Source organism: Salmo salar, chromosome 14 (assembly GCF_965601325.2).
Source record: "Salmo salar chromosome 14, fSalSal1, whole genome shotgun sequence".
Classification (NCBI taxonomy): domain Eukaryota; kingdom Metazoa; phylum Chordata; class Actinopteri; order Salmoniformes; family Salmonidae; genus Salmo; species Salmo salar.
The window spans coordinates 2,621,469-2,865,261 of record NC_138304.1 but is presented as its reverse complement, the minus strand read 5'-3'; the positions used below and the strand labels follow the sequence as shown (position 1 = coordinate 2,865,261).

Sequence of the window (243,793 nt, the reverse complement as noted above, 5' to 3'; positions counted from 1 at the left end):
ATTTAGATTCTGACTGTTAGCACTTGGTGGCCTATAGCAACACCCCAAAAGAAAAGGCTTTAGATGTGCCAAGTGAACCTGCAACCACAACACTTCAATAACACTTGACATAAGATCTTCTCTAAGCATTACAGGGATATGGTTATTTTCTGTTTAGTCGTTAGTGTCCTGACAGAACTGCTGGCTGTCGTTTTCTTGTTTTGTTTATATTGTGTCAGTATAATAAATACGAATATGAGCACTCAACACGCTGCGCCTTGGTCTACTCCCTTCGACGGCTGTTACAGCAGCCCATTAATCAATTGGGGTGTGTGTGTGTGTGTGTGTGTGTGTGTGTGTGTGTGTGTGTGTGTGTGTGTGTGTGTGTGTGTGTGTGTGTGTGTGTGTGTGTGTGTGTGTGTGTGTGTGTGTGTGGCGCTGCGGGGTTGAAGCTACGAACCCATAGGCTTGGCTCTCTCATCCCTTCCAGGCTTCTGGGAGGGAGGGTGGACAATGAGCCTGTCATAGCGGATGTAAGCAATGTCCTGACGTGCTCTGGCAGCTTTCATGGCTGGGATCAGTTCTTTCCTCTTTGGCGCACAGCTTCAGGATAGTCCTCGTTGAGGAAGATATACGTTCCTCTCAAGTTCTTGGCTCTTTCCAGAACAGCTACCTTGTTCTTGAACCTCAGGAACTTGACTACTATCGTCCTGGGCCTATCACCTGGGCCGGTGGTGGGTTTCCCAGTCCTGTGGGCGCGCTCCACCTCAATCTTCCTGTGGTCCATCTTCAATTTCTCAGATAATTTCCCTCACTTTGTCCTCAGACTCCATCCAGGTATCATGTGGAGATTCTGCAATTCATTCTACAACCAATCTGTCATTGTTATCATGGATTCACGCACAGAACTGATGTCCTCTCTCAATGACTTACAGATTGCTGTCATCTTGCCATTCTCCTGTTTCAACTCATCGAGCTGACCCTGGGAGAACTGCAAACTGTTCTTCAGGTCCTGGACCTCTCTGGTCAGGTCGTCCATTCTTTTATTAGTAGAATCCATAAGTATTTGGACAAAACATTTGAAGCTATTTTCTTGTTGTTGTAACAATTGCTTGTAGGACTCTTTTTGTTTGTTTAAAAGATCCTTCAGGTGTGATAGAGAGACACCACTGCCCTCAACGGTACTCCTGCCGGCTTTGGTCTTTGTCACATTAGCTAGCAATGTAGGTGAGCTGTTACTCCTCACAGTTCCAGACAGGGCAGGTCACAGGGAAGATTGAAAACAACCAACAGCAGGGATCTAGACAGCCACAAACCCGGGATAATCCGCGGTCCCAGCCACAATGGCTAACCGCGTCGCGGGCTGCGTTCAAGAAAACCCCACTAGCTTGATATGGGAGGGCCAAGCACAGGAAGTAGCTCTTTCAGTAGTTTAGTTGGAATAGGGTCCAGTATGCAGCTTGACGGTTCAGAGGCCATGACTCTTTTCATGAATGTGTCAAGAGACACTCAAGTTTTTAAATCCTGTGTCTCTGTTGATCCTGAAGTGAAAGCTATTCCTTCCTTGTTGAATGCTGCTTTTTAGTTAGCTTTGCGACAGTATAAAAAAAGTGGATTGTTCTTATTCTCCTCAATTAGGTTGGAAAAATAGGATGATCGAGCAGCAGTGAGGGCTCTTTGATATTGCACAGTACTGTCTTTCCAAGCTAGTCGGAAGACTTCCAGTTTGGTGGAAGCTTACAATACTTTTTGTTTTTAGGGATGCGACTGCATCTAGGGCATTACGCAAGGTAAAATGTAGATCCTCAGTTAGGTGGTTAACTGATTTTTGTACTCTGACGTCCTTGGGTTGGTAGAGGGAGTCTGGAAGGGCATCTAGGAATCTTTGGGTTGTCAGAGAATTTATATCGCAGCTTTTGATGATCCTTGGTAGGGGTCTGAGCAGATTATTTATTGTGATTGCAAACGTAATAAAATGGTGGTCCGATAGTCCAGGATTATGAGGAAAACCATTTAGATCCAAAACATTTATTCCACGAGACAAAACTAGATCCAGGGTATGACTGTGGCAATGAGTAGGACCGGAGACATGTTGGACAAAACCCACTGAGTCAATGATGGCTCCGAAAGAAAGCCTTCTGTGGACTTTTCCATCACCATCTGCCATGACTACAAGGTCCGATAGGAATTCAGTGAACTCCGTGAAGAAGGCTGTAGAGCTCATCACTCAAATCAAATCAAATGTATTTGTCACATACACATGGTTAGCAGGTGTTAATGCAAGTGTAGCGAAATGCTTGTGCTTCTAGTTCCGACCATGCAGTAATATCTAACAGGTTATATTACTTAACAATTTCACAACAACTACCTTATACACACAAGTGTAAAGGAATGAATACGAATATGTACATACAAATATATAAATGAGTGATGACCGAACGGCATAGGCAAGATGCAGTAGATAGTATAGAGTACAGTATATACATATGAGATGAGCAATGCAGGGTATGAAAACATTATATGAAGTGACATTATTTTAAGTGACTAGTGATACATTACATCAAGATGGCAAGATGCAGTAGATGGTGTAGCGTACAGTAAATACGTATGAGATGAGCAATGTAGGGTATGAGAACATTATATAAAGTGGCATTGTTTAAAGTGGCTAGTGATACATTTAATTACATCAGATGGCAAGATGCAGTAGATGGTATAGCGTACAGTATATACATAAGAGATGAGTAATGTAGGGTAAGTAAACATTATATAATATAAAGTGGCTAGTGATAAATTGATTACATACATTTTTCCATTATTAAAGTAGGTGGAGTTGAGTCAGTATGTTGGCAGCAGCCACTCAATGTTAGTGATGGCAATCCCCCTAACTAAGAGGGCTCCAGAGAATATTACTCGATGCCGACAAATCTTTCTAGCTGATTTACACGCTGAAGCTATGTTGCGCTTGGTGACCTCTGACTGTTCATCCTAACATCGTTGGTACCAATGTGGATAACAATATCCCTATACTCTCTACACTCGCCAGTTTTAGCCTTAGCCAGCACCATCTTCAGATTAGCCTTTACGTTGGTAGCCCCGTGGTAAAACAGTGCTGGTTGATTATTTTTAAGTCTAATATTGCGTGTAATGGAGTCACCAATGACTAGGGTTCTCAATTTGTCAGAGCTAATGGTGGGAGGCTTCGGCGGCTCAGACCTAGGCAACAGCTCTGGTGGACATTCCTGCAGTCAGCATGCCAATTGCACGTTCCCTCAAAACTTGAGAATTCCATGGCATTGTGTTGTGTGACAAAACTCCACATTTTAGAGTGGTCTTTTATTGTCCCCAGCACAATGTGCACTTGTGTAATGATCATGCTATTTAATCAGCTTCTTGATATGCCACACCTGTCAGCTGGATGGCAAAGGAGAAATCCTCACTAACAGGGATGTAAACAAATTTGTGCATTTTTTGAGAGTTAACCGTTTTGTGCCTATGTCAAATTTCAGAGATTTCTTTTTTCAGCTCATGAAACATTTTACATGTTGCGTTTATGTTTTTTCATTGTATGAAATTGTACCAAAACGTCCTTTTTCCATCACAGCTGTCATGATTTTTTTTATGGGGTCTGACTTTACTCGCACAAAAACGGTATAAGGAAACATGGTAAGTGATATAGTTTAAATTGTGATGGTGTGTAAAAAATGTTTTTGGATTCAACCTAATTTTAATATTCTGTCATAAAGAGCACATGTTGAAGTTCATACAAAACCCATTTTCCCTTTTCCCATCTCAATATATATTTTTTACTGTAGTAATTACCTCTCTTCAGAAATCGGGCACTACGCTGTTCGTTATTATATTTTATTTTTTATCGATTAAAACAAAAATATTGTTCAAAGCTCCACAATATGTCAAAGTGTAAGTCCATGTCTCGTGCTTCCATTGAGTGTTATTATACGGCAGATGGTTAGCGGTGTTATGGTGCGTTCGTAAGCAAGTGGTAATTTTCCACATATGGGAAAAATTCACTTGAATGGGCCTCCAACTGATCATTACTTGTCATCTATGAATCCCATTGTGAAAGGGTGAATGGAAGCTTGTTGTGTGCGACAGGGAGGGGCAAATGAATGCAAGATTCACAAAAAATGTAAAGTCTTAAAATATTTCTAGCCCGCTCAGTTTTTCACCACAAAACATCAGAAAATGTCCAAAAAGAGTAGAAACAGCTCACCCACGTTTACACTATGGTTTGACTATTAGATGTTCAATGTTTCTTTTGAAATTAATATGTAAAGGAATAGTTTCACCACATTAAAACGAGAGTTCAGTTCACGTAACAGGGATGACCTTAAAATGAGTGACAGATGTAAATGAATCATTAATCACAAAACATTTTGGGGTATTTTTGGGGGTTAGGGAATTAAAATCAGATGTATTGAATTCTCCATATTAAAAGGCACAGGCTTTAAAAATTCTGTATTGAAGAATAATTGCAAATTTTCTACATATCATTTTGTGGAATGACCCAGTACACATAAGTTCTGCCCGTTGGATGTTGGTTGCAATGCTCTTGTCAAGTTTGTTTATATATTTCTCATATGCACATGAAAGACATGGAGTCACTCACTACATGACCGATAATGCATTATGTTTGTAGTTAAAAAATAATGCATGTTAGTGCTTTTGGTATGTGTCAAGTACAATACAACGTTATTTTGATAAAATATATTGTAGTGGCGGCTGCCTATTAGAAGACTTGGAGGCGTGGCTTGTTGGGGCGTGGCTTTGTTTTAGTGCTTTTTCTTGAACTGGCTTGTCATGCCAGTTCATTTGTTCTGATGTGTTCTGTAATGAATTTTCTGTAATTAAACCGAAGAGTTAATTTTAACAAATGATAAAATAAAAGTTTGTATTTAAAAATATATTTGACTCGAATTCTATTCCTGTATTGGTTCTGCGATACAGTTTGAATCGAGACCTTAGAGTCAATTAAATGGCAAAATGAAGTGGGTTGGGATGAAAACCTACTGTTTTGAGTTGACTTCGGGAGCCTTTGCTTAAAAACAATAGTCACTGAATCTTTTCCCAAAGTTGACACTTAGGGTTAAATTAGTTCCTAAATATCACTAATCAAGACGTGGGTGCCTCAGATAGCAAATGAAGCGGAGTGGGCATATTTCAAATGTAATTAGATTGTAAAATAATTCAGGAAAAAAACTACGTACAGGCAATACCAGCAATCTTCATAGACCTGCCATATCAAAGAGTGTTCCCATTACTTAGGAATAAATAATATGGCTCCATTAAGCTCCATTTTGCAAAGGGCATGTTTTTTTCTTCACGAACAGCAGTTCAGAATTAAATTGGGGAAGTCTGGTGTTTTCTACAAACATTACACACATTTTTCTGTTAAAACCTGTTAGGGCTAGGGGGCAGTATTGACACGGCTGGATAAAAAACATACCCGATTTAATCTGGTTACCACTCCTACCCAGTAACTAGAATATGCATATACTTATTACATATGGATAGAAAACACCCTAAATTTTCTAAAACTGTTTGAATGGTGTCTGTGAGTATAACAGAACTCAAATGGCAGGTCAAAACCTGAGAGATTCCTTTACAGGAAGTGGCCTGTCTGACCATTTCTTGAACTTCTTTTCCATCTCTATCATTTACTAAGGATCTCTGCTCTAACGTGACACTTCCCACGTCGTCCATAGGCGCTCAGAGCCCGGGAAAAAACAGAATGTCGTCATTCCAGCCCCAGGCTGAAACACATTATCGCCTTTCTCAAGTGGCCGATCAAGGGACACTGGGCTTAGGCGCGTGACCCGACCGCCCCCGCCTTTGGGATTTTTTCCTCTGTTTGCCGAAAAGGAGATTCCCTGTCGGAATATTATCGCTTTTCTACGAGAAAAATGTCGTAAAAATTGATTTTAAACAGCGGTTGACATGCTTCGAAGTACGGTAATGGAATATTTAGAATTTTATTGTCACGAATTGCGCCATGCGCGCGACACTTCTTTACTATTTCGGATAGTGTCTGGAACGCACGAACAAAACGCCGCTATTCGGATATAACGATGGATTATTTTGGACCAAACCAACATTTGTTATTGAAGTAGCAGTCCTGGGTGTGCATTCTGACGAAGACAACAAAAGGTAATCAAACTTTTATAATAGTAAATATGATTATGGTGAGTGCTAAACTTGCCGGGTGTCTAAATAGCGAGCCCGTGATGCCTGGGCTATGTACTTAGAATATTGCAAAATGTGCTTTCACCAAAAAGCTATTTTAAAATCGGACATATCGAGTGCATAGAGGAGGTCTGTATCTATAATTCTTTAAATAATTGTTATGCTTTTTGTGAACGTTTATCGTGAGTAATTTAGTAAAATGTTAGCGAATTCCCCGGAAGTTTGCGGGGGGTATGCTAGTTCTGAACGTCACATGCTAATGTAAAAAGCTGGTTTTTGATATAAATATGAACTTGATTGAACAAAACATGCATGTATTGTATAACATAATGTCCTAGGGTTGTCATCTGATGAAGATCATCAAAGGTGAGTGCTGCATTTAGCTGTCTTCTGGGTTTTGGTGACATTATATGCTGGCTTGAAAAATGGGTGTCTGATTATTTCTGGCTTGGTACTCTGCTGACATAATCTAATGTTTTGCTTTCGTTGTAAAGCCTTTTTGAAATCGGACAGTGTGGTTAGATTAACGAGAGTCTTGTCTTTAAATTGCTGTAAAATAGTCATATGTTTGAGAAATTGAAGTAATAGGATTTTTAAAGTTTTGAAAATCGCGCCACAGGCTGCCAGTGGCTGTTACGTAGGTGGGACGCAAGCGTCCCACCTAGCCCATAGAGGTTAAAGTTACTGTCACGGGTATCGTCGGTGAAGGAGGACCAAAATGCAGCAGGACTGTGTTTGTTCATTTTGAACATTTATTTAAATCAAAACGAACACAAAAACAACAAACAAGAGAACGAACGATCCACTGTCAGTCTGGCAAGGCACAAGGCTAACAGAACAATCTCCCACAAATGACAAACACACCCTAATATATGGGACTCTCAATCAAAGGCAAATAGACAACACCTGCCTTCAACTGAGAGTCCCAACCCCAAATAACCAAACATAGAAACAGACACACTAGACTAAACATAGAATACCTGAAAATCAAACAGTGCCCAAAAAACCCCGGAATACTTAAATCAAATGCCCCTTCAACAAACACACCATCCCGAACCACATAAAACGAATATCCTCTGCCACGTCCTGACCAAACTACAATACCAATTAACCCTTATACTGGCCAGGACGTGACAGTTACAATCTGGGATTCAAAGAATAACAAAACCGTCAACCCCGCCACTTGTTTTGGTAAACAGTTGTGGGTTGGGGATGGAGAAATATAACCACTCTCAAATTTAAAGACGGTGCTATAGATGCAAGGACTGACCATGAAATCAAAATTATAGTTTTAACCATATTTCTAAGCTAGACAGTGTTTGTTAACAATTACATTGTTTTATAGAATGGAGTAAAATAAGCTTCTAATAGGGGTTCTGATAGAGTAGTTGAACTAAGCTCATGAGGCATTTAAAAGTTGTATTCTTCAAGAATCAGTGGCAAAAATTCTAAAACCAGTTGCTGAAATTCTAAAATGTTCACCCAATTTCAGTTTGACATTTAAAACCTTCTAAACCACTGAAATATATTTTCGATAACCAAAAAGATTGTATTTTCAGCGGTTTGAAGCGGGTATACATAACTGAAAGTGCAAAAGCTAAACTTAATGTTTAGTCAAGAAGCAAGTTCAGGGAGTGAACAATTTAATAAATAAACAAAACATAATACAAAACAAGAAACACGAACAACGCACAGACATGAAACTGAAACACCTGGGGAAGGAACCAAAGGAAGTGACATATATAGGGAAGGTAATCAGGCAGGTGGAGTGCAGGTGAGTCTGAGGCGCTGGTGCGCGTAACGATGGTGACAGGTGTGCGTAATAATGAGCAGCCTGAGGCACAGGAACCTGAGCCGGCTGAAGCGCCGGAACTTGTCGAGCCGACTGTGGCATGGGAGCCTGCCGAGTCACAAGAAATTGGCGAGCTAGCTAAGGCACGAAAGCCTGACGAGCTAGTTGAGGCACCTCGGTAGACTTGGCAACAAACGCTTGACCAACCAACCGAGTCTTGAGAACCTGATGTGCCGGCTGAGGCATCCTCGGTTGCTCCAGCAGCGGCACCCGGACCAGGCGTCACCTTCCAACACAAAAACTAAAAAACACTCCCTGATACTCCCCTTTGGTGAGGCATTATTCTGTAATGTGTGTCCTGGGAAGCACGTTCAGGGAGTGAAGAATTTAATAAATAAATGAAACATAATACACTGCTCAAAAAAATAAAGGGAACACTTAAACAACACAATGTAACTCCAAGTCAATCACACTTCTGTGAAATCAAACTGTTCACTTAGGAAGCAACACTGATTGACAATACATTTCACATGCTGTTGTGCAAATGGAATAGACAACAGGTGGAAATTATAGGCAATTAGCAAGACACCCCCAATAAAGGAGTGGTTCTGCAGGTGGTGACCACAGACCACTTCTCAGTTCCTATGCTTCCTGGCTGATGTTTTGGTCACTTTTGAATGCTGGCGGTGCTTTCACTCTAGTGGTAGCATGAGACGGAGTCTACAACCCACACAAGTGGCTCAGGTAGTGCAGCTCATCCAGGATGGCACATCAATGCGAGCTGTGGCAAGAAGGTTTGCTGTGTCTGTCAGCGTAGTGTCCAGAGCATGGAGGCGCTACCAGGAGACAGGCCAGTACATCAGGAGACGTGGAGGAGGCCGTAGGAGGGCAACAACCCAGCAGCAGGACCGCTACCTCCGCCTTTGTGCAAGGAGGAGCAGGAGGAGCACTGCCAGAGCCCTGCAAAATGACCTCCAGCAGGCCACAAATGTGCATGTGTCTGCTCAAACGGTCAGAAACAGACTCCATGAGGGTGGTATGAGGGCCTGACGTCCACAGGTGGGGGTTGTGCTTACAGCCCAACACCGTGCAGGACGTTTGGCATTTGCCAGAGAACACCAAGATTGGCAAATTCGCCACTGGCGCCCTGTGCTCTTCACAGATGAAAGCAGGTTCACACTGAGCATATGTGACAGACGTGACAGAGTCTGGAGACGCCGTGGTGAACGTTCTGCTGCCTGCAACATCCTCCAGCATGACCGGTTTGGCAGTGGGTCAGTCATGGCATTTCTTTGGGGGGCCGCACAGCCCTCCATGTGCTCGCCAGAGGTAGCCTGACTGCCATTAGGTACCGAGATGAGATCCTCAGACCCCTTGTGAGACCATATGCTGGTGCGGTTGGCCCTGGGTTCCTCCTAATGTAAGACAATGCTAGACCTCATGTGGCTGGAGTGTGTCAGCAGTTCCTGCAAGAGAAAGGCATTGATGATATGGACTGGCTCGCCCGTTCCCCAGACCTGAGTCCAATTGAGCACATCTGGGACATCATGTCTCGCTCCATCCACCAACGCCACGTTGCACCACAGACTGTCCAGGAGTTGGCGGATGCTTTAGTCCAGGTCTGGGAGGAGATCCCTCAGGAGACCATCCGCCACCTCATCAGGAGCATGCCCAGGCGTTGTAGGGAGGTCATACAGGCACGTGGAGGCCACACACACTACTGAGCCTCATTTTTACTTGTTTTAAGGACATTACATCAAAGTTGGATCAGCCTGTAGTGTGGTTTTCCACTTTCATTTTGAGTGTGACTCCAAATCCAGACCTCCATGGGTTGATAAATTGGATTTCCATTGATTATTTTTGTGTGATTTTGTTGTCAGCACATTCAACTATGTAAAGAAAAAAGTATTTAATAAGATTATTTCATTCATTCAGATCTAGGATGTGTTATTTTAGTGTTCCCTTTATTTTTTTGAGCAGTGTATAAAATAAACAACGCACAGACATGAAACTGAAACACCTGGGGAAGGACCTCAAGGAAGTGACATATATAGGGAAGGTAATCAGGCAGGTGACGGAGTCCAGGTTAGTCAGATGAGGCGCTGGTGTGCGTAACGATGGTGACAGGTGTGCGTAATAATGAGCAGCCTGGTGACCTAGAGCGCCGGAGAGGTGGTGTACGTGACACTTAAGGATAGGAAGAATAGAGCTACCATGTATCAAACGTGCATTTAATGAGAATGGCCAATCTATAACTCATATTTTTTTCTATATTGTTTCAGACTCGCTTTTGATAAGAATGACAGATTTATAACTCATATTTCTATCTGAATTACGTCAGGTCGCGCAAAACATAATTCAGCTTTAATTCAAATGTACAAAAATGGATGTACCAATTGAAGTAAAGGAAAAGGGGGACTTTATTGGGGTTACAGGAACAAAATAAATCCCACGGAAGTCTTAATTTAGTTTGGACAGCATTCACTGTGAAGAAAAATGTGCTTTGGTAGGCAACTGAGGGAGGATTCACATGAAACAATACTATAGTACAGTGCATTCGGAAAGTATTCCGACCCCTTGACTTTTTCCACATTTTGTTAAGTTACAGCCTTATTCTAAAATTGATTAAATAGTTTTTTCCCTCATCAATCTACACACAATACCCCATTATGACAAAGCAAAAACAGGTTTGTATACATTTTCTCAGTACTTTGTTGAAGCACCTTTGGCAGTGAGTACAGCTGCCAAAGGTGTGACACTACAAGCTTGGCACACCTGTATTTGGGGAGTTTCTCCCATTCTTCTCTGCAGATCCTCTCAAGCTCTGTCAGGTTGGATGAGGAGGGTTGCTGCACAGCTATTTCCAGGTCTCTCCAGAGATGTTTGATCAGGTTGAAATCTGGGCTCTGGCTGGGCCACTCAAGGATATTCAGAGACTTGTCCCGAAGCTACTCCTGCGTTGTCTTGGCTGTGTGCTTAGTGTTGTTGTACTGCTGGAAGGTGAACATTCGCCCCAGTCCGAGGTCCTGAATGCTATGGTGCAGGTTTTCATTAAGGATCTCTCTGTACTTTGCTCCATTCATCTTTCCCTCAATCCTGACTAGTCTCCCACTCCCTGCCGCTGAAAAACATCCCCACAGCATGATGCTGCCACCACCATGCTTCCCGGTAGGGATGGTGCCAGGTTTCCTCCAGACGTGACGCTTGGAGTTCAATCTTGATTTCATCAGACCAGAGAAGCTTGTTTCTCATGGTCTGAGAGTCCTTTAAGTTCCTTTTGGCTAACTCTAAGCGGGCTGTCATGTGCATTTTAGTGGCTTCCGTCTAACTACTCTACCAGAAAGGCCTGATTGGTGGAGTGCTGCAGAGATGGTTGTCCTTCTGGAAGGTTCTCCCATCTCCACAGAGAAATTCTGAAACTCTGTCAGAGTGACCATCGGGTTCTTGGTCACCTCCCTGACCAAGGCCCTTATCCCTCGATTGCTCAGTTTGGCCAGGCGGCCAGCTCTAGGAAGAGTCTTGGTGGTTCCAATCTTCTTCCATTAAAGAATAATGGAGGTCACTGTGTTCTTGGGGACCTTCAATGCTGCAGAATTGTTTTGGTACCCTTCTCCAGATCTGTGCCTCGACACAATCCTGTCTTGGAGCTCTACGGACAATTCCTTTGACCTCATGGCTTGGTTTTTGCTCTGACATGAACTGTCAATGGTGGGACCTTTATATAGACAGGTGTGTGCCTTTCCAAATAGAGTCCAATCAATTAAATTTACCACAGGTGGACTCAAATCAAGTTGTAGAAACAAGGATGATCAATGGATACAGGATGCACCTGATCTCAATTTCAAGTCTCATAGCAAAGGGCTTGAATACTTATGTAAATAAGGTATTTCTGTTTTTATTTTTTAGAAATGTGCAAACATTTCTAATAACCCTGTTTGCTTTGTCATTATAGGGGTATTGTGTGCAGATTGATGAGTTAATTTTTTTAATCCATTTTAGAATAAGACTTAAAAATGTAAAAAAATGAAGCGGTCTGAATACTTTTCCAAATGCACTGTATACTATGGTATAAATAATATAGTATTTACTGTAGTGTTTTTGCTGACTTTACTGTAGTATACTATAGTATATTCAGTTAACTATAGTATAAATACTGTAGTAAAAGGAAACTATAGTATATAGTAATTCATGACTCTCTATGTCCCCTATCATCCCGGCCGGCTCGGTTCTCCCCTCCTGCTCCGTGGCTTGACGACTCATTGCGAGCTCACAGAACAGGGCTAGCCTCCCTGCGGACCTGGCATCTTTTCACTCCCTCCTCTCCACATTTTCTTCCTCTGTTTCTGCTGCTAAAGCCACTTTCTAACACTCTAAATTCCAAGCATCTGCCTCTAACCCTAGGAAGCTCTTTGCCACCTTCTCCTCCCTCCTGAATCCCCCCCCCCCCCTCCCTCTCTGCGGACGACTTTGTCAACCATTTTGAAAAGAAGGTTGACGACATCCGATCCTCGTTTTTTAAGTCAAACGACACCGCTGGTCCTGCTCACATTGCCCTACCCTATGCTTTGACCACTTTCTCCCCTCTCTCTCCAGATGAAATCTTGCGACTTGTGACGGTCGGCCGCCCAACAACCTGCCCGCTTGACCCTATCCCCTTCTCCAGACCATTTCCGGAGACCTTCTCCCTTACCTCACCTCGCTCATCAACTCATCCTTGACCGCTGGCTACGTCCCTTCCGTCTTCAAGAGAGCGAGAGTTGCACCCCCCCAAAAAGATATAGATGTACTATTGTAAAGTGGTTGTTCCACTGGATATCATAAGGTGAATGCACCAATTTGTAATTTGCTAAATGACGTAAATGTAAATGTAATGTCATGTTTTTGCAGATTGTAGTATACTGTAGTATTTACTGTAGTGTTTTTAAGGACTGTACTATTTACTGAAGTGTTTTTGTTTCATCTTTAACATACTGTAGAAGTAGAGGCTTTCTCCTTTAGAAAACCTACTAGAGAAATAATAAAAACACATTTTCTATAACCTGTAACCTGGACTCTGAACAGCACTTCTACTATTTTCTACAACCTGTCTGGAACACAATACTTGGTATGTAGGTTTCTTACTCATGGGTGGTACAAATTGTGATATGGAGGACGGGAATGGGCAGGGTATATACAAATTAAATAATGTAGTATTTACTATAGTGTTTTTTGTATGCAGATAATACTGTAGTATTTAATAAAGTATTCTACAGTATACTACACTATTCTATAGTAAGTACTACAAATAAATTGAGAGATACTACAGTGTGTACTAAACTATATTATTTTTTTATGTGGGGAACATCACCAATGTAAACAGGAAAGGATATAAGTCAGTTCAAATAAAAATGGACCACAGAGCAACTAAACACACGTACAGGAAGGTTTGTGGTACTACCATCATAACTTAATACACAATGATATACTGTACTGACATCTATGAGCATCTCTGACTTGCACAACATTCAAACAGATCTGTTGGATAGACATATCTTGCATTTACTGTATTAAATATATTTTTACATTGATGTCAGATGATATGAAGATTTATGTGTTCACAAATTTGTCAGACCAATTTTTGATTTTCACTCTCACATCAAAGGGGGAACGTCTGGGTTGTCCACAAAGTTATCATAGAAGGAGGTCTGCTCTCCAGCCCTGTTCTCTCGTGTGACAATGTTGGCCAAGTCGACCCCCGAGTGTTTACTGGGATCCACCTCCAACCTCTTCCTATAATGGGAACAAATACCAAGTTAACCAACCCATATGGAAAGGATTTATACGATTATGGCTGGCTTCCTTAAAATAAATCTTTCCTTCCTTCCAAATGTGTACATCAAATACTTTCATTATACTGCTGCTCTTGACTGGTACCAGGGAACCAAATGTAATAGTCAGGGAAGTGCTAAATAATGCATGTGTGTTATTTATAAAGTATGCACAGTTTATAATACTACACATAATGCATATTACAAACACAAAGAGTACATTACACACACATAAATACTCCACGGCAGGACACACATCACTTTATGGACGGCAGATAGCCTCAAGTTATTTGTATTTATTAAGGATGTCCATGGGGTCCACCAACATTAAGGCAGTTATATACAATTAAAAATATTACATGACATTACATTTCATAACATGTTTCACAACACATTAAGTGTGTTTTCCCTGAGGCCACTACCCTACTACCACATATCTACAATACAAAATCCATGTGTACATGTGTGTAGAGTGTGTGTGTTAGCATGTGTATTTGTATGCGCGTGTCTGTGCCTCTTCACAGTCCCTGCTGTTCCATAAGATGTGTTTTTTTAGCTGTTTTTTTTTACATCAGTTACCTGATGTGGAATAGAGTTCCATGTAGTCATGGGTCTATGTAGTACTATGCGCCTCCCATAGTCTGTTCTGGACTTGGGGACTGTGAAGAGACCTCTGGTGGCATGTCTAATGGGGTATATGCATGGGTGCTAGTAGTTTAAACAGACACCTCGGTGCATTCAGCATGTCACTACTTCTTACAAAAACAAGTGGTGATGAAGTCAATCTCTCCTCTACTTTGAGCCATGAGAGATTGACATGCATATATTTAAGTGCCACCCCTACTGCCCTGCCATGTTCTGAGCAAATTGTTATTTTCCTTAATCCTTCTTTGTGGCACCTGACCAAATGACTGGACAGTAGTCCAAGTGCGACAAAACTAGGGCCTGTAAGACCTGCCTTGTTGATAATGTTGTTAAGAAGGCAGAGGATGGCTTTATTATGGAAAGACTTCTCCCCATCTTAGCTACTGTTGCATCAACATGTTTTGACCATGACAGTTTAAAATCCAGGGTTACTCCAAGCAGTTTAGTCACATCATCTTGCTCAATTTCCACATTATTCATTACAAGATTTAGTTGAGGTTTAGGGTTAAGTGAATGATTTGTCCCAAATACAATGCTTTAAGTTTTTGAAATATTTAGGACAAACAATTCTTGCCACCCATTCTGAAACTAACTGCAGCTCTTTGTTAAGTGTTGCAGTGATTTCACTCGCTGTAGTAGCTGACGTGTATAGTGTTGAGTCATTCGCATACATTGACACACTGGCTTTACTCAAAGCTAGTGCCATGACATAAGTAAAGGGCCAAGACAGCTGCTCTGGGGAATTCCTGATTCTACCTGGAATTTGTTGGAGAGGCTTCCATTAAAGTACACCCTCTGTGTTCTGTTAGACAGGTAACTCTTGTCATGATGTGCCCTGGGGGAGGAGCATAGCCCCCACCCTCTCTCTCTCTCCACAGTTTTAGGGCTTTACGACAGGTCATAAATACCTGGTAGAAACTTCCATGCAGTTTTGAGGGAGAGAGTCCACCAGAACAAAAAGCTTCTCTTAGTTCAAAACTCCTAATCCCCAAGATGGGAGAACTAAACAATATTTCTACTTTTGAGAATGTGGGAATGGTCCGTGGACACTTAAGTGACAGTCATGTTGAGTGTGTTTCATTTGGTGATCTTATGAAAGACAGGAAACACACATAACTGTATCTCTTCAAGTGTACATTTCCCAGCTGTCAGGTTTACATGTAAATATTGTGAAATGTACGTGATTTAAATATGAACCTGTTGTTGAAAAGATGTAATGTGATGTTAACCTTCTAAATGAGAGTATGGATTTTCATATAAAGATTACCTAGTCATTGGCCATGCCCATGGGAGCATAGACAATACGTTAGGGTCATGTAAACCCCTTTTCTACTCCAGAGTATAAAACCACCCATTACAAAATGTACATTTCATGCCAAAGAGACCCACAGTAAGCCAGACATCTCGAATGGTTAAGAAGTCAGAGAATGCCGGGACAGGAGTCCGCACGTTGGAATGGCTACAATTCTATAGGCCACGGAGACCATACAGCTGTAGTTTTGGCTACATGGCTGGAAATGGTTCAACTCTGAGACTAATCGATCACTACAGAATAAGAGCAAATTCAAGATGACACGAATTACTAGTCTGCAGCTAGAAATTACGTAAACCTAGAACAAGAATTACCGACAACTGCTGAAGCATCTATTCTATGAGAACATTTCCGAATGGTACTCTGAAGTACAACCACGAAAGACATTGTGACTTCTGGGAAAGTTAACCAGAGACTCTGATGAAATCTACAGGAAGATTGAGGATTCCAACAGAGAAGACAACAACGACAAACGGGCGTAAATATATAAATTGCAATTGTTCTCGAATGAGCGGCCATTCATGTGCAAAGGATTAGCAATTCAATGAATATAATTATGGACTGTGTGTAGTGAATCCATTTTGTCCTTCCCTGTGGCTCAGTTGATAGAGCATGGTGTTTGTAATGCCAGGGTTGTGGGTTCGATTCCCACGGGGGCCAGTACGGGAAAAAAAAATAAGATAAGAGCGTCTGGATAAGAGCGTCTGCTAAATGACTAAAATGTAAAACGTCTTTCTCAGTCCCCACCCCTTTTCTTTGTCTACCAAGCCGTCATATCGGCTTAGCCCACTAGGGGCTTTTCTATCATTGTTAGTAACCAACATCTACTGTTTGTTTTATGTATTTCTGTGATTATTTAGTTAGTTAGTAAATAAATAATGAAGCCAATTTGTATACTGTTGATTCATTATAGAAACTAGGGTTCTTGCAGATAACCAATAATTTTACCACGTTTGGAATGAGACTAATGAGGTAACAAATTAATAATTCATTAATAGAAGACTAATTGATCAGATATTAAAATATCTGAAGAGTTATATTTGGAAAATTCTAACTTTGTAATCTCAACATTTTCTGTGGAGCCCCGACTTCCTAGTTAATTAATGTTTACATGATTAGTTTAATCACGTAATAATTAAACCTAGAGAAATTATTTTATATAAATAAGTCTTCACATTTAATGATAGTCCAGACACAACACTCGTTATCCACATTATAGCAGGCGTGTAAAGCCATAACACATACGTTTTTCCAGCAGCAGACTATGATCAATGATGTCAAAAGCCACACTGAAGTTTAACAAAACAGCTACAACTATCTTTTTATCACCAATTTCTCTCAGCCAATCATCAGTCATTTATCTAAGTGGCGTGCATGTTGAATGTCCTTCCCTATAAGTGTGCTAAAAGTCTGTTGTCAATTTGTTTACTGTAAAATAGCATTGTATCTGGTCAACAACAAAAAAATCCCCCAAATTTACTAAGGATTGCTAACAGGCTGATTGGTCACCTATTTGAGCCAGTAAAGGGGGCTTTACTATTTTTGGGTAGCAGAATTACTTTTCCTTCCCTCCAGGTCTGAGGGAACACACTTTCTTGTAGGCTTTGATTGAAGATATGGCAAATAGGAGTGGCGATATAGTCCGCTAATATCCTCAGTAATTTTCCATCCAAGTTGTCTGACCCAGGTGGCTTGTCATGGTTGATAGACAACAATAATAATAATGACCTCTTATTCACTATATTAGGCCCAGCCTTTTGAACTTTGGTTTTCCTAGATATGGCTACTATATTATGATCACCACATCCGATGGATTTGGATACTGCTTTCAAGCACATTTCTGCAGCATTAGTAAAGATGTAATCAATACATTTTGATGATTTCCTTCCTGTGCTGTTTGTAACTACCCTGGTAGGTTGACTGATAACCTGAACCAGGTTGCAGGCAATGGTTACAGTTTGAAGCTTTTTCTTGATTGGGCAGCTTGATGAAAGCCAGTCAACAATTAGGTCCCCCAGAAAATATACCTCTCTGTTGATATCACATATATTATCAAGCATTTCACACATATTATGCAGATACTGATTGTTAGGACTTGGTGGTTTATAGCAGTTTCCCACAATAATGTGCTTTAGGTGAGGCAGGTGAACCTGTAGCCATATTACTTCAACAGTATTTAACATGAGATCCCCTCTAAGCTTTACAGGAATGTGGCTCTAAATATAGACCGCAACACTGCCCCATTGGCATTTCTGTATTTTCTGTAGATGTTATAACCATGTTTTGCTACCACTGTATCATTAAATATATTATCTAAGTGAGTTTCAGAGTCAGAATATGAATGTAATTTGTTGCTAGCAAGTTATTGCTTTCATGAACCTTGTTTCTTAAGCTTGTCAGTTGTAGACATGACAATGTTATTTATGTTTGAGCTGATAGTGCAGTGTGAGCTGGACACATCCGACTTCCTACTAGGGCATACCGCCTCAGTGCTAATAGTATAACTGCCAACGTTGGAGGCGGCTTATGGTAGAGAAATTATCATTCAATTCTCTGGCAACAGTTCTGGTGGACAATCCTGCAGTCAGCATGCCAATTGCACGCTCTCCCTCAAAACTTGAGAATTCCATGGCATTGTGTTGTGTGACAAAACTGCACATTTTAGAGTGGTATTTTATTGTTCCCAGCACAAGGTGCACCTGTGTAATGATCCTGCTGTTTAATCAGCTTCTTGATATGGCACACCTGTCAGGTGGATGAATTATCCTGGCAAAGGAGAAATGCTCATAGTATAACTGTATCATTATAGGTATGATCTATGTGAGTTTCAGAGTCAGAATATAAATGTAATTTGTTACTAGTAAGTTACTGATTTCATGAACCTTGTTTCTTAAGCTTATCAGTTGTAGACATGACAATGTTATTTATGTTTGAGCTGATAGTGCAGGGTGAGCTGCACACATCCGACTTCCTACTAGGGCACACCGCCTCAGTGCTAATAGTATAACTCTGGTTCATAGGCACATGATTACTGTATACAATAGCTGTAGGATTGACAGAGGCATTCAGGGAGTCAGGTTACTTACATTGTGACTGCCAACGCCCTTGGGATAATGTACATTTGCTGCAGCATTCCAACAACTCAGCGACACAATGGTAGGGATTATCTGAGCTGGGCTTGGGTCATTGAAAATTAATTGTCTCAATGCAGCCTTGAAATGCATGAACATTTACATTAACAATGTCTACACTGTATTTCTGATCAATTTGATGTAATTTTATTGGAAAAATAAATTGCTTTTCTTTCAAAAACAAGGACATTTCTAAGTGACCCCAAACTTTTGAATGGTGGTGTATTATTTTCCCCTAACCCTACCCTCCCTCCCCTAATTGGAGTAAACTAATGGACAACAACACTTAGGCTTCTACTTCCAGCTTATACATACGAAATACATTTTACAGACACAGTATATTTTACAATAGTTATCTTTTGTTTGTTTTTAGTTTTCACTCAACCCCTCCTTCTATTTGCCATTAATCTTTCACCTGTGCTGTTTCACAAAAGTTCTGAACTTTTCTATTCTCATAGATTCTGCATATTGTAAATGAAAGATAAACACGTTTGTTAAGAGTGTAAGAGTATTATTATACTATTGATCGATAGATTTTTTTAAATCACCCAGCAGTGCTATTTGCAGAGTTAGCTCCATGTAAATGTGTCAATTCTTCAGCCATTCCTGAACCTTTGACCAAAAACAAGCTACATATGGACAGTACCAAAACAAATTCTGTCATTATTCTGTCTCTTCGCAGCAAAATTTGCAGAGCTGGGATAGTTTATCCCCCATATATATATATATATATATATATATATATATATATATATATATATATATATATATAACATTATATTGGTTGCAAGAATTTTAAATCAAGCATCGTTTTGTGAATCAGTTCATAAACCATGTGCCACTATTTTGCAATCTATATGGCACAGCTGTACATTTTTTGGTCAATAAATAAAAAACTGATATACTTTTTATTTACAACAATTTTCTTTAGCCAATTTTGGTCTTTAATGCATTTACAAAGATTATACTGTTCTGAATTATTTTGACCCCCAATTTTTTTTTTTTTTTATCAATTAGTATATTTGACTTTAACCATAATATTTGTTGCAATATTTATTTTGTTTAATCTGGTGGAATAAACTGAAATTGCAACCAACTTTGTTTTAAAAATAGCGATATTATGGAGATTTTCTAAATAAATGACCAAAAGTGAGAGATTGTAATCTGAATAAAGGGAAAAAGGCCATTCTTGAACATGGGGTGAGACATTCATACTAATCTGTTTGAGAACCAGTTCGCATTTAGAATGGCGCCGGAGGGGATGGCTGCTGTTTTACGGGCTCCTGACCAACTGTGCTATTTTGTGTGTTTTTTCACATTGTTTATAACTTATTTGGTAAATAATGTTTCTGCCACCATCTCTTATGACCGAAAAGAGCTTCTGGAAATCAGAACAGCGATTATTTACATCCAACTGGATGAAGATGTTTTGTTGAACGTGTCGGATGCGAAAAATTTTGTGCTGCCCCCGGACCAGTCCCAAATCCCTGTCATTCGCATGAAGAGGAGACATCGATACAGGGGAAGCAGAGCCAGGTGCCTTGTGAGAATTCGATAGCGAGTGGGTAACCCGCCTCTACCATTCATCCTATTGGCCAACAAACAAGATGAGCTGCGTTCGAGACTATCGTACCAATGGGACATTAAAAACTGTATTATATTATGTTTCACCGAGTCGGGGCTGAACAACGACATGGATAATATACAGTTGGCTGGGTTTTCCGTACATCAGCAAGACAGAACAGCTACCTCCGGTATGACAAGGGGTGGTGGTCTGTGTCCATATTTCAATAACAGCTGGTGTGCGAAAAGCTAATATTTTCGCTCAATACAGAAGTGGTCAGATGATGCAGATGCTAAGCTACAGGGCTGTTTTGCTAGCGCAGAGTGGAATATGTTCCGGAATTCATCCGATGGCATTGAGGAGTATACTACATCAGTCACCGGCTTCATCAATAAGTGCATCGATGACATCGTGCCCACAGTGACCGTATGTACATACCCCAACCAGAAGCCAGGGACTCTAACCCTGACGCTTATAAGAAATCCTGCTATGCCCTCCGATGACCATCAAACAGGCAAAGCGTCAATACAGGAATAAGATTGAATGCTACTACAGCAGCGCTGATGCTCGTCGGATGTGGCAGGGCTAGACCCACTCCAATTTGCAACTGCCCCAACAGATGACGCAATCTCTATTGCACTCCACAATGCCCTTTCCCACCTGGACAAAAGGAACACCTACATGAGAATGCTGTTCATTGACCACAGCTCAGTGTTCAACACCATAGTGCCCTCAAAGCTCATCACTAAGCTAAGCACCTTGGGACTAAACACCTACCTTTGCAACTGAATCATGGATTTCCTGACGGGACGCCCCCAGGTGGTAAGGGCAGGCAACAACACATCTAACACGCTGATCCTCAACACGGGCCCCTCAGGGGTGTGTGCCTAGTCCCCTCCTGTAGTACTCCCTGTCCACCCATGACGACTTCGTGGCAAAGCACGACTCCAACACCATCATTAAGTTTGCCAACGACACAACGATGGTAGACCTGATCACCAACAATGAGACAGCCTGTAAGGAAGAGGTCAGAGACCTGGTAGTGTGGTGCAAGGACAACAACCTCTCCCACAACGTGATCAAGATAAATTTGATGATCATGGACTACAGGAAAAGGAGGGCCGAGCACACCCCCATTCACATCGACAGGGCTGTAGTGCAGCAGGTCGAGAGCTTCCTTGGTGTTCAAATCACCAACAAACTATCATGGTCCAAACACATCAAGACAGTCGTGGAAGAGGGCACAGATCCTTAAAAAGTTAGACAGCTGCACCATCAAGAGCTGACTGGTTGCATCACCGCCTGGTATGGCAACTGCTCGGCATCCAACTGCAAGATGCTACAGAGGGTAGTGCGTAAAGCCCAGTACATCACTGGGGCCAAGCTTCCTGCCATCCAGGACCTCTATACCAGGTGGTGTCAGAAGTAATCCCAAAAAATTGTCAAAGACTCCAGCCACCCTAGTGATAGACTGTTCTCTTTGCTACCGCACGGCAAGCAACACCGGAGCGCCAAGTCAGGGATCAAAACGCTCAAGCTTCTAACAGCTTCTACCCCCCAAACCATAAGACTGCTAAACAGTTAATCAAATGGCTATTTCCACTGACCCCCCTTTTTTTTACACTGCTGATACTCACTGTTTATTATATATGCATATTCACTTTACCCCTACTTACATGTGCATATTACCTCAAATAACTCCACTAACCTGTACCCCCACACACTGACTAAGTACCGGTACCCCTTGTATATAGCCTCAATATTATTTTATTGTGTAAACTTTTTACTTAAGTTTATTTAGTAAATATTTTCTTAACTGTATTGTTGGCTAAGGGCTTGTAAGTAGCATTTCACCCGTTTTATTCGGTGCATGTGACAAATAAAATTTGATTTAAGCATATGTTGGAAGCCTTTAGTGAGAGTTCTAATGCTTTAATATTTTTACATTTCTGCGATCCGAATTCATATTCATTATATAAATAGGGGCTCCCGAGTGGCACAGCATCTCAATGCTAGAGGCGTCACTAGATACCCTGGTTTGATCCCAGGCTGTATCACTACCGCCCTCGGGAGTCCGATAGGGCGGCTCACAATTGGCCCAGCGTCGTCTAGGTGAGGGGAGGGTTTGGCCGGGGTAGGCCGTCATTGTAAAATGTGTACTTTGTTCTAAACTGACTTGCCTAGTTAAATAAAGGTTAAATAAATAAAGACATTTATAAAGTGCAATATATATACAATGCTCAAAAAATAAAGGGAACACTTAAACAACACAATGTTACTCCAAGTCAATCACACTTCTGTGAAATCAAACTGTCCACTTAGGAAGCAACACCGATTGACAATAAATTTCACATGCTGTTGTGCAAATGGAATAGACAACAGGTGGAAATTATAGGCAATTAGCAAGACACCGCCAATAAAGGAGTGGTTCTGCAGGTGGACCACAGACCACTTCTCAGTTCCTATGCTTCCTGGCTGATGTTTTGGTCACTTTTGAATGCTGGCGGTGCTTTCACTCTAGTGGTAGCATGAGACGGAGTCTACAACCCACACAAGTGGCTCAGGTAGTGCAGCTCATCCAGGATGGCACATCAATGCGAGCTGTGGCAAGAAGGTTTGCTGTGTCTGTCAGCGTAGTGTCCAGAGCATGGAGGTGCTACCAGGAGACAGGCCAGTACATCAGGAGATGTGGAGGAGGCCGTAGGAGGGCAACAACCCAGCAGCAGGACCGCTACCTCCGCCTTTGTGCAAGGAGGAGCAGGAGGAGCACTGCCAGAGCCCTGCAAAATGACCTCCAGCAGGCCACAAATGTGCATGTGTCTGCTCAAATGTTCAGAAACAGACTCCATGAGGGTGGTATGAGGGCCCGACGTCCACAGGTGGGGGTTGTGCTTACAGCCCAACACCGTGCAGGACGTTTGGCATTTGCCAGAGAACACCAAGATTGGCAAATTCGCCACTGGCACCCTGTGCTCTTCACAGATGAAAGCAGGTTCACACTGAGCACGTGACAGACGTGACAGAGTCTGGAGACGCCGTGGAGAACATTCTGCTGCCTGCAACATCCTCCAGCATGACCGGTTTGGCGGTGGGTCAGTCATGGTGTGGGGTGGCATTTCTTTGGGGGGCCGCACAGCCCTCCATGTGCTCGCCAGAGGTAGCCTGACTGCCATTAGGTACCGAGATGAGATCCTCAGACCCCTTGTGAGACCATATGCTGGTGCGGTTGGCCCTGGGTTCCTCCTAATGTAAGACAATGCTAGACCTCATGTGGCTGGAGTGTGTCAGCAGTTCCTGCAAGAGGAAGGTATTGATGCTATGGACTGGCCCGCCCGTTCCCCAGACCTGAGTCCAATTGAGCACATCTGGGACATCATGTCTCGCTCCATCCACCAACGCCACATTGCACCACAGACTGTCCAGGAGTTGGCGGATGCTTTAGTCCAGGTCTGGGAGGAGATCCCTCAGGAGACCATCCGCCACCTCATCAGGAGCATGCCCAGGCGTTGTAGGGAGGTCATACAGGCACGTGGAGGCCACACACACTACTGAGCCTCATTTTGACTTGTTTTAACCTGTTGGGGCTCGGGGGCAGTATTGAGACATTTTGAAAACAATATGTGCCCATTTTTAACTGCCTCCTACACCAACTCAGAAGCTAGGATATGCATATTATTAACACATTCGGATAGAAAACACTCTGAATTTTCTAAAACAGTTTGAATGGTGTCTGTAAGTATAACAAAACTCATATTGCAGGCAAAAACCTGTGAAAAATAGATCAAAAAAAAATGTGAATTTTGTGACTGTACTATTTAGTGTCATTGTTTTATAGATACCATAGTGAGAAAGGATTCATTTCGCAACACCTACGGCTTCCACTAGATGTCAACGATCTTTATAAAGTTGTTTGAAGCGTCTATGATAAACAGAGAGCAAATTAGAATCCAAGGAAGTTGACATGTCATCACTTCATTTTTTTGCGCCTGCGCATAAATCTGAGAAACGTGAGTTTTGTCTTCATTGTTTATCTAGACATAGGATAGGTTGTGTGAAAATATTACTGATGTTTAACGTTAAAAATGGACCAAAAGATTAATGCTAAACAACATTTGACAGGCAAACATAAATAGATTATTTACTAGGTTTTTTTTAGCTTTTCGGCGTGAATTACACTCCCCCCACCACGTTTTGTGGGAGCATAATGAACGCTAAGTACTTGGTGTTATTTGGACATAAATTATGAACTTTGTCAAAAGAAACCACATTTGTTCCGGACCTGGGATGCCTTCCGGACCTGGGATGCCTGCCTTCTGATGGAGATAATCAAAGGTAAGGGGATATTTACAATGTTATTATCGATTTTAGATGATGCTAACTGTATAGCATAGCCTGTTGTTCTTAGCATAGCACCCCGTTTATTGCAAAATGTGATTTCCCAGTAAAGTTATTTTGAGATCTGGCCATTCGGTAGCAATTACGAGATGATAATATATTATTCTTTGAATGACAATATTATAATTTACCAATGTTTTCGAATAGTAATTTTGTTATGTTCACCGGAAGCATTTCAGAGAAGAAAAAAATCTGAATTTCACGCTACTGTAAAATGCTGTTTTTGGATATAAATATGAACTTGATGGAACAAAAAATGCATGTATTGTATAACATAATGTCCTAGGAGTGTCATCTGATGGAGATTGACAAAAGTTAGTGCATAATTCTAGCTGGTTTCTGCTTTTGGTGACGCCTGACCTTGAATTGAAAATGGATGTTTGTACTTTTGTGGCTATGTACTGTCCTAACATAATCTAACTTTATGCTTTTGCCGTAAAGCCTCTTTGAAAATCGAACAATGTGGTTAGATTAAGGAGATGTTTATCATTTAAATTGTGTAAAATAGTTGATTGTTTGAGAAATTGAAATTATTAGATTTTTGATGTTTTGAATTTCCAGCCTTGTTAGCAATCCCGGCTCGGGGTTCATTGCTAACCTGTAGCCCCAATTAAGGACATTACATCAAAGTTGGATCAGCCTGTAGTGTGGTTTTCCACTTTAATTTTGAGTGTGACTCCAAATCCAGACCTCCATGGGTTGATAAATTGGATTTCCATTGATTATTTTTGGGTGATTTTGTTGTCAGCACATTCAACTATGTAAAGAAAAAAGTATTTAATAAGATTATTTCATTCATTCAGATCTAGGATGTGTTATTTTAGTGTTCCCTTTATTTTTTTGAGCAGTATATATATTTGCTTATTTAATTTTAAAAACTAGTCGCTCATTTTAGGCAAGCCCATAAGCAAATAGGTAAACTGGGATATAACTAAAGTTTATCCGGATGTTTTCCCACAAATAGACAGGTATTTTCCTTTCCACGGTAGCAAGATCTTATCTATTTTTGCTAACTTTCTATCAAAATGTATTGTGGTGAGATCATTTCTTTCTTTTGGGATATGAATACCGAGTATATCCACTTCACCGTCAGACAATTTGTGACTCATTTCAGGAAACTAGGCATATGTCGCGCGTCACTACTTCACAGGAGCGCCATTTGAATGTAAACTTTTTTTAAATCAAAATGTGTTTTGGAACATGTGAACTTTCATGTGCCTTCATAACAAACTTGTATAGCATCTTTAAATACAAATAACAATGTCAAATTACGAGCCTAGTTGGTTTAGCCACGGAAAAAGACATGCAACCATCCCGCTAGCCATGATCGGCTGAGATAATGAGTGGGCTGGACATGCCGAGAGATGAGTTCGGATTGGTCTGCCATGTAGCATGCGTCTGTCTATAACATGTGATGGTCAGCATGTGTAGGTAATCCTTTCTAACGTGGATTTATTGAAAAGATATCCAGTAGCAGAACTGCATAAGTGTTGCTCTCCACTTTCTGGAGGACCAAGTTTTGAAATCAGTGAAATGATAGCTAAGGAGATGCAGAAAATTCTGGCATTTGATTGCAAATATGCAGACAGTCGAAAAGAGAACACACAGAAGGCTGTTGTATAAAACACCTGTCTCCGGATTACATCTTCAAACTAAGGGCAACCATGGCATTTGTGACAGAGAGGGAGAAGCGTCTTACCATGTATACGGGTAAGATAGTCTAGCTAGCTACATTTTCAGATATTGCACGTTTCCAATTTTGTCAGAAAGTTGTTTTCATTTCAAGTTAAAGTGTACTGTTAGCTGTCTAGCTAACGTTAGCTGGCTGTCTAGCTAGCTAACGTTACGTGTATGATCTCTGTAGTAATATTATTTGTATCTCAGAGCCATTTGCATTGCTAGTCATAGCCTAATGTTAGCTAGCTAACATTAAACCTGGAGATTCATGCAGGGTAGTAATGTTGAGTTAGGATTATGAGGGCGGGGCTTACATTTACTTCCTGGAATGTCAAGGGTTTAAACAAACCAATTAAGAGAGGCAAGGTCCTAGCCCACTTGAAAGCACTCTCATCTGATATTATATTTTTGCAAGAAACCCATCTGAAAAACAATTCTCATAGCAGACTTAAACGTAGGTGGGTGGGTCAAGTGCATCATTCTAACTTCTCCGCCAAAACGATAGGCACAGCGATTCTGGTACGGAAAGGAATTTCCTTTCTACATTAAAACACTATTGTGGATAAAGAGGGTCGTTCTGTGATTGTAATAGGAGAGATCCATTCTACTTATGTAACTCTACTGAATATCTATGGGCCAAACATTGATAACCTGACATTTTTCAAAAGAGTCCTTGCCTTGATTCCAGATTTCTCCCATACTATCTCTGACCACAGTACACTCACCTTCTCCCTGAGATTGGGTGACATCGTATCAAACGAGAGGGTCTGGAGGTTGAATCCTCAGCTCCTCACAGAACCAACATTCTGTGAACATCTTTAAGACCAAATTACATTTTTCTTTGATAACAATGACAACACAGACATCCCCAGCATTAACGTGGGAAACACTGAAGGCTTATTTGAGAGGCTGTATCATCTCCTTTCAGGCTGCCAGAAGTAGGCAAAACAGAGAAAAAATTGTAGAATAGAAAGGACAAATTCATTTACTGGATAGGGAGAATGCTAGTCATCCATCTATGGAGAAACATAAAAAAATGACCACTTTCAAATTTGAATATAATCAGATTCTCTCAGCTAAAATTGCTAAATCTTTTCTCCCTGCCAAGCAAGAATATTTTGAATTTAGTGACAAACCACACAAATTACTTGCCAGACAACTTAAAATCCGAGTGACAGAATGATTCACAAAGTTAAATCTGCAACTGGGGTACTCTCTTCCCCCAAGGACATCAATGACAGATTCCGTCAGTTTTACGAGACTCAATATACATCTAAAGCAGATCCTAACCCCTTAATTATGCAAAACTTTTTGGAGGACTGTAATCTCCCTGCCCTGAACCAGGAAGATTCCAACTTCCTGAATAAGGAAAAATCTCTTGGAGAAATTCGAGAAAGAATTACATCTTTAAAGAGTGGCAAGACCCCAGGCCCAGATAGATTCCCTGGTGAATTATATAAAACATTCAGCAACATGCTCTCTCCCTACCTGCACAAAATGTTGGTTCAGGGCAATGAGGATGGAGCTCTCCCACCTACTTTGGATGAGGTGTTTATTACAGTTATTCATAAAAAGGGTAAAGATCCAGAAGAGGTAGGGTCATACAGACCAATATCTCTCCTAAATATAGACAAAAAGGTTTTAGCAAAAACTCTGGCTAATAGGCTTAACACTTTAGTGGGCAAATTGGTCCATTCGGACCAGACCGGCTTTATCCCTAACAGAAACTCATTCTTCAATCTCAGGCGCCTCTTCAACATTATGTATTCTCAGAGGTTACCCAACGTGGACATTGCCGTTATATCTCTGGACGCCGAAAAGGCCTTTGACCAAGCTGAGTGGTCCTATCTATTCAAGGTCCTTCAGAAATGCAATATTGGAGATGGGTTCACAAAATGGATCCAGCTTTTATATAGGAACCCATGTGCAAGAATACTCACTAACCAATCATTGTCGCCACGATTTAACCATTATAGAGGGACAAGGCAAGGTTGTGCGTTGTCGCCTCTGCTTTTTGCTCTTAATCATTGAACCTCTCGCTCAGGCAATCAGATCTCATGCAGCAATACACGGCTATAATACTAAAGATACTCTAAATAAGATTTCACTATACGCAGATGACATTCTCCTCTATGTAACATAACCCCAATCTAGTATTCCAGCTATTCTTGATTGGATTAATTTGTTTGGTACCTTCTCGGTGTTCAGAATAAAGTGGAACAAGAGCGAATTATGCCTATACGGTTGCAAAACACCTCTTGGTTAGAACTTCTTCCATTTAAGTTATCTTAAGAAAAATGTACCTATCTAGGAAATGTAGTTACCAAACAACACCCCTCACTATTTAAAGAGAATTTCCCCCTTCTGATGAAAAAACTCAAGGCAAACTCAAGAACTCTCCCAATTTCATTGCTCAGAAGAATTAATGCCATTAAAATGGTCTTCCTCCCACAACTGCTTTACCTATTCCAGAACATCCTAGTATTCATACCTAAGTCATTTCATAAACAACTGGACTCCATTATCAATCCATTCCTCTGGGATTATAAAACACACAGGATAGGTAAAAAAACACCTCTGTAAATCCAAGATGGAAGGAGGATTGTCTCTCCCAAATGTTATACTTTACTATTGGGCCGCTAACCTCCGGGCTGTTACGCTTTGACTGGATGATGCACTTCCGTCATCCAGTTGGCTTAGTATGGAGCGTGAGGATTGCCACCCATTCCCTATTGGCGCTGTGATTTTGTCGCCTGTCAATTTGGAGATGTCACTTTATAGTAACAATCCTATTATACGTAGCACAGTCCGAATCTGGAAGCAATTTAAAGTCTACTTTGAACTTACACAATATCATTCCTGCTTCCTATTGCCAGGAATCCCTCCTTTGCCCCCTCTAACCTTGATAACACCTTTGAGCGATGGGGAGAATGAGGGATCAATACCATAGGGGATCTATACATAGAAGGGACCTTTGCCTCCTTTGATTTGTTGAGGGAAACCTATAATCTTCCCAGAAGTAACTTTTTCAGATACCTACAGATTAGAGACTATGTTAGAAAACATCTTCCGACATTTGGGAAGGCTAAACCTTCCATATTTTTTAAAAATGTATTTCACCTTTATTTAACCAGGTAGGCAAGTTGAGAACAAGTTCTCATTTACAATTGTGACCTGGCCAAGATAAAGCAAAGCAGTTCGACACATACAACAACACAGAGTTACACGTGGAGTAAAACAAACATACAGTCAATAATAGAGTAGAAAAATAAGTCTATATACAATGTGAGCAAATGAGGTGAGATAAGGGAGGTAAAGGCAAAAAAGGCCATGGTGGCAAAGTAAATACAATATAGCAAGTAAAACACTGGAATGGTAGATTTGTAGTGGAAGAAAGTGCAAAGTAGAAATAGAAATAATGGGGTGCAAAGGAGCTAAATAAATAAATACAGTAGGGGGAGAGGTAGTTGTTTGGGCTAAATTATAGATGGTCTATGTACAGGTGCATTGATCTGTGAGCTGCTCTGACAGCTGGTGCTTAAAGCTAGTGAGGGAGATAAGTGTTTCCAGTTTCAGAGATTTTTGTAATTCGTTCCAGTCATTGGCAGCAGAGAACTAGAAGGAGAGACGGCCAAAGGAGGAATTGGCTTTGGGGGTGACTCGAGAGATATACCTGCTGGAGCGCGTGCTACGGGTGGGTGCTGCTATGGTGACCAGTGAGCTGCGATAAGGGGGGACTTTACCTAGCAGGGTCTTGTAGATGACCTGGAGCCAGTGGGTTTGGCAACGAGTATGAAACGAGGGCCAGTCAATGAGAGCGTACAGGTCGCAGTGGTGGGTAGTATATGGGGCTTTGGTGACAAAACGGATGGCACTGTGATAGACTACATCCAGTTTATTGAGTAGGGTATTGGAGGCTATTTTGTAAATGACATCGCCAAAGTCGAGGATCGGAAGGATGGTCAGTTTTACGAGGGTATGTTTGGCAGCATGAGTGAAGGATGCTTTGTTGCGAAATAGGAAGCCAATTCTAGATATAACTTTGGATTGGAGATGTTTGATGTGAGTCTGGAAGGAGAGCTTACAGTCTAACCAGACACCTAGGTATTTGTAGTTGTCCACATATTCTAAGTCAGAACCGTCCAGAGTAGTGATGCTGGACGGGCGGGCAGGTGGATGCATAATTTGACGGATGCATAAAAAAAATGCCCCACCGCAGGCAAACTGATATCTCGTCTATATGACGCTTTTCAATCTAGCGCTATGCATTCTGCTAGAATTTTTGCATCACAACACTGAAGTGTAAGGGTCCTCCAATATTTTAAATGGGATGGATCTTTATATTCACCGCTTGGGGCCTGTTTCAGTAATAATAAAATCAGGCGTTCTTGCGGAGGATCTGATAATCTACATTTTTTATAGCAGTGGTTAAAACATGCTAAAAAGAGTCCTGAGTACATCAAAAAAGCTTTGTTATGTCTCAACTGTTATCCAGCCCTGGAGTTTTCCCCAGACTTAAAGGCTTTAAATGCATCAAGATGTTCGGTTAGTGGAGATGGAGGAGACTGAAATGAAAACATATGCTTAAAGAACTTTGCTTCCTCCTTCAAAATCATGGGTGACTCCATTTGTAACAAGTTTCAGTAAATTATTTTTGGTAGCATGTTGAAGATAAAACAATTATTTGGTGCACTTTTCCCCATATTCTTTCCAGTTTGCTTATTTTTGTAATAATATTTTACACTTGATCTTTCTTGAATAAGATTCTCCATTTCTTTTAGTCTTTCCTGACATTCTGTGCCTCTATGGTACAGTTTTTATTGCTATCGATCTGTAGTGTTTGTCCCTCTATTTTCTTTCTTAATATGTGACTCACCACCTGGATTCGGTCTTATGTAGCAAAATTTGAAATTGTGTTTTTTCCATTGGATAAAAGTAGAGACTCAGAGCTACAAACTGGTATATCAAACACTGCATTTGACGAACAATGGGAAAGTAATTCTGGTTTGAATGTTGATCAACTTGTAAACTCACTTTTGAGAAAATGGCCTTTGAATGTTTTGGTATCTAGTGAAGAGCTCTTTGTCTACACCCATTCAGCATCATTCACACCCTCTTAAGCTTTAGCCCCACCCATCTCATTTCGATCTCGGAGCACACACTTGACGCTCTGGCCAATGATTTGTTTACCTACAGATAACATGAAAACAGCCTAACCAGATCTGCTGGCAACAATTTCATTACGCTTTTTTGCAGACGTTCACTGACACCGGCCATACTCAACGGGTGTTGTACACACAAATAATAACGTCAGCTAGGGAGCCAGCCAGCTAACGTTAGCTAGCTAGCTAACAGTACACTTTAGCTTAAGACATGTAGCTAGCTAGGTAAACAATGAACCTAGATAGGTAAACAAAGCGTAAGATGACACGTCACGTAACGTTAACTAGTTAAACAACAATGAACACAGCGCCAACAATGCCACAGTGCTGGGAGTTAACCAACCAGGTGCATTGTTATCTAGCTAACATTAGGCTCTAACTAGAAAATCAAACGGCTCTGGGATACAAATAATAATGTCAGCTAGGGAGCCAGCCAGCTAAAGTTAGCTAGCAGTACACCAAGTAGATAGCTAGCTAGGTAAACAATGAACCTAGCTAGGTAAACAAAGTGTAAGATCACACGTCACGTCACGTAATGAAACCCCTTTCTGTCAAAATTAGAAACGTGTAATATCTGAAAATGTAGCTAGCTAACGCTAGACTATCTATCTTACCTTTATACATCATCATGCATGCTGGACGCGTCTCCCTTTCAGGAATGCCATACCACCATTGCCCTTAGTTTGAAGATGTAATCTGGAGACAGGGGTTTTCTCCATCTCTTTAGCTATCATACTATAATTCCACTGATTTCAAAACCTGATCCTCCAGAAAGTAGAGAGCAACACTTATGCAGCTCCATTACACAATTAATTACAAAAAGCTGGGTTTTACAGGACTACCAACACAGACTGACGAGCTCAAATAGACAGAAGCCTTCTACATGGCAGACAAATCCGAACTCATCTCTCGGCTTGTCCAGCCCACTCATTATCTGAGCCAATCATGGCTAGTGGGAAGGTTGCTGCTATTTTCTGTGGCTTAACCAACAAGCTTTGTAATTTAACAATTTTATTCGCATTTACAGATGGCATACAAGTTTGTTGAGAAGGCATTTCTGCCCCCAAAAAAACACGTTTTGATAAAAAAATATGTTTTACGTTCAAACGGCTCTCCTGAGAAGTTGTGACTTGCGACATATGCCTACTTTCCTGAATCGGGTCACATATGAATTATTTGGACTTAAATTGCTTGTGTTTTAAAAGATCTGTAATGAATTGCATGGCCTCTAATTTAAAATTTAAAAGTGTCCAATACAATAAGAGGATCTGCTTTACACATATTATGTCGGAAAAAGCTAGTTATAAATTATTCTGTTCTGGTTAAAAACATGTAGTCTCCAATAGGCTTTGATAAAATGTCAAATATCCTCGCCCACGTGGAAATTTTGTAAGAGCAATGTAAATGGCAACTTTTTGATGGTCTGACCGCATTCTGTCCCCTATCAACACTTTTTGAAAAAAACTTTCGGTGCCAGCGAGAATGACATAAGAAAGTAGTCAAGATGACTAGCTTGATTGAGCCTCCGCCATGTACAGTTGTGGCCAAAAGTTTTGAGAATGACACAAATATTAATTTTCACAGTCTGCTGCCTCAGTTTGTATGATGGCAATTTGCATATACTCCAGAATGTTATGAAGAATGATCAGAATTGCAATTAATTGCAAAGTCCCTCTTTGCCATGCAAATGAACTGAATCCCCCAAAAACATTTCCACTGCATTTCAGCCCTGCCACAAAAGGACCAGCTGACATCATGTCAGTGATTCTCTCGTTAACACAGGTGTGAGTGTTGACGAGGACAATGCTGGAGATCACTCTGTCATGCTGATTGAGTTCGAATAACAGACTGGAAGCTTCAAAAGGAGGGTGGTGCTTGGAATCATTGTTCTTCCTCTGTCAAACATGGTTACCTGCAAGGAAACTCGTGCCATCATAATTTCTTTGCACAAAAAGGGTTTCACAGGCAAGGATATTGCTGCCAGTAAGATTGCACCTAAATCAACCATTTATCGGATCATCAAGAACTTCAAGGAGAGAGGTTCAAATGTTGTGAAGAAGGCTTCAGGGCGCCCAAGAATGTCCAGCAAGCGCCAGGACCATCTCCTAAAGTTGATTCAGCTGCGGGATCGGGGCACCACCAGTACAGAGCTTGCTCAGGAATGGCAGCAGGCAGGTGTGAGTGCATCTGCACTCACACCTGGAGGATGACCTGGTGTCAAGAAGGGCAGCAAAGAAGCCACTTCTCTCCAGTAAAAACATCAGGGACAGACTGATATTCTGCAAAAGGTACAGGGATTGGACTGCTGAGGACTGGGGTAAAGTCATTTTCTCTGATGAATCCCCTTTCCGATTGTTTGGGGCATCCGGAAAAAAGCTTGTCTGGAGAAGACAAGGTGAGCGCTACCATCAGTCCTGTGTCATGCCAACAGTAAAGCATCCTTAGACCATTCATGTGTGGGGTTGCTTCTCAGCCAAGGGAGTGGGCTCACTCACAATTTTGCCTAAGAACACAGCCATGAATAAAGAATGGTACCAACACATCCTCCGAGAGCAACTTCTCCGAACCATCCAGGAACAGTTTGGTGATGAACAATGCCTTTTCCAGCATGATAGAGCACCTTGCCATAAGGCAAAAGTGATAACTAAGTGGCTCGGGGAACAAAACATCGATATTTTGGGTCCATGGCCAGGAAACTCCCCAGACCTTAATCCCATTGAGAGCTTGTGTTCAATCCTCAAGAGGCGGGTGGACAAACAAAAACCCACAAATTCTGACAAACTCCAAGCATTGATTATGCAAGAATGGGCTGCCATCAGTCAGGATGTGGCCCAGAAGTTAATAGACAGCATGCCAGGGCGGATTGCAGAGGTCTTGAAAAAGAAGGGTCAACACTGCAAATATTGACTCTTTGCATCAACTTCATGTAATTGTCAATAAAAGCCTTTGACACTTATGAAATGCTTGTAATTATACTTCAGTATTCCATAGTAACATCTGACAAGAATATATAAAGACACTGAAGCAGTAAACTTTGTGGAAATTAATATTTGTGTCATTCTCAAAACTTTTGGCCACGACTGTATATCATACTATGTCAGGATAGTTAAGCCTCCATATATGCACTAGTTCCAATATATCCATAATATGTGATTTTCTTGAGTGCACAAGGGTGATAGTTTGTTGTGTGATTTTCTTTATGGTCCATTGAGGTATTTAAAACTGTATTATAATCTCCCACCATAATATTCTTGTATTGTATTGCTTATATCTTGTATTGCTTGTAGGCTTGACAAATTATTTTATATATTTTTTCAAAGAAGCATGGCTCATCATTATTTGGAGATTATTGAGCCAAATCTGTTTATGGTCCAATAACATATTTAAAATAATCCATCTACCTTGAGGATCTGTTTGAACAATTTGCACATTAGGATCAACATTATTGTTAATTAATATCACCACCCCTTTTGAGTTTCTTTGCCCATGGGAGAAGTATATTTTGCCCCCTCCAGTGCTTTCTCCACAGAACATGTTGAATGATTTTCCTGTAAACAATTTAGATTATATTCCTTCTCTTTTAGCCAGGTAAATACTGATCGTGTTTTCTTATTATCTGATAAACCATTACAATTATAAACTGCCTATACTTATATCACCATTTATAATGAGATAGAATTTAAACTATTTATCATAATATTTATCATAATATATGTTTGTAAACTTATCATAAAAAAGTACCATAATGATTGAGTATCAATATACTGTAGCTGTACCATGCAATTCCACCCGCTAAAACCTCCCCCCATTATAAGTTGGGTTGTCGTCCTAGTGACTGGCAGACCACCCCTGTCCACCTGGATCTTAGGGTCTTTGAGAGATTGGGATCCATCCTAAAAAGAGCACACAGTGCCACCCATAGAACAGAAACAGATTAACTGTCAAAGCATTTCCAACGCACTCACCTCGATGTTTCTTTGTCATGCCTAGTAGCCAGCTCTGTTTGTGCTTTAGTCAACGTCTCTATCATGTATAGCCATGCTAAACATTCCAGAATAATAAAAAAGATAACCAACAGCATTTATATACTGAACAAAAATATAAACGCAACATGTTTACAACAACATATTTACATCCCTGTTAGTGAGCATTTCTCATTTGCCAAGATAATCCATCCACCTGACAAGTGTGGCATATCAAGAAGCTGATTAATCAGCATGCTCATTAAACAGGTGCACCTTGTGCTGGGGCCAATAAAAGGTCACTGTAAAATGTGCAGTTTTGTCACACAACAAAATGCCACAGATGTCTCAATTAATTAATTAATAGATTAACAGAATGGAATTAGAAGGGTGACGTCCTTTAAAAGGAAAGGAAGTGTTGGCTGTGCACTTGACCAGGCATTCCACATTTAACCCCACCCACATTTGAACAACAAAATATAAAGTTGTTTTTTGGTTTTATATTCAAAAACAAATAAACAGACCATTTTCACGTTCCTGATTGTTTTCCCCGAGTTAAAACTGAGCATACGATCAAAACGTACATGGACCGCAATCTTACCTCAGGAATCTGGATTAAATATCGTCCTTCGAAGTAGGCTAATCATCTTGACCACCGTAACAACATAGACACCAACATTTTCTGTCAATCCTCGAGATTAAATTAATTCCTGCACTTTGGCTGTTGTTAAATCGTGTGCAATATCACAAAACTTCTATCACTTGACTGTCATTCAGAAAACCCTTTCCTGAATCAGATGATGTTGTGTGATAATGTCCCCATGTAAATAAGCAGCTAGACATCAAACGCACATCAAACTATAATGCATAATTATTGAAGAACCCTGTTAATGATCGTATCAACCTTTGTTTTATGAATCATATTAAAGTTACTCTTTCTGTTTGTAGCATTGGATTTTGCAATCAAATAAGTGGAGGTTCCTCAGAGGAGGAAAAGGAGGACCATCCTCGTCAGTGAATTTCATAAAAAAATCAATTAACTTAATATATTCACGTCACCAAATAATTGATTAAAACACACTTTTCCAATGAAGGTCTACAGTAGCCTCAAAGCACTTTGTAGGGTAGCACCACGGTGTAGCCGGAGGACAGCTAGCTTCCGTCCTCCTCTGGGTATGTTGACTTCAATACAAAACCTAGGAGACTTATGGTTCTCACTCACTTCCATAGACTTACACAGTAATTTTGATAACTTCCAGAGGACGTCCCCCAACCTATCAGAGCTCTTGCAGCATGAACTGACATGTTGTCCACCCAATCAAAAGATCAGAGAATGAATCTAGTACTGAAAGCATAAGCTACAGCTAAAATGTGGTGAGTAGTTAGTTCAAAGAGCGAAAGGAAAGAAAGACAAAAGTTGAACATTTGCTACTTACAGTGCATTCGGAAAGTATTCAGAGCCCTTGACTTTTTCCACGTTGTTACGTTATAGCCTTATGCTAAAATAAAATAAACACAATACCCCATAATGACAAAGCAAGAACAGGTTTTTAGACATTTTTTGCAAATGTATCAGACCCTTTACTCAGTACTTTGTTGAAGCACCTTTGGCAGCAATTACAGCCTCAAGTTCTCCTGGGTATTACGCTATCTTCTTGGCACACCTGTATTTGGGGAATTTCTTCCATTCTTCTCTGCAGATCCTCTCAAGCTCTGTCAGGTTGGATGGGGAGTGTCGCTGCACAGTTACGTTCAGGTCTCTCCAGAGATGTTCAATCGGGTTCAAGTCCGGGCTCTGGCTGGGCCACTCAAGGATATTCTGAGACTTGTCCCGAAGCCACTCCTGTGGTGTCTTGGCTGTGTGCTTAGGGTCGTTGTCCTGTTGGAAGGTTAACCTTCGCCCCAGTCTGATGTCCTGAGCGCTCTGGAGCAGGTTTTCATCAAGGATCTCTCGGTACTTTCCTCCGTTCCTCTTTCCTTCAATTCTGACTAGTCTCCCAGTCCTCCACACAGCATGATGCTGCCACCACCCTGCTTCACCGTAGGGATACATTCAGGTTTCCTCCAGATGTGACGCTTGGCATTCAGGCCAAAGAGTTCAATCTTGGTTTTATCAGACCAGAGAATCTTGTTTCTCATTGTCTGAGAGTCCTTTAGGTGCCTTTTGGCAAACTTCAAGTGGGCTGTCATGTGCCTTTTTACTGAGGAGTGGCTTCCATCTGGCCACTCTACCATAAAGGCCTGATTGGTGGAGTGCTGCAGAGATGGTTGTCCTACTGGAAGGTTCTCCCATCTCCACAAAGCAAATCTGGAGCTCTGTCAGAGTGACCATCGGGTTCTTGGTCACCTCTCTGACCAAGGCCCTTCACCCCCGATTGCTCAGTTTGGCCGGGAAGCCAGCTCTAGTAAGAGTCTTGGTGCTTCTAAACTTCTTCCATTTAAGAATGATGGAGGCCACCGTGTTCTTGGGGAATTCAATGCTGAAGACATGTTTTGGTAACCTTCCCCAGATCTGTGCCTTGACACAATCCTGTCTCGGAGCTCTACGGACAATCCTTTCGATCTCATTGCTTGGTTTTTGCTCTGACATGCACTGTCAACCTTATATAGACAGGTGTGTGCCTTTCCAAATCATGTCCAATCAATTTAAATTTACCACAGGTGAACTCCAATCAAGTGTTAGAAACATCTCAAAGATGATGAATGGAAACAGGATGCACCTGAGCTCAATATTGAGTCTCATAGCAAAGGGTCTGAATACTTAAGCAAATAAGTTTTTTTTATTTGTAATACATTTGCAAACATTTCTAAAAACCTGTTTGCCTTCGTCATTATGCGGTATTGTGTGTAGATTGATGAGGAAAAACAAATGATTTAATCCATTTTAGAATAAGCTTGTAAAGTAACAAAATGTGGAAAAAGCCAAGGGGTCTGAATACTTTCCAAATGCACTGTACTTACTGTAGCTAGCAAATGCAGCTAGCTAGTTTAGCTTACTTAAACACCCTGCTCAAACAGAGGGATGCTATGTTAGCTAGCTGGCTATGATTATCCAACACAACAATGGAACTCTTCCAAGTCAAGGTAAGCTGCTAAACTGCTTACTGATTATACACTGCAACATTACTTCATAATTGTAGCGGGTTTACTAATGCGTTAGTTCTATTAGCTATGCTGACTATGACTTTACTTTAGTGAATGTGACCGACCGGCTCGATTCGGTCTTGTGTAGAAACATTTGAAAGGGTGTTTTTACATTGGAATTAAAGTAGAGACTCAGAGCAAGAAAAGGTTATATCATACACTACTAATTGTGTTTTTACATTGGATTAAAGTAGTCTCCGAGCTACAAAATGGTATATCATACACTGCATTTTTGAGGAACAATGGGAAAGTAATTCTGCTTTGAAAGTTGATAAACTTGTAACCTCACTTTTGAGAAAATGGTTGTTGAATGTTTTGGCACACCTACTGGAGAGCTCTTCTTTGTCTACACCCATTCAGCATCGTTCACACCCCCTAAATTCTTAGCCCCACCCATCCCTTTAAGGATTCACATGCGAGGCCACCAAAAATGTCTGGTTTATACTACGGGGTGTGTTCGTCAATTTAATCTGGAGTGCCAGAGTGTGCTCAGAGTGTGCTCTGGGCGTTCATAAACTCAGAGCGTTGTCAGATTGTCTGTTTGTAAATTCAGAGCGTTTCGGTCTCGGAGTGTTCAGAGCGCACACTAGACACACTGGCCGACGAGTAGAGTTCATCCGAGCGTTCTGACCTAACAGCAGTCAAGCAACCAATCTAAATGGCTAACGTTGGCTATTTTGCTAGCTACTACCAGACACATTTTACATTTAAACTACGGGGTCACAAATGAGAGAACAGTTCACTCTGACCATTTTACTCACCCTAGCAGAGCTGGTTAGGCTGTTTTTATATTATTCAAATCAAATCAAAGTTTATTTGTCATGTGCGTCGAATACAACATACAAATCCTTAAAATCCAGACGGAAAATATGTACACAAGAAGCAACCTAATATCACACAGCCTTACAGTGAAATGCTTACTTACAGGCTCTAACCAATAGTGCGAAGAAAAAAAAAGGTATGTGTGTGTGTGTGTGTGTGTGTGTGTGTGTAGGCAAGTAAAGAAATAAACAACAGAGCGTTGGTGACTGCAACTGTGCTGCGGGGCAAAAATGTATTTACACTTCTTCGCCAACGTTTACGGACACCGGCCATATTCAACAGGTGTTGAGCGTTCGTAAATTTGTCAGTTATTCTTTTAGTTATTCGAATTTACCAGCTACGTCTATCGACAGTTGTAGCAGTGACATCATGAACATTCTATTGAAATGGTTACTTGCATAGTGGTCTTTTGTTTAGACATGTAGGTAGCTAGCTAAACAATGAACCATAATCCAAACTCATGATGTTATTACCCTTCATGAATCTGCAGGTAGCTAAACAACCAGGGTCAATGTTAGCTAGCTAACATTAGGCTAGAACTAGCAATACAAATGGCTCAGAGATACGAATAATATAATCATACAAGTAACATTAGCTAAGTGAGCCAGCCTAGCCTGAAACGAGTGATATATGGTGACAACGATGTCTGTAGCAGATATGATATGGTTTGGAAAGGTTTTATCGCCTGGTCACATACAGCTGATGTGTTGTGCATTGAAGTCCACAAAAGAAGGGAAAAGGTGAGAGGAGGAGAGCACATACATGTGAGAAGGAATACAATGTGGTTGCTATGAAAGTGAACTACTGTATGCTTACGCATGATCATGGGTGTATTCATTCCACCGCTTCTGTAAAGAAATGTTTTTAAACGGAAGCAAACGGGGAAAAACATACCTGAATTTGTCCAATTCATACTCTCATTTGCAACTGTTGGACTAATGATTGCACCCTAGATCAGCAAGGCAGTATAGAGGGCTTGCAGTTGACGTAGAACACCTCCTGGCAGTCATGTTGGAAGACCACCGCTTTAATTCTTCTGACAACAGCTGAGTGGCTACCCTAAACTGCATGACAACAGTGGCTAAAACAAGTTGATTCATCACCACAGTTATTTTCTGTGGAGTATTTGGCTGCTCTAACAAGGAAGGAAAGAAAACAGAATTTGTTTTTGATTCCCTGCAATCACGAAACACCATTGGTGACACACATGAGATAAGACTCAAGAACTGTCAGAAAAGCGAAGAAACGTTTTTGCCTGTCAAGACCTGAACCCAGACAGCTGTCAATACAGGGTTTGCTACAATCATTTATAACTGGTGTGTCATGTCTGATCAATTTCAAGTTTAGTTTCGCTGTAATGCTAACCATGTGTTAACAACAACACTAAGTTAGCCAAAATGACTCAGCTCGATAGATTGTAGTCTAGTTATTAGAATGTGTTGCTTGAGTTTTAAGTTTTGGGAAACAATTTATCCACCATAAAAATGCCCACCAAAACCCAATGATAATTTGATAACTTTATTCATAAGTGTCACACCATGATCTGTTTCACCTGTCTTTGTGCTTGTCTCCACCCCCCTCCAGGTGTCGCCCATCTTCCCAATTATCCCGAGTCTACTGACAGTTGAAGTCAGAGGTTTACATACACCTTAGCCAAATACATTTAAAAACTCTGTTTTTCACAATTCCTGACATTTAATCATAGTAAAAATTCCCTGTCTTAAGTCAGTTAGGTTCACCACTTTATTTTAAGAATGGGAAATGTCAGAATAATAGTAGAGAGAGTGATTTATTTCAGCTTTTATTTATTTCATCACATTCCCAATGGGTCATAAGTTTACATACACTCAATTCATATTTGGTAGCAATGCCTTTAAATTGTTTAACTTGGGTCATATGTTTCGGGTAGCCTTCCACAAGCTCCCCACAATAAGTTGGGTGAATTTTTGACCATTCCTCCTGACAGAGCTGGTGTAACGGAGTCATGTTTTGTAGGCCTCCTTGCTCGCACACGCTTTTTCAGTTCTGCCCACAAATGTTCTCTGGGATTGAGGTCAGGGCTTTGTGATGGCCACTCCAATACCTTGACTTTGTTGTCCTTAAGCCATTTTGCCACAACTTTAGAAGTATGCTTGGGGTTATTGTCCAGTTGGAAGACCCATTTGCGACCAAGCTTTAACTTCCTGACTGATGTTTTGAGATGTTGCTTCAATATATCCACATAATTGTCCTCCTCATGATGCCATCTATTTTGTGAAGTGCACCAGTCCCTACTGCAGCAAAGCACCCCCACAACATGATGCTGCCACTCCGTGCTTCATGGTTGGGATGGTGTTCTTCGGCTTGCAAGCTTCCCCCTTTTTCCTCCAAACATAACGATGGTCATTATGACCAAACAGTTCTATATTTGTTTCATCAGACCAGAGGACATTTCTCCAAAAAGTACGATCTTTGTCCCCATGTGCAGTTGCAAACCGTAGTCTGGCTTTTTTTATGTCGGTTTTGGAGCAGTGGCTTCTTCCTTGCTGAGCGGCCATTCAGGTTATGTCGATATAGGACTCGTTTTATTGTGGATATAGATACTTTTGTACCTGTTTCCTCCAGCATCTTCACAGGGGCATTTGCAGTTGTTCTGGGATTGATTTGCACATTTCGCACCAAAGTACGTTCATCTCTAGGAGACAGAATGCGTCTCCTTCCTGAGCGGTATGACGGCTGCATGGTCCCATGGTGTTTATACTTGCGTACTATTGGTTGTACAGATGAACGTGGTACCTTCAGGCATTTGGAAAATGCTCCCAAGGATGAACCAGACTTGTGGAGGTGTACAATTTATTTTCTGAGGTCTTGGCTGATTTCTTTTGATTTTCCCATGATGTCAAGCAAAGAGGCACTGCGTTTGAAGGTAGGCCTTGAAATACATCCACAGGTACACCTCCAATTGACTCAAATTATGTCAATTAACCTATCAGAAGAGGTGGATCAGAGAATCACCAGCAGCAAGAGCGACATCATTGATATATACAGAGAAGAGTCGGCCCAAGAATTGAACCCTGTGGCACCCCCATAGAGACTGCCAGAGGTCCGGACAACAGGCCCTCCGATTTGACACACTGAACTCTATTTGAGAAGTAGTTGGTGAACCAGGCGAGGCAGTCATTTGAGAAACCAAGGCTGTTGATTCTGCCGATAAGAATACGTTGATTGACAGAGTTGAAAGCTATGGCCAGGTCGATGAAGACGGCTGCACAGTACTGTCTTTTATCGATGGCGGTTATGATATCATTAAGGACCTTGAGCGTGGCTGAGGTGCACCCATGACAAGCTCGGAAACCAGATTGACTAGCGGAGAAGGTACGGTGGGATTCAAATTGGTCGGTGATCTGTTTGTTAACTTAGCTTTCGAAGACTTTATAAAGGCAGGGCAGGATAGATATAGGTCTATAACAGTTTGGGTCTAGAGTGTCTCCCCCTTTGAAGAGGGGGATGAGCGCAGCAGCTTTCCAATCTATGGGAATCTCAGACGATACGAAAGAAAGGTTGAACAGGCTAGTAATTGGGGTTGCAACAATTTCGGCAGATAATTTTAGAAAGAAAGGGTCCAGATTGTCTAGCCCCGCTGATTTATAGGGGTCCAGATTTTGCAGCTCTTTCAGAACATCAGCTATCTGGATTTGGGTGAAGGAGAAGCGGGGGGGCTTGGGCAAGTTGCTGCAGGGGGTTTAGAACTGTTAGCCAGGGTAGGGGTAGCCAGGTGGAAAGCATGGCCAGCCGTAGAAAAATGCTTATTGAAATTCTCAATTATCGTAGATTTATCGGTGGTGACAGTGTTTCCTAGCCTCAGTGCAGTGGGCAGCTGGGAGGAGGTGCTCTTGACAGTGTCCCAAAACATTTTGGAATTTGTGCTACAGGATGCAAATTTCTGTTTGAAAAAGCTAGCCTTTGCTTTCCTAACTGACTGTGTATATTGTTTCCTAACTTCCCTGAAAAGTTGCATATCGTCTCATTTTAAACAGCACTGACGTCTACTGAATCACATACATTATTTTGGATATGTGTGCCCATGAAAACTGTTTTCACACCGTAACATAGGAAGATACTGTCACGGTTGCTGTAAGAAACGGACCAAGGCACAGCGTGTGTTGAGTTCCACATATTTAATTAAAGTGAAACTTCAACAAAACAAATAACAAGCAACAAAACGTGACTACGTGGTGCAACAAGCACAAAACCAAACAATAACCCACAAAACACAGGTGGGAAAAAGGCTACCTAAATATGATCCCCAATTAGAGGCAACGATTACCAGCTGCCTCTAATTGGGAACCATACAAAACACCAACATAGAAATAATGAACTAGAACACCCCGCAGTCACGCTCCGACCTACTACACCAGAGAACCAAGGGCTCTCTATGGTCAGGGCGTGACAGATACGAAATGTTACGCAGTTACAGTATACTTTTGAGATCTCCATACAAAAAAAAGAGACCAACAGTAATATCCAGGAATTTCACAGGATCAAGGTCAATGTGTAAATAAATGGTTAAATGCTTAGTATATGATATAACAACAGTATCATAAATGTAAGGAAAGAAAGGTAGTGTTTTAAGTCAGACGATTTTTGCCAAATCTGTGTAGACTCCAAGCATGAGAAAGAGTTTAAATTCAATTCATGAATTATATTGAATGCATCTACGCAACATGATCATAAGTTGAACATCTCATTCCAAAATCATGGCCATTAATATGGAGTCGGTCCCTCCTTTCCTGCTAATAACAACCTCCACTCTTCTGGGAAGACTTCCCACTAGATGTTGGAACATTGCTGCGAGGATTTGCTTCCATTCAGCCACAAAAGCATTAGTGAGGTCAGACACTTACGTTGGGCGATTAGACGTGGTTCCCAGTCGGCGAACCCTTTCATCCCAAAGGTGTTCGATGGGGTTGAGGTCAGGGCTCTGCGCAGACCAGTCAAGATTTTCCACACCTATCTTGACAAACATATCTGTATAGACATCACTTTGTGCACGGGGGCATTGTGATGCTGAAACAGGAAAGGGTCTTCCCCAAACTGATACCACTCATTTGTGGCCCAAAAACAAGACTCTAGCTTTGAAGTGGGACCGTTTTTTTCCTGTATGCAGTGCTTATTCCAGCCCAGAAGGTTTCAATGGATTAGTATAACAAGTGGAAGGCAGGATTCGGAATGAGACTCTGACTGAAACCAAGTGCTGTGTCGAGCGTGAATGTCAAGCCTGCAACCTTTATTTCCTACCAACCTGCTGGTAGATCACAAGTGTCAGCAGTGATGGAGATAAACCAGGTAAATTCAATGTGGATTTACCTCACTATATCGGTATTGGATTATCTGACTCTCCCTCGGCCGGTGAATTGACCTCTCCCTCTAAAGGCTCTTCTTTCACTTTGGTAGCCAACTCAGCCGTCAATCGGTGAGCCGCCGCTCTCTCTACTTTATACACTACATGCTTCGCTTTTTAGCACGGGGCATTATCATTTTGAAACAGGAAAGGTCCTTCCCCAAACTATTGCCACGAAGTTGGAAGCACAGAATCGTCTAGAATGTCATTGAATGCTGTAGCATTAAGATTTCCCTCCACTGGAACTAAGGGGCCTAGCCCAAACCATGAAAAACAGCCCCAGACATTTATTCCTCCTTTATTCCTTTACAACTGGCACTATGCATTGGGGAAGGTAGCGTTCTCCTGGCATTGGCCAAACCCAGATTAATTAGTCGGACTGCCAGTGGGGGGGGGGGGGTGATTCATCACTCCAGAGAACGCGTTTTCACTGCTCCAGAGACCAATGGCGGCGAGCTTTACACCACTCCAGCCGATGCTTGGCATTGCGCTGCTCGGCTATGGAAATCCATTTCATGAAGCTCCCGATGAACAATTCTTGTGCTGACGTTGCTTCCAGAGGCAGTTTGGAACTCGGTAGTGAGTGTTGCAACCGAGGACAGACCGTTTTTACATGCTACACCCTTCAGCACTCGGCGGTCCCGTTCTGTGAGCCGCTCTAGCATGGCAAAAATTTAACAAACTGACTTGTTGGAAAGGTAGCATCATATGATGGTGCCACGTTGAAAGTCACTTAACTCTTCAGTAAGGCCATTCTACTGACAATGTTTGTCTATGGAGATTGCATGGCTGTGTGTTTGATTGTATACACCTGTCAGGCAAAGGGTGTGGCTGAAATAGCTGAATCCACTCATTTGAAGGGGTGTCCACATTCACTATATATACAAAAGTATGTTCCCAATATATATCTTAATGTATTCACATCAGGAAAAAAAAGGTAATTATTATGAATGCTTTTGTAACAGCTCCCAACAGTTGTCCATTACAATAAATGCTAACTGGTACCCTAGTTTATAGATAGACTGTACAAAACATTAGGAACACCTGGTCTTTCCATGACATAGACTGACCAGGTGAATCCAGGTGAAAGCTATGATCCCTTATTGATGTCACCTGGTAAATCCACTTCAATCAGTGTTGATGAAGGGGAAGAAACAGGTTAAAGAAGGATTTTAAGCCTCGAGACAATTGAGACATGGATTGCGTATGTGTGCCATTCAGAGTTGAATGGGCATGACAAAATATTTAAGTACCATTGAACGGGGTACGGTAGTAGGTGCCAGGCGCACCAGTTTTAGTGTGTCAAGAACTGTATCGCAGCTGGGTTTTTCCACGCTCAACAGTTTCCTGTGTGTATCAAGAATGGTCCACCACCCAAAGGACATCCAGTCAACTTGACACAACTGTGGGAAGCATTGGAGTCAACATTAACCAGCATCCCTGTGGAATGGTTTGGACGCCTTGTAGTCCATCGCTGGACGAATTGCTGTTCTGAGGGCAAAATGGGGTGCCACGCAATAATAGGAAGGTGTTCCTAATGTTTTGTACACTCAGTGCCTTCAGAAAATATTCATACCCCTTGACACACAATACCCCATAATGACGAAGTGAAAACATGTTTTTAGAAATGTTTGTACATTTATTGAAAATTAAATACAGAAACCTCTCATTTACATAAGCATTCACACCCTGAGTCAATACATGTTAGAGTCATATTTGGCAGCGATTACAGCTGTGAGTCTTTCTGGGTACGTTTCTAAAAGGATTGTACAATATTTGCCCATTATTCTTCTCAAAACTCTTCAAGATTCGTCAAGTTGGTTGTTGATCATTCCGAGAAAACATTTTCAAGTCTTGCCATAGATTTTCAAGTGGATTTAAGTCAAACCTGTAGCGCAGCAACTCGGGAACTTTCACTATCTTCTTGGTAAGCAACTCCAGTGTAGATTTGGACTTGTGTTTTAGGTTATTGTCCTGCTGAAAGATGAATTCATCTCCCAGAGTCTGGTGGAAAGCAGACAATCAGCTTTTCCTCTAGGATTTTGCCTGTGCTTATTCTGTTTCTTTTTTTATCCTGAAAAACTCCCCAGTCCTTAACGATTACAAGCATACCCATAACATGGTCCTTAACGATTACAAGCATACCCATAACATGATGCAGCTTCACTATGCTTGAAAATATGGAGAGTGGTACTCAGTAATGTGTTTTATTGGATTTGCCCCAAACATAACACTTTGTATTCAGGACCAAAAGTGAATTGCTTTGCCACACTCTTTGCAGTATTATTTTAGTGCCTTGTTGCAAACAGGATGCATGTTTTGGGATATTTTTATTCTGTACAGGCGTCCTTTTTTTCACTCTGTCAATTAGGTTAGTATTGTGGAGTAACTATAATGTGGTTGATTTAAGTTTTCTCCTATCACAGCCATTAAACCTGTTTTAAAGTCACCATTGGCCTCATGGTGAAATCCCTGAGTGGTTTCCTTCCTCTCCGGCAAATGAGTTAGGAAGGATGCCTGTATCTTTGTATGATATATTTGGGCTTGATCACACTAAGTGGGTTTCCTGATAAAATGTTGATCTAACTATACGTGTAGCGACGGCTAGCTTTAGTTAATCTGGAACCACCTACAAAACATGTACCTGTGCGGGCTCATTACTTCCAGTTTACAACCTGGTGCAACGGTTCACTGCTGTCTAATTATCTGGAGTTATTGTAGGAGCTGACGGTGAAACGATGAGTAAGGAAAAAGCTAATATTATTCGGATGAGCTACCGACATTCACTTGGCTATAGTAAGCAGCCTGACAAGGCACACGTTAGCCGAACGACTTATCAGGGGCTAGCTTCATGGATAATGTTAGCTGGATAGCTAGTTAGTGACTGCAAAAATCATTAAGACGTGGATAGGTTAAAAGTCAACAGCTGGAATACATAGCCGTTTCTAGAGACATGTTAAAAACAGCAGCGCTACCTACAGTAATGTTTGTAATGTTAGTGACGCATGAGTAGGCCCATGTGTCACGAACAAGTTTGGCTGGCTAGCTAGCTAGTATAGGTCTGTGCAGTGAAGTAAATCCATCTGAAGTAGCTAAGTTCCTATATAGCTCAGTGAGTAAATCACTGCTTTACTAACGCTACTGCACTGCCTTTATGTTACCAAACGCAAAGCCATCTCCAAAACTGCAAGGTTTCTCAACAGTAATAAACCTAGCTACCTGTCAAAGGGAATTTGTGCTTGCTGGCCAATGTGATACAAAGTAATATCAAACCGTGCAAACTACAGTTTAATAAAGTTGGAAAGACAAAACATAATGATGTTTAACTAGCTAGATAGCTTACTTTCAAATATGAGACATTGGGCATACAGTGCATTCAGAATGTATTAACACCCCTTGACTTTTTCCATTACAGCCTTATTCTAAAATGGATTGAATAGTCCCCCCCCCCCCTAATCAATTTACACACAATACCCCATAATGACAAAGCAAAAACAAGTTTTAGAAATGTTTGCAAATTTATTAAAAAAAATAAATAAAATGAAATAACACATTCCCATAAGTTTTCATACCCTTTACACTGTACTTTGTTGAAGCACCTTTGGCAGTGATTACAGCCTCGAGTCTTCTTGGGTATGACGCTACAGGCTTGGCATACATGTATTTGGTGAGTTCCTCCCATTCTTCTCTGCAGATCCTTTCAAGCGCTGTCAGGTTGGATGCGGAGCGTTGCTGCACAGCTATTTGTAGGTCTCTCCAGAGATGCTCGATCAGGTTCAAGTCCGGGCTCTGGCTGGGCCACTCAAGAACATTCAGAGACTTGTCCCGAAGCTACTCCTGTATTGTCTTGGCTGTGTGCTTAGAGGTCCTGAGCGCTCTGGAGCAGGTCTTCATCAAGGATCTTTCTGTACTTTGCTCCGTGTATCCTTCCCTTGATACTGACTTGTCTCCCAGTCCCTGCCACTGAAAAACATCCCCACAGCATGATGGTGCCACCATCATGCTTCACCATAGGGATAGTGCCAGGTTTCCTCCAGATGTGACACTTGGCATTCAGGCCAAAGAGTTCAATCTTGGTTTCATCAGACCAGAAAATCTTGTTTATCATGGTCTGAGAGTCCTTTAGGTGCCTTTTGGCAAACTCCAAGCGGGCTGTCATGTGCCTTTACCGAGGAGTGGCTTCCTTCTGGCCACTCTACCATAAAGGCCTGATTGGTGGAACTCTGAAGGAACTCTGGAGCTCTGTCAGAGTGACCATCAGGTTCTTTGTCACCTCCCTGACCAAGGCCCTTCTCCCTTGATTGCTTAGTTTGGCCGGGTGGCGGTTCCAAACTTCTTTAATTAAAATATTATGGAGGCCACTGTGTTCTTGGGGACCTTCAATGCTGCAGACATTTTTTGGTACCCTTCCCCAGATCTGTGCCTCGACACAATTCCTTCAATCTGGCTTGGTTTTTGCTCTGACATGCACTGTCAACTGTGGGACCTTAGGTGTGTGCCTTTCCAAATCATGTCCAATCAATTGAATTTACCACAGGTGGACTCCAATCAAGTTGTAGAAACATCTGAAGGATGATCAATGGAAACAGGATGCACCTGAGCTCAATTTCGAGTCTCATAGTAAAGCGTCTCAATACTTATGTAAATAAGGTACTTCTGTGTCGATTTTGGGATGCTTAAAAGGTAACATAGGCCCTACAAAGTCTGCACAAAGAGTTAACCTGTTAGGGCTAGGGGGCAGTATTTACACCGCCGGATAAAAAACGTACCCGATTTAATCTGGTTACCACTCCTACCCAGTAACTAGAATATGCATATACTTATTACATATGGATAGAAAACACCCTAAAGTTTCTAAAACTGTTTGAATGGTGTCTGTGAGTATAACAGAACTCATTTGGCAGGCAAAAACCTGAGAAGGTTTCATGCAGGAAGTGGCCTGTCTGACAAGGTGTTGTTGTTCTTGCTTCTGTTTATTGAAGAGTCAGGATCTTAGCTGTAACGTGACATTTCCTACGGCTCCAATAGGCTCTCAGAGCCCTGGAAAAACCTGAACGATGACGAGGCAGCCTCAGGCTGAAACACATAATCGCCTTTGCCAAGTGGCCCATCAGAGGACAATGGAATTAGGCGCGTGCCCGATTCGACCCAGTGATATATTTTCCTTCGGCTGTTTATCTAATTGCAGATTCCCGGTCGGAATATTATCGCTTTTTTACGAGAAAAATTGCATAAAAATTGATTTTAAACAGCGGTTGACATGCTTCGAAGTACGGTAATGAAATATTTAGAAATCTTTTGTCACGAAATGCGCCGTGCGCACGACCGTTATTTACCATTGGGATAGTGTCCAGAACGCACGAACAAAACGTCGCTGTTGGAACATAACTATGGATTATTTTGGACCAAACCTACATTTGTTATTGAAGTAGAAGTCCTGGGAGTGCATTCTGACGAAGAACAGGAAAGGTAAGACCATTTTTCTTATAGTAAATCTGATTTTGGTGAAGGCTAAACTTGCCGGGTGTCTAAATAGCTAGCCCGTGATGGCTGGGCTATGTACTTAGAATATTGCAAGTGCTTTCACCGAAAAGCTATTTTAAAATCGGACATATCGAGTGCATAGAGGAGTAATGTATCTATAATTCTTAAAATAATTGTTATGCTTTTTGTGAACGTTTATCGTGAGTAATTTAGTAAATTGTTAGTAAATTCGCCGGAAGTTTGCGGGGGGTATGCTAGTTCTGAACGTCACATGCTAATGTAAAAAGCTGTTTTTTTATATAAATATGAACTTGATTGAACAAAACATGCATGTATTGTATAACATAATGTCCTAGGTGTGTCATCTGATGAAGATCATCAAAGGTTAGTGCTGCATTTAGCTGTCTTCTGGGTTTTTGTGACATTATATGCTAGCTTGAAAAATGGGTGTCTGATTATTTCTGGCTTGGTACTCTGCTGACATAATCTAATGTTTTGCTTTCGTTGTAAAGCCTTTTTGAAATCGGACAGTGTGGTTAGATTAACGAGAGTCTTGTCTTTAAATTGCTGTAAAATAGTCATATGTTTGAGAAATTGAAGTAATAGGATTTTTAAGGTATTTGAAAATCGCGCCACAGGATTCAACTGGCTGTTACGTAGGTGGGACGAATTCGTCCCGCCTGCCCTAGAGAGGTTAACAAATGCATTTAAATAAAAAAGTAGCCTAGATATCATTGTTTTCCATCATAAAATAGATAACTTTACTTTTTCAAATTCAAATGAGCGCCTGCTTACATGAGACCGTATGATTGGTTTAAGAAATACAGGTACTGGCATTATTTGCAACTCCCCTTAAAAATAGGGGTTCTTATCAGAGATAGGAGAGCTTACACCACATAATTTTTATAATATTTTAACACACAAGGCTACCCATCGATAAACAACACACAAAACAGCTGAGTAACTAAAACAGGAAACGCCCGTGCTCAGGTCTGTTCAACGCTGGTCCGACCAATCTGATTGCACGCTTCAAGATTGCTTCGATCACGTAGACTACGATATGTTCCATATAGCCTCAGACAACAACATTGATGTATACGCTGATTCGGTGAGAGAGTTTATTAGCAAGTGCATCGGTGATGTTGTACCCACGGTGACTATTAAAACCTTCCCCAACCAGAAACCGTGGATTGATGGCAACATTCGCGCAAAACTGAACCACTACTTTTAATCATTGCAAGGAGACCGTAAACATGACCGAATACAAACTGTGTAGCTATTCCCTCCGCAAGGCAATCAAACAAGCTAAGCGTTAGTATAGAGACAAAGTAGAGTCACAATTCAACGGCTCAGACACGAGACGTATGTGGCAGGGTCTACAGTCAATCACGGATTACAAAAAGAAAACCAGCCCCATCGCAGACACCGACGTCTTGCTCCCACACAAACTAAACAACTTCTTTGCTCGCTTTGAGGACAATACAGTGCCACTGACATGGCCCGCTACCAAAACCTGCGGGCACTCCTTCACCGAAGCCAACGTGAGTAAAACATTTAAACGTGTTAACCCTCGCAAGGCTGCTGGCCCAGACGGCATCCCTAGCCGCGTCCTCAGAGCATGCGCAGACCAGCTGGCTGGTGTGTTTATGGACATATTCAATCAATCCCTATTGCAGTCTGCAATTCCCACATGCTTCAAGAGGGCCACCATTGTTCCTGTTCCGAAGTAAGCTAAGGTAACTGAGCTAAATGACTATCGCCCCGTAGCACTCACTTCCGTCATCATGAAGTGCTTTAGAGACTAGTCAAGGATCATATCACCTCCACCCTACCTGATACCCTAGACCCACTCCAATTTGCTTACCGCCCCAATAGGTCCACAGACGACGTAATCGCAATCACACTGCACACTGCCCTAACCCATCTGGACAAGAGGAATACCTATGTAAGAATGCTGTTCAACGATTACAGCTCAGCATTTAACACCATAGCACCCTCCAAACTTGTCATTAAGCTCGAGACCCTGGGTCTCAACCCCGCCCTGTGCAACTGGGTCCTGGACTTTGACGGGCCTCCCCCAGGTGGTGAGGGTAGGAAACAACATCTCCACCCCACTGATCCTCAACACTGGGGCCCCACAAGGGTGCGTTCTCAGCCCTCTCCTGTACTCCCTGTTCACCCATGACTGCGTGGCTATGCACGCCTCCAACGTTTGCAGACGACACTACAGTGGTAGGCTTGATTACCAACAACAACGAGACGGACTACAGGGAGCAGGTGAGGGCCCTCAGAGTGTGGTGTCAGGAAAATAACCTCACACTCAATGTAAACAAAACAAAGAAGATGATCGTGGAGTTCAGGAAACAGCAGAGGGAGCACCCCCCTATCCACATCGATGGGACAGTGGTGGAGAAGGTGGAAAGTTTTAAGTTCCTCGGCGTACACATCACGGACAAACTGAAATGGTCCACCCACACAGACATCGTGGAGGCTCAACCTCAGGAGGCTTAAGAAATTTGGCTTGTCACCAAAAACACTCAAACTTTTACAGATGCACAATCGAGAGCATCCTGTCGGGCTGTATCACTGCTTGGTACGGCAACTGCACCGCCCACAACCGTAAGGCTCTCCAGAGGGTAGTGAGGTCTGCACAACGCATCACCGGGGGCAAACTACCTGCACACCAGGACACCTACACCACCCGATGTCACAGGAAGGCCAAAAAGATCATCAAGGACAACAACCACCCGAGCCACTGCCTGTTCACCCCGCTATCATCCAGAAGGCGAGGTCAGTACAGGTGCATCAAAGCTGGGACCGAGAGACTGAAAAACAGCTTCTATCTCAAGGCCATCAGACTGTTAAACAGCCATCACTAACATTAAGTGGCTGCTGCCAACATACTGACTCAAATCTCTAGCAACTTGAATAATTAAAAAATGGATATAATAAATGTATCGCTAGTCACTTTAAACAATACCACTTTATATAATGTTTACATGCCCTACATTACTCATCTCATATGTATATACTGTACTCGATACCATCTACTGCATCTTGCCTATGCCACACAGCCATCGCTCATCCATATATTTATATGTACATATTCATTCCTCTACACTTGTGTGTATAAGGTAGTTGTTGTGAAATTGTTAGATTACTTGTTAGATATTACTGCATGGTCGGAACTAGAAGCACAAGCATTTCGCTACACTCGCATTAACATCTGCTAACCATGTGTATGTGACCAATAAAATTTGATTTGATTCACTGTGGTGTATGTACTTGCTTCCAAAACCAGCAGTAGAAATCTTCTAGCCTGGAATCCAACATCTGCCCTCACCCTCTCACCATTTACACTTAATATCCCCCCCCCCCCCCATAAATCTAATTAAATGCCAAGGCGGGCAGCATTTTGATTGGCCAGCTCATTACCACGATAACAATGCAGACAGGACTTGACCTTTTCCCCCTCTGACAGAATTAAGCTGCTTTAAAGAAAGCCCCACCACATTCACTTACAACACATAATTTACCAATGTAGCAAGGGGGTGGCAGTTAGGGTGGCCAATGCCAGTGGGACGCAGAGAAATGAAAGGGGACTGATTTACCAGGAAGAGCGAGGCAATTATAATTTAATCTCGCTGTGCAGCCGATGACATAAACGCCCCAGTGCTACGGTGGAGGGGGGACCCGTCACCACTTCATTACACCTCGCATTTCACAACTCAATTAATTGGCGGGCAAATGAAGCCAGTGGATAACAAAACCGAAACGTGAGTTTCTAATTGCCTCGGCGCTCTCTGATATGAATGGCTGGTTTGCGGGTGCAGGAAAAGCACCAGGGTCACAATGTCGCTTAGGGAGAAGAAGAAATATGTGGCTTGAATGAGGACTTCGGAAGGTATCAATCTCTGCTTCGGTGACTGGCCGGCAAAATTGCATTGTCATCAAAATGGGGCTTGGTAATAGCATCACAAAGTTCTGGTTAGCCTCAGTACCTGCCAGGAATCTATACCAAATTGGATTTGAAGTAGATGTGGTTGCATGTGGGCCTGTTTGCGTGCTCTCAATCTCTTAAAATAATCAAATCAAATTACATCTAGATAAAAGAAGCCGAGAACAGAGAGGTTCAAATGGAGTTACACCTGCATCAAAAAGGTGATTGCGGTGCTCTTCCTCACTTTTAGTTTTCCTTAATTGACAGCTTACTTATTGGAAGGGTGTGAGCTAATCCATAGTAAATTAATTATGAGGGATCAAGGCAAGATTAATGACACCTGTGAGCCTGGTCTAAATTCAGCCAACACTTACAAAGTGGCTCAGTGACTCGTGTTTGCATCTCAATGTGAAAAAAACAGTTTGCATGTTCTTCACAAAGAGGGCAACAGATGCTACTGAGCCTGATGTCTATGTGTCAGGGGAGAAGCTCCAGGTGGTATCTGATTTTAAGTACCTTGGAATCATACTTGATTCCAACCTCTCTTTTAAAAAGCATGTGAAAAAGGTAATTCAAATAACCAAATTCAACCTAGCTAATTTCCGATTTATACGAAATTGTTTGACCACAGAGGTAGCAAAACTGTATTTCAAATCGATGATACTCCCCCACTTAACATACTGCTTGACTAGTTGGACCCAAGCTTGCTATACAACATTAAAACCTATTCAGTCTGTCTACAAACAGGCTCTCAAAGTGCTCGATAGAAAGCCCAATAGCCATCATCACTGTTACATCCTCAGAAAGCATGAGCTCCTGAGTTGGGAAAATCTTGTGCAATACACCGACGCATGTCTTGTATTCAAGATCCTAAATGGCCTAGCTCCCCCTCCACTCAGTATTTCTGTAAAACAGAAAACCCAAACATATGGCAGCAGATCTACAAGGTCTGCCATGAGAGGTGACTGTATAGTTCCCTTAAGGAAAAGCACCTTTAGTAAATCTGCTTTCTCTGTGAGAGCTTCCCATGTCTGGAATACACTGCCATCAGACACACATAACTGCACCACATATCACACTTTCACAAAATGCATGAAGACATGGCTAAAGGTCAATCAGACTTGTGAACATAATCCCTAGCTGTGTATTGCTGCTTTCCATGTTGTCTGTTGTCTGTAGCTTGTGAGGAGTGGAAACACTTTGTTGTTTTTATGGATTTTGTCTTGTTGCTTTTTGTTCTATGTTGCTCTGTCTGTATGCTACATCTTGCTTGTCCTATGTTGCTCTGTCTGTATGCTATGTCTTGCTTGTCCTATGTTACTCTGCGTGTGCTCACTGTTCAATGATTGTCTATATTGTAATTGTTTTTAATAACCTGCCCAGGGACTGCGGTTGAAAATTAGCCGGCTGGCTAAAACCGGCACTTTTACTGAAACGTTGATTAATGTGCACTGTCCCTGTAAAAATAAAATAAACTCAAACTCAAACTTGTCTTCGTAACGCACAGGTAAACCCAGATGTCAGTCCTTTCCTGTGGGAGACGGATGGCGCCATTAGTTTGAGAGTGGTCTAATAATGCACTCCTAGTTAGGGAGAGTTCAAAATGGCTTCCTGTAATGGGCTGTGTAATAGGTAAATGCCGACACTCATATAATGAGCAAGTCTGAAGAATAGTCAACAGTGGAATACGGCCACTGCTGTTTACCCTTATAATCAGAATGAGGAAGTATTGTAATGTTATGATGTCCGCTGACTAAGACTAATGGTTTGAGAAAACGCACGTTATTGGCAAAGCAATTAGATTCAACTTTTAACTGCTTGGGTCGTGATGTATGGGGTTAGGAGTTAGAGGAAAAGTAAACACTGCGAAAGAAACCAATCAAATGCACAGCACTTCAAGGTAGTCGCTCTGGATAAGAGACTAAAATGTAAAATGTAAGCTCAGGGGTCACGTTTCAATAAATTACCTCTATAGTTCTTTAACTCTGTAATTCTAAATGGCCAAGTAATCAAAATCTTCTTATAAGTACCTAGGCATCTGGTTAGATGAAATGCTCAATTTTAAACAGTACTGTGAAAATTTGACTTCTATTTTAGGAACAAATCTTATATTTTTATGTCAGTTAGGATCTTGTGCAAGGGGCATTTTTATCCGTATTGGATTGTGATGACATTTTAATTACATGCGATCCTCCGCCAGTAACCTTAAGGTGCTGGATGCTGTGTATCACGGAGCACTTAGGTTCATAACTAATGCAAGACCACTCACCCATCACTGTGCACTATGGTGAAGTGGCCCTCCTTTCATACCAGAAGACTTAAAGGGTAGGTAGCATAAACGTAACCGCATGTAACATATGGATTTGCATAAGAATACACATCAAAAGTCACAATGCAAAGTTACACCTCACTTTTCAATTTTTCTAGTTATTAAATAAAACTGATCAGAATTTCGGAAGAATGCCAAAGTAATGCCGGAAAAACATTTGTGGGGTGTGACGTAATATGGAGGACCTAGCAAGCCAGCCTATTCCCTATAATGTAAACTCCAACAGAAATAACTTAAAATGTATAACTTCAAATTAAACCAAATCGTTTGAACTCATGACTACTGGTTTCAATACAATATTCAGCCAACTTACAAGCAAATACTTCATGAACTTATTGTTACAAATCAGCTTGCAAGGTTGCTGGCCAACTAGCCTGCTAACGTTGCTTGCAACACTCACTGCCGAGGAAAACGCTACCTGCCTGAATGCATAGTGCCAACTGTAAAGTTTGGTGGAGGATGAATAATGGTCTGGGGCTGTTTTTCATGGTTCGGGCTAGGCCCCTTAGTTCCAGTGAAGAGAAATCTTAACGCTACAGCATACAATGACATTCTAGAAGATTCTGTGCATCCAACTTCGTGGCAATAGTTTGGGGAAGGACTTTTCCTGTTTCAAAATGATAATGCCCCGTGCTAAAAAGCGAAGCATGTAGTGTATAAAGTAGAGAGAGCAGAGACTAACTGATTGACGGCTGAGTTAGCTACCAAAGTCAAAGAAGAGCCTTTAGAGGGAGAGATCAATTCACCGGCCGAGGGAGAGTCAGATAATCCAATACCGATATAGTGAGGTAAATCCACATTGAATTTACCCGGTTTATCTCCAACACTGCTGACACTTGTGATCTACCAGCAGGTTGGTAGGAAATAAAGGTTGCAGGCTTGACATTCACGCTCGACACAGCACCTGGTTTCAGTCAGAGTCTCATTCCGAATTATGCCTTCCACTTGTTATACTAATCCATTGAAATCTTCTGGGCTGGAATAAGCACTGCATACAGGAAAAAAAACGGTCCCACTTCAAAGCTAGAGTCTTGTTTTTGGGCCACAAATGAGTCATAACCCTGTCCTTGTGGGTATTACTGCACTGTGTGGGTATTACTGCACTAGCGACGAACGACTGAAAACTACGATAACATTCACTCACTCGCTCGACTACCACTAACAAACACACAAAGCTTTTTGCATGAATTTACAGTGGGGGAAAAAAGTATTTGATCCCCTGCTGATTTTGTACGTTTGCCCACTTATAAAGAAATTATCCGTCTATAATTTTAATAGTAGGTTTATTTGAACAGTGAGAGACAGAATAACAACAAAAAAATCCAGAAAAACGCATGTCAAAAATGTTATAAAATGATTTGCATTTTAATGAGGGAAATAAGTATTTGACCCCTCTGCAAAACATGACTTAGTACTTGGTGGCAAAACCCTGGTTGGCAATCACAGAGGTCAGACGTTTCTTGTAGTTGGCCACCAGATTTGCACACATCTCAGGAGGGATTTTGTCCCACTCCTCTTTGCAGATCTTCTCCAAGTCATTAAGGTTTCGAGGCTGACGTTTGGCAACTCGAACCTTCAGCTCCCTCCACAGATTTTCTATGGGATTAAGGTCTGGAGACTGGCTAGGCCACTCCAGGACCTTAATGTGCTTCTTCTTGAGCCACTCCTTTGTTGCCTTGGCCGTGTGTTTTGGGTCATTGTCATGCTGGAATACCCATCTACGACCCATTTTCAATGCCCTGGCTGAGGGAGGGAGGTTCTCACCCAAGATTTCACGGTACATGGCCCCGTCCATCGTCCCTTTGATGCAGTGAAGTTGACATGTCCCCTTAGCAGAAAAACACCCCCAAAGCATAATGTTTCCACCTCCATGTTTGACGGTGGAGATGGTGTTCTTGGGGTCATAGGCAGCATTCCAACCTCCTCCAAACACGGCGAGTTGAGTTGATGTCAAAGAGCTCCATTTTGGTTTCATCTGACCACAACACTTTCACCAGTTGTCCTCTGAGTCATTCAGATGTTCATTGGCAAACTTCAGACGGGCATGTATATGTATTCTTGAGCAGGGGGACCTTGCGGGCGCTGCAGGTGTCACAGGATCCAACGAAAGTGGCGCCCCTCCTCGGTCGGGCGGCGTTCGGCGGTCGTCGTCGCCGGCCTATTAGCTGCCACCGATCGTTGTTTCTGTGTCTTTTAGTTTTGTCTGTCTGTTCCGCACCTGTTTTGTGTATGTCATTAGTGGGGGCTCATTTAATGTGTGTTTTCAGTTGGGATTTTGTGCAGGATTGTTTATTGTCCACGTTGTGTTTACCGACAGTTTTGTCGAAGGATTTACCGGGCTGCGCTCCTTGCCTTTTGTGCCGTGGAATATATATTTTGTGTTTTATGGGAAAGTGTTTCTCCCAGGCGAACTTTGTATAGCGCCCTGTGCTTTTCGGCGTTTGTGTGTGTCCGTTTTATTAAAAGACACTCACCTCCAGCACCTCTGTCTCCTGCATCTGATTCTGCCTCTACGCCAGTCCAAATCAGACGTGACAGCAGGATTTCAGTCCTTCACGGTGTAGTGTGTTACCAATTGTTTTCTTGGTGACTATGGTCCCAGCTGCCTTGAGATCATTGACAAGATCCTCCCGTGTAGTTCTGGGCTGATTCCTCACCGTTCTCATGATCATTGCAACTCCACGAGGTGAGATCTTGCATGGAGCCCCAGGCCGAGGGATATTGACAGTTCTTTTGTGTTTCTTCCATTTGCGAATAATCGCACCAACTGTTGTCACCTTCTCACCAAGCTGCTTGGCGATGGTCTTGTAGCCCATTCCAGCCTTGTGTAGGTCTACAATCTTGTCCCTGACACCCTTGGAGAGCTCTTTGGTCTTGTCCATGGTGGAGAGTTTGGAATCTGATTGATTGATTGCTTCTGTGGACAGGTGTCTTTTTTACAGGTAACAAGCTGTGGTTAGGAGCACTCCCAATCTCAGCTCGTTACCTGTATAAAAGACACCTGGGAGCCAGAAATCTTTTTGATTGAGAGGGGGTCAAATACTTATTTCCCTCATTATAATGCAATTCAATTTATAACATTTCTGACACATTTTTCTGGATATTTTTGTTGTTATTCTGTCTCTCACTGTTCAAATAAACCTACCATTAAAATTATAGACTGATCCTTTCTTTGTCAGTGGGCAAACGTACAAAATCAGCAGGGGATCAAATACTTTTTTCCCCCACTGTATATGGTTTCTCATTCGTGGATGTACATATTAGCTCACCAGTGCCCACACTTGGTTTGGAATGTAATGACATGCTAGCATGGCTACTAGCGAATGTTAGTCGGTTGGAACGAGCTAGGTAGCATATGTCGTTGAGAAATAGTGCATTGTGGATAGGGCTCTGGTGGTCATAAAATTGGGTCAGCTGGTTATGGGTTATTGTCATGCAAAAGACTGCCGGTCTCACAGGAACTGAACGTTAATTAACAAACACATTTAGCATCTCCAGGCCTCCATGCATACAAGCAACATATAAAGAAAATGTATTTCAGAAGAACAGAATATGAGTTGGCCTACTGTATGTTATCTGGCGATGCTCCGTGCCATTAGGCTGTAGGTTTGTTCATTTAACAGACACAATATGTTTATAAGACCTGTGCCATTATTTTATATTATATGATTTTATAGTAAGAAGAATATAATTGAACTTGGCTAAATCAAATAGAAAGGATATTTTTTCCATTCTGGAGCAAGGGCGCATATGAGGTGGCTATGCTGAGCGTAAAAGTGATAATTTTAAACAGGTACTATAGAGTTATTTGGCAACTTTAGTTGTGATACAAACCTTAGAAATCAAAACATACAGTATGGGCTGCATGATGCGACTATAGGCTATTGATTTGAAAAGATTTCAAAAAAAGCTTGCGATCTGTTCCTTGCCTCATGGTGCACACTCTGTTCACCCATCAAGTGATCATATTTTCACCCATCAGACTATTCTCAATTTAATCTTGTCTGTACTAATATGTACAATTTGTTTCGATTTAGAATGGCACATTATCAAATGGGCAGGAACAGGGGCAGGGGAAAAAATAATATGCAATCTGTATGCACTCGAATAGCAAGCGAATGGAGGACACTTACCCGCTTGTTTGTTTTTCACTAAGTAGGCTACTCCAGTTATTTCACCCCACACATCAACGCTGTTTAAAGAGCATGCAGCTACTTGCTGCGCGACAGGTGATATTCCACACAAACTCTGTATGCCATGGGCTCTCCAATCCTATTCCTGAAGCTACCCAGTGCTTAATTTGAGAAACCAAGTCAAATCTGTTCAGGAACATTGACAGTAACATGTTTCCACAACGAAAACATATTTAATGAAACTGTTGACAGCCCCGCACTCTGTGAGCTCGAGAAAGGAATGAAGGAGAGAGGGTAGGAGATGGAAACGCACAGTGGTGAGATACTGTAGCTAAAGGCAATGTGTCAGCTTATTAATTATGAAAATATAAAAATTCCCTATTACTAGGCTATTCAAAATCCAAAACAAATTCACAGTAATTGTAGACTACCTCTGTAAGCCGCCCTGCACAATCATTGAACCAACAACATCGCCTAGGCCTATATCTTCTCTCCATACTCATGTATAGAATGTTTGGAAAGTAGCATAAGGTAACCCATCCATCTAGTATGCATAATAATACAGTCCACACTCAAAGGCGGTAGAGCATGGTGTTTGCAACGCCAGGGTTGTGGGTTCGATTCCCACGGGGGGCCAGCACAGAAAAAAATGTATGAAATGAAATGTATGCATTCACTACTGTAAGTCGCTCTGGATAAGAGCGTCTGCTAAATGACTAAAATGTAATGTAAATGATTACTATAAATTGTTTCATTTTGGAGTATACTGTAGGCTATACCAATTATCTTAAATCATATATTTAATTGTTTTATATTATTCTGCCATGCATAAAATGCAGTAGGCTATGTATTGTATAATGACACAATCATTATTTTAAATAAATTATTTTTTTCTTGTCTTGGGCTCATATATACAGTAGGACTATGCATATTCATAAGCTCTAATATGCATGCATGTTTTAAATTAATCATCACCTTAGAAAGCACTGTCCATTTCATTGCGTCAGGCTTTGAAAATACATGTTTTCCAGTCAGTTTCAACCTGTTGTTTAACTTCTTTCTTCAAACTGATCAATCACAGCGAGGTGAGTTTTAAAAGCACATACTGTTTTGATTATAATTTTTGATTGCATTTGCATTGATGTCAGAGTGGTTAGAAGGACAATAGAGCCCTGAAAACCAGGCCATTAGCGACCTGACGATCATTAGCGAGTTGGGTGATACCAACGCATGTCCAGTGCATAAGAGAATATTACTTGTGAGTCAACGGTCTTGCGGAATTTTACTGCGGTTAGGGCTGTTGTGGTGACCATATTACCGACACACCTGTGGTCACGAGTCATGATGGCAGTCAATTAGGATTTTCCAAGCTCTGATGCTGCTGACGGTCATTAGCAGCCTACCAAACTAACTGCCTGGTACTCAGCATTCTATTGTCCCTCTAATCACTCTGACATCAATGTAAATGTGATGGAATATCTAATCAAACACTTCATATGAGCTCATGTTGTGCAACATTTCTATCGGCTATGTAATTGCGTGAGAAAACAGAGTGATGGCCTCTATTAAAAAGAAGAGGTTCCCATCAGCTTTCTATAGGCTAGGCCTACATTATTTATTTCTCAACTTTCCTAATATTAAGCACATTGCTTTTCTTTACAACAAGAGTATAGCCTACCTGGCTGGCATGAAAATGAACCAAGGGAAAAGCCTCCTCCATTTGATATTTAGGTGCATACACGACATGTATTTTATTCCCCTGCCCCTGTTGAGACAGGTGCATGATAATGGTGCATTCTAAATCAAAACACATTTCACACATTTATTATTTAGTATATGTAAAGGAAAGATTAAATCAAGAATAATCTGATTATCAAACAGGAATAATGTCAAAACAGAAAAAGTGGAGTCACATTTCAACGGCTCAGACAAGAGACATAACATTACCGGTCAAAAGTTTTAGAACACCTACTCATTCAAGGGTTTTTCTTTATTTTTTACTATGTTCTACTTTGTAGAATAATAGTGAATACATAAAAACTATGACATAACACATAGAATCACGTAGTAACCAAAAAGTGTTAAACAAATCAAAGTATATTTTCCATTTGAGACTCTTCAAACAGCCACCCTTTGCCTTGATGACAGCTTTGCACACTCTTGGCATTCTCTCAACCAGCTTCACCTGGAATGCTTTTCCAACAGTCTTGAAGGAGTTCCCACATATGCTGAGCACTTGTTGGCTGCTTTTCCTTCACTCTGCGGTCCGACTCATCCCAAACCATCTCAATTGGGTTGAGGTCGGGTTATTGTGGAGGCCAGGTCATCTGATGCAGAACTGCATCACACTCCTTCTTGGTCAAATACCCCTTACACAGCCTGGAGCTGTGTTGGGTCATTGTCCTGTTGAAAAATAAATGGTAGTCCCACTAAGCGCAAACCAGATGGGATGGTGTATCGCTGCAGAATGCTGTGGTAGCCGTGCTGGTTAAGTGTGCCTTGGAATTCTAAATAAATCACAGACAGTGTCACCAGCAAAGCACCCCAACACTTCTTCCTCCATTCTTTACGGTGGGAAATACACATGCGGAGATCATCCGTTCACCCACACCGCATCTCACAAAGACACGGCGGTTGGAACCAAAAATGTTAAATTTGGACTCCAGACCAAAGGACAAATTTACACCGATGTCCATTGCTTGTGTTTCTTGGCCCAAGCAAGTCTCTTCTTCTTATTGGTGTCCTTTAGTAGTGGTTTCTTTGCAGAAATTCGACCATGAAGACCTGACTAAACAGTCTCCTCTGAACAGTTGATGTTGAGATGTGTCTGTTACTTGAACTATGTGAAGCATTTATTTGGGCTGCAATTTCTGAAGCTGGTAACTCTAATGAACTTATCCCCCATAGCAGAGGTAACTCTGGGTCTTCCATGCCTGTGGCGGTCCTCATGGGAGCCAGTTTCATCATAGCGCTTGATGGTTTCTGCGACTGCACTTGAAGAAACGTTCAAAGTTCTTGAAATGTTCCATATTGACTGACCTTCAGGTCTTAAAGTAATGATGGACTGTTGTTTCTCTTGCCATAATATGGACTTGGTCTTTTACCAAATAGGCTATCTTCTGTATACCCCCCCCCCCCCCCAACCTTGTCACAACATAACCGATTGGCTCAAACACTTAAGGCACACCTGTTACTTGAAATGCATTCCAGGTGACTACCTCATGAAGCTGGTTGAGAGAATGCCAAGAGTGTGCAAAGCTCTCATCAAGGCAAAGTGTGGCTATTTGAAGAATCTCAAATATAAAATACTTTTTGATTTGTTTAACACTTTTTTGGTTACTACATGATTCCATATGTGTTATTTCAAAGTTTTGATGTCTTCACTGTTATTCTACAATGTAGAAAATAGTACAAATTAAGAAAAACCCTTGAATGAGTAGGTGTTTTAAAACTTTTGACCGGTACTATATGTGGCAGGGTCTACAGACAATCACGGATTACAAAAGGAAAGCCAGCCACGTCGGAAACCGACGTGTTGCTTCCGGACAAGCTAAACACCTTCTTCGCCCGTTTTGAGGATAGCACAGTGCCACCGACGCGGCCCGCGACCAAGGACTGTGGGCTCTCCTTCCCTGTGGCCGACGTGAGTAAGACATTTAAGTGTGTTAGCACTCGCATGGCTGCCGATCCAGACGTCATCCCTTGCCGCGTCCTGAGAGCATGCGCAGACCAGCTGGCTGGAGTGTTTACGAACATATTCAATCTCTCCCTATCCCAGTCTGCTGTCCCCACTTGCTTCAAGATGTCTACCATTGTTCCTGTACCCAAGAAAGCAAAGGTAACTAAACTAAATGACTATCGCCCCGTAGCACTTCTGTCATCATGAAGTGCTTTGAGAGGCTAGATAAGGATCTAGCACCTCCACCTTACCTGACACCCACATCAATTTGCTTACCGCCCCAATAGATCCACAGACGATGCAATCGCCATCGCACTGCACACTGCCCTATCCCACCTGGACAAGAGGAATACCTATGTAAGAATGCTGTTCATTGACTATAGCTCAGCATTCAACACCATAGTACCCTCCAAGCTCATCATTAAGCTCGGGCCCTGGGTCTTAACCCCGCCCAGTGCAACTGGGTCCTGGACTTCCTGATGGTCCGCCCCCAGGTGGTGAAGGTAGGAAACAACACCTCCACTTCGCTGATCCTCAAAAAAGGGGCCCCACAAGGGTGCGTGCTCAGCCCCCTCCTGTACTCCCTGTTCAACCATGACTGCCTAGCCACGCACGCCTCCAACTCAATCATCAATTTTGCAGACGACACAACAGTAGTAGGCCTGATTACCAACAATGATGAGACAGCCTACAAGGAGGAGGTGAGGGCCATGGTAAAGTGGTGCCAGGAAAATAATCTCTCACTCAACGTCAACAAAAGAAAGGAGCTGATTGTGGACTTCAGGAAACATCAGAGGGAGCACGCCCCTATCCACATCGACGGGACCGCAGTGGAGAAGGTGAAAAGCTTGAAGTTCCTCGGCGTACACATCACTGACGATCTGAAACGGTCCACCCACACAGCGCCTCTTCAATCTCAGGAGGCTGAAGAAATTTGCCTTGGCCCCTAAAACCCTCACAAACTTTTACAGATGCACAATTGAGAGCATCCTGTAGGGCTGTATCACCGCCTGGTATGGCAACTGCACCGGCCATCAGACTGGTCTGCCCAACGCATCACCGGAGGCAAACTACCTGCCCTCCAGGACACCTACAGCACCCGATGTCACAGGAAGGCCAAAAAGATCATCAAGGACATCAACCACCCGAGCCACGGCCTGTTCACCTCACTATCTTCCAGAAGGCAATGTCAGTAAAGGTGCATCAAAGCTGGGACCGAGAGACTGAAAAACAGCTTCTACTGTATCTCAAGGCCATCAGACTGTTAAATTGCCATCACTAGGCGGCTTCCACCCGGTTACGCAACCCTGCACCTTAGAGGCTGCTGCCCTATAAACATAGACTTGGAATCACGGGCAACTTTAATAATGGAACACTAGTCACTTTAATAATGTTTACATACTGCTTTACTCATCTCATATGTATATACTGTATTCTATTCTACTGTATTTTAGTCAATGCCACTCCGACATTGCTCAATCTAATATTTATATATTTCTTAATTCCATTCTTTTACTTTTAGATTTGTGTGTATTGTTGTGAATTGTTATATACTACTGCACTGTTGGAGCTAGGAACACAAGCATTTCGCTACACCCGCAATAACATCTGGGAAATATGTGTATGTGACCAATAACATTTTATTTGATGTTTGTAGTAATAGGTAACCAGACCGTGACTACAAATACAACATTTTTTACCACACTGTGTTGTTACTTTGGTGAGTAAAAACTCATGCTTCCTACCCTTTAAGCACGGGTACATATTTGACTACAAGGCCGTGCTTGGATTACTCCCAACATATCTTTGCTCCCAACTAATGCAACAACATCACAATCCTACACCCTCCGCTCTCAGTCAGTGCTCTCATTCACAGTTCCTAGGGCAAGGACTAAAATGGGGAAATAATCCTTCTCCTACAATGCTCCTGGGTCTTGGAACGAACTTCAAAAAATACTTCAAACTGGAGGATAGGGTGTCGCTGTCTTAGTTTAAAGCTGTAATAGAAGAAAATGTCATTGTGTTCTTGTGTTACGTGTACACGCTGAGTACTTTTTGCTGACATCTTTCCAGGTCCCCCTTGAAAAAGAGGTTTCTAACATCAAGGGTATTTTCTTGGTTAAATAAAACAATCATAATTAATGTAATTGACTGCAGTGACATGGTTAAACAACTACAGTGAGTGCTAAATTGAAAGTATGTATTTTTGGGTAGACATTTTTCTCTAAATTCTTACACAATCAAACTTGTTTTGATGGAAACTGCTGTAACATCCCCACATACCTACCTTTTCCATTGCTGACAATTACCTTTAATGTGAATTAAAATCTTGCCTTGCCCTGCTTAGTGATACCAAAGCTATTGCAACACAATCATGGCCCTCAGTTCTTCTCGCGCTGACTGCCTCCTTTGCTGCCACAACCTCAGTGTGGGTCAAATGTCAGATCTAATCAGGTCCAAATGGGGCAATAACTCAGTGCCAAACAGCGCTCATTCACCTATCACCCTGTAATGTTAGTGCCTAAGTCACTTACACATTCAACAAAATGCAAATTTAAACGCATAGAATTAGCCCGCACTCCCGTGGCTTCTGATGGGACCAGCTGAAGGACAAGGACTGGGGAACCAGTTGTAAAATGGAAATGTGGCAGTTAGCCAGTTAAAGAGGCAGCATACCTCAAGGCAAGGTGAGGAAGCCAAACTAGTCATCGACTGGAGATCAGCCAAGGACACTTGACGTTTTTGGTTTCAACCAATTATGTATATAAACCCTGAATTGTTGATGCTATGTATTGGCCATTGTGAGGCTTTAAAGCCATTGGTCGGCAATATATTACATGTATTTAAGTATTTTTTGTTGTTGTAGTGGGGACAGTAACATTAGTAGGAGGTTAAAAAGGTTTGGTATGGGCCCTGAAATCCTCAAAAAGTTATACAGCTGTACCATTGAGAGCATCTTAACTGGCTGCATCACTCCTTGGTATGGCAGTAGAACCGCCCTCAATCATATGGCGCTACAGAGGCTGGTACGGACAGCCCAGTACATCACTGGGGCCGAGGTCCCTGCCATCCAGGACCTCTATACTAGGCGGTGTGAAAGGAAGGCCAGGAAAATCGTTAAAGACTCCAGCCACCCAAGCCATAGACTGTTCTCTCTACTTCCGCACGACAAGCGGAACTGGTGCATCAAGTCTGACACCAACAGGGTCCTGAACAGCTTCTATCCCCAAGCCATAAGACTGATAAATAGCTAACAAAATGGCTACACAAACTATCTGAGTTGACCTTTGTATTTTATTTTTGCACTGTCACAGGGGCCTACACACTCACACACACACAGACACTCCAACACACACACAAACACTCACTTCATAATTTGCTGATACGCACATAATATGCACATACATTTATATACTGACTTTACACACACCCACTTACATACAATCATCATATACGCTGCTGCTACTCTGTTTATCATATATCCTGATGACTAGTCACCTTACCCCTATACATATCTACTTCTATCCCTCCAGCATCCCTGCACATTGTAAATATGCTACTGGAACTGACTGACCCTGTATATAGTATGCTTATTTACTCTCTCGTGTTCTTCTCATTTCTTATTTTAATTTCTCGTTTTTTTGTTCTACCTTAAAAAAAAATTGTATTCAATTATTGATTACTGCATTGTTGGGATAAGAGCTTGCAAGAAAGGCATTTCACTGTAAAAAAAAAAACTTGAATTTCACACTACAGGTCCCTGCAAAGCCAAGCTGTACGGCACTGGCCTGGATAAGCATTCATCATAGTCGCTGGAACCGTGCTGGGTTCAAATACTATCTTAAATCATTTCAAAGACTTTTGCTACTCTGATGTAGCTTATCTGTTACAATGGAACCATTAGAAAAGTCCAAGAAGTGCAAACACCACCCAAACATTTCAAATAGTATTTGTACCCAGGTCTGGACAGCTCCTGTGTCAGTTTTCCGAACCCGTATCCAAACTTCAACCCTTTTGGAGTTGAGAAATAAAACTGGCCTTGGACCAGAGCTTAGGGGCAATTTCGAACCACTCTGTATAAAGTGTATAAAGCATAACGCCTACCCTTATGTCAAGGTAACCTGTGCCTGTAGGAAATGCACTCATTAATATGGAGCCCAGGGCTCTGTTAAAAAGTACTGCACTACATAGGGAATATGGTGCCATTTGGAACGTAACCCAACTTTCATCTTAACAGTGGCTCAGGCGAAGCATTGTGGGTGTTTAATATACAGCTAGCTGGCATCAACAAGGGGGATTATGGCACCTTATTCCTTATATATCTACTTTGGACCAGAATCCAATGGGCTCTGGTCAAAAGTAGTGCACCATAAAGGGAATAGGGTGCCATTTAGGACAGTCAATGTGGAAGATTGAGAGCCATAACACTAGCAGATGTGTGCATTCTAAATGCGGGGTGAAGACAGTAGTCATGAAAAGTATGCTTACTTTTAGCATAGCGTTGCTGGATGCATTGTTTGGTGCTTATTCTATACCAGAGTAGTGGGCATTTGAGTCAATGCTTTGGCAAGGTCAGCGACTTCACATCCAATGGATTAACTCTGTAAATTCATCCCTTTATGGGAGTTTTTGCTCTCACTTTGCATACAGTATTTACACAAAAAGCCACCTACACTTACTAATCAGAAAATTGTTTTAATACATATGCCATTCAACAGACACTTTTATACAAAGCAACCTACCAGTAGCAGGTGGCAAGCCCTATGCTCTACCAACTGAGCTACACAGGACCATAGTGTACACTGTTACAAGTTTGTACAATGGTACTTATTAATTAACCTGGTATAATGTCACCTTTAAAGGGTAACATCTGACATTAAAACAAAGGAGGATCATCTAAATAAATGGGAGTGATTACCTTGTCTTCTCTTCAGGTGTGTGGCTGCTTTGAGAAACTTTGGGAGGACGAGGTGTTGCCATTTTGATTTCACCCTGAGCCTACAAAAATATGTATTTCCGTCAGAACATATCATAGATGCAGAATTCATGGTTGACTTCTGCAAATAAGGGCAGAGTTTCCCAAAAACATTAAGACCCTCTTCAGCATTAAGGCCATTGCTTACCAATGGACTTAAAATTATTTTAGTGCTAAAGATGATCTTTGGGATACACTTATTTGCAGAAGATCCTTTGCTAATTCCATTGATACTGGTGAAAGACTACATTGTGATCTTTCCTCTAGCTTTGTATAAGTTAACTATATGGCATTTATAGAAACAGGGAGAGATGCTCAACAGCAACACCTGCCCTTCTTTATTTGGATGTAACTCCCTTTAATCAAGATCCTAACCTCAACACTGCAGTACAAGTTGTTTTTACTGAAAAAGGTCAGTGCTTTTCAAAGACCTTAAGTCTATTTACAATGCATGTTCTCTTAAGGTGATATATTAACTTATATTAGGCTCTATCTGGCCTCCCGAGTGGCACAGCGGTCTAAGGCACTGCCGAGTCCGTCCGGGAGTTGCAGTGATGGGACAAGACTGTAACTACCAATTGGATATCACGAAATTGGGGAGAAAAAGGGGTAAAAAAACATAAGATCAATCATAGAATCATTTTTAATTTTTTTTTATCTTCCTTAAAAAGGTCCTCATATAGCTGTCTGAACTGCTTCAGATGCACCAATTCATTCAATTTCACTGAATTCTGTGGACAATTCCACAAGCAAAGTGCAAAACAGCTAAAGGCAGATTTACCCAACTCTGTCGAGATCAAAAGGATCTCTAGATTTAACTGAGATTGTGTCTGATTGCTACCAGAGAAGTGAGGTACGTTGGTAGTTTACACAAGAGGGCTTTAGACAAAAAGAATGCAATGCATCGATCTGCGAGACTTCAAAGAGGGACAGTCTACTTAATCATACAGAGTACAGTGATGTGTGCTGAACCCATCACCCGTAATGAAGCATAATGCAATATGATATACAGCATCCTGTGGCTTCAATACAATGGCAGCTGCAATCATAAATTATATCGCCACAGTCTAAAATCTGAAAAAATGGCGACAATGATTTGTGTCAGGATTTCTTATAAACTTCCGGATTAGTGTCCACTCCTTGAAAGTGGCAGTTCTAGCCTTAAGCTCAGCGCGGATGTTGCCTGTAATACATGGCTTCTGGTTGGAATATGGACAGCACCAGTTAAAAGTTTGGACACACCTACTCATTCAAGGGTTTTTCTTTATTTTTTATTATTTTCTACATTGTAGAATAATAGTGAAGACATCAACACTATGAATGTCACGTTTTGACCAGTAAAGGGGATATTTGTTATTGTAGTTTGGTCAGGACGTGGCAGGGGGTGTTTGTTTTATGTGGTTCGGGGTTTGTTGGGTTATGTTATTATGTAAGAGGGTGTTTGTTTAGAGTGTTCTGGGGTTTTTGGGCTATGTTCTTGTTAGTTTATTTCTATGTCAGTTCTAGTCTTTCTATGTCTATGTTTAGTTAATGGGGTTGACCTTCAATTGGAAGCAGCTGCTCCTCGTTGCTTCTAATTGAAGGTCTTATTTAAGAGGGGTGTTTTTTCTATGAGATTTGTGGGTAGTTGTCTCCTGTTTTGTGTCTGTGCACCTGACAGGACTGTTTAGTGTCGTTTGTTGTTTTGTATACGTGTTTATTTTGCTTTTTCCTTCTTTCAATATTAATAAAGAAGATGAGTATACACGTTCCCGCTGCACCTTGGTCTAATCCTTACGACGCCCGTTACAATGAAATAACACACATGGAATCATATAGTAACCAAAAAAGTGTAAAACAAATCAAAATATATTTGAGATTTTTCAAATTAGCCACCCTTTGCCTTGACAGCTTTGCACACTCTTGGCATTTCAATTAACAGGTGTGCCTTGTTAAATGTTAATTTGAAGAATTTCTTTCCTTGATGATGCATTTGAGCCAATCAGTTGTGTTGTGACAAGCTGTTGTCAAGAAAGACACACACTACCCCTTCTGTTCTGCCGATGCAAAGAAACACCAGCTAGATGTACAGTGCATTCGGAAAGTATTCAAACCCTTTGACCTTTTCCACATTTTGTTACGTTACAGCCTTATTCTAAAATGGATTAAATAGTTTTTTACCCCTCATCAATCTACACACAATACCCAATAATGACAAAGCAAAAACAGTTGTTTTCTTGCAAATAACAAAAAAATTCACTGAAATATCACATTTACATAAGTATTCAGACCCTTTACTTAGTACTTTATTGAATCACCTTTGGCAGCGATTACAGCCTCGAGTCTTCTTGGGAATGATGCTACAAGCCTCGCACACCTGTATTGGGGGAGTTTCTCCCATTCTTCTCTGCATATCCTCTCAAGGTCTGTCAGGTTGGACGTGGAGCGTTGCTGCGCAGATATTTTGAGGTCTCTCCAGATATGTTCGATCGGGTTCAAGTCCGAGCTCTGGTTGGGCCACTCAAGGACATTCAGTGACTTGTCCCGAAGCCACTCCTGTGTTGCCTTGGCTGTGTGCTTATGGTCGTTGTCCTGTTGGAAGATGGACCTTCGACCCAGTCTGAGCTCCTGAGAGATCTGGAGCAGTTTTTCATCAAGGATCTCTCAGTACTTTGCTCTGTTCATCTTTCGATCCTGACGAGTCTCCCAGTCCCTGCCGCTGAAAAACATCCCTAAAGCATGATGCTGCCACCACCATGCTTCACCGTAGGGATGGTGCTAGGTTTTCTCCAGACATGACGCTTAGCATTCAAGGCCAAAGAGTTCAATCTTGGTTTTATCAGACAAGAGAATCTTGTTTCTCATGGTTTGATAGTCCTTTAGGTGCGTTTTGGCAAACTCTAAGAGCGGCTGTCATGTGCATTTTACTGGGGAGTGGCTTCCGTCTCTCCACCCTACCATAAAGGCCTGATTGGTGGAGTGCTGCAGAGATGGTTGTCCTTTATGAAGGTTCTCCCATCTCCACAGAGAAACTCTGGAGCTCTGTCAGAGTGCCCATCGGGTTCTTGGTCACCTCCCTGACCAAGGCCATTCTCCCCGAATTGCTCAACTAGTAAGAGTCTTGTTGGTTCCAAACTTCTTCTATTTAAGAATGTGTTCTTGGGGACCTTCAATGCTGCAGAAATGTTTTGGTACCCTTCCCTAGATCTTTGCCTCCACACAATCCTGTCTCGGAACTCTACAGACAATTCCTTAGACCTCATGGCTTGGTTTTTGTTCTGACATGCACTGTTAACTTTGGGACCTTATTTAGAGACAGGTATGTTCCTCTCCAAATCATGTCCAATCAATTGAATTTACCACAGGTGGACTCAAATCAAGTTGTAGAAACATCTCAAGGATGATCAATGGAAACAGGGATGCACCTGAGCTCAATTTCGAGTATCATAGCAAAGGGTCTGAATACGTATGTAAATAAGGTATCTGTTTTTTTTATTTGTAATACATTTGCAAAAAAATCTAAAAAACAGTTTTTTGCTTTGTCATTATAAGGGGAAAACAATTATGTAATCCACTTTAGAATAAGGCTGTGGAAAAAGTCAAGGGGTCTGAATACTTTCCAAATGCACTGTACATGATAGTTGGAAAACGGTCTCATTCACTAAAATGTATCCGGACGCTGGTGTATGTTTCAAACTAACCACAACACGTCTATCAGTGAAGGGTATCTATCTTTGTATCAATATGCACTCTCATTTAACTCCTGCACATATTCATGCATCAAACATGAATTTAAGTAACTGTATAAGGGATTTAAAAGTCTCCACGAATTGAAGTAAATGTACCTAAGGAATTTAAAAGTCTCCATGTGGATGCATTGGGTTCAAATTGAGGTCAATGCCACTTCACATTTTAGGTGTAAGTGATTAAAATGCTGGGTTAATAATACACAATGACATGCTGTTTCCAAAGAGATTACGTCATCGGTATACTGTATCTCTTATATATATTATAGTATCATGCACTGATACGAGGAATACAGAACATACTTTAGGCATTGTGAGGACCAGAATAAGTTTGACTACATACTTTAGGCATTGTGAGGACCAGGATAAGTTTGACTACATACTTTAGGCATTGTGAGGATCAGGATAGGTGACTACATACCTTTGGCATTGAGAGGACCAGGATAGGTGACTACATACTTTAGGCATTGTGAGGACCAGGATAGGTGACTACATACTTTAGGCATTGAGAGGACCAGGATAGGTGACTACATACCTTTGGCATTGTGAGGACCAGGATAGGTGACTACATACTTTAGGCATTGTGAGGACCAGGATAGGTGACTACATACTTTAGGCATTGTGAGGACCAGGATAGGTGACTACATACTTTAGGCATTGTGAGGACCAGGATAGGTGACTACATACTTTAGGCATTGTGAGGACCAGGATAGGTTTGACTACATACCTTTGGCTTTGTGAGTAACAGGATAGGTTTGACTACATACCTTTGGCATTGAGAGGACCAGGATAAGTGTGACTACATTTATTTATTTATTTTTGACCCTTATTTTACCAGGTAAATTGACTGAGAACACATTCTCATTTACAGCAACGATCTGGGGAATAGTTACAGGGGAGAGGAGGGGGAAGGAATGAGCCAATTGTAAACTGGGGATGATTAGGTGGCCATGATGGTATGAAGACCAGATTGGGATTTAGGCAGGACACTGGGGTTAACACCCCTACTCTTACAATGAGTGACATGGGATCTTTAGTGACCACAGAGTCAGGACACCCATTTAATGTCCCATCCAAAAGACAGCACCCTACTGTACATACCTTTAGCTTTGTGAGGACCAGGATAGGTTTTACTACATACCCATGGCATTGTGAGGACCAGGATAGGTTTTACTACATACCCATGGCATTGTGAGGACCAGGATAGGTTTGACTACATACCCTTGGCATTGTGAGGACCAAGTGGCCGGTGATTTGGGACCTCTTCGCTGTCGAGCTGTCAGGCCTCACTTCTGCGGGCAGCACCAGCTGAAAAATCTGTGGTGTAAATTATTCACAAGTTTAATTACTAAGATTAATGCCCTGTTCCTACACCGACAAAGTTACAGTATGTCAAATGACTTTAATCATTAGTGGGGCTTTTTATAGATAGAGTTACGGGAAGAGTTGGAAAAGTTTGCTGAATATCTCACTGTGCAACACTTGAATTCATCAATCACTCCTAATTCCACCAAAACTAGACCAAATAGAAAAAAAACTTAAAACTAGAGTCCCTGTAACTGTCAGAGTGTAACAGGTCGTCAAACTGTAAAGTGGACTTGATATAACCACCCCGAATGACTCGTCAGATACATTTCCTCCAATCCTTAAATTAGTTAATTTTAATAACGGATTTTAAAGGCCTCCGTCATTCCGTGATGTGATGTATCGTCGGATAAATCACCTGGGGTCCAATCAGACCAACAACACTTGGCATAAAACATTGATTCATAAATAAGCTAACAGCTTGAAATGCACCTGAGCTGGAGAGCAAGAACCCCAAACTCAGGAAAACTGCCAACATTTCATCATCCTCATTTGTATCCTCCAAGATTAAAAGAAATCTAACAAAAACAAAATTACAGTCCCGGAATTTATTGATCCCCAAACAGCTGTTTAATCAGGCTTAAAGTTCACTCTGGCCTGGTTGCGTGAGATTGCCTGACTACACCTCTCCGAATGTGCTGTAAGGAATTATGACCATGACCAGACACAAAGATAAACATTCACTCCTTGTGATGGCACACTACTCCCCCTTATGGAAATTAGATGTCAGTCCGATGGATGGCAAAAATGGCAGTTTGCTAACTAACGTTGGATGGATGATGTTTCTAAAAACGTAGAGTTCATAGGCAGAAAATCACCTCACGCTGAGGTGCCATAACTTACTTTCCTCTTAAAGGTGCACAACTTAATCTCTATTTCCGCCCACAGTGAGGCACGTAAAATTTAAAAAGGAGGGTAGTTTGTGGCAAATGTAACTGCCACTGAGTTACACTGTGGCTGTTTTGGTGGCGGTTACCACAATATTCAAATAACTCAGTGGCATTTACATTTGCCAAAACCGACCCATTTGTTTACAATCAGAATCTTTAAGACCTCACTGCACCAGAGTTTGCAGTGCTCTAACAGAGACTATCAGATACTGGGTCATACGAAATGAGTGCCTTTTGCGTCCCTTTGATATTTTAAGTAGAAATTGTACACCAATATTGAATATTAAAAGCCTGTTATATTAAATAAAGTGCCCTTTAATATAGAGACTTCATGGACAATTCAATAAATCCGATTTTTTATATGAATAAAGGCTTGATAAAGTGCCAAATTCAGCATTTTGACACGTCCGTCCGTGCACCCTCTATGACTTCTAGGAAGATTTCAACCCACTTAATCCCAACATATTTCCAAGTTTCACCATCATTGTAAAGCCCTAGTTATTTTGTTGAATTGATCAATTTATTTCTGAAGATTAGTATTTATTTAATGTGATTCATTTACATCTGTCCCTCATTTTAGGGTCAATCCTGTTACATGAACTGAACTCTCGTTATTAATATGGTGAAACTATTAAATTGTAAAAATAAAAAAATTTACATTTGAAAGAAAGATTTAACATCTAATAGTCAAATCATAGAGTAAAAGCAGGTGAGCTGGTTCTACTCTTTTTGGACATTTTATGGTGTTTTGTGGTGAAAAACTGTCAAGCATAACATGTCAACCCTGTTACCCATAAATAAATAGACAGGCTAGAAATGTTTAAGAATTTCACATTTTTTGTGATGCTTGCATTCAATTACCAATTGTTGCACAAAACATTTATTATGAAGTAAAACATCTGCTCTTTCTGATAGAATATTAATTAGATGAAATCAAAGGTTTTTGGGTGGAATGACCCTACCGACTGTAGTTTAACAAATGTTTGGAGATCCAATATCTTCTGAACGCATTGATTGCAGTTCCTTTCATCATCATTTTAGTGGCATGTTTAACATTTTGATGAATTACATTTTGCTGAATTAACTAATCACGCATTTGTGATTTAGTGTGATTGTGTTGTACAAGCATGAGGTAACGAGAGACCAGAATGACACTGGAGGGATTTCAGACTTGTTTTGACACTTCTAAAACTAAGAGAGTGAGGGAAAAAAGCCTGTTGCATCTCACAAATGCACCGCCTGCGAAAAATACTGCCAGGCTGCCATAACTCAGAGTGTAATTGCAGCACTGGAACGGCTGCCTGCAGTCTGCCTGGCGACTTTCCCACTGTTACCCAATGCAGCGTGTAGGAGGACTAGCTGTTGGAATCGTAGGCGCCCATCAACACTCTTTGTAAAAAGTGCGAATTCTTCCCTGCATATTTCCGCGTGCTCCCGCTAATATGTAAACATATGACATGACGATGCGCTAAGCATCACAGAGTCTGTGGAACGGCAACTGAAGAACAACAGCCTATGTTATAGCAGCAAAGAAAATAAAAGAGGAATAGCCTTGACATACACAGATTGGTGAGGAAGAAAGGAGCATTTTAGAAAGTATTAAGGTCAATTGAACTACGATACTAAATCCTTATCTGTGACCTAAATTTGGCATTTGAAAAGTGTATCAATAGTCATGTTAGATGGGCCACAGGTCGGTCTAGCAGTAGTGCTGCCACCTTCAGGACACATATTGCTCGTGGAGACCAATGTTCAATCCCCCAGTTCACCTCTTCACCATTCATCCCTCTCAACGGTCTCCCCATCTCAAATCCTTTCTATAGGCCCTTTCACTTGATTTATGCAAGCCACAGTGCTTGCTGGGTTCGCTCTCACTCCGTTGAAATACAATGGCTGGCCCTGCACAAAGTCGTTCTTGCACGAGTCATGTGAGTGTGCCTTACGCCTGTACAACAATGAAATATGAAAGGACAGCAGAATTCCGTTCTCCTAAAAACATATCTTCATGATAAACAGAAGTTAACTAGCTGATTACAACTCAGAGTTTGCAACATACAATATCCAACATGTGAGGGAGTACCTTTCCTTTGACAGTCACTCGGGCGTACGTTGGTTGAACATCAACATCCATCAGGGAAGTGTCCATATGCCTGCATACAAAAGGAATTCCATTTTGACACGGGGATACTGTATATAAGGTAAGTCTATTTGGACATGAGAAATGTTCATGTTTTGTTTTAAACAATTATACCAACCTGTAGACTTCCAGATCCAAGACAATGGTGTTATTGTCCCCATCTTCTGTGAGATTGAAATCCAGCCTACGGATCATATTGTTATTAGATAGACCATTGATGTATAACTTACCAAAGTGACTCTTGTGTGGGCCAAGTCACAAACATCTCTTTGAAACAAATGCCACTACACCATGTTATCTGATCTGCATTGGTCTCAATGCTTAGACCAAGTGTTACAGTACATGCTACTGACCCATCAGTGTGGAACTCATATCACTCATCATGAAGACTCAGGTCAACTCAAGTACATATACAAACTCCAGAGCACTCTGGTCCAGTAAGGAAACATTTACAAATCTTGAATAACTTGGTATATCCTTATCTCAGCAACCTAAAACCAAATCTCGCCTGAGTGCTGGTCTCCGAGCAGCTTTCAATTTGGTTTTAGGGGGAGAGGTTGAGATGTTTGGCCTAGTGTGAGTGGCGGAACCAAGGCGGATCCTCTTTGGCAGCAGACCAAAGTCCACAAACCTTCCCCTCTGAATGCCTCCAAGTCTATGGGTCAAATAAACCCCTCCCCTTCCAAAATGTTAAAGATGCCAGGTGTAGGTGCACCCACACAGATTGTGATTAAGTGTTAAGACCAGAGACATACACGCAGCGGCCAGTTTATTAGGTACACCCATCTAGTACTGGGTTGGGCCCCCCTTTGCCTCCAGAACAGCCTGAATTCTTTGGGGCATGGAAACGTTGCTCAATTGGTGTTGCAGGAAAACTTTCCCTATACCATTACACCGCCACCAGCCTGTACCATTGACATCAGGTAGGAAGGGGGTTTTAGCTGATAGGAGAGGAACCCGGTGTGGTTGTTTGCGGCAATAGCCCATCTGTGACAAGGACCGAGGAGTTGTGTGTTCCGAGATGCCGTTCTGCACACCACTGTTGTACTGTGATGTTATTTGCCTGTTTGTGGCTCACCCGTTAGCTTGCCATTCTCCTTCGACCTCTCATCAACGAGCAGTTATCGCCCACAGGACTGCCGCTGACTGGATGTTTTTTGTTTGACGCACAATTCTTGGTAAACCCTAGACACTGTCGTGCGTGAAAAGCCCAGGAGGCTGGCCGTTCTGAGATACTGGAACCGGCGAGCCTGGTACCGACGATCATACCACGCTCGTTTTGCCCATTCTAACGTTCAATCAAACAGTAACTGAATGCCTCAATGCCTGTCTGCCTGCTTTATTTGGCAAGCCACGGCCACGTGACTCACTGTCTGTAGGAGCAAACCATTTTTGTGAACAGGGTGGCGTACCTAATAAACTGAGTAAATAATATACATGGATCTGAATAATATACATGGATCTACCACCCACATCACCATAAACTACACTACCCATCTCACAACATCATACCATAGCTAAATGTAAAAAGACAAATTAGAAATAAAATCAGCTATGTTTTAGTACCTTGACCTCTTGCATTCCCCCATCCGCCACACCCATCCACCTAGATACACTCAAAGCTAATGGAAGCCACCAGCGCGTTCTGTGAGACAGACGGCCCAAATGATCAAGAACGACGGCCGAGCTAATGTACCAATCACCGCCAACCAGCAGTTTTTTACTGTTTAATGACCAAGCAGTTCCCCGTCAGAGGTAGTCAAGAGTTACACAATGCAATCGAGGTACTCAAATAAAAACACAATGCATTTTATGAGATTTTATAAGGTATAGTGTAAGGAAACTGAGGAGGGTAGACCTGTGACCCTTTTTTTGAACATGATGGATCTACTGACGGGGTATGTTTACATTTTTTGGGGTGGCGCTGCTCTCATGAGCCAGAGTCAATTACATTATATTACAGAGCACACTGGACAGAATGCTCCTTTGTCCTTAATGCCTATTATGGTCACAAACACCATTACAGTGTCCCCTTGGGGTGACAGAGGTTGAGACTAGGGTCCAATGTGCGAGGTGGAATACAGAGCGGACGATAACCTGCCTTCATCGATGGCCTTGGTCTGTACAATAGTGGTAGGCTGTAGTTAGTCCTGCTTAGTCACGGTCAATGGAGATCCCAATACTCCAGTCACTGGTCTAATGAGATCCCAATCCCCAGGGCAGTGAAGGGGCCATTGCCATGCATGGGGTGCCGTCTTTTGGATGGGATGTTAAAAAGAGCAGAGGTGTTAACCCCTGTGTCCTGTTAACACCCCTGCTCTTACGTTAACTCCAGTGTCCTGGACAAATTCCCAGCCTGGCCCCATTCAATCATGTAGGGCAGGATTCAATCCGATCGCGGGTTATAAGCATTGCAGTTTATAAAGGCAATTTCTGATTGAGCAGACATATGCAGCATTTACCGTAAATGCGATCTTCACGAAGGGGGAAATATTGCCTTTTAAATATGTAATTCCGATAACCTGCAATCAAATTGAATCGCAGCCCTAATCATCCCCATGATTCCCAATTGGCATACAATTGGGAATCATACAACATACATACTTGCAAAAGTATTCATCCCTCTTTGCGTTTTTTCCTATTTTGTTGCATTACAACCTGTAATTTAAATGGATTTTTATTTGGATTTCATGTAATGGACATACACCTGTTCTGAAAGGCCCCAGAGTCTGCAACACCACTAAGCAAGGGGCATCACCAAGCAAGCGGCACCCTGAAGACCAAGGAGCTCTCTAAACAGATCAGGGACAAAGTTGCGGAGAAGTACAGATCAGGGTTGGGTTATAAAAAAATATCCGAAACTTTGAACATCCCACAGAGCACCATCAAATTCATTATTAAAAGATGGAAAGAATTTAGCACCATAACAAACCTGCCAAGAGAGGGCCACCCACCAAAACTTACGGATCAGGCAAGGACATTAATCAGAGAGGCAACAAAGAGACCAACGATAACCCTGAAGGAGCTGCAAAGCTCCACAGTGGAGACTGGAGTATCTGTCCATTGAACCACTTTAAGCCGTACACTGCACAGAGCTGGGCTTTACAGAAGAGTGGCCAGAAAAAAAAGCCATTGCTTAAAAAGTGTTCGCCAAAAGGCATGTGGGAGACTCCCCAAACATATGGAAGAAACCCAGCACCTCTCATCACCCCGAGAACACCATCCCCATGTTGGTGGCAGCATCATGCTGTGGAGATGTTTTTCATTGGCAGGGACTGGGAAACTGGTCAGAATTGAAGGAATGATGGAAGGCGCTCAATACAGGGAAATTCTTGAGGGAAACTTGTTTCAGTCTTCCAGAGATTTGAGACTGGGACGGAGGTTCACCTTCCAGCAAGACAACGATCCTAAGCATACTGCTAAAGCAACACTTGAGATGTTTATGGGGAAACATTTAAATGTCTTGGAATGGCCTAGTCAAAGCCCAGACCTCAATCCAATTGAGAATCTGTGGTAGGACTTAAAGATTGCTGTACACCAGTGGAACCCATCCAACTTGAGGGAGCTGGAGCAGTTTTGCCTTGAAGAATGGGGGAAAACTACCAGCGGCTAGATGTGCCAAGCTTATAGTTTGTTTTTTTTGTCTTATTTCTTCCTTGTCTCACAATAAAAAATATATTTAATCTTCAAAGTGGTAGGCATGTTGTGTAAATCAAATTATACAAACCCCCCCCAAAAAAATCCATTTTAATTCCCGGTTTAAGGCAACAAAATAGGAAAAATGCCAAGGGGGTGAATACTTTCGCAAGTCACTGTACAATGTATGTATACATATACAGTGCATGGGCTTGGACCTTCTTTTTTGATATTTTTAGTGGTATTGCTAACAAATACGCGCCCATAAAGAAAATGAGAATTTTGTGGGAAAAGGACTTGAAATATATTACTCCCATGGGCAAAGAAATTCAATAAGGGGGGATATTAATAACATTAATTTTTATCCAAATGTGCAAATTGTCCAAACAGATCATCAAGGTAGATGGATTATTTTAAATATGTTATTGTTATGATCCAAGCTTCTTTGAAAATATATATAAGATTTCATCAACTCTACAAGCAACACTAAACTCTATTATTATAGTGGGAGGAATTTAATATGGTTTACACACCTCTATGGGCCGTAAGTGAATCACACTACAAACTATCACCCTCAGGCACATAAGAAAATCATGAATGTCATGGAATATTGGAATTAGTGGATATATGCAGGCTTAAATTCCCTGACCTAGTGAGATATACATGGCGGATGCTTAATCAAGTTAGTCGTCTTGATTACTTTCTTATGTCATTCTCTCTGGCGCCAAAAGTTTAAAAAGTGTTGATAGGGGACAGAATGCTGTCGGATCATCACATACGCATATACTGTACATTACTCTTACATAATTTCCACGTGGGCGAGGATATTGGAAATTGAATCAAAGCCTACTGGATGATAATTTGTTTATATATATATATATATATATATATATATATATATATATATATATATATATATATATATATATACACACATATATATATATATATATATACATATATATATATATATATATATATACAATTTCGAGTCTTATAGCAAAGGGTCTGAATACTTATGTAAATAAGGCATCTGTTTTTTATTTTTGATAAATTAGCAAAAATGTCTAAATCTGTTTTCGCTTTGTCATTATGGAGTATTGTGCGTAGATTGATGAAGATATATTTTAATCAATTTTAGAATAAGACTAACGTAACAAAATGTGGAAAGAGGGAAGTGGTCTGAATACTTTCCGAATACACTGTACATGCAATGACTTGTTCAACTACAGATCTGTCTATTTATTGAGGATACCAGACAGCCCCTTTCATTATTTTGTCTACAACACATTTTGATTGTAACATAGGGACCTTGTAGCAGTCTGTAAGGGCAGGAAATCAGCAAAAGGCAAGGCAGGTTGACATGCTCAGAGTGTACATTTATTTACAGATCTTGGTGATCCAATGGTGAAAGCACCATATCATCCAAATATATACAGGCAATAGCCCAAAAGAAATAGCCTCTGCATCAGCCTTTAACTTGTCCTATTTGAAAGGAGACAGGTAGCGGGCCAGACTGCACAGTCTTCCCTTGAGAAACCAAATCGGTCTAACAGGACCTCAAACAAGTACATATAAGCACTTGCGCCCACTCAGAGGGTAAGAAATGGTTGGCTAAATGAAAATGTATCGTATCAAACATGAAACCGAAATGTTTAAGTGTTGCAATAAACGTTACGGGGATGGAATGTTGAAATGTTAGCAATTATTGTAGGAGTAGAAGGAATATAGATTTACCACATATGCATTTAAACGTGTGAAAGAAAGCAAGAGCAAGCATTTCAACAAGAGAACAAAGTGCTCTCCACTGGTGGGAGTTTGGAGAGCGCACAGTAATAATACATTTTAACAACAAATTCCAAATGCTAACTTCATATACTTTGTAAATTATCAATTTCAAGCAATTTTGACATACCAAAAGACCAGTAGGCTAGTAATTGTTGCTTGATGCCCCATTGCTGGAGAGCTTGCAAAGTAAACAGTTAATATTCTTGATCCGCAAACAATTTTTGGAGTTACATATTTATTTATTACGGGAATCCTCTCTCACTACAATTTTACATTTGTCGTACACAGCAAATCAGCAATCTGTTTGCTAGCTCACCCGACCTGTGTTGTTTGACAGTTTGCTGGTCCAATCAAAGGGCTGAGTGTGTGTTTCACTAGCCAATCTGTTGCAATTTTTTTTTGCAAGGGCGATGTTGCGGCTACTGTCTCTGGCTGCGTGGAGAATAATCCACAGACTCTATGCTACAAAATTTGAGACAACACATGGCCAGATAATTTCAAGTCATCAGTTTCAAGTCAAAGTCGAGTGCCGAGGCTCCAAGTCCAAGTTAAGTCTCAAGTGATTTTATTTTCTATCAAGCCAAGTCTCAAGTCATCAAATGTGTGACTTGAGTCAGACTCAAGTCCAACTCATGTGACTCGAGTCCACAACTCTGCTAACTTGATTATAAAGGCAACAATGTCAACACTGACCTGAACAGGAGAACCATTTATTTATGACTGTCACTTGTCAGTGCGTGTTGGCTATGTCTGCTGTGTTTGACTTTGGTTGCAGTAGTAGCAGCTAGAGAGGCTTCCTCTCACTCCACTGGCTCCCAGAGCGAGGCACAATAAAGGTCATTTAAGTGGGTGGGATTTAGTGCAAAGACACACCTTTCCCCAAGGCCAGCCCAGCGGCTATGGCTGAGCCAAACCCCCATGTTTTCGTTCAAACTATATTTTTTCTCTCTTTCAACACAAGCAGTGAGGCGCCTTCTGTTGGGAAAAGCAACTGCGGATCCAGGAATTAACGCCAGCCGAAAATAGAGCCCTTTGTGTGTTAATGCATCTGTGCGTGCGTGTGAGAGAGAAAACCACAGTGTGGGTGTGTGTGTACTGTATCCCCCTGCCATTCCCCACATACGTACTTGGGTTCATTGACATTCATCACCCGTCCATTGGGTGTGATCAGAGTCCTCGGGGCCTTGGGCGTCTTCACAGTCTTCCTGCAGGGAGAAGCAAAGCATGAACCAGGGTGGGAGGGAGCTCTCTGGGCTGACTGAATGCAAATTACACCTTCAGAGTTATGGAGCCATCGAGATGAAGGTGAGACCCAATATCCCAGAACTAGGAATGGGACATTTATGACAGATGTTTCAAAAAGCATTACAGGCGAACACACTCTATGCAGACACGCACAGTAGAGATGGAAGGCAAGCAAACTCTGCAGTGGGCAACATTTGGCATGGTTGTGTAAACTGGCTTTCTGCTGGTAGAGATGTCAAATCCCAACCAGGTAAAGACGTCTTATTTTCATGGCCGAGACGTCATTGAAACATCATGCAAATTTGTCATATTTTGCTGTGGTGTGTCTGAGTAAAAAAACAAGAAACATTCAACTTTTACCATGACTTAGGTCATTTCAGAGGTTATCCAGTTCTGCCTGCTGGACCCAGCTGTAACTGATAATAGCACTGATGAAATTACATGCTACCCTATACTGTGGCAGATCTGTTTGTATAACCAATCATTGCATGAACAGAATATACACCGTGTCAAAACCCTAGGTAGAAAAGAAACCCCCCTGGCTCTATTAGACAAACATCAGTGTGCGCACGCACACACACACACACACACACACACACACACACACACACACACACACACACACACACACACACACACACACACACACACACACACACACACACACACACACCCATTAGGCTAGCCCAGCAGCGGATTATTCATGAGAGTTGCTGGTCAAGGACAGCTAGCACTGGTCCTTTAGCACCATGCGGGGAGTTGACCGTTATATACTACAGTATATCACCGTGCAGAAGAACTGCAGGATACACACAGCTGACAGCTTCATCAGCCAGGGACGTCCCATCAATCACCTGCCCTCTCGATTCTCAAACTGACAACTCAGGTCTTCATCGGAACACCGGGTTTGTGGATGACCCAGGGTCACAAGTTTTTTTTTTTTAGGGAGAAATGTTGGGGCGTGGAGAGAGAGAGAGAGAGCAGAAAGGGGAAAGAAGGAGAGTGTACAGTTGGAAAGATTCAAAGACTTAACTATGAAAGATACACAAAGAGCACTTTGTCAAGACAGCAGTGGAGGGGCTCTAACTCAAAATACCCTTTATCGTTACATTCCACCACCATATTTCTCTTTCTTTCTCCCTTTTCTGTCTTCCTGTTTTTCACATCATGCGGACTTCTCAAAGTTAAAGGATGAGGTCCTGTTCTCCTCACTATAAAACTTTGGGCCAGAGAATCAGTCAAACAGCTGAGTCAGCAGCACAGCAGTGTTGACAGCTCCACTGGCAGGTTATGTGAGCACAATGTGTTCAGACAGCTACTTAGCAAGCGCCTTTGCATTCAGCCATGCACACACCAAACACTATACTGACTAAGCATGCAATTGTTTCTTCGCTAAGTGGGAAAAAATCTAAATCTACATAATTTACATTTGACTCCTTGTCTGGGGTGTTTCCTGAGCAAATGCAGGAAGAAATTAGGTGTTCTGAATTCCAAATCAACCCTTGACCCCTTCTCCCTAGCCAGTAGCTGCTCCTGTAGATCTGAGACGATTGGATAGCATACATATCATGTGGCGTTCAACAAGGTTTAATTTTGGGTCCGGTACTGTTCAGTTTATGTTATCCCTTGGCAGAGTTATCAGAAAGCACAGCATTGATATTCACTGCTATGCAGACGATACACAACTTCACATTTCTGTGTCACCAGAGGATTTTAGATCTACGGATAAATTATTAGATTGTATTAGTGATTTCAATAATTGGATGGCTCACAACTTCCTCCAGCTAAATCAAGACAAGACCGAGGAACTTATTGTCGGTGCCAAAGCACAGAGAGAGAATCTAGCTGCACATTTTCATTCACGGGCAATAAAGAAAAAAAACCTTGGTGTCATCTTAGATTATGAAGTAAATTTCAAATCACACATTAGGAATGTGACCAAAATAGCTTTTTACCACCAGTGGATCATTGCCAAGGTGTGGCCGTTTCTCTCTCAGGCTGATACAGAGAGACTGATCCATGCTTTTACTACAAGCAGGCATGACTACTGTAATGCTCTCCTGTCTGGTCTACCAATGAAAGTCATTGGTTAACTGCAAAACATACAGAATGCTGCAGCACAGATACTGACCAAGACCAGACGGAGAGCTCACATTACATCAGTTTTAAAAGGTCTCTGCACTGGCTGCCTGTGAGTTCTAGAATTCATTTTATGATTATTCTATTGGTTTTTAAATCAATCCACGATTGATGTCGGACATGCTTTTAAGTGATGTACCCAGTAGGTCCCTCAGGTTCTCTGGCACTTGCCTTTTAACTATCCCAAAGCCTAGAACCAAGAGGCAGCCTTTAGTTATTATGCCCCCAGCCTTTGGGATAGCCTGCCAGAGAACCTGAGGGGGGCTGAAACTGTAGACATATTTAAAAGAGATCATAAAACATTTTTTTTTGCTTTGCTTTTCCTTAGGGTGTTTTGAGTTGTTCAGTTTGTGTCATTTTCTTATGGTTTGTTGCGTAGTAAATATTTCTGCTTTTATTTTCATCGTTTTTTTATGACTTTTTTTTCTCCTGAAAATAATATTGTGTTGCATTCAATGTCTGAAATGTGCTGTATAAATAAAGCTTGATTATTGGTCATTGGTGTGCCCGAGCATTAGCAACGAGGTCTTAATCCTGACTTGAAAACTTATGGCCAGTTTTGCCAGCTGGGAAGTCAGGTCCTTTTGCATGGAAACCCATTCCCTATATAGTGCACTACTTTTGACCAGAGCCGTATGGACCATATCCTGGTCTAAAGTAGTGGACTGGGGTACAAATGGGGTGCAATTTGGGATACACACCCATAATCCCCCTTAAGAGGCAGGAAATTAATCTTTCCTGACAATACACTGAAAGGATGACTACGTGGATCAAGTCAGTGCACCGTGACAACTGTGTATAAGGAAACTGTAATGTTCTATTATCCTGATTGTATGCCTGGACAACATTTAGTCTGAGTTCCCCTGATAGGCCTACATATTTGGAAGTTGATCAGTGTGTAGTCATGTTTTCATGGTAAGCGTCAGCATACTATGACGCATTGGAAAATGTACAAAGCCAGGGAACACCAGATAAGAGGTTGGGACAGTAATTGTAGCACAAGATCTTTACCCCCCCACCACTTGATAGGGACTTCCTCTTTTCAAGGCACAGTTGTTACCATTACCTCAGATACCCAAAGCTTAATACACAAACACAAAGTATAGGTACTTTCTCTCCCTTTTTCCTGTTCAAGGTAAATCAAGTAACTTGACTCTCTTGCATGAGAGAAATCAATTAAGAAACAACATTGAATGAAATAAACATCCTGCACTCATTCAATAAACTAAGCATGCTGACATAGTCCCAGGGCTCTAAATAAAAACGAATTCATTGGTAGCACTGGTGCTCCCAATTTACCGTAAAAGAAAAAGTTAGGAGCACAATATAAAATGTAGAAGTACCAGAATAGATCATTGTTTTAATTGATTAAGAGACAGCCTATATGAATTCTAGCTACTTTTGAAGCACAGGTTGTGCGCTAAAAACTAAACTAAAAAAGGTAATTGAAATTAAAGTCATTTGTGGAATATTAGGTTTCTACAGTGTGTAAAAGTACCACCTATTGATACATTACATTTAACATTTTACACTGTCTCTTTAAGTTTGAAGTTTCACAGCGATTACATGCAATATATAATTGACCTTCTGAAGAAGCTATCCCTTTTCTTTTCGTGCCCCCAAATGTTTGGATATACTGGTAAAGTAACCAAAACTAGCTAATGAGGTAACATGACTGAACAAGGTGCAAACAAAACGTTAGAGAGTGATTTTGGAACGGCCCGTGACACCAATACACAATATAAAAAATATAAATAAATAATGTATATGTGCAGTGAAAAAGTATTTGCCCGCTTTCTGATTTTCACATATTTTTGATAGTGAATGTTATCAGATCTTGTAAGAACCTCATACCAACGGTCAAGCATGGTGGTGGTAGTGTGATGGTTTGGGGATGCTTTGCTGCCTCAGGACCTGGACGACTTGCCTTAATAGAAGGAACCATGAATTCTGCTCTGTATCAGAGAATTCTACAGGAGAATGCCAGGCCATGTCTGTAAGCAGAAGCGCAGCAAGACAAATTATCCAAAACACACGATCAAGTGTATATGAAAATAGCTAAAAAGCAACAAATTTGAAGTTTTGGAATGGCCTAGTCAAAGTCCAGACCTAATCCCAATTAAGATTTTGTGGCAGGACTTGCGCAGTTCATGCTTGAAAACCCACAAATGTCGCTGAGTTACAGCAATTCTGCATGGAAGACTGGGCCAAAATTCCTCCACAGCGACACTGATCAACAACTACAGGATTGAAAAAAAAATTGTATTTAACCAGGCAAGTCAATTAAGAACAAATTCTTATTTACAGTGACAGCCTACCTTGTTCAGGGGCTCAACGACAGATTTCTACCTTGCCAGCTCGGGGATTCGATCCAGCAACCTTTCGGTTACTGGCCCAATGCTCTAACCACTAGGCTACCTCCTGTGTTTGGTTGGAGTCACTGCAGCTAAAAGGTGGCACAACCAGTTATTGAGTGTAAGGGGACAATTACTTTTTCTAACAATTACTAACAAGCTAAATCATAATATGAGATATAAACAGTCCTGGCTATTGATTAGAACGTCATGCAATGAAACAGGTCCCTAGCAGACCAACACAATATGACACGTGTTGAGAGCGAGAGAGGCACAATTGGATACATTTGTAAACTATACTTAGTTTAGCCCTAACACCTTGCCCCGAACTGCCGCTCTTATGGGTCAGAATTATAATGATGTAATTACTTGTTGAAGGTCTCCGTTGAGTATCTCTTCGTGGACCGCGTTCCGCTTACTGGGCAGTTCGACGAGGCCTGTTCCTTCGATGGAGGTCTCCTTCATTATCGGGTGCAAGTGTCTGATTTTCCACACAATGTCAGTGTCCTTTCTCTTATTGGTCCGTTCCCTTGCACTCGTTCTGTGAGAGTGGACTTCTGAGGAGGCTAATCAACCGTGTTGACGCTACCAGTATGGGTAGGAGGGCAGGTAGACAGCCGATGATTTGAAGAGAATAGCTGGTTGGTCCTTCTTGAATTCACCTTCGTAGATCTAGTGCTCAATCGTAGCCTTGATTGTTAAGAGTATCTTTGTCCTCTTACTCGTGTTGCGTTTGTGACTATCTTAGATCATGCTGCAGCTGTGGTCCGTTTTAGTCTGATATGTAAATTCTTAACTGACATGTTTTATACCCCCGGGTCACAAAGGGGCGTTTCCGTCTTTATGGTAAGTTCTCTGGGCGTATCTAGATATGAGGCAAGTTATCACCATGTACTATGATCTCGGTAGACAACTAAAATCATAGATCATTGTTACAAAAACATTATTTTTGATCTGGATATTTTCTACACAACGCACAGCATGTAAACATGTACATATTATGAAAACTCTTCAAGTTACAATGTTTTCGTTATAACATCGTCATTTAACTTTTAATAACATAAACGTCACTCATTTTCATATTCCATCTATCATTGTAACCACCATTTTAGCTGATGAAATATAATGTCCCAAAGTCCATTTATTGCATGTTACCGTTCTGAGGTAGATTCTCAATAGGCCCACCATACATTCCAATCCTCCACACTGAGAGGACAAAGGATTCGTCTGCTGCCTTAAGATTTACAATGTCCGTGAGGTGTCATAAACCCCCCCCCCACCCCACCCCACCCCAATCAATCCCTCTCCCCCTCTGCGGGAGTGAGAGATGTCTCTGTAGGCCTGTGATCCATGGTAAGCTGACCAATACCCCAGTCATGACAGGGGTGTTGCATAACTTTATGAAATAAATGAATTCAGTATGTAATTGTTGTGTTATTTGTTCACTCAGGTTCCCTTTATCTAATATTAGGTATAGGTTGAAGATCTGATAACATTCAGTATAAACATTTTGAAAGGGGCAAATACTTTTTCATGTATATACTGTAAATATATTATTTTGTGTTATTTTTAATACATTTTTTGGAGCGCACAGCATAATGTTTAGGAGCATATGTGACCAAAATGGTCACACTGTAGAGCCCTGCTTAGGTCTATATCTTGATCTTTTAAAATCTACAAATTAACATATGATGCAAGAAAATGGGATGATTCCAAACATCATCAAATATCAAGTCTCATCAGCAAAAGCGTATCATACCTGCAACTCAACAAGTCCTGAGAAAGTAAACATGTATGCTATCTATGATCTTCCCTCAGCCCTTTCAGATAATGATTTTTGAGTCCAATCTTTTAAATACCTTTACTGTAATTAAATGAGTACATGTGAAACTTCAATTAATAGCCTGGGCATTTATTTACTCTAAATCAATGAACACAACTGCTGCTTATTAGAGACAGGCCTCTATTTCCTTAACGCGCACAGCTTTTGCTCAATAAAATGTTGAAAAGACTACCACACTGTATATACCAGTATAAACATTATAATATCAAATATCCATCACAGATCAGACTAGGCTGCCAATCATACACCCCGCTTCAGCACCTTGGAGAGCGGTACAAGTAGCTTGAATTTGATAGTGTTTTCCTTTTGGTGGCCTCATGGCTGGCAACGATGACAGATAAAAGAAAATACATTAAAGCACATGTCCATGGTAACCTCGTAAACAATGCATTTACACTCACCGTTTATTTGAAACATGGGTTTATTTGCTGAAATGTGTGCCAATGCCCGGCTATCAAAAAAGGGACAGGCGCCTATTTGAGACTGTGTTTAATTTAAGGTACCGTAATTTCCGGACTTTAAGCCGCAACTTTTTTCCCACGCTTTGAACCTCGCGGCTTAAACAATGACGCGGCTAATATATGGATTTTTCCCGCTTTCAATTTTTTTTTTTTTTTTTAAAAACACATTCTGTGACGTGCTCAGTTTTTTGGCGGCATGAAGCTTTCATTAGACCAATGAAATTGCCGAACGGGTTAAGGTCAAACAACTTTTTTGTTTACTGTTTAGATTAAATCGAGCGCTCTCAAACTTCCCATCATTCTGATTACGGTAGTTATTTTGTCACCCTGATTCCTGGGGGCACAACAAAGTATTTGCAGCCACTCGACATCAGTGTAAATCGTGCATTTAAGGTGGCGCTCCGTGTTCAGTGGGAAGCTTGGATGACAAGTGGGGAGAAATCCTTCACTAAAACGGGCCGCATGCGAAGAGCAACTTATGGTCAAGTCTGCCAGTGGGTCCTGACAGCGTGGAGCATTGTCAAAAAAATCCACTATCATCAACGGGTTTCGAAAGGCTGGACTGCTGCGTGTTGAAGAGGGCTCAGCGGGGGATTTGCCTCCGGATGAAAGTGATGAGAGCGACAATGAAAATGATCCAATATCGGATGAAGCAATTCTGAGGCTATTCAACTCCGACACCGAAGGAGATGACTTCAGTGGTTACAGTGCACAGGAGGAGGAAGATAGTGACCAATGACTTTCTTGGTAGGCTACTGTTTACTGCTAATTTTTTATTTTTTGTTACAAGCCGTGTTTCATTAAAGCCCATTTATTTTTGTTACAAGCCGTGTTTCGTTAAAGCCTATTTATTTTTGTTACAAACCGTGTTTCGTTAAAGCCTGTGTAAAGTTCATTTGTTTCAATGTACCGGTAGGCACCTGCGGCTTATAGGCATGTGCGGCTTATTTATGTTCAAAATAATGTTTGTTTTTTTATTCAGTGGGTGCGGCTTATATTCAGGTGCGCTTAATAGTCCGGAAATTATGGTAACTCAACAAATATCTTGACTCTGCCCTATTAAATAAAGCTCTAGGCTGACTGTAGGCCTGACTCTCTGTTGTGTGTTTTGGGCCAGTGGTTGTGGCAGCAGCCTGTGGCAAAGTTAGAGGCTGCATCCCAAATGGCACCCTATTCCCTATATGGTAAACTACTTTGGAACAGAGCCCTATAGGCCCTGGTTAAAAGTAGTGCACTATAAAGGAAATAAGGTGCCATTTGGGACATAGACAAAGCGTTTAAAATATGCTGTAATAACATTAGAGAGAGAGAGCATGAGAGACACCGAGAGACAGAGAGAGAGCAGCAGGGAGAAATACAGACCTACAACACACACACCCAATTAAAACCACAGCAAATGGGTCACCTGTAGGGTGAGTGGGCCACCATTAATTAACAACATGGCGGGCAAATTAATTAAGCTTGATTTTACCTGTACACGAGAAACAGGAAGGGATGAGGGCTTATTAGGATGCTACCTCTGTGTGAAGAGTCTGAATAACACACGCAGTAGTCAGGGTCATCAACTAGCTTCCGCCGCTGGCTGAAAAACACAGACTACACAACCAAAAGTATGTGGACACCTGCTCATCGAACATCTCATTCCAAAATCATAGGCATTAATATGGAGTTGGTCCCCCCTTTGCAGCTATAACAGCCTCCACTCTTCTGGAAAGGCTATCCACTAGATGTTGGAACAAAGCTGTGGGGAAAAAGCATTAGTGAGGTCGGGCACGGATGTTGGGCGATTAGGCCTTGCTCGCAGTCGGCGTTACAATTCATTCCAAAGGGCTCTGTGCAGGAAGATCAAGTTCTTCCACACCGATCTCAACAATCCATTTCTTGATGGACCTCACTTTGTGCATGGGGGCATTGTCAGGGTGAAACAGAGCATTATTCCTCCTCCACCAAAACTTTACAGTTGGCACTATGCATTCACACAGGTAGCGTTCACCTGGCATCCGCCTAACCCAGATTTGTCCGTCGGACTGCCAGACGGTGAAGCATGATTCGTCACTGCAGAGAACGAGTTTCCACTGTTCCAGAGTCCAATGGCGGTGAGCTTTACACCAATCCAGCCGACGCTTGGCATTGTGATCTTAGCCTTGTGTGAGGCTGCTCGGCCATGGAAACCCATTTCATGAAGTTCTCAACGAACAGTTCTTGTAGTGACGTTGCTTCCAGAAGCAGTTCGGAACTCGGTAGTGAGTGTTGCAACCGAGGACAGAAGATTTTTACTAGCTATGCGCTTCAGCACTCGACGGTCCCGTTCTGTGAGCTTGTGTGGTCTACCACTTTATGGCTGACGTTTCCACTTCACAATAATAGCACTTACAGTTGACTGGGTCAGCTCTAACAGGGCAGAAATTTGACTAACTGAATTGTTGGAAAGGTGGCACGTTGAAAGCTAAGCTCTTCAGTAAGGCAATTCTACTGCCAATGTTTCTATGGAGATTGCACAAAAATAATCAATGGAAATCCAATTTATCAACCCATGGAGGTCTGGATTTGGAGTCACACTCAAAATTAAAGTGGAAAACCACACTACAGGCTGATCCAACTTTGATGTAATGTCCATAAAACAAGTCAAAATGAGGCTCAGTAGTGTGTGTGGCCTCCACGTGCCTGTATGACCTCCCTACAACGCCTGGGCATGCTCCTGATGAGGTCCGGATGGTCTCCTGAGGGATCTCCTCCCAGACCTGGACTAAAGCATCCGCCAACTCCTGGACAGTCTGTGGTGCAACGTGGCGTTGGTGGATGGAGCGAGACATGATGTCCCAGATGTGCCCAATTGGATTCAGGTCTGGGGAACGGGCGTGCCAGTCCATAGCATCAATGCCTTCCTCTTGCAGGAACTGCTGACACACTCCAGCCACATGAGGTCTAGCATTGTCTTGCATTAGGAGGAACCCAGGGCCAACCGCACCAGCATATGGTCTCACAAGGGGTCTGAGGATCTCATCTCGGTACCTAATGGCAGTCAGGCTACCTCTGGCGAGCACATGGAGGGCTGTGCGGCCCCCCAAAGAAATGCCACCCCACACCATGACTGACCCACCGCCAAACCGGTCATGCTGGAGGATGTTGCAGGCAGCAGAACGTTCTCCACGGCGTCTCCAGACTCTGTCACGTCTGTCACGTGCTCAGTGTGAACCTGCTTTCATCTGTGAAGAGCACAGGGCGCCAGTGGCGAATTTGCCAATCTTGGTGTTCTCTGGCAAATGCCAAACGTCCTGCACGGTGTTGGGCTGTAAGCACAACCCCCACCTGTGGACGTCGGGCCCTCATACCACCCTCATGGAGTCTGTTTCTGACCGTTTGAGCAGACACATGCACATTTGTGGCCTACTGGAGGTCATTTTGCAGGGCTCTGGCAGTGCTCCTCCTGCTCCTCCTTGCATAAAGGCGGAGGTAGCGGTCATGCTGCTGGGTTGTTGCCCTCCTACGGCCTCCTCCACGTCTCCTGATGTACTGGCCTGTCTCCTGGTAGCGCCTCCATGCTCTGGACACTACGCTGACAGACACAGCAAACCTTCTTGCCACAGCTCGCATTTCTCGATTTCTTTTGATTTTCTCATGATGTCAAGCAAAGAGGCACCGAGTTTGAAGGTAGACCTTAATACATCCACAGGTACACCTCCAATTAACTCAAATTATGTCAATTAGCCTATCAGAAGCTTCTAAAGCCATGACATCATTTTCTGGAATTTTCCAAGCTGTTTAAAGGCACAGTCAACTTAGTGTATATAAACTTCTGACCCACTGGAATTGTGATACAGTGAATTATAAGTGAAATAATCTGTCTGTAAACAATTGTTGGAAAAATGACTTGTGTCATGCACAAAATAATGTCCTAACCAACTTGCTAAAACTATAGTTTGTTAACAAGTTTGTGGAGTGGTTGAAAAGCGAGTTTTAATGACTCCAACCTAAGTGTATGTAAACTTCCGACTTCAACTGTACATTGATCATCTCAGCAAGGTTTTACCTGTGGTCGTGGAACTGGGTGGAAGCGCGACTGAAATGTTGTTTATATAAAACATCCGCATTTGAAATGTCTTTTTTCTCATTATTTTATTAACGTAAGCATAAAGATGTTGATGTAGAAATACTGTACTGCTGTTACACTTGAGTACTTGATGAAGAAATGTAACACTTTAGAGTACTAAAGCATCGAATACATTCAAGTTTAGGGATTTTCACAACAGTAGCCGGGCTATAAAAAGTCTATTGTCCTGCTAATAGGAAACATTTGCATGATGTGCTACACCTGCTGCAGTTGTGAAGACACAGCATCTTGTTTACATCTAGTTTACATTCTTTATTATAACCAATGTCACACATTTGTATATACCTTTCCAATTACTTTTAGAGTTTGGGATTTACAAATGTGCGCTTTTCATTATTACTTACTTTGTTTTAGTTCGAACGTGCAGACATTTTTTTCTTTAAATTATTGTTTTATGTAGGATGGTACATTTTTAACCAGTTGCAATTGTAAGTAGGCCTAATAAAAAAAATCCTACTTCTATTAGGTTGTTAAGCCTTATAGCTTACCTCAGCCAGTTAAGTTATTTTATATAGGACTAGACTCCGAAATAATAGACCGCAATTAAGCCCTCTTGTTGTTTGTAAAGTCAAACTAAAATGAAGATTATTGTTGAAATGAATTGCTCGACTGGTGTAGGTTTTCTCCATCTGTTGGTGTGCAACACTTGCATAACAAGTTTGCTATATTTTCAGCACCAGCCACTGTTCACCTCCTATTGATTGCGCTGCGGTTGCCGCCAGTTGGTTTTTAAATTGACCCTTTATTTAACTAGGCAAGTCAGGTAAGAACAATTTCTTATTTACAATGACGGCCTACCCCGGCCAAACCTGGATGAAGCTGGGCCAATTGTGCGCTCTATGGCACTCCCAATCGGATGTGATACAGCCTGAATTCGAACCAGGGACTGTAGTAAAGCCTCTTGCACCGAGATGCAGTGCCTTAGACCACTGCGCCACTCGGGAATCAAGACACACATATATATAATTTTTTTCAGAACATTAACCGTGTGTCGGTAGATACGTGTGTAGGTAGATGTGAAAAGATGGATAGAAATTATTTGCTGCAAGTTTGGGGGGGGGGGGGGGGGGGGGGGTGAAACACCTAGCTCGGCTATTAGACAATTCCTTAGTAAAGGTTGAATAGTCTATTGTTCAGCTGATAGCCCATCCTGCTATGCTGGTGAAAAACAAATAATAATACTTTCTCTTACCATGTTAAAGATTCCAATTGATAGTGTTTTTAACCACAATCGGCCCCAACCCCAATTAATACATTTGGGCACAGTCGATAGCGTACTGGACTTCGGCCTAGAACCTGCTCCCTGGATTGTTATTCCCATCTTGTTCCTCGCCCTCTTCCACGCGTCATTTCCGCCCGAGTGGCTCGCTTGTGGGCATGCTGGCAGGATGTAATGTTTTTTATTCTGTATATATGACAAAAAAATATGCACAATCGATTGTCTACAATAACTAACATATTCCTCTCAATTGTATTTTTTTTTGCTTGACTCGTTATGACGTTATAATTACTTACATTTGCTTCCACCGTAATGTTTTGTCAGCCATCTTTGCTGAAGAAAGTCGCCAGGGATGGGTGGCTCGCATCACATTCGTCATTGGAACCACTCGATATGATTGGTCATATAAAAACCTTGGGACCCAAATGCATAATGAGTGCTCTAACTCCCCCTGGTCTGGAGCAATGAAGCCATGATGCTGGGTACCTCTAAGTCCCGCAGTGTAAACTCGCAACTTTTAAAGGAGGAACCGCTGTACTGTACCTTCAATAATCCCCCCCAAATTAAGCAGAAAACAGAATCTTCAATAGATAGAGACAAATGTTGGCGTAGTAAATTGGCCTGAATCTTAACTTGAGATACAAGTGTGTACGTCCACACAACTCTCCCACTAACTTCAACAAAGACCTACAAGCAAATTGAAAGTTCTGTGCGCTTATCTCAAGTTAGGATTTGGCTTTGCTAAAACACATGGTGACAATATCAAAAGTAGTTATATCTGACTGCATCAATACGGTTAAAAACCTCTTAAAAACTTCTTATGGCTTGGAAACTTTTTTCTCTCCAATTTTCGCCCAAAAATGACATACCCACATCTAACTGCCTGTAGCTTAGGACCTGAAGCAAGGATATGTATATTCTTGATACCGTTTGAAAGGAAACACTTTGAAGTTTGTGGAAATGTGAAATTAATATAGGAGGACATAACACATTAGATCTGGTAAAAGATAATACAAACCAAAAACATGCAGGTTTTTTTTTCCCCTCATCATCTTTGAAAGGCCATTATATGAGCTAGCTAGCTAGGTTAATTGAGGCTGCAGTGCATACACTTTCTCATCCTAACAACAACTCCATTCATAATATTGAGTAACAGCCTACCTGTTGGCTCTTAATAAGGCCCTTGGCAGCACCCCATTTCGTACATAATGCACTACTTTGGACCAGAGTCTATACCAAAATAGTGCACTATGTATGAAATAGGGTGCCATTTGGGACCTTGTTTAGTCTACATTCATCAGATCACTTGAAACTGCTACCCCCCCCCCCCCCCCCAATTTGGCACTGGTTGAATAAACCTTGGTCCTACGTCATTTCGACCCCCAAAAAATCTATATGCTGATGTTGAATAAACATGGAAAACTGATTGGATTTGCAAAAAGTCATCACATAAGGACATTGTCTTTTTCCACCCAACTTTTTACCTAAATCCAATGACATGGTGACAAGAGTGTGGAAAGCTGTCATCAAGGCAAAGGGTGGCTACTTTAAAGAATCTCAAATAATATAGATTTTGATTTGTTTAACACTTTTTGGTTACTACATGACTCCATGTGTGTTATTTCCCAGTCTACAATGTAGAAAAACCATGGAATGAGTCGGTGTGTCCAAACTTTTGACTGGTACTGTATTTGACCCAGATCAATTTACTCCAAAGCCTCGGATTGATTTGCAAGAGACAACACTGGAATCGGGACAAGTATTGTATACAGACGGCTCTAGCTACCTGACTATAGAATGGAAGAGAGTAACGGGGTATGCTGTGTGTAAATGACAGGGGTATAGTAAAGGCTGGCCCACTGCCAGCCTCTGTTTCAGCCCGGGGGGCGGAGTTATACGCATTAGCCGAGGCCTGTAAGTTTTCAGAAGGGGAGAATGTTACAATATACCCTGATTCTCAATATGCATTTGGGGTAGTTCATGATTTCGGCACATTGTGGTCACAACGGGCACGTTAACGGCGACAGAAACACCAATAAAAAAGGGACATGAGGTAGAGGCATTATTAGAAGCGTGTCAGCTACCCAGTAAATTAGCAGTGGCGAAATGCGAAGCTCATACTTGTCGTACAGATAAAATAGACATAGGGAATCGCCGAGCAGACAAAACGGCTAAGAGAAGGTGTTAAGGAACCGCATGTAAATATTGTAAATCCCAAGGCTGGGATTCTATGTCTAAAAGATTTACAGCAGCAAACTAACAAGAAAGAAATGTGGGAGTGGTTAGATCATGAGTGCCAAGTAGACACTGACAGTTTGTGGTATAATACGACCACTGGAAGACCAGTAGCACCAAGCTGGATACATATTACTCTTTCTGAAATGTATCATGGACCAACACATCAATTGGCTGTGAACATGTACTCCCAGTTCAAGACGACGTGGTGGGGAAAGGGCGTATTAGAAACATTTCGGGACTGGGTTAAAAGATGTGTGATATGTGCCCAACATAATATTGCACCTACAATATGCCTACTCCTGCCCGACAGCAACCCCTGCTGGACCATTCACATCATTACAGATAGACTTTATAGGGCCACTCCCTCAAAGCAGGGGGAAGACCCATGCATTGGTGGTGGTGGACAGATTCTCCAGATGGACAGAAGTACTTGCAACTTCCTCAGTTTCAGCGAACTTTGCAGCACAAACTTTGTTAAGGAAAGTGATACAGAGATGGGGCTTATTCCGGACACTAGACGTGGATCAAGGGACACATTTCACCTCCAAAGTGCTACAGGCTGTATGTAACGCTTTGGAAATCGCACAAGCCTTTCATTGTCCATATAGGCCGGAAACAGTGGGGATAAAAGAAGCGTCAGAACCGTTCCATTAAGGATAAATTGGCCAAGACGTTGAGCATCAGGTTTCGAATTTACCCGTGGTACTGATGTCAATGAGGGTGTCAACTAACGCTACCACAGGACTCACACCACATGAAGTGGTAACTGGGAGACCGATGAGAGTACCAGGAGCTGTTATTCACACGTCACAAATTAGTGATCTGGAAATAATGAGAGTCTATGTTGTCCTATTGTCAGAAAATGACCCATGCATGGCAGTGTGTATATTCCCAGGTGAAAGCAGCACATGAGGAGCAGGTGCCAGGAGATAACCGAAAGCACGGGCTGAATCCTGGAGATCGAGTGTACATCAAGATCTACCAGGCGGGGGTGTTGGGACGGTGTTTGTCTGGACCACACACACACGGTACTCCTTACAGCACCTGCAGCGGTGAAGACCAGACTCTAGGTTCACACTTCTCACGTGAAACGAGATCCAGCTGCATAATGGGTGTGTCAGTTGCTTTAAATGGTTAATGCACCATGTAAAAAGGATAGATTGACAATTCGCATAGAATGGGTCGCCAAATGAGGACACGAGAATGCACTGAGGTAGAGTCAGTATAACACTACAGATACCAGACAGGTCACTAATCACAAAGGTATGGTGATCTGGGTGGAGCCACTTGATAACAAGACTAGTACATTGGACATAGGCTGTTCAGAACAAGGTGTAGTTGCATTACAGACAGGAGTGTGGAAGGAACGTAATGAGTTTAAAGAACAAAACTAGATTTTCTCTTTTGCCTCAGATGGACATGATGTGCCAGGGTTCTAGATCAGCTGAAGGTCAGTTGATAACTTTCAGACTAGTGCTACCAGAACAAAAACATCTGGAGGTTGAAAATGTTGACACTACCGTTGCTGACGATAGAGCAGTAAAGGATAGTGTGGGGGAAGTGCTATCGCGTAAAATTAGTTTCTATTCCCCAGTGATGCCCTTTAGTACAGAAACTAAGGGAGTGAAGAGGTCAGGGAAAGTTTTAGACACCAGTAGACCACAAACATGGGGAAAGATAGATGTTGTCCAGAGTATAATTACCCCAACAACATAAGGCGTGAATATGGGGAAGAAAAAAAATAACTTCTTACGGTCAAGCGTCAGAATGAAGGCATACTTAGACTCATTTAGGGGCTGAACTAGTGACAAACAGAAATCCATCAGTGTAAATTGTATGATGAGGGGGTCAAGGGTCAGTCCTGCAGAGTGTTAGTTGCAGATTCTGGCAGGACCGATATCAGTGCATTCTATGGAGTCCCAAAAACCAAGGTGTTAACGTTACAGGGAATTGGGAAAGTGAAATTTAACATGACTGGGGCAGAGACTTGTGTGGCTAATAAATTAAGGAAGTGGGTAAAAGAGCCTCCAGGGAACGATATCACTCCTCTGTGTGTAGTGATAGCTCGTAGGAGAGGAAGGACAGCTAACTGTGCACAATAGAGACGACTATGAAGTCAAGTTGAATGTCACTCATACCCAGATCATGGTGGGAGTAGCAGAAATAGTGTTGTCATTTCAGACACTATTGCCAACTTTCAATGAGGAGTTTGTCGAAGAAGGTACAACACCTGAAAGAAAGGCCACAGAACCCTGTATACCTCACCGGAAGGGAAGTTTGCTGCAATAACAGCATCACATCACCTGCAGTTTGATTAAGAAACATTTGACTCAGAGTTAAGGTTGGATACTCTTCCAACGCCACTAATCTCTCCTCCATTCCTAACCTCCAGCAAACATTTGACATATGTCCCAGAAGAGATCGGGACCGAGTGACGGTAAACGGAAAGTGTCAGAAGGTGGCTGCTTATCAACTATGTGGGACCAAAAGTTCACACAGTAATGAGGGTGTTCAAAAAGGGGTGGGGTGTAGAACGGCCTTGGGATGAGAGAAGTGTACCTAACCATAGGAAAATATTATGCACAGGTAGCAGTAGCAGAATATAGGATGTCATTGGAGAGGTTGGTGACTCGAAAACTGGGTATGAGTTGGGAGACAGGTAGGGAGTATCTAAAAAGGTTCAGTCCTAGATCTATCAGTGAAACACAAAGACAATAGGAGTTCAGGAGCAGGAGACAGATTCAATGCAATAGCTATTCTCACAGCAGTCGCTGCAGGGACAGTAACTGAAGGAGCTGTAGTAGTGGTGAAGGATGCTATAATAACAGCATGGAACTGGACTACAGCGCAAATTAGGGGTATTTTGAAGTATGCATCATGGCCAGTGTCAGTGGTAGCAGGGGTTACCTTGGTAGCATTGCTGGGATATCACCTTCTGAGGACATTGAAGTTGAAACGTGTATACAGTGCTGTTTTACCTCAAAACTAGGTAAAGTTGATTTAGGCCACCGCACCTGTATATCGGGTGGTCATGGAGGAAGAAGGAGATGGGGAGCGAAGTGAAAATGATACGGCATTAGAGCACCTTTTGTAACCTGTGGCCGAACGGGAGAAGACAGGGTGAAAGCATGAGGAGGCTTTTTAGGACCTTAGTTTTTGTGGAGTCCAGCAGAAAAGTATCCTGGAGGCATAGAGTCAGGTGAAGAGAGAGTAGGAATTGTCATGTTATCAAACTTCATTTTTTCTTTGCATAGATAATTATGCATAATTTTTCGCATTATTAATAATTGGTATGTTTTGTGTTTCTTTTTGCTTTTCAAGTCTTGTGCTGTCACGCTCTTAGGAACCCAGAGGAAGCAAGGGAGAAAGTCAAAAGCTCCAGCTGAAATGTCATTATCAGTTGTACGACAACAGGGGGGAAATAAGAGTGTGCATAGTGTGATTATAGATCAGAGACCATAAGTCTCGGAAGTAAACATACAAATCAACTGAGAATGTTAATCATATTTTGTTTTCTGTTCATTTATAAGTAATTTCAAAGGTTATATAATGTTTAACAGTATGGAGGTACTATTCAAAAAGGGGGGACTGTTGGATTCTTGGTTGAAATACTTGCTATACTAGAAGTGAATGATTGGTGGTGTCAATGGAGGTTGCATAAGAGATGGGTCTGGAAAGTTACTAAGTGAGGGAAAAGGCAATCACTTGGTTGCGGTCACTGATAAGGTTGGATAGCTGTGGATTAGTGAGGAATGTGGGCCGAGGTCAGGTCAGATGAAGTGAGAAGGAATAGTTTTATTACACGCACACACACACACACAACTTCCTGACTAGCAACAAATATGTATTGGCTGTCTAGATGTGCAAGGAGGACACGCCGCCTAATAGGAGGGTATAAATACTTGTGCTGGTGGAAGCATGTCTGTCTTTTCAGCTGTTTGACCCACTGGGTGAATAAACTTGGTTTGAGCTTTGACTAGTTGTCTGTTAGGTTCTGACAAACAGAGTAAAAAAACTAACAAAAGGGGAAAACATACGTTTTAAAATGTTCGAGGGAACAGACGACTCTCGGTCGACCAATATCTTTTTTGGTCGGGGCCAGCCCTCCATGATATTGAGTCAAAAAATGAGATAGATACAGTGCATACGGAAAGTATTCAGACTAGTGTTGCACCGATATGAGATTTTTGGCCGATACCCGATATTTTCCTTGCCAAAAAAAGATATAAATTTTTTTAGCGCCCTTAACTATTTAACTGAACTAGAATGCTTAACACACACCCACACGCAGCAGTCTAAGGCTCAGTGCAAGAGGCATCACTACAGTCCCTGGTTCGAATCCAGGCTGTATCACATCCGGCCGTGATTGGGCGGCGCACAATTGGCCCAGCCTCATCCGGGTTTGGCCGGGGTAGGCCGTCATTGTAAATAAGAATTTGTTCTTAACTGACTTGCCTAGTTAAATAAAGGTTACACACACACACCGCACTCACCAAAAAGCTATTTTGTTGGCATTTACGTATGTCCCCATTACCAGTAAAACATAAACAAAACCTATTTCTTTCACTTACTTGCTGTGCGGTTTCATTTTTCATTTGATTCATTCTCAACCAGGATTTCTCATACTATGGAACGCCGTTGGTCTTTTGTCTTTGCGTGTCAAATAACATATTTTGACGTGTCCAATAAGCTTGTTGACCAATCAGGACCTGAATATGACTGCACGTCACATAATAACGCATTAATACATTTTTGTACGTAGTTATTGCACATTGATTACAGTATCACTCGTATTTCATATGTCACAACGATTAATTGATGCTATGATGCTGGTAAAGTCGTCTCGTGCACCTGGTCATTAAAAAAAAGAAAAAAGCTAGCCGTTTGGATGCAAACAATGTTCTTCCCCAAAAACATAGCAAAATGACAGCTAGCTATATAGCTAGGTGTCATCATCTAAAATAACCCTAAGTTATAAGACAGTTCTTATTTGATTAATGGTGGTCAGACCCATCTATGTGAAGCTAGCCACAATAAGGATTAGCCAAGATAGTGGACTTTGAGGTTAGCCTTCAAAATAAAAGTATGGCATAATTCTACTATTTGAATTAATTTGCATCACTGTCAATGACAGACTTTTATTTTGAAGGCAAACCGCAAAATCCACTATTGTGGCTAATCCTGATTGTGGCTAGCTTCACAACACATAACCCGGTCTGGTCGAGACTCACTAGCCAGATGACGCTAGCTGGCTGCTTATAACGTTCGTTTTTGGGCAACAGGGTTAAGTAGCTGGCTAGCTATTTATTTTCATGAAGTTCAATAGGTGAACAACAAATGGCAACCTAGCTAATACTTACTCACAAGGATTCCTAAATCATTGCTAAGAATAATGAAAATGACTGCAGTTTCTACTGGTCATTGCTTTCAGGCTGGTTGTATTGGTGCTAGCTAGGTACCAAGCTAAAGCTAGCTACCACAGAAGTTGTGGTCGAACAAATGATGCTTTATTGTCAACGTGGTATTGTAAACACATCGTTCGTGGCCGGTTATTTAGAGACTTTTTTGTACAGCTTTGACAGTGCTACTGTATATTTTTTGACACGTAAAGACCCAAACGGCATTCCATAGTATGTCTTGAAGCTAATAGCAGTGACACTATTACTGTGTAACTCCGGTAGGGAAACTAAACAAAAAAAAATTGCGCACTTGGTAGTGTGTACCGGTGCTCGTCCAACATCACCCACAACAGAGAATGGTTGATTGTCAAGTGCAATGAATCCCATTATCTTGGCTTTAATGGATTTCGCCTCGCTGAAATGTTCTTACTCTTTCAAAAAAAATGTTTTTTTTATTTCACCTTTATTTAACCAGGTAAGCAAGTTGAGAACAAGTTCTCATTTACAATTGCGACCTGGCCAAGATAAAGCAAAGTAGTTCGACAACATACAAAAACACAGAGTTACACATGGAGTAAAACAACATACAATCAATGATGCAGTAGAAGAAGAAAAAATAAGACTATATACAATGTGAGCAAATGATGTGAGATAAGGGAGGTAAAGGCAAAATAAAATGCCATGGTGGCAAAGTAAATAAAGTATAGCAAGAAAAACACTGGAATGGTAGATTTGTAGTTTGAAGGAAGTTCAAAGATTAAAATATAAATAATATGGTGCAAAGGAGCAAAATAAATAAATACAGTAGGGGAAGAGGTAGTAGTTTGGGCTAAATTATAGATGGGTTATGTACAGGTGCAGTGATCTGTGAGCTGCTCTGACAGCTGGTGCTTAAAGCTAGTGAGGGAGATAAGTGTTTCCAGTTTCAGAGATTTTTGTAGTTCGTTCCAGTCATTGGCAGCAGAGAACTGGAAGGAGAGACGACCAAAGGAGGAGTTGGCTTTAGGGGTGACCAGAGAGATATACCTGCTGGAGCGCGTGCTACAGGTGGGTGCTGCTATGGTGACCAGTGAGCGGAGATAAGGGGGGACTTTACCTAGCAGGGTCTTGTAGATGACCAAATGACTGCTCAACTTGTTGACTGCTCAAGCCACACAGCAGACATTCTGGGCTAGGTTAAGAATGCTGTGTTGCACGTGTAGCGCTACATTTTACGCGCCGACATTATGTCATGTACCTATGTTATATAGGTATCCACGTCAGCTTTGAAATCAGTTTTGACATCGGGTCGATACAGATGTTGGCATTTTTAGCTAATGTCGACCGATTCCGACATGTTCACCGATATATTGTGATTCCCCTATTCAGACCCCTTCTCCATATTTTCTTCTGTTACGGCCTTATTGTAAAATATTTTTTTATCCATCTACACAACAATACCCCAAAATGACAAAGCGAAAACAGATTGAGAAATGTTTGCAAATGTATTAAAATAAAAACAGAAATACCTTATTTACATAAGTATTCAGACCCTTTGCTATGAGACTCGAAATTGAGCTCAGGTGCATCCTGATCATCCTTGGGATGTTTCAACAACTTGGAGTCCATCTGTGGTTAATTCAATTGACTGGACATGATTTGGAAAGCCACACACCTGTCTATATAAGGTCCCACAGTTGACAGCACATGTCAGAATAAAAACCAAGCCATGAGGTCCAAGGAATTGTCAATTGAGCTCCGAGACCAAAACATTTCTGCAACATTGAAGGTCCCTGACAACACAGTGCCCTCCATCATTCTAAAATGGAAGAAGTTTGGAACCCCCAAGGCTCTTCCTAGAGCTGGATGCCTGGCCAACTGAGCAATTGGTGGAAAAGGGCCTTGGTCAGGGAAGTGACCAAAAAACCCGATGGTCACTCTGACAGAGTTCCTCTGTGGAGATGGGAGAACCTTCCAGAAGGACAACCATCTCTGCAGCACTCCACCAATTAGGCCTTTACGGTAGAGAGGCCAGACGGAAGCCACTCCTCAGTAAAAGGCACATGACTGCCCACTTGGAGTTTGCCAAAAAGCACCTAAAGGACTCTCAGACCATGAGAAACAAGATTCTCTGGTCTGATAAAAATGAAGATTTAACTCTTTGGCCTGAATGCTAAGCGACACGTAAGAAGAAAACCTGGCACCATCCCTACAGTGAAGCATGGTGGTGGCAGCATCATGCTGTGGGATGTTATTCAACAGCAGGGACTGGGAAACTAGTCAGGGTTGAAGGAAAGATGAACGGAGCAAAGTACAGAGAGATCCTTGATGAAAACCTGCTCCAGTGCACTCAGGACCTCAGACTGGGGCGATGGTTCACCTTCCAACAGGACAACGACCCTAAGCCCACAGCCAAGACAATGCAGGACTGGCTTCGGGACAAGTCTCTGAATGTCCTTGAGTGGCCCAGCCAGAGCCCAGACTTGAACCCGATCGAACATCTCTGGAGAGACCTGAAAATATCTGTGCAGAGACGCTACACTTGCAAACTGACAGAGCTTGAGAGGATCTGCAGAGAAGAATGGGACAAACTTCTCAAATACAGGTGTGCCAAGCTTGTAGCGTCATACCCAAGAAGACTAGAGGTTGTAATCGCTGCCAAAGGTGCTTCAACAAAGTACTGAGTAAAGGGTCTGAATAAGTAGGTAAATGTAATATTTCAGTTTTGTATTTTGCAGACATTTCTAAAAACCTGTTTTTGCTTTGTCATTATTGGGTATTGTGTGTAGATTGCTAAAAAAAATGTTTTTAAATGTAATCCATTTTAGAATAAGACTAACGTAACAAAATATGGAAAAAGTCAAGGGGTCTGAATACTTTCCGAATGCACTGTATATGATAGACGGACGGACAGAAAGTGGGGACCTATAACATATTGGATTATTTGTAGATGAGTGTACCCAGCTATCAACAAACGTCACCACAACTTCAGAGAATGTTCCGTTAAGAGTCTCATTAGGTCTTTAGGAGAATATTCCATCAACGCCCCGCTAAACATTCACATTACATTGTTGCCATGTTCTCAGAATATAAGATATTAATGTTCTAGACACGCTTCATGGGACGTTTTAGGAACATTTCTGTTTATCAGTTATGAGGATGTCGCCTGATGGTCCCAAAGACCACAAATAAAATGTAAAATCAATACACATCGGACCTTGTCACTGCTGCCGAGCCCATCAAGGCCCTGATTAGTTAACCACTGACCCATTCACAACTCTTTGTTGGCAAAGTTAGGGACACACACACAAACAGCACTTTCAAATGACATATCATTAAATTGTGAAGGTTCATTTATACAGTAATTATTACTCAACATGTCCTCACCTGGGATTTGAACTCACAACCTCTTGGTTCATAGTACTCTGATCTTCCTGCTAAGCCACCATGTCCTTGGCAGGTATCAGTTTATCTTAATATATTCTCATCATTGATCTTAGTTACTTATTTCAGCAATTTAAGGGCTTTCTGAATTGTTGTCTAATGTTGGTGGGGCATGTTAACCTGTTTAAATGATACTCCTGAATCACTATGATCAATAAACATTTCCTTGAGTGTACTTTAAACAGAGCTGAGATTTACTTCAAAGTGCATTCCCCCTATGGAGAGTTCTCTTTGAGATGCTCAGCTATAACCTCTAGGATTAATAAATAATGATAATTTATTACGTAGTGGAAATATGTTCATAATTTGTGCTAAAGGGAAATCCTACAAATTCCCATCTTTCAATGATAAACTCATTTTAATTAGATCAGATAGGTGTGTTGTAGTGCTGCATTCACATGCTAGTTGGAACTAGGAAACTCGGAAATGTACGACTTGTTAATTCGTTGAACGCGGCACATGTATAACTACAACCAGTTATCAAGTCAAACATTTCTGAGTTTCCTAGTTCCGACTAGCAGGTGAACGTGGCATAACTAACATATATTGCAAAGAATGTGAGAGTAGGGTGACTCCCCTAGCGGGTCTCGAACCCAGGCAGGCCAACATCACCAATGACAAAAGCTCTCACCACTGTCCCAATAAGGGATATCTCTACGGCAGCGTTTCCCAAACTCGGCCCTCAGGACCCCAAGGGGTACATGTTTTTTTTCTTTCTAACACTACATAGCTGTTTCAAATTATCAAAGCTTGATGATTAGTTGACTCAGCTGCGTAGTGCTAGCGAAAAAAAACAAAAACGTCCCTACCAAGAAGCAAACTCTAACCCCTCCTCCCTGGGCACTTGTGTAGATCTGAAACAACTTGATAGGTGTAAGGCTGTAAGCACTAGGTGGAATGCACTTCGAAGTAAATCTGAGCTCTGTTAAAAGTACACTCAACAAAAACTTTTATTGATCATTGTGATTCAGGAGTATCATTAAAAACAGGCTACTGTGCCCCACTAACATTAGACAACTGTACAGAAATCCCTCAAATTTGGTGTAACCCATGTTGAATAATAATTACTGTATAAATGAACATGCACAATGTAATAATGTATTTCAAAGTGTGTAGAATATGTGGACAACTACAAATACCTAGGTGTCTGGTTAGACTGTAAACTCTCCTTCCAGACTCACATCAAACATCTCCAATCCAAAATTAAATCTAGAATCGGCTTCCTATATCGCAACAAAGCATCTTTCACTCATGCTGCCAAACATACCCTCGTAAAACTGACCATCCTACCGATCCTGGACTTCAGCGATGTAATTTACAAAATAGCCTCCAATACCCTACTCAATAAATTGGATGCAGTCTATCACAGTGCCATCCGTTTTGTCACTAAAGCCCCATATACTACCCAGCACTGCGACCTGTACGCTCTCGTTGGCTGGCCCTCGCTTCATACTCGTCGCCAATCCCACTGGCTCCAGGTCATCTACAAGACCCTGCTAGGTAAAGTTCCCCCTCATCTCAGCTCGCTGGTCACCATAGCAGCACCCACCTGTAGCACACGCTCCAGCAGGTATATATCTCTCTGGTCACCGCCAAAGCCAATTCCTCTTTCGGCTGCCTCTCCTTCCAGTTCTCTGCTGCCAATGACTGGAACGAACTACAAAAATCTCTACAACTGGAAACACTCATCTCCCTCACTAGCTTTAAGCATCAGCTGTCAGAGCAGCTCACAGATCACTGCACCTGTACATAGCCCATCTATAATTTAGCCCAAACAACTACCTCTTCCCCTACTGTATTTATTTATTTATTTAGCTCCTTTGCACCCCATTATTTCTACTTTGCACTTTCTTCCACTACAAATCTACCATTCCAGTGTTTTACTTGCTATATTGTATTTACTTCGCCACCATGGCCTTTTTTGCCTTTACCTCCCTTATCTCACCTCATTTGCTCACTTTGTATATAGACTTATTTTTCTACTATATTATTGACTGTATGTTTGTTATACTCCATGTGTAACTCGATTGGCTCAGCAACAGTAACAAGGTGTGATGTGAAATTAATCTTTTTTGTGGGGAGAACGACTCTTTGGGACTGTCGACATCCTGACTGACAACTGATAGACACATTTTCCTGCAACGTTCTCATGAAATGTGTCGAGAACATTAATATCTTATATTCTGAGAACATGGCAACAATGTTCTGTGTATGTTTGTGGGACGTTGATGGAATATTCTCCTAACCCTCAGAAAACTGGACACATGCTACAAACCCATAAAACGTATCTATAACATTCATGTTGTATATTCTGAGGACATTGTAACCACATTCTAGATAAGTTCTGCTTGATATGAAGGGAATGCTCTCCTAACTTTAACAGCAAAACATGCTAAGGTTTTTGATAATATAGATAGGGGAACATTCTAACTAAGGGAAAACTGTACACTCAAACAGTAGGGGAGCATTACGAGTAACATTACAAAAACATTCGCTCTCCCTAGAATTGTTAGATGTTTACCTACCTTTCTTTTGCCTTTTTCTTCTCGTCAAGGTGGCGGTGAGCCTCCAGGCGTGACTCTGGAGTATAGGCACAAGGTTTCTCCCAAAACTCCCTCTCCTGGTCTTCTGAAGAAAGGCAGCTTGTCTTCTCTTTCTCATCTCTCCCTTGGATCTCATTGTTTTCTTCAGGCACAGGGCTTTAGATCAATAAACCAAACTCTTCAGAGTTATTAAAAACATTTAAATAAACGGAGTGATTGATAGAACTGAAATACAGTATCGGGCCAAATGAATTCAATAACTTCAGATGAGGTTAGGGTTACTCCACAGATACACCAGTTATCCTTGCTGTTCTACATAAAATAAAATCAAGGTGGAAAGCTTGAACATACATGGTGTTTTTGATGTCAGTGTACCAGCGACCATCAAAGCCAGGATTCTTCGCTTTAGCAGAGGAGCGGCTTTCCCTTTTCGGCCCCCGCTGCGCCTCTCCTCCCTCTCTCTGGGCCTCCTCTTTCTCACTCGCTCTCTTCCGCAGGTAATCCTGCTCCTGCTGCCGAATCCGCCTCCTTACCTCATCTAGGCCTTGTCTGGCTCGGATTCTTTCCGACCTGCCAATCTCTTTCCCATCCAGATACTGCAAAAAAATATATATATATTTCCCCTACCATGCTAGGCTATCTCCAGGCGAGCAAGTGCATGCTAGACTAGTGATTTTGTGTGTGTGTGTGTGTGTGTGTGTGTGTTTGTGTGTGTGTGTTTTTGCGCATATCTTTTAAGAAAATGCATGGACACTACTGTGAGTCGCTTTGGATAAAAGTATCTGTTAAAGGCAGCGTACAAAACATTAAGGACACCTGCTTTTTTCATGACAGACTTACCAGATGAATACAGATTTCAATGTTACATGCACAAGTACAGTGAAATGCCTTTCTTGCAAGTGCTAACCCCAACAGCGCAGTAATCAATAACAATATAATACAAAAAAAGTAAAGGTAGAACAAAAACACAAGATATAAAAATAAGAAGATGAACAGGATAAAGTAAGTAAGCATACTGGGTCAGTTCAATTACCATATTTACAATGTGCAGGGATACTATGATGTCACTTGCTAAATCTACTTCAATCAGTTCAGATGAAGGGGAGAGACATGTTAAAACATTTTTAAGCCTTGAGACAACTGAGACATTGATTGTGCATGTGTCATTCAAAGGGTGAATGGGCAAGACAAAAGATTTAAGTGCCTTTGAACGGGGTATGGTAGTAGGTGCCAGAACTGCAATGCTCATGGGTTTTTCCACTTCAACATTTTTCCGTGTATATCAAGAATGGTCCATCCCCCAACGGACATCCAGCCAACTTGACAACTGTGGGAAGCATTAGAGTGAACATGGGCCAGCATCCCTGTGTAATGCTTTCAACACCTTGTAGAGTCCACACCCCAACGAATTGAGGCTATTCTGAGGGCAAAAGGGGGGGTAACTCAATATTAGTAAGGTGTTCCTAATGTTTAGTGTACTCAGTGTATATTTGAAGCCCAGTTAGCACATTTGCTTCCTTGGAAGTTTTTGGTTTCCAATTGGTTCTGGGAATGAAGCCATAAGTTTCCTGACTTGTAAAACATATATATTTTTTTTTAAGAGAAAGGAAGTGAACATTTCGCCTGTTCTGGAAATGTTACTTTTTAGGTTGTTGGGTGGTTCTGAGAACATTTTACGATGGTTACCTGAAAATTGTCCTGAGAGTTTTTATTAACGTTCTGAGTACGGAAATTATAGGTTATTTGAAGGTAATTAAATAAAGTAGTGAGAACTTGTTTCAATAACAGTTTTAATAACACTGCTAGTTTAGTTGGGTTAATTGTTTTGAACTCCAAGCATAGATAGGACACGTGCAAATGTATTTGCTTAGGCATTAATAATGCAAGCATCTATTTTTTTTATTGTGGCACGGCATCAGTGAGATTTGAACTTATGATCTTAATTTCACTGTACTTGTGAATGTGACATTAAAACTTGAAATGTCTGTTTTATATCCCTCCTGATACCTTCAGTTGGGGCAGTGAAGCCACAACGTATTGCCTGTAGCCCTCAAACTCAGTGCAGGGGTTCCCCACCAGGAAAAGCTCTCGGAGAAGGATGTTGTGCTTCAATGACTCCACACTGCTCAACTGGCCCACAAAGTTCACTGTGAGGTCCAGCTTCTGGAGACTCTCACATCCTGTTGTAACGGTTGAGGAGGCAAGAATAGTATGAGTAAAGATCTATTTGGCCTATTTCATTCTCTAAAGCCAGAATGGAATTGCTATTTTTAGAGTCAAAGTACAGGTGGATCTGTTTTACGTAAATTTAAACTATGGTTGAGGAGAAATGCTATTAAAAACAGACTTTTGGTCATTTCCTTAGCCTACATTAATACAAACAGATAGGACAATGTTGTAAAATAGTAGAAGTGGCTATGTGCACAAAATACTAACCTTCCAGGTTTTCAATCAGTTCAACGTTGTTCAAAGCAAGGTTTAGATACTCCAACTTTTTCAATCTATATACATTTTCTATGGAGAGCAAATAAATACATATTTCTAAATATTGAAATTGCATTGATGGTCAATGAAATACAAATATAAAATATAGGGTAGTTAGATTAGGCCCAAATTAAATTAAACAATGTAAAGTTAATTTTATTGCAATTATATAAAAAAGAGGAAGTTAGAATCACCTATTCTGGGAATGAGATTGTTTTGAAGATACAGAATTTTGAGGTCCCTGCACCATTTATCAATGTGTTCTATTTTCTCAATATCTTGTTGATGCAAAGACACCTCCTCTAAGGAAAGGATCTCGCAGTTGTTATGCTCTGCCCGACGTCGTACCATGTCTTCTGTGACTGTAGATTATGGAAAAAGGGTGAAGCAAATGATATAGCTACATTACTGTAGTAGGCCAAAGTAGAAACAACAAGTGACACGTTGATGCTAGCTAGGCTACCTAGCTAGCTAGCTAGCTTATTCGGTTGTCTGTATCACTGAAGTTAACAAGTTAAGTAGCTAACTTAGCTAGTTGAAGAATACAAAATAAGACAGCACCATAATGTCATTCCATTTTCTCTAATAACGACTCGCTAGCCATATTTCTTGCGAGCATTGGTGACAAAATGGTTTAATTATCGGGATTAGCCAACCAACTCTCTACTTACTCAGGACCATCTTTCTTCTCTTCTGTTTGGCAGGCGTTGCTACTGGAAACCAACACTGTTTGGAAGATGTCAGTGGGTGCGCTCGGTTTGCACAGCCAGGGGATTCCTTTAAATTGGCCCGTGGTCAGCCCCCTTCAATTGTCTTTAAGAGCCAGAGACCGTCAGGGAGGCAATTGTAGTCCGAATGCAGAAAGAGTCCAGGGGGCGTTCGCTGACAGGTGGGCGGTCCATGACAAGGGTTAATTCCCAGACAAAGCCCCTTCTTTCTTCTCATTGGCACCTCGCTAGCTGTCATGTCTTTGCCGCTTTCTTCTTTAACTACACACTATGCCCCAATTACAGACCATTCTCACAAGTGTTTGACTTTGCTTGTCAAGCTTGTAGTCCTAAAAACCTGAAATTGAGTTACGTCTGGTTCGTTCAGCCATTGCTATGGGGAAAATGAATGGGGTTTTGGGATTAACATCGAAAATAAGGTCTGAGGTTAACACAGGTTTAAGATATTTTATATGTTTTGTTCTATGAGATAATTTCAGTCAGTTAACACAACCCTTATGAATTATCAAGCCTTTTATGTGCTTTTTAAAAAATTACATAAATGGTTCAAAATTCACTTAAAGTGACATTAGCTCATTAATATTATCTCATAGAACAAAACGTATAAGAGCAACTAAGCCTGTGTTTACCACAGACCTTATAAAAAATAAACAAAAAATGGCGGAGTTAGTGCCTACAAAAAGACGCCATTACTATTTCTCTCTATTAGGTAATTAACAAAAATCAGCGGGAGCTTGAGTTCATGAATGTCACTAGTTACCACAACCGCAAAGTCATAATTCTTTTCTTTTGGTGGGGGGGGTCCAAAATAGGGGAGAATTGTCAAACCTTTCTTTTTTTTTGCTTTGGGGAGGGTTGCATGTTTTTTTATTGGGCACAGGGGAGGGTAGCGTGTTTTTTCCTTGACTTGCTTCTGATATTACCCTAATAAAGATTAGAAAAGTTTGTGAAGGTTTGGTATGGTGGGGCTATTATTAAGCTTTACCTACTGCAGGCCAATGATATGGCAGTGCGCCCCGGCACTCCAACTGACTCCGACAGTTGAACTTGAGGTGAGGAAGTCTGTTTCAGGCCTACCAGAGTTACTGCTATAATCTAACAATATAATGCTTATCTTTAAACAAAATATTCTGATTGAACATTTACGAATTAGCCTCCTTCTGTATGTCTATATCTGTATAATAGCCATCTGACATAAATAAATGCATGTCGGTGTCGTAGCATGCCACTGGCATATTTCTATCAATCTCTCTGGGGTTAGGCCTAAGCTTCTCTTCCTTTATATATATATCAAACCAAATTTCATTTGTCAAATGCGCCGAATACAACAGGTGTAGAACTTACAGTGAAATGCTTACTTACAAGACCTTAGCCAACAATGCAGTTTTTAAAAAAGACATAAAAAATAAGAATAAGAAATAAAAGTAACAAATAATTAAAGAGCAGCAGTAAAAAAAAAAATAGCAAGGCTATATACAGGTGACAATTTTTATATATATAAAAGTGAAGGGGTCTGAATACTTTCCGAATGCACTGTATGTACATTAATATCATACAGTGGACACCAAAGTCTATAGCCCTGATACATTTAGTGCTCAAATCTCTGACAGCTGTACTGTGAGGTGGACAATAATTATTTAAGGAAAGTAGCCTAAAAAACAATAAAGAAAATTGGCTATAAAGTTTTGCACATGCTACACATCTAAACAAAAGGAATAGTGTTTTTGTCATTTGATATAGCTGTTTTTTTAAGGACACGTAAATGTGGCTCATTTGGGCAACATCCCGCGTTTACGTTTATTGATGGCGCTGGCTGCACCAGGTTGGATCTGAATGCATATGGATGTCCATTACTTTTCTCAAATGTCCAATAAATTAAAACCTTTCCTGTCATGTTGTCCGGCACCAAATTTTCCTAAATTAAACATTGAAATGGCATATTGTTTTTATGAAGAATTTAGAATATTCGCATGAAAATCTGTCACCAATTGGATGAAAACCTACCTATAGACATGCTAAAGACTCTGGCAAGTGCGCTAGTCTAGTGTCACTTTGATTATGCCGGCACATCATGGTTCAACAGCAGCTCCAAACATCTAAAGAATAAGCTACCAGCTAAACAAGCTTGTAAGAATTGTACGTAAACTCCGCCCTCATACTCATCTGGAGGTTGAGTATTTTTTCCATCTCTATCTACAGTATGTAATTGTATATGTATTTATGTAAAACAATAGGGAACACAATGGAAATAAGTCCCACACTTTATTGTGCAATCACTACACACAATACACCATAATGACAAATTGTTGGTAAAGTAGGGGTATAGCTTTAAAACACTGAAGTGCATTATGGGTAACATAGTAAGTTAACTTTTGGTTTTGAATGCAATTGTGTGTGACGGGATGTAGCCGGACTCTGAGCCATGTTCTTTTTACTTGTCACGGCTGTCAAAAGGAGCGGACCAAAGTGCAGCGTGGTTGTAGTTCCACATTTTATTAAATCCGTGAAACTTTGCAATACATAAATAACTGAATTGACAAAACAACAAACCGTGACGCAGAGAGAAACAAACACTACTCAAAATATAATAACCCGCAAAACCCAGGAAGAAAAACCCTACTTAAATATGATCTCCAATTAGAGGCAACAAGGACCAGCTGCCTCCAATTGGAGATCAACCCCCCAAAAAACAACATAGAAATAGAAAAATAGAACTAAATATAGATATAGAAAACATAGAACAAAACACAAAACACCCCCTGTCATGCCCTGACCTACTCTACCATAGAAAATAACCTCTTACTATGGTCAGGACATGACAGTACCCCCCCCAAAGGTGCAGACTCCGAATGCTCCTAAACAAAAGGAGGGTAGGGTGGGCAACTCCTGTTTATGGCGGCTCAAATGCAGTGCACATAACCTTAACCTCCAGCAGAGGAGGCGGCTCCGGTTTGGGGCGTAACCCCCGCTTCACCCACTGATCCCTCTGCTTTAGTACCACCGGACCGTGGATCATCGTTGAAAGAACCGGACTGTAGATCATCGCTGAAGACTCTGGGCTGCAGGCCGCCGCTGAAGACTCTGGGCTGCAGGCCGCCGCTCGAGGTTTCGTACTAGGGAGCGTCGCTGGAGGCTCCGGACTGGGGAGCGTCGCTGGAGGCTCCGGACTGGGGAGCGTCGCTGGAGGCTCCGGACTGGGGAGCGTCGCTGGAGGCTCCGGACCGTCGCTGCAGGCTCCTTGCCATGGATCATCACTACAGGTTCTGCGCCATGGATTATCACTGGAGGCTTTGTGCCATGGATCATCACTGGAGGCTCCGGGCCATGGATTCTCACTGGAGGCTTTGTGCCATGGATCATCTCTACAGGCTCCGGGCCATGGATCATCCCTACAGGCTTCTTGCCATGGATTATCCCTACAGGCTCCGGGCCATGGATTATCTCTGGAGGCTTCGTGCCATGGATCATCCCTACAGGCTCCGGGCCATGGATCATCACTGGAGGCTTCGTGCCATGGATCATCTCTACAGGCTTTGGACCATAGATCATCAGTGGAGGCTTCTTTCGTGGAGCTGGAATAGGTCTCACCGGACTAGGAAACGTCGCTGGGAGTTCTGGACTAGGGAACGTCGCTGGAAGTTCTGGACTAGGGAACATCGCTGAAGGCTTCTTTCGTGGAGCTGGAATAGGTCTCACCGGACTAGGGAACGTTGCTGGAAGTTCTGGACTAGGGAACGTCGCTGGAGGCCGGGCGCCCAGAGCAGGCACAGGGTATACTGGGCCGTGGAGGCGCACTGGAGGTCTGGAGCTTATGGCTGGCACAACCCGTCCTGGCTGGATAACCCCTGTAGCCCGGCAAGCACGAGGCGTTGTGACAGGTTGCACAGGTTTGTGTTGGCGAACTGGGGATACCGTGCCGAGAGCTGGCGCAGGATAACCTGGGCCGAAAAGACGCACTGGAGACCAGGAACGCTGAGCAGGCACACTCCTTCCTGGCTGAATGCCAACTCTAGCACGGCAACTGTGGGGAGGTTGCACTGAGCGCACCGGGCTGTAGCTGCGCACTGGCGACACAGTGCGCATCCCCGCATAACAAAGTGCAGCGTGGTTGTAGTTCCACATTTGATGAAATCCGTGAAACTTTGCAATACATCATTAACTGAATTGACAAAACAACAAACCGTGACGCAGAGAGAAACAAACACTACTCAAAATATAATAACCCACAAAACCCAGGAAGAAAAACCCTACTTAAATATGATCTCCAATTAGAGCCAACGAGGACCAGCTGCCTCCAATTGGAGATCAACCTAAAAAACAACAACATAGAAATAGAAAACTAGAACTAAACATAGATATAGAAAACATAGAACAAAACACAAAACACCCCCTGTCACGCCCTGACCTACTCTACCATAGAAAATAACCTCTTACTATGGTCAGGACATGACATTACTCCGTTAGCCCATTATTTTATTTTGTCATTTGGACTACCTCAAATGATGTACAAGTTTTAATAAAAGCTAACTACTTCAGCGGAATTCCAGACTAACTCGTCATTAGCAGCGGATAAGATCCCCAAATGTAGGAATTACCCCAGAGCATCCGTAAATTGCTCTGGCCCTGGAGCCAGCAAGTGAAGGCTCCCCTGAGCCGTGCGACGACGGTCTGGAGGCAAGGTAAGAAATGTAACATTGTGGACTTGTCCAGGATTTATCCTGCCCTCATCGGTGAGTTATTCACATTCTACCGGAATATCAAAGAGAACAAAAAATAATAGAATTGGACTTTCACGAGCTAAGGGTGTCACGCCCTGACCATAGAGAGCCCTCGGTTCTCTATGGTGTCTAAGTCAGAGCGTGACTAGGGTGGTGTTCTCGTCATTCATTTTCTATGTTGCTGGTTTGTATGGTTGCCAATTAGAGGCAGCTGGTAATCGTTGCCTCTAATTGGGGATCATATTTAGGAAGCCCTTTCTCCCACCTGCTTTGTGGGATATTGTTTTGTTTAGTGCATTGTGTGCTACGAACGGCACGTTCATTTTGGTCTTTGTTGTTTTGTTAAGTTTCACTTTGAAATAAAATATGTGGAACTATATGCACACTGCGCTTTGGTCCCGTCCTTTTGAAGAACGTGACAGAATATCCCACCACACAAGGACGAAGCAGCGTGTTCATGAGGTAAAGGAGTTTAGGACATGGGAGGAGATCATGGGAGGACACGAGACCCTTCCTTGGCGGGAGTTGCAGAGGACGGAGGAAGGACAGCGACGACGCCGGGGACCGCGGCCACAGAAACCCCAAGATATTTTTTGGGGGGGGCACGAGGGGTGGTGCGAGGGGTGGTCGACTGAGCAGTGGGGAGTGCCAGAGCCCACCTGGGAGTTGATGGAACAGTGTGAGGAAGGATACCGGAGAGAGGGGTTAGCTAGGAGTATGCGGCAACGCAGGCGTTTGGAGGAGCGTGTCATCAGTCCAGTGAAACCTGTGCTCCCCGCACCCTCCCGGAAGTGCGTGTCACCAGTCCGGTGACACCTGTGCCGGATCCACACACCAGGCCTCCAGTGCACCTCCCCAGTCCGGTACGTCCTGTGCCAGCTCCCCGCACTCAGCCTGAAGTGCGTGTCACCAGTCCGGTGCGACCTGTGCCAGCTGCACGCATCAGGCCTCCAGTGCGCCTCCCCAGTCCGGTACGTCCTGTGCCTGCTCCCCGCACTCGCCCTGAAGTGCGTGTCACCAGTCCGGTGCGACCTGTGCTGGCTCCACGCATCAGGCCTCCAGTGCGCCTCCCCAGTCCGGTACGTCCTGTGCCAGCTCCCGGCACTCGCCCTGAAGAGCGTGTCACCAGTCCGGTGCAACCTGTGCCGGCTCCAAGCATCAGGCCTCCAGTGCGCCTCCCCAGTCCGGTATGGCCTGTGCCTGCTCCCTGCACTCGCCCTGAAGTGTGTGTCACCAGTCCGGTGCCACTTGTGCCGGCTCCACGCACCAGGCCTCCAGTGCGCCTCCCCAGCCCGGTACGTCCTGTGCCTGCTCCCTGCACTCGCCCTGAAGTGTGTGTCACCAGTCCGGTGCCACTTGTGCCGGCTCCACGCACCAGGCCTCCAGTGCGCCTCCCCAGCCCGGTACGTCCTGTGCCGGCTCCATGCACTAGGCCTCCAGTGTGCCTCTACAGTCCGGAGCTTCCAGCGACGGTTCACAGTCCGGAGCTTCCAGCGACGGTACACAGTCCGGAGCTTCCAGCGACTGTTCACAGTCCGGAGCTTCCAGCAATGGTCAACGTTTCGGAGACTCAAGTGTCCAGTCCCGCTCCAAGGCCGGAGCCTTCCTCTGCGCCGGTGCCCAGTCCAGGCACGGTGTGCAGTCCCGCTCCCTGGCAGGAGCCTTCCTCTGTGTCGGTGCCCAGTCCAGGCACGGCATCCAGTCCCGCTCCATGGCAGGAGTCTTCCTCTGCGCCGATGCCCAGTCCAGGCACGGCGTCCAAACCAGCTCCATGGCCGGATCCGTGGTCGGGGTGGGGGCTACGACCCGCACCGGAGCCGCCACCGACACTAGTCACCCCCCTACCCTCCCCATTTGGTTTCAGGTTTTGGGGCCAGAGTCCGCACCTTTGGGGGGGGGGGGTACTGTTACGCCCTGACCATAGAGAGCCCTCGGTTCTCTATGGTGTTTAGGTCAGAGCGTGACTAGGGGGGTGTTCTAGTCATTCATTTTATATGTTGCTGGTTTGTATGGTTCCCAATTAGAGGCAGCTGGTAATCGTTGCCTCTAACTGGGGATCATATTTAGGAAGCCCTTTCTCCCACCTGCTTTGTGGGATATTGTTTTGTTTAGTGCATTGTGTGCTACGAACGGCACGTTCATTTTGGTCTTTGTTGTTTTGTTAAGTTTCACTTTGAAATAAAATATGTGGAACTATACGCACGCTGCGCTTTGGTCCCGTTCTTTTGAAGAACGTGACAAAGGGCTAACGAAGTTAATCATCATTGTCTGAGTAGTGGCTGACATTCTAGCTAAAGCAGTGAAATGGCGGCTACACACAGGAAATATGTTATTACGAGAAATATTTTGCCTGAGGATTTGATGTGCTACTCAAACCCATTCATGTCGCTAAATACAGTGAATGAAGAAAGGCAATCACAAATCTCATTTGCCGACTGGATGAACGAATTTGATGTTGCAAATGCTAACAGTAACTGCAATCCATTTATGCCAAGTTCAGAGGTAGCTAATATGCAGCCCACTGCAGCTAATATGGCTGACTCATGCCGTGAGTCAAAGACGTCTCCAAAGAGAGAAACTAATTCATTCAAGTCTCATGTGAAATATGGAAATGTGGGTGACAGTGGAATCGAATTACAGCTAAGTCACAACCAAAACTATGCCAGCTGGCATGATAGATGCTCACCTAAAAATGCTATCTCTGGAAATGTGTTTCAACCAACTACTGAAAGGCTGTATACTCCATGCACTAACCCTTTCAACTCTGCCAACCACAGACTCTATGCAGCGAGTACCACTGTAGATGCTGTTTACTCCTATTACCCACACACGATGCCAGCAGCTCTGCCCTCCCCTCCAGTCATGCCTCCTGTGGAAAATCACAGCTCACAGTCGCAGGACAGCCATGGATGTATCGGGAGTGATGCTCTGCCCAGTGAAGGTAATGAAATGTACTGTTATGAAAACGAACAGTCTCACCCCAAGCGAGCAAAATCCAGTTCCCATGGCAGGCCGCCCCGGCGTGTACATTATGATATCTCATCTGACAGTGAGGTCGAATACGCTACTCAGAAGGAGAGGTTCCCCACACTACGATCAGGTCAATTTGATGGTTCAGGCTGATGGAAAGAGTTCTTACATCGCTTTGAGAGCTGTGCTAGATCTAATCACTGGTCAGAAAGGACAATGTTAGTCCAGCTGAGATTCTGCTTAGTGGGCGCTGCAGGGGCTGTGGTCCACAAGAACCCTAGGTCTTCCCGTTGGGACTACTCACGCATAGTGGGGGAGGTGGACTCGACATATGGGCCAGCATCGGAGCATGCAGCTGCCATTGGCATTGAGTTGAGGCAGAGAGTGCGCAAACCAGGTGAATCACTACATGTATTGAGTGATGACATTTATGAGAAATTATTCATTGTGTATGCAGATAGCTCCGAGCCAGAACAGGATTCCATCAGTGTGGAGGTATTCACTAATGCCATGGGAGACGCCGGCATTGTGCAGAAGCTATTGGAGAAGCGCCCACCCTCATTGGGTCGAGCATACGATCCCCACAGGTACGAAACCACCATGCGAGCAACTAACAGTGTTACTCAACTAATGCAATCTGGTGTGCAGACTACAGAGCAGAGAGCCAGAGCAGCTACCTTATGGGAATGCATCGACCACAGCGAAGATTAAGGCGAGAGTTGGACAACACCACCTGTAGAGTCAGAAACCTCCAAAGTCCAGCTTCAAGCCACACAAACCAAAGACTGGTGAGCGCAAAAATACAAATTGGAACGAAATCAGATGCCACAACTTCCAAGGCATTGGACACATGAAACGGAGCTGTCGATCACCAAGGACGCCAGCTAAGCTGCGGGCATGCCCCGAGTCGCCCAATTACAACTAAAGCCAAAACACACCTGCTCACTGTCAAGGGTACAGGTCCCGAAATGTGTATCCACCTACTAATGTACGATGGAGGTATGTGCTCTTTTGGACAGCGGGACACGGAGAAATGCGCTGCCTTGGTGCTGTTACGACAGGGCATTGGTCATGTAAATGTCAAAGTCTTTGGAGAAGTTAATCTGCCCATTCAGGTTGGTACCGTCACAGTGAGTGTCAACTTCATCGTTGCAGACAGGACAGAAAATGCCGAAGCCATCCTCGGTCATCCATTCCTGGAGCAGTCACGGGCACGCCTTGATTTCGGCAGCCAGAGGATTGTGCTGTTTGGTGAACAGGTGCCGTACTTCAACCTGAAGAACAGACCGAAGGTGCGTGTTGTAAGAATAGCACTCACAGCCATTCTCGAATTGGGGTGTGAGTACATTGTGCCGTGGAACGCCCACTTCCTTTGAACCTGTCAGAGGCGACGTGGTGCTAAGCCCAACTAAAGGATTCATTGAGAAGCATCGTCTACTGGTGGCACGGGTTGTGGTTGACACACAGGCCAATAATCAAATCCTCATCAGGCTCTACAACCCAGGAACAGAGTCAGTGAAAGTAAAAAAGGGTGCTATCGCCAGATTCCTCCAGCCCACTGATAGTTCTTCCATTTCACCACAGACTAGTCTCATCTCCCCAGCGGTTCCTGATCACTTACAGTTGGTGTATAAGGAAAGCTCTACTGAGCTAAGTGCAGATGAACGTTGTGGGCTGGCTCAACTCCTTAGTGCCTACGGGGATGTCTTCTCTACTGGACCCACTGATCTTGGTCGCACTAGTCTCTTACAGCATGACATTCAGACGTTGCCTGGGGCTCCTGTGAAGCAGCAACCGCGGCAGATGGCATTCGAAAAGCAGCTCAATGCAGACCAGCAGATCCAGCAAAGTCTTGAAACTGGAGTAGCCTCTCCAAGTCACAGAAGCTGGGCTTCACCGATAGTCATGGTATGCAAAAAGGACCAGACATACCGTCTATGTGTGGACTACAGTGCTCTAAATGAACGTACTGTTAAGGATGCATATCCTCTTCCTCGTATCCAAGACACTCTCGATACCCTGTCGACAGCCAAATGGTTTAGCACTTTGGGCTTTGGACTACTCCCAGGGCCCGTAAGGCGGCTGCTTTCTGCAGCAGGAAGGGCCTCTTTGAGTGGAATGTGATGCCTTTTGGGCTCTGCAATGCACCAGCGACGTTTCAACGTCTAATGAACCGCGTCCTGGCTGGAATGTAATGGGAGACCTGCCTAGTATATCTAGATGACATCATCATCCTGGGAAGGGATGTCACGGAGATGCTCCAACGCCTGGCACAAGTGTTCGATAGACTACACGAAGCCAACCTGAAATTGAAACCCTCCAAGTGCTGTCTCTTCCGCCGACAGGTAACCTACCTTGGGCACATCGTTTCCAAACACGGCATCGCCACAGATCACCAGAAAATTCTGAAAGTCCAAGAATGGCCCCAGCCTATCTGCATTTCAGAAGTCCGTCAGTTTGTCGGCCTGGCCTCGTACTACCGACGATTTGTCAAAGATTTCGCTGCTGTAGCCAAGCCCCTTCATGAGCTTACAAAGAAGCATGCTCGTTTCCGTTGGACGCCAGAGTGCCAGAGTGCCAGGAGAAGCTACTCACCACCGCTCCCGTCTTGGGCTATCCACTCGACAGCGGCGACCTCATCCTCGATACAGATGCCAGCAACTTCGTCATTGGAGCCGTCTTTTCCCAAATGCAGGACGGTGAGGAACGCGTACTAGCGTATGGGAGCCGGCGGTTGTCCCCCACCGAGCAAAACTATTGTACCACACAGAGGGAGCTACTGGCAGTAGTGGAGTTCACTAAACACCTCCGTCAATACCTGCTCAGAAAACCCTTCATCGTGCACACCGACCACAGCAGCCTTCGGTGGCACATAAGGATGAAGGAACCAGAAGGTCAACTGGCAAGGTGGCTCGAGAAGTTTGGGGAGTATAAGTTCAAGGTCATACATCGTCCAGGACGCCACCACAAAAATGCTGACATCCTGTCCAGGAGGTCCTGCCGCCAGACTTGCCCCTGCACTATACAGGACCCTAACCAGAACAATGACCGTTTCAGGCACCAGGAAGTGCAGGGTGACTTCGGCTCCAGCATAGCTGATTACGCTGTGGAAGTTACTCTATGGAGCTCTGTTCAGTGGAGGTAGGGGAAGACTCCAGCCTACAGCCTGCAATCCCTGGAGCTTCTGGAGCTTCCGTCAACGTGGAGTTGGGTCATCGGGAGAGTGAAGATGACACGTCGGACGTGGAAAAGATTCACCTCACCGACGCAAGTGACATTGTTCTGTTCCATGGATGGACTACTGAGGAATTACGTCAAGCTCAGATGGCTGACTCTGATATAGGCCCCATCAAGAGATGGCTCAAGGAAGGACAGGAACACCCATCGTGGGGAGATGTGTTGCCTTTCGGGCCAGCGACTAAGGCCTATTCGAACCAGTGGAAGAGACTGTATGTCAAGGACGGCATTCTCTCACAGCGCTTTTACTGTACCGAAGGTGCAGAGTTTTACCCACAGATACTCCTACCTCGTGTGTTCCGGGCGGACATCTTGAAGCAGATGCAGGATGGCCCAGTAGACAGTCACTTTGGCGTGGAACGGACACTTGCCCAGCTGCAGATAAGATACTACTGGTACCGAATGAGAGAGGATGTCACACTATGGTGTCGTACATGTACTAGCTGTGCCGCTAAAGCCAGACCTTCGAGATAGCCTCAAGCACCTATGGGCACTGTCCGCGTGGGAGTATCCATGGAGAGGATTGCCATTGATCTCATGGGCCCCATGAACGAGACAGAACACTACAATCGCTACATATTGGTGGTTCAAGACTATTTCACAAAGTGGATGGAAGCCTACCCTCTGCCAAACAATCAAGCCGTGACAGTGGCTGAAGTTCTGACAGCTGAATGGGTGTGTCGCTATTGAGCCCCAAAGACACTCCACAGCGATCAAGGCTCCAACTTCGAGTCTGAAGTCTTCCAAAGAATGTGTGAACTGTTAGGAATCAAAGACTCGCACAACCCATTTCAGACCACAATCGTCATTGGGACTGGGACCTCATGATTCCATTAACTGTGATGGCCTATAGAGCAACAAAGCACAGCTCAACAGGGTTCACTCCAAACATGATGCTCCATTGGAAGAGAAGTAACAGAACCCATCGAGCTGGTGGCTGGCGTGCCACCCGATCACGAGCACGCCAAGACCCCTCCACAGTGTGTGGCACAGCTACGAGACATATTGGAACTTGCTCACCAGATTGCAAGGGACGTGCTGGGTCAGTCTGTGGAGCATGCCAAAAAGCAGTATGACAAGAATGTCGCAAGGACACACTACAATGTTAGTGACACAGTATGTACTTAATTGAAGGAACAAAGCGGGTGCGAAACAAAGTTAGGAAGTTCCTACCATCCTATGAGGGTCCTTACTTCATACTGGGACAGCTGGACGACTTGGTTTACCGGATTCAAAAGAGTCCGAGAACAAAGGTGAAGGTTGTTCATCACGACAAAGTCAAGCCGTATAACTCCCGCACGACTCTAGACAACAGCTGGGTGTCAACACATGCTGAATCGTGGCAACCTGCAGAGGTCTTGTCGCCTGATCTGGATGCAGGCCTCCACGATTCTGATCTGGATCTACCCACCCTTTTCATGGACTAACAAAACAGTGACAATGGTAGTGAGAAGGACGCAGAGCTTGCTTCTGATACCACTTCTTTTGTGAGTTGGTCGGCGACACCAGAAGGAGTTCAGTCTAGTGGGGGTAGCATAATGCATCAAGGCCAAGCATGGACTGTTACTCACCCTGCTTTCGGTCAGACTCCCACAGGGAGCCCAAAGAGGAACAAAAGACCACCTAACCAGTTAGGTGATTGTGTGTTGATGTTGAACTGAACTGTTACATATGAACTGTTCTGGGACGTTAAACATTTTTATTGCTGCATTATTATAGACCCCCCCCCAAAAAAAGAACAAAACACACTGATGTAGGTGGGACTGTAAATTCTGACAGTTTTATATTATATGCATTGGGTATAGCTTTAAAACACTGAACTGCATTATGGGCAACGTAGTAAGTTAACTTTCGGTTTTGAATGCAATTGTGTGTGATGGGGATGTAGCCGGACTGTGAGCCACGTTCTTTTTACTCCGTTAGCCCACTATTTTATTTTGTCATTTGGACTACCTCAAATGATGTACAAGTTTTAATAAAAGCTAACTACTTCAGTGGAATTCCAGACTAGCTCGTCATTAGCAGCAGATAAGATCCCCAAATGTGGGAATTACCCCAGAGCGTCTGTACATTTCTCTGGCCCTGGAGCCAGCAAGTCAAGGCTCCCCTGAGCCGTGCGACGACGGTCTGGAGGCGAGGCAAGAAAGGTAACAAAATCAAAAACAGGTTTTTATACATTTATACAAATATTATTTACATAAGTATTCAGACCCTTTGCTATGAGACTCAATATTGAGCTCAGGTGCATCCTGTTTCCATTGATCATCCCTGAGATGTTTTTACAACTTGATTGGAGTCCACCTGTGGTAAAGGTGATTTGTCATGATTTGGCAAGGCACACAATTGCCTATATAAGGTCCCACAGTTGACATTGCACGTCAGAGCAAAAACCAAGCCATGAGGTCGAAGGACTTGTTCATAGAGCTCCGAGACAGGATTGAGTCAAGGCACAGATCTGGGAAAGGGTACCAGAAAATGCAGCATTGAAGGTCCCCAAGAACACAGTGGCTTCCATCATTCTTAAAAGGAAGAAGTTTGGAACTACCATTACTCTTCCTAGAGCTGGCCGTCCGGCCAAACTGAGGCCGATGGTCACTCTGACAGAGCTCCAGAGTTCCTCTGCGGAGATGGGAGAACCTTCCAGACAGACAACCATCTCTGTAGCACTCCACCGGTCACGTTGGCATAAAGGGTCGGGAGACAGGCGCAGGAATGCGTAATAGGGGTTTTTATTTACCAAAATTGTACATTATTTACCAAAATTGTACAGGCACATGGACAAAGACCAAACAAAAACTATACCAAACACAGGGTTGAGACCCAAACAAAAGAGCGAGGATTACCTCGAATAAATACACAATCGCAAAATGATTATCACCCGGGACGAGACCCGTAATCATCTGCACAATACACGTGGCACGAAAGCCAAAACACACAGCACCAATGGACATTGTAACAATAAATCGACAGCACTATGGTGAACAAAGGGCACATATATACAAAACAATCAGTGGGAATAGGGGCCAGGTGTGCGCAATGAAAGTTCCAGAGGGATCGGTGACAGTACCCCCCCGACGCGCTGGTTCCATAGCCGCAGGCAGAACAGTTGAAACTGGAGCAGCAGCACGGCCAGGTGGACTGGGGACAGCAAGGAGTCATCATACCATAAAACCTACACTCGATCCCTCCGATGTCAACAACTACAGACCAGTATCCCTTCTTTCTTTTCTCTCCAAAACTCTTGAACGTGCCGTCCTTGGCCAGCTCTCCTGCTATCTCTCTCAGAATGACCTTCTTGATCCTAATCAGTCAGGTTTCAAGACTGGGCATTCAACTGAGACTGCTCTTCTCTGTGTCACGGAGGCTCTCCGCACTGCTAAAGCTAACTCTCTCTCCTCTGCTCTCATCCTTCTAGACCTATCTGCTGCCTTTGATACTGTGAACCATCAGATCCTCCTCTCCACCCTCTCCGAGTTGGGCATCTCCGGCGCGGCCCACGCTTGGATTGCGTCCTACCTGACAGGTCGCTCCTACCAGGTGGCGTGGCGAGAATCTGTCTCCGCACCATGCGCTCTCACCACTGGTGTCCCCCAGGGCTCTGTTCTAGGCCCTCTCCTATTCTCGCTATACAACAAGTCACTAGGCTCTGTCATATCCTCACATGGTCTCTCCTATCATTGCTATGCAGACGACACACAATTAATCTTCTCCTTTCCCCCTTCTGATAACCAGGCGGCGAATCGCATCTCTGCATGTCTGTCAGACATATCAGTGTGGATGACGGATCACCAGCTCAAGCTGAACCTCGGCAAGACGGAGCTGCTCTTCCTCCCGGGGAAGGACTGCCCGTTCCATGATCTCGCCATCACGGTTGACAACTCCCTTGTGTCCTCCTCCCAGAGTGCTAAGAACCTTGGCGTGATCCTGGACAACACCCTGTCGTTCTCCACTAACATCAAGGCGGTGACCCGATCCTGTAGGTTCATGCTCTACAACATTCGCAGAGTACGACCCTGCCTCACACAGGAAGCGGCGCAGGTCCTAATCCAGGCACTTGTCATCTCCCGTCTGGATTACTGCAACTCGCTGTTGGCTGGGCTCCCTGCCTGTGCCATTAAACCCCTACAACTCATCCAGAACGCCGCAGCCCGTCTGGTGTTCAACCTTCCCAAGTTCTCTCACGTCACCCCGCTCCTCCGCTCTCTCCACTGGCTTCCAGTTGAAGCTCGCATCCGCTACAAGACCATGGTGATTGCCTACGGAGCTGTGAAGGGAACGGCACCTCCATACCTTCAGGCTCTGATCAGGCCCTACACCCAAACAAGGGCACTGCGTTCATCCACCACTGGCCTGCTGGCCCCCCTACCTCTGAGGAAGCACAGTTCCCGCTCAGCCCAGTCAAAACTGTTCGCTGCTCTGGCACCCCAATGGTGGAACAAGCTCCCTCACGACGCCAGGACAGCGGAGTCAATCACCACCTTCCGGAGACACCTGAAACCCCACCTCTTTAAGGAATACCTAGGATAGGATAAAGTAATCCTTCTAACCCCCCCCCCCCCCCCCCCCCCTAAAAGATTTAGATGCACTATTGTAAAGTGGTTGTTCCACTGGATATCATAAGGTGAATGCACCATTTTGTAAGTCGCTCTGGATAAGAGCGTCTGCTAAATGACTTAAATGTAAATGTAATACCAGGTAGTCCTGAGGCATGGTCCTAGGGCTCAGGTCCTCCGAGAGAAAGACAGAAAGAGAGAAAGAGAGAATTAGAGAGAGCATATTTAAATTCACACAGGACACCGGATAAGACAAGAGAAATACTCCAGATGTAACAGACTGACCCTAGCCCCCCGACACATAAACTACTGCAGCATAAATACTGGATCCATGAGCGATCTGGGCTGGCCTCAGAATCACCGGTTGTAGTCGTTGAGATCCTACAAGATGAGTATTGGCTCAGCTTGCCCATCCTGGACCTGCTGCAGTGAGGCGTGGTCTTGGAAGAGCAGGAAAAGCAATGTAACCATTTGTCTACAGATGGGACAGTTAATAGCACCAAGCCAAGTCCCAGACCTCCTATATGCAATTATACAGGAACCACAGAAGAGGTGGCCACAGTTGGTTTCTACCGGCAGTGCAGCCTGATATAAGCACACTGGACAGGACATATCAGTGTAGTAATGCAACCTGGGCTCAGCGGGGGTTTGCTGAAGCTGCTCCCGAACAGCTTACACATGCTCCTGGGTCTCTGGGTGAAGGTTTTGTTGATCATCTCTGCAGTGTAAGTCAATAACGTGACACTCAGAACTACCACAATCAGGACTGGGTTGCTCACCCCTTCTATAAATTCATTTTCATCTTGTAGTAAATAGTACATATCCCCACACGGGTTTTCATCCATTACACCCACTCATATCCTGCACTACATATCCATTGGAATTATGGTCGTTTGAGAGCGAGAGCTTGTAAATCACAGAACCCATCCACAGTCATGCAAAATGGATTGCAGAATCCCGGATGAGGGTTGTCCGAGTAGAATCCCCTTAGATGCCCCCTTCTCCCAGTCCCAGAGTAACCTGTGGGAAACAAAATAAACACAATTTTAATGAATGTCAGTCTTTCCACTTCAGTTTAATAAGATTGAATCTAATAGACATTTATTTCATATTAATTTAATTAAATCATTTTAGAATTGTGTACAATGCTATATGCTATCATATAGCTAACCAGCTAACATTGTACTACAGATTAATAGTTATCAGTGTCTTTATTGTATTAACTAATTTACATAGCTAGCGAGCTACTTTTCCTGTGTAAGGACTAGAGAGCTGTCCTTGTGTCCTCTGCCTAGTCTACACACTCGTGTGGATTTGCTTTCATCTGTTACTCTCTCCACCTTTCATATCCTCTTATCATCTCTTGTCTATTTTGTCAGTGTTGTTACAGAAGAAAGGAGGATGGACTTCACCAAGTTGTAACGCAACACAGTGTCCAGAGTAACCAAGTGTGCCGGAGCGTCTGGACTGAATGAATGGGGCCATGTATCGTGAGATTTTGAGTGAAAACCTCCTTCCATCAGCAAGGGCATTGAAGATGAAACATGGCTGGGTCTTTCAGCATGACAATGATCCCAAACACACCGCCTGGGCAACGAAGGAGTGGCTTTGTAAGAAGCATTTCAAGGTCCTGGAGTGGCCTAACCAGTCTCCAGATCTCAACCCCATAGAAAATCTTTGGAGGGAGTTGAAAGTCCGTGTTGCCCAGTGACAGCCCCAAAACATCACTGCTCTAGAGGAGATCTGCATGGAGGAATGGGCCAAAATACCAGCAACAGTGTGTGAAAACCTTGTGAAGACTTACAGAAAACGTTTGACCTGTGTCATTGCCAGCAAAGGGTATATAACAAAGTATTGAGATAAGCTTTTGTTATTGACCAAATACTTATTTTCCACCATAATTTGCAAATAAATTCATAAAAATCCTACAATGTGATTTTCTGGAGAAAAAGCATTCTCATTTTGTCTGTCATAGTTGAAGTGTACCTATGATGAAAATTACAGGCCTCTCTCATCTTTTTAAGTGGGAGAACTTGCACAATTGATGGCTGACTAAATACTTTTTTGCCCCACTGTATATCCTTGCCTGTGAAGCCCTTTTTGTGCAAAGCAATGACGACACGTGTTTCCTTGCAGGTAACCATGTTTGACAGAGGAAGAACAATGATTCCAAGCACCACCCTCTTTTTGTAGCATCCAGTCTGTTATTCGAACTCAATCGGCATGACAGAGTGATCTCCAGCCTTGTCCTCGTCAACACTCACACCTGTGTTAACGAGAGAATCACTGACATGATGTCAGCTGGTCCTTTTGTGGCAGGGCTGAAATGCAGTGGAAATGTTTTTTGGGGGATTCAGTCTATTTGCATGGCAAAGAGGGACTTTGCAATTAATTGCAATTCGTCTGATCAGTCTTCATAACATTCTGGAGTATATGCAAACACCATACAAACTGAGGCAGCAGACTTTGTGAAAATTTATATTTGTGTCATTCTCAAAACATTTGGCCACAACTGTAGATGGTGGGCACAAGGATGTAGTGGAGCTGCTGATCAAAAAGGGGGCAAAGGTCAATGGAATACACACTGACAACATGGTGACTTGTTTTCATCAAGCTACTCATGATGTACGCGCGTGCACACACACACACACATTATTTTTCCTAATTAATCAGGAATTCCTGCTATTCTGACCATCCTCCAATCATATATAATTGAAACTGACCTACCCCGTAGCCAAACCCCTAATTTCCCTGATTTCCTATGTTGTCCAGATCACATCCCTGAATTTCCTATTTCTTGTATGGCAAGAAAGTTTTAAAATAGGACAATAGTTATTTAGATTACAAGGGTCAAGACCTTTGTGGAGCAGGAGCACGTGGGCAGCCTTCTAAACCTTGGGGAAACCCGTTATGATCGTCCGATGAAATAAAGTTTACTGTTCGACTTGCCAGCTTCGACATAAACGAGCCGTACAAGCTGGCTCAAGACAATGGCGGTTGCATGATCAACATTCACGTTCGTAACATCGATGAAGCCAGAGCTGGAATCTCAAGCTAACTGAAGCTGACTAGCCTCAGAAAATCCTGAAAATATCTACCTAGCGTTGTAATATATCCTTCTGTTGTTTTTTTTTTGAGACGCATTAATCACGATGTGAGTCAGGTGTACAAAGGGGTAATTACCTGTCCCCTGGGGCCTTTTGGTAAATATGCAAATTTATTTTTCTTCACATGCCTGCCTGTAAAATGAAAAAATATCTGATGGTAATGGTTGACAGTTACTCCAAATGGATTGAAGTTTTCACCACCTCGAGTGATATATGTGACCCGTTTCAGGAAACTAGACATATGTCGCGGGTCACTACTTCACATGAGAGCCATTTGAACATAAACTTTTTTTTAAATCTAAATGCGATTTTTGCCAGAAATGTCTTCTCTAACATGTGAACTTTAATGTACCTTAACAAACTTGTATGCTATCTGTAAATATAAATAAAATAGTTGAATTACGAGCCTAGTTAGTTTAGCCACATAAAAAGACACCAACCTTACCGCTAGCCATGACTGGCTGAGATAATGAGTGGGCTGGACATGCTGAGAGCTGAGTTTGGATTAGTCTGCCATATAGCACACTTTTGTCTATTTGAGCTGGTCAGTATGTCTAGGTAATCCTGTCTAATGCAGTTTTTTTATGCATTGTGTATTAAAACTGCATAAGTGTTACTGTCCACTTTCTGGAGGACCGAGTTTTGAAATCAGTGAAATTCGAGTATGATAGCTAAGGACATGGAGAAAACACCTGTCTCCAGGTTACATCTTCAAACTAAGGGCAACCATGGCATCCGACAGGAGACGCGTCCATCCATGACGGATGTATACTGGTAAAATAGTCTATCTAGCTATATTTTCAGATATTACACATTTCTAATTTTGAAAGAAAGAGCCAATTGCTTGGCTAGCTAGTTAACATTGAACCTGGTTGTTTAACTACCTGCAGATTCATGCAGGGTAGTAACATCATGAGTTGTGATTATGGTTCATCGCTTACCTAGCTAGCTAGCTACCATTAGCTGGCTGGCTCGCTAGCTAACATTACATGTATGACCTTATTATTTGTATCTCAGAGCCATTTGCTTAGCTAGCTATAGCCTAATGTTAGCTAGCTAACATTGAACCTGGTTGGTTAGCTACCTGCAGATTCATGCATGGTAGTAATGTCATGAGTTGGGACTATGGTTCATTGTTTACTTAGCTAGCTAGCTACATGTCTTTAAAAAAGACTCCGCTATGCAAGTAACCATTTCAGGTGCATTTGTAAATTCAGTCTGGCCATCTACTCTGATTTCAGAACACTCTCGTCTGAGTGTGCCAGAGTGCAGAATAACTGCTGAATTTACAAACGTTCAACACCCGTTGAATATGGATGGTGTCAGTAAAAAAAGCGGAATTAAATTGTTGCCAGCAGCACAGTTACAGTCACCAGCACTCTGGATAACATGAAAACAGCCTAACCTGCTCTGCTAGGGCGAGCACAATGGTCAGAGTGGGGTGTTCTCTCATTATGTGTCTGGAAGTAGCTAGCAAGCTAGCCAATTTTAGCTTGGGGGCTTGACTACCGTTGTGAGGTCAGAACGTTCGGATCAACCCTACTCATCGGCCAGTGAGGCCTGTGTGTGCTCCGAGAGCGACATGTTTTGAATTTACGAACAGACAGCACAGTTGCAGTCACCAATGCTCTGGATAACATAACAGCCTAACCAGCTCTGCTAGGGCGAGTAATGTTGAGTGAGCTGTTCTGTGATTTGTGTCTGGAAGTAGCTAGCAAGTTAATGTCAGTACAGAATGCTCTGATCAACCTTTAAAGAGATGAGTGGGGCTAAATCTTAAGAGGGTGTGAACAATGCTGAATGGGTGTAGACAAAAAGGGCTCTCCAGTAGTAGTACACGAAAGATTCGAAGGACATTTTTGTAAAGTGAGTTTACAAGTTTATCAACTTTCAAAGCAGAATTACTTTCCCATTGTTCCTCAACTGTAGTGAATGATATACCATTTTGTAGCTCTGAGTCTCTACTTTCATCCAATGGAAAAAACACAATAAATGTTTTGCTACTTAAGACGGTGGGTCGGTCGGTCACATATGTGTATTGCTGTTGTTGTTTTGGTTGTTCTTGCCTTTGTCTTTGCTTCAATAACGAATCTCACCAGATATCAAATCAAATCAAATCAAATTTATTTTTATATAGCCCTTCGTACATCAGCTGATATTCTCAAAGTGCTGTACAGAAACCCAGCCTAAAACCCCAAACAGCAAGCAAAGCATGTGAAAGAAGCACGGTGGCTAGGAAAAACTCCCTAGGAAAAACTCCCTAGAAAGGCCAAAAACCTAGGAAGAAACCTAGAGAGGAACCAGGCTATGAGGGGTGGCCAGTCCTCTTCTGGCTGTGCAGGGTGGATATTAAAACAGAACATGGTCAAAATGTTAAAATGTTAAAATGTTCATAAATGACCAGCATGGTCAAATAATAATAATCATAGTAGTTGTCGAGGGTGCAACAAGCACGTCCGGTGAACAGGTCAGGGTTCCATAGCCGCAGGCAGAACAGTTGAAACTGGAGCAGCAGCACGGCCAGGTGGACTGGGGACAGCAAGGAGTCATCATACCAGGTAGTCCTGAGGCATGGTCCTAGGGCTCAGGTCCTCCGAGAGAAAGACAGAAAGAGAGAAAGAGAGAATTAGAGAGAGCATATTTAAATACACACAGGACACCGGATAAGACAAGAGAAATACTCCAGATGTAACAGACTGACCCTAGCCCCCCGACACATAAACTACTGCAGCATAAATACTGGAGGCTGAGACAGGAGGGATCAGAAGACACTGTGGCCCCATCCGATGATACCCCCGGACAGGGCCAAACAGGCATACAGCAGATAGGGTCTGCTGTATGGCCGGGATGTCTCCCTAAGGATTGTCCCTCTAACTCCCTGACCTGGTATCTCTGCGGTGAGGTCACCAGATAATAGGGGAGTATAAGCCAATTTGAAGAAAAAAAATGTGTGGTTATTCTCGTAGACATTTGTTTTAGAAATTGTATTAAGAATGTTGGTAGTAGTAATAATTTGTTTTACAGTAAATCATTTGTCTGGATTTCCTGAATCAGAAATGCCCTAAACTGTTCTGGTCTGTCCTCTCTCAAGGTTATGGCGAAGGTGACCACAGATGGTGTCTAGATGGAAGGAATAATTTGACCAAGAACAGTGTGAACCTCAACCCCCCCTAACTGGCTGAAGTAATTGTGAAAATGGCGTTCACTACGGCCCTGTCCTACACCACTTCTACTGTGAGACCTGAGTCCGAGCCAGCAACCTGTACACAGCATCCAGTCAAAGCTATCAACTGCCTTTTCTCTCATACCTTTTCTCTCAGGGGTGTGACATGAATCCACGTGGAGTGAGCATGGAGAGAGATCCCATCCAAACTTGCTGGTGTACTGGTAGGAAAATGGACAAGACATAATGGACTGTAAAGGACAGTGGTGGCTCAGGTGAGAGACATTATCAAGGGCCATCTACTTTGAACAGGATGAACTGAAACACTATCTGAAGAAGATCATGAAGAAACACCAGAAGGATGAATGCCGGGAGGGAGGGGAGTGGTCAACTGTGCCCGTAATTTTTTAGGCTTATCCAAAATTGTTTATTTGGGGTATCAGGTTGATTGTGGAGGTCTGCACACTGCGAAATGTATAGTAATTTAGACTAAGAATGCACTGAGATACCAATCTGTCATTACCACAAGTGATGAGAATATTTAATGCTGGAAATATAAGATGAATATACTGTTTGTAAATGTACATTCTAACCGTGATAGTGTGTGCTAAGTTGAGGGTCTTGAATTTGAGTGATAAACTCAACGTGAAGCACTAAGGACTGTCATTTGAAATGTAGGTTGTATAACCATGATCGGGACATTGTTATCAAAATTCTAATGTTAAAGTTCATCAATACATATGACTTTCTGGATGATACAGTACAATTGACTTGAGCATGTTTGTAATTATATAAGTAGTAGTGACTAACGTGTTATGGATTTGATTTTTTATTAAACTAGGCAAGTCAGTTAAGAACAAATTCTTATTTACAATGACCGCCTACCCCGGCCAAACCCAGACGACGCTGGGCCAATTGTGCACAGCCCAATCACAGCCGGATGTGATTCAACCTGGATTCGAACCAGGGACTGTAGTGTCACCTCTTGCACTGAGATGCAGTGCCTTAGACCGCTGCGCCACTTGGTAATGGTTTATGTGCAAATGTAGTAGTAGCATCACATTTTCTGCAAATGGTGCAAAATGATAGGTGACCATTGCTGTACATTCATACCCCGAAGTGAAGTTAACTTGACTATTGTAGTGGAACATGTTAATGCTTGTAAGTCATTTCCTATTAGGTTGAGACTCAGTCTCAAAGGGGAGGATATGTGGAGGAAACAAATTAATTAGATATACTACAGTGTTTAATTAGACATACTATGCTGTTTTTTACTTAAAGATGCTAATATTTTTACTGATACAAACTTGTCTTGTGTGACTTGTCTCCTGTGTCTACGATCAGCAGGAATGTAGGTATGTGGGAGTTGCAGTGAGAAACAGAATGGTAGAGATATCAGCTATCTTGATCCGCACTGACGAGCTAAATTACTTTTTACAACTCTGTTCCCAGGCCCTGTTTCTGCACATCTGCTAACTGACACATAGATAAGAGGATGTACTTTTTATAAAAGGAGAGAGACAACTCTTGTTCGTTGGTCTTTCAGCATTGAACTAATTGAAGTTAATTGCTCAATTGTTGCAAATCTTATAATAAAGTATTATTGGAAGAATCTACAGTCCCTCTCTTCTTTAGAATTTCACGTCACACAATCTAGACAAACTTCCTGCAACCAACATTCCTCTCTCCAAAATGAATAAAGCACTTAAGAATATCTGTGTTGAGGCTGGATTGGTGGATATCTGGCACCATGTGCATCCTAGGGAGAACCCACACAACACACAACACTTATTCTAGAATTGACTACTTTTTCACATACAAATCTGAGGCTCATAGAGTAACTAAGTGCGACATACAACCCATCACTCTGTCTGACCATGGACCAGTGAGTTGCCAATGGGACATAGGTATTAAAATAATGTCTAAAAGATCGCTCTTGAACACTAGATTACTGAATGATATAGAATTTACTCAAGGTCAAGAGCATGGATTTTGGAGTCCAGAGTGGACCAACCTAAACGTAATTATATGTTTGACATCTTAAATGATCGTGCCCCTGGTTATATGAAAAACCACATTGATTGTCTAAGTAAGAGAAACCACTCTACTGTCCCTTGTGCCCCCTACTGCTGGTCAGGTGTATTTATTTGAATGATAGGTATGATGTGCAATGAATAGATTGTTTTTTAAGGTCGAAATGTGAAATTAATATGGTTCATTTTTAAGGTTAGGGAAAAGTGCAGTGAATAATGCCACTTTCTAGGATGTCAATATAAATGAATGTATTTATGGTTGTTTGTAATTTTGTCTTTCCTTTTAATCATTATATGTGTTATTGTTTTTACCATCGAGGACCACTTTGGAAACAAGTGTTTTAATTAATACTTTTAAGTGATATCCTCTGGGTCCACATTGTACATTTTGTTGTATATGTCTCTGATCCAAAATATATTAAATTCAATAGAGCAGAACATTCAAGGTCAAAGACAAGTTATTCATGGAGATGTGCCAGAAGCAAGAGCACAAGAAGAACATCAAGCAGAACCACGACCAGCTCGTGAAAGAAGGCTACCTGTTGACTACATAGTTCATTGTAGTCCTACAACTAACCTATGTTCATTAAAGGAAGTAATGTTAAGATCCGAACTGAGACGGATAGGCTAGTTAATAGATAGCTTAGCTGACAGCTATGGGAGCTAACCATGTAACTTTCTAATTCTTATTAAACCTTGTTAAATGATAATAGAAGTTGTGATCATTAGCCTGAGACACTTCTATAACATGTTTACTTTTCGTCATTTTCTCATGTTAAGCCTAACGTTTTATGGTTCACAAAGCTAAAGGCCTACGGTGTTGCAATGCTGCTATTTAGAATGCTGGCTGGCGGCAATAATGTATTAGTAATTAAAGTGTGAAATTCAAAACATTGCTTTTTTTTATTTTTTTCTGCAACAGCGTACTAATCAGATTTGTTTTTATATACAACTGTCCTGTAGGCCTGTAGCCTACCTTAGCCGTCTCACAGCTTGGATATAAAGTTTGTGCTGCGTAAAACCAGTCTATTAATGCCAAATAATACAACCAGTCCACCGTCAAAACAATAGCTTACTAGGGATTGTTTTATTATGCAGACAATGCAATCTAGCCTACTATATATAGCTATAGTGCCTTCAGAAAGTATTCACACCCCTTGACTTTTTCCACATTTTGTTGAGCTACAGCCTGCATTTAAAATGGATTCAATTGAGATTTTGTGCCACTGACCTACTCAAAATAACCCATAATGTCAAAGTGGAATTATGTTTTTAGAAATGTTTACAAATAAATAAAAAATTAAAAGCTGAAATGTCTTGAGTCAATAAGTATTCAACCCCTTTGTTATGGCAAGCCTAAATAAGTTCAGGAGTAAACATGTGCTTCACAAGTCACATAATAAGTTGCATGGACTCACTCTGTGTGCAATAATAGTGTTTAACATGATTTTAATGACTACCTCATCTCTGTTCCCCACACATACAATTATATGTAAGGTCCCTCAGTCAATCAGTGAATTTCAAACACAGATTCAACCACAAAGACCAGGGAGGTTTTCCAATGCCTCACAAAGAAGGGCACCTATTGGTAGATGGGTCAACATAAAAAAGCAGACGTTGAATATCCCTTTAAGCATGGGGAAGTTACTAATTACACTTTGGATGGTGTATCGATACACCCAGTCACTACAAAGATGCAGGCGTCCTTCCTAACTCAGTTGCCGGAGAGGAAGCTAACCGCTCAGGGATTTCCCCATGAGGCCAATGGTGACTTTAAAACAGTTTTTAATGGCTGTGATAGGAGAAAACTGAGAATGGATGAACAACATTGTAGTTACTCCACAATACTAACCGAAATGAAAGAGTGAAAAGAAGGACGCATGTGCAGAATAAAAATATTCAAAAACAAAATTGTTTGCAATAAGACACTAAAGTAAAAGTGCAAAAAATGTGGCAAAGAGTTATGTTTGGGGAAAATCCAACACATCACTGCGTACCACTCTTCATATTTTCAAGCATGGTGGTGGCTGCATCATGTTATGGGTATGCTTGTCATCGGCAAGGAATAGGGAGTTTCTTTCAGGATAAATAGAAATGAAATATAGCTAAGCACAGGCAAAATCCTAAAGGGAAACCTGTTTCAGTCTGCTTCCAACAGACACTGGGAGATGAATTCACCATTCAGCAGGACAACACAAGGCCAAATATATACTGGAGTTGCTTACCAAGACGACATTGAATGTTCCTCCATGGCCTACATAGTGTTGACTTAAATCGTCTTGAAAATCTATGGCAAGACTTGAAAATGGCTGTCTAGCAATGATCAACAACCAACTTCACAGAGCTTGAAAACATTTTTTAAAGAATAATGTGCAAATGTGACCAACTGGTTGAAATTGGTCTTATGTAGAAAAATTTGCAATTGTGTTTTTTTGACATTGGATAAAAGTAGAGACTTGGTATATCATACACTGCATTTTTCGAGGAACAATGAGAAAGTAATTCTGCTTTGAAAGTTTACAAACTTGTAAACTCACTTTTGAGAAAATGGCCTTTGAATCTTTTGGTACCTACTGGAAAGCTCTCCTCAGCATTGTTCACACCCTCTTAAGCCAGCCCCACCCATCTCTTTAAGGATTCACATGTGAGGTCATGTGTTAAACAGTAAGTAGTGTTGAAATTAAGACTAAAAGTGGTAGTAGCCTACAATAAGGAAAAATTCCAGATAAACAGAAAGTGTCCAGATATAAATATTTGATAAATATTAGATGACGCTTACCCGACACACTTGTCTAAATTGATGGGTCATGTGAAAGAAATGCTATAATCACCAGTTTTATTTTACTAGGCAATTCAGTTAAGAACTAGGAACTGCCTTGTTCAGGGGCAGAACAACAGATTTGTACCTTGTAAGCTCGGGGATTTGAACTTGCAACCTTTATTAGTCCAACGCTCTAACCACTAGGCTACGCTGCCGCAGTCACATCCAATGGATAAATTGTCATAGTTTTTAGTTTAGTTTATTAATTTGACCATTTTAAAAAACAAGCACACATACAACTTAAAAGCCATACATGCACATGAATAAAATCATAGAGGATAACACACAATAAAGTCTGGGACTTATTTCCATTGTGGTCCTCTTGAGACAAGATGGCTGGACAAGATCAAACACAGTACGGCAGTGAAATAATAAAACAAAAAAGAAGAACATCCATCTCGTCATTCCAGTTACATCATTTTACATTTACATTTTAGTCATTTAGCAGACGCTCTTATCCAGAGCAACTTACAGTAGTGAATGCATACATTTCATGCATTTTTTGTTGTTGTTGTTGTTGTACTGGCCCCCCGTGGGAATCAAACCCACAACCCTGGCGTTGCACACACCATGCTCTACCAGCTGAGCCACAGGGAAGACATCATAGGCGTTATTCATATGGGCACAGAGGACATCAAACATATTTTTACTTTATTTTTAAAGCTGCCCAGAGAGGACGTTGTTTTTATAGGCAGAGGCAACTCATTCCATTCTGAGACTTCAGTGTACAGGAAAGTACCTTTCCCAGCATTACTACTGAACCTGTATAAGCACACATCAGCAACACCTGATCTGGTGCTGTGATTGTGTGCATCCCTAACACGAGGAAAGTAATCACTTAGATATCTGGGCGCAGGACCATAAATACTCCTGTAAACCAAACCTAGTCTAATCTGAGACACCCTAGCCTCAACAGGCAGCCAGTTTAGTTCCTGAAAGCAGCTCCTGCCTATGTGAGTACGTGGACTCACCTTCAATACTACCCGGATCAGCTTATTCTGGGCTATCTGGAGCTTCCCCTTCATAAGTTTAGATAAGCCCCCAAACCAGGAAGTACTAGCATAGTCAAAATGGCATTAAATGAGGGCAGTAGCTAGCACTTTCATGGAGTCCTTATCAAGCAGCTTGGACTTTCTAGCCAAAAACTTAGTCCTGGCATTAACCTTCCCTAGCACCTTATTGGCCATGCTCACACCTCCTAAGCTTCCATCAAGGATACATCCCAAGTAGCTAACAGAGGTTTTAGTAGTCAGCACCTCACCTCCTAACTCCACTCTGATTTCAGACGACCTACACAATTTAGGTCTGGATCCCAAAATAATTTCTTCAGTTTTCCCTAAGTGCAGAGATAGCTTAGTGCAGAGATAGATGGGAGGAAGCTATGTCAGCGTGGCGCAGCTGCTGAAACCTGGTCCCGACTGAGTCTGAACGGTCCTTGGCGACAATAACACCAGGCTCCAGACCGTCGAAGCTGTAAAACAGGAAATAACAACAAAAAAAGACATTACAACCTTGCACAACATCAATTCACCCCCCAAGTTTAGATAAGAAGAATAACCTCAGAATGCAATGAACATTATATTCACCTGAAGTGCTGGTATTGCTTGATCTGTGACAGCGGTCTGAAGTACAGAGTCAGGTGTTGTTGCCAGCCATAGCTTTCCACCAGCACTGTACCATCCTCTAGTCCAACCAGCTGTGGAATGTTGACCCCTGTCACAATGCTGTCCTTCACATGATGACTGCGCTGCTGCCTTTGCTGGATGACATGCCTTCATCAATCAAGTAGTTGACTAGTTGTGGTATTATTTCACAGCATACACCAAACAAGCCACACTTGCGAGGAGTTAAAAGGTAGATGGGACCTGGCTGTATAGGGTCAGAAGGATAGTGCACCTGCAAACAACAAAAGATAAATTACAATTAATTGTCTCACCCCTGTCAGTCTGTCATTACACAGCTCAGTGAAAGGTATTTGCCTGCCTCCCTATATATATATATATATATATATATATATATATATATATATATATATATATATGGGACACAAATATTGTACAATTCAGTTGTGCAAGGCTCTTAGAGACTTACCCAAAAAGGGGGTTTGCTCTCATTATCGCTGCTGGTTCTTTAGCAGTCATCAGCTTGGTTTTCTGGGAGAGGAGGAGGAGAAGGAAGGCCGGCACTCTCATTAGAGGAACTGTCACTATTCTCGAGAGGAGGAAGAAGAGGAGGAGCAAGGCCACAGTCATGGATGGGCCCAGGCAGTGAGGTCTCTATCGGGACTGGGAGGATGCTAGTGCTAGCTGGTGCTTAAGTAGGCCTCCACCTGCGCTGGTATTTTGTCAGTCGAGGACGAGGTGGTAGCTTTGCTGATCTGCTTATCTTCAGTAATTTGTTACGAGCTTGATTCGATTAAGTTTATTTGCTGCGTTTTTGTGCATCACTTGGTCTTGCCTTTTGTTTATCCATCTTGAACAACACACTCACTCTCCATCCGATTCCCACCTGATTCACTTAACTTTTTTGAACTTGATAGCCAATTAGGTGAGGAGGCCGAGGCGGGTTGCTGTTGGCGCCGCTGAGAAATAAGCAAATTAGATGCATGAAAACCATATTGTCTGTCTGACTCACCTACTACTACCCATGTAAACTCAGCAAAAAAAGAAACGTCCTCTCACTGTCAACTGCGTTTATTTTCAGCAAACTTAACATGTGTAAATATTTGTAAGAACATAACAAGATTAACAACTGAGACATAAACTGAACAAGTTCCACAGACATGTGACTAACAGAAATTGAATAATGTGTCCCTGAACAAAGGGCGGGTCAAAATCAAAAGTAACAGTCAGTATCTGGTGTGGCCACCAGCTGCATTAAGTACTGGAGTGCATCTCCTCCTCGTTGACTGCACCAGATTTGCCAGTTCTTGCTGTGAGATGTTACCCCACTCTTCCACCAAGGTACCTGCAAGTTTCTGGACATTTCTGGGGGGAATGGCCCTAGCCCTCACCCTCTGATCCAACAGGTTACAGACGTGCTCAAAGGAATTGAGATCAGGGTTCTTCACTGTCCATGGCAGAACACTGACATTCCTGTCTTGCAGGAAATCACGCACAGAACAAGCAGTATGGCTGGTGGCATTGTCATGCTGGAGGGTCATGTCAGGACGAGCCTGCAGGAAGGGTACCACATGAGGGAGGAGGATGTCTTCCCTGTAACGCACAGCGCTGAGATTGCCTGCAATGACAACAAGCTCAGTCCGATGATGCTGTGACACAACGCCCCAGACCATGACGGACCCTCCACCTCCAAATCAATCCCGCTCCAGAGTACAGGCCTCGATGCAACGCTCATTCCTTCGACGATAAACGCAAATCCGACCATCCCCCCTGGTGATACAAAACCGTGACTCGTCAGTGAAGACCACTTTTTGTCAGTCCTGTCTGGTCCAGCGACGGTGGGTTTGTGCCCATAGGTGACGTTGTTGCCGGTGATGTCTGGTGAGGACCTGCCTTACAAGCCCTCAGTCCAGCCTCTCTCAGCCTATTGCGGACAGTCTGAGCACTGATGGAGCAATTGTACATTCCGTGGTCTGCCACTGCGAGGACGATCAGCTGTCCATCCCGTCTCCCTAAAGCGCTGTCTTAGGCGTCTCACAGTACAGACATTGCAATTCATTGCCCTGGCCACATCGGCAGTACTCATGCCTCCTTGCAGCATGCCTAAGGCACATTCACGCAGATGAGCAGGGACCCTGGGCATCTTTCTTTTGGTGTTTGTCAGAGTCAGTAGAAAGGCTTATTTAGTGTCCTAAGTTTTTCATAAATGTGACCTTAATTGCCTACCATCTGCAAGCTGTCAGTGTCTTAACAACCGTTCCACAGATGCATGTTCATTAATTGTTCATGGTTCATTGAACAAGCATGGAAAACAGTGTTTAAACCCTTTACAATGAACATCTGTGAAGTTATTTGAATTTTTACGAATTATCTTTGAAAGACTGGGTCCTGAAAAAGGAACGTTTATTTTTTTGCTGAGTTTAGATTGGACAACATGGACTTTGCCATTGAGGGCTTCCAACATTTTAAAGTAGTCAACTGGGTGGGGATGCCAATGGGTTGGAAGCAATCAGCCAATAGAGCACTGTCTTCTTCAAAATGGTTTGCGTATGTTTAGTAAATGGCTTTAAGTGGCTATATCACCGCCATCTAGTGGCAACAATAAATTAATTACACACAAGATTTGGTTCAGGACTCCAGCACTGCAGGTGGCGGTACGTCACAGATATTAGGTTTACGCTTTTTCCAAACACAAAAGAAAAAGAAAATTGACTGCTTTAAATGGAGATAGCCTCAATGGCACTGCCCATGCTGTCACAGATGCCATAATGGCAAAATTGTGTCCTCTTTCTAACTCTATGGTGGAAATTGACTATGACTCTGGGATAGATTGGTGGAGACTGACTATGACTCTGGGATAGATTGGTGGAGACTGACTATGACTCCGGGCTTTTAATGGAGAATGAGTCTAAAGGAGAAATCTCAGCAGATTGATTGTTGGTCTGCACAGTAAGGGGCTGTTAGTTCGCCGTTCGCTTGCTGTCGGCGCGGTGTGTTATAGCGACTGATGGGCGTTGTTTTTGTTTGCTTCTACATGTAGAATCGGTTTGCAGATGGTCGACAATCCTACCAGTCTGTCTGTGACCTAATAGATTGGTGCAGAATGATTGACTAATAGACTGGTGGAGACTGACTCTCACTATGATAGATTAGTGAAGAGCACAGGAGGCTGCTGAGGGGAGGACAGCTCATAATAATGGCTGGAATGGAGTTCGATACCCTTCCATTTTTCTGTTCCAGCTATTACTATGAGCCCGTCCTCCACAATTAAGGTGCCACCAACCTCCGGTGGTGGAGAGTGACTCTAAAGTGTCTCCTGACACTTCAGAGAATCTATCTCCAGTTACCGACCACGCCACAATCAGGAAAAATAAACCAAAATACTAAACAGTGGAATCTAAAGTAGCCTACCCCATGGTCTATGTGCCTCTTCTAAGCCCAAAATTAAGAAAACCTTTTCAAAATTTCTAGGACGCAAATCCCTGAGTTTGTGTTTTATGGTATTATAATATAGATTACTTATAAGCCTTGTTTGCAATAGATTCCTATCTAAATGAGGTACAGATCAAAAACTAACTACAGTGAGTTCCCTGACCACGCTTATCCATGCTACGGCAATTCAGTCACAAAAGTGTGGATGCCCTTAGGTAGAAAGGAACTTTTGAATGCCTAACTAAAAATGTTTAGCAGCCGCTGAATGTAAGGGGACAAAATACTAGCCTACAGTAAAAACACTCTCAGAGGGAAATTAAACGACTGAATCACCCTTTAATCATTGTAGAATAGAACTGTCCCTTTGTGTTGATAGACAATAATAAGAGAAGTCATATTTGCTCTTGTTACACTGGACAGGGCTTTAGCGTTCATAATTTAAATACAAAAGGCCCCATGAGTTGGTAAGACTTCGCTATACACTACAATCTATAGAAAACTTACAGAAGCTTCAGACACCTTTAAATACTTGTGCATCATTGGCAATGGAGAGAGTTCATAATACAGAATGCGTGTGGGGGGGGGATCAACAACTGGACACCACCATGCGGTATGTATCATGGAGTTACATCCTGAGATTGAAATTAAAAAAGAATACTAAAACAGACATGATATAAAAACAAGAAACAACTGTTGTCCAGTCAACCCCCCCTCCCCCCCAACCCGCCATTTCAGTTAACATCACTTATACAGAAACTGACCATGTTTTTTTTACATCAACAACATTATAATATAAATGTTTTATAATGGTACCAAGCCATCACCCGCACACCAGGAAACTATTTAAAACTCCCTTTTTCATTCTCAACTTTGATAGAAATCTGTGGTTAATATATCATATTTGTTATTTTATTGTTTATTATTGGGAACCATAAACTGTTCCCCAGCTGGTGTACAGCCAAAATAAATAAAGTTAAAAGGTCACAACACAAAGACCTACCTCAGCATCATTACTTATTCTACATTATTTATCTTGTACATTCAAAGTAAAACAAAATAGATGTTTTCCAAGCGGTTGAAGTTATACAGTACAGTAAAAATGTGTTTCCTCATAATAGCTCATAAAAGTAGAAGACGGCAGCACAGAAAAGTTTGGCGAACATATGGAGTAAAATGAGCAACATTTGCTTTGGTACAAGTTAGCATCTTTACCATGCATCACTGGCTTGGTAGCAATCAGATTAAACATAAAGGGGTGTTGTTTAGGTACTCTCCAAACCTCATAAACCATGTACGGTTAAAGGGGGGGGGGGTATCAACAGGCTGCCAAAAACGATTGAAAAACTGCCCCAGTAAAACAAGGGAACTCCCTTGTACTATCCCCCAGCATGTCCTTCAAGAGTCCTTCAGCCGTCTTGGCTCACTCATCTTCCTCCACGATATCGTCCATTCGTCGCCGGGGCCGTACATCATTCATTGGGGCTGAGTCCTCTTCCCCTTCCCCCACCTCTTCAACTTCCGTGTCTTTCTTTTTTTTCTACATGGAGGAAAAATATGATTTATCACCTCTGAGTGCCAAACACTCAGAACAAAATGTTTTATTTTTTATTTCACCTTTATTTTATGTGATAACTGATAATGATGACTTTCTTTCTTACTTGGTTCTCTTAGGAGAGTTTACAACTGGATAATTGTAACAATAACTTGTCTTATAGTGACCAAGCCACATACAGTATAACATAATTTTGCTCTGTTAAATAAAAGTAATTGTCACGACTTCCACCGAAGTTGGTCCCTCTCCTTGTTCGGGCGGCGTTCGGCGGTCGACGTCACCGACCTTCTAGCCATCGCCGATCCACTTTTCATTTTCCATTGGTTTTGTCTTGTCTTCCATAACACCTTGTTCCAATTCCATCAATTACATGTTGTGTATTTAACCCTCTGTTCCTCCCCATGTCTTTGTCCGTAATTGTTTGTTATAGTGCTTGTGCACAGTATGCTGGTATTTACCGGGTTTTGTTTGACCCATTGATCGTCGATTCAGGCGCGGCTGGGAAACGTATAGATAGATCGTTCGCCCATAGTTTAGGGATCCCCATTGTTCCCGTGGCTGTGCCCTTCCCCATTCACACCTTAGATAGTCGACCATTAGGGTCAGGTTTCATCAGGGAGGCCACTGCTCCTCTGGGCATGGTGACGCAGGGGGGGAACAAGGAGAGAATTAGTCTTCCTTTTTGACTCTCCTGCGTTTCCCGTGATGCTAGGCCTACCCTGGTTAGTTTGTCATGACCCCACTGTTTCTTGGCCACAGAGGGCTCTCACGGGGTGGTCGCGGGAGTGCTCGGGGAGGTGTTTAGGGGTTTCCGTTGGTGCTACTACGGTGGAAAGTCCAGACCAGGTCTCCACTGTCGTGTCTGTGGCATCATTAACTGAAGACGTTTATCAAATAACTCTCTGTAATTATTATTACGTGATTAACTGATTAATCGTGTAACTGTAATTAACTAGAAGGTCGGGGCACCAAGGAAAATATTCAGATTACAAAGTTATAATTTTCCTAATATAACTTTCCAGATATCATATCTGACCTATGAGTCTTCTGATTTAATGACTTATTTTTACCTAGCGTCAGTCTCATTCCAAACGTTGTAAATTATTGTTATCTGCACGAATCTTCACTAAGTCATCCATACATCAATTGTCTTAAAATCATTTATTTACTAAACTAAGTAATTCACAGAAAGCATACAAAACAGTAGGTATCGTTACAAAGCAATGGTAGAGGAATGTGCCCTAGTGGGCTAAACCGGCATGGCGGCTTGTTAAACAAACAAGGGGGTGGGGGCAGCGGAGAAAACACTACAGGGTTGATAAATATTAAGAATTGATATGCTAATCCTTTGCACATGAACGCTCACTCATTCGGGAACAATTGCAATCAATATACATATTTACGCTCAGTGTGTCGTCGGGATCCTTGTTGGAGAGTCTCTCTCTCTCTCTCTCTAAGCGACATTCATTAATGTCGTTATAGAATGGATGTTTCGCGGGTTGTCACGTTCAATGATACCGAATACCTAGCCGCAGACTAGTAATTAATATCAGACTTGTTATTCTTCTGTATCGATAGTTTAACCTCGTGGTATGGTTAAAGTTCAGTAGAGGAATGCATGGTCAAACCTTGGCCCTCTCTTCTCGAGGTAAGCTGGTCTAAAGAAAGAAACCCTGGGTGGGGGCTTATATACTGAACGTAGAAAAGGCTGTCACATGACGCCTTGTCCTGTCTGTGTCCCTGGGGGCGTGCCGATGACTTAGTAAAGCTTTGAACAGAAATACAATTCTCTCACATTAACATCAGTACATAGCATCTCAACATCTTCCAAATAGCTTTATCCTTATTCATTAATTGTATACAGCCATTTAGATGTAAGTCCCATAGCTGAGGCAATTATATAAACAGTATCATCGTAATATGTACGTATTTTCTCTCATGAGTTTCACAAAATTGTACCAAACGGACCAGTTCGTAGCTGGATTCTTCACCGATCTTTTATACCTTCTCCAGAACATAAATGTCGTTCGGTTCTCCAATCCTGTGAAGTGGAAGAATCCTTTGTTCTCTATACAAAACCCACTCTGTCTCAAAACTGTGGCCTGTGAAGCAGGACATTCCCTTTGGAATTTACGACCGCCTTCTGACCACAGCAGCCTGGGTAGCGGGAGGTAGGATGGTGCATAGAAAACCAAGAGGGCAACGTCATGACACCACCGTGCGCATTCCCCCTGAATATGTCGATTTGGCTCTCGCCTTCTCTAAAAAGAAGGCGACTCAATTACCACCCCATCGATGGGGCGATTGTGCGATAAATCTCCTGGTAGACGCTGCACTTCCCAGGAGTCACGTGTATCCCCTCTCACAGGCGGAGATGGAGGCTATGGAAACATATGTCTCCAAATCCCTGCGTCAAGGGTACATTTGGTCCTCCACTTCACCCGTCTCCTCAAGTTTATTTTTTGTGAAGAAGAAGGAGGGAGGTCAGCGCCCGTGTATTGACTATCAGGGTCTGAACCAGATCACTGTGAGGTATAGTTACCCGCTACCACTCATAGCCACAGCAATTGAGTCAACGCACGAGGCGCGCTTCTTCACCAAACTAGATGTCAGGAGCGCTTACAATCTGGTGCGTATCCGAGAGGGAGACGAGTGGAAGACGGCTTTCAGTACCACCTCAGGGCACTATGAATACCTCGTCATGCCGTACGGATTCATGAATGCACCATCAGTCTTCCAAGCCTTTGTAGACAAGATTTTCATGGACCTGCACGGGCAGGGTGTAGTGGTGTATATTGATGACATTCTGATATACTCTGCTACACACGCCAAGCATGTGTCCCTGGTGCGCAGGGTGCTTGGTCGACTGTTGGAGCATGACCTATACGTAGAGGCTGAGAAATGCTTGTTTTTCCAGCAATCCGTCTCCTTCCTAGGGTATCGCATTTCCACCTCAGGGGTGGAGATGGAGAGTGCCCGCATTTCAGCTGTGCGTAACTGGCCGACTCCCACCACGGTAAAGGAGGTGCAGCGGTTCTTAGGGTTTGCCAACTGCTACCGGAGTATATCCGTGGTTTTGGTCAGGAAGCGGCTCCCATTACCTCACTGCTGAAGGGGGGCCCGGTGCGTTTGCAGTGGTCGGCTGAGGCGAACAGGGCTTTTAGTCATCTGAGGGCTCTGTTTACCTCGGCTCCCGTGCTGGCCCATCCGGATCCCTCTTTGGCATCCATAGTGGAGGTGGACGCGTCCGAGGCTGGGATAGGAGCTGTGCTCTCTCAGCGCTTGGGTACGCCACCGAAGCTCCGCCCCTGTGCCTTCGTCTCGAAGAAGCTCAGCCCGGCGGAGCGAAACTATGACGTGGGGGACCGGGAGCTGTTGGCTGTCGCAAGACCTTGAAGGTGTGGAGACATTGGCTTGAGGAGGCTAGACACCCTTTTCTCATCTGGACTGACCACCGCAATCTGGAGTACATCCAGGCAGCGAGGAGATTGAACCCTTGCCAGGCAAGGTGGGCCATGTTTTTGACCCGTTTTGTGTTTACCCTTTTCTACAGACCAGGCTCCCAGAACGTAAAGGCAGACGCATTATCCCAGCTGTATGACACAGAGGAGCGGCCCATGGATCCCACTCCCATACTCCCCGCCTCCTGCCTGGTGGCGCCGGTAGTGTAGGAGCTGGACGCAGACATTAAGCAGGCATTACGCGCAGAGCCCGTTCCCGTCCAGTGTCCCGCTGGGCATCTGTACGTCCCGTCTGCTGTTCGTGACCGGTTGATCTATTGGGCCCACACGTCACCCTCCTCTGGTCATCCTGGGATCGGTCGGACAATGCGTTGTTTGAGCAGGAGGTACTGGTGGCCTACCTTGGCTAAGGACGTGAGGGTTTATGTTTCCTCCTGCTCAGTGTGCGCCCAGTGTAAGGCTCCTAGGCACCTGCCCAGAGGTAAGCTACACCCCTTACCCGTTCCACAGCGGCCTTGGTCGCACCTGTCGGTGGATTTTCTGACTGATCTTCCACTCTCACAGGGTAACACCGCGATCCTGGTCGTTGTGGATCGTTTCTCTAAGTCCTGCCGTCTCCTCCCTCTGCCCGGTCTCCCTACGCCCCTACAGACTGCAGACGCCTTGTTTACACGTCTTCCGGCACTACGGGGTGCCTGAGGATATAGTGTCTGATCGGTTTCCCCAGTTCACGTCTAGGGTCTCGAAGGTGTTCATGGAACGTCTGGGGGTCTCGATCAGCCTTACTTCAGGGTTTCACCCCGAGAGTAATGGGCAGGTGGAGAGAGTGAACCAGGATGTGGGTAGGTTTCTGCGGTCCTATTGCCAGGACCGGCCGGGGGAGTGGGCGGCGTTTGTACCCTGGGCCGAGATGGCACAGAACTCGCTCCGCCACTAACCTCTCTCCCTTCCAGTGCGTACTGGGGTACCAGCTGGTTCTGGCGCCTTGGCATCAGAGTCAGACCGTGGTGGACGACTGGTTCAGGTGCGCGGAGGAGACATGGGAAGCCGTTCATGTCCACCTTCAGCAGGCCGTGACACGCCAAAAGAAGAACGCAGATCGCCACCGCAGTGAGACCACGGTGTTCGCACCGGGGGACCGGGTCTGGCTCTCGACCCGAAACCTGCACCTCCGCCTGCCCTGCCGGAAGCTGGGTCCACGGTTTGTGGGGCCATTGAAAGTCCTGAAGAGAGTGAACAAGGTTTGTTATAGGTTACAGCTTCCACCCAATTACCGTATTAACCTCTCGTTCCATGTTTCTCTCCTCAGGCCGGTGGTGGCTGGCCTGCTCCAGGAGTCTGAGGTGCGGGAGGTTCCACCGCCCCCTCTGGACATCGGGTGGGCCCCGGTGTACTCCGTTCGCTCCATACTGGATTTGAGGTGTCGGGCGAGGGGCCTTCAGTATCTCGTGGAGTGGGAGGGGTACGGTCCGGAGGAAAGGTGCTGGGTTCGGGTCGAGGACGTTTTGGACCCTTCAATGCTGCAGGAGTTCCACCGTCTCCGCCCTCCGGGTCGTCCCCGAGGCCGGTGTCGACGCGCTGCTGGAGCCACGCGTCAAGGGCGGGGTACTGTCACGACTTCTGCCGAAGTTGGTCCCTCTCCTTGTTCGTTAGACCGTCGACGTCACCAACCTTCTAGCCATCGCCGATCCACTTTTCATTTTCCATTGGTTTTGTCTTGTCTTCCATCACACCTGGTTCCAATTCCATCAATTACATGTTGTGTATTTAACCCTCTGTTCCCCCCCATGTCTTTGTCCGTAATTGTTTGTTGTAGTGCTTGTGCATGGTATGCTGCTATGTACCGGGTTTTGTTTGACCCATTGATTGTATTATTCGGTTGACGGTGGTTTATGGTTATTAAACACAACCGTTGTAAATCAGTTTCCGCTCTCCTGCGCCTGACTTCCCTGCCGCCAGTAGCATCGCATTACAGTAATATTTCCAATGCCATTGCCTTTTCCAGGTTTGATGACTAATGCGCAAATATTTGTATTATCGTTATGAAACATCTGCATTTAGGGTCTATGTGGAGTCCTGAATCAGATTGGGTTCCCACGGTTTACTGCAAGTGAATCGCAAAAGTAGCCATTTGCTGGTAAGTTTATGCAGAAATCTACTATAAAAATGTAAGAACATTTTAGAAATGAGCCCCTGATCCAGATTCATTCATGGTGCAACATTAGCGGATCAGGGGCTCATTTCTAAAAAGTTCTTAAGTTTTTATAGTAGATTTCTGCATACGATAATTTCTTAAAATATGCAAAAATGTGGTTTAAGTATTGTAAACACCCATAAAGTGTTAGTCACAAATAAGCATGTTTCATTTATAAATCCCACATTTTCATGCACAATCTATATAAATGGCATATTTTTATAAATCAGATTGGTGCTATGGATATCGTTAAACACACAATTTACTATCAAATACTATCAAGAATGTGTTATAAATTAGGCCCCAGATCGGCATGTGGTTTATGCTGTGTACCTTACCTGTTTTCGATAGACATAGCAGGCAGCTATTGCCACCATTATCGACTCTCCAAGGAATCCGGCAAGGAGAGACCCAACTCCCAGACTGGCTCCATGCACCCTGAAATACACATCTTACAATGTAAGCCAAGGACATGTGCGCACACAGCTTCATGCTGCTACAACATGGTAGCTACGGGACCAAAACAGAGGAGAAGTTTAGCCTCATGCTTCAACACTTCTGGTTGCTGTGAAAATTGACACACTACTACTGTTAACTTGGTGCATCTCCTACACAGTGGTGGAAAAAGTACCCAACTGTCATACTTGAGTAAAAGTAAAGATACCTTAATAGAAAATGACTCAAGTAAAAGTAAAAGTCACCCAGTAAAATACTACTTGAGTAAAAGTCTAAAAGTATTTGGTTTAAAATGTACTTAAGTATCAAAAGTAAATGTAATTGCTAAAATATACTTAAGTATCAAAAGTAAAAGTATAAATCATTTAAAATTCCTTATATTAAGAAAACCAGGCGGCACCATTTTCTTGTTTTAAAAATGTACGGAAAGCCAGGGGCACACTCCAACATTCAGATATAATTTACAAACTAATCATGTGTTTAGTGAGTCCGCCAGATCAGAGGCAGTATGGATGACCAGGGATGTTCAGTTGATAAGTGCGTGAATTTGACTATTTTCCTGTCCTGCTAAGCATTCAAAATGTAACAAGTACTTTTGGGTGTGAAGGAAAATGTATTGAGCAAAAAGTGCAATATTTTCATAAGGAATGTAGTGAAGTAAAAGTAAAAATTGTCAAAAATATAAATAGTAAAATACAGATACCCAAAAAACTACAAATAGAACTTGAAAGTATTTTTACTTATGTACTTTACACCACTGCATCTCCGCCATCTCACACACACTCACTCTTTTCATACACCTTCAGTTAGCCAGCATGAGGCTATTTCGCACTTCTTGTGTATTACTATATGTATTACTGAAAATAAACTAAATGCTTGAATGACGCATCCCGTAAAGACCGTCAGATAACCTCATGTAAGCAAAGTTATACTGTATTTTTTTCCACAAAATAGTTAACTAACTCATGGTCACTTTCAATGCAGCAGTTATTTTGTACTGACCCACATTTTGTCCCAAATGGCACCATATTTCCTATATACTGCACTAGTTTTGACTAGAGCTCTATGGGCCTTGGTCAAAAGTAGTGCTCTGTGTAAGGATTACTTTGTCCCAAATGGCACCATATTTCCTATACAGTATAGTGCACAAGTTTTGACTAAAGCTCTATGGGCCTTGGTCAAAAGTAGTGCTCTATGTAAGGATTACTGTGCCATTTGGGACATAGTCCCACTGTTTCACAAAGTTATGAGGTCCACTGAAGCGTGACAAAAAGTAGATTGGTGACTTTATAGACTAGTGCTTAGTTCACACACGGATGTACAATGCATTTTTCCACAACCTTCCCACGTGTCTGCACAAAAACACTTCACGTCCAGGAAGTGGCGCCAATGATTGCAATGGTGCCTCGGATTGGTGTAGGGTGAAGTCGCCCCTAAACACTGATCTTGGGTCAGTTTGGCATTTTCCCCACTAATTGTTATTAAGGTGAGGATTCAAGGCGGGGAAGCTGTAAAATAAAATTGGTTCTGCAATGTTGAAAATCCAATAACATGGTGTGGAGACTAAAATGTATTTTCAATTTCCAGAAGAAATTGTGAATTATTTAAGAAAAGCGCAAGGGTGCCAATATATTAGGCCACAAATGTATGTCATTCAGCAGACACTTTTATCCAAAGCGACTTAGTCATGCATGCATACAATTTTTATATGGGTGACCCCAGTGGGAAGCAAATCCATGATCATGGTGTTGCAAGCGCCATGCTCTAACAACTGAGCCACAAAGAACCACAAAAAAAACAAGCTCAATGGAAGAATCTCCATCAAACATTTTTTTTACTTCTGGCCTAGGCTTAGTCGGTATCTGATAAACTGGCACAAAAAGTTTACATTTTAAAAAGTGAGTAGTGAAGTGAACACTTCTCCCAATAGAAGAAAACAACAGGACTGAGTGGTGGTAAAATGGACAGATTTGAAACTAGTGACTGACGAAGTGAACACTTAAGATAAAGATACACTTAAGATAAAAAATAATCAAAGGTGAAGTGGCCAATTTTGAGCCTAGTGAATGATAAGTTGAACACTTGTTCTGAGATATTGAGTGCACACTCCCAGCATTGAGGTTTTCAAATCATTCTAATGACACTAGCTCCATGCTCAAGAGATTGGCAAGTAGTGAAGTGAACACTTGTGAGACCCGTGAAAGCAGAAGTGTCCACTTCACTTACCCCATGTAAGGGAGTACAATGAGACTGGTGATCAGTACGATGATGCGCAGGACAGAGCTGGGAGCAAGGACGAAGGTCTTCTTCAAAGTCATGAGCCAGCCTGTCAGGTGAGCCCGGATGGTCACTGTCATGGTAAAATAAAGACATTTTTTTTCATGTATAAATTAGTTGTTTTTGACATCTATAAGCAGGAAGTTTCCCTCCTGTGTAGGATGAGTCTACCTTTAATGTTAGGGTCGACAACAACAAAAAAATACATTCCTGTTGACATTACGTTAGTGATAAATTCAAACATTCCATTTCCACTGATTCCCTACTTGGATCTTACCTGGAACAGGGAAGAAGGAGAAGATTAGCAGTGGAGGGACACAGAGCTCTGCAAAGGCATGGTCCACACCAATGATGTCTACTAGGATCCTCTCTGAGATGTGAGGCGTCCAGAACACCAAAAAGCATAGCTGGACAGCCAAAACCAAACACAGGGTTAACACTGTCTGAAGCCACAGGGGGTTAGGATTAGGGTTAAATTACTCTGGCCTAAACACTGATCAATGGTCAGTTCCATGGTTTTGTTGTGAAGGTAAGGTTAGGATTTGGGGAAGGAAATGTGCTTGCTAGCGACACATGAATGGACCTTGTTGCATTTGTACAGTGCATTCGGAAAGTATTCAGACCCCTTGACCTTTTCCACATTTTGTTACGTTACAACCTTATTCTAAAATTTATTAAATTGTTTTTTCCCCCTCATCAATCTACACACAATGCCCCATAATGACAAAGTAAAAACAGGTTTTTAGAAATGTTTGAAAATCTATTAAAAATAAAAAACTTAAATGTTTTGGTACCCTTCCCCAGATTGTGCTCTGACATGCACTGTCAAAAGTGGGACCTTATATAGACAGGTGTGTGCCTTTCCAGATCATGTCCAATCAATTTAATTTACTACAGGTGGACTCCAAGTTGTAGAAACATTTCAAGGATGATCAATGGAAACAGAATGCACCAGAGCTCAATTTCGGGTCTCATAGCAAAGGGCCTGAATACTTATGTAAGTAATGTATTTCTGTTTTTATTTTTTAATACATTTTCAAAATGTAGTAAAAACCTGTTTTCGCTTTGTCATTATGGGGTATTGTGTGTAGATTGATGAGGGGAAAAAGTTATTTAATACATTCTAGAATAAGGCTGTAATGTAACAAAAAGTGGAAAAGGGGAAGGGGTCTGAATGCTAGCATCGTGCACATACCATATCTAGGGCAACGGTTTGTTTGAGGCACCTTGTCATTACCTTGACCACAGAGAATGAGGGTGGTACAAACTGATCTGGAAAGATAGCCCTCCATTACTTAGACCACAACGCCTAAAATGGAGTCAGCAGTTCATCACTCTGACAACACTTTGTTTACAAAAGCCCTCTTTATACTTGGTTCTAACTTGCATCCTTTGTCATGATCTTGTCCACATTCTGATTGTGTAGACAGTCAAAAGACACACTGTGATCAGATCATCCTGCCCAGCTCCGAAAGTAGTTAGACACACATTGTGTCTGGATACCTTACAAGTGTAGACAGATCTGGACAGAGAAACCATTTAAATCATCATTACTCCACCCTGTAAAATCATTGACAGGTGGAACCATTGTCTGATTTCATCAATATGTGTCTTACAATTTAAAAATAATCATATTATTTTGAAAGAAAAGCTGTGAAACAATTTGCATAAAAGAAGGGACCAGGAAATCTGGTCACAATGCAGACACAGTGGACGGATAACAGACACATTTTAATTAGTGATGGGAAACTAAGCTTCCTGAAGCATTGAGGCTTTCCAGCCAATTGTGTAGAAAATAGGTTCATTGAGGGTTCGGGTTCGAACCGGAACCTTTTTGTGATGGTAGGGGTTCAATTTTGAACGTTTCTAATAATATATTGTAGAGGTGGCACTCTTATCAGATTGAAGGTGTGGCTTATTGGAGTTGTGGCTTTCAGATAGTTATTTTTGGTCACCCGTTAGTGTGTGTAAATGTCAGTTTGTACACTGCAAATGAAAATGTTCCTTGAATGTTTATGCATATTACATATTCTAATATAATACTAACATCGTGTCCTCTGAAACACGATCCTGCCAAGCCTCACTGCTTCTTAATACACTGCTCGCTTAACCCGGAAGCCAGCCGCACCTATGTGTCGGAGGAAACACCATACACCTGGCAACCGTGTCAGTGTGCATGCGCCCGGCCTGCCACAGGAGTCGCTAGAGCGCGACGGGACAAGGACAAACCCTCCCCTAACCTGGATGATGCTGGGCTGGGCCAATTGTATGCCACCTCATGGGGCTCCCAGTCGCGCCCGGCTGCGACACAGCCCGGTATCGAACTCGGATCTGTAGTGACACCGCTAGCACTGCAATGCAGTGCCTTAGACCGCTGCGCCACTCGGGAGGCAAGTCACCACTAATTCTATGAGTGTAGACAGCAATGACCTGGGATGGAAAATACACACCATTGGAATTGCAAAAACGTTCTCCACCTGTGTGGGTCACAGACACGAGTCGAGACTTGTCGAGGCTCTCCTTAAAACAAGAGGCCTGAAAGTAGGGGGCTTTGGGGAACTAGAGTGTTTGATATGTCAACAGCCTAGGTACAACATGAGATCCTTTTTTTACTTTAAACAATAATATGCATGAACACAACATTGATGACGATATCACAAACAACAGAGATGTAATGCTAAAACCACTGTATGACAAATAGCAGTTCTATAGCAGTACCTGCAGAAGAAACACAGTGGAACCTGGAAATACCATCCAACACAAAACGCTGTGAGTAATGTTCAGTCTGAACCTACTTTCTGAAGCCAAAAAGTAAAAGAATAATTCTCTCTGTAATTTTGTTATATAAAGCTTAATAAATAAGGCTACTAAGCTACCAAGCTGCTAGGAAAGAATCTGACTGAAATTCGCACTGAAGTGAGAGGTGTGAAAACTCTTGAGCCTAACAATGGCAGGAGAGTATCACAGCCCCTCCACCCAAATGCAGAGGCCTTTGAAGCCCCCTCCATCTATGCAGAGAAGATGTATTTTGGGGATTCTGAGGAGGACAACAGCCACATGACAACTTTGTTTGGACGTCGTAAAGGACCATTCGCAGACACTGAAAATATATAGCTAGCTAACAACATTCTTTTCCACGTGGAAAAGACGGTCAGAGAATTGCTAGCTACGTTAGCTAGCTAGCTGGGATTTTCTACAAGGAATCTGCCTCCTGAAAAAGTTAGCTAGACGGTACACTGTCCTTCTCTCAGCACATATCAAAGCTGCAGGCTAAGGTTGAATCTAGACTATCGTAAATTGCTCCTCTTTCACCACAGCTGCCAAACTAAACCCTGATTCAGATGATCATCCTACCCATGCTAGATTACGGAGACGTTATTTATAGATAGGCAGTTAAGGGTGCTCTTGAGCGGCTAGATGTTCTTTACCATTCGGCCATCAGATTTGCCACCAATGCTCCTTATAGGACACATCACTGCACTCTATACTACTCTGTAAACTGGTCATCTCTGTATACACGTCGCAAGATTGATGCTTATTTATAAAACCCTCTTAGGCCTCACTCCCCCCTATCTGTGATATCTACTGCTGCCCTCATCCTCCACATACAACACCCGTTCTGCCAGTCACATTCTGTTAAAGGTCCCCAAAGCACACACATCCCTGGGTCACTCCTCTTTTCAGTTCGCTGCAGCTAGCGACTGGAACAAGCTGGAAAAAAACACTTAAACTGGACCGTTTTATCGCCATCTCTTCATTCTGTGCACAATAATGTTTGTACCATGTTTTGTGCTGCTACCATGATGTTCTGCTGCCATGTTCTGTTGCTACCATGTTGTTGTCATGTTGTGTTGCTACCATGCTATGTTGTTGTCTTGGCTCTCTCTTTATGTAGTGTTGTCGTGATGTGTGTTTTGCCCTATATTTGTAATTTATTTTTAATTTTTAATCCCAGCCCCCGTCCCCGCAGGCCTTTTGCCTTCTGGTAGGCCGTCATAGTAAATAAGAATGTGTTGGGGCTAGGGGGCAGTATTGAGAATTTTGAAAAAAATATGTGCCCATTTTTAACTGCCTCCTACACCAACTCAGAAGCTAGAATATGCATATTATTGTTCAGGTTTGGATAGAAAACACTCTGAATTTTCTAAAACTGTTTGAATGGTGTCTGTAAGTATAACAGAACTCATATGGCAGTCAAAACCCTGAGACAAATTCTGACAGGAAGTGGATCCCTGATGTGTTGAATTACCTTTAAACCTATGCCATTGAAACACACAGGGGCTTATTAATCTTTGAGCACTTCCTATGGCTTCCACTGGATGTCACCAGTCTTTAGAAAGTGGTTTGAGTCTTCTACTGTGAGAACTGAACAAACAAGAGCCTTGGAACGGTGGTGGCCGATTAGACTCTGGCGCGCGAGTTCATGTTGGGTACTCTCGAGAATGCAATCGTCCGCCTTGAATATTATTCATGTTCTGGTTAAAAAAGGCACTAATGATTTATGCTATACAACGTTTGACATGTTTGAACGAACGTAAATATTTTTTTCCCCCTCGTTCATGACGAGAAGTCCGGCTGGCATAGATCATGTGCTAACAACACGGAGCTTTTTGGACATAAATTATGAGCTTTTTCGAACAAAACTACATTTGTTATGGACCTGGGATTCCTGGAAGTGACATCTGATGAAGAGAATCAAAGGTAATGGATTATTTACATAGTATTTTCGATTTTAGATCTCTCTTCAACAACGGTGCGGTTAGTCTGTATCGCAAAGCGTATTTTTCTGGGCGCAGTGCTCAGATTATTGCAAAGTGTGATTTCCCAGTAAGGTTATTTTTAAATCTGGCAATCCGGTTGCGTTCAAGAGATGTAAATCTATAATTCTTTGAATGACAATATAATATTTTACCAATGTTTTCGAATAGTAATTATTTAATTTGTTGTGCTGCTTGACTGGCGGTTATTGGAGGGAAACGATTTCCTCAACATCAACGCCATAGTAAAACGCTGTTTTTGGATATAAATATGAACTTGATAGAACAAAAAATGCATGCATTGTCTGACATAATGTCCTAGGAGTGTTATCTGATGGAGATTGTCAAAGGTTAGTGCATCATTTTAGCTGGTTTTCTGCTTTTGGTGACGCCTGTCTTTGAATTGACAAAACATTACACACAGCTATTGTCAATGTACTCTCCTAACATAATCTAACTTTATGCTTTTGCCGTAAAGCCTTTTTGAAATCGGACAACGTGGTTAGATTAAGGAGATGTTTATCTTTCAAAGGGTGTAAGATAGTTGTATGTTTGAGAAATTTGAATTATGACATTTAATTGTTTTCAAATTTGGCGCTCTTGATATTTCACCTGTTGTTGATTGGGTGTACCAGGGGTGGGACGCTTGCGTCCCACATAGCCCATAGAGGTTAACTGACTTGCCTAGTTAAATAAAAAAAGTTATCCTAATTTTCCTCTAGTCAGTAAGCCATATCATATGACCTCTTATGAAAGTTGAATTATTAAGAAGGGTCTCCACAGGGAAAGTATACAGCACAACAACAAGGCTGAGGATACCACAGGAGGGCTTATCATGCATCCTTGACACAAAACGATCCCAACGCTCTCAGCTTTTCTCCAACTAACCTTCCCTTGGGTCTGTCATATGGGAATGTCAGATGAACTCTAGTCTATATTCAATGTGTTAAATTGATCATCACAATGAGAATGAATGTTTTGGAAATATCAAATATAGCTTATCTTCCCTCCTTATCAACTAAAATTGTGAAACTCAACCATTTCACCTGCTGTCTGCCATAATGAAGGAATGGGCAAGCTTACCCTGCAAGGGCCGGGGTAGGTGCAGGCTTTTGCTCCAGACAAGCAGCAACACACCAGATTCAAATAATCATCTAGTCCTAGTCTTCAATCAAGGCTTCATGAATCAGGTGTGTTATTGCTTGGCTTGAACACAAGCCTGCCCCAACTCCACCCCTCGCAGGGTAAAGCCACTCTGCTGTACTAGAAAAGGTATAGACTACTGTCACTATATGTCATAATCCAACCAAAGTGCATTAGTAATGGTGAAAACTGGATATGTGACAGATATCCAGCCGCTCTATGGCCCTGTACCCACTTAGGTTGTACAACTGACGCACAACACATTTGACACAATGGTTGTGATACAACAGATATGTTTTGTGTTACAACTGAGTTTGTCTCCATAAAATATTTACACAAAACGTTTGAGGTGCCTCCACAATGCTTGTGTGATTATTTTTGTTGTATCACAACCGTTGTACCAAATGTGTTGTGTGTAAGGGGCTTATTAATCTCAACTCTGAATCGACTTCCACACAAACTAACCCTAATCTAAAGATGAATCACTTGCAGATAGAATGGGAACTATATTGCTTCCATTGCTCAAGCACTTTTGATAAACAATCATAGTAGGACAGTGAAGATATTATTACTATTTAGGATTCTATTTTAAGTAAAAAGGCATGTTTGAATATATTCTGATAAACGCTTCCCTGGACCGCATGAAGGTACATTGAATAATAAACAAGAAAATAAGTATCTCCTAAGGTCTGTTGTGTCACCTTGTAAACAGTTTATATAACTGTATTACCCACTCACCTTCACAGAAAACTGTCGACATAAATAATAAGAACATGCTAACTCAGTGGTTAACCTTGCTGATGGAAAACACCGTTTTTCGTGTTATGAGGTTCTGTACGTTACTCCTATGGAAAAATATATTTGAAGAGGCTAAACAACAGCACATTCTCCAGCCCCTGATGGTTGAGTGAATGATGCAGATTTGACTACTGAAGCGTTGGTCACCCAATGAGCTTTGTTTGGTAAACTAAGTATACTTTATTGAGGCTTTATGAAACCTTTATAAAAGATTGTGAGGCATCTACAGTATGCCGGATTTATAAAGGCTTCATGAAGGTCTCAATCTCATGGCGTGACCTGTTCAGTACAGACAGCACATCTGGCTGTGAATTCATCCTGCTTATAACCTCATGATTGGGTTTTGCTTTTTGTGTATGGTTGTGTAGTTTGATGTGTATATTAACGTGTATATTCACATCTATATGGATGTGCAGTTTGATGTGTATATTAACGTGTATATTCACATCTATATGGATGTGTAGTTTGATGTGTATATTAACGTAAATATTCACATCTATATTGATGTGTAGTTTGATGTGTATATTAACGTATATATTCACATCTATATGGATGTGTAGTTTGACGTGTATATTAACATGTATATTCACATCTATATGGATGTGTAGTTTGATGTGTATATTAACATCCATATGGATGTGTAGTTTGTGTATATTAACGTGTATATTCACATCTATATGGATGTGTGGTTTGATGTGTATATTCACATCTATATGGATGTGTAGTTTGACGTGTATATTAACGTATATATTCACATCTATATGGATGTGTAGTTTGATGTGTATATTAACATCCATATGGATGTGTAGTTTGTGTATATTAACGTGTATATTCACATCTATATGGATGTGTAGTTTGAAGTGTATATTAACGTGTATATTTATGTCTATATTGTATTTATTATGTGTGTTATTGTTTATACAGGAAAAATCTGAAAAAGACACTGCCAATTTCTAGCTCCTCCATCCAGGATATGCTGCTATGCAAATCAAACTCACTCTGGGGTGAAGTTTCCCCTTTGTACGGATCTAGGATCAGCTACCCCTCAAAGTGGTCTCCCTGCCACTGTTACTGGTAAACATGAGGGATGGGGCTGAAGAAATGTAGCCACTCTTAAATTCATACACGGAGCCATGCACTAACTCAGGGTTTCCCAAAGTTGGTCCTGCCCCCCAAAATATTACATTTACATAAGTACTCAGACCCTTTACTCAGTACTGTGTTGAAGGACCTTTGGCAGTGATTACAGCCTTGAGTCTTCTTGGGTATGACGCTACAAGCTTGGCACAACTGGATTTGGGGAGTTTGTCCCATTCTTCTCTGCAGATCCTCTCAAGCTCTGTCAGATTGGATAGGGAGCATTGCTGCACAGCTATTTTCAGGTCTCTCCAGAGATGTTGGATCGGGTTCAAGTCCGGGCTCTGGCTGGGCCACTCAAGGACATTGAGACTTGTACTGAAGCCACTCCTGCGTTGTCTTGGCTACGTGCTTAGGGTCATTGTTCAGTCGGAAGGTGAAACTTTGCCCCAGTCTGAGGTCCGGAGGGCTCTGAAGCAGGTTTTCATTAAGGATCTCTCTGCACTTTTCTCTGTTCATCTTTGCCTCGATCGTGACTAGTCTCCCAGTCCCTGCCGCTGAAAAACATCCCCACAGCATGATGCTGCCACCACCATGCTTCACCGTAGGGATGGTGCCAGGGTTCTTCCAGACGTGACTCTTGGCATTCAGGCCAAAGAGTTAAATCTTGGTTTCATCAGACTGGAGAATATTGTTTCTCATGGTCAGAGTCTTTAGGTGCCTTTTGGTGAACTCAAAGTGGGCTAAAGTACAGAGAGAGATCCTTGATGAAAACCTGTTCCAGAGCGCTCAGGACCTTAGACTGGGGCGAAGGTTCACCTTCCAACAGGACAACGACCCAAAGCACACAGCCAAGACAACGCAGGAGAGGCTTCGGGGCAAGTCTCTGAATGTCCTTGAGTGGCCCAGCCAGAGCCCAGACTTGAACCCGATCAAACATCTCTGGAGAGACCTGAAAATAGCTGTGCAGCAATGCTCCCCATCCGACCTGACAGACCTTGAGAGGATCTGCAGAGAAGAATGGGACAAACTCCGCAAATCCAGTTGTGCCAAGCTTGTGGTATCATACCCAAGAAGACTCGAGGCTGTAATCGCTGCCAAAGGTGCTTCAACAAAGCCCTGTGTAAAGGGTATGAATACTTACCTGGGAAATGTGATATTTCATTTTTTTTTTATATACATTAGCAAAAATTTCTAATAACCAGTTTTTGCTTTGTCATTATGGGGTATTATGTGTAGATTAATGAGGGGGAAAAAACAATTGAATCCATTTTAGAATAAGGCTGTAACATAACAAAATGTGGGAAAAGTCAAGGGGTCTGAATACTTTATAAATGCACTGTATAGTTTACAAACAATGGAGCAAAACAAGCTAATATTTTGGGTTCCGATGGGGTAAGACAGTTGAACAAAGCTCATTTGACATGGATAAGTTATATTCTTCAAGAATCAATGGGGATATATAATTAATTTAAAATTTCAAAAATGTATTTAGTAATCGCATATGGCCCATTTAACCATTAGTTGGGGAAATGCAAAACTGACCCAAGATCAGTGTCTAGGGGCAACTTCACCCTACTCCATCAAACATATTTCTGAAAGCTGAAACCACAATGCAATACTACAAACTTATATCAAGAAACCTACCTACTATCATAGAATTATGGCCCGCATCAAGTCACTCATGTTATAACAATGCAAGCTTTTTAAAGACCTAAAAGCAATACAAGCACATTCTTTTCCATCCACAAAAGATCAAGGTTGAACGTACCGTAATAGAAAGTGCAAAGCAGACAAATGTGAACTTTTTGATGTGGGATTTGGAGATTGTGGTATTGATGTTGGTCAGTTTGTTACTGGGGTTGTTCTGAGGGCAAAGAAGAACAAACACACATGACAGGTGTGAATGCACTTAGTAGGCTAAGGCCGGAATTAAATCAAAGGCGCATTGTTGCAATTTCTCAACATTCACGAAGATCGGAGTCATGGCACGTTGTGGATATCGGCTCATGTTTAAATTAGTGTAATGCGCTTGTCGACAACAAGCATTTGATTGAATCCCGACCTAAATCTTCACATAAACCATAGAATTGATTTACAAATGACATTTAGAATCATTGTGAGACTTTGGTTTAGTTCAGTAACAACAGGCTTCACAACTATAGTTAACATAGGTAATACCACATCAAAACCAACGATGACATTGTTATGAGAACAATGTCTCAACAAAATGTACTCTCCCCTAAAAATGAATTGTTAAAACATGGACTGATATTGTGCTCAATCATGGCTGAAGAGGCAACTACCTTAGTATGACTCAGCACAAGTAAACCACACAGTAACTTTCCTAACAGCAGCCCTTAAACTTCCTGGAGCAGGTTGGTCTCTGCTCAGCACACCTTTGTTTACCTATAAATATTATGAAATGTCAGCGGGAGCCACAGTAATTCTAGCTGTCCGCTATGAATCCAGACTCCCCCAAAATACATGATGCAGTGGAATTATGTATATCATATTTCTGTGGTGTACTTACTGCAGTTTCAGTAATGTCACACTGGTATAAACGGAGCAATAAAGAACAGTGACAGTTGAGTTAAGGGGACAGCTAGGCATTGAAGTCTGCTGAACTTTGCACAAACTAACAATACATTCACTGAACTGAAGCAGGATTCATTCAAAAGTGCATTGCAAAGCTGTTAAGTGCACTACCGACAATGCGTTTTTTTAAAGCCAATTTTCCCCGGCATTTGCGGAGATCATATTCATGGCAAATTAAGCTTGCTTGTCGACAACGCACCTTTGATTGAATTCTGGTCTAAGTATCTGCACCACTGCAAACAGCCCCTACTGTGCCCAACTCATTGTAAACTGCATCCCAGAGAAGCATCTCCTACATAAAAACATTAAGATAGCACTTTATTTTACAATATTGTTTCCATTGCTATTTACCTGGTATTTACTTGAAAATATGTGGTATCAATGCACTTTTACTTTATTGAAAGAATACAACAAAGCTGGCCTCGTAGTTTTACAATTTTACAGTGTAAGTAAATACCAAGGCATTTCTGTGCTACCCACATTAATGTTAATATAATCTTTAACAGTCATTAGGTTGAGGTACCTGGCCACTCTCAGTGGCCTTACTTACTAGTTAATGTAAACAACCTCGTCTTACCTTGTCGAAGGCGGGGTAGACCGTACGTAGTTCTGTCAGCCAGCCGTACGGCATGTGACCCACAGGATAGCTTGCAGTCAGTACTGCTACCGCCTGGCCAAACCACAGAAACCAAACACTTAGAGCAATAGACCAGTCCACCATGTCAGAAGTAAGAGTTCCTGTTTGTCTTTCTTGAAGTTGAGTTGAAGTGCATCTTCTAAGATTGCTATATCATACTAATGTGGTTTCTAGGATGTTAAACGCACTCTCCAGGTATTGTGAGATCTGGTAATCTGCACTACATGATTGCAAAAATGACAACCTGGAACGCCATCATGATGTTGCAGATTTATCGAGCTGATCAGATATCTGAAACAAATACTTCACTATATTGTTACCCACTACTATAGTTAGTAAAAGGATGTATAACAAATGGCAAAAGTTCATTACATTGTTTATAGTTTGTGGCATCACAAGTCTTCATTTAGACACCTGCCCCATTCATTCAAAACACTGTATTCTCACTCTACTAACATAACATAGCAGGTGAAAAAAAACTGTCGTGGGAGGTTACAGTGTTTTCCACAAGTACATACAGTACTAGTCAAAAGTTTGGACACATCTACTCATTCAAGGGTTTTATTTATTTTTACTACATTGTAGAATAATAGTGAATACATCAAAACTATGAAATAACACATATGGAATCATGTAGTAACCAAAAAAAGTGTTAAACAAATCAAAATATATTTTATATTTAAGATTCTTCAAAGTAGCCACCCTTTGCCTTGATGAGAGCTTTGCACACTCTTGGCATTCTCTCAACCAGCTTCATGAAGTAGTCACCTGGAATGCATTTCAATTAACAGGTGTGCCTTGTTAAAAGTTAATTTCTGGAATTTCTTTCCTTCTTAATGCGTTTGAGCCAATCAGTTGCGTTGTGACAAGGTAGGGGTGGTAGACAGAAGATAGCCCTATTTGGTAAAAGACCAAGTCCATATCATAGCAAAAACAGCAGAAATAAGCAAAGAGAAACAACAGTCCATCGTTACTTTAAGACAAGAAGATCAGTCAATCTGGAAAATTTCAAGTACTTTGAATGTTTCTTCAAGTGCAGTCACAAAAACCATCAAGAGCTATGATGAAACTGGCTCTCATGAGGACCGCCACAGAAAGGAAGACCCAGAGTTACCTCTGCTGCAGTGAATAAGTTTATTAGATTTAACAAACACATCTCAACATCAACTGTTCAGAGGAGACTGCGTGAATCAGGCCTTCATGGTCGAATTGCTGCAAAGAAACCATTACTAAAGGACACCAATAAGAAGAAGAGACTTGTTTGGGCCAAGAAACATGAGCAACGGACAAAAGATCGGGGAAATCTGTCCTTTTGTCTGATGAGTCCAAATTTGAGATTTTTGGTTCCAACCGCCGTGTCTTTGTGAGACGCAGATTAGGTGAACGGATGATCTTCTCATGTGTAGTTCCCACCATGAAGGAGGAGGTGTGATGTTGTGGGGGTGCTTTGCTGGTGATACTGTTCGTGATTTATTTAGTACTCAAGGCACACTTAACCAGCATGGCTACCACAGCATTCTGCAGCGATACGCCATCCCATCTGGTTTGTGCTTAGTGGGACTATAATTTGTTTTTCAACAGGACCATGACCCTGACGAAGGCCGTGTGGCCGATACGCAAGCTTATTAAAGATCAGTGATACTATCAAGAGCAGTGTGCGGTTTCCTTTATCTTGTTCAACTGTTACCATGCACCTGCAAAAAATATAGAATTTTGAACAGGATAATGACCCAAAACACACCACCAGGCTGTGTAAGGGCTATTTGACCAAGGAGAGTGATGGAGTGATGCATCAGATGACCTGGCTTCCACAATCACCCGACCTCAACCCAATTGAGATGGTTTGGGATGAGTTGGACCGCATAGTGAAGGAAAAGCAGCCAACAAGTGCTCTTCATATGTGGACACTCCTTCAAGACTGTGGAAAAGCATTCCTCATGAAGTTGGTTGAGAGAATTCCAAGAGTGTGCAAAGCTGTCGTCAAGGTGTCATGACTTACCCTGTTGGGTGAAGATCATAGGTGTCAGATTCCCCACCCCTCTCTCCCCCACCAGTTTTATGACCAGTCGTAAATACCGTACAGAAACTCTGCCTTTGGGTTTGGCAGGATTGAGGGGAAGAAACCTCTTTGTTACAAGGAGATTCCTCCCGCGAAAACGGTAACATCAAAAGGTTGAATAATGAAACAATATTTCTGTAATCCAAAACAGCTGGAATGGTCCGTGGGTACTTAAAGAACAATCCTGTCAAATTCATTACTAATTGGTGATGTAACTAAGAACAGTAGAACAACATAACTGTATCTCTGAATGTGTATATTTTTCAGTGATCAGATTCCCATCCAAATGTTGGGGAACTTATATGATTGAATTTTAAACTATTTGTGAGAAGGCTAACATCGCGTTAGCCTTCAAAATGAGAGATTTGTTTTTCATATGACGTCTTAACCAAGTCAGTGGCCACGCCCACGTGAGCACAGACATTAAGACAAAAGAAGGGAACGTCACTTTTTCCCCCGAGTTCTTAAATAGGACTCGTGACAAAATGTACATTAGTCAAGAAAACGTAAGGATGGGAGTCCCCTCATTGAAATGGCTACCACTCTATAGACCAAGCAGGAGGACGGTGTTGAACCGGACATCACGAATGGTTAGACTCCACCAGATCAGCTACGTACAGCGCCAGCTGTACACATTGAAATGGTTAAGAAAACTACAAGACTGCACATTCACAGTCTGCAGCTGTATATGTAAAATAGTCTAGGAAACTCGACCGAAGACGAGAGGAGAACATTTCCCTATCGAACGACCATTGGTACGTCTGACGTATCCATTATAACAGAGCTACACTACGAAAGATTTTGATCTCTGGTGGACAAACCAGAGACTTTCTGTCAAATTACTCCGCAGACGGATCAAGTGTTTTCAACAGAGAGACAGCAAAGACACACGTATGTACATTGCAATTCTTTCGAATGAGCGGCCATTCATGTGCAAAGTATTCGCTTTTCCATGAGCATAGTTCTCAGCTGTATGTATGTAGTGGGCCCATTCTGTCTTTTCCCCTCTTTTACCTCTTGGGGATGTCATTCGAAAACATAATGTTAAATTTCACTGCTATGCGGACGACACACAGCTGTACATTTCAATGAAACATGGTGAAGCCCCAAAATTGCCCTCGCTAGAAGCCTGTGTTTCAGACATAAAGAAGTGGATGGCTGCAAACTTTCTACTTTTAAACTCGGACAAAACAGAGATGCTTGTTCTAGGTCCCAAGAAACAAAGAGATCTTCTGTTGAATCTGACAATTAATCTGGATGGTTGTACAGTCGTCTCAAATAAAACTGTGAAGGACCTGGGCGTTACTCTGGACCCTGATCTCTCTTTTGAAGAACATATCAAGACTGTTTCAAGGACAGCTTTTTTCCATCTACGTAACATTGCAAAAATCAGAAACTTTCTGTCCAAAAATGACGCAGAAAAATTAATCCATGCTTTTGTTACTTCTAGGCTGGACTACTGCAATGCTCTACTTTCCGGCTAAAGCACTAAACAAACTTCAGTTAGTGCTAAATACGGCTGCTAGAATCCTGACTAGAACCAAAACATTTGATCATATTACTCCAGTGCTAGCCTCCCTACACTGGCTTCCTGTTAAGGCAAGGGCTGATTTCAAGTTTTTACTGCTAACCTACAAAGCATTACATGGGCTTGCTCCTACCCATCTTTCCGATTTGGTCCTGCTGTACATACCTACACGTACACTACGGTCACAAGACGCAGGCCTCCTAATTGTCCCTAGAATTTCTAAGCAAACGGCTGGAGGTAGGGCTTTCTCCTATAGAGCTCCATTTTTATGGAATGGTCTGCCTACCAATGTGAGAGACGCAGACTCAGTCTCAACCTTTAAGTCTTTACTGAAGACTTATCTCTTCAGTAGGTCCTATGATTAAGTATAGTCTGGCCCAGGAGTGTGAAGGTGAACGGAAAGGCTGGAGCAACGAACCGCCCTTGCTGTCTCTGCCTTGCCGGTTCCCCTCTTTCCACTGGGATTCTCTGCCTCTAACCCTTTTACAGGGGCTGAGTCACTGGCTTACTGGTGTTCTTCCATGCCGTCCATGGGAGGGGTGCGTCACTTGAGTGGGTTGAGTCACTGACGTGGTCTTCCTGTCTGGGTTGGCGCCCCCCCCTTGGGTTGTGCCATGGCGGAGATTGTTGTGGGCTATACTCGGCCTTGTCTTAGGAGGGTAAGTTGGTGGTTGGAGACATCCCTCTAGTGGTGTGGGGGCTGTGCTTTGGCAAAGTGGGTGGGGTTATATCCTGCCTGTTTGGCCCTGTCCGGGGGTATCATCGGATGGGGCCACAGTGTCTTCTGATCCCTCCTGTCTCAGCCTCCAGTATTTATGCTGCAATAGTTTATGTGTCGGGGGGCTAGGGTCAGTCTGTTACATCTGGAGTATTTCTCTTGTCTTATCCGGTGTCCTGTGTGAATTTAAATATGCTCTCTCTAATTCTCTCTTTCTGTCTTTCTCTCGGAGGACCTGAGCCCTAGGACCATGCCTCAGGACAACCTGGTATGATGACTCCTTGCTGTCCCCAGTCCACCTGGCCGTGCTGCTGCTCCAGTTTCAACTGTTCTGCCTGCGGCTATGGAACCCTGACCTGTTCACCGGACGTGCTTGTTGCACCCTCGACAACTACTATGATTATTATTATTTGACCATGCTGGTCATTTATGAACATTTTAACATCTTGACCATGTTCTGTTATAATATCCACCCTGCACAGCCAGAAGAGGACTGGCCACCCCTCATAGCCTGGTTCCTCTCTCGGTTTCTTCCTAGGTTTTTGGCCTTTCTAGGGAGTTTTTCATAGGGAGTTTTTCCTAGCCACCGTGCTTCTTTCACATGCTTTGCTTGCTGTTTGGGGTTTTAGGCTGGGTTTCTGTAAAGCACTTTGAGATATCAGCTGATGTACGAAGGGCTATATAAATAAATTTGATTTGATTTATCTGTCTCCACCCCTTTCCATTGTCTACCAAGCCGTCATATCGGTGTCACGATTGTGTGGAGAGACGGACCAAGGCGCAGCGTGCTCCGAGTTCCACATATTTTATTAAGTGAAACTTACAAAACAAAAAGGAAATTAACAACGAACCGTAACATAAGAGGTGCAGCATGCACTAACTCAAAATAAGATCCCACCAAAAACCAGTGGGGAAATGGCTGCCTAAATATGATCCCCAATCAGAGACAACGATTAACAGCTGCCTCTGATTGGTAACCATACCAGGCCAACATAGACATAAAACAACCTAGATAACCCACCCTAGTCACACCCTGACCTATCCGGCATAGAGAATAAAAGGCTCTCTATGGTCAGGGCGTGACAATCGAGTTTAGTCCATTAACTTTTTATGGATAGGGGGCAGTATTTTCACGGCCGGATAAAAAACGTACCCGATTTAATCTGGTTAATACTCCTGCCCAGAAACTAGAATATGCATATAATTATTAGCTTTGGATAGAAAACATTCCAACGTTTCTAAAACTGTTTGAATGGTGTCTGTGAGTATAACAGAACTCAAATGGCAGGCCAAAACCTGAGAAGATTCTGTACAGGAAGTACCCTGTCTGACCATTTCTTGGCCTTCTTTGCCATCTCTATCCAAAACAGAGTATCTCTGCTGTAATGTGACACTTCCTGAGGCTCCCATAGGCTCTCAGAAGGCGGCAGAACGTTGAATGATGACTTTGCAGTCTCTGGCTGAAAAACAGTAGCGCATTTGGTAAATGGTCGATCTGAGAACAATGAGACTGGGGCGCGCGTGCACGAGACGACTCCATGTTTACATTTTCAGTCTTTGAACGAAAACAACGACTCCCGGTCGGAATATTATCGCTTTTTTTACGATAATTTTTTTTTGTCACGATACGTGCCGGGCGCATCACCCTTCGTTACCCTTCGGATAGTGTCTTGAACGCACAAACAAAATGGAGCTATTTGAATATAACTATGGATTATTTGGAACCAAAACAACATTTGTTGTTGAAATAGAAGTCCTGGGAGTGCATTCTGACGAAGAACAGCAAAGGTAATCCAATTTTTCTAACAGTAATTCTGAGTTTGGTGAGCCCCAAACTTGGTGGGTGTCAAAATAGCTAGCCGTGATGGCCGGGCTATGTACTAAGAATATTGCAAAATGTGCTTTCGCAGAAAAGCTATTTTAAAATCTGACACCGCAATTGCATAAAGGAGTTCTGTATCTATAATTCTTAAAATAATTGTTATGTTTTTTGTGAACGTTTATCATGAGTAAATTAGTAAATTCACCTGAAGTTTGCGGTGGGTATGCTAATTCTGAACATCACATGCTAATGTAAAAAGCTGGTTTTTGATATAAATATGAACTTGATTGAACAAAACATGCATGTATTGTATAAGATAATGTCCTAGGAGTGTCATCTGATGAAGATCATCAAAGGTTAGTGCCTCATTTAGCTGTGGCTTTCGTTTTTGTGACATATATGCTTGCTTTGAAAATGGCTGTGTGATTATTTTTGGCAGGGTACTCTCCTGACATAATCTAATGTTTTGCTTTCGCTGTAAAGCCTTTTTGAAATCGGACAATGTGGTTAGATTAACGAGAGTCTTGTCTTTAAAATGGTGTAAAATAGTCATATGTTTGAGAAATTGAAGTTATAGCATTTTTGAGGTATTTGTATTTCGCGCCACGCGATTCCACTGGCTGTTGAGTAGGTGGGACGGGCTCTCCGGCCAGGACTAATTGGGGCTGATTGGGAGCTGGTGAGTAATCAAGGGCTGATTGCTCACCAGCTGTGCAAGGCCCATAAAGCTGCCAGCGGCAGCACACAAGGTGAGTGGGGGGGGGGGGGGGGAAGAAAGGTCTCCTGTGTAGTTGGGGATGTTGGCAGAGGTATGAGGAGGGAATTCAGTTTTTGTGCCCGACACAATACAGCAAGACCCGGAGCCCAGAAGACGGTATCCCGGAGAGGGTCTCATGGGGGAGACCTATCCTTTTTCTTTTTGATGTATTATTTAAATAAACACCCTTGAAACCGAGCTAATCACATTCTGTCCATGTCTGATCTGTGTAAACGTCTTGACCCAACCCCCTGGTCTGCCACAACATACACTCAATTAGTATTTGATAGCATTGCCTTTAAATTGTTTAACTTGGGACAAATGTTTAGGGTAGCCTTCCACAAGCTTTTCACAATAAGTTGGGTGAACATGCTTGTTCAATGAACCATAAACAATTAATGAACATGCACCTGTAGAACGGTCGTTAAGACACTGACAGCTTACAGATGGTAGGCAATTAAGGTCACAGTTATGAAAACTTAGGACACTAAAGAGGCCTTTCTACTGACTCTGAAAAACACCAAAAGAAAGATGCCCAGGGTCCCTGCTCATCTGCGTGAACATGCCTTAGGCATGCTGAAAGGAGGCATGATGACTGCAGATGTGGCCAGGGCAATAAATTGCAATGTCCGAACTGTGAGACGCCTAAGACAGGGAGACAGGACGGACAGCTGATCGTCCTCGCAGTGGCAGACCACGTGTAACAACACCTGCACAGGATTGGTACATCCGAACATCACACTTGCGGGACAGGTACAGGATGGCAACAACAGCTGCACTATCCCTCATCAGTGCTCAGACTGTCTGCAATAGGCTGAGAGAGGCTGGACTGAGGCCTTGTAGGCCTGTTGTAAGGCAGGTCCTCACCAGACATCGTCGGTAACAACGTCGCCTATGGGCACAAACCCACTGTCGCTGGACCAGACAGGACTGGCAAAAAGTGCTCTTCACTGACGAGTCGCGGTTTTGTCTCACCGGGGTGATGGTCGGATTCGCGTTTATCGTCGAAGGAATGAGCGTTACACCGAGGCCTGAACTCTGGAGTGGAGTCGATTTGGAGGTGGAGGGTCCATCATGGTCTGGGGCGGTGTGTCACAGCATCATCGGACTGAGCTTGTTGTCATTGCAGGCAATCTCAACGCTGTCCGTTACAGGGAAGGCATCCTCCTCCCTCATGTGGTACCCTTCCTAACATCTCACAGCAAGAACTGGCAAATCTGGTGCAGTCAATGAGGAGGAGATGCACTGCAGTACTTAATGCAGCTGGTGGCCACACCAGATACTGACTGTTACTTTTGATTTTGACCCCCCCTTTGTTCAGGGACATGTAATTCCATTTCTGTTAGTCACATGACTGTGGAACTTGTTAAGTTTATGTCTCAGTTGTTGAATCTTGTTATGTTCGTACAAATATTTATGTTAAATTTGCTGAAAATAAGCACAGCTGACAGTGAGAGGATGTTCCTTTTTTTGCTGAGTTTATATTGAAGCTTCCATCAGTGTAACTGTCTGCATCATTTCCAATCACCCATATATTTTGGGGTAAATATATATACACATACAGTGCTTTCGGAAAGTATTCAGACCACTTGACTTTTTCCACATTTTGTTAGGTTACAGCCTTATTCCAAAATGGATTAAATAGTTTTTTCCCCTTCATCAATCTCCACACAATACCTCATAATGACAAAGCAAAAACAGGTTTTTGGAAAATCTGAAATATTACATTTACATAAGTATTCAGACACTTTACTCAGTACTCTATTGAAGCATCTTTGGCAGCGATTACAGCAGTCTTCTTGGGTACTTGGCACACCTGCACTTGGAGTTTTTCCCATTCTTCTCTGCAGATCCTCTCAAGCTTTGTCAGTTTGGATGGGGAGCTTTGCGGCATCGCTATTTTCAGGTCTCTCCAGAGATGTTCAATCAGGGAAGTCTGGGCTCTGGCTGAGCCACTCAAGGACATTCAGAGACTTGTCCCGAAATGACTCCTGCGTTGTCTTGGCTGTGTGCTTTGGGTTGTCCTGTTGGAAGGTGAACGTTCGCCCAGTCTGAGGTCCTTCGTGGAGAAGGTTTTCATCGAGGATCTCTATGTACTTTGCTCCGTTCATCTTCCCATTGATCCTGACTAGTCTCCCAGTCCCTGAAGCTAAAAAACATCCCCACAGCATGATGCTGCCACCACCATGCTTCGCCGTAGGGATGGTGTCAGGTTTCCTCCAGACGTGACGCTTGGCATTCAGGCCAAAGAGTTCAGTCTTGGTTTCATCAGAACAGAGAATCTTGTTTCTCATGGTCTGAGAGTCCTTTAGGTGCCTCTTGGCAAACTCCAAGTGGGCTGTCATGTGCCTTTTACTGAGGAGTGGCTTCCACCTGACTGGTGGAGTGCTGCAAAGATGGTTGTCCTTCTGGAACGTTCTCCCATCTCCACAGAGAAACCCTGTAGCTCTGTCAGAGTGACCATCAGGTTCTTGGTCACCTGCCTGACCAAGGCCCTTCTCCACCAATTTCTCAGTTTAGCCATTTAAGAATGATGGAGGCCACTGTGTTCTTGGGGACCTTCAGTGCTGCAGAAATATTTTGGTACCCTTCCCCACATCCGTGCCTTGACACAATCCTGTCTCGGAGCTCTACGGACAATTCCTTCGACCTCATGGTTTTGTTTTTGCTCTGACTTGCATTGTCAACTGTGGGATCTTACATAGACAGGTGTGTGCCTTTCCAAATCATGTCCAATCAATTAAATTTACCACATGTGGACTCCAATCAAGTTGTAGAAACATGTCAAGGATGATCAATGGCAACAGGATGCACCTAAACTCTATTTCGCGTCTGGGTAAGGGGATAGGGTGTTAGGAATTAGCTTTGTTTGGTTGCATGCCAATTCTCCACCCTTGCAAACTTTCTCGCATGGATTTAACAATGTTGGAAATTCACTCCTGCTAACACCAATCATATGATTTTAACCTTTTAGGAGCACTAGATTTACAGGTAATTACTAATAATATGTTTACATTACTTATTTTATTGATTTCCCACCCTTTTATGAGTCAGAACACAAACAAAATGTGTCTCTGGCTCCATCCAGTGGCTGGCTGCGTCATTACAATCCATTTTTTCATCTCTTTGTCACGTCAAAGGGGCGGTCCTTAGAAAAGCAGTTTGAGACACAGACATGACACAGACATTGCTGGATTCCTATTGAGCAGGCGGTTCTAAATATCCTGTATAACTTTCATAGCTGTACGATAAAGAACTTGACCTACACAAAGCCTAAAATAAGTAAAGATGTAATTTTGTGCGGAAGTAAAACTTTTTTTTTCGTTTTACAATTAGCGATGGGACAGTATTGGAGAAGTTCCTCAGTGTGCACATCATGGACAAACCGAAATGGTCAGACAGTGTGGTGAAGAAGGTTCAACATCCGACCAATACAATTTGAAATGCCAAAATGTTGATTTAGACGTTTGCCAATTTCACACATTTTGACGATCACTAATGTCATAATATTTTGCGTAAAGTAATAAAGTAGTTGAAATATTTTGGGTAAATTGTCCTAAAACTGATAGTAACTATATATAGAAATATTACAAAGTATGAAAAGGCTTGTTCATTCACATGTCATGATCACTATGATATTTGTATATGGATGATTATACTTGTATTATGTACTGGATCATATCAAAACCAAAAGCTTTCTGGGGTGGGGGGACACTACTACATTGTTCAGAATATCACCTTCTTGCTAGTCTGGAAAAGTGTGTTGTGTGCTTAAAATCCTCATATGAGGTCGGTAGGACACTTGCCTCGGTGGCAGCCGAGCTTCCCTTGAGGTCCCGGGAGACAAAGAGATTGACGATAGGCCTGCTGATTCTCTGCATGGCCAGGATCAGGGCCAGGGGCCACCAGAAATTCAGCATCTTCTTGATGGTAGCGTCCCCCTGCGGGCGATGGGGAAAGGGGGAGGGAGGCATGGGAGAAAGTGATGAGCATTCCCAAATGCAACTGTGCAATAAAGTAATTCCATTATAACTAAATATCCATCTCATGGAGGACAATAAAGTTATATTCTATTGTAACTAAAGTTCCATCATATGGTGGAATATTAAGTCATATTATATTGTAACTAAAGTTCTATCTCTGGTACCCTGTGTATATAGCCAAGTTACTGGTACCCTCAAATCAAATCAATCAATTGTATTTGTCACATACACGTGTTTAGCAGTTGTTATTGCGGGTGTAACGAAATGCTTGTGTTTCTAGCTCCAACAGTGCAGTACTATCTAGCAAGTACACAGTATCTCTTGTTGTTTAAGATAGTGCCGACAGAGCGCTGCCTCGCTTCTAGTCCTTAGGAAACTTTGCAGCAATTTGTTTTTTATGTATTATTTCTTACATTGTTAGCTCAGAAAATCTTAGCCTGTTAGGGCTAGGGGGCAGTATTGACACGGCTGGATAAAAAACATACCCGATTTAATCTGGTTACCACTCCTACCCAGTAACTAGAATATGCATATACTTATTACATATGGATAGAAAACACCCTAAATTTTCTAAAACTGTTTGAATGGTGTCTGTGAGTATAACAGAACTCAAATGGCAGGTCAAAACCTGAGAGATTCCTTTACAGGAAGTGGCCTGTCTGACCATTTCTTGAACTTCTTTTCCATCTCTATCATTTACTAAGGATCTCTGCTCTAACGTGACACTTCCCACGTCGTCCATAGGCGCTCAGAGCCCGGGAAAAAACAGAATGTCGTCATTCCAGCCCCAGGCTGAAACACATTATCGCCTTTCTCAAGTGGCCGATCAAGGGACACTGGGCTTATGCGCGTGACCCCGACCGCCCCCGCCTTTGGGATTTTTTCCTCTGTTTGCCGAAAAGGAGATTCCCTGTCGGAATATTATCGCTTTTCTACGAGAAAAATGTCGTAAAAATTGATTTTAAACAGCGGTTGACATGCTTCGAAGTACGGTAATGGAATACTTAGAATTTTATTGTCACGAATTGCGCCATGCGCGCGACACTTCTTTACTATTTCGGATAGTGTCTGGAACGCACGAACAAAACGCCGCTATTCGGATATAACGATGGATTATTTTGGACCAAACCAACATTTGTTATTGAAGTAGCAGTCCTGGGTGTGCATTCTGACGAAGACAACAAAAGGTAATCAAACTTTTATAATAGTAAATATGATTATGGTGAGTGCTAAACTTGCCGGGTGTCTAAATAGCGAGCCCGTGATGCCTGGGCTATGTACTTAGAATATTGCAAAATGTGCTTTCACCAAAAAGCTATTTTAAAATCGGACATATCGAGTGCATAGAGGAGGTCTGTATCTATAATTCTTAAAATAATTGTTATGCTTTTTGTGAACGTTTATCGTGAGTAATTTAGTAAAATGTTAGCGAATTCCCCGGAAGTTTGCGGGGGGGTATGCTAGTTCTGAACGTCACATGCTAATGTAAAAAGCTGGTTTTTGATATAAATATGAACTTGATTGAACAAAACATGCATGTATTGTATAACATAATGTCCTAGGGTTGTCATCTGATGAAGATCATCAAAGGTGAGTGCTGCATTTAGCTGTCTTCTGGGTTTTGGTGACATTATATGCTGGCTTGAAAAATGGGTGTCTGATTATTTCTGGCTTGGTACTCTGCTGACATAATCTAATGTTTTGCTTTCGTTGTAAAGCCTTTTTGAAATCGGACAGTGTGGTTAGATTAACGAGAGTCTTGTCTTTAAATGGCTGTAAAATAGTCATATGTTTGAGAAATTGAAGTAATAGGATTTTTAAGGTTTTGAAAATCGCGCCACAGGCTGGCAGTGGCTGTTACGTAGGTGGGACGCAAGCGTCCCACCTAGCCCATAGAGGTTAACCTCTTGGGGCTAGGTGGGACGCTAGCGTGCCACCCGTGGTGCACTCCATCAACAGCAGGTGCATTTCAAGAGCGGCAAATTTGAATCCAAATAAATGTCAAAATTCAAATTTTTCAAAAATACAACTATGTTACACCATTTGAAAGATAAACATCTCCTTAATCTAACCACGTTTTACGATTTCAAAAAGGTTTTACGGCGAAAGCATAAATTTAGAGTATGTTAGGACAGTACATTTACAAGAGTTGTGTGTAATGTTTTGTCAAGTCAAAGACAGGGTCACCAAAACCATAAAACCAGCTAAAATGATACACTAACCTTTTACAATCTCCATCAGATGACACTCCTAGGACATTATGTTAGACAATGCATGCATTTTTAGTTCTATCAAGTTGATATTTATATCCAAAAACAGAGTTTTACTATGGCATTGATGTTGAGGAAATCGTTTCCCTCCAATAACCGGCAGTCAAGTCAGCGTCACAAATTAAATAATTAAAATTAGAAAACATTGGTAAAATATTATATTGTCATTTAAAGAATTATAGATTTACATCTTTTGAACGCAATCAACTTGCCAGATTTAAAAATAACCTTACTGGGAAATCACACTTTGCAATAATCTGAGCACTGTGCCCAGAAAAATACGCGTTGCGATACAGACTAGACGTCATGTTGGGGAGATCTAAAATCGAAAATACTATGTAAATAATCCATTACCTTTGATTCTCTTCATCAGATGTCACTTCCAGGTATCACAGGTCCATAACGAATGTAGTTTTGTTCAAAAAAGCTCATCATTTATGTCCAAAAATCTCCGTCTCGTTAGCACATGATGTAAGCCAGCCGGACTTCTCGTCATGAACGAGGGGAAAAAATATATTTCCGTTCGTTCAAACATGTCAAACGTTGTATAGCATAAATCATTAGGGCCTTTTTTAACCAGAACATGAATAATATTCAAGGTGGACGAATGCATAGTCTTTTATAACGTATTGGAACGAGGGTACCCAACATGAAGTAGCGCGCCAGGTGTCTAATGGGACATCACCGTTCCATGGCTCTTGTTCGGTCAGATCTCCCTCCAGAAGACTCAAAACACTTTGTAAAGGCTGGTGACATCTAGTGGAAGCAATAGGAAGTGCCAAAATATTCCTAAACCCCTGTGTTTTTCAATGGGATAGGTTTAAAGTCAATACAACACATCAGGTATCCACTTCCTGTCAGAAAATGTCTCAGGGTTTTGCCTGCCAAATGAGTTCTGTTATACTCACAGACACCATTCAAACAGTTTTGGAAACTTTAGAGTGTTTTCTATCCATATATAATAAGTATATGCATATTCTAGTTACTGGGTAGGATTAGTAACCAGATTAAATCGGGTACATTTTTTTTATCCAGACGTGCAAATGCTGCCCCCTAGACCCAACAGGTTAAGTGTTAGTACACACAGCCGGGAAGAACTATTGGATATCAGAGCGGCGTCAACTGACCAGCACTACGACCAGGAGTATAACTTTCCCGAAGCAGATCCTTTGTCCGAACCACCCAGGGCATTTGAACTAATTCCAGAGGCTGACCAAAAACAACGCCGCCGGAGAAGAGTTAGACAGAGCGGTCTTCTGGTCAGACTTCGGAGGTGGACACACCACCCACCGCTTCCAAGTATATTACTTGATAATGTCCAGTCTCTAGAGAACAAGGTAGACGAAATTCGGGCAAGGGTTGCTTTCCATAGAGACATCAGGGATTGAAACATACTCTGTTTCACGGAAACATGGCTCTCTCTGGATATGCTGTCGGAGTAGGTAGAGCCACCTGGATTCTTTGTGAGTCGTGATGACAGGAATAAATATCTCTCCGGGAAGAAGCATACTGACTGTAGTACTGGCAAAACTCTGGATCACTACTACTCTAACTTCTGCGATGCATACTGTACAAGGCCCTCCCCCGCCCTCGTTTTGGCAAATCTGACCGCGACTCTATTTTGCTCCTCCCTTCCTATAGGCAGAAACTCAAACAAGATGTACCCATGCTGAGGACTATTCAACGCTGGTCTGACCAATCGGAATCCACGCTTCAAGATGGTTTTGATCACACGGACTGGGACATGTTCTGGGTAGAGAATAATATCGACGTATACGCTGATTCGGTGAGTGAGTTTATAAGCAAGTGCATAGGAGATGTTGTACCTACTGTGACTATTAAAACCTACCCTAACCAGAAACCGTGGATAGATGGCGACATTTGCACAAAACTGAAAGCACGAACCACCGCATTTAACCATGGAAAGGTGACTGGGAATATGTCTGAATACAAACAGTGTAGTTATTCACTCCGCAAGGCAATCAAACAAGCGAAATGTCAGTATAGAGACAAAGTGGAGTCGCAATTCAACAGCTTAGACAAGAGACATACAGTGGTTCGTCCTTTAAAAGTTGCAGCGTACTGCAGCGCAGCTTGCACGGTGCCGCAGAATTCTATGGCACGTTATTTAAGTGTGAACCACTGATACCATTAACGCTCGTTAGTACTAGTTTGACCACCAGACGGCATCTTTGAGAAGCATTTGATAGCCTTCAATAGTGGCAATACTAGAGAATTTAAAACCTGTTTTTGTAAGAACATAGTATATGGGACTGATTTTAAGAAATGTTGCTTAATTCATTTGATTAACATTATGGGGTTTCTATTCCAAGAAAAACGAAAAACCCTCTGGGTTAGGCTGTCCTTGTAAATAAGAATTTGTTCTTAACTTCTATGGGCTAGGTGGGATGCAAGCGTCCCACCTGCCTAACATCCGGTGAAATAGCAGAGAGAAAAAATTCTAAATACACAATTCGTAATATTAAACATTCTTGTAAATACATGCATCTTACATAATTTAAAAGCTTAACATCTCGTTAATCCAGCCACAGTGTCCGATTTAAAAAAGGCTTTGCGGCGAAAGCATACATTATAATAATCTGAGGACAGCGTCCCGCAAACACAAGCATTACTAGCATTTTCCAACCAAGCATTAGCGTCACTAAAGTCAGAAATAGCAATAAAATAATCAATTACCTTTGAAGATCTTCTTCTTTTGGTGATACAAAAGGCCCAATCTTCACAATAAATGGTCGTTTGTTCGATAAAATCCATTTTTATAGCATAACACGAAACATTTTCTAAACGGCTAGTGTCATGAATTCCGACTCCTTCAACTTTCGACGAAGCATTCGATGTAATTACTCCCGCTAAACACACGTTTATCCAGTCATGGTTGGTTTCATTGCAATCCTCTGTTTGTTAGTAACACAGCCATACTTGATTGTTCTTTTTGGGGGACGTATTGACCGAAAAGAACTGATTTGAACACACCAAACAATGACCTCATTGAGCGCCAATGATATGACCAGTGCTTCATTGATTGACTGTATTTCGGACCAATGACCACTGATCGTCTGTGGTGCAATGTGGCGTTGGTGGATGGAGCGAGACATGATGTCCCAGATGTGCTCAATTGGATTCAGGTCTGGGGAACGGGCGGGCCAGTCCATAGCATCAATGCCTTCCTCTTGCAGGAACTGCTGACACACTCCAGCCACATGAGGTCTAGCATTGTCTTGCATTAGGAGGAACCCAGGGCCAACCGCACCAGCATATGGTCTCACAAGGGGTCTGAGGATCTCATCTCGGTACGTAATGGCAGTCAGGCTACCTCTGGCGAGCACATGGAGGGCTGTGCGGCCCCCCAAAGAAATGCCACCCCACACCATGACTGACCCACCGCCAAACCGGTCATGCTGGAGGATGTTGTTACAGGCAGCAGAACGTTCTCCACGGCGTCTCCAGACTCTGTCACGTTTGTCACGTGCTCAGTGTGAACCTGCTTTCATCTGTGAAGAGCACAGGGCGCCAGCGGCGAATTTGCCAATCTTGGTGTTCTCTGGCAAATGCCAAACGTCCTGCACGGTGTTGGGCTGTAAGCACAACCCCCACCTGTGGATGTCGGGCCCTCATACCACCCTCATGGAGTCTGTTTCTGACCATTTGAGCAGACACATGCACATTTGTGGCCTGCTGGAGGTCATTTTGCAGGGCTCTGGCAGTGCTCCTCCTGCTCCTCCTTGCACAAAGACGGAGGTAGCGGTCCTGCTGCTGGGTTGTTGCCCTCCTACGGCCTCCTCCACATCTCCTGATGTACTGGCCTGTCTCCTGGTAGCGCCTCCATGCTCTGGACACTACGCTGACAGACACAGCAATCCTTCTTGCCACAGCTCGCATTGATGTGCCATCCTGGATGAGCTGCACTACCTGAGCCACTTGTGTGGGTTGTAGACTCCGCCTCATGCTACCACTAGAGTGAAAGCACCGCCAGTATTCAAAAGTGACCAAAACATCAGCCAGGAAGCATAGGAACTGAGAAGTGGCCTGCTGAACCACTCAGTTATTGGGGGTGTCTTCCTTATTTCCTATAATTTCCACCTGTTGTCTATTCCATTTGCACAACAGCATGTGAAATGTATTGTCAATCAGTGTTGCTTCCTAAGTGGACAGTTTGATTTCACAGAAGTGTGATTGACTTGGAGTTACATTGTGTTGTTTAAGTGTTCCCTTTATTTTTTTGAGCAGTATATATATATATATATTTAGATAAAATACATGGAAAACATATATTAGATATTTTTTTACATGTTTCTAATATATACAGACACAGACACACACTCATAATGTTTAGCCGTGTGTGTGTGTGTGTGTATATATATATATACACACACACACACACGGCTAAACATTATGAGTGTGTGTCTGTGTCTGTATATATTAGAAACATGTAAAAAAATATCTAATATATGTTTTCCATGTATTTTATCTAAACATGGGGTTCACAACTCTATATATAATCTGTGTGTCTGTGTCTTCACAGTCCTTCCGATTCTGACTGGGAGCCTCCACTGCCAAGGTGCCCATCCCTCACAGGAGCTGGTTCATCTAGCCGGACCCCTGCTGTCTCCGGCTCCACACCTACCCCTGCCCGGCCAGGTGTGAAGTCTGTGACAAAGAAGCAGAGGTGGGGAAAAGATAAACCAGCAATCAGAGAGGAGGAGGGTCGTTGGCACTCTGTGCCTGAAGAGGATGTGGGCCCACCACCTCCAATATTCAGACCGAAAAGGCCACCAGGACCTCAGCTGGACATGACCTCCAACTACAGCCCCATGCAACTTTTTCAACTGTTTTTTACATATTCAGTTATTGATTCCCTTGTCTTCAACACTAATAAATATGGTGCTAAGAAGCGGGCAGGCAAAAAAGAGGCATGGAAGCCTATTTCCATGTCAGATATTTTTTGTTATTTATCAATGGTCATATACATGGGTCTAGTGAAGCTGAAAACTCTGAAACAGTATTGGAAAACTGCACCCCTCTATCAACTGCCTTTCCCCTGCACTGTCATGTTGTGCAAAAGGTTTCTGACAATCTCACGGGCGCTTCATATCAGTGAACCAGAAGTTGACGAGGACAACGACAAGAAGCGAGGCACAGCAGGGTATGATAGGCTCTGCAAAATTAAACCTCTCTACCACAGTGTGGTTGAGGCCTGCAAGACCTTTTGTCAGCCCGCCCAGAACCTTTCCATCGATTAGAGGATGGTAGCCTCAAAGGCCAGAATCAGCCTAAAAACAGTACATGCGTAACAAACCAACTAAATGGGGTTACAAACTGTTTGTTTTGGCTGATTCTGCGTGTGCATACACGTGCATTTTTTTTGTTTATGAGGGGAAGAGCAGTTTTGCGACCGGTAAGGGACTCAGCTATGATTCTGTCATGGCATTATTAGATTTTCAACTGCTGGGAAGGGCTACAAACTTTTTGTGTACAATTTCTACACAAGCCCTACCCTGTTCACAGACCTGAAGAAGCTGGATATGTGGGCTTGTGGCACCATTCGGCCCAACAGAGTGGGCTTTCCAAAAACCAAGGAGAACGACATGCCTAAGCGGGCTGAGCGGGGTAGCATGCGATGGATTCGCCAAGATGGCCTGCTCTTTGTGAAGTGGATGGATACCAGAGAGGTGGTCATGTGCTCCAGTATCCACAAGTCCTTCAGTGGAGATCACGTCATCAGGCATGTGAAGGGCGCTACTGGGGCATGGACAGCCAAAAATGTCCCCATTCCTGGAGCTATCAAGGACTACAACAAGAGCATGGGGGGTGTAGACCTGTCAGATGCGCTGATAGGCTACTATAATGTGCTCCACAAGACCATGAAATGGTACAATACTTTTTTCTATCATTTCATTGATATTGCTGTTGTGAATTCCTTCATCATACAGAAGGACACAGCTAGCCTTCCCGAGAGCTGCTCATCCAGGAGCTTGCTGGCTACAGCAAGTCCACTGCAGCACCTTCTGTCCCCTCTACCTCTGTCCCCTCTACCTCTGTCCCCTCTACCTCTGTCCCCTCTACCTCTTCTGCTCCTTCAACCAGTGGTGTTCACCTGCCCAAATTCATCTCTGCAGGCATGAATGTGCCTCAGGGCAAAAAGGGCACAGTGGGGAGGCGACGCTGTGCCCTTTGTCACAGGAAATGCCCCATCACATGTACCACCTGCTCAGTAACTCTATGCTTTACAGCAGAAAGAGACTACTATGGGCCATGGCACCAGCAGCACAATTTTGTGTAGAGGACTGAGGGTCCTCACAATATTGTACATTGAATGTCTGTGAATAGTTACCCTTGTTATTAAAACTTTTACAAATTTCATATTTATAATTTTTTTGGTACTTTTTTTTGAGGGGTGTGTTAGAATATAATTTTTGTATATAGTTTTTTACATCAAAATGTATCACTGTACCAATTTGGCCACTTGGGTACATTTGTGTGGGACACCTGGGTGACTTCATGCTCAATGTCATGTAGCTCGCTCATTCCTGAAGATATGTGTCTGAAACTTTTCTCAGATACTGTTGCCCTCTTATGTTCTGCATAGAAATTATCCCCAGCATCCTATCTGAATGTTTGGCTGTTCCTGTTCAGTTGAAACATGGTGCAACAACAATAAAGACCAGAAAACGTATGTTTGTTTCCTTGTATTTCCTTCTACCAGATCTATTGTGTTATATTCTCCTACATTCAATTCACATTTCCACAAACTTCAAAGTGTTTCCTTTCAAATGAAACCAAGAAAATGCATATCCTTGCTACTGGGCCTGAGCTACAGACAGTTCGATTTGGGTATGTCTTCAGGCGGAAATTGAGAGAAGTGGGGGGGTAGCCCAAACACGTTTTAACTGACTTGCCTAGTTAAAGGTTACACTAAGAGCATAACATTTCTACACCCTAATTTTCTAATTCTAGTCTAACCAATACCCAAACAGAGATTCAGTGAAAATAAAAATCTCATTGATTTATCAAGACCTGTCTCCATGCTTGTCTCAGAGCAGCGGGAAACGGTGCTAAAATAGTTGTAGGCTATTGCTTATAACTTATGCTCTTTAAATAAATAAAACCTACACCGCTTTTAACATCACATTACTCAACACTAGTGAGACTCATGTCACCTACGGTAGGCCAACAATATATCGAAAAATATGACATGACTCTCCGCCAATAATTACATATAGAGGATTGGAGGATATTTCTGTAATTCAGTGATATTTACTCCCATAGTAATTTGTTATGGATCCATAACTAAATAAACATCGAGTATTTTTATCACTATTTTATTAACGAAAGCATAAAGATGCCATTGTTAGTTACATTGTTTTAGTTTGAACGTGCAGACTGGCACTAAGAACAGAACAGCGGGAACGTTTCCCTAGTCAGCGCCATTATTAGTGCAATTAGTGCAATGCCCCTTAAAAGTGTTGCCTAGCCCCATGGTCTAGGTCAGTCTTCTGTGCGCAGCTCTGCGGCCCATCCCGTGCCCTCGTGCCTTGAACCTCGCGTGCTTTCAGTGGATACAGCTGGAGAACTGCAAGGCAATCTCATTGTGCGCCATGAACAATATGACCAATATATATTGTTCTGCTAATAACAGGGTTAATTTTGGAGATGATTTAATGTAAAATGAGAGAGAAAAAGCCATTCTTGAACATGGTGTGAGACATTGTTACTAATTTGTAAATAAAGCCAGTTTGTTTTTTAGAATGATTTATTTCTGTTTTTAGAGGGAGAGAAACCAAAAACCTACAGTCATCTCATCGGTCTCCCAGTCAAGGACAGCACGGGTATTAAACCAGCATCTGTAGCAACACAGCTTGCACTGCTATGCAGTGTCTTAGACCGTTGCGCCACTCGGGCGCTGTACAATGTGACCGGTCGGGAATGGCCTACAGTACTACAGTAATAGCAAAATAATCCTAACAAAATAAAATAATAAAAACCTTAGTGTAACAACAGTTTAGTAAGTAATACTGAAGTCGTCACAATTATCAGTTTCTACTTAGGTTTAGGTCGGCCATTCATTGTCAGTTGGAGACACAGTAGGACCTGAAAGCATAATCAGTGCTCTAACTCCCCCTTGCTCTGGTCTGGAGCAATGAAGTGGTGACGCAGGGTACCGTACTAAACAACAAATTACCTCTAAGTCCCGCAGCATAATCGCAATACTTTTAGTGTAACATCCACTGTATGTGGCAGGGTCTACAGACAAAGACTACAAAAGGAAAACCAGCCAAGTCACGGACACCGACGTCTTGCTTCCAAACAAATTAAACACCTTCTTTGCCTGCTTTGAGGACAATACAGTGCCACTGACGCGGCCCGCTACCAAAACCTGCGGGCTCTCCTTCTCCGTGGCCAACGTGAGTAAGACATTTAAACGTGTTAGCCCTCGCAAGGCTGCTGGCCCAGACATCATCCCTAGCCGCGTCCTCAGAGCCTGCGCAGACCAGCTGGCTGGTGTGTTTACAGACATATTCAATCTCTCCCTATCCCAGCCTGTTGTCCCCACATGCTTCAAGATGGCCACCATTGTTCCTGTACCCAAGAAGGCAAAGGTAACTGAACTAAATGACTATCGCCCCGTAGCACTCACTTCTGTCATCATGAAGTGCTTTGAGAGACTACATTTAACATTTACATTTAAGTCATTTAGCAGACGCTCTTAACCAGAGCGACTTAGAAATAGTCAAGGATCATATCACCTCCACCTTACCTGTCACCCTAGACCCACTTCAACTTGCTTACTGCCCCAATAGGTCCACAGACGATGCAATCGCCATCACACTGCACACTGCCCTATCCCATCTGGACAAGAGGAATACCTATATAAGAATGCTGTTCATTGACTATAGCTCAGCATTCAACACCATAGCACCCTCCAAGCTCATCAGTAAGCTTGAGGCCCTGGGTCTCAACCCCGCCCTGTGCAATTGGGTCCTGGACTTCCTGACGGGCTGCCCCAAGGTGGAGAAGGTATGAAACAACATCTCCACTTCGCTGATCCTCAACACTGGGGCCCCACAAGGATGTGTGCTCAGCCCCCTCCTGTACTCCCTGTTCACCCATGACTGCCTGGCCATGCACGCCTTCAACTCAATCGTCAAGTTTGCAGATGACACAACAGTAATAGGCTTGATTACCAACAACAACGAGACAGCCTAAAGGAAGGAGATGAGGGCCCTCGGAGCTGTTTCCTTTGAAGATGTTTATATGATTTTGGTAATCCGAATGACTTGGAATCTTATTCTTGTGGTTATTTAGATACACCCACATCATTCGGACATTCGTGTTACTGTCGACAATAAAAGTCCTCAGAAACATGGCGTATTCTCCCTTCAGACGACGATAACACTCTGACCTGAGTGGGCGGGTGCAGTGTCCAGATGCGCATTTCCAAGCGCTCTGATTGGTTGGGAATGGCAGGGCTATGATGGGTGAGCGATAATTAAGGTAGGATGAGCAGCCAAATTAACGAGACTTAAGGGAAACTGAAGGGACTGAGAGGGGAAGTTGGGTAGAGAGGAGCAGGATGGCCTTTTTTACAATTCTATTCTATTCTATCCTTCCATTTTAATTTACCTTGGGGATTATAAAAGTCATATTGAAATGAATTGGATATTCTACTAATTATATCACTGATGAACCAACAGTCAATGAACTGAATGACCCACTGTTTATAATGCGTCTCTGCCTTCAATCACTTACTGTAAAGATTTTTAACAGATCATGCATCCTCAGGTAGTTAATTTATACAGAAGCTCCACACTGTTAACTTTGACACCTGGGGTGTGTTCAGTGAGGTGAAACGTTCAGAATGTTTTAGATTGAAATGTACTACATAGAGTTGACACAATTCACCATTCTACATAACGGATAATCATATATGTTCTACACAAAGCATTTCTAACATCCAAACAGACCACTGTAGAAATACAAAGTTAATCTCCTGACCCCATCCTGACCCCATCTGACCTGAGATAACCTACCCCCACTTCAGGCCCGCTGGACTCTGGGATGTTGTCGTGGATGTTGCGGTAGTAGCCCAGTCCTACAATAGTGAAGCGCACCAGGGCCCCCATGTAGAGGGACAAGATAGGGATCAACATAGGCTCCAGACACTCCAAATGACTGTGAAGCAAGATGGCCACAAAGACAATCTGGACAGAGAGAGAGAGAGGGAGGATGGCAGAAAGAAGAGGCAGATAAAATGTTGGTGTGGGTGTAAGAGGAAGACAAAGAGAGAGGCAGACATGTTGACATGTCCTAACCAGAGAATCAGAATGACACATTCACTTTTGATCACTGTACAACTTCTCAAAGCCATCTCAAGTAGAAGGATCTGCTAATATAAGTCCTTGTTTTAAGTTGCAATGATAAAAGAAGGATTTTTATACTTGAGGCACACAGTCAAGCAAATGCAAATAGTAAAAACAAATGCTACTAGATTGCATAATGCAGTACAAAATTAACTAATGTCCATACTTCTCCCTATACTCTGCTTTGAACCCTCCTGAATCACTATGACAATATGTATATTAAATGCAATTCATCAATAGACCCATTGATAACTGATTCTTACCTGAGCTATGACATCAGAGACAGAGGCACAGCCCACTAATAGGCTGTGTTTGTGCTTCAGTAGAATACCGGCATGTGTCCAGGCCTGAAACAGAGCACAAACAGACCATGGATAATTTTTTTGATTCATCGTTATCTATTTCAATAGGGACAGATACAATTCATTTGATGCATTATTACATACTGTAACAACAATGACAAACATTGTATTATTTACAACAAGTAGTCAACGAATAGCTGTAGGAGCCGATATTCACTAAGTGGTCCACTAACAATGCAAGACAACTAGACTCTTTTCAAACTGGTTCATCATAAGGCACTTGCTTGCTTCAACAATAACTCAATTTCTAGTCAGCTAAAAACACTCAAAACATAGGGGCTGTTGTTTGAATTTAGGCTAAGTGAGGGTAAGTCATTTCCACAAAGGGCCTGCGTTTTACATGTAGCTCCTATTTTGTGTGTGTGCTTGGTTTACCTTAAATGGTCCAATGCAGCTGTTTTTATCGCAATATCAAATCATTTCTGGGTAACAATTAAGTACCTTACTGTGATTGGTTTCCATTTAAACGAGCAATTTCTCAAGGAATTAGGACTGTCTGGGAGCGGTAATGTCACCAGGCAGGCCAAAACTCCATCCCACTGTTTTTTTCAAACAGCTCTTACACTAAAAGGTGTTCCTAATGTTCTGTACACTCGGTGTATATAAAACACTGAGTGGGCCTTTAACAATGGAAAATTATTTATTTGTATGATGTGCCTTTCTGACTGTATAATTTTTCTATAATATAAAACAGCACATCCACAAACAAAGCAATGCATATAAATAACAAAACAGGAACAAATGAACCAATTTGCAAAAACATTTTCTCTCTTGCTTCAGAGGATGTGCTATGATTTTGTTGCCTGTGTTCTTTAAGTGTGGCATTCTATTTTGAATAGTCACAAATACAGTAAGTAAACTGTTACTGTGTTTCACGTAATGTCCAAAATACATCAAATATTTCCAGCCCGTTACATTTTTTTCCCACAATGCAATATAATTTATGTAATCTACTGTATTCAGTTTATACAGTATGTTACTTTTGATTAAACCAGAACATTTCATCCAAGGTTAAAGAAAAACAGCAATATACTCACAAACTGTTAGTAAATAACTAATACTACTGGGAAAAATAGGAAATAACAGTACACGTAATCCTATACCAACAATTAGATACACTACACCAGAAACACTACACACACTATACAATGTAACACAGATATGCTAATTAAAAGCATAAGTGGTTTTAAGATATATTGTATATATATTGCATATTTTGTCTAGGTAGCACGTTCTCCGCGATAGGTCAGAATGTCAAACAAAACACCACTTCTGTCAAGCACTTCCCAAGCCAGAGACTAAACGAGTAGGGTGAAGTTGCCCTTTGGCGCTGATCTTGGGTCAGTTTAGCATTTCACCCACTAATGATTAAGATTAGGATTGGGAGAAGGAAAGGTGTTCCTAGATCTGTACTTCGGGGAAACCCCAGAGCATTCTGAGTAATAGGTCATAATGTCAGAACACCGCCTCTCTGTCAAGCATTTCCCAAGCTAAAAGGGAACTAGAATCCAGCGGGCAGCAGGCCGCAACTCACCATGGCATCGAGTAGCGGGAACACTGCCAAGTACAGGAAAGCCCGCCGGGTCTTGTTTCCGACAGAATCGTCCACATGATGGAGCTTATTGATGATGTAGTAGCCCAATTCTGTGTAGGCTAATGGGACAAGGAAATTGAGATAAACGTCAGAGCACTTCAGGGGCTTCAGTCATTAACAGACCGATGATTTATCGTCACTAGGGGAATAAAAAGGTTCCCCAGGAATGGTTTGCAGTCAGCTGGAAACAGGTTATTCAGGAATGTGCAACATAGTGAGCGTTGCAGATATACACTAAGAAAAGAGGGTTCCTCAAGGTTTCTTAGGGAAGGGTCATGGTTCTATACGGAACTATAATGACTCAAGTAACAGTTTGCTTGGTGTAAGGGAATTGGGCATTCTATGGTTATGTGCTTTACCGTATTTCCTCAGAACAGGCTGGTAATAATGATACATAGCACTTCAAACTGAGATCTAGCACTTTAACTGATATACAATATAAATGACATACAAGGACCATGGTTAAAAACTTGTTTTTAACTTGAATCGTTATCAATTCTGCAAAGCAGGGCACCACTGATTAAGAGAAAATGTGATAATAGTCCTTCCTTACTATAAGTGACCCTGCATATAACACACTTTCTGCCCAGTCAGTTCTTGTGAGTATGACTAAGATAGAGGCAAAAGGCCAAATCATGCAACTCAAGGCACTATTCTGCCCACTTCATCAACCTACAATGACAGCTATTTTGAGAAAACAATCACTTATATCTATTTGTTCACAAGAGTTAAGATAATTTGGTTTATTTTAAGGGCTTTACTTTCTTGAGTCTGTAGTTATGTCAGATATAGGTGTCTGTTTTGCCAGAGTCTGGTCTAGTGGTAGCACTGCAGACTGAACCACAGTATAGGCTACACCCTTGGCCACGGCAGTTTGAGCCCTGCCTCTGCCAGTTTCCTGTCTGTTGCCTTCTTCTTTCTGCTACCACCCTCTCCACTTTCCCACTGTACTTGAAATGCAGAACATAAATATCTGATATTTTTTAAAGGGACTGAACCAAAAAAGCTACGGCCTATGTGGCATCAATATGAGTCAGAAACATTTATTCTAGTGTCAAAATTGACTACAAGGTGTAAATAGGATAATTTGAGTCAGTCATTTTCATCCAAACTGAGATAATGACAACTATGGGTATGTCCAGTGTTGCCAACTTTTTGACTTTGTCGCTATATTTAGCGAGTATTCAGACCCCTCTAGCGACACTTAAAAAAAAAAAACGACTAGCGACAAATCTAGCGACTTTTTCTGGTGTTATTGAAGACTTTTGGAGACTCTGACGTGAAAGCAGGTATCGTTCTTACTCTTCTCAACGAGCAGCGGGTGCTACCGTGTGCCCCACCCCCGTCCCAAACAACTCACAGGCGGCCCAGTCCTCACGCAGCTGCAGTCAGAGCAGGAGATGTTCACCCCTTCGCGTCCAGACTGCAAATGAATCGCGCATGCGGGAAGCCTTCGCTGGCTGATGTAAATGTAAAAAATAAAATAAAAAATAAAATAAAAAAAACTAAGTAATTCCGCCAGAGTGTCTCTTTTGGGTCACCTTTGCCGGTCCCAAGCCCGGATAAAGGAGGATGGTTGGAATTGTGACATTAAAAAAAACAATCGACAGAGAAAGTTCATTTGTAGTTCTAAACATATTTAGGGTGTTTTTTACTCACTCTTTGTCTCTCCTACGACGTTATTCCTCTCTCCTACAGCATCCATCACAATTACATGCACATGGCCAATTACGGAAATTAGGTGATGATGTCATTTAGCGACTTCTAGCGACTTTTAGGACAGCCAATAGCTACTTTCCTTACTGAGGAGTTGGCAACACTATGTCACGGAATGAAGGATACGCAACAGTTTTTGTGAGGGGTTGGGTATGGATTACTTACGTGCCTGCTTTTACCTATGATGGTCAATTGCCCACAGACAACACGGTGTATTAATGCCCCCTGCTCAGAACCATGTGGATCATGTTGTCAAGTCTACAGCAGCAGTATTGTGGTGCAACGCACATTCCACTCTGTAAATATGAGTAAAAATAGCCATTCATAAAGTTGTTCAATAATCTTTGGCAGATGGCCAGGATAGAGATTAGTCTACATCTGACGCTAGCTACTACTTCTGCGGGCTGTCAACCAGCAAAGCTGAGACTGGTGTGTTGTTAATGAGTACGTTTTGGTTATAGCTAGCTAGTTAGTTACATTATTTGATAATGCTAGTGAGACAGGCAAGCTATGATACTGTGATGTAACTAGCTAAATATATAGCCTCTCCCTAATGTGTAATGTGATATGTCAGAGAGAGGAAGACTTGCATAGCTAATGTTACACCTGACGACAGGTTTGATAGGATGCAATGTTAGCCAGCTTGCTATCGATAATGTTTAAACTCGAACTGGCTAGCTAACGTTAGCTATCTAGCTTAAAAAATCAAGCAAAACTGATGACATGTTTGATTCATGTAGCCAGCTTGTTTTCAATAATGTTTAAACTCGAACTGGCTAGGTAAGATCCCTGCTAGCTAACTACCTCAAATATTCAAGCAAACCTGACGAGAAGTTCGATGTAGCCAAGTTGTTTTCAATAATGTTTCAAGCTAGCTACAGAAGCTAGCATTAGGAAGCTAGGTGGTAGCTAGCTACCTAGCATTTGAGGCCTTTAGCTAACCCAAAACAACATTCCAACGACATTATTGTGTATTTTCTAGGGCAAAAATAATGATGGCCGATCACTAGACAAGGATGCAGTGGCCAGACACCAGTCCTGTTTCAGAGTAATGGATGACACCTGAATCAGGTTGGTCATATTTGATCTGGTCAAAGGTGAAAATACTATCACTTGTCTGTCCTGGAATTCACTTATCATAACCACCATTGATATTGTGTCTTGTATGTTGTAAGGAGGTGCCCCCTTCCACAGTGCCAATGGTCTACTCCTGGGCCTGAGTGAGTAATGTCAACCAATCAGTGCCATGCTGGTACATGTCCCTTGTGAATTAGCTGTGAATCATAATCTCTGATTAGCTATGCTCAACCGTGTATTTACTGTTGGCTTCCATGACTGTATGGTGGCAGTCTTTCTCTCTCTCCCTCCCTCTCTTTCTTTGTTATAGGAGCTTGGTCAGATCTGTAAGTCAATGGCCAGTATCTGTGACGAGAGGAGCCTGTAGCTGATCTATGCTGCCATGCCCTTCAGGCGTTGGCAAACACCTCCGAAGGGACAAAAGGTGATTTACTATATAATAACACTACATCACAAGAGTTTAGAAACCCTGGCATACACTACAGTGGTATGAGAAGAGTGCCATCCTCCTGCATCTCTCATCTGGCTGTAGTTATTGAACTCTACCTGCTGGACCCATGGGTTGAGGCAAACTCTGTCATATCCAGGATGGACTGTTCATGCACTCCACCCCTCCTGCAACCTGACTGCACCTGTCCATAACCTATAAGACATTACATAGAGTACATTTACAGTACATGCACACTAACCTCATCGGCAGACTCAATAGCCTTGGTTTCTTAAATGATTGCCTCGCCTGGTTCACCAACTACTTCTCTGATAGAGTTCAATGTGTCAAATCGGATGGCCTGTTGTCCGGGCCTCTGGCAGTCTCTATGGGGGTGCCACAGGGTTCAATTCTTGGGCCAACTCTTTTCTCTGTATACATCAATGATGTCGCTCTTGCTGCTGGTGAGTCTCAGATCCACCTCTACGCAGACGACACCATTCTGTATACTTCTGGCCTTTCTTTGGACACTGTGTTAACAACCCTCCAGATGAGCTTCAATGCCATACAACTCTTCTTCCGTGGCCTCCAACTGCTCTTAAATACAAATAAAACTAAATGCATGCTCTTCAACCGATTGCTGCCTGCACCTGCCCGCCCGTCCAGTATCACTACTCTGGACGGTTCTGACTTAGAATATGTGGACAAATAGAAATACCTAGGTGTCTGGTTAGACTGTAAGCTCTCCTTCCAGACTCACATCAAACATCTCCAATCCAAAGTTAAATCTAGAATTGGCTTCCTATTTCGCAACAAAGCATCCTTCACTCATGCTGCCAAACATACCCTCGTAAAACTGACCATCCTACCGATCCTCGACTTCGGCGAAGTCATTTACAAAATAGCCTCCAATACCCTACTCAATAAACTGGATGCAGTCTATCACAGTGCCATCTGTTTTGTCACCAAAGCCCCATATACTACCCACCACTGCGACCTGTACGCTCTCGTTGGCTGGCCCTCGCTTCATACTCGTCGCCAAACCCACTGGCTCCAGGTCATCTACATGACCCTGCTAGGTAAAGTCCCCCCTTATCTCAGCTCACTGGTCACCATAGCAGCACCCACCCGTAGCACTCGCTCCAGCAGGTATATCTCTCTGGTCACCCCCAAAGCCAATTCCTCCTTTGGCCGTCTCTCCTTCCAGTTCTCTGCTGCCAATGACTGGAACGAACTACAAACATCTCTGAAACTGGAAACACTTATCTCCCTCACTAGCTTTAAGCACCAGCTGTCAGAGCAGCTCACAGATCACTGCACCTGTACATAGCCCATCTATTATTTAGCCCAAACAAGTACCTCTTCCCCTACTGTATTTATTTATTTATTTTGCTCCTTTGCACCCCATAATTATATTTCTACTTTGCACTTTCTTCCACTACAAATCTACCATTCCAGTGTTTTACTTGCTATATTGTATTTACTTTGCCACCATGGCCTTTTTTGCATTTACCTCCCTTATCTCACCTCATTTGCTCACATTGTATATAGACCTATTTTTCTACTGTATTATTGACTGTATGTTTGTTTTACTCCATGTGTAACTCTGTGTTATTGTAAGTGTCGAACTGCTTTGCTTTATCTTGGCCAGGTCGCAATTGTAAATGAGAACTTGTTCTCAACTTGCCTACCTGGTTAATTAAAGGTGAAATAAATAATTAAAAAATTGTTCGATATTAAACTGATTATAGCAGTAGGCAGAGTATGGCATTTGTTATGTAAACACCTTGCTCTTCTTAATCAGCGCAAGGTCATAATAAGCATATACCTATTAAAACACCTGGTTTTCTGAGAAATATTTCAAATTATTAGGACAGCTTAATTGGAGTTAATCACCTGTGTCGGAGTTCCAGCGGTATATTTGATCTGCGCATGTGCCAGCAGCGCAATCCTCCCTCTTATGCGTGAGTGAAGTGGGTTTGGAAAAACAAAGTACCCCCTGGACACACTGGTTGAATCAAAGTTGTTTCCATGTCATTTCAATGAAATTACATTGAACAAACTGGGAATAAACGTTAAATTTGACGTCTGTGCCAAGTGGGTATGTATCTTAGAAATAGTTTTCACATACAAACTTTATATAAATACAGAAAATCGCCAATCAGAATAAACGTTGTACCACAGCAACCATGTCATTTTTGGGAAACCTATTTGATTTGAGTTCGGACATAAAGTGCCTTTACGAAAGTATTCAGACCCCTTGACTTTTTCCACATTTTGTTACGTTACAGCCTTATTCTAAAATGGATCAAATAAAATAACTATCCTAAAACAATCTACACACAATACTCCATAATGACAAGGCGAAAACAGGTTGTGAAATTATTTTGCTAATTTATTTAAAAAAATAAAAAATGAAATATTCAGACCCTTTGCTATAAGAGTCGAAGTTGAGCTCAGGTGCATCCTGTTCTCATTCATCATCTTTGAGATGTTTCTACAATTTGACTGGAGTCCACGTGTGGTAAATTCAATTGATTGGACATGATTTGGAAAGGCACACACTTGTCTATATAAGGCACACACTTCCCTACGGTGAAGCATGATGGTGGCAGCATCATGCTGTGGGAATGTTTTTCAGTGGCAGTGACTGGGAGACTAGTCAGGATCGAGGGAAAGATGAACAGAGCAAAGTACAGAGAGATCCTTGATGAAAACCTGCTCCAGAGCACTCAGGACCTCAGACTGGGGTGAAAGTTCACCTTCCAACAGGACAACGACCTTAAGCACACAGCCAAGACAATGCAGGAGTGGCTTCGGGACAAGTCTGAATGTCCTTGAGTGGCTCAGCCAGAGCCCGGACTTGGACGCTCCCCATCCAACCTGACAGAGCTTGAGAGGACTGCAGAGAAGAATGGAAGAAACTCCCCAAATACAGGTGTGGCAAGGTTGTAGCATCATACCCAAGAAGAATCAAGGCTGTAATCACTACCAAAGGTGCTTCATTATTCATTATTTTTCTACTATATTATTGACTGTATGTTTGTTTTACTCCATGTGTAACTCTGTGTCAAACTGCTTGCTTTATCTTGGCCAGGTCGCAATTGTAAATGAGAACTTGTTCTCAACTTCATCTACCTGGTTAAATAAAGGTGAAATAAAAATAACATGGTCGCTGTGGTATGACGTTTATTTTGATTGCCGATTTTCTGCATTTGTGACTCGTTTCAGGAAACTGGGCGTAGGTCGCTCGTCACTACTTCACAGGAGAGCCATTTGAACGTAAACTTTTTTTATTTATCAAAATGCGTTTTGTTTTTGTTGCAGAAATGCCTTCTGGAACATGTGAACATTCATATGCCTTAATAAAAAACTTGTATGCCATCTGTAAATACAAATACAATTGTTAAATTATGAATCTAGTTGGTTTAGCCTCGAAAAAACACGGGAACCTTCCTTAGTACACTACTCACTCTGTTTAGCACATGGCCTCACGTGAATCCTTTAAGAGATGGATGGGGCTAAGGTTTAAGAGGGTGTGAACGATGCTGAATGGGTGTAGACAAAGAAGACATCTCCAGCAGGTGTACCAAACATTCAGGGGTCATTTTTTTTCAAAAGTGGGGGTACAAGTTTATCAACTTTCAAAGCAGAATTACTTTCCCATTTTTCCTCAACTGTAGTGGATGATATACCATTTTCTATCTCTGAGTCTCTACTTTTAGCCAATGTAAAAAACACCCTTTCAAATGTTTCTACACAAGACCGAATCGAGCCGGTAGGTCACATATTGTGTAAATGTGAATAAATTGTTAAATTACCAGCATAGTTTGTTTAGCCACGGAAACAGTCAGGAACCTTCCCACTAGCCATGATTGGCTGAAATAATGGATGGGCTGGACATGCCGAGAGATGAGTTCGGATTGGTCTGCCACTTCTGCCTATAACATGAGCTCTTCAGTATGTGTAGATAATCCTAGCAATTGCAGCTTCTTTGAAAGATATAACGTTAGCCATGGAGAACTGCAACTACATTGCTGCCCTGAATTGAGCAGGCGCTATCAACAAATATCAGTGGGAAAAAGTTGTGATGGACTACTTTCTGCACACAGTCAGTGTGAACCAGAGTGACTTGACACAACGGGCAACAAGCTAGCTACGAACCAAATGGACAAGACACACTGCCGTGAAGCGTTAATCCATCTATACGGGTAAGAGTATAGCTACACTTTCAGATATTACAAGTTTATAATTTAGTCAAAAAGTTGTTTTCATTGCAAGTTAAAATGTACTGTTAGCTAGCTAGTGAACGTTATCTTTCTGGCTCGATAACTAATGCTATGTGCATGATCTGTGTAGTAATATTATTCGTATCGCAGAAATCCATTTGCATTGCTAGTTTCAGCCTAACGTTAGCTAGCTAACATTGAACCTAGCTGGTTAGCTTTAGCTACCTGCAGATTCATACTCCAGCATTTACATTTTAGTCATTTAGCAGACGCTCTTATCCAGAGCGACGTACAGTAGTGAATGCATACATTTCATGCATTTCTTTTTTTGTACTGGCCCCCCGTGGGAATCGAACCCACAACCCTGGCATTGCACACACCATGCTGGCATTGCAAACACCATGCTCTACCAATTGAGCGACAGGGAGGCTGCATTTCTTGCAGGGTGGCTAGCTATGACAATCCGTTTGTACTGTAGCTAAGGGTTGGGATTATGGTTAATTGTTTAGCTAGCTAGCTAGCTACATGTCTAAACAAAAGACTCCACATTGCAAGAGAATGATTACATGTCCCATCTATTTAGCCAGTTGTGTCTGGGGTTGATTACGGCCATCTTTTGTGTTTCATGAACATGTGTACATGTCTAGACAATAGTGACCCACTTAGCTAGAGGTGGCTGACAGGTGGTTATAGCATTTATTTCACATGACCCATCAATTTAGACAAGTGTGTCTGGATAAGCATCATCTAATAATTCTTAAATATTTATACAATATTTTTATCTGGACAATTTCAAAGTAATATTAGGATATTTTTTTATTTGTTTCACCTTTATTTAACAAGGTAGGCCAGTTGAGAACAAGTTCTCCTTTACAACTGCGAACTGGCCAAGATAAAGCAAAGCAGTGCCACAAAATACAACAACACAGAGTTACACATGGGATAAACAAACGTACAGTCAATAACACAAAAGAAAAATATGTATACAGTGTGTGCAAATGAAGTAAGGAGGTAAGGCAATAAATAGGCCATAGTGGCGAAGTAATTACAATTTAGCAATTTACATTGGAGTGATATATGTGCAGATGAGGATGTGCAAATAGAAATACTGGTGTGCAAAAGAGCAGAAAAACAAAAAAAATATGGGGATGAGGTAGGTAGTTGGTTGGATGGGCTATTTACAGATGGGCTGTGTACAGCTGCAGCGATCGGTAAGCTGCTCTGACAGCTGACGCTTAAAGTTAGTGAGGGAGTCTATAATATAGTCTCCAACTAGGGTGATTTTTGCAATTCGTTCCAGTCATTGGCAGCAGAGAACAGGAAGGAAAGGCGGCCAAAGGAGGTGTCGGCTTTGGGGATGACCAGTGAAATATACCTGCTGGAGTGCGTGCTACCGGTGGGTGTTGCTATGGTGACCAGTGAGCTGAGATAAGGCGGAGCTTTACCTAGCAAAGGCTTATAGATGACCTGGAGCCAGTGGGTTTGGCAACGAATATGAAGGACGTGACACCAGCCTACTGGTGTCACTTCCTGACCAGTAAGGGGGTCTATTTGTTATTGTAGTTTGGTCAGGACGTGGCAGAGGGTATTTGTTTTCATGATTTTGTGTATGTGTTTAGATAGAGGGATATTTTGTGTAGAGTGTTTCTGAGGTTTATTGGTGTAAGTGTCGGTGTAGAGGGGGTAGTTGATTTAGGTGGTTCGGGGTGTGTGTGTATTGTAGAGGGGTATTTGATTTATGTGTTCCGGGGTGTTGGGTATGTTCTTGTGTTTATATTTCTAAGGGGCTGTTCTAGTTTTGTATTTCTGTGTTGGCCTGGTATGACTCTCAATCAGGAACAACTGTACTTCGTTGTTGCTGATTGAGAGTCATACTTAGGTCGCCTGTTTTCACCTGTTAGTTGGTGGGAGATTGTGCTGTGTATAGCTTTGTGCCTTACCGGCCTGTTATTCGTCATTGTGTTGTGTATACGTGTTTGTTTTGGGTTTTTCCTTCTTTGTCCCAATAAAAGAAGATGAGTGTACATCTTCCCGCTGCGTTTTGGTCTCAATCCTACGACTACCGTGACAACTGGTTTTCTGTTCTACCTGATAATGAATTACACACATTTGGTATCCCAGGTCCAAATCAGTCCCGGATTAGAGGGGAAAAATGAAAAACAGGTCGAGGTCCAGAGTTGAGTTTGAAGGACTTCCAGCATGGTATTTTAAACATTAGTGTTGTTTTAAAAAAATACTGCTGAGAGCTCAATGTTAAAATTACATTAGAATTAGAAGCATCTTTTTCTGTTAATGTTTTCGTTTTGTGATTGCAAATGTCCCATTTCCAAGAGAAGAAACAAATGATATTGTCACATGGAAAGAATCTCAATGTAAACATGGTGTACATTCATATCATACTCTGCGCACTGTGGAGTGTTTATAACCAGAGTTTGTGTTTGTGGAGGAAAAGTACAACCTATGACACATCTGGTCTCATTCCTATTAAAATGTGTTCAGTCTTATCATTGGGGAAACATTCTTTCACATAATGGAGACTCTAGAAAGAAGCTTGATGAGTACTGTCTGGAGCATTTGCAACAGTGTTTCTTTCAGTGTGAAGTTATGCCAACATTTGTAATGCAGAGAGAAAAGTAGTTTAACACTAGAATGGCTAAAGCAGTCATTTGGACTGCTCATGAATGTATTTATTTTATTACTCTGCCATTATTTAAGTCATACCCCCCTCCGTCCTTGACTTTTCTTAAATAAGTCTATATAGCACAACATCGTTGTTAGAATCTTAATATCACAAACAGAACTGTAGTTATAACCAGTTTAAGGAGGGCATGCCATTTCTTTAACTTATCAGTCTACTCTGGCCTACTTGGCGTACACAGCAAGAGCTTAATTTACAAAATCGGAATAAAAACTACTCAGATGGTGGGGAAGAAATGAATTATGACATCTCTGATGATTATTCTTCTGATTTTGAGCCCCAGCCTACTCCTCTGAGGCCTATTGAGCAAAAAAGCCCACCGGGCTACCACCAAATGAAACAGTGCACAGCAAATTGGCCAGTGTTGATTATTCAGTTGTCACGACTTCCTCTGAAGTCGGCTCCTCCTCCTTGTTCGGGCGGCGTTCGGCGGTCAAAGTCACCGGCTTTCTAGCCATCGTCGCTCCATTTTTCATTTATCCATTTGTTTTGTCTTGTTCCATTCACACCTGGTTTTCATTCCCCAATCACACTACATGTATTTATTCCTCTTTTCCCCCTCATGTCTTTGTGTGAAATTGATTTGTGTTACGTGTCAATTTTGACGCGCTAGACTGGTGTTCGTTTGTTCCGTATTTATCATGAGGTATGTTTATTTGTTTGAACATAATTATTGTGACTGTTTGCGCTTTTTGCACTGTTGCCAATTGGCTGGAGGTTTCGACGCAGTGGCGTCCGTCTGTTGGTTTCTCCTGCCTCAATAAAGTGTGCGCCTGTTCACAACTCTCTGCTCTCCTGCACCTGACTCCGCTCCCAGTACGCACACCGTTGACATCAGTCTAACATTCCTATTGCTGATTCAGGAGTTAAATTCACTATGTAAGGGTGAAAGTAACACTCAGTGGTGTAAAATAACCCACAGTATTGGTGTCAATAACCAGAGTTATTGTTTTACACTTTGAAGAGTAAAACAGTCCCATCAAAAACACCCTCATTAGCATATTTCCCAGCATTTGGACCGTAGGTAGATTTTTTAAGGATTGTTTTTAATATCTGTGTGAATATAAATGTACACCATTGATTTTCCTGTGTGAAACAGGAGCAAGGAAGGGACAGCATGGTTGGCTCGAACAAGACGGTGACAATGCTACGGGCCGACTATCAGCACACTTTGCACTTATAGTGACGTTAAGGCTACTGATCTTTTCATCATTTGACCGTGGTTCTTGCAGACTGTGCTTCTTGGTGGTTGAGGTATTTTTTTATTTATTTTGTTATAAAAAGAAGCTGTTACTGTATTCCAAAACATATGCTTTCTGTTTCATAGTTGTAAAGAAGCTGTTACTGTATTCCAAAACATATGCTTTCTGTTTCATAGTTGTAAAAAACCTGTTACCGTATTCCAAAACATATGCTTTGTTTCATAGTTGTAAAAAAGCTGTTACTGTATTCCAAAACATATGCTTTCTGTTTCATAGTTGTAAAAAAGCTGTTACTGTACCAAAACATATGCTTTCTGTTTCATAGTTGTAAAGAAGCTGTTACTGTATTCCAAAACATATGCTTTCTGTTTCATAGTTGTAAAGAAGGCACTAGAAGATTAACATTGATTGAATGTTGGTGTTTTGTGTTTTTTTTTGTTTTTACAAATGTCATACAGTAACAAACTAAAGAAAATGCTATTGTGTTATTAAAAAATTATAATAATCGTATTCTAATCTTACCTTCATAAACACAAACAAATTATTATTTTTGTGATAGCATATATGCAATATATTCATTACACTGTTGTAGACAGAATGACTGCTCATTAGCTTGAAGGGGGATCTCTTGAGGCCCAGTGGTTCTAGTGTTAAGAACATTTGTATAGCTTGCTAAATATGAATATAGATGCAGAATGCCATATTTGGTTATATTTTATCCAGACTCGTGATACTTTGTGTAAATAAATACAGTAAAAGACAGAGGAAAGCAGAGATAAGCATGGAAAAATGAAAGATTCCCTGCAGCTCATTGGTAATTTCACTAATAAAATATATAGATTTAGTAAAAATATGAATTATACACCTCATGAACTTAGAACAACTGTCTTGCCTTATTATAACTTGTGATAAATCAGCTCACCAATGAGAACGTGAAAGATAAGCGCTATCATCCCGGCGGTGACCATGCACAGCACGGCTTTGGAGCGGTCGCGTTTGCTGTTGACAAACACCAGGCCCACGTTCTTGAAGTCACTCATAGGCCCTGTGAAGAACTTCATTAGGGAGTAGGCCAAGCCGTAGCTGGCCAGCATCTCAACCGCATCCTCTTTGACCGCTGCAATACCCCTGTTCAGAGCCTGTGAGAGAGGAAGATAGAGAGAATAGAGGAGTTGAGAGAGAATGAGAGGAGTGGAAGAGAAAATATAGAATATATTTTAAAAAATGACCTATTTGTGCAGATGGTTGCATTTATCTTTGCATCCATTTTTTTTTATTTTTACTTTTACCCCTTTTCCTCCCCGATTTCATGGTATCCAATTGGTAGTTACAGTCTTGTCTCATCGCTGCAACTCCCATACGGACTCGGGAGAGGCGAAGGTCGAGAGCCGTGCATCCTCCAAAACACAACCCAACTTAACCCGGAAGCCAGCTACATCAATGTGTCGGAGGAAACACCGTGCACCTGGCGACTGTGTCAGCGTGCACTGCGCTCGGGCCCGCCTCAGGAGTCGCTAGTGCACGATGGCAATCGGTAAACCTCCGCTCTCTCTGCTGGCTTTTTTTGTGTGTGTTTTGAGGGTTCCTGCCTTCCATCACTTATAGCATCATCTCCTAAATGGAACAACCGTGCCCAAATGTTGGGAGGTCAACCTTTGCGTAATCTAGGATTGTCTTCTTACATTTTTTTTTTTTTTTTTTTTGTCATTTAGCAGACGCTCTTATCCAGAGCGACTTACAGTAGTGAATGCATACATTTCATACATTTTTTTTTCTGTGCTGGCCCCCTGTGGGAATCGAACCCACAACCCTGGTGTTGCAAACACCATGCTCTACCAACTGAGCTACAGGGAAGGCCCGTCTTCTAAAACTGTGCATATACTGGATGACATCTATGACAATAGTAGTCTGTGTACTTTCCAGGACCTGAAGGAAACCTATCTTACTGCTCTTTTTCATATTATTTATACCTGCAGCTCCCTTCAGTAATTTGTGTCTGCAAAGTTCCCTTAGATACTCCCTTATGTACTCACCCTTTTATTGAATGGCTGTCTGTGTTTAAAGGTTTGGTATCAGATCTGTACAATAGATGTATTACGTAAGTACCAGACAGTCCTACAGTGTCTGCGCTGTGGGACAGTGGGATACTCTTTTGGAAAAAAAGGTGCTATTAAGAACCTAAAAGGGTTCTTCGGCTGTCCCCATAGAAGAACCCTTTGAAGAGCCATTTTTGGTCCCAGATGGAACCTTTTTGGTTCCAGTTAGAACTATTTTGGGTTCGATGTAAGACACTTTCCACAGAGGGTTCTACATGGAAGGAGCCCAAAAAGGTTATCATATGGGGATAGCCGAAAGAACCCTTTTGGAACCATTTTCCTCCCCTAAGAGTGTAGGGTATGGGACAATACTTTATTCTCCTTCAGAAACCTAGCTCTTCCCTTTCAAATTCATAGATAGGACTTACACCACACCTCTTAACTTCCTTTGGAATCATTTATCTAATCATCCCTTTTGTCATATATTGTATGTAATAACAATTCAATAGATGCTACACTACATATGTCTTGGGAATGTCCCCCCATTCTTAGTTTTTAGGCAGCTGGCACCTGTGATGTCTAATGTTACTGGAACTCAGATTATGGCTTTACCTACACATTTTATTTTAAACAATGTTACTCCTCTGCAGTTGTCTTTCCTTCACTGTAGGCTCTTGCTTGCTGCCATTACATGCAGGGTTTACACCCAATCTGCCCCTTAAGAGTACATGGTTATCTAACTTCCAGTCTATTGCTTCACTTGAACCGTCATCAGCGAGGCTCGACAGAGCTCAAAGCAGGACTCTCGGGTTGTGGACGGTTATTATTGATCTGGTTAGAGAGTTTATTTTTGTTTTATTTGTATACAATTTCTGTCATTTCCAGTTTGAAGTCTGTAAAGCGTATTGTACGTATCAATCCCAGTATTAATGTATTTATATGTTTAATAAAAAATGTAAAAACCTTGGGGCTCTGCTTCCAGTGAAGCAGTTTGTGACGCCCCAGTGTAGCACATACAGTATGTTACAGTGGCCAACTATCAGTTTTCAAATCTTATATAGGCAAAGATTACAGGTACAGTATAGGTTTATAGTATATTGCCGTAGGTCTGTTTGCTGAAAGATATCAGGTCCTATCAAGTGTCGTGATGCACCACACTATTGCTGCCTTTTTCAGGGGAAGCAATCTAGTTCAGACAATGCCAGTTTTGTTTTTGTTGCAGGATTAGAAGCTCCGTCATCTACCTGTCTCTGAGTGAACAATAAATGTCTTTCATGGCTCACAGCCCAGACCTAAAGACCCTAATATCAAAACCAGAATTAGTAGGGATTCCACAGGCTCCAGTTACCAAGGTATTGAAATCCCCCCCCACCATGACTAACTCGGAGCTATGACAGAGGCTAAAATGTTTGAAATGGATTCAAGTGATTCTTTGCAAATGCAGTATATTGTAGCTTTTTTCTTTTAAATATAATTGGACCATTTGATTTGAACCCTCAGATGTACAAGTATATTTAATTTACAATTTCTATGCCGCTACCATGTATGTACATTGCATGTTAAATGGGACCAGAGATTGAATTGTTTCCTTGGCTGTTTATTTCCCATGCTTTTCTTAAACTCTTGCTGACAAATATTAGCATTCTTCTGATACTGGCCCAAACATTTCTTTGTTTTCAGGTCAAGTCAAAACCACCCTGTCAGTCTGAGCTCTTTACCTGTACTTCATCAGTATCAACAGGTTACAGATGTATAGAACTGAGTTGTGACACTAAGATCAGAAACAATCAATGTTTTTGAGTTTAATAAGCACATGAACATTTCCCATAAAGCCTAACTGCAGGGTTAGGGGAGGTTAATTTCAGCTCAATTCAGTCCGAAATGTAAAATGTGTCACGGGTGTCGTAGGGTGTAGACCAAAACGCAGCGGGAAAATGTATACTCATCTTCTTTTTATTAGTGAAGAAGGAAAAACACAACGTATAAAAAAAACAAACGAACTAGACAGTCTCGTCAGGCATACAGCAAAACAAGAAACAATCTCCCACAAAATCCCATGACAAACACATTCCTATTTATAGGACCTTCAATCAGAGGCAACGATAGACAGCTGCCTCCAACTGAAGGCCCTAACACCAATTTAGCTAAACATAGAAATACAAACGACTAGACTGAACATAGAAATAAACTAACATAGAACAATAACCAAACCCTGGACTAATAAATCAAATACCCCTCTACATACACAACCACCCCGAACCATATAAACCAAATACCCCTCTACATGAACACATACACAAACACACCCAGAACCACATAAAACAAATACCCCCTGCCACGTCCTGACCAAACTATAAGAACAAATAACCCCTTTACTGGTCAGGACGTGACATGTTTAAATGAGACAGACTACACCCACAGAACATCATACACCACAGAACCACACAGTCACACTAATACTGCTTTTTGCCTGTAAAAAAAATGGGGCTGTTTATATTACCCCCTTACAAACAGGCCTTACAAACATAGAATAAAATACTAATAATATTTCTCCCACACAACTTGTGTCACCGCTGTCATATAAAACAGTGATATTTTGAGACATAACCCATGCTTTCTTGATCCACATTTCATCTCTTTCCTACCCTCCACTTGTTAAACTACATAACATGCAGGCAAAATGTTCTAATAAATGAGCCAACTAGACAAGATGATCATGAGCAGCACTCACCTCAACTTAGCTAACATTTCCCCAGCCCAATTGTAGCCTAACCAAATGGAAATTCAGTGAAGAGAAAAGAAACTGACATCAAAGCTGTCCCAATAGAATGGTGCTGAAATCATCATCCAGGCAGAACTTTACCAAAAATATTACTAGGTTGTTAGGCGGAAATACAAGTTTTGGCTTTGATACCGGCAACACCTTTCAGCTAAAGTTGGCGGAAAAATGTCTTAGTATGAAAGGGATATAAACAATGTTTCCTCAAAAAGAAAATTAGGGACTGAGCTAATTTCAGGTCTGCTGAAAGCTAACTTGAACTTTGAATATTCTGTGCAACTTCCGCCGCACGTTTACTGTGAACACTGACATGCTGACCACACCACTTGCGTTACGTAAGCGAGAGTTGGATAATGAATGTACACGTACATGTTATTCAATAATTTCATCCAAACTGCTCGCGTGCGTCAACGAGTATCTGCGTAGCCAGGCGCTAAAGTCCTGCCTCTCCCATCTCCTCATTGGTTTTTAGGAGCATATACCCACGTGGATAATTGAAAGAAGAACTGTGGTTCACACTCCCGTCCAGCTGGTGGTGGTGGTGTTGGTAATGCACCTTAAAGTGTGTTGCCAACCGCCATATGAAGTCCAAAGAAGAAGAAGAAGCAGGGTCTGTAGTGACGCCTCTAGCACTGAGATGCAGTGCCTTAGACCGCTGCACCACTCGGGAGCCCCTACATTCCATGACAGTTTAAAAAAAAAAAACTTGCAGGGCTTGACATTAATCTTTTCACCACTTGTACTTCAGACGAGGTGGTGACTGAAAATGTTGTTGTGTTGTTTGATGCAAGAAACCACTTTACAAAATAAAATGCATTATTATTCCCATACCATTATTAAAGAGAATCAGACAAATTATGCTATGCTACGCTCTGCCTATTGGCTACTTCGCTTATTCAAGCCTGTCTCAAAATACAACACCGCAGCTGATTGGTTATGGGGCACCGGTCTGTGTAGAGTATGGGCCTGAGTCATGCCTGTCAATGCAATAGAATCCTACTCTGATGCGTTCAGGCTACAACAAAATGTCTTGCATAGTTAGTATGCAAAACTAAGTCTTGCATAGTTTTTTTTCTCTGTGTGTTGCATTGAAAGTGGCTAATAATTGATTCAATCACAATTACCACAGCAAAGGGAAACATTGATAGTGTTAACTACCGGGGAAAATTCTATAAAGTTGAGTAAAATTCAATCTCGTGCAATTTAGATATAAGGCTTCTCTACTGTCACCATTCTGTTGCTGTGACACCACACACATCCCAAAGAGAGAAGAGCATGGCCATTAATAGTGTGTCACTATGCATGAATGATTGTGTAACCAGGGGCGTAGCTTTGGTTTAAGAGGTGGGGGGGACAGAAACTGGCGGGGGGTCTGGGGTCCTCCCCCACCAAAATGTGTCTTGCCACTTAAAGCTAATTTCGTGCATTTTAAAAATAATGTAGCATGACCCACAACCCTTCTAACCAGTTATTTTTATTCTAACAGCAGAAATGACCACAGTCATCAAGCTAGGAAAGAGATCGTAATTTAACATGGTAATATACTTCCTCTATCAAACATAATCAAATGTAATTCATCAGACAATATTTCAAGTTAAAAGTTAATTTGTGGAGTTTCTTTCCTTGTTAATGCGTTTGAGCCAATCAGTTGTGTTGTGACATGGTAGGGGTGGTATACCGAAGATTAGCCCTACTTGGTAAAATACAAAGTCCATATTATGGCAAGAACAGCTCAAACAAGCAAGGAAAAACAACAGCTCATCATTACTTTAAGACATGAATGTCAGTAAATCCAGAGCAAGTACAGTCGCAAAAACCATCAAGTGCTATGATGAAACAGGCTGTCATGAGGACCGCCACAGGAAAGGAAGACCCAGAGTTACATCTGCTGCAGAGGATCAGTTCATTAGAGTTACCAGCCTCAGAAATTGCAGCCCAAATAAATGCTTCACAGAGTTCATGTTACAGACACATCTCAATGTCAACTGTTCAGAGACCGCTTGAATCAGGCCATAAATGTTGATTTAGATTACATAGCTATTTCAATTGTTATTTCAAATAATTTCGGTGACTTCACAGCAATTCCTAGCTAGCTAACGGAATGTAGCTAGCTAGCAGGCTCAGCTAAATAAAAATCCCCATAAATACAGCCACATCTCAAAGTCATGTCATGAGACTTGTAAATGAAAGAGGAATATACTAATACTAATCGAATGGAGTTTTCCATCTCCCCATTTAGAGTATTTCTGGTGCAGAACAGAAATGCCCTTATTCATTTGGTGTGACAAAGGCATTTCCTAACAGGCCTGCTAACTTTCTTTGTTGTTACTTTAAGGTTGGAACCAACATGCAGTACCTCCAGCAGGCAGTGGCAAGAACAATTAGTCCGCCAGCTCAGGAACAAGCTATGTCGTTCACAGCCCTGTGTAGTGTTCAATGTAATGTCATTCCTGGACTTTTTGAAACTTCATGTATATTGTTTTAAAAATGTAATAAAATGAAATGATGGTTTAAACATTTCTTTAATGTTTATTTGTTTTAGCTGTTAGTGATAATTCCCTAAGTGTTAATACATTTGTGTTAACATCATTAAGCCTTTATGTATGTGTTATGAATGACCAAATATGTCTAACTTTAAATTAAATACAGATTCATATGATACAAGGCATTTATGTATGCGTTATCAATTACCAAAGGTGTCTGACTTTAAATGAAGTACAGATTCATGAGATAGTCTTTAATGATGTGTTATGAATGACCAAATGTGTTTGACTTCATAGTAAGTACAGCGTCATATGATAAGAAATGTATGTGTTATGAATGACCAAAGGTGTCTGACTTCATAGTAAGTACAGCGTCATATGACATAAGGCATTTATGTATGTGTTATGAATGACCAAAGGTGTCTGACTTTATAGTAAGTGCAACGTCATGCAATATATAGTCTTTATGGATGTGTATTGAATGACCTAAGGTGTCTCACTTCAAACTAAGTATTGGTATTCCTCTTCTGTTCCCATGTTGGAGACCAGGGCTTGATTACTATCTATTACAATGGTGCCAACATTTTGTGGCTGGTCTTTCAGATGGGGAGAGGGTGAATGTGTCAAAGTCCAGACTGGGCCCAGCCAGAAATAAGCCATGTTCAAATAACTTACGTTGGGGGCTTTCATCAAGGTAAGTGTTTCTTGGTGTAATGTCGTCCCCAGGCTATTGCGCACACAGCACATACAATGCCTTCGGAGGGTATTCAGACCCCTTGACCTTTTCCACATTTTGTTACGTTACAGCCTTATTCTAAAATTGATTCAATAAAAAAATCCTCAGCAATCTACACACAATACCATATTGTCATGACTGGCCTGTGCGGGTCAGGTTACCGTGGACCATAATCCTACAGAGATATCTCTCACACCCACCAGCGGGGGAGAGATCGAGAGGTATGGATGTGGGGGGTTTTATGACACCTCACGCCCATTGTAAATCTTAAAGCAACAGACACAATCCCTTTCTCCTCTCACTGTGGAGGAATGGAATGTATGATGGGCCTATGGAGAACCTACCTCTGAACAGTAACATGCAATAACTGGACTATGGGACAATATGTTTCGTCAGCCAAAATGGTAGTAATGACGATAGATGGAATACGAAAATGAATGTCACTTTTGTGATGTTATTAAAAGTTAAATGACGACGTTATAACGAAAACATCAACTTGAAGAGTTTTCATAATATGTACATGATGTTTGCTTGTGTGGAAAATGTCCAGATCAAAGGGAATGTTTTTTTAAAGATGAAATGTGAAGTTAGTTGTCTAAATTGGATCTGAGCAAAATCCAGACCTTGCCTCGTAACTAGTTACGCCCAGAGAACTTGCCCTAAAGGTGGAAACGCCCATTTCTGACCCAAGGGTATAAAACATGTGAGTTAAGAATTAACATTATGACTAAGTGACCACGAGCTGCAGCCAAGGTTCAGTTAGTTGTAAACCCAAAACTCAACACGAGGTTGAAGAAGACAAAGGAACCTTTTAACAATCTATGCTACGGATGAGTAGCGGTGTCTAAGAGGGTGAATTCAAGCAGGACCACCTGGTTACCACTCTCCAAGGAATCATGTGGCTACACTGCTTTCATTCCCACGCTGGAACCATCTACACAGCTGATTATCTGTCCTCAGAAGACCTCTCTTTCAGCACAAAGGCGAGGAAACAGACCACTAAGAGAAAGGACACTGGCATCGTGTGGACAATCAGAGATTGTTACCATTATACTCGGTAACAATAAGTGTCGCCATCAGAGGAGAAGTCAGAACTCGGTCGATGAGGAGAGACCCCATCGGAGACTTTCGACACGTAATTTCATCATTATATTCTGATCCATAAGAGTGGCAGTTCGGGGAAAGGTTAGGGTTAAACTAAGCATAGTTTACAAATGTACCTAAGTGTGCTTTTCTCTCAAAGTACAGAGCGCTCAGGACCTGACTGGGGCAAAGGATCACCTTCCAACATGACAACGACCCTAAGCACACAGCCAAGACAATGCAGGAGTGTCTTCGGGACAATTCTCTTAATGTCTTTGTGGCCCAGCCAGAGCCCGGAATTAACCCAATTGAACATCTCTGGAGAGACCTGAAAACAGCTGTGCAGCAATGCTCCCCATCCAACCTGACAGATCTTGAGATGATCTGCAGAGAAGAATGGGAGAAACTCCAGGTGTGCCAAGCTTGTAGCGTCATACCCAAGAAGACTCAAGGCTGTAATCGCTGCCAAAGTTGCTTCAACAAAGTTCTGAGTAAAGGGTCTGAATACTTATGTTAAAGTGATATTTCAGGTTTTTATTTGTAACTAATTAGCAGAAAAATTTAAAAATATATTTTTGCTTTGTCATTATGGTGTATTGTGTGTAGATTGATGAGGAAAAATAACAATTTAATACATTTTAGAATAAGGCTGTAATGTAACAAAATGTGGAAAAGGTTGAGGGGTTTAAATACTTCCCGAAGGCACTGTATAAGCCTGGGATATCAACCATTCAAAGTTGGTCTTAGTGGGAGTGACCATATAATTCTATTGGAGAATGGTAGCCATCCATTCTATTGGCCAACGTACAATCACTGGAGAATAAACTTGAAGATCTCTGTTCGAGACTATCCTGCCAACGGGACATTTAAAACTGTAATCTTATGTTTCACCAAGTCGTGGCTGACAGACGACACGGATAATATGCAGTTGGCTGGGCTTTCAGTGCATCGGCAGGACAGAAAAGCTACGTCTGGTAAGACGAGGGTCGGGGGTGTGTGTCTATTTGTCAATAACAGCTGGTGCGTGATGTCTAATATTAAAGAAGTCTCGAGGGATTGCTCATCTGAGATAAAGTACTGTAGACCACACTATCTACCAACAGAGTTTTCATCTATTTTTCATAGCCGTCTATTTACCACCACAAACTGATGCTGGCACGAAGACCTCACTCAACGAGCTGTATAAGGCCATAAGCAAACGGGAAAATTCTCATCCCGAAGCGGTGCTCCTAGTGGCCGGGGACTCTAATGCAGGCAAACTTAAATCCATTTTACCTCATTTCTACCAGCATGTCTCATGTGCAACCAGAGGGAAAAAAACAATAGACCACCTTTACTCCACACACAAATCGGACCATAAATCCATCCTCCTGATTCCTGCTTATTAGCAAAAACTAAAGCAGAAAGTACCAGTGACTCAATAAGGCAGTGGTCAGATGATGCGGATGCTAGACTACAGGACTGTTTTGCTAGCACAGACTGGAATATGTTCCGGGATTCAACCAATGGCATTAAGGAGTATACCACCTCAGTCACCGGTTTCATCAATAAGGGCATCGGCGACGTCATCCCCACAGTGACCGTATGTACATATCCCAACCAGAAACTATGGATTATAGGCAACATCCGCACCAAGCCAAAGGCTAGAGCTGCCGCTTTCAAGGAGCAGAACACTCATCAGGACGCTATAAGAAATCCCACTATGCCCTCAGACGAACGATCAAACAGGACTAAGATTGAATCCTACTACACCAGCTCTGACGCTCGTCGGATGTGGCAGGGCTTGAAAACTATTACGGACTACAAAGGGAAACCCAGCCGAGAGCTGCCCAGTGACGCGAGCCTACCAGACAAGCTAAATACCTTTTATGCTCGCTTCGATGCAAGCAACACTGAAGCATGTATGAGAGCATCAGTGAGTAAGACCTTTAAACAGGTCAACATTCACGAGGCCGCAGGGCCAGACAGATTACCAGGACGTCTACTCAGAGCATGCGTGGACCAACTGGCAAGTGTCTTCACTGAAATGTTCAACATCTCCCTGACCGAGTCTGTCATACCTACATGTTTCAAGCAGACCAACATAGTCCCTGTGCCCAAAAAAGCAAAGGTAACCTGCCTAAATGACTACCGCCCCGTAGCACTCACGTGGGTAGCCATGAAGTGCTTTGAAAGGCTGGTCATGGCTCACATCAACACCATCATCCCAGAAACCCTAGACCCACTCCAATTCGCATACTGCACCACAGATGAATTAATCTAATTTGCAGTCCACACTGCTCTTTCCCAACTGGACAAAATGAACACCTACGTGAGAATCCTGTTCATTGACTATAGCTCAGCGTTCAACACCATAGTGTCCACAAAGCTCATCACTAAGCTAAGGACCCTGGAACTAAACACCTCCCTCTGCAACTGTGTCCTGGACTTCCTGACTGGCCGCCCCGAGGTGGTAAGGGCAGGGAACAACACATCTGCCACGCTGATCCCCTCGCACGGGGGCCCCTCAGAAGTGTCCAAACACACCAAGACAGTTGTGAAGAAGGCATGACAATACCTTTTCCCGATCAGAAGACTGAAAAGATTTGACATGTGGTCCCCAGATCCTCAACGTTCTACAGCTGCACTATCGAGAGCATCCTGACCGGTTGCATCATCACCTGGTATGGCAACTGCTCAGCATCTGACCATAAGGCCCTAGAGAGGGTAGTGCGTACGGCCCAGTACATCACTGGGGCCAAGCTTCCTGCCTTTCAGGACCTCTATACTAGGCAGTGTCAGAGGAAGGCCAGAAAAATTGTCAAAGACTCCAGTCACCCAAGTCATAGACTGTTCTCTCTGCTACCGCATTGGCAAGCAGTACCAGAGCGCCAAGTTGAGGTACAAAAGGCTCCTGTCAAAGCCCCTCAAAGGGAGAGACACAGAACAATTCAAAAAGTTGGTGCTAGCTTATCAGCTCAATATTCGGTACCTAAATGTTTACTTGGATCTACTTATTCTGGACACAGTTCCACGTAATGGAAACAGATCAGTGTTTTAGATTACATTACATTCTTACTTATTAAATCACTGGTGCTACCCAAACTATTGAGTAATAATAACTGGAAATTGTCAAAAACGTCTCTTACCCTTAATATTCATACCTCTGTCCCAAATTTCCCCACTGTGTCCCTTAGTCTGTTTTTTGTTTAGTGAGCATTGGCGGCTATCTATTGTTCCACAGGAAGCTTATCTCTAACCCAAACACCAGATGGCGGCCTCTAATTTAATATCAGTCCTAATGCTCAATCCCTCTGTTCATCATTTGACCTTGTATTGAAACATTTACTTCTTCAAATTACAGTGACGAGGCGACTCCAGGATGCTGGCTGGCCTTCTAGGGAGACTTGCAAAGAAAAAAACATATCTCAGACTGGCCAATAAAAATAGAAGTTTAAGATGGGCAAAAGAACACAGACACTGGACAGAGGAACTCTGCCTAGAAGGCCAGCATCCCAGAGTCGCCTCTTCACTGTTGACGTTGAGACTGGTGTTTTGCGGGTACTATTTAATGAAGCTGCCAGTTGAGGACTTGTGAGGCATCTGTTTCTCAAACTAGACACTCTAATGTACTTGTCCTCTTGCTCAGATGTGCACCAGGGCCTCCCACTCCTCAATCTATTCTGGTTAGAGCCAGTTTGCGCTGTTCTGTGAAGGAAATAGTACATAGCGTTGTACGAGATGTTCAGTTTCTTGGCAATCTTTCGCATGGAATAGCCTTAATTTCTCAGAACAAGAATAGACTGACGAGTTTCAAAAGAAAGGTCTTTGTTTCTGGCTCTCTAATTCACCCAGTACGTTATAGCAAAATTTCAATCTCTTATTATCCAATTTTCAATCAGCTTATTATACATATTTCAGTCTCTTGTTATCCAAATTTCAATCAGCTTAATATCCACATTTGAATCAATCAGCTTATTATCCAAATTTCAATCTTAATAGTAATAATTTCAATCCATTTATAATCCAAATTTCAAATCAGCTTAATACGTCATATCTCACAATCACATAATTTTCACATCCACATTCACTAAGTACTATTCCCAAACACACACGGTAATCTCCCTTATTCCCCCATGTGCATCATCAACAATTCTCGTCGTTACTTGCTATGCACCAGGCAGAATAAATCATCCTGTTCGTTGACGCCAAATTGTCGTGGAAATTCTACACAGAGACACTCAATGTTAAATTAACCATTCTTTATTATCCGCACTGGAGAGGTTCCAGCGTAGCCTAGTGGTTAGAGCGTTGGACTAGTAACCGGAAGGTTGCAAGATTGAATCTCCAAGCTGACAAGGTAAAAATATGTTGTTCTGCCCCTGAACAAGGCAGTTTCCTAGGCCATCATTGAAAATAAGAATTTGTTCTTAACTGACTTGCCTAGTAAAATAAAGGTTAAAGAAAACTCAATGCACCAAGTAGATGTTGATCAGGAGCTACACCTGGGGCAGTCATGTTAGTTCTCTTATATACAGACAGGTTATATTTGCCGGATTTAGCTTATTCATCGATTCATAATTAATTCATCACATACGTTTGCTTCATTCATGTGACCGACCAATACCGGGTCACCAATACCTCACCATGCTTCTTCTCTCTAAGCTGAGACCTTGAAACTGAGATATCCCTTTCTCTAAACAAGCTGCTGGGCTTACTGCCAAATTGCAGATACTGATAGTGAGGATTTGTTCAATCCGTCACCTGCATGAACACAGAAATTGGTTATTAGACAACCACATGAATAGAACACAGAAATTGGTTATTTAGAAAAGCACAAACTTAAAAATGTCCATCACGCTCCTTAACAGCTTCTACCCACAAGCAATAAGACTGTTTACTACCTAATTCTATATTAAGTATTGTAGTATTCTATAGTAAATTGTAGTATTGTTTTCATGTGGGATGTTCCTGTGCAAGAGAGCGGCTATGATAGCAGAAGCACATAAGGTCTTATCTGATGACATATCAAGAATCTCACAGATCATTTTCATGGGCTTATAGTAGTCTCAAATGCAGAGAACCTGCTTACGAATTGGCACACTGAAACAACATCAATGTCCCAAACAACTGGTCAACAAATGGAAGGGTAAGTGATATTGAACAGAGATATCTAAATCTGAATATAGGCATACATTAAAGATAAACAATATACCACACCCCCAATTCCATGAATTAAACTTTGGCCTACCAGCACCATCACCCACTGTAACAGAACACCATTACGCACTTACCTCAAGGCGGCTCAACTTACCCTGTCCCTATGCTCAAGTTGTGCCAAGAGAGAACACTTTTTTTGGACAAGCTATGTTTTGAAAACTTATGTTTACATGAATTCTGATTATTTCCAGGGATACAGTACACAACATGCAGAAATATATGTAGATCTTTCTTAGAAATAATACTACGTAGCGATGCTGAATGTAACAAAGGGATCAACATAACCCGCTCTAAATTGTTGGAGCAATTTAGCGTGCCGGCCCTACTTTTTCCACATCTTCTGAGTCAACTATTTATAATGCATTATGAATGCACTTAAAGTGTCCTTAATCGCTCCATAGTACATTAGACAGGCCAAGCATTTATAACAGCTCATAACTCACAGCCTTTATAAATGCCTAAAGTCTGCAGGTTCACACGTTACAACATGGATGTTCGCAAAACAACTCTCAAGCAGCGCTTAGAGAGTCGCAAAACAGCTAGGTTTTTTAACAGTTGAGAGGTAGAATTGCTAAAACTGCTGGTTTGTTTTTATCCTGTTGTAGATATTGCCCCTCCACATACGTCCTATTCTACTTTCTTTTGTTCCTCTTTTTTATTCTTGTAAAGTGTGTTGTGCCCCCTATTAAATGCATGTCATTGTTTCAGAAATATCTCAAGTCATTGAGTGACTTCTCTTTTCTAGACAACTGGCAAAGACAGAGGAAGTAGCAAGATGTGAATTTACAGTGGTTTGAATTTATAGTGACCTAATGGCAGAACCATGGCAAAATCGCAATAGTGATGATTGCTGTTCTCCCCTGGGATAGGAGTCAAAGGAGGCAGAGTTAGATCTTTGGTGGCATATTCTAATAAGAATTTCCTTATTCTGGTCCTTAAAGACTGTTAAGCATGTTGGTTGTTGTGCTTACTGTATTTCATTGTCAGTTAATGAAAGAGATGGTTCACTTGGAAGTCGTCTGTGTGCCTGTAGTAACTGCAACTATGATTAAGGTTATTTGGCATACTACTTACCCAAAAAGACTTGAGGCTGTAATCGCTGCCAAAGGTCCTTCAACAAAGTACTGAGTAAAGGATCTGAATACTTGAAAAAAAATATTAACCGGCTGGGCAGACATCAATTCAACGTCTATTCCACATTGTTCAATATAATTTCATTGACATGTGGAAACAATGTTGACTCAAACAGTGTGTGTCACCATTTCTATCTAATTACAAAGCAGCTGTTCTCTTCTGAGAGTTTAATTAATATGAACTATAACGTCCGTGGTTGCTAGGTGTCCAATTAGGATGTTGTATTTTGGGATATGGTGATGTGTGTAAGAGACAAGATGCTATTGTGATGTTAATTACTGCTACACCTCTTCACAGGACATGCTAGGTGTAGACTCCTTCCAACTATGAATAAGACAAGTTCATCCCAAAGAGTGAAGAAAATAGCCCATTGACTGAAATACAACTTTTTTATATAACAGGAGCATTGACAAGGTAACATTTTACACTATAATACTCCCAGCGATATATTGCACAACTGAACCTATTAAGATCAAAACGAAAAACCAGTCCATCAAGGCAATAATGGCTTATTGTGAGACTATTTTTAGCAAACCTTTCCATTAGGGTTTTTATTATTCATCCGTAATAGTGGTTGAAAGTCATATTTACATTGTTATAGTGCTTATGACTACTAATTCCTTTTGTATATAATACAAAAAAACTTGTGATTCCAAAGTGGTAGCAACAACAGTTTCTAATTCGTATCCACATAATAACATGATTAATACTTGGGTCATTCCACAAAATGAGTCCCTTTTGCATCACTTTGATATTTTAAGCAACAATTGTGCACTAATATGTCACACCCTGATCTGTTTCACCTGTCTTTGTGCTCGTCTCCACGCCCCTCCAGGTGTCGCCCATCTTCCCCATTATCCCCAGTGTATTTATACCTGTGTTCTGTTTGTCTGTTGCCAGTTCGTTTTGTTCATCAAGCCTACCAGCGTTTTTCCTCTTGCTTCTGTTGTTTTCTGTTTTCTAGTTTTCCCGGTTCTGACCATTCGTCCTGCCCTGACCCTGAGCCTGCCTGCCGTTCTGTTCCATTGTCACACTACCCTGGATTATTGACCTCTGCTTGCCTTGATTCTGAGACTGCCTGCCATTCTGTACCTTATGGACTCTGATCTGGACTACTGACCTCTGCCTGCCCTTGACCTGTCATTTTTCCTGCCCACTGTTATAGTAATAAACTTGTGTTACTTTGACACGGTCTGCATCTGGGTCTTCTCCTGAAATGTGATAGTACGAACTGGCCCTGACTGACCAAGCAGACTCGGACCAGATCCACAACGCCATCTCCTCCCAAGGAGCCACCATTGGAAGGCACGAGGAGTTGCTTCATAGTCTAATGGACGGGTTCCAGACCTTGGCCGAATGCCATGACCGAGCATTAAACACATTGCTGGAGCAATTCCGCGGGTTGTCTGTCAGGCAGCCTACCACGACGGTAACTTCCCAGCCCCTCAGTAACCCAGCTTTTAGCAGCGCCGCCTCACCGGCCACCCTGATTTCTCGGGAACCCCGCTTACCTCCCCCGGAACGCTTCGATGGAGAATCGGGCACCTAGTGGCCACCTGTCCATTAAAAGACCAGGCTCACCGGTAGGAGTGAATACTCTGGTGGGCCATACAGATAACTTTTTCTCTCCCCTTACTCACACCCCTTTCATGCCACCTTGCTGTGGGGGAACCAGTCAAAATCTCTCGGGGTACTCATCGACTCCGGTACCGATGACAGCTTTATGTACACTACCCTGGCGTCCGAGCTGGGCATCCACACTCAGCCCCTCTCCATTCCCATGAACGTTAGAGCGTTGGACGGGTGCTCTATAAGCCGGGTCACCCACAATACCACTCCTATCAACCTACGTGTGTCAGGGAACCACAGCGAGACGATCCAATTCCTGCTTATTAAGTCTCCTCAGGTTCCCGTGGTATTGGGATTCTCTTGGCTCCATCGACACAATCCCCTTATTGACTGGTCTGCTGGTGCCATCATGGGCTGATGCCGTTCTGCCACGCTCATTGCCTGAAGTCAGCGCAGCCTGCCCCGGGACGTCTTCCAGGAGGCTCGGAAGTTGCCCCAGACCTCTCCGCCATTCCCGCACCTCTGGGAGGTGTTCAGTAAGGCCCGGGCCACTTCGCTTCCACTGCAGGATGTATTTTCTCCCAGGCACCACTCCGCCCCGGGGACAACTGTACACTCCGTCGGGTCCGGAGACCAAGGCTATGGAGACCTACATTGAGGACTCCCTAACTGCAGGGTTCATCCGTCCTTCTGCCTCCATTGCAGGCGCAGGGTTCTGCATCAACGACATCACTACCCGCTACCACTCATCTCCTCAGCCTTTGAGCCACTCCAGGGGGCCACCGTGTTCTCCAAGCTGGACCTACGGAACGCCTACCACCTGGTGTGGGTATGGGAAGGGGACAAGTAGACGACTGCCATCAACACGGCCAGCGGTCAATACGAATATCTGGTCATGCCATTTGGCCTTACCAACGCCCCTGATGTGTTGATCAGGTGCCTCCTGGAGAACTAGCTTTTTGTGAAAGCAGAGAAGTGCTAATTATATCGCTCCACCATCCCCTTCCTGGGTTACATCATTGCTCCAGGGAGTGTACAGGTGGATCCCAGGAAGGTGAGAGTGGTGGTGGATTGGCCCCAGCCTATATCCAGAGTGCAACTGCAACGTTTCCTGGGATTCGCCAACTTTTATTGCCTCTTTATCCGGGGTTACAGCACCCTGGCTTGCCCCCTGTCTGCACTCAACTCTCCCAAGTTTCTATTCACAAGGTCCCCAGCTGCTGACCAGGCGTTCTGCGATCTCAAACACCGTTTCACCACAGCTCCCATCTTGGTTCATCCTGACCCGTCCCGCCAGTTCGTGGTGGAGGCCGATGCTTTGGATTCTGCCCTGGACCTCAAGTTCCATTCCTGCGCCTTCTTCTCCCATCGCCTCAACGCCATAGAGAGGAACTACGATGTGGGGAATTGTGAGCTTCTCGCGGTGAAGATGGCGTTGGAGGAGTGGAGGCACTGGCTGGAGGTGGCGGAACATCCGGTCATTGCGTGGACAGACCACAAGAACCTGGAATATCTCTGCACCGCCAATCGTCTCAATTCCAGATAAGCTAGGTGGGCCCTGCTGTTCACCCAGTTCAACTTCTCCCTCTAATACCGACCGGGATCCAAGAATGTCAAGCCAGATGCGCTGTCACGCCGCTATAGCCATGCAGCTACACCCCCAGAACCCGAGACCATCCTTCCCACTTCGTGCCTGGCGAAAGCACTCAGCTGGGGAATAGGGAAGCAGATTCGTGAGGCGCAGCCTTCCCAGCCGAACCCCGAGGTAACCAGATAACCAGATGTTTGTTCCTGACGCAGAAAGAATGTTTGTACTCATTTATTTTGATCCAAAGCCATGAATGAATGAGTCACACAGCTTTATGTAGGTGCCGCTATATGACTGTGACATCAACTTGATAATATATAACGATATTTATTTCATCACATTCACAATAAGTTGGGTGAATTTTGGCCCATTCCTCCTAACAGAGCTGGTGTAACTGAGTCAGGTTTGTAGGCCTCCTTGCTCTCACACGCTTGTTCAGTTCTGCCCACAAATGTTCTATAGGATTGAGGTCAGGGCTTTGTGATGGCCACTCCAATACATTGACTTTGTTGTCTTGCCTCAAATATCCTGTTTTGTCATTTTAGTATTGTGCACAAGCTGCTAGACAGAAATGGTAGGCATACAAGCAAAAGATCTAGCTTATGTAGAGCATTGTTTCCCAACTCCAGCCCTCAACCAGGCTAAATTATATTCTTCAATAATCAATGGGTATATATCATGGATACTTTTTTTTATGTAGCAATCAAAAGAAATTAGAGCCTTGTCTAGTTTGATCTCCCAAATTAGTTTGGGGGTTTCAACAAGGTACGCTTTGGGGGTGACTACTACTATAGGCCACATGTAGCCAAATCAGGCCATCCATAACAGCACAATCATCTAGCTCATTTTGGTTTTGCATTGTCCTACTCTTTTATGTGCCCTGACACATGTTTGCTGATACTATGGCCAGCTGTTGACGCACACAGGTGATCCACTAACTAACGTTGTTCGTGTAACCCGCCATTTTCAATGGCTTCCCAGAGACTGTTCCCATCCTAGTAGGCAAGCAACCTAAAAGGTGCCACAAGAGATGATGAGGTTAGGCTACACCTCAAGACAGAAAACACACTGTGGGGTTGATGGTATGGAATTGATGGCTTTGCCACTAGGCTATAGGGAGATGTCATTGTGGTGGAAAAAGTACCCAGTTGTCATACTTGAGTAAAAGAAAAGATACCTTAATAGAAAATGACTCAAGTAAAAGTGAAAGTCACCCACTAAAATTCTACTTGAGTAAAAGTCTAAAAATATATGGTTTTAAATATACTTAAGTATCAAAAGTAAAAGTATAAACCATTTCAAATTCCTTATATTAAGCAAACCAGAAGGCACCAATTTATTTTATTTTTTTAAGTTACAGATAGCCAGGGGCACGCTCCAACACTCAGACATATTTTACAAAGGAAGCTGTGAGTCCGACAGGTCTGAGGCAGTAGGGATGACCAGGAATGTTCTTTTGATAAGTGTGTGAATTAGACCATTTTCCTGTCCTGCTAAGCATTCAAAATGAAACGAGTACTTTTGGGTGTCAGGGAAAATGTATGGAGTAGAAAGTACATAATTTTCTTCAGGAATGTAGTGAAGTAAAAGTAAAAACTGTCGATAATATAAATAGTAAAGTAAAGTACAGATACCTCAAAAAACTACTCAAGTATTTATACTTATTAAGTACTTTACAACACTGGATGTCAGTCCCCGTTGCCAATGACTAAAATTCAAAACGAAGCGCACTGGAAATGCGACTGGTGTTAAATTGCCTACCAAGGTGGGATTCACACCGCCTATGTAAACACGAGTCTTTGTGAAATGTTTTATTACTATTATACCTATTGTTATTCACAGACATGACAATCAGAAAATCATAGAATAGAGCTATGATAGTAACACTTGCCTGTTCACCGAGGTCGATGGCTATGTTAGTGATAGCGAGAGGAACCAGGAATCGGATGAGCGGGAAGTAGGGGGTTAGAGATGGGAATTTCACCATAATATCAGCGGCTGGATGACAGCAAAACCAGCATCAGCTGCTTACAGAACTAAGAGGGGATGAAAAACGCGGAGTCGCCGTGACCACCCGATGTTCTCGGTCTTTTCTAGGAGAAATCCTAAAATATCAGGTCCGTCCCTGCCTCCTACACAACAACAGCATCAACAACAATGATCTAACGCAGGGGCGAAGAGGAGGTTCACCAGAAATTTCTGTTGACGGACTCTCCATTGTTCATCCATCAGGAGGGGGGGGGGGAAATTAAAACATTAAATTAACGTGCTGCTGTTCCGCCCACAACTTCTCCCTTTGGCAAATTATATTGAGCCCAATATAGAAACGGTTTGGAGGCCGCGGTATAGTTGCAGCCCAGCAAAGCCGCTATTCTGTTGATGGTCCCATGGTTAACTGTACTTTAATCATCACCATCCTTCAGCACGTGGGGGTCGCCACATAAATAACACTCCTCTTCTGGACGTCACCAGCTGCGCACCGAAAACCACACACTAGCCTGGACAAGTAAACTACTCGACCAATGTAACGTTGGTTTTGTACTGGATATTCGGGACATTAGATTTTCTCTCAATAGCTATTGAACCAAGCATGCCATGACTATGAAGATGGTGTATTCTGAATCAGGGGTGGATGGAGAAAAAGCCACACCTTTTAAATTTTTATAATATGATTTCGTTTTTTAATGTTCAATAGCTCTTAGACAAAGTGTCCCATGACTATCAAAATTATATATTCAGAATCAAGGGAGAATTAACAAAAATCCAACTCTTTTTTTGTTGTTGCTTGAAATATTGAAAGCTAAAATATATATATATATATATATATATATATATATATATATATATATATATATATATATATATATATATATATATATAATAACATTCCCAAAAATAAAACCTGTGGATTTTTGTCCATCATCCCCTGATTTAGAATATGCCATCTTCATTATCATGGCACGAGAGAACCAAATATCTAATATAAACTAATTTTACCTAATTAACAACATGGTGACAAGTGGTCTTTTCAGACAGTGTCAGCTACTAATAATTTGTTCAATGATATCTCTTGGCACGTGCACTGCTCATTCCAAAGTGTACATTTGTAGAACGTGCCCATCTCGCTCTCTCATATATCAAATGATGATCAACAACCAACTTGACAGAGCTGGAAGAATTTTTTAAATAACGTTTAAATATTGTACAGTCCAGGTGTGCAAAGCTCTTAGAGACTTACCCAGAAAGAGTCTCAGCTGTAATCACTGCCAACAGTGATTCTAGCATGTATTGACATGTGTGAATACTTATGTAAATTAGACATTTCTGTATTTAATTTTCAAGTAATTAGCAAACATGTCTAAAATCATGTTCTATGCGTTAACAATACAATTTTCAGGTGCAGGTTTCAATGCCAGCCACTTCACCTCAGTCTGCAAATACATTGTCATTATGGAAACATACAATATTTACAATTCCTCTTCATGTCAAAATCAATCCTGGTAGTTTAGTTCCCCATCTAGTTGACAACAGGTAAAGCCGCGGGCATTATAATAAAGATAACGCTCAATTATTTATTCAATCGTTTGTTTGAAAATTGACTGATACAATAAAAAAATGTACCCACTGAATTAACAGATGTCAGATGCATTGCACCATAAGGGGCCCGAGACAGCTAGCCTACCTTGTGGTACTCCATAAGTAAGGAGAGTTCAACTGCAGATAAATAAACTGTTTCTCCACATTGTAGTTGGAATAATAGCCTACTACAATATAGCATCGCTGACTCCAAGTTTTACTTCTGACATTTAATGCATAATATAAATAGGCAAAAGAGTTGCCTCAGTCTGTGGGGAGGGAGAAGTTAACAAATTAATGCATGAATGAATGTCTTTAGTGTTAGCTAGACTACTGACATTGCTACACTGTGTATTTACATGATAAGTCAAAAAGATGCGGACCGTGTTGTATGCATGTGCTCCAGTTACCGGGTTCCTGGCCTAAGAGCAAGCAAGCTTGCTGAGATTACACAAACAAATGTTGTAGGCTACTTAACCTACTACAAACTCAGGTGATTGTTGTTTGTTGGAACACTATAGTTAAATGTAAAAGTGAGGTGTACTCAATCTAAGATCAGTACTTGCATCTGGAGTGCCGTCTATGGTTTTAAGAGGGGTCACATTTCCCTCGCCCCATCCCTCAGCTTTATACCAAAATAAGTGGTGAGGTTGCCGTTTTTTTTGTTATAACAGACTGTAGCTTTTATGCTAATTGGTAAATTAATAACTGATTAATTGACCTTACTGAATGATAATCTATATTCATGTTTATCGATCTATCAACAGTGCATAGCCTCATTCTGTGGAGAGGGAGGGAGACATAAACAAAGAGGGAAGGACCTAAATTAATGCAAAATGTACTGAGCTGAAATACAGTTGAGCTGATTAAATGTTTTCTATGTGCTGCAGCACAGGTTAAAAAGCATGCACTGCAAAGTAGATATAACTGTGTAATCTGGGTCAATGCGCTGCGCTTCAGCTTAGCTTCCTGACGCATATTGGGCTCAAACCAGTGATCCTCTGCTTCGCAACACACTTGACCGCCCTCCTTGACAATGTGCAAACCGATTGAGCCATACAAAAGTTATACCTCTTGGATGGCTCCATCGGCAACATTTCAAACTAGCTGTGGAGTGAGTTTACATTCTTAACTCTGTTACACCTACACCGCTAGGGGCATATGAACAAACTGACGTAACTTATTGTTAGACAAATGCAAAAAAACGATTCCAATCATTTACCAATTATTTCCATGAATGATATCTGATATTTTTCGTAATGTGTAAGCAGCAAAAAAACACATGGAATCTGATGTTGAATTCAGATTTATAGCACATCCATACTGTACTGACACATATTTTATCATTTGGTTAATTTTATAGAAAGCCTTCTATATTTCAACTTATTTTTTATAGTATGGTATAATGGTCCCCTGTTAACCGCAATGTGTGCCGTGTTACCTGTGATACATGTTCAGAATTTGTCATTTGTTACAACATTCCAGGAACATGGAACATTCCGTCTAATTATCTGCATACTGTATCTCTGCTACCATAACTCTACCACTACAACAAAAAACATCAAACTCTTCCTGGTGCAAACTCAGGTACTCCACCTCCTCTTATTTGTTGGAACACTATAGTTAAACATAAACGGAAGATGAACTCAGTCTAACATTGACCTTGATGCAGGAATAAATATAATATACAGTCATCTTTGAACTAAATGAAAACAGTAAGTACCGATGACAATGTATATTCTTACTGCACTGTACTGTACAGTGAAGTACAGTGCAGTAAGGGTGTATAGGCAGTTAAACGGCAGCTTACTATAATTACTGGCAGGGGGGCGGTGGTAACAGAAATAGTTGCAGTGTAGATGTTCAATTTAAAAATAATTCTGCAACATTGAAGGTCCCCAAGAACACAGTGGCCTCCCTCATTCTTAAATGGAAGAAGTTTGGAACCACCAAGACTCTTTCTAGAGCTGGCCACCTGGCCAAACTGAGCAACTGGGGGAGAAGGGCCCTGGTCAGGGCGGTGACCAAGAACCCAATGACAGAGCTCCAGGGTTCCTAAGGGGAGATGGGAGAACCTTCCAGAAGGACAACCATCTCTGCAGCACCCCACCAATCAGGCCTTTATGGTAGAGTGGCCAGAAGGAAGCCACTCCACAGTAAAAGGCACATGACAGCCACTTGGAGTTTGCCAAAAGACACCTAAAGACTCTCAGACCATGAGATACTCTTTGCATCACGTCTGGAGAAAACCTGGTGCCATCCCTACGGTGAAGCATGGTGGTGGCAGCATCATGCTGTGGGGATGTTTTTCAGCGGTAGGGACTGGGAGACTAGCCAGGATCGAGGGAAAAATGAACAGAGCAAAGTACAGAGCACTCAGACTGGGGAGAAGGTTCACCTTCCAACAGGACAACGACCCTAAGCACACAGCCAAACAACGCTGTAGTGGCTTTGGGACAAGTCTCTGAATGTCCTTGAGTGGCCCAGCCAGAGCCCGGACTTTAACCCGATTGAACTCCTCAAATACAGGTGTTCCAAGCTTGTAGCGTCATACCCAAGAAGACTCTAGGCTGTAATCACTGCCAAAGGTGCTAAAACAAAGTACTGAGTAAAGAGTCTGAATACTTATGTAAATGTGATATTTCAGTTTTTTATTTTTAATACATTTGCAAACATTATGGGGTCTTGTGTGTAGATTTATAAGGATAAAAAAAAAACTTTTTGAATAATGCTGTAACGTAACAAAATGTGGGAAAAGTCAATGGGTCTGAATACTTTCCCAATGCACTGTAGGTGTTTTACATGTCGAGAACAGAAGTGGAACAGCCCTTACAATGAGTTTATCTGGGGAGAGAGAGGAGAGCAGCACTTCATGTAAAACCGTTTTCACATTGACGATAGCAAAGGGACATTTTCGAGAGGTTCTCGAGAGGTATCGATTCTCGAGAGACAATACGGTTGTGTGAACTTGCGAAATGCTCACGTCTCGAGGGCTAGGGCAGTGTAAACTAAAATGTCTCGTTGAGCTCAACACTCCTACAGTATACAGTAAATGGTAATAGCAGAGCAATGTTTTTGAAACCGCTGAAATGTATAGACTTTTTCCTTATATTTGAGACTTGTTTTGAGTTTTTATCTGTTAGACTACATTCTGAAATTTTCGTAGTAGCAGCCGCCTGCCAGCTGCACTGCACCACCAATTTATATTTAAAAAAGTTGATAGTATAAAAAAATTGTGGTATAAGTTTTGAGAATTCAAGCTACGTAAGTCAAAACTTTGTAGTTCATACACATAGAATATGTTTTGTCATTTGTAACATTGTGTGGTGATTTCAGAGGAGGCATCATAGGTCCCAGAGTGGGGGGGGGTTCTGATCTGGTAGACCAAAACAGGTAAAACTCGGGGTATAACAGTAATACATCAGCTGTAAGAAACGGCTATATATGGTCTATGATGGGAACAGATCAGTCTAAACAAATGCCAGCTTGCCACATGTTGGCCGGCGGCCCTGCTGTGCTGATCTCTTCAATGTGGATAAATGGAAATCGCCACACAATGCTACAAATTAAGAAACATAACCTGGAGTTGAAGTCAAAAGTTTACATACACTTAGGTTGGAGTCATTAAAACTCGTTTTTCAACCACTCCACAAATTTCTTGTTAACAAACTATCGTTTTGGCAGGTAGGTTAGGACATCTACTTTGTGCATGACACAAGTAATCTTTCCAACAATTGTTTAAAGGCAAAGTATTTCACTTATAATTCAATGTATCACAAATCCAGTGGGTCAGACGTTTACATACACTAAGTTGACTGTGCCTTGAAACAGCTTGGAAAATTCCAGAAAATTATGTCATGGCTTTAGAAGCTTCTAATAGGCTAATTGACATCATTTGAGTGTGGATGTATTTCAAGGCCTACCTTCAAACTCAGTGCCTCTTTGCTTGACATCATGGGGAAATCAAAAGAAATCAGCCAAGACCTCAGAAAAACAAATTGTCAACCTCCACAAGTCTGGTTCATCCTTGGGAGTAATTTCCAAACGCCTGAAGGTACTACATTCATCTGTACAAACAGTAGTACGCAGGTATTAACACCATGGGACCACGCAGCCGTCATACCGCTCTGGAGTAGACGCGTTCTGTCTTCTAGAGATGAACGTACTTTGGTGCGAAAAGTGCACAGCAATCCCAGAACAACAGCAAAGGACCTTGTGAAGATGCTGGAGGAAACAAGTAAAAAAGTATCTATGTCCACAGTAAAACGAGTCCTATATCGACATAATGTGAAAGGCCGCTCAGCAAGGTAGAAGCCACTGCTCCAAAACCGCCGTAAAAAAGCCAGACTACAGTTTGCAACTGCACATAGGGACAAAGTTCATACTTTTTGGAGAAATGTCCTCTGGTCTGATGAAACAAAAATAGAACTGTTCGCCATAATGACCATCGTTATGTTTGGAGGAAAAAGGGGGAGGCTTGAAAGCCAAAGAACACCATCCCAACTGTGAAGCACGGGGGTGGCAGCATCATGTTGTGGGCGTGCTTTTCTGCCAGAGGGACTGGTGCACTTCACAAAATAGATGGCATCATGAGGCAGGAAAATTATGTGGATATATTGAAGCAACATCTCAAGACATCAGTCAGGAAGTTAAAGCTTGGTTGCAAATGGGTCTTCCAAATGAACAATGACCCCAAGCATACTTCCAAAGTTGTGGCAAAATGGCTTAAGGACAACGAAGTCAAGGTATTGGAGTGGCCATCACAAAGCCCTGACCTCAATTCTATAGAAAATTGTAGGCAGAACTGAAAAAGCATTTGCGAGCAAGGAGGCCTACAAACCTGATTCAGTTACAAAAGCTCTGTCAGGAGGAATGGGGTAAAATTCACCCAACTTATTGTGGGAAGCTTGTGGAAGGCTACCTGAAACGTTTGACCCAAGTTAAACAATTTAAAGGCAATGCTACAAAATACTAATTGAGTGTATCTAAACTTCTGAGCCACTGGGAATGCGATGAAAGAAATAAAAGCTGAAATAAATAATTCTCTCTACTATTTTTCTGACATTTCACATTCTTAAAATAAAGTGGTGATCCTAACTGACCTAAGACAGGGAATTTTTACTAGGATTAAATGTCAGGAATTGTGAAAAACTGAGTTTAAATGTATTTGGCTAAGGTGTATGTAAACTTCCGACTTCCACTGTATATGTATGATCTATAGTATATCTGCTTTATTTTTGGTTGGCAGGAATTGGTTTACAAATAAAACAGCTCAACTCCCCGGTGAATTTTATACTCACGTTTTCAGTCGCCTAATGATTTGCAGGATATTTATCCAAATAAAGCATGGTTTGTTGTAATGTTGTAAGGTAGGCCTACTGTACTTGTATATTTGAAATTATGTATTTTTGAAAGGCTAACGTTACTTGATGAAGACATGTTGTTAGCGTTAGCTAGCAGTATCTCTGTGCTTTTGTCTTGAAGCTAAAATGTATTCAGTGTACAGATTAGAAAATAAAACCTTTAATTCTCTGCACATGCTTGTGAATTGTTGCGTTATTCAAGAGTGTAATATGGTTTCGTTGCAAAAATTAAGAGTGTAATATGTTAGATGCATAAAGAGTTGCTTACTTAACAGTAGCTAGTAGCCAGCTAGTTGAATAGTTTGCAATTATTAGCCTCCTCCTGGCTAGTGGCTACTGTGACATTTACATTACTTTTGAGCTGCAAAGCAAGAACGTCATCCGAACCCTCTCTTGGCTCGTGACATTCCCGTCGCTAATGTGAATTGAGAGAGAAAAGAGGACTATTGCCTCTAATTTGAGTCTCTCTAGGGAAAGAGAAGAGGGGGTCAAAATAGGGAGAGTATTCATTTAGCACCAATTTGATAATTGGTCCAGGATATTTTATGTAATTGTGGTCTTTGGAGATTAGTGGGTTGCTGTAAGTAACTAACCAGAGACCTGTTAGTAACTGACCTGAGACCTGTTAGTAACTGACCTGAGACCTGTTAGTAACTGACCAGAGACTTGTTAGTAACTGACCAGAGACTTGTTAGTAACTGACCAGAGACCTGTTAGTAACTGACCTGAGATCTGTTAGTAACTGACCTGAGATCTGTTAGTAACAAACAAATTCTACCAGTTTATGCTTATCGGTTTATTGAATAGTATTATTTAGAGATGTTGTGAGAAAACTAGCCTCAATTCATCCCTTCACATTTACAATTCTCCTACCCATTCCTAAACGTATGCTCGATTCCCGGATTACCCCTTTAAGTCTGTTTGGTTGAGGTTATTGCTGTCAAAGGAGGGTCAGCCTGTTATTAAATCCAAGGGCTCACATACTTTTTTCAACCTGCACTATGAATGTTAACACTGTGTTTTCAATAAAGACATAAACATTTTCATTGTTTGTGTGTTATTAGTTTAAGCAGACTGTGTTTGTCTACTGTTGTGACTTAGATGAAGATCAGATAACATTTTATGACCAATTTATGCAGAAATCCAGGTCATTCTGAAGGGTTCACATACTTTTTCTTCCCACTGTATATTCAGTCAACACATGTATTTTAAGAATATCATGGAATATAATTGAACATTTTAGTTTCTCTTAGAATAAAAACCTTAGTGTAACAGTTTTAGTAAGTAATACTGACGAGTAGTAACAAAAAAATAAGTGTATTTTTCCAGGTGTGCGTGCAGGACAGAGGAATAGCAGTTCTTAAACTATTGTTCTACATTCTATCACCTTCTTCATCCTCACCATTCAGTTCATTGAAATTCAATTTTGAAGTCCTGCACAATTATCAGTTTCTATTTGGTTTATGTCGCCCATTCATTGTCAGTTAGAGACACATTAGCGCCTTGGGACCCAAAAGCATAATCAGTGCTCTAACTCCCCCTTGCGCTGGTCTGGAGCAATGAAGTAGTGACCCAGGGTACCGTACTAAACCACAAATGACCTCTAAATCCCGCAGCATAATCTCAAAACCTTAAGTTGAGCAACCACTGTATATATATATAAATACAAAAAATAAAGAAAAACCCTTGAATGAGTAGGAGTTTCCAAACTTTTGACTGGTACTGTGTGTGTGTGTATATATATATATATATATACACTGCTCAAAAAAATAAAGGGAACACTTAAACAACACATCCTACATCTGAATGAAAGAAATAATCTTATTAAATACTTTTTTCTTTACATAGTTGAATGTGCTGACAACAAAATCACACAAAAATAATCAATGGAAATCCAATTTATCAACCCATGGAGGTGTGGATTTGGAGTCACACTCAAAATTAAAGTGGAAAACCACACTACAGGCTGATCCAACTTTGATGTAATGTCCTTAAAAGAAGTCAAAATGAGGCTCAGTAGTGTGTGTGGCCTCCACGTGCCTGTATGACCTCCCTACAACGCCTGGGCATGCTCCTGATGAGGTGGGGGATGGTCTCCTGAGGGATTTCCTCCCAGACCTGGACTAAAGCATCCGCCAACTCCTGGACAGTCTGTGGTGCAACATGGCGTTGGTGGATGGAGCGAGACATGATGTCCCAGATGTGCTCAATTGGATTCAGGTCTGGGGAACGGGCGGGCCAGTCCATAGCATCAATGCCTTCCTCTTGCAGGAACTGCTGACACACTCCAGCCACATGAGGTCTAGCATTGTCTTGCATTAGGAGGAACCCAGGGCCAACCGCACCAGCATATGGTCTCACAAGGGGTCTGAGGATCTCATCTCGGTACCTAATGGCAGTCAGGCTACCTCTGGCGAGCACATGGAGGGCTGTGCGGCCCCCCAAAGAAATTCCACCCCACACCATGACTGACCCACCGCCAAACCGGTCATGCTGGAGGATGTTGCAGGCAGCTGAACGTTCTCCACGGCGTCTCCAGACTCTGTCCCATCTGTCACGTGCTCAGTGTGAACCTGCTTTCATCTGTGAAGAGCACAGGGCGCCAGTGGCGAATTTGCCAATCTTGGTGTTCTCTGGCAAATGCCAAACGTCCTGCACGGTGTTGGGCTGTAAGCACAACCCCCACCTGTGGACGTCGGGCCCTCATACCACCCTCATGGAGTCTGTTTCTGACCGTTTGAGCAGACACATGCACATTTGTGTCCTGCTGGAGGTCATTTTGCAGGGCTCTGGCAGTGCTCCTCCTGCTCCTCCTTGCACAAAGGCGGAGGTAGCGGTCCTGCTGCTGGGTTGTTGCCCTCCTACGGCCTCCTCCACATCTCCTGATGTACTGGCCTGTCTCCTGGTAGCGCCTCCATGCTCTGGACACTACGCTGACAGACACAGCAAACCTTCTTGCCACAGCTCGCATTGATGTGCCATCCTGGATGAGCTGCACTACCTGAGCCACTTGTGTGGGTTGTAGACTCCGTCTCATGCTACCACTAGAGTGAAAGCACCACCAGCATTCAAAAGTGACCAAAACATCAGCCAGGAAGCATAGGAACTGAGAAGTGGTCTGTGGTCACCACCTGCTGATCCACTCCTTTATTGGGGGTGTCTTGCTTATTGCCTATAATTTCCACCTGTTGTCTATTCCATTTGCACAACAGCATGTGAAATGTATTGTCAATCAGTGTTGCTTCCTAAGTGGACAGTTTGATTTCACAGAAGTGTGATTGACTTGGAGTTACATTGTGTTGTTTAAGTGTTCCCTTTATTTTTTTGAGCAGTGTGTATATATATATATACACACACAGTACCAGTCAAAGGTTTGGAAACACCTACTCATTCAAGGGTTTTTCTTTATTTTTTGTATTTTCTACATTGTAGAATAATAGTGAAGACATCAAAACTATGAAATAACACATATGGAATCATGTAGTAACCAAAAAAGTTAAAAGGTTAAACAAATCAAAATGTATTTTATATTCAAAATTCTTCAAAGTAGCCACCCTTTGCCTTGATGACAGCTTTGGGATGAATTGGAACACCAACTGCGAGCCTAATCGAAAAACATCAGTGCCTGACCTCACTAATGCTCTTGTGGCTGAATGGAAGCAAATTCCCAAACATCTAGTGGAAAACCTTCCTAGAAGAATGGAGGCTGTTATAGCAGCAAAGGGGGGACCAACTCCATATTAACATTTCAGAACTATACCTCTGAAAAATGAACTGTGACTAAAACTCATCTGGGATATCCTTTCAATGGTGCTATCCAACACCTCACACCCTTATTGTTAATTAGGAGGGTACCCTGACGGGTACTCCTTGTAACTGTCATTCCAAAAACAAAATCCAAAATCTCGTCTACAAAGTCTTGGAAGACTGATGGAGGATTCAATGTAAATGTAATCAACCCCTACGGCATGACGAGATACTCATAATGCCCTGAGGTCGTACTGAACGCCGTCTACCACCAGGTGGTAAGCACTCCTGAGATCTAGTTTGGTGAAGAAGCGTGCCCCATGCATTGACTCAATCGCCGTGGCAATAAGAGGTAGCGGGTAACTGTACCTCACCGTGATCTGATTCAGGCCTCGGTAGTCACGGGCGCAGATCTCCCTCCTTCTTCTTCACAAAAAAGAAACTCGAGGAGGCAGGTGAAGTGGAGGACCCAATGTACCCCTGACGCAGGGATTCGGAGACATATGTTTCCATAGCCACCGTCTCAGTCTGTGAGAGGGGATACACGTGACTCCAGGGAAGTGCAGCGTCTACCAGGAGTTTTATCGCACAATCGGCCCATCGATGGGGTGGTAATTGAGTCGCCTTCTTTTGGGAGAAGGCGAGAGCCAAATCGGCATATTCAGGGGGAATGCGCACGGTGGAGACCTGGTCTGAACTTTCCACCGGAAACCCCTAAACACCTCCCCGAGCAGTCTCTCGACCACCCCGTGAGAGCCCTCCTTTGCCAAGAAACAGTGGGGTCATGACAAGCTAACCAGGGTAGGCCTAGCACCACGGGAAACGCAGGAGAGTCAATGAGGAAGAGACTAATTCTCTCCTTGTGACCCCCCTGCGTCACCATACCAAGAGGAGCGGTGGCCTCCCTAATCAAACCTGACCCTAATGGTTGACTTTCTAAGGTGTGAACGGGGAAGGGCATAGCCACGGGAACAATGGGGATCCCTAAACTAAAGGCGAACGATCTGTCTATAAAACTCCTAGCCGCGCCTGAATCGATGAGCGCCTTATGCTGGGAATGTGGGGGAAACTCAGGGAAAGCAACATGCAACAGAGGGCTCTGGGTGAGAAGGGTGCCGGCTCATCTGTGATGACGCCAGAGTGCCCTGCCTGCTGCCTCGATCCCCAGAGGAACCAACCCGGCACCGACCGGCAGTGTGACCTCTGCGGCCACAGATCCTCCTCCAGTCTCCCTACGCACAGCACCTCCCAGCTCCATGGGTATCGGAGCGGCGGTGCTTGGGAATGGAACCGATAGAACCCGATCTGGACGTCCGCGGGTGGCCAGCAGGTTATCCAGCCGAAATGACAGGTCCACCAGCTGGTCGAAAGTGAGGGTGGTGTCCCTGCAGGCCAACTCCTGACGGACGTCCTCGCGCAAACTGCAGCGATAGTGTTCGATCAGGGCCCTATCGTTCTATCCTGCGCCGGCGGCCAGGGTCCGAAAATCCATGGCGAACTCCTGGGCGCTCCTCGTCCCCTACCTCAGATGGTCCAGCGCCGCATCTCCTTCTCCCCACACGGCGTTGGCCCACTTCAAGGCTTTCCCAGAGAGGCACGAAACGAGGGCGGACACCTTCTCACGACCTGAAGGAGCCGGGTGGACGGTTGCCAGGTAGAGGTCGAGCTGTAACAGGAAACCCTGGCAGCGTGCAGCCATCCCGTCATACTCCCGGGGAAGGGCGAGACGAATCACACTGGGACCGGGTGAAGGGGGGGTTGGTAGTGGAGACCCTGGTTGTGCTAGTGGAGGCACTGGAGAAACTCCCTGTCTCTCCCAGCGGTCCATAGTTTGGACAATGCGGTCCATGGTTGCGCCGAGATGGTGGAGCATCGCCGCATGCTCCCGGACGCGCTCCTCCACCCCTATTCCAGGGGCACCTGCTCCTACTGACTCCATATAGGGGAGTGGGATTCTTTAAGGGGTGCGTAACCGGTGGCAGGGAAGTCAGATGCAGGAGAGCAGAACTTGGTAATAGCCGGAGCAGTTTAATCGCAAAACCAACGGCATAAAAATAATATATGGGTACAAAAACCCATCGCGCACCAATCAACACCTGCACAAGCACTTACAATAAACAATCCCACACAAAGACATGGGGGGAACAGAGGGTTAAATACACAACCAATGATTGAGGGAATTGAAACCAGGTGTGAGGAAAAACAAGACAAAACACATGGAAAATGAAAAGTGGATTGATGATGGCTAGAAGACCGGCGACGCCAACCGCCGAGGGCCGCCCGAACAAGGAGAGGACCCGACTTCGGCGGAAGTCGGGACATGAAGTGCATAGTTAACTGCTCCATTTTTGCAAAACGTATAATGGTGTTGTTTGAAAGAATCTGCAGTCTCTTTTCCCTTTGATTAGAATTACCACAACAATTGGTGACGAGGATGGGACGCTTACTGATCATTCCCGAGGAGACCGAGGCTAACTGCACGCAGGTGCTACAGTAGACGTGGCTCAGGGTGCCCACACTCCAATTAAGAGCAGCAAAAAAGGGACCCGTCTCGGACCGGCAGGGAGTGTCAGTGAGTGGATACGCTATTCCGAACCTAGGAGTTAAGGGTGAGACTGATTTTCATAAACAAAACCTCCAATTAGGGAAAGTTAACTTTTAGAAAATCCTGTTCTAGGAACAGGTCACGTGTGTTAGAGATACTAGGAAAAAGTCCTGATGAAAGCGATTCCAGAATAAGATCCTGAGGTAGAGATACAAGGACAATGTCCTGAAGTGATACACCATGGGTTACGATCGTAAGATGTAAATGGATGAGATAGCAAGACAGGGTCCTGATAAAAGTGTTCCAGGACAAGGTCCTGAAGAAGTTAGAAAATATTCCTGCAGGTTAGAAAAACATTGTAAAAAACAATTAATGAGTCAGTGTACTGGTAAAACAGTTGGTTATGATTGGGAAACCAGAAATACATTTTAACCCTACACGGAAATGTGCATATCAACAACCATGTGGGTAGAATATTTAAAATTACATAGAGTAATAAAAACAAAGTTCAATGAAGAAGAAATGACTCTTTTTAAATTATAAGAAAGGAAGAAGTTCCTAACCAAATACTATTTGTTTTGTGTGTTTGTTTTTGTTTCCTGAGTGTGTGTGTATTGGCAAGAGATTTATATTATGGACAGTCGATGGACCCTCATTTTGGTAATATGTGTTGTCAACAACAGTGATATTTGAAGCGTGACACAATACACTTCAGTATTGTTTCTATTAAAAGGCACAAATACCATAACTACTCTCTTGGTAATTGGGTATCTCTACCTTGGAAAATTGTTAAAATTGGCAAATATTAAAACCGTGAATGAGAAAATCTAAACTCTAGACACCGTTGAGTGACGTGCAGAAATAACCGTCATAAAAAAGGTAAACTAGAGCAAAGCCATAGAGGCACTAAAAGAAGCGCAAAAGCATTCTACCAATTCTGCTCGAATATGGGAAAAAATCTAATCATGGATAGAATTGGGCAGCCTTTCCCTGCTGAAGTAAAATTCCAATCTAATAAAGAATTCAGAGATGCTATTGTGAGTTGGCACAATGACATAGAAGAAAAATCAATACACCAACGTTTTGATGACAGCGTTCTATCGGCAAAAAAAGTAAAAACTATAAAACCAAAATTAGTAGCAATCAGCATAACCGCACTAGCCATAATATTTGTGAAATAAATTGAGTGTGTAGTATGCTTATTGGTCTTTTAAGATACAAATGCATTGATTATGACAGATGTTAAGAAAATGTTGAGCAATGTTATAAAGTAATGACTTTCCAATAAGTTACGTTATACATTATGTTGGCTGACAATTTGTTAATTATGCTATCCTTATGAACCGCATAGTGTATCATCACAGCAGTATGAACCAGGAATATATGTTAGCTAGCTACCTAACGTTAGTTGGCTACTAATACATCAAACTAGCTAGTATATTAACTATATGCTATCCAACTACCTTGATTGTTCACATCATTTTTAGCTTGGCTAAATGGTATAGTCGTTGCACGTTCTCAATGGACATTGTTAATTCGAGTGCTTCGTAAATTCACTCTGGCTATCTGCTCCGATTTCAGAGCACTCTCGTCAATGTACCAGAGCGCACATTAACTGTTGAATTTACGAAGGCTCAACATCCATTGAATATGGCCGGTGTCAATAAACGTCAGGGGAAAAGAACGTCATTCAATTGGTACCAGCAACACAGTTAGTCACCAACGCTTTTGGATAACATGGAAAAAGCCTAACCAGCTCTGCTAGGGTGAGTAAAATGGTCAGAGTGAGCTGTTTGTCTGGAAGTAGCTAGCAAGCTAGCCAACTTTAGCCATTTAGCTTGGATGATTGACTGCCTTTGTGACCCACCCTGCTTCTTGGCCAGAGTGGGCAGTGTGTGCTCTGAACGGTCTGAATTTACACACACACTGTTCGAACACAGCTGCAAAAACACTGGGTATGTGAGTGCTTTGATGGCAGCTGAAAAATACTGAAGCATAGTGTTTGGGGAAGTTGGTCATTGGAAAAGTGAGTGTAGGGGCAATAGAGCTCGAAATTAGCTAAATTTACCTCATGAAAGGTATTATACTTAGTGGGGACAAGGGCAGAATCGATCGCGATTTGACTACTACCCATGTCTTTGAACATGGGACCAGTAACATTGATTTTGGGGTTGGATAATCCTTGCGAGAATCAAAGACAGTGGATTCTAAAAGGTAACATTAAAATTGGCAGTATATATGGGCGAGAGCATGAACAATGTTTACAAATAGTCCAACTTTGTATCACATCGCGGTGAAACAATCGTTAACCTGTTGGGGATAGGGGGCAGTATTTGCACGGCCGGATAAAAAACGTACCCGATTTCATCTGATACTACTCCTGCCCAGAAACTACAATATGCATATAATTATTGGCTTTGGATAGAAAACACCCTAAAGTTTCTAAAACTGTTTGAATGGTGTCTGTGAGTATAACAGAACTCATATGGCAGGCAGAAACCTGAGAAGATTCCTTACAGGAAGTGGCCTGTCTGACAAGTTCTTGTTCTTCTTGGCTCTGTTTATTGAAGACTGAGGATCTTTGCTGTAACGTAACACTTCCTACGGCTCCCATAGGCTCTCAGAACCCGGGAAAAAGCTGAATGATATCGAGGCAGCCCCTGGCTGAAAAACATTAGCGCGTTTGGATAGTGGCCGGTCAGAGGACCATCAGACTGGTGCTCGTGCACGAGGGCACGAGATGTTTTTATTTTCTCTCTCTTTGAACGTAAACACGCTTTCCCGGTCGGAATATTATCGCTTTTTTTACGAGAAAAATGGCATAAAAATTGATTTTAAACAGCGGTTGACATGCTTCGAAGTACGGTAATGGAATATTTAGAATTTTTTTGTCACGAAACGCGTCGGGCGCGTGACCCTTATTTACCCTTCAGATAGTGTCTTGAACGCACGAACAAAACGCCGCTATTTGGATATAACTATGGATTATTTGGGACAAAACCAACATTTGTTATTGAAGTAGAAGTCCTGGGAGTGCATTCTGATGAAGAACACCAAAGGTAATCAAACTTTTCTAATAGTAAATCGGAGTTTGGTGAGTGCCAAACTTGGTTGGTGTCAAAATAGCTAGCCTGTGATGGCTGGGCTATCTACTTAGAATATTGCTAAATGTGCTTTCACCGAAAAGCTATTTTAAAATCGGACATAGCGAGTGCATAGAGGAGTTCTGTATCTATAATTCTTAAAATAATTATGTTTTTTGTGAACGTTTATCGTGAGTAATTTAGTAAATTCACCGGAAGTGTTCGGTGGGAATGCTAGTCACATGCTAGTCACATGCTAATGTAAAAGCTGGTTTTTGATATAAATATGAACTTGATTGAACAAAACATGCATGTATTGTATAACATAATGTCCTAGGGGTGTCATCTGATGAAGATCATCAAAGGTTAGTGCTGCATTTAGCTGTGGTTTGGGTTTGTGTGACATTATATGCTAGCTTGAAAAATGGGTGTCTGATTATTTCTGGCTTGGTACTCTGCTGACATAATCTAATGTTTTGCTTTCGTTGTAAAGCCTTTTTGAAATCAGACAGTGTGGTTAGATTAACGAGAGTCTTGTCTTTAAAATGGTGTAAAATAGTCATATGTTTGAGAAATTGAAGTAATAGCATTTCTAAGGTATTTGAATATCGCGCCACGCGATTACACTGGCTGTTGAGTAAGCGTCCCACCTAGCCCATAGAGGTTTTAAGGATGTACATTTGAGGGTTCTCTGTTCAGACAGTATGTAGTAAATTTGTTAATGCCGTAAAAAGACAAAGTAACTCATATGCCAGACATCGCCACATTCGTAAACTATTTGGCAGAGCAGGGTCACAAAGCATCATATGGGAAAGTACAACCAGCGAAGCAAGAGATGACATATTTGGGGGTTTTCGATTTCGGAAGTCACAAAGCACATTACACGTGATCGAGTAGGAACAATGCATTCTTTGGCACGACCAAACACTCCTCGCAGACTCAGGAAAACCCTAGGGGTTTTAATCCTGTGAGACATTTTATTTAGTCTTATTCTGAATAGATGTAAAGAATTGATGAAAGGGAGGAGGGGTCACAAGAAGACAAAAACATTTAATGAGTGGAGGGAGGACAGTGGCCTCCCTGTGAACAGAAGTTATCATGTTTGTTTTGACTGTAATTGAACAGTTTTTGTTCACCTGGTAAAGTAAGAAATTCGAAATTGAGTTGTTTTGACTGATTAAGATTTAACAAAGTGAAAACAAACTAAATGTTTATTTTCTCTCCCTGTCAAATGTTTCCAGAGGTTGTTGCCTCCGGAGAGCAGTTAGTGAAATTCTGCAGTTTTATAAGCATAAATGTATCCGGATCCGGCTGTAAAAGGAGCTCCTAGATAAGTAAGGCCTGACCATTTCTTTGTTTGTTTTTGCCCTACGTTTTACCACACACACCAACATGCACACACAACCCACTGGTTCTGAATATTTGTTAGGTGTGGTTAATACCGTGTTTGATTTATTGCGTGGGGCCTTTTTTAATTTGGTTGTAAACTGGGTACGCAGAATGATAGAAATGTTTGAAATGTTCTTAATGGGGTCGAATGACCTTTGTTCTGACTTCCTGGTGAGGCCCGATCACCCTCACTAGAAAGACTGAAGACATTGGGTGAGATTTAAATGGACTACGTAAACACTAATAATTAAGAAGAAGTTCATAATGCCTTTTCTCTCATGCCTTTTCTTTTCTCATGCCTTTTCTCTCAGGAGTGTGACATGAGTCCACGTGGAGTGAGCATGGAGAGATTCTGTCCCATCTTCTCTCATGCTGCTGGTGTACTGGTGGGAAAATGGACAAGACATAATGGACTGTAAAGGACAGTGGTGGCTCAGGTGAGAGACATTATCTAGGGTCATCCACTTTGAACATGTGCCATTGGGAGGAAGAACTGAAACACTATCTGAAGAAGAACATGAAGAAATGCCAGAAAAAGTGTGCCGGGAAAGGGGTGGTCAACCATGCCCGTAATTGATTTAGGTTTATCCAAAATAGTTTTTTGGGGGTATCAGGTTGATTGTGGAATTGTGCACACTGTGAAATATATGGTAATTTAGACTAAGAATGCATTGAGAAGTTTACATACACCTTAGCCAAATACATTTAAACTCAGTTTTTCACAATTCCTGACATTTAATCCTAGTAAAAATTCCCTGTCTTAGGTCAGTTAGGATCACCACTTTAATTTAAGAATGTGAAATGTCAGAATAATAGTAGAGAGAATGATTTATTTCAGCTTTTATTTGTTTCATCACATTCTCAGTGGGTCAGAAGTTTACATACGCTCAATTAGTATTTGGTAGCATTGCCTTTAAATTGTTTAACTTGGCTCAAACGTTTCGGGTAGCCTTCCACAAGCTTCCCACAATAAGTTGGGTGAATTTTGGCCCATTCCTCCTGACAGAGCTGGTGTAACTGAGTCAGGTTTCTAGGCCTCCTTGCTCGCACACAAATTTTCAGTTCTGCCCACCATTTTCTATAGGATTGAGGTCAGGGTTTTGTGATGGCCACTCCAATACCTTGACTTTGTTGTCCTTAAGCCATTTTGCCACAACTTTGGAAGTACGCTTGGGGTCATTGTTCATTTGGAAGACCCATTTACGACCAAACTTTAACTTCCTGACTGATGTCTTGAGATGTTGCTTCAATATATCCACATAATTTTCCTGCCTCATGATGCCATCTATTTTGTGAAGTGCACCAGTCCCTCTGGCAGCAAAGCACCCCCACAACATGATGCTTCCACCCCCGTGCTTCACAGTTGGGATGGTGTTCTTCGGCTTGCAAGCCTCCCCCTTTTTCCTCCAAACATAACGATGGTGATTATGGCCAAACAGTTTTATTGTTGTTTCATCAGACCAGAGGAAATGTCTCCAAAAAGTACGATCTTTGTCCCCATGTGCAGTTGCAAACCGTAGTCTGGCTTTTTTATGGCGGTTTTGGAGCAGTGGCTTCTTCCTTGCTGAGCGGCCTTTCAGGTTATGTTGATATAGGACTCGTTTTACTGTGGATATAGATACTTTTGTACCTGTTTCCTCCAGCATCTTCACAAGGTCCTTTGCTGTTGCTCTGGGATTTCTTGCACTTTTCGCACCAAAGTACGTTCATCTCCAGGAGACAGAACGCGTCTCATTCCTGAGTGGTATGATGGCTGCGTAGTCCCATGGTGTTTATACTTGCATACTATTGTTTGTACAGATGAATGTGGTACCTTCAGGCGTTTGGAATTTGCTCCCAAGGATGAACCAGACTTGTGGAGGTCTACATTTGTTTTTCTAAGGTTTTTCTAAGGCCTTGGCTGATTTCTTTTGATTTTCCCATGATGTCAAGCGAAGAGGCACTGAGTTTGAAGGTAGGCCTTGAAATACATCCACAGGTACACCTCCAATTGACTCAAATGACGTCAATTAGACTATCAGCAGCTTCTAAAGCCATGACATCATTTTCTGGAATTTGCCAAGCTGTTTAAAGGCACTAAACTTAGTGTATGCAAACTTCTGACCCACTGGAATTGTGATACAGTGAATTATAAGTGAAATAACATGTCTGTAAACAATTGTTGGAAAAATTACTTGTGTCATGCACATAGTAGATGTCTTAACCGACTTGCCAAAACTATAGTTTTTTTTAACAATGAATTTTGTGGAGTGGTTGAAAAACGAGTTTTAATGACTCCAACCTAAGTTTATGTAAACTTCCGACTTCGACTGTATCTGTCATTCCCACAAGTGATGAAAATAGTTCATGCTGGGAATTTAAGAGGAATATAGTGTTTGTAAATGTACATTCTAACTGTGGATGTATGCTAATTTGAGGGTCTTGAATTTGAGTGATAGACTCAACGTGGAGCACTGAAGACTGTCATTCTAAACGTGGAGCACTGTCATTCTAAATTTAGGTTGTTTACATTGATAGTATTTTTTTTTAACCATGTTATAAGAATTATAATATTAAAGCGCATCAATACATATGGCTTTCTGGATGATACAGTACAATTGACTTGAGCATGTTTTAGTATGTTAATAACTATATATGGAATGATTTATATGCAAATATATTTGTAACAGGAGGCCACATCACTGGAAGGGAAGTTCGCTGTAGTAGTAGCATCACATCTCCTGCAGAGGGTGCCAAATGATAGGTGACCATTGCTGTACATTCATACCCCAGGGTGAGGGTAACTTGACTATTGTAGTGGAACATCTGAAAATGC

At 42.4% G+C, this 243,793-nt stretch overlaps 2 protein-coding genes, 1 long non-coding RNA gene and 1 pseudogene across 7 annotated transcripts; 1 reads left to right on the top strand and 3 right to left on the bottom strand.

The window, feature by feature from the left end:
- Nucleotides 1-13,279: 13,279 nt before the first annotated feature.
- Nucleotides 13,280-113,382, bottom strand: dnaaf11 (dynein axonemal assembly factor 11). 3 transcript variants are annotated; one of them, XM_014139094.3, is made up of 12 exons: nucleotides 113,185-113,382; nucleotides 112,708-112,875; nucleotides 112,466-112,543; nucleotides 112,037-112,209; nucleotides 110,381-110,625; nucleotides 110,012-110,185; nucleotides 84,182-84,259; nucleotides 77,749-77,814; nucleotides 77,574-77,643; nucleotides 74,460-74,555; nucleotides 69,457-69,536; nucleotides 13,280-13,741 (listed from the first exon to the last, which is right to left on the bottom strand). In XM_014139094.3, the coding sequence occupies exons 1-12, from the start codon at nucleotides 113,192-113,194 to the stop codon at nucleotides 13,603-13,605; spliced, it is 1,377 nt and encodes a 458-aa protein (XP_013994569.3). In that variant the 5' UTR covers nucleotides 113,195-113,382; the 3' UTR covers nucleotides 13,280-13,602. The 3 variants fall into 3 exon arrangements, with proteins under 3 accessions (XP_013994569.3, XP_013994570.3, XP_013994573.1); XM_014139095.3 differs by having other exon boundaries at nucleotides 112,106-112,209; XM_014139098.2 differs by lacking the exon at nucleotides 69,457-69,536.
- Nucleotides 113,383-129,025: 15,643 nt separating this feature from the next.
- Nucleotides 129,026-129,564, bottom strand: LOC106568773 (E3 ubiquitin-protein ligase RNF170 pseudogene; annotated as a pseudogene).
- A 15,649-nt stretch (nucleotides 129,565-145,213) lies between these two features.
- ankhb (ANKH inorganic pyrophosphate transport regulator b) lies at nucleotides 145,214-223,773 on the bottom strand. Of its 3 annotated transcripts, XM_014139085.3 has the most exons (12): nucleotides 223,167-223,773; nucleotides 203,591-203,807; nucleotides 191,260-191,378; nucleotides 189,627-189,710; nucleotides 189,034-189,204; nucleotides 176,538-176,672; nucleotides 165,788-165,880; nucleotides 164,384-164,479; nucleotides 155,115-155,244; nucleotides 154,787-154,910; nucleotides 152,443-152,542; nucleotides 145,214-146,434 (listed from the first exon to the last, which is right to left on the bottom strand). In XM_014139085.3, the coding sequence occupies exons 1-12, from the start codon at nucleotides 223,260-223,262 to the stop codon at nucleotides 146,318-146,320; spliced, it is 1,482 nt and encodes a 493-aa protein (XP_013994560.1). In that variant the 5' UTR covers nucleotides 223,263-223,773; the 3' UTR covers nucleotides 145,214-146,317. The 3 variants fall into 3 exon arrangements, with proteins under 3 accessions (XP_013994560.1, XP_082816769.1, NP_001134105.1); XM_082960643.1 differs by lacking the exons at nucleotides 203,591-203,807; nucleotides 223,167-223,773 and adding an exon at nucleotides 192,979-193,115; NM_001140633.2 differs by lacking the exons at nucleotides 152,443-152,542; nucleotides 154,787-154,910; nucleotides 155,115-155,244 and having other exon boundaries at nucleotides 145,216-145,431; nucleotides 164,445-164,479; nucleotides 223,167-223,434.
- On the top strand, nucleotides 193,374-197,011 carry LOC106568626 (uncharacterized). Its single transcript, XR_014380286.1, has 3 exons — nucleotides 193,374-193,464; nucleotides 194,018-194,106; nucleotides 194,211-197,011. It is a non-coding gene; the product is annotated as an uncharacterized LOC106568626 (long non-coding RNA).
- Nucleotides 223,774-243,793: the final 20,020 nt, after the last annotated feature.

Excerpts from the sequence above, each read along its gene's own strand:
- ankhb (XM_014139085.3), bottom strand. The coding sequence starts at position 223,262 with ATGGTGAAATTCCCATCTCTAACCCCCTACTTCCCGCTCATCCGATTC. Across the intron at positions 189,205-189,626 it reads TCTCTGATGTCATAGCTCAG|ATTGTCTTTGTGGCCATCTT; the intron begins GTAAGAATCAGT and ends CTCTCTGTCCAG. Across the intron at positions 165,881-176,537 it reads GAAGCTCGGCTGCCACCGAG|GCGGTAGCAGTACTGACTGC; the intron begins GCAAGTGTCCTA and ends TGGTTTGGCCAG.
- dnaaf11 (XM_014139094.3), bottom strand. Across the intron at positions 112,210-112,465 it reads ACTGATTGAAAACCTGGAAG|GATGTGAGAGTCTCCAGAAG; the intron begins GTTAGTATTTTG and ends CCGTTACAACAG. Across the intron at positions 77,815-84,181 it reads ATGAATGTCAATGAACCCAA|GCTGGATTTCAATCTCACAG; the intron begins GTACGTATGTGG and ends TATGATCCGTAG.